Below are 281,353 nucleotides of genomic sequence, written 5' to 3'. Positions count from 1 at the left end.
TGGAGAAATGCCACATGGCTGAGAGGTCAGGGGCTCTAGAGAGGGAGTAGCTGCATGTGAAGGATGGAGTCACACAGGTCCAGAGAGAAGGGAGGAAGGCTCAGGCAGTAGGAGTGACCTGTACAAAGACCCGGATGTGGGAAGGGTACAGGAGGACAGGAAGTAGACTCCAATGGCTGGAGTGCTCAGGGCGGTAGGACAGTGGGTGACCTGGGGCTGGCGGTAGTAGAGCCAGGCCAGACCTTGCCACTCAGGGAAGTGGCTTTTCTCCTAAAGCCTGAATACTTATGTTCTTGGGAGCTTTCCTGGGGAGCTGGCCTCAGGGGCAAGGCTAGGTCTGCAGTCCCAGACCAGGTGCTGTTTCTCATTCCTGGGTGTCTTTGACTTTGGGCTAGCAGTGCAGGTGAGGGCAGGAGAAAGGCATTGAACCAGGTGCCCTTGAAGCAGAACCAGGCTGCTCAGCCCCAGTGACTCAAGGGGGACCTCCCCAGGGGCTGCCCAGCCAGTCAGAGCCAAAGATGGTGGGCTGAGATCCCCAAAAGGACCCCACCTGACTAGGACTGGGGACCATGGGATGAGCTTTCGCTCTGCAGTCAAACTCCTGAAGTCAATTCTGGCCTCAGCTGAGTGAGCCCGGGGAGGTCTGTGTACTTCTCTGAACCTCATCTCTAAAATGCGAGTGATGTTACCCAGCCTGAAGGGGTGTTTTGAAGATTAGGTGAGTTAACATAAGCAAAAGACTTAGCATAAAGTCGTTGTTCAGTAAATAGTCATTCCCCAAACCCAGGGTAGCCAGCCCGGTACCTACACTCCCTGCCTCATCTCAGGTCTGATTAGGGCTCCCCCCGCATCTGTGCTCCCACAGCCTGTGTTACTGCTAGCGTTGCAGTTCCACTCTGTCTCGCCCAGTCTGTTTCCTCTGTTGGTTTCCCCTGTCTGATCCCTGCTCTGTAGCCCCAGAAACAGGGACCAGCCTGTAATTGGCGCTCAATAAATGTCTATCAAGCTGTAGTGAAGGTCTCTTCTAAGGGATGCGACCTGTTTGGTGAGCACTTCCTCTCTGCATACACTATCTCATTTAGACTTCACATGACCCCTGTTTTCACAGATGAGGATCCTGAGGGTCAGAGAGGTGAATGACTTGCCACAGGTCACACAGCCTGTCAGTAAGTGACAACTTGGAATTGAACCCACCTCGATCTGATTACAAAACTCCTGCACTGTACTTCTTTCATGCAGAGGGGAGAGTCCAAGAGTCCAGCTCAGCTGCAAAGGGGGATCTTGGGAATGAGGACAGTCACTCAGAATCTCTGGGCATCAGTCTCCTCATCTCTAAAATGAAGGGGTTAAAAAAAAGGAAAAAAATAAAAAGAAAATGAAGGGATTGGATCATTGATTCTCAATCTTGGCAGCCTATTTGAATTATCTGGGGAGATTTTAAAATGTACCAGTGCCTGGGCCCCACCTCAGTTCAATTAAACCAGATCTCTGAGGGTGGGTCCTGAAATTTATAAAACTCCCAGGTGACCTGATTGTACTGTCAGGGCTGAGAACACGACACAGCCCCTCAGTGAGGCCCACTGCATGATGCAAACAGCAGGGCTTCGGAGCCAAGCGGATGTGGGTTCTAATCCCAGATCTGGTCTTCCCCATACACCAACATCTTCACTCAGCAAAGGAGAGCAAGGCTCAGTGAGGTCCAAGTTCATGCAGCTTAGAAGTGACATTGTGGGGGTTTGAATCCAGGTGTTCTCTCAGGAGCTTTAGATCCTGGACAGGGAGAAGACGGGTGGGCGGGCAGGTCTGCTTAGAGCCTGTGGCCCCCTGGTCCCCTGGCCCGCCTGAGCCTGGGCAGGGTCCGTCCAGGAGGATCCTGCAGTCACCCCTGCCCCATGGCTAATGGTTTGGGCAGCAGATGCTGGTGCAGCATGAGGTCACACACACCTTGGCCGTCTCCTTGCCTAGCATGTGCCCAGGCACCTCCACTGCCCACTAGGCCCCAAACTACAGCTACAGGCCCGTGTGGACACGCCAGGCAGCTCGGGTGTGACGGGGGCAATCACATCAGTGCGAGACCAAGCTGGCAGGAAGCCTGATGCCAACTTGAGGCACAAGCGGACCTTGTTTGAACACCTGCCCCATCACGCACGTGCCACATGGGATCTTTTGAAACACTACGAAATGTGTGTGAAAGTATGGCTCATGGCTTCCCACCCTGACTCTGACCATGCCGTCCCCTCACCTGGAGTCCCCTTCCCATCTCTCCTCCTCGTAGGTCTCTGTCCAAATGTCACCTCTTCAGACAGGCCTTCCCTGGCCACCCTCTCCAAGGAGGTTCCCCTTTTTACTCTCCGTCACTGTATCCACTGTATTTCCTTCCTTCTATCTGACAGACTTTGTAACCCTACACTTAGTTGCTTGATTACTAATCTACTGCCTCTCTTCCTAATTAGAGGATAAAACCCACAAAGGTGGGGCCCATGTCTTTTTGTTTCATCATGTTTCTTTACAATGTATAACTTACATGCCACAATACTCACGCATTTTAAGTGTACAATTCAGTGATTTTTGAGTACAGTCACAGAGTTGCATGACCATCACCACCATCCAGTTTTAGAACTGTCATCCCCACGAAAGGATCCCTCAGACTGGTTTGCAATTAATCTTTGTGTTTACCCTCATCCAGTGGCTTACAGACCATCCCTGATTTGCTTCCTGTCTCTCTGGTTTTGCCTTTTCTGGGAATGTCACACAAATGGAATCATAATGCGAGATCTTCTGTGTCTGAATTCTTTCACTGAGCATGAAATCTTAGCTTCATCCACGTTCCACGTATTGGTAGTTTGTTTCTCTCTTTTGCTGAGTCATTTTGTATGTGCAACATTTTGTTTATTCATTCATCTTTTCGATTTTGGATTGCTTCCAGATTTTCCTATAGAATAATGCTGCTGTGAACATTTGCCTGCAAGTCTGTGTGTGGACTCACAATTTCATTTCGCTGGGGCAGACACCTGGATACCTTGGGGTGGAATGGCTGGGTTGTGTGGTCATTTCAACTTCTTCAGAGATTGCCAGACTCTTTTCCAAAGTGGCTTCTTCATCTCACATTCCCTCCAGCCATGTGTGAGGTGACACCATGTCTTTTATTTACCGAAATGTCCCCAGGATTTAGCCTGCATGCTAGGCACATAGTGAGTACTCCGTAAAATGAATGAGTAAACGAATACTGGATGATTTGGGATATGGTTAGGTTCCCTTGGAAGACTGTGAGGCACACAGTGGCTATCCTCCTCTGGACTCCACATTAAGCCGGCAGGACATTTTATACGCAGGCTACATTGGTGGGATTCCCCCAGCCCCAAAAAGGACACTTAATGAATCTTTTTTTTTTTTTTAATTGAAGTATAGTCAGTTAACAATGTGTCAATTTCTGGTGTAGAGCATAATGTTTCAGTCATACATATACACATATATATTCATTTTAATGTTCTTTTTCATTATAGGTTACTATGAGATATTGAATATAGTTTCCTGTGCTATACAGAAGAAACTTGCTGTTTATCTATTTTATATATACTAGTTAATATTCACAAATCTTGAAATCCCAATTTATCCTTTCCCATCCATCCCCTTTCCCACCGGTAACCATAAGATTCTTTACTATGCCTGCGAGACTGTATCTGTTTTGTAGATGAGTTCATTAGTGTCTTCTTTTTTCTTTTTTTAGATTCCACATATGAGTGGTGTCATATGGTATTTTTCTTTCTTTTTCTGCCTTACTTCACTTAGAATGATGATCTCCAAGTCCATCCATGTTGCTGCAAATGGCATTATGTTATTCTTTTTTATAGTTGAGTAGTACTCCATTGTATAAATATACCACAGCTTCTTTATCCAGTCAATGACTGATGTCTTGATAGTATGTCCTTGCCTCTCTGAAATGTGATGGGGGAATTAAATCCACATGGAGTGGAGCATCTCTGCATTATCTGTAAAAGGCTGCTAAAGAAATTGTCTAAAACAGAAGTCCACATAGTGGCACCTATGTGACAAATCCTTCTTGTACTTTTAACACCAGGGTAAAGGGTCTTTCCCAGCTGAAATGACCTTGGTTCTTTAATTATGAGTCAGGGACAATACATCATGTTTCCCTTTTTGCCTCACCTGAGAGGATGCTCAGAGCAACATTCAATTGATTGTGAACTCCTAGAAGGCAGGGTCCAGGGCCTGGTTGCCTCTGGTTCCCTGGGGACCAGCACAGCTCCTGTCCCAGAGAGCTTTCTCAACAAATGTTGGTTGGGTGGAATGAAATGGAAATGCAGTCACTTCATTGACTTAGAATATTTTTATCAACTATTTTCCTGTGCTCTGTATAGTTTACCATAGATGTTGTATATGTTACTTGGAGCTATATAAATTATGAAAGAATAACAACGAAAAAATAGAGTTCCTGATATTAAAATATTTATATCTGGAGGGAAAGATAAATCACATACCAAAATAGCTGTGGAGGAAATGAGAAAGTGATGAATGTTATACAAGAATTGTTAAGGGCTATGAAAGTCCATAAGCCATAGTTTAGGTGGAGGAGCAGGAGAGATGAAGGGGTAGCGATGAGATTTGGAGAGGCAAATGCTTCAAGGACATGAGTGGGCCAGATTTGGGGGAAACAGGCCCTCCTCCCCTTGTAAGAGGTGGAAACTGGTGGAAGGAGTGGTTGGTTCAAGAATTCTCAGGGAAGTTGGTCTTGAAAACACATAGCCCTTTGGGTCAAGAAATTCTACCTTTACACATTTCTCCTACAGAAATAATTAAAGATATGCATAAAATATAGCTTCAAATCTATTCCCTCACAGAGTAGATTTTAACAGAAACAAATTATGCCTGTCATAATTATGTTGAGAAATCTTGGCACAATTTCTATAGCTATTAAAAATATATTGATGTGGGATATTTATGGGAATGGAAAAATGTTCATGATGTGCGATTGAATTAAGCAAAAGGAAGGTTATGATATTGCATGTGCCCTACAATTCAGCAATTCTATCTTGGATATTGATCCTAGAATATGGTACAAGAAGGCCGCACGTACCAGAATGTTCTGAAGCATGGTTTGCAAAATCAATCATCAGTAGAATTGGTAAAGGAACTGTGGTCCATTCATTCCATGGGATCGTGAATGGCAGGATTACTGAGCAAACAAGGCGATGTGGATCAACGTGAACACACTCCTAGGATATAATGTCAGACCCAAAGGCAAGTTGCAGAAGGACAGATGCAGACCGATGCAATTCCTTTGAAGTTTAGCAATATCCGGAGCACGAATGGGAGTGACAAACCCCAGATTTGTGAGAGAGAGTGACTCTGGTGGTGGGAAGCAGGGGAGGCATTGCCAATAATCACCTGGGGGGCTTCAGCCATTATCTGTTAGGTTTTTGGTTTTAAAAAAAAAAAAGAGCTGAAGCAAACATGCTTCAGAGTGTTAAGTTTTGTCAAAACTCAGTGGTGAGGAGTGTCTGTTACAGTATTCTGTTTTTGTTTACTTACAACACTTAATTTGAAAAACAGCACTTTTTATATTTTGTGACTGTAAATACACACATGTGGAAAACTGAAATTAAAGAGTATATGTAATTAGTGAGTCATGATTTTGTCTATGTGACAAGCTCACTGATTATTTTTATTTTCCTGTATTTGTATTTTCTGATTTTTCTATAGGTACAATGTAGAACCTGCACAGTGTTTTAAAAGCTTAAAAAAAAAAGAGCCTAAAAACTGTAAGGAGGTCATTCTGAGTAGAGGCAACAGAAGACTCAGAGGCTGGCTGTGGAGAAGCTCCTAGCACATCTGGGTGCCCAGGGGAGTGATGGGAAGAAAAACCTCACCAGCCACACAGTGTGTAGGACTTGGTCCTGGGCCAAGGTGCTATGACTTGCCCTTGAAGGCCAAGGGGCCTCAAACAGGTGTCTCACCTCTGGGGAGCCTCAGGTGTGTTCCCAGTAGTCTGGCTTCACTAGGGTTTTCATAATCTGGGGCTTTCATTTTGGTGATAAGCTAAAAGCCATGAGCATAAGCATATTCTGACTCCTCTGAATGACCCAGAGCAGCCAACCCTATTTTAGCACCCATGCTGGTCTGCGCTTGGGGTCAGGTTGGCGCCGACTGCCCCACTTTAATTGTCTTGGGCTGATGAGGAAAGAAAGAAGCAGGCCTCGGCTTGGCTGGTTTGTTTTCCAGCCCCATGAGCTCAGCCCTTGGGCCTGGGAGAAGTCCAAGGGCCCAGACGATGTTTCAGACCTGAAAAGAGAATGTTAATGACTCTAAAATAAAAAACAACAACAATGAAAGTAACAGACATGCACACAAACCCTGTTGATTAAAATAATTTCAGTTGCAGAATTGAAACAAATCAATTTTTACAGCAAAAAAGAAAAGTATACTTAATGTGAAGTGTGGGTGCATTTTAATACGATTGACAAGGGGTGAGGAGGAACCTCCAATGGTAAGAATTCTGGGGGACCTATGAAGGTCCTTAAAATAGCCCTGGGCTTAAAACGCAGAGGAATGGACATGCCCCCAGCCAGGGAGACAAATGATGAGCCCATAAGCTCACCCTCTCAGAGGGCTCCCCTCGCCCAGATGGGAAAAGAAGTGAGCAAGTCAAGTCAGCCATGTAGCCACGTAGGAGCTCGAAAATAAAAACAAAAAGCAAACAAAACCCAACACACTGGCACAGCCGATGAAGTGCTCAAAATTGCAAGGGGTGGTTTTGATTCCATGAAACAACACCATCCAGTGCATTAAATGAATGGAGATCATCTGAATGTTGCTGGGTTGTAGTTGTGTTTACTTATAACTTGTAACTTGGTTTCATGGGTGTATAGAGCCCGAGGAGTTTGTACCCAGCTTTCTGTCTTAAGGGACAGTATAATAAAAACATTTCAAATCAACAACGTCTTGCTGGGAGAGTCTTCTTCCTTTGGGGAAGCCAGTTTATACTCAAGTTACTCAAGTTGGGAAGCATTGCTGGGCACAGTGACCTACTGAAGGGATCCGAGTTGGGTGAGTTGTTGTGAGCACAGCGTCAGGGGGATGAGCTGGGCAGCAGGCACTGGGTGACCAGCAGCAGATAGAGCAGGACTGGCGTGAGGCTTCAACTCCTAAGGCAAGAATGAGGGTCTTCTTTTGAGCCCCTGCAGTGCCAAGGGGAGGCCCCAGGATGCCACGGGAGCTTGACGAAGATTGGCCACCACCCTGCAATTTTCTGGTTGGGGAGAGTCCTGGGTCTCCAGGTTGAAGGTAGATGTGTCTATCCTGGTCCCAGTGGGTCCACTGGGTGGAATCAGTACACCGAGGCCTCACTGCGTATTTGCAGAAAGAAGATGCCTTTCCTTTCTTCATCCTTCACATCCAATCCACCAGTACATTGTTTACTTTTACCTCCAAAGCATATCTGGACCCAGGGCCCCCACTCCCAGCCTCCATCCTTTACCTGGACTGTGTGAATGGTGTCCCCACCAGCCTCTCTGCTCTCCTCTTGTCTCCCAATAGCCTCTTCACACACAGAAAGAGGGAGATTCTGAGATTGTAAATTCTCTGCTCTCAAAACTTAGTGGCTTCTCGTCAAGCTCAGAATTCAATTTGGACTCTTCATGTCAGCCTTCAAAAGCCTGAGTGATCAGCCTGCATCCACCTCTGCTGCCTCCTCGTCCCCTTTGCTCGCTTAGCTCCGGCCATAATGTTCTCCTTGTGGTTCCTAGAAAACGCCAAACTCATCAATTTTTAGGGTCTTTGCCCCTGCTGTTCCCTGTACTTGGGATGTTTGTCCTCCAGGGCAGAGCAGGGTATTCCTTCTTACCTGTTAAGTCTCATCACAAATGTCACCTTCCCAGCAGGGCCCTTTCTCCTGATCCCCTGGGTGACCCAGATCTGCTGCCACTGCCCCTGCCCTGCCACTTGTATCTTATTTCAGGTCATTGTAGTACTTCCAGAACTTGTCTGGTCAATGTATTCACTACTCCTTTAATACCAAAATCTAAAGGGGGAGGGTATAGCTCAGTGGTAGAGTGCCTTCTTAGCATGCACAAGGTCCTGGGTTCAATCCCCAGTACCTCCATTTAAAAATATATAATAATTTAAAAATAAATAAATAAACCTAATTACCTCCGCTCAAAACAAAAACAAACAAAAAAGCTAAAACAAACAAACAAACCAACCCAAAATCTACGGTAGGTCTTGACCTGTTTAACGCTAATCTCCAGCACCTAGAAGGGGCTTGGCACATAATAGGGTACTCGGTAAAAGTGTGTTGAGTGAATAAGATAATATTTCACACCATGAGAATGGCTAGAATCAAAAGGGTGAGGATGCAGAGAAATTAGAACTTTTATACATTGCTGGTGGGAGTGGGAAATTGTGTGTCCACCTTGAGTTTGTCAGTTCTCAGAAAGATTAAATACAGAGTTGCCGTAAGACTGTGCAATCCCACTCTAGATATACACCAAGAGAATGAAAACACATGTCCACACAAAAACTTGTTCATGAACGTTCACAGCAACCCTATTCCAGATTGCCAAAAACTGGAAGCAACCCAAATGTCTACCAGCTAATAACTATATAAATAAAATGTAGTGTATCATTACAATGCAATATTATTCAGCAACAAGAAGGAATGAAGTAATGACGCATGTTACAACATGGACTAACCTCAAAAACATATACTAAGTATAAGAAGCCAGACACAAAAGGCCACACAGTGTATGATTTCACTTACATGAAATGTCCAGAATAGACATATACACAGAGACAGAAAATAGATTAGTGGTTTCCAGAGGCTAGAGGGAGGCGGGAAATGGGGAGTGACTGCTAATGAGCATGGGGTCTTTTGGGGATGATGAAATGTTCTCGAATTGGATAGTGCTGATGGTTGCACAACTTTGTGAATGTAATTAGAACCACTGAATTGCACCCCTTAAAGGAGTGAATTTTATGATACGTGAATTATATCTCAATTTAAAAATCTGGCATGATAATGTTCATAGCAGTGTTATGAACGGTAGTCAAAAAGCAGAACAAACTCAAATGTCCATCAACTGATTAACGGAAAGACGAAATGTGGTCTATCCACACAATGGGATCTTACTCATCAATAAAAGGGAATTACTGATACAGGCTACAACACGGCTGAACCTTGAAAACGTTACACTGAATGAAAGAAGCCAGTCACAAAAGACTGCCTATTCTATCATTCCATTTATATGAAATTTCCAGAGTAGGTAAATCTATAAAGACAAAGTACACACAAAAGTTGTTTCCTAGGGCAAACAGGGAGAGGAACAGGGGGTGGAAGGCTGGGAAGTGATTGCTAACAGGTACAAGGCCTCTTTGGGAGGTGAAACTGTTCTGAAATTGGATTACAGTATTGGCTGCACAACTCTTAAATATACTAGAAATCATTGTATTGTCCACTTTAAGTGCGTGAACTTTTATGGGATAAAAATTATATCTCAATAAAATTTTAAAAGTTTATTAAATGAATGACTGAAGAGACATTAAAGGAGGGAAACAAGAGAGGAAAAGCAATTGGGAAACTTCCACTAGGTCTGAACAGACCTGATTCCCTATGAAACCCCAGCTGGGGAGCCTGGGAACCTTTTAATTCCCTACTGTCCCCTCTTCTGCTTCCCTCCCCAGCTGGGTGGGTGGAGGAACATCTAAGGTGGAGCATGACTGTCCCCTGGTGGTGATCTTAAGTAAGCACTTGGGAATGTGGTGGAGGGGACAGACCTAGATAAGGGACCAACTTTTTTTTTTTTTTTTTTAATATATGTAAGTTTCAGGATTACAGCATTATAATTAGCCATCTGTATAAACTACAAAGTGATCACCACCACAAGTCTAGTTACCATCCATCACCATAGTTGACCCCCTTCACCTAATTGTCCACTCCCAACCCCTTTCCCACCTGATAACCACTAATCTGATCTCTGTATCTATGAGTTTTGTTTTGTTTTTTTAAATTGTTGTTATTGTTGTTTAGATTCCACATATGAGTGAGATCATATGGTAATTGTCTTTTTCTGTCTGAGTTATTTTATTTAGCCTAATATTTTCAAGTTCCATTCATGTTGTCACAAATGGCTGGATTTCACTGTTTTTTGTGTGTGTGGCTGAATGTTATTCCATTGTGTGTGTGTGTGTGTATATATAGATACACACACTACATCTTTATTTATTTATTGAAACATACTCAGTTTACAATGTTATATCACTTTCTCATGTACAGCATGATGTTTCAGTCATTCATGTACATACATACATTCCTTTTCATATTCTTCATTACAGCTTACTACAAGATATTGAATATAGTTCCCTGTGCTATACAGTAGAAACTTGTTTAGTTATTTTTATACAAAGTAGTTAGTATCTGTAAATCTTGAATTCTTAGTTTATCCCTTTCCACTCTCTTTCCCGTCTGGTAACCATAAATTTGTTTTCTATGCCTGTGAGTCTGTTTCTGTTTTGTAGATAAGTTCATTTGTGTCATTTTTTTTTAGATTCCACATATAAGTGATATCATATGGCATTTTTCTTTCTTTCTGCCTTACTTCACTTAATATGACGATCTCCAGGTCCATTCATGTTGCACCAAACAGCATTATTTTATTCCTTTTTATGGCTGAGTAGTATTCTATTGTATAAATATACCACAACTTCTTTATCCAGTCATCTGTTGATGGACATTTAGGTTGCTTCCATGTCTTGGCTATTGTAAACAGTGTTGCTATGAACACTGTGGTTCATGCCTCTTTTCAAATTAAGAGTTTCTTCTGGATACATGCCCAGGAGTGCAATTGCTAGATCACATGATAAGTCTATTTTTAGTTTTTAAAGGAATCTCCATACTGTTTTCCATAATGGCTGCACCAATCTACAGTCCCACCAACAGTGTTGGAAGGTTCCCTTTTCTCCACACCCTCTCTAGCATTTATCATTTGTGGACTTTTTAATGATGGTTATTCTGATTGGTGTGAGGTGATACCTCATCGTAGTTTTGATTTGCATTTCTCTAATAATTAGTGATATTGAGCACTTTTCATGTGCCTATTGGCCGTTTGTGCATCTTCACTGGAGAAATGCTTGTTTAGGTCTTCTGCCTATTTTTGGATTGGGTTGTTTGTTCTTTTGTTATTGAGTTAAATGAGCTGTTTGTATATTCTGGAGATTAAGTCTTTATCAGTCGCATCATTTGCAAATATTTTCTCCCATTCCATAGGTTGTCTTTTTGTTTTGATTTTTTGAGTTAACGTTTGTATATGGTGTAAGACAGTGGTCCAATTTCATTCTTTTTGCATGTGGCTGTTCAGTTTTCCTGACACCATTTATTGAAGAGGCTGTCCTTTCTCTGCTATATTGTCCATATGTGTGTGAATATTTCTGGGCCTCAATTCTGTTCCATTCATCTGTGTGTCTGTCTTTGTGCCAGTACCATACTGTTTTGAATACTGTAGCTTTTTGGTATAGTTTGGAATCAGGGAGCTTGATACCTCCAGCTTTGCTCTTCTTTCTCAAGATTGTTTCGGCTATTCAGGGTTTTCTGTGGTTCCATACAAATTTTAGAATTATTTTTCCTCGTTTGGTAAAATGTGCTATTGGAATTTTGATAGAGATTGCCTTGAATCTGTAAATTGCTTTGGGTAGTATGGACATTTTAACAATATTAATTTTTCCAATCTATGAGCATGGAATATCTTTCCATTTTTTGTGTGTTTTCTTCCATTTATTTCATTAGTATTTTGTAGTTTTCACTGTATATATTTTATCTCCTTGGTTAAATTCATTCCCAGGTATTTCATTCTTTTTGATGCAATTATAAATGGGATTGTTTTCTTAATTTCTCTTTCTGATATTTTGTTATTAGTATATAGAAATGTCAAGATTTTTGTATATTGATTTTATAGCTGGCAACTTTACTGAATTCATTTATTAGCTCTAACAATTTTTGATGGTCTTTAGGATTTTTGGTATATAAAGTCATGTCATCTGCAAATAGTGACAGTTTTACTTCTTCCTTTCCAATCTGGATGTCTTTTATTTCTTTTTTCTTGCCTAATTGCTTTGGCTAGGACTTCCAATATTACGTTGAATAAAAGTGCTGAGAGTGGGTATTCGTGTATGTTTCCTAATCTTAGAGGCAAAATCTCAGCCTTTGACCAATGAGTATGATACTAACTATGTGTTTGTTTTATATGCTTTTTATTATAGTGAGGTACATTCCTCTATACTCACTTTTTGAGAGTTTTTTTTCATAAATGGATGTTGAATTTTGTCAAATGCTTTTTCTGCATCTATTAAGATGATCCTATGATTTTTATCTTTCATTTTGTTAATGTGATGCATCAAATTGATTGATTTGTAGATATTGAACCATTTTTGCATCCCTGGAATAAATCCCACTTGAATGTGGTGTATGATCCTTTAAATGTATTGTTGGATTTAGTCTGCGAATATTATGTTGAGGGTTTTTTCCTCTATGCTCAACAAGGATACTGGCCTGTACTTTTCTTTTTTTGTGGTGTTCTTGTCTGGTTTGGGTATCAGGATAATGCTGACTTCATAAAATGTGTTCAGAAGAGTTCTCTTCTCTTCTATTTTTTGGGAAGAATTTGAGAAGGGTTGCTATTAATTTTTCTTTGCATGTTTGGTAGAATTCATCAGTGAAGCCATTTGAGTTTTTGTTTGTTGGGGGATTTTTGATTCCTGTTTCAGTGTCCTTACTAGTAATCAGTCTATTCAGATTTTCTATTTCTTCATGATTCATTCTTGGAAGATTGTATGTTTCTAGGAAATTATCTATTTCTTCTATCTTGTCCAATTTATTGGCATATAATTATTCCTAGTAGTTTCTTATGATTCTTTGTATTTCTGTGGGATTGGTTGTAACTTCTCCTCTTTCATTTCTAATTTTATTTGCATCTTCTCTTTTTTCTTGGTTAGTCTAGCTAAAAGTTTGTTGATTTGTTTCTATTGTTTTTTTTTTTTTTGTATCTATCTCATTTATTTCTGATCTTTATATTTTTGGTAAGGGGTCAGCTTTAGCGAACTAAGGAGGTCCTGGGGAAGGGCAGGGAGTGGAAGAAACTTGCAGAAGCCTGGAGACAGGAAAGTGCCAGGGATGATGCCAAGGACACTTTGCTGGGTTTCTGAGGCTGGTATCACCATTTATAATTATTACTGGGTTTTTCTCTACATTTGTTTCCTGCCTCCTCCCACAGTGATATGAGCACCAGGAGAGCAGGGATGTGTCTTCTGGTTCACCCCACTTCCCCAGCTCCCAGCACAGTGCCTGGCACTTGGTGGATACTCAACAAAAATGCATGGACTGTAGTTTGTTGTAGTAGAAAGAACAGAGAGAGAAGTCTGGGTTTAAGTACAGTGTCCACTTTGTTAACCCAATGACTCTGGGCAAGTCACATGACCTCGGTGGGCCTGAATTGGCACACTTAACTGTGTTGTGAGGAGAATGTCCCTTTCCTCTCAGGGTTATGGTGAGTTTAAATGATGGGCAGCTGGGATGGTGGGGGAGCACTTCATCCAGGATCTGCGGGCCCAGGGCGAGGTGCCAGAGCTCTACTGACTTGCTGGGTGACATCAGGCAAGTCCACTTACATTTCAGGCTTCTATTGTCTCCCCTTTAAAACAGCAAGAATAATGCCCTTATCTCGGCTCTTTTGACTCCTCTAATGACTGTCCTGAGAACCTTCCAGATGTCTAGCACTGGGCTAGCTCTGGGTTCACAGTGAAGTCACAGCCACACCTCTACTCTCAGGGAGCTTACGTTCCAGTGAACCAAGCCAACAACAGCCAATTATCAGACACCTAAATGTATCGTTACAACGGATCTGAGGGTGACGGAGAAGCACAGGCAGCTAGATAGAGGGTGGAAGAGGACCCTCCCTGAGATTAGGTCAGACAAATCCCTGGAGAAGGTCATTCAGGTCGAGAGCCAAGGCAAGGTGAGGCTTGGTGAGAAGAATGTTCCCGAGATGTGTGAAGGCATTTAGGCAGGAAGGGGATCCACCTCCTGTCACAGCCCAGAGATCAGCAAGGCAAGGATGAGTAGGGGTGAGACCGCATGGGGCCTGGTGGGCCACCTTCAAGAGTTGGATTTCATTCTAAGTACAACAGGAAGTTATCAGAGCATCCTGAGATGGGCTGAGTCTTGATCTAACTTAGGTTTTGAAAGATCACCCTAGTTGCTGTGGGTGAAATGGCTTGTTTGAGGTAGGGGTGAGGTGCAGAAAGTCCAGCGAGTGATGAAGGCAGCTCAGACCCCAGTGATGGTGGTGGGGCTGGAGAGAACTGGACCAGTGTGAGATGGGATCTGGAGACAGAATCCTCAGGGCGTGGGAAGGAAGGCTATGGGGATGAGGGTGAGGGCACTGAGGGTTCTCTGCTTCCATCCCAAGCAACTGGGCAAACAGAAGTGTCATTTACTGTGGGGGAAGCAGGTTTAAGAAGGGAGAATGAGCATTTGGGTTTGTATTTTCACGTGTGTGTCAATTTTGAGATGTCTGTTCAACAACCGAGGGCCAATATCAAGGAAGCAGCTGGAGAGCAGCATCAGAGCTCAGAAAAAGAGATCTGGGCTGGAAGCTCATTTGACATTTCAGAAAATCCTATTAGCTTTTCTTTTTAATTGCAAAAAGAATACATACCAGTCATCACAAAATCAAACAATGCAAAACAGGAGAAAGAAAGAAAGAAAGAAAGAAAGAAAGAAAGAAAGAAAGAAAGAAAGAAAGAAAGAAAGAAAGAAAGAAAGAAAGAAAGAAAGAAAGAAAGAAAGAAAGAAAGAAAGAAAGGAAGGAAGGAAGGAAGGAAGGAAGGAAGGAAGGAAGGAAGAGAGAGAGCGAGAGAGAAAGAAAGAAAGAAAGAAAGAAAGAAAGGAAGAAAGGAAGAAAGGAATAAAAAGAAAGGAAAGGAAGAACTCATGCTTCTCCCACCCCTGCCTCACCCCTTTCAGATCAAGTCAATCCTGACCTAACTTGAGAGAAGAGACCCAATGGTGGGAAAGGAGGTTGAAAACTCAAAGCAGTTTGGCAGCATGGACCACATCAATGTGCAAGGCCACCCTGGGAACTAGCTTTCTGAAACAATTTAGGTCATTTGTTAGTGCAGACATAAGGATTCTCATTGCCGCACAACTAGAAATAAAATGTTGGGTGTTCCTTTTGTGGCCAAAAATAGATGATTTAGTTCTATCCGTGGTTTCCAACCCTGGCAAAATCTCCAGGGAAAATGTAAAAAGTAGCAAGGCCTGGGACCCACCCAAGTCTTGCCAAATCAGTCTGCTGGGCGTGGAGCTTGAAATCTGTACTTTAAAAAAAGCTTCCTGGTATTCTAATGCAGCAGGCCCATTGAGAAAGAATCTATACACTTGTACATATAATGGGGTATTACGCAGGAAAAACAGTAATATAGAAACTTAGCTCCTGACATGCATCTATACCTATTGTTCATGTTTTACTGCTCAAATTAAAAAGTAGTTTGCAAAATAGTATTTGCAGTAGGGTTATATTTTCCTCCTTTTGTTTATCTGTATTTCTGATTTTACCACCACAAGCATGGATTGCTTTTGTAATAAAGCAGCATTGCCTTTCAGGAGAAAAAGAAAAAGTGATGACTCAGATGCATCTTCTTGGTGTGATTCACTGTGTGGCCAGGAGGAAAGATCAGATTTCACTCATTATATCCTCTGGAGCTTATATGTACCCCCTCGAGGTGCCCAGCCTGTGCTAGGGGCTGGTGATCAAGCACACATGTGGTCTTGCCCAGAAGGCACAGATTCCAGTCAGGGAGACAGACAGTAATCAAGTCATCACATGAATAAGCAGGGGAATTACAAGCTGAACTAAGTTTCCTGCAGGAAAGAAACATGGTTCTTTGAGAGGGTTTATCATAGAACTTGATCTAGACCCTGGGGTCATGTAGGATCTCCATGAAGAAGTAACCTCTGAGTTTATACCTAAAGGATGAAAAGGAGTTAACTAGGTGAAGGGAGTGGAAGAGCAGTCTAGGCCGGGGGAACAGCATATACAAAGGCCCTGGGGTAGGAGGGAGCTCGGTGGATTTGAGGAACTGAAAGATAGGGCAACAGGGGCTAGAGTGTAAAGAAGAGGTAGGCAGGGGCTCTAAGAGAAGCTGGGGGATTTCCAGGGGCCAGAACATGTGGGCCTTGCAGGCTGTGTTAAGGTTTGGGGTATTGATCCAAACAGCCATGGGAAGCCATCAGTGTTTCCAACAAGGAGATGTCATAATCAGATCTGCATTTTGATGTGGACCACTCTGGCTGCTGTGTGGTGGAAAGACTGGAAAGGTCCCCTAAGACAATGCCAGGAGACCAGACAGGAGCTTTTATAAAAGCCTAGCCCAGAGATGATGGCACCTGGAGTAGGGTATTGGAGAGATGCTGAGGAGATAACATGGGTAGTAGCTGGTGAGGGACTGGATATTGAGGGAGGGAGAGGGAGATTTCCAAGATGACTCCTAAGTTTGTGTCTTGTGTAACAGGCTGCAACTGAGGTGGGGAAGATTGTTAGAGAATTGGGTGGGGGTAGATCATGAGTTCACCATGGACAGGTTGAGTCTGAGGTATGTTTGAGGCACCCAAGTGGAGATGGGGTACAAGTGGTTGCATGTACCAACCTGGGGTTCAGAGGAAGGGCTAGGCTAGAATGAAGTCCTCAATCTGGGCACGGCTGACACTGGAGGCTGGATAATTTTCTGCCGGGGGTGGGAGGGGGGCGTCCTGTGCATTGCAGTATGTTCAGGAGCATCTCTGGCCTCTACCCACTAGATGTCAGTAGCATCCCTCCCTAGTTGAGACAACCACAAATGTCTTCAGATGTGGCTGAATGAAGGGCCAGACTACCCCGAGTTGAGATCCTGGGCTAGAGGTACACACTTGGAAGTTATCACATCTATAGGGGTGTGGGTAAGGTTACCCAGGGTGAGAGAATGGGATGAAAGGAGAAGAGGGTCTCAGATCAAGTGTTGAGGAGCACCAGCATCTAATGGGAAGATAAATTACAATGGGCCATCAAAGGAGGCTGGGGAGGAGAGGTTTGAGATGTGGGAGGAGAACCAGAAGCCAGAAACACAGGTGAGGGAGTCTTTCCAGAAGGAAGTTGTGGCCAACAGCATCTAGTGCAGCTAAGAGAGAAATCAAGTGCCTGGGGCCTGAACAATGTCCCCTGAGCGGTGACCTTAGGAGGCTTGGCTGGAACTGTGGGCGAAAAGCCAAAATGGCCTGGGCTGAAGAATGAGGAGGAAGTGAGGAAATGAGCCCAGTGAGTGTAGACGGTCCTTCCAGGACTTTTGCTGTGAGGAGAAATAAGAGGGTAGCTAGAGTTGAAGGGCAAGAGATGGAGGGGTTGTTGGCTTATATTTTTAAGGTGAGAGAGACTTCAGCATTTTAAATGGAAAGTTCTGGTTGAGAGGTGGAATGGAAGGTGCTGGAGAGAGGGGCCATTAGTTGGAGACAGGAAGGAGTAGGATCCGGAGCACCAGAGCAGACTGGTCCACGGCCCTGGGGTGTGGGGGATGGGAGGAAGGGGGAGGGCTGTTGAGGAAGGATGCAGAAGGGGGTGGGGGGAGTTTTGCACATGCTGTGGGCAGTTGGAGGGTCCCTGGCTGAGAGTGGGGGAGGTCGTGCAGGCTGTGTTTGTAGAACGAGTGTTGGAGGTGTGGGGTGCATGGAGAACATTTGATACCAGGTTGTGGAAAGCAGGAGAGAAGAATTAAGGAGACGACGCATTTGAAAGGCCAAACGCTGTTCCGAATCCAGAGGAATAGCTGGGCTGATGCTCTTCTCGTTCTTGTTACTAATTGTAATAGTTACTATCTGGGTTCAAAACTGGCTCTACCTATTCCAGTCTGTAAAATAGGGATAGGGGAACCTTCCTCATAAAGTTACTGTGAAGATTCAATTACATGAAGCGTGTTAAGTGCTTAGAGCCTGTGGTAGGAGCGCAACAGGGCAGCTCAGCAAGCGTCCCCGGGCCTGGAAAACCGTTCGTGTTTTATAACTGACTGACCAGCAGGGGGCAACATGTCCATGCAAGGAAGGACATGGTGCAAACCTTCAGGTTGCGGGACCCAAGGATGCCATGATGCAGGCTGGAGGAGACCCAGGCCAGCATGGAGCCCCAGGAGAGTGGGGAATATGACTGGGGGCGGGAGTCCAGCTCAGCTGGGGCGGGAGCAAGCTAGTGGAGACTCATGGGGTGTCCCTGGGATTATCCAGGACAGCTCCGTGGGCCGAGGGGAGCAGCGGCCTGGATGAGTCAATAGGGAAACAGATCAATTCTAGTAATCCCCTGGGCCCAGAGCAGAACTGTGCTGGGTGACCAGGAACATTCTGGGCAGAATGAGATGAGAACTTGCTCCAGCTTAAGAATGAGCCTTGCTCAAGTAAGTCTAGGGAAGGGAGAGCAAATTGTGCTGGGGTTGAAAGGGCAGAGTTTGGGCTGGGATTTGGGGTTTGGGCATTGGGGTGTGAAATGGCCTTTGCAAGCTGAGAGTTAGAAAGCAGAGTTGGCAGCCAGGAGCTGGGCCAGAGAATCAGGCAGGGGCCTGAGGGAGGAGGGCCAAGGAGGACCAGTCAGGCCTCCAGGACAGTCAGGGCCCCAGATGCAGCTTTCTGGTGGCGTCCCAGACCCAGCAGCCAGAGCCAGGCTGAGCTGGCCTCCCCTGGCCTCAAGCACTCCTCTTCCCAGACAAGGCCTCTGAAGGGCTACGGAGGTCCTGGGGTGGAGTCGGTGCCCCACTAGGCTTGACTCTGCTGCCAGGAGGTGGTAAGGCAGCCTATTCCTCCTCCTCCTTCTCCCAGGTCCATTCAGTCTCCTGCCTGTGGTCTCGGCAGACACATCACCCAGAGCCCTTTCTCTCAGAAGTGGAGACCCACACAAGGCTGCAAACATGGCCAAGACCGGGATTACAAACAAGTCCCTGGCTCTCTGTGTAGATGACACTCTCGTCAGGTATGTCCCTTTCACCAATTCCATTTGTGCCCAGAAGCTGGGACTAAAATCCCAAAAGGGTATCTGAGAATGGCAAAGGCCTCAATTGTCAGGGATAGAGCAGTCTCAGGTTTGCCTGATCCTCTGTCCTCATTTTACAGAAGAGAAAACCAATGCACAGCTTATGGAGGCGAAGTCCTATGTAAAGCAAGGACTCGAACCCAAGACCCCGGGGTTCTTCTCCATGGCCGACCACATTAAGCACAGATAACCATGCAGCGGCTGGAGAGCACTTGTGCCTTACAAAAGAGCCCAGGTAGATGACACCTCCAAGAGGGATCTTTTTCAGGATAGAAAATTTCACAAATTATCTCTGTGATCTTTGTCAAATCCATCCCTCTCTCTGGATATCAAAGTCTCATCAACTAAAGCAGAGGGATCAGAAAAAAAAGGAGGTGGGGAGGGAATTAACACATTTTATGAGGTGGTCTAATCTTACTTTCAAAATTGGAAAAATAAGACAAGAAAAGAAAATGACATGCTCATTTCACCTATGAACATGAAGATAAAAATCCTAAATAATATATTGGCTAATTGGATCCTTTGTTGTTGTTGTTGATTTAAAATCACAGCCAAACGGGGTTTATCACATATTAGAAAAGAGAATTAACCATCAGAAAATTAATCCTTTAGTTTTTCCATGTTAATTAATGGACTGAAGGAGAAAAATCACATGGTTATGTCATTAAAGGCACACATATACACAAAAGTCTTTTGATAAATTCAGAAATAATTTATGATTAAAAAATTGTTCTTTAGGAATAGAAAAGAACTCACAAATTTTGATGAAAACTATACACCAAAAATTCAGAGCAAATATATTCTTAATGAACAAACATTAGGTGCCTCTAAAATCAGAAGCAACTCAAAGGTATCTGATATCACCACTACTACATAACTTAGCTCTGAAGTTCTAGCCCACATTACAAAGGAAAGTAAAAGAAATGTAAGGACTGAAAGACAACAGGTAAAACTGTCATTACTTTCAGACTATATACTAGTCACCTACACAGAAAAAACATTGCAATAATTGCCAGGTAAAGGACCTATAAAAATTAATAGCACTTTTCCATATGAGCAATGACCAACTGAAAAATATAGAGGAAAATAATATGCTAAAGTAACAAGGAAATTAGCTTCCTACTCCTTTTTATTCTTTTCCTTGCCCTTCCCCCCAGAATTTAGTTATAGAGCCATTAAATGGTGTACATCTAATAAGGCAACATCTGTGCAGAGGCGCAGTCTGTGTGGGGTTTTGGGGGCCAGTGGGATGAGGAAGGCAGCCAGCACTGGAGAGACCTGGCATGAGATGCTGGGGTCTGATTCAGGTAAAGAGAGTGATATATATTCTCTAGCTCTGAGAGGGCCTGGGGGCAGTGGTATTCCAGCAGTAATGAGCACGCCTAGTACTCAGCACCCAGCTCTTTGTCTCTAAATACTGTTCTTCACTAAAAGGAACTAGGTCTCCTTGGATGAATGGCTGATTCCAGGATTGGGGCAGAGGAAGTAGAAAATGAGCCTAGATCATCTTGTTACAAGAGAAGGCAAGGAAGTGCTCAAAGAATGATGGGGACATGACAAAAGGACATGTCCAACTTGGAAGGGCTTCCACTGGACAAAAATAGGACAATTTAAGATCAAAATAAATCATGATAGTAATGGATTAAATTTTTTAAAACCATGAGTTTGTATTTCTATAAATAAATGCCCAGATAAACTGAAAGTTTCATGAAAATATTTACATAATTTAAAAACCGTTCCACAAAGTACTTTTAATTACAAAGGAGAAAAGGATAACTTCATAATGGCAAAACCTGGCAGATACCACCTTAATCGAGTGATCAAAGTAAACATCATTAGCAATAGGACAAATTGAAATTGTGTGCCATCTAATAGGATGCCTCGGGAAGAACGCAGCATCACTTCGGTGATGTTCCTGCCAAAGATATGTAACCTGAATCTAATCATGAGGAAATATCAGACAAATCTAAATTGAGGGACATTTTGTAAAATAACTTACCTGTGATCTTCAAAAGTGTCAAGGTCAGATAAATCAAAGAAGGACTGAGGAACTGTTTCAAACCAAAGGAGATTAAAGAGACATGAAAAGCAAATGCAAGATGTGTTCTGAACACGATTCCTTTTGCTATAAAGAATGTTATTGGAATGACTGTTTAAACTTGAAAGTCTGGAGGTAAGATGATGGTAATGTATCAGTGTGAATTTCCTAACTTTGATGGTTACATCATAGCTATGTATGAGAGTGTCCTTATTTGTATGGAATACCCAATGAAGTATGTGAGGGCGATGGGGCATCAGGTTTGCAACAAGAATTCAAATGCTTCAGAAAAAAAATTCTTTGTATCATTCTTGTGACTCTCCTGTATGTTTGAGATTTTTTCAAATTTTTAAAAAGTCCTAAGATTTACATTTAAAGTATCTAGAAATTAACTTAAGGAATGCAAAAAGATCCCTAAAGTGAAATTTTAAAAATTCTATTAAAGGATATAAAAGAAGACATAAATAGATACCTACTGCATATTCATGGTTAGGGTGACTTAACATCATAAAGTTGCTGGTTCTCAAATTGGTCTACAAAATCAGTAAAATCCCAAGCAAAATTCTAGATAGATTTCATCTTGGAGAAATTCAACAAGCTTCTTCTAAATTATATATGGAAGAATAAAGTCCACAAAGAGCTAAGTCAACTTTGTAAAAGAAAAACTAAATGGGAGAAGTTGTCTTATCAGATATAAAGATAGATAGGTAGACATAAACATAAATATAGATACAGATAATGATTATGATAATAGATGGACATAGATAAATGATAGATAAGTACAAAGATGACACCATAAATCAAAGAAGGAGCAGACTTTTTAGTAGATGATACTGGGAAAACTGGCTCACTATATGGAAAACAAAACTGACTCCTTGCCTTTGGCCACCACAAATGTGGATTCCAGATGTATGAAAAACCTAGATGTGAAAGAAAAAAAGTGTAGAACAGTTTTTGTGATCTAGAGATGAGGAAAGCACCTCTTAAACTAGATCCCTAAAAGCACAAGCCATGAGGCAAGAAATGCTGGATTTGACTATAACAAAGACTTCTGTTCAAAGAAGGACCCTGTAAACAAAATTAAGAGATGGAAAACTGATTTGTTAAAGATGTTTTCAATGTCTAAAGCTGACAAGAGATTCATATCTAGACTGTACATGGAACTGCTGCAAATTAACAAGAAAAAGAACCAAAATATGGGGGGAAATGAGTGAAGGATATGACTAGGCGACTCACTGAAGGGGAATACAAATGACAAGATGCGAAGAGATGCTTAGATGCATCCATAATCAGAGACACACAAAGTAAAACATCAGTGAAATGAAGTCGTATAAATAGCCAATAGGTACATAAAAAAATGCTCAGTATCGCTAATTATCAGAGAAATGTAAATCAAACCTACACCTCACACCAATCAGAATGGCCATCATTAAAAAGTCCACAAACAATAAATGCTGAAGAGGGTGTGGAGAAAAAAGAACCCTCCTACGCTGTTGGTGGGAATATAGTTTGGTGCAGCCATTATGGAAAACAGTATGGAGATTCCTTAAAAAACTAAAAATAGACTTACCATATGATCCACCAATCCCACTCCTGGGCAAATATCCAGACAAAATTTTAACTCAAAAAGAGATATACACCCTAATGTTCATAGCAGCATTATATACAATAGTCAAGACACAGAAGCAAACTAAATGTCCATCGACAGATGACTGGATAAAGAAGTTGTGGTATATTTATATAATGGAATACTACTCAGCCATAAAAAAGAATGACATAGTGCCATTTACAGCAACATGGATGGACCTGGAGATCATCATTTTAAGTGAAGTAAGCCAGAAAAGGGAAAGCAAAAACACCATATCACTCATATGTGGAATCTAAAAAAAGAAAAAAGAAGACACTAATGAACTCATCTACAAAACAGAAACAGACTTGCAGACATAGTAAACAATCTTATGGTTACTGGGGGGAATGGGGTGGGAAGGGATAGATTTGGGGGTTCGAGATTTGCAGATATTAACTACGATATATAAAAATAGATTAAAAACCAAATTTCTTCTGTATAGCACAAGGAACTGTATTCAATTATCTTATACTAACCTTTAGTGGAAAAAAATATGAAAATGAATATATATATATACATATATATACACACACACACACACACACACATATATATATATACACACACACACACACATATATATATATATATGACTGGGACATTATGCTGTACACCAGAAAGTGACACATTATAACTGACTATACTTCAATAAAAAACAAACAAAAATTTAAAAAATCAATGAGATGCCATTTCATATCTATCAGGCTGGCAAAAAATGAAAGAGGTGGATTGTACTGAGCACTGGTGAGGATTTAGGGAGACATCCTTATGAATTGCTGATGGGAATGCAGACTGGTGCACCCACTCTGGAGAACAATCTGGCAGTTTGTAAGTGCAATTAAACTTGCATGTACCCTGTGATCCAGAAAGCTGAATGCTGAGTTAGTATCTATGTAGATTGAATAATGGTCCTAATTTTTTATTCTATATCCTTGCCATAGCGTCAGGATGGGCAGAGAGAATTTCCCAAGCCCTAGACTTTGGGCTTGACCATGTGACTTGCTTTGGCCAACAGAGTGTTGGCAAATCAGAGACATTTAGATGCCTGTGATGTGCTTGTGCCCTTGAGCTTGTTCTCTTGCACTTCTGCCATCACCATGAGAATGCCCGAGTAGCCCACTGCCTTTCCAGCCTAGGCTGGAGAATCTGCCTGAGAGTCAAATGAACACAGAAAGACTAGGGGAAAAAAACACAAAGAAACATTCCTTCCACACTGTTTGAACACCTAGAGCCAACTGTGCTTAAAGCCAGAATTCCCTGTGGACTTTTCAGTTATGCAAACAAATAAAGTCACCTGTTTGTTTATGTCAATTTGATTTGGGCTTAAGTCACCTACAACAGAGTCCAGTCTAAGTCATCTCCCTCACAGTATTTTAACTCCAAACTAACTGAATTACTCATCATACGCATCATCCCTTAAATATTGTGTCTCTCTGCCCTTGCTCAAATTCAATTTAACTAATACTTTTATAAGCATATACCATATAAAAGGTACAGGATTCCAAGGGTACCATGGCAAACATGCCTTATTCAATTTTGTTAATACTTTCAAAGAACCAACTTTTAGCTTTGTTGATTTATGCTCTTATATTTGTTGTTTTCTTCTTTTTTTCCTTTTTCCTTTTCTTCCCCTTTGCTGTTCCTTTTCAGCTTCTTAAGATGGACCCTTTAATCATTCCAAATCTCTCTCCTTTTCTAATATACACATTTTTGAGGTTACAAATTTTCCTCTAAGAATTGCATTAGCTGTATCCCACAAGTTTTAATATGAGATATCTTCATTATCATTCAGTTCAAAATGTTTTCTGATTTCCATTTTCATTTCTTCTTTGACCAGCATAACGTTTAACTTCCAGGCAGTCAGGAATTTTCTTTTTCTTTTTTCCTGTTATTGATTTATAGTTTAGTTTCTTTGTGGTTAGAGAATATAGTCTGAATAATTTCAATCTTTTAAAATGTGTTGAATCTTTTTTAGGGACCAGTATATGGTCGATATTGATAAATGTTGCATGTTCACTTGAACACATGTGAATTTGGAGTTCTTAGGTCAAATTTGCTAAGAAAATATCACTAATTGATCACAGCCCTTTTTTACATTATATATCAGAGACAACCTCAGAGTCTTTCTCAACACAGGGCTTCAATCAGTTGCTAGGAGTAGAAACTCAATATGGAACCTATTTCCTGTATAGTGTAGGGGTTATGGGCGAGGCATCATTATGGAACCTATTTCCTGTATAGTGTAGGGGTTATGGGCGAGGCATCAGATTGTTTGCATTCAGATCTCAGCCCTGCCACTTTCTAGCTGTATGATTTGGGGCAAGTTGACCTAACTGCCTTAATCCTCAGCTTCCTTGTGTGAAAAATGCTGCTAATGATAGTTCCCCTGCTGCCTACAGTTGTGAGGATTAAGTATGAATAAAGTGCTGAGCTGAGGGAATGTCATCTAGTAAGCACCCTCCAGCCAGACATGTAAGCCTCTGCCCTGGTCTGAAGCCCTCCACCCAACATCAATCACCCCTTCCAGCCTAAGTCTAATCACACTTCAAGGTCCGGATAGAATCAACTCCCCCTCCAAGAAGGTGTTGCTACTGAGCCTTTACCTGTTCCTGTTTGTTTTGACTGCCTGACATCTGAGCCCTTTTCCCTATTCTAGAAGAGTCCCTTCCTTAGGAGCCGTGGCAGGAGTCAGAACTGCCTCCAACTTTAAAAGCAAAATTTTCCAGATGTTTGCTTTCCCAGCTTCCCTTGCAGCCTAGGCATGGTCACTGACCATGGTCATTGGTCCTGCCCGTCAGATGTTCCCACTGTAAACTTTGAATTTGAAGCAAGGACAGAGAGACTGTGACTCGTGGGACAGCAGCTAGCCTGGAAGTGGCCTCCCTCATCTAGTGCCAGTTGTGAGTCAGGATTGGCACTTCAGGCTGTGGTTTTGGACTGGGCCACTATTTACCTGACCAGTTCTATGGGTGATTTTGGCAGCTTCTTGTCCATGAAGCCTCTGAGCCTGGTTCTTCCTCCTAGCAATATCCTGGAATGAACCTGATACTCTTCCAACAACTTCTCCCTTGGGGCTTAAATCAGACAGAGTTGGTTTCTGTTGTAATCAAGAACCCCCCCTCTGCTAGGTCCTCCTTGGCCATCCTTCTCTCTCACTTCTAAGGCCCCTGCAGCACCAAGGATCTCCCCAGTTCGTGTATCCAGCAAGTACCAGCTATGACCAAACTTGTATTATTTTATGCCTCTATCATACCTCCACTACTACAAGCTCAGTATCCTCTATGCAAATTTTAAGGACAGGAGTGATTAAAAAATTTTCAGATTTTAGAAAGGTAACTTGGTGCATATTCTGGGACCACACCTGGTAATCAATCACATTAACATACTCACAGTCAGTGGGCTATTCCATTAAGACTATAAACAGTTTGGCATTAATTCAGATCAGGTTTGGCCATCAAATGGTGTCAAACTAAACAAAAACACTTGAGTTTTCAGAGCTTTATGAATTTCAGATTGCTGATAAGCGATTGTAGATCTGTAGTAAAAGCTAATGGCCAATATTAACAAGCATTTCCTACGTGCCAGGAACTGTGCTAAGTGTTAAACCTCACCTCCATGCTATGAGGTGGGTATGATTTTTATGCCCATTTCACAGCTGAGGAAACTGAGCCTTAAACTTGAGCATAAAAGCAGAAATTATCTGATGCTCAGAAGAGACGTTATTTTAATGGATGAGAAAATGGAGGCTCAGAGAGGCGAAGTGACTTCCCTGAGTCCCAAAGCAAGAGAGTGGCAGGATACAATTCCAGCTCAGCCTACTCTCTCCTGGCCTTGCCACTTTCCTGGTATGCAGAGCCTCACCTCATCCTTGCCCTTCTCTGTCCCAAATCTGGGTAACAGGGAGCAGGCAGACACAGAAGGAAGGAAATGCCAGCCCCAGAGAAACGATTGCTCAAGCAAAAACTAATGCAAATACCTTCCTAGGAACTTGCTCCCACAGGCAAAAGTCTACTGCTTTGCTGACTGGTTAAACACATGCCAGTACTTGCTGAATTCAGTTTATTGGCCCCTAGGCGTGGCTCTCTCTGTCCACTGTCTCCTCCTTCAAGTGTCCTTCAAGTTAGTGTTTCCTAGACTTGGTGTTTCACAAACCTACACAGTGTCAAAAGAAAAGACACAGGGACTGATGTAGAAATGCCACTAAAAACCACAACTCCTGGCAACCAGCTTCATCTGTCCAGAAATTAAGGTGATTTTAAAGCTAACATAGGGGCACACTTCATTTTATTGAATAGCCACAATACTTGTTCTTTTTTTGTTGCTGAGAAAATTAAGTGCTCAACTGCCAGCATGGCTATCCTTGTTCCCCAGCAGATGGCTGACCTCTGCTTTAGTCTAGAAACTCCTTGAGGTAAGAAGCCACGGCGGTGCAACCTGCAGTCTCAGCCAATCATCTCTCCATCACCCTAGAACAATCTTAGTTGCCTGTAATAGACACTGGCCTTGTGCTAGGACCAAAGCTAAGTGCCCTCCATAATGCAAGAGGCAACCACTATTCTCAGCCTCATTTTACAGGTGACAGACCTATGACTCAGAGGTTAAGTAATGTGATCAAGATCACACAGTTAATTAAGCGGCAGAGCAGAAATTTAAATTTGATTCAGTTTAGGTCCAAAACAACTATCCTGTAATTCCTCTCTAAGGAAGTGGATGAACAAGGGCACAAAGAGCATCATATTCTATGCACATGCCTCACTTTAGGGAGAGGATCCTGGGCACAACGTGTTAACAAGCAGAAAAGACTGTTGGGACAAGGATCTGGGAGCTTCTAAGGAACCTGGATTCACATGGTGCTTGGATCCATGGAATGCACATTGGGAATTCTTTGCCATGTTATTATTATCCCTCTGTTGAAAGAATAATACAAGAAACCAAGATTTCTGATTTGCTAACACTTTACTACACTTGCTTTCTCTCTATATATATCAGCACTGGCAGATAAAAACTTCTGTATTTGTTTTTGTATTTCTGTGTATGTTTTATACCTGCACCATCCTAGTGGGGGTGAAGTGGCACTTTCTGGCGGTTTTGACTTGCATTTTGCTAATGACTAATGATGCTGAATAGTATTTCATATAGTATTGGCCGTTTGTATATCTTCTTTGGAGGAGTGTTAATTCAAGTCCTTTGTCCATTTTGTAATTTTGTCGTTCCACTGTAAGCGTTCTTTATATATTCTGGATACTAGACCTTTATCAGATATGATTTGCAAATAGTTTCTTCCCTTCTGTGGGCTGTCTTTTCACTTTCTTAATGATGTCCTTTGATGTATAAAAGTTTTTAATGCGGATGAAGTCCAGTTTATCCAGTTTTTCTTTTGTTGCTTGTATGTTTGTTGTCATAGATAAGAATCCATTTCCAAACCCCAAGTCATGAAGATTTAACTCTATGCTTTCTTCTAGGAATTCATAGTTATAGCTCTTACATTTAACTCTTTGATCAATTTTCAGTTAATTTTTACATGTGGTGTGAGGTAAGGATTCAACTTCATTTTCACTCTTTTGTATGTAGATATCCAGGTGTCCTAGTACCATTTGTTGATAAGACTATTCTTTCCCTATTGAAGGTCTTGGCACTCTTTTGGAAAGTTTATAAGTTTATTTCTGGGCTCTAAATTTTGTTTCATTATGTCAGTTTGATATGGTCTTGAATACTGTAACTTTGTAGTTAAGTATTGAAATCAGGAATTGTGAATTCCCCAATTTGATTAATTTTTTTTGAAGATATTTTGGCTATTCTTGAGTTTCCCTTGAGTTTCCATATGAGTTTTAGGATCATCTTGTCCATTTCTGCAAAAATATCAGTTGGAATTTTGATAGGGAATTCACTGAATCTGTAGAGCAATCTGAGGAGTACTGCCATCATATAAATATTAAGTCTTCCAACCCATGGACATGGGATATTTTTCTATTTATTTAAGGGTTATTTAATTTCTATTAACAGTGTTCTATAGCTTTTAGTGTACATATATTATACCTTCTTCATTAAATTTATTCCTAAACATTTTACTTTTTGATGATAATGTAAATGGAATTATCTTATTCACTTTGGATTATTTATTACCAACTACATAGAATATGTAGTTATTACCAACTACATAGAATAGAAATACAGTTTATTTTTGTATGTTGATTTTGTATCCTGCAACCTTGTTGAACTTATTAGTTCTAAATTTTTTAGTAGATCCCTTAAGATTTTTCTATATATAAGATCATGTTATTTGAGAATAGAGATAATTTTACTTCTTTCTTTCCAATCTATATACCTTTTAACTCTTTTTCTTGCCTAGTTGCTCTATCTAGAACCTCCAGGACAATGCTGAATAGAAGTGGTGAGGGCAATCCTTGTCTTGTTCTTGATCTTAGTGGGGAAGGATGAGCAGTACGATGTTCGCTGTGGGTTTTTCATAGATGTCCTTTATCAGGTTGAGGAAAGTTTCCCTCGCTTCCTTGTTTGTTGAATGTTTTTATCACGAAAGGATGTCGGACCTTTTCAAATGCTTTTTTGTTGTTGTTGCATTGATTGATCATTCGGTTTCCTTCCTTTATTGTATTAATATGGTATATTACACTCATTGGTTTTTGCACACTAAATCAACCTTGCGTCCCTGGGATAAGTCCCACTTGGTCATGATGTGTTTGGCTTGTGTTTGGTTTACTAGTGTTTTGTTGAGGATTTTTGCATATATATTCATAAGGGACATTGGTCTATAGTTTTCCTTTCTTTTAATGTCTTTGTCTAGCTCTGGTATCAGGGTAATACTGGTCTCATAGAATGACTTAAGAAGTGTCCCTTCCTTCTCAATTTTTTGGGAAGAGTTTTAGAAGGACTGGTGTTAATTCTTCCTTAAAAAAATTGATATAATTTAACAGTAAAGCCATCTAGTCCTTGGCTTTTCTTTGCTGGAAACTTTTTGACTACTGACTCATCTCTTTACTTTTATGTCTATTTGGCTTTTTAAAATTTACAATATTATATTAGTCTCAGGGGTATAAAATAGTAATTCAATATTTTTATATATTATACTCCATTTAAAGTTATTATAGAATAATGGTTATATTTCTCTGTGCTGTACAATATATCATTGTAGCTTATTTATTTTATACATAATAGTTTATACCTCTTAATCTACTACCCCTACAATTGTCCCTCCCCCTTCCCTCTCCCCACTAGTAACCAGTAGTTGGTTCAATATATCTGTGAGTCTCTTTCTCTTTTGTTATATTTATTCATTTGTTTTATTTTTTGGGATTCCACATATAAGTGATAATATACAGTATTTGCCTTTCTTTGTCTGACTTATTTTGCTAAGCATAGTACCCTCTAGGTCCAACCATGTTTCAAATAGAAGAATTTCATTCTTTTCTATGGCTGAGTAGTATTCCATTGTATATATACACCACATCTTGTTTATACAGTCATTTGCTGATGGACACTTTGGTTGCTTCCATATATTGGCTATTGCTAATAACGCTGCTATGAATATTAGGGTTCATGTATCTTTCTCAATTAGTGTTTTCATTTTCTTTGAATATACACCCAGGAGTGGAATTCCTGGATCATATGGTAGTTCTATTTATAGTTTTTGAGGAACTTCCATACTGTTTTCCATAATGGCTACACCTCTTTTTCTTTCTGATTCAGTTTTGGCAGTTTGTGTCTTTCTAGGATTTTTCCATTTCATTTACATTGTCTAATTTGTCATCATACATGTATTGACAGTATACTCCTGTAATCCTTTTTATTTTTATAAGTTTGGTAGTAATGTCTCCACTTTCACTTCTGATTTTAGTTATCTGAGTCTTCTCTCTTTTTTTCTTGGTCGGTCTAGCTAATGATATGCCAACTTTTTGACAAAAATATTGGTCTTTTCAGAGAACCAACGTTTGGGTTCATTGATTCTATTGTTATTCTATTTTCAATTCCTTCTATCTCCACTGTAATCTTTCTAATTTTCTTCCTTATGCTTGCTTTGGGGTTAGTTTGCTCCTCTGTTTCTAGTTTTTCAATGTAGACGTTTAGGTTATTAATTTGAGACCTTAACTTTTACAGTGTGGGGATTTACAGATGTAAATTTCCCTCTGAGCACTGCTTTCACTGCATCTCTCCATTTCTTTTTATTGCCACATAATATTCCACTAGACAGATATACCACATTTTATTTTAATTTTTTTCAAGTTGAGATTTTTGTCTTTGAAAATTATTTGCTCATGCCCTTTCTACTTTTCTTTTTTTTTAAGACCACATTTTATTTATCTATTTGTCAGTTGATGGCATTGTGTTGTCTCCACTTTGGGGCTATCCTGAATATGCTGCTATGAACATTTGTGTGGATATATATTTTCAATTCTCTTAGGTATATATACCTAGGAGTGAATTGCTGGGTTTCATGTTAACTCTGTGGTCAACTTTGACACTCAAGAATTTAACATTAATACAATAATATTATCTAATGTAGACACACTCAAATTTCCCCAATTGTACCAACAATGCCCTTCATAGCTGTTTTTTGACATGGAGGTAAAATCTACATATAGTGAAATTCACACCTCTTAGGTGCACATTTCAACGAGTTACAATAAATACATATACCTGTACTATATCACCCCAAACAAAATGTAGACCCTTTCCATTGTTCCTGAAAGTTTCTCTTTCTAAGTCACTCCCCCACGTTCCTCCGCACCTATTATTATTGTGGTAATGGTAGCTCTGGGGCTGGTCATAAAGGACTAATATTTATCTCAAGAATTTGCAAAACACATTCCCTTCATTTTTTTAACTTGGAAACAGACTAGGGAAGGAGGAAGATCATGAGCACTGGAGTTAAATAGATCTTGTTCTTATCCTAACTCTACTAATTATTGGCTGTGTACTCTGGGTAGGTTACCTAATATCTCTGAGTCTCAGTTTTCTCAAATGTAAAATGGGTTGTTTGTAAAAATTAGAACAATTTATCTGAAACTCCTGGCACCATATGGAGACCTTCCAAACATTAATTCCCTCTCCATTTCCTGCTCCCTCTTCCTTATTTGATTCTCAAAATAACCTTCATATAATCATTTATCCACTCTACCATCTGTTTGGTGCTAAGCTCTGGGGAAACAATGTGAATTAAAATAGCCACTGTCCCTACCTTCATGAAGGTTATAGTCAAGAAGATGTTTAATCAAATAACCATACTAGAGTAAGGTAAACAAGTACCCAGTGCTCTGAGAGGGTATAATGAGAGCCCTGACTCTCTTAGGGCTGCTGATCGCAGAGGGCATCTAGGAGGAGGTGACCCTTTACCTGAGAACTGAGTAAATAGAACAGGATGAGGTAAGGCTTTGGGGGAGTAAAGAATGGCTTTCCAGGCAGAAGAAACAGAGTGTGCAAATACCCTGTGGTAGGCAAGAGAATGGGGCATTCAAGGAACCAAGGGAAAGCCCACGTAGCTACAGCACAGGCCAGATGTGGCTGAAGGTGGTGAGGGCCAGACCTCATAAGTCCGAGGCGGCCATACTTAGAAATCAGGTCTTTAGCAAAAGGGCAAGGAGAGCCATGGATGGTTTTTCAACAAAGGTGGGGTGGGAGCATGATCTGACCAGATTTGCCCTGAGAAGAGAGGGCAGTGCCACATCCTGAGACTGGGGAGGAAATGTACTCATCTTGGTGAGGAACTGGTTGCCTGGAGCAGGATGGAGGTGGAGAAGTAAGGTCACAATTTTAGAAATATTTAGGGATTTATCAGGTAAAATAAACAGGATTTGGAGATGGTCTAGACATAAAGAGAGAGAGAGACAAGGAGGACTCTAGTGTGAGCCATGGATAAAAGACAGTTCCAGTGAAGTAGGAACTCCCAGAGGGGACCAGGGCTGGGGGATCTGGGGGATGATTCTGAGCTGGAGAAGCTGAGATTCCACAAGGTAAAGGGACTGGTTACGGCCAGATGGCTGGACTAGGGGCGGGGAATGGGTGGTAATGCTATTCTGAACACCTGCTGCTCCTGAGGAAACTTCCAGCTGATGTGTGTATGGCAGGAAGTGGAGGTGGTGGTTAGAAATAGTCCATTGCTTAAGATCTGGGAGCATTCTTGTCTGGGCATCCTGGAAACAACTTCACACCTCATATGGAAGACAGAATAAGAACGAAGCCAAGAAACTGTTTCCTGAGAGCACAGAAATACCCTGGCAGCAGCCAGCCGACTGACAGCGCACACTGCCTGGGACACAGTCGGTGCTCGGTAACCAAAGACCCTCTGCTGAAGAGTGGCCGGCACTCAAGGCTGGGGGCCTCAGAGGTGATACTCTACCCAAGGCAGGAGCTAGGTATCAGAACAAAGAGGTCAAGGCTGATTCTGAAGCCTCCAGGGTTCAGGAATTTGAAAAAGTGAAATTGATGCTAATGTAATTGCCAAAGTTGAATTTCCATTTCCAAAACTCTTCCCCTCCTCCTGGGTGGTGATGGAGGAGATGAAGTTCCCAAGCTGGAAATATAATTACGTACTATTTAAACACTTGGCAATTTGCCCCAAATTAGCACTAAATGCTCAAGATAGGGAGAAAGCAAACATTGGCTAGGGCCCACAGGAGAAGTGGCAACAAATGATTGTTTTTTAAGAATTACAAATATCAACAGGACAATTCATGGATTGCATTGGGGCGTTGTTCTCCCAGAGAAGAGGTTGGCTTCACCCCACTCTCCAGAGTCTTCTGACTCAGAGTCAGGTAAGGCAAGCGGGGCACCTTCACCCTAGCCCCACCCTGCTTGTGAGACCCCAGGATCTAGAAGCAGTTCCAGACAGTAAAGCTCTGCCCCCATCTCATCCACAGGCTCTCCCATCCCTCACTAAGTTAGGAGTCTGAGGGAGGAGCCAGTCCCTGGGTTGGTCTGTCACCTGCTAGGCTGCCATTGTGCACAGGGCACCCAACACATAGAAGTATTTACTGAGCACTCAATATATGTAGGACATTCTGCTAGGTATTTTGCTGGTAACAAAGAACATTGACCCATCTCTCTCCCCAGGGAGCTCCCAACCTCATAGAAATGACCCAGAGTAGGAAATGATTGGGGAGGTGGGCACCCAGATGTGATCTAAATAACCTCAAATTGCAGATCAAGAAGGCTTTCCTTTTTAAGTTTATTTCACTCTCTCCGGGCCAATATATCATCAACACCTCACCACCGCTTGTTAAAAGCCTTGGCAGGGAACAGATTCAAGCTAGAATTCGTTGACTCTGTGGTGATGGTTACCTTCTATTTGTGGCAAATGAGACTGGTTTTCCATTTTTGACAGCAATTTAATTCTAAAATGAATCTATTGGAATTTTAAAAAGGAAAAATGCATCCACTTGAAGAAGCGTATCAGCCAGTAATGGTACAGGTAGTGACCCACGGACATGCCAACAACTACCAAGAGGTAAGCAAGAAGAAACACCTTGTCCCCACCCAGTGCCACAGACTCACAACTGTCCTGTGGAATCCCTGTCCCACCTATTCCAAAGTACCCCAGAGACTGGAGGATTTTCCTTTTGGCCTGGGATCAACTCAACCTGCTTGGGATAAAAGAGCAATTAACAACTTTGGTATTGTTTTCTGCAGGGACTGTTTTCCTCTCTCCCACCCCTCCTCCTGGGAAAAAAATACAAACAAAACCACTTGCACTCAGTTAAGAGTTGTTTGGGTGAGTTGAATGTTGTTTTGCAGCTAAGGTCTTAAGATACTTTAAGGAACAGTGATTAAAAAAAAAACAGACAAGACTATCCACCCTGAGACAGAAAAACGTGATGACTTGAGGCCACCAATTCTAAGACTCAATGCTCAGCATCAGAGGCGGCTTTAGACCTTTAGATGCCTGAGCCCTGGGATGCCCCTTACTATCCTCTTTCCGTGTAATTCAAAATGTAAATGACATTAAACCACAAACACATACCTAACAGATGTGGCAGAGTTAAAACTTGTTTATATGTCTGTATCTTAAATTCACTGATTACGGAATTCTGAATAAGATGCTCGAAATGAACTTTTGTTCTTGGGTTTTGTTTGGATTTAGGGGGATTATTCTATTTTCCTGGTGCCCTGGGCATAATTTTTACCCTAACCACTAGTTGCTAAGGGAAGGTAGGAGGAGGGAGGGGAGTGTGATCTGGCCCAGCCCAGGGAATGTTGCTGCACCCAGGCTCAGAACGTTGACATGTCACCGGTCAGAATGACTCTGTGCTGTCAATCTGACATCAGCTTTTTAGCCAGCCGTCCAGGAACTTGTCTCGTCTCCCTGGCATTAACTGGATTCTCAGCAAGCAATTATCAGTTTACTCCCCATAGGCCCTCTGCATTGGGGACACCGAGAGATCAGGAAACAGGTGTAGAAATGAGAATTCTGTCATCCCACTTCCTTCTGTTATAAACCACTTTTACTCTTGGCCCAAGAATAAGGAATAAAATAGTCTACCATCCATTATCATAACATGCGGCAGTGATGAGACACCTCATTTCTGGATCATCAGAGAAGGGTGGGGCCCAAGACCATGCCTTGTCCAACCTTGTCATTTCACAAATAAGGAAATAAGATTTTGGTGTTAACAGTAACTCCTGCCAAGAAGGGACTAACGTTTATGTAATTTAACTATGGGCAGGTCCATAGCAGGCTCAAAAAAAATACTTCTTCACTGAATCTGAATAAATCTTCAGATTTGCTAAAGGAGAGAAGAGGTTAGAGCCAGGGCTTGGTTGAGCTACTTACATACAGTGAAGAGATAGTAGGAAGATTCTGCCCACCTCCCTCCCAGTGAATGGTTGCCTGGTTTACAAACAACTTTTGGATCTAAGTGCAAAGCACTTTGGTGCCTTGGAGGAAATATTTTCCCTCAAGCCCTACTCTGGCCGCACTTTGGTGTGCCATGACCAGCCCAGGTCTAAGGTGTGGAGAAGGGCCCCACACTTGGGGACCTTCCTCTACTGCCCTCAGGGATGCAGTGCCCACGCTCTGGGGTTGGCAGTCATAATGATTGTTTCTACAGGCCATTTTGGGAAAGCTGCTTTCTGTCCGCGCCCTCCTAGGGGAGGTCGGGTGGCATTGAGACAAGGAGAGAGTATTGTGGTGCCAACTATTGTTCAGAGTGTCCTTAAATGGACATGATTCTGGTACACACTCTAGGCACACACGTCCATGGAGCTTTAAGCGGGAGAAATGGGGGTGGGGTGGGATGGTTATGTCTTTTCTCCTTGGAGAAAAAAAGAAGTTGGATTATTTGTGGCTCTTTTTAAGGAGAAATAGGGAAGTGAACTTTTCTGGGTAGCACATTTTGGGTGACATGAAACAAAAATTTGGGTGGAGGGAATTGTGGGGCTACAACTAGAAATTCCAGGGAGTTCCACGGGCCCAGAAAAGTTACACTCAGCCAGGCCCCTCTGGTGCTGGAAGAGGAAACTGGAAAGTAGGAGATTGAAGTTACCTGCCCAGTGTCTTGGGCTGCACGTCACTCTTACCTCAGTTTCTCTCTAAGCAACTGCTCCCTTCTCTCACTTGGCTGGGACGCTCTCCTTTCCCAGATTCAAGGTGGCTCCACGTCGCCCCTGGCTTTTCATCTTGCATGGTCAACAACAGCCCTCCCATTACGATTCCTTGGTTCAGATTCTGATTGATTGTGGAATCAAGGGACAGGCCTGGGGACTGGCTGAATGTGACTTGATGGGCTGTGTCCAGAGGCGTGTGTGTGTGTGTGTGTGTGTGTGTGTGTGTGTGTGTGTGTGTGTCGGTGCCCTGTGATGGCTATCCAGAGTAACAGGTGCCGTGCATAGGGCTTCCCCCAGGACAAGGGAAGCTGTAAACTTCTGAGTGTGATGGAGTGACGACGAGACTTTGTCCTCTCAGTTTGAGAACCAAGGAGTAAAACTGGTTTGTAATAGAAAGAAGTGCAGTGACAGAATCTCATCATCTGAGTGTCCAGTCCCCTTCACAGGCCAGTTCCCTCTTCCGTCGGAGCTGCCATGTTGGCACTGCATGACTCTGCCCCCATCCATAGCTGATTGGATCAGGAGTGGACATGTGATCCAGCTGGGCCAATCCAATTCTCTCTCCTGAGGACTAGAGCGGCAATGTTTGTATGCACTTGCCAGAGAGCCACTGGGCAGGCCCCTCCTGCTGCAAAGACTGGGTAGAAGAGAAAGTGGGTCTGCAGGGACAGAGAGTGAAGTAGATACAGAGAGAAGAAACTAAGTCTGAAAATGATCTGAATTGGTGACTGATCAAATCCCTGCTTCCAGACAGTATGGAAAACAGTATGGAGTTTTCTCCAAAAACTAAAAATAGAACTATCATATGACCCAGCAATTCCACTCCTGGGTGCATATCCAGAAAAAATGAAAACACTAAGTCAAAAAGATACATGTATCTCAATGTTTATGGCAGCATTATTTACAATCACCAAGATATAGAAGCAACCTAAGTGTCCATCAACAGATAAATAAAGAAGATATGGTGTATATATATGATGGAGTATTACTCAGCCATAAAAAAGAATGAAATTTTGCCATTTGCAACAACATAGATGGACTAGGAAGGTATTATGCTTAATGAAACAAGTCAGAGAAAAAAATACTGTATGATATCCCTTATATGTGGAATCTAAAAAATAACACAAACTAGCGAATATAACAAAAAAGAAACAGACTCACAGATATGGAGAACAAACTAGTGGTTACCAGTAGGGAGAGGGAAGCAGGGAGGGGAAAGATAGGGGTCGTGGATTAAGAAGTACAAACTACTATGTATAAAATAAATAAGCTACGAGGATATATTGTACAGCACAAGGAATACAGCCAATATTTTATAATAATGTAAATGTAGTATAACTTTTAAATATTGTGAATCACTATGTTGTACACCTGAAACTTAAGTAATATTGTACATCAGCTATACCTCAATAAAATAAAAAGAATTGAATACAAAGGCTTTTGAACATCTCCTCCTGCAAATATACGCCTGCTTCTACTCTCTTCTGGAACCCTGGCTGCATCCCTGCCCTTGGCTGTCACAGACAAACCTCCCTTTAATAAATTCCTCTTTTCTGTTAGTCCAGCAGGAGTGGTTTTCTATTACCTACAATTCGAATATGCATTAGTATATATACATCTAATAGATATAATAATATTAATAGTTATAGAATGCTTATTATGTGCCATATACACTCTCCCAAGGGGTTTATATGGATTATTTTATTTAAACCCCTCAACAACTCTATATGCTATATATTATTATTCCCATTTCACAGCTAAAGAAACTGTTTTACTTGCTCAATGTCACACAGCTAGTGGAGCCAGTTTTGAGCACAGGTGGTCTGGCTTCAGAGTCAGGGCCATTGTACATTACGACAGCTTTTTCAGTTGAGACTGCTGGCACATGGAGGCTCAGGACTTCTGAGTGCCCCCATCATATGCCCACTCCAGCTCTGCACCCACACAGAAAACTGGAGCTTCAGGAGTTGGCATCTGAGATGGAGTATTTGCCCTCTGCCCCCTGGCTCTGCCCATCCCCACCCCAGAGGGAAAGGGAGAGTCCAGAGTCCCTGGGTTTCCATGACACTGCACTTTGGGGTGGTAAACATTAAACCCACTACTCATCTTCCAGAGTCGCTTTTGGGCACTTCCTGAATGACCAGCAGGGCATCCTTTCTCCCATTTGGAGACTGTGAGCCACCATGGTTAGGGCCTGGGCTGGGAACCGCATGCTGGCTGCCTGCTCCTGACTTAATCTCCAAGCCTCAGATTCATTATTCATAAAATGGGGATTGTAATAACCCCTACCTACCCAAAGGAGAAAATGGGATCATGGGAAAATGTTTATATATTAAATGAAAAAAGCAGGGACCTTCATTCTGTATTCTGTGATCCCAGCCTTTTGAGTTTTTGCTTTGTTTTATTTTGTTTTTAAATTGGGAAAGATAAATATCAAGGTGTTAAATGGGATATCTCTGTGTGATGAGACTACAAGGTATTTTAATTTTCTTTTCCTTTTTTGTATTTAAACTTTCTAGTATGAAAATAGATGATTCACGTATTTAAAAACACATCATACTTTACACATATACAATTATTTTATTATTTACTTCATAGTGCTTTGGCAAATACAAAGCCCACAAATGCAAGAGTGTGAGTTCTTCCCTAAGTCCTAAAGCCATGTATGGGGGACATTTGTGAGCTGCCTCCCCACACCCAATCCCCTCTTCTTTTTAAGCAGATTGGGTAGGTTGGACCTTATCCTATCTCCACAGGTGGGCCTGGATCAACTTAAATCAATCACTGCAGTGACTGGATTAGGGAGACCATGACGGAGGTTTGTTCCACGAGACTTAATTCCAAGACTTGTGTGTGTTTGGGGAAATAGATTTCCATATTTTGTCAACTGGGAATCTCCACCTGAGTGAGACTGGGGCCAAGTGGGAGGAAGAGGAGCTGAGAAATAGAGAGGGAAACCAGGTCCTGATTCTATCACTGAGCCACTGGGAAAGCCTCTCCTGAATGTGTAGTCTTTTCTGTTTCATGAGCCAACAAATTTCCTTTATTTTCAAAACAAGTTTGAGAAGTTGGATTTTGTTACTTACAACTTCCTAACTGATAAGGAAATAGGGACTAGCACTCGCAGTGGGATGTTGCAAACGGTAGACCCTATGGTGCAGAACCTGTGGGGCTGAGGAGGCAGGGAGAGCATAGAAGGGGCCAAGGCTTCTGGCTGGGAAGGTGGTGGCTCTGAAACAGCTGGTGGTGAAGGAGCCGGTTAGGCCGTGGTCTTTTGAATCTTAGAATTCCAAGCAAGTGCCTCCAAGGCTGCTCATACATGAGACTTGTGGGAAAATTTCAGGATTTTGGAATGCTTTCTCATTTCTTGTGGTCATTAGTAAATTCCTACAAGAAAGAGACATAATGCCTTTTGAAATAGGCCTGTTTAAAAGAAGAAAAAGAAGAACTAGGGTTTTGCTAAGAGAAGTACTTTAGATCTGAAGCCTGTGATCCAAACTGACAGCGAGTCCAGGATTCCAGCCAAAAAGCTGAATTCTCCACACCCAGCTATATTTAGAGTAAGCAGAGGCCAAGAGGTGGGGGACTTAGCGGGAGATAAAACTGAAGACCCCTCAGGTCCTTCCCAAGCACATCCCATTAAGCATTCTTCGTCTGACAAAGAGATCCAGCTCCTCCTCTCACGCCTCTGATGGGATGCAGACTGCAGACAAAAGGCCAGTTAGCAGTATCTCTCTACATGCCAAAGAAGCCATTCATTACACCGAGGGCAGAGGGGTGTACTGAGTCCAAGGCCAGTTGTCAGGAGATGGATATCCCCAGGTCATGCTCTGGACACAAAGATGTGATAAGGTCTCTATGTATTTGGCTAGGAGCAAATAGATCGGACACTTACTAAGCCTTTCAGAACATTGCTAAAGTGGGGGAGGGTATAGCCCAAGTAATAGAGCACATGCTTAGCATGTATGAGGTCCTGGGTTCAATCTCCAGTACCTACTCTAATAATAAATAAATAAACCTAATTCTCCCCCCGCCCACCAAAAATGAAATAAAACATTGCTAAAGTAATCCCCAATCTGGCCAATATCAGCCTGCCCTGGTCCAAACCCTAAAGTAGCCTCAGGTCCCTGAATCTGCATCTAACAAGAAGGGGGATGATAAAGTGATGTAGCTCCCAGGAGAGCATCTCCAAGGCTCATTTCAGATGTGTCCATCAAAGACAGGGAGACGGATGCACAGGTCAATGCACAGCCAGGAGGCTGGGTGAATCTTTGGGAACCTTTCATCAAAGATGATAAAAGCCCTGGTTGGGGGTGGAGGGTGGGGTGGGGGAATCTCTCTGCCATCCTAGGTTCAGCCAAACTCTCTTCCTACTTATTAGGGATGGCTTCCTGCCTGCCTCCATTCTGAAAATGCCACGGGACTGCCGCGGCTGGGCCTGCCTGAACCTGCTCTGGCCTCTGGAATCCAGCCCCCAGCAGACAGCCCTGACCCTTCTTCCTCTTGGCCTGCAGCCTTCTCCAGGGCTGAGAATAGGAAGCAACATGCTCCCTCTTGGAGCTTGGAGACTGCTCACAAATCCCTTTAGAAATAAAGGACAAAATGAGGATATTGTTCCTTGGACAATGAAGTTTTCTCACAGAGCAGTCTCTTCAGGCCTTTGTGAGGAAGGCTTCCTTTAAGTGCAGCCAGGGCTGGAGGACACCCTCTAGCCAGTTCTTAGGGTACTGGGCATGGGACTGACTGCTGGGAGTAGGGGGTGGGACCGCGGATGGGGCTGTAGGTGTGACGAGACACCAGGGTTAGTACTGCCTGAGAGAGAGAAGATGAGGGCTGAGCAAGGGCGAGGCTGAAGATGGGATGGCTCAAGGCTGGGGCAGGATTAGGGGGACTAAGTCTAGGACTGGGGCTAAAGACAGGGCTGGGAGAGGCTTGGGGGTGAGAGCTGATCCTGGGAGGGCATGTCGTGCACTGCTCAAAAGCCCAGGCCTTAAATCCAGGCAGCCAGGGTTCTTCCCTGACTATCTGGGTGGTCTCAGGCAGGCTCTCTCTCACCTTCCAACTTCCCTCCAATCTCATCTTCCCTCTTCGAACTCCCTGTTTGATGCCACAATCTGCCCCCTCCACCCCGGCACTCCTCTTATATCTGCTCTAGCTCTTTATTTATTCCCTTATCATCTTCTTATTTACCGTATTATTTACTTAATTATAACACTTATTGTTTCTTTTCTGTCTTCCCTGACTAGAACGTCAGTTCCATGAGGACAGACATCTTGGTTTTGTTCACTTGTGTCCCCAGATCCTAGCGCAGTGCCTGGCACAGAGCAGGCATCCAATAAATATGTGTCAAATGGATAAAGTTGTTAAACTTCTCTGAGCTGAGAGCTTCTTCATCTGAAAAGGGAGGATGACGTTAATGACGTTAATGCCTCACCTTGCAAAGAGGAGTGAATGAGATCTGGCCTGTAACGGGCTTTGCAACAGGCTGGTGGGCACATCCGCAAGTGACAGCTCGTATATGCCTCAGTTTCCTCATTGGTAAAGTGGGAATAAAAGTCCCTAGTCTGTCGAGTTGTTGTGAGGTTAAAATGTACAAAGCACTTAGAGTAGCTCCTCACACAAAGTTGGTGTTCGGGAAGCTGGGCAGCTGCACCATTGGTTTAATGGTATTGCCTCAGCTTTCTTGGTCCCTTCCATCTCCTTGTTTTACTGAGTTGAAGGAGAGGCTGAAGGTGGCTCTGGGAGTCAGATGGCTGAAACTTGAGTTTATACTTGGGCTTGACCATAAAATGATCTCTCAAATCCAAGGCTCAAAAGAGACCAAGGGTTTCCAGACCCCCTCCTCTTTAAATATCCACCTCGATTTCAGGCACGCTATCCTCCAGCCCTGGGTCAGAGCTGACTCTGCCCTGTCCCCCATAAATAGGCTTTGGGGTTTTGTTTTTTCTCTCCATCCTTTCTCCTGCATCCTTCACTCTGGGGACCTGACACCCCTCTGCTCTCCATCTCAGGAACTCTCCCTGCAGAGCCTCCCCAGGGTCAGCGGAAAAGAGAAAATTTTCTTTTCAACTCTAACTCAGCTTCTGATGCCTGGTGAGCTTCAGGCCTTGTTCAAGGCACGGGGCTCATGGCACACGGCTCATGGCATACACTTAATAAATGAGGAACAAATAAATGAGGAGAAAAAGCTCTGGCTCCATCCCAGACCATTGGGTAACTCTGGCCTTCGGTTTCCTCATCTCTAACAGGGATTATAAATGTCTGCCGGTCAACCTTACGAAACTGTTGTAAGAATAAAATGAGGTCATCAGCTCTTAGAACAAAGGGAGCTTGGAGGTCAAGCAGTCTGATCTGCTTATTTTTCAAAAAGGAAACAAACCCCCAGAGACATGGTATGTGCAGATGCAGAGAAACCTAATGTGATGAACTATTTTCTAACAGTCGCGTGGTCCTGGAATCCTGGAATCCTAGAGATTGTTCAGTCCAACCAGCCAGAGGGAATCTGAGCCTAGACAGGGAAAGTGACTTGCTCAGCTCACGCAGGAAACTAGGGCAGAGCTGGAACATGGGGGCCCCCGGTTTCCGGTCTAGGCATCCTTCCTGCTGTGTCGACAGTACCAGGAGGGGTGCATCTAGGGAGCAGGGGAGGCAATGGCTGCTGGGTGACCCCACCTTGGTTGAATTCTTGGAGGAGAGAGCCTAGGAGTACAGTAAGAGGAGGGAGGGAGGAAGGTGGCAGGGCTGGCAAGGCAGTGGTCACTCTTGCTCATAACCGATCCCTGGACGTCCAAGGTGGTAGTGGAGGGGATACCTGCGGGAAAATCACCCAGAGGGGCCAATGCTGGCCACATAGTGCAACCAAGAGTGTCTATCCCGCATAGCTTTGGGGAGATTGGAAGTCAGGGGCAGGCATGGGGGCCCATGATAGGTGAAATGGGGTCCTCCCACCTTCCTGTTGCCCTGGTCTCCCAGCCTCTGTCCAGGCTGCGCAGGCAGACTTCTCATGCCTGGGGATTTGCCCCTGGCTCACTGATGATGATACTATCTCAAGCCTCTTCATATCTGTAAACCCTTTCTTGGAGTTTGTGGGCAATTACACAACCTCTCCCAGCAGTGGGGCTCTGTTCTGCTTTCACCCACAATTTCTTACGCAAAAGTATTGTTGCCTGAACTCGATTCACTTACCACCTCCGTGATTTTTGCCATAATAACCTGATCCATTAAATACATAAATAAATGTTTTCTCAATGTTTTGATCTGCTTTTTAAAAACATAAACTTATGTCCAAAAGGAAACTTCACGTCACTCCTGTAAATAAAGCAGCAGTATCTGTTGCTAAAAATACAAGAAAAAAGGAAAAGAATTACAAAGGCATTTTTGGTTTCTGGCACCAGGCCCCAGTTCTGGTTCCAATCATACTGACAAACCACCTGCGGGCTTTCTTTAGGCCTCTGTTTCCTCATCTCTAAAATGGGGCTGTTGGGAGATAATGTATGCAAGATGTCTGGCCCTGAGCTGGCATGGAGTAGGTAAAAGAGAGAATTCTGGGCTGGTACCAGTTCTGCTGGTGTCGACACCTTCTCCGCTCTGTTCTGGCCTTAGTCTCCTTCTGCCCTCCGTCTCTTTATCTAGAACTTTAATATTTCCTGTACGCTTGTAGACCAGTGTCTCATATTAACCTGCCTCTCAGAACGTGGTAAGGTAAGCCAGGGGAGATGATGTCTGCCTATTAAAGGGCAGGCCAGGCCACAGGGCTCAAGTGATTTGCCCAAGGTCAGGAGGGTGGAGTCTTGAACCTGGGCTGTTAGACTCCACTGCTTAGGAAGTGTAGGCTTCCTCTTCCTGACCCAGGAGGCAGGTCCTGGGGCTCTGGCTACGATGCAGTCTGCAGCAACCCTGGTTGGCTCTAACGAGAAAAGAGGAAATAGTTTCTAAGAAAGGTGGTCCCGCCTAGGCGAGGCTCACCTCCCCAAAGCCACCCCTCCTACATCTCCCTCTACTTCCTGGGGCTCTAGCAAAGGAGACAGCCCAAGGGTAGAGGAGAAATGGAACAGGCCAGTGGTCCGGTCTGCAGTGGGAAGGAGAGAGGGGACAGGGAGGAGAGCCAGAGACACAGGTGGACAGAGACGGAGAGAGGGACACGTGGGCAGAGATGGAAAGAGACCTCAAAAAGAGACCTATAGGTTGACGGACAAAGAGCCAAGATGCACAGAGAGGGCCAAACAAGACAAGGCGCGAGAAAGAGAGCTACAAAGAGACACAGAAGGAAGTTGAAGCCAAAGATAAAGACAACCACAAAGAGACGGAGATGGAATCAGAGCCGGAGCTCCGGGGGAGGGAGGTGGCTGCGCGGGGAAGCCAGGAGGCGGAGAGAGCCCGAGAGCGGCGGGGGCGGCAGAGCGCGGAGGCGGCAGCACCCTCTCCCGCCCCAACCCAGCGCGGTGCCCCAGCCCAGCCAGGGCGCGGGAAGCAGTGAGAGGTTGTCCCGTTCCCCGGCAGGGGGCGCCCTGGCCGCGCGCCGGGACCAGACGGCAGGACTCGGGGCCGGGGGCGGGGCGGGGCGGGGGAGGGGAGGGCCGGAGCCCGGGCCGGGGGCGGGGGCGGGGGTGGAGGTGGGAGGGGAGGGCTGCCCGGGCCGTGCTCGGGCCCCGCGGCCGCCTTTATAAGGCCGCGGGGGAGGTGGACCCGGCAGCGTCCGGCTCCCGCCACTCCGCGACCTAGGTCCCAGGGCACCGAGTCACGCCACTTGTGCCAGGACAGGCCTTCACCCACGAACTCTGCGCAGGTAAGGACTCCACTCTGGTCCCCGGGCGCCCGGGACTCCCGGGGAAGTGGTCGATCCCCGGCCCCTCCCACATCTTCTGCTCGCCAGGGGATGGTGGCGAGGTTGGATATCAATGGCAGGGCAGGGACCTCCACGTCCCCACACTGCCCAAGGCAGCCCATTTGGAACCCTCAGCCACCTGTCCCGCTCCCGCACTCGCGCGCATCCGAGGCTTCCTGCTGGCGTGCTGGACCCGGCTGGAAGTTGGACGTAGCGCACGCGGAGCCGGCGAGCTAAGGGGACCGCGTTCGTAACCGCTTCTGCAGTCCTGGGGTCTCCTGCCGCCCGGGCTGCTGCCGGAGACTCCTCACCTTCAGTCTAGGCACCTCCTCCTGGTGTCCCGTGCCTGAGCAGCTTCTGTGGTACCCCCTTGATCCAAGATCAAGAGACTCAGGTTGACCCATGCTACGGCGCCCCCACAGGGCAGGGGTTGGTCTTTTTGCCGGGGGAGGTGGGGCGGTTCCAAAGGAGTTTGGGCCAGAGCTAGGAGAATTAAAGGGAAGGAGAATCTCGGGTCAAGAGTCGCAGGGAGGCGGGGTTGGGGGGCGGGAAGGGACGATAACGGGCGTGTTGATGTCTGGGAGTTGGAGGTGGGCACAGCAGCCATAGGGCACGGTTCTGGAGCTCCTGAAGCTGAGGGAGTCTGCGATCCACCTCTGGACGTGTGCAAGTGAGCTGATTGCCCAGGGTTAGTGCCCATGCCCAGTCTTGATAAGAAAGGGTTAAATGCATAGTAACATTGGCAGGGTGGGAAGCTAAGGAAAGTCCTGTACTTTCCCCCACGTTGTCCCTTTTGACCTTTTTCCTACGCAGAATGGGATTGGTGAGGGGGTCTTTACAAAGGCCTGTGGGTGAAGAGGGAAAACCCAGGAGATCAAAAGAGGGGCAATTCTTAAGCTAGAAGGGGCCTTTGGGCCCTGGAAAAAAAGAGCCCCAGGTGGGCCACGCTTCCCAGGGGGTCAAGGGCTTGGCTCCCACACCAGTAAAGATGACAGCAATTGTTTATTGACCACCTACTGGGTGCCGGGCCCACCCCAGTACTTCACATGCATCATCTCATTTACAAATGGGGAAACTGAGGCTTGGGGAAGTTAAGCAAGTGTGAGACTAGGATTTGAACCCAGACTCTAAACCCTGCAACCTTCATCTCCCACTTCCACTGTACTGCCCAAGAGATGAGGGGCTGAGCCTTGGTTCTTCCTTCTGGCCTGTCCAGTGTTCAATCTTATATGCCCCACCACCACATGCATGCTAGACCTGCCCTCTTCAAATCTTTATTCCTTCCCACCCCCACCCACTCCACTCCCCACCCCTGCTCACCTTGGCCTTCTGCTTCCTTTCGTCTTCTTAAACTTCATGCCTCTGAACTCCCTAAGCAGAAAAGGCCCCTGAACACAGCTGCTTAACCTTCCAGTCCCTGGAGTAAGACAGGCTTGGATGATGGCCCCTGTCGGTGTCTGTGGCCCCACCTGCAAAATGGGGAGTATGCCACGCTCATAAGACTATTGTGAGGAATAAAACTGAACTGAGGCCAGAAACAAAATGCTATCTTCATTCAACAAAAGTTTGTTAAACTTTGTGCCAAACCCTGTTCTAGGTGCTAGGAATGCAGCAGTAAATTAAACAGACATTTGGACATTCACATGACAATTTTTTCAGGCTCTGAAATGGATATTTTGGAATTGGAATCAAGCAATTCACAAGGAAGGAGATTAAAATGCAATAACACGGGTAAAGTTGGTCGGCCAACCTTTGGTTTTCACTCATAGAAGAGCAACCTGGCTGTTGACCTTGGACAAGTTCTGTTCCCTGTTGTGCCTCAGTCTCCTCCTTTAAGCTGAGAAGATCAATAAATAGTACTTACCAGCAGTGATGTCCAAATATGATCTATGTATGCAAAGTGTTTAGCTGGTGCCTGTGCTTAAGAAAATATTGGCTATAATCAGCTCTAATCTCAGCAGAAAAGTGCAACCCTGAGACTGGGTGTAGGGTTATATCACTGCCTCTGAACCCTGGAAACCTGTCACCCACCTTCTCCTAGGTCTTGTCCATTCCCTGATGGGTTGGGCTGTAGAGTGGCATGGTGATCTCCTTGCCTACACTCAGGTGCCATCTCCTATTACCCTACACACAGCCTTGGCCAGGAGCCTGGAGCTCCTTGCTGGGAACAGGCCTGGGGCTGTTTTCTCAGCAGTGCCTTCTGCCCTCTGCCTCTGTTTAAATGGGATGAAACCAAACTCAAGCCCTGCCTGTCCTGTGCTTTACATATCCTACATTCCCTGCAAGCTAGATACAGTCCTTACTTTACTGGTGAGGAAGCTGGTCCTGCAGAGGGAAAGTGTCTTGTTCAAGAGACACACAGATACTACCTGGGGAGCTGGGGCTGGAGCCCTGGTGATCAGCTCTAGTGATCCTCCTGTTGCACCCATCTTTAGGGATGAGGCCTCTCAATCCAGGGGCAGGATCCAGTGGCATAGCTCGGAGTTCTCACCTTGAAATAGATCCAGCTGAAGTTATTAATACAAAACTCAGAGCTGGAAGAGAACATTACGGGGAGAGTGAGCACGCTAGGCTGAGAACCAGCACTCAGAAATCTCCTAGTGGCCACAGGAATGCAGACGCAGCTTTCCGTGCTACGTCTTTGTCGTCGTTGTCCTCGTCCTCAGCAGGGTGGAGCTAGGCTGTGCAGTGTGTGTGTGTGTTTCTTTTTTTTTAAAGAGATGTCTTCACTTTTAGAAGGCAGCTGTGGGCAGTAGATTGGAGGTTCATTTCCAGCACTGCTGTGTCACCCTGGACAAGTTTCTTTCCCTCTCTGAGCCTCAGGTGAGGAAATCATTTATAATATGGGTTAACAATACTTTGCAGAGTTGCTGTAATGAGCCAGCAACATCATAAATGATTTTTCACCACTGAATGGTTCAGCTGGGGCTGAACCAGAATTGGTGATTGTTATTGAGAAGTTAATGTTCTCTGTGGGACAGTTTCTTCGCCAATACCAGGTGATCCATAGGGCCAGAGAGAAGGCCTTGTGAGGTTACAAAGACCTAGACAGGAGGGAAAATACTGGACTTGGGGTCAGCATCTTGGGTTCCCACCCCTAGTTGTGTGACCCAAGGCAGGTCACTTTGCCTCTCTGACTGCTGGGTTCATAGTAGACCCCCAACTATGATGCTCAGTGTCCAAAGAACATTCAAGGGTAGTCTCCATATTTTTCCACCTCCTCATGCCACCTCCCAACATTTCATAATTGCTCCCAGAAAAAAGTCATGCTTAAAGTTTTCCATGCTGAAATTCTCAACCTCACTGTGGCATGAAATCAATTGTTTGCATTTAATTTGACTTCTCAAATTAAGGGGTAAAATTTGAGATGAGGGTAGGGGATGGGGGGAGGAGGAGATGAGGAAAACGAAGTTAAACCAGATGTGTTTTTGTTTAACTGTCGGATGGTGGTTAAACTGCTCGAGTATTATTGCCATCATTCCTTCTGAATTCCAGTAACCAGGAGTCAAGTTTCACTAAAAATTGTAGTGTTCCTTCCTGGCTACCATAGACTTGCTGTCCCCATTATTATTATTATTACTATTTTATATTCATCTGAGGTCACAAAGTACTGGTCAGAGAGGAGACATAGATGCCTAGAATTTCAGAGCTGGAAGGGATTTAAAGGCTCTCTGTTAACTGGCTGCTTTGCAGATCAGGGAGACTGAGGTACAGAGAGGTGGGAAGGGGCTTGCCCAAGGTCACCCATGATCTTTCCAAAAGCAACCACTGTCTTGACTTTGGTGTGTATCATTTCCATAGTATATCCTTAATATACTATTTTTTGGAAAAAAAAAAAAAAAAGAATTATTCAAGGAAGGATACACATAACTCCTGTATGTTAAGAGGCTGGTAAATCAAAGTGGATACAGGTGGAGGAAGAAAGAGATAAATTGTACTCAGAGAGGCCAGGCCTGACACAGTTCTATGACAGCCAGCAGCAGGCCTGGAGGATTACAGGACAGGGACCTGAGGACCTCAGGTGTGGGTTGGTAGAAAAAGATCCTCAACTTAGAGGAACAGTGTTTGAGTCCTTGAACTGTTGATACCCTACCTGTGTGACCCTGGGCAAGTCACTTCCCCTCTGTGAGCCTCAGTCTCCTCATCTGTAAGCCAGGATGCTTTTGAAGAGCAACAGTTGGGGACATCCCTAAGACTTGGGATGGTCTAACTTACTCAGTTGGTCCTCACATATTCACAAACTGCCCTCCCAAGGCAGCAAGTGGTGGGGGTGGAGGAATTGTTGACTCCCACAGTGATTTTAAAACTTTTAGTTGTTGGTGTTGCTAAAACAGGTGGTTTTATTTTACATAAAAATAAGGGTTTCTGGCTTTTCTCAAAAGATCAAAAGATGTGACCACACTGGGCTGCATCCTGTCTGGCCACTATGGCTTGAGCTGATTAGCAGCTTCTCTGTCCACTTTTCCACAGTCCCCATTGTGCCCCACTCTCACCCAGCCCATTTGCTTCATTGCCATTCCTGCCTGCCTTCAGAGTCTCCAATTTCTGGGTTAGGTGCTTGAGGCTTGGCCAGCCCTCCAGGGGCTCAGGGTAGGAATGTGGGACACGTGGACACCAGTCTCTCTTCCAGGGCCTGGCGGGATCTCTGAAACATGTCTGCCTGGAGGAGAGAGCTTCCCTCCTGCTTTGCTGGTCCCGGGAAGAGGCTAAGAGCTATAGAGACTTGGGGCTGACATCGTCAGCCTGTCAGTACTCAGAGAGCTGGGCCTGGGGCCCAGCTGTTGGGGGACAGGCAACCCTGGGTGCTTCAATCTAGAGAATACAGTGTCCCCTCAGGGAGGGGACTCCTTTGACATCTTCCACCTCACCTAATGCTCCCAACAGCCCTGTGCATTGGTGTCTGCTTCACAGATAGGAAACACCATCTTGCACACTGAACCCACAGCTCTCTGTTCTGCCCCCTTTGCTGGGAGCCGAGGCGTGGTGATGACTGGCAGGCACCTGATCTCCAAATCGCTGTGTCAGAGCTTGAGGGCAGCATGGGAGGCTGGGAAGCCTCATGGTTCAGGCTCCTGGTGAAGGCTCTGGAGGCAGCCACCTAGCATGAGCTTCTAGAAGGTCTCTGCAAGCAAACTGCTCTGGGGGTACAAGATGAACAAGGGGGAGCCCTGAGGACCAGGGCCCCTGGTCCTTGCACCTGCAGAGTTGTTCAGGAACGTACTCTGTGGGAAGCAGCATCCTGTGAGCACCCGCTGAGTACCAGGCACTTTCCACACTGTCTTTGATCCTCACCTACCCTCACCCCTGCCATTCTGCAGTTGTGGCTCAGGGGACGGATACCTTGGGTCCAATTCCCTCCCCTGGGTGCCTCTGTCACCGTGCCCCGATCCAGGGAAGGGAGGAGAGCGGGGTGGTGGCTGGGAGGCTATTTCCTTGGCAAACCTGTAGTGAGACCCTGACCCGCGGCTTGTCTGAGAGAAGCGTCTCCATCCCCCCAAATCTCAGTTTGGGATTCAGGTGGGTGAACTTCACCCGGCCAGGTCTGCAAGCTGCCAGACAAGCCCAGCAAACATTTTATGTCCTTTAAAAAAGTGTTTAGGAGGCTTTTATTTGCAAACCTGTAAATCCCACATTTAAAAGAATCTGCTGTGTGACTTTTTTTTTAATTGAGGTATAGTTGATTTACAATGTTGTGTTAATTTCTGATGTGCAGTATAGTGATTCAGTTATACATACATGTATTCCTTTTTAAGTCAAGTTCTTGCCTTCTCTGATCCACCTTTGACTTTGTCTACAAAACAGCAGGGTGAGTACTCTCCCAGACCTCAGGTTAAGGTCCTCAGATCCCTGTCCTATAATCCTCTAGGCCTCATGCTGGCTGTCAGTGAACTGTGTCAGACCTGGCGTCTCTGAGTATCATTTGTCTCTTTCTTCCTCTATCCGTCCCCTCTTTGACTTACTGACCTCTTAACATACAGGAGTTAATAACTTACTCATCTGCTGCCATTCTGGGTAGAAAGTGTCTCAGCTGACTCTGAGACCCCTCCCCTCTGTCACTCCTTCTTAGCACTTCTGTAACAGCTCTCTGTTTCTTCTGAGCTCCCATTTCCACCTGCACACACAATTGCTCATTATATGTCCATAGACTCTACCTGATAACATTGCTCCTCATTCAGTGTTAGCAGCCCTGTGCGGCAAGTGCTGTTATCCCACATTACAGATGAGGAAGCTGAGGCACCAAATCACCCAGCTGGGAAATGGGAAATATGCATGTTCATCCCCTACCATTGCCAATCCACCCACCCAAGGCTGCTTCCTTCTTTGTGACATGAATGATATAAACAACTTAAAAGAGAAATTTTGAAATTGTTTTGAAATTTTGAAATTGTTAAATATAGTAATTCATATTTCAGCATCAGTTAGCCAATCAAGATAACAGAGGTAAACAGGTTCCTCTCAACAGCTCATCTGAGAGCCCTTGCCTTAGTCACCTGAGTAGTATTTGTGACAATGCTGTGTGTTTTAATTTTTTCTCTTGACCTCATCCTTACAAGTAACACTTAAGGTCTTACTGTATGTCAGGAACTGAGCTAATGACTCTGAGTGACCTTACTGTATTTAACTTGTTATCCTCTCCATTTTATAGAGGAGAAAAATAAAGCTCAGGGAAGCTGAGTGACCTTTCTCAAGGTCACACAGCTAGAAAGTAGAGATGAGACCCAAAATCAGGTCTCATGCCCTTATGCCCAATCAGATTAGCATCTGGATTCAAATTTTTGTCTGGATACTAGCCCCCAGGGGACCTTGCTGTTTTTTCCCATAGAGCCATCCATCTCTGGGTTTTGCAAAGTGATGTGGGGTGGGATGCCTCAGAGGGAGGGGACCTAGCACAGTCACTCCTGATTGGACAGCAGCTTCTGTTCTCCAGACTATGGGTCTTGGCCTGGACATCCCCTCTTCTAGTTAGGAGGAAGAATATGACAGTCTTAGCAGAAGCATTCTTAGAAAACCAGAGGGGCCTGGGTTTGAATCCCAACCCTGCCACTTTGAGCTTTGTGACCTTAGGCAAGTCTCTTTGCCTCTTTTGGCTTTCAGTTACCTTGCCTGACAAGTATGGCTTGTTTGAGTGAGGCAAGGCCTTAGGACTCTTCTAGCTCATACATGGCAAATAGTTGGCACACATGCTGCCACTCTCCTGTCCTCCACCCTTATCAGACATCACTAATCAACCACTGCTCTCTTTCCTTCTAAACCTCAAGTTCCTTCTAAATGCAGTCCTCTAGGCAGTCATTATCAACTCACTAGAGTTGGCACACAAGATTGGAAGACATCTCCAAACCAAATTAGACTTAGGCATAGTGTGAGCAGAGGCAGAGAAGGGACAGGCCCAGGGTGGCGCCTAAGTCAGTGTCACTGTGCTTCTCAGTCTTCTTTTCCTGATCTGAGAGAGCAGGAGGAACCCTGAGCTAGACTGTGCCAGAACCTGCCTCTGGTGTGGGGTGAAGACCTTTCATGGAGCACCCAGGTGTGTCCATGTTCAGTCCTCAAGGGGATGCGGGCGGGGGGTTTGGTTTCTGGGGCCAGTTGCAACCCAGGCTTAAAGTAAGAATGAAAAGGAAAAGGCTGCTTTCAGATCGTCCTGGAAAGAATTCCATTCACCTCTTCCAAATAATATCCTCCAAAGATAATACCTGTAATAGCAGTAATAATAGTATTAAGAGTTATTAACATTTATTGAATATTTATTATGCACCAAACCACTCTGCTAAATGCTTTAAATACATTCATGCTTTTAAGCCTTATAACAACCTTTATTCAAGTGAAGAAAATGACTCAAAGATGCAGTCCTTTGCCCAAGTTCCCTGCTGGTGAAACAGGGGAGCTGCTGAGATTGGAATTCGCATCCGTGCAGCCCTGAAGCGGCTCCCCTCCCTGGCTCAGTCCGAGGACTGCCAGACTCTGCACTGGCTGTTCCCCCGATCACCATCATCACTTCTCATTCGTGACCAGGACACTTCTTCACCTGTGGAAGGTGCTCTTCCACACACAGAACCTTCCATGAACACACGGCAGTAGCAAAGCAAATGGCATGTCCATGTTTGCAGGTTAGAAAATTGGACCGGGGATCACACAGCCAGGAAATGGTCCTTGCTGGGCTGCGGGATGGCCAGGGAGAGCCTGGGCAGGAGACGGGAACTCGGGTGTGTTGCAGCTGAGGTGGGGTTGGGTTTGTCCCCCCCATCCTAGATATCCTGAAACTAGTTCCTGTTTTAATCAGCCATGGGACCCTGGATGAGTCATTTTAATACTCCCAACCTCAGCTTCCAGGCTCTTATCATACTTTTTGGTTGTCAAAGCTCTTTCCTATTCATGAACTCACTGAATCCTTAAAACAGCCCAATAAATTATTATCTTCATTTTGCAGAAGGGAAACTGAGGCTCAGGTCAATCAATGGCAGAACTAGCCCTCAAACTCAGATCAGGATCCCAGGCTCATGGTCTTTCCTCAGATGCGTCCCCCAGCCTCTGGCATCTTTGCCTTTGCACCTGCTGTCCCCTCCCCAGCAGTGTCCTCCCTGCCTGTGTTGCCAGTTGGCATCAGAGCTTCTTTTCTAGATCTTGCTTAGAAAACTTCAGCCCTTGGTAAGCTGATCATCCACGCAGTGTCTGGCTCTGTGTGAGTTCCTGGAGGGCAGGAACCCCATTTGAGTCATTCGTGAATCCCAAGGTACGTGCATTCAGCAAGTATCCAATGACCTTGAGTTAATGAAAGACGGCAACACCTGGCAGGGGTTTCCACAGCTCAGCCAGGCTTGCTTCCTGGGGGAATCTGGAAAGGCTGTCCTGCTGGGTTTGACACCTGAGCCACTCTAGGCGGAGCCCGGCTGCCCTTCCCAGATCTGTGGCTGATAATTGGCAGCAGGACAAGCAGGTTTCACTATTGGTAGCTCAGGTCTCGGTCAGGTATGGGTTCCCCCAGCATCATACCTCTGACCAATCTTCTCGTCCATTTTGTTCACAGGTATACCCTCAGTGCCAAACAATCTTAATTTCTTTAAAAATAGTACCAACCATCATTTGCTGAATCTATAAGTACCATGCATCCTGGTGCATATTATGCGCTTAATACATACTTGGCGAATGAATGAATACTTGCAAGGAGTAACAGCTCTTAGGATTGAAGACCTTGTGTGACCCCCATGCCTCAGTTTCCTCCTGTGTCCATGAGAGGTACTCAGAGGAATAATTGATACATACATCAATATGTGTTTGTTTTAAATATGTTGTGAACCACTCTCTAACTGCTTCACTTATATTTATTCATGTATCCTCACAACAGAGGCCCAGAGAGGTTAAGTAATCTCTCTTAGATCACACAGCTGGCACCAAATACAAATATTTTCCTGACTCTCGGGACACATGTGTTCTAAGTAATACAATGAGGGGACCATTTTCCCCCAACCTCTTTCCCTAGCACAGAACCCCCTACCCCAGAGCCCACGGTCATCAATAGTAGGGGAGTCCAGTGGTCATTTGTCCCCTGACTAGGAAACACCTCCTGGCTAGAAAAGACCTAATGCAGTGGCGAGCACATAATAGGTCTTGTGACCATCATGGGTGTAACAGGCACCAATCAAGCGCTGTGTAGAAGCCCACAGGAGGGAGACCTGAGTCTGCTGCAGAAAGCCAGGGGAGCCTTCACGGAAGAAACGCAAGCGGTCATGAGTGACTGTAACAGCAACAGCTCACACCTCCTGAGGAGCAGACCCTGCTCCAAGCGCGTCAGACCTAGGAACTCATTTACTCCTCTGTCAGCCCTGGGAGGTGAGCACCATTATATTCATCCCCACCCCGCGGATTGGGAAACAGAAACGTGCTCACTTGCCTGGGAAACTGTTAGGAACAGGCGGGCCCGGCACCAAGCTGTGGAGTCGGCTGTACTGCCTGCTCGGCCAAGCTTCCTGCTGGTCAGTTCCCTCGCGCCTCTGCTCGGGGCCGGCTGTTGGCAGGCAGGCCCATGTGAGGGTAAACCCTGGTACCACATGATCCCTGGAGTGGAGGGGAGTTTCTCCCTTCTCCCGAGGGCCTTTCTCGCATCATGCCCTGAGGCTGAGCCCAGATGGAGGTTTCCAGGAAGGGAAACCAACTTATCACCTCACCCCTGTCTGGGGCAGCTCCAGCATGTGTCAGCTCCCTAATCCCCTGGCACTTTGCATACACGGCCAGTAGCAACGGGGACTAGCATCCCTGAGGAGGGAGGGCCGTGACTGTTCCGAGGGAGGTGCTGCTGTGGTCTGTCAGAGGCGGAAAGAAGGCTCAGTGTGGTTAAATAACTTGCCCAGGGTTGCGGAGCCAGTGGGTGGTAGAGCTGGGATTTGAACCCAGGCCTGGGGGCTTTCCCCTCTGCCTCTCAGTCTGCTCTGAGCCGACTGGTTTTGGTTCTGGTGAGGGAAAACGTGTCTGTCATGAAGACGTCTTGTGCAGAGACTCAGGCTTGCTTCCAAACAATCTAAAATTGTTTAATAATACTAAGCGCTGTCATTTACTGAGTGTCTGTGTATGGCCTGCTTAGTACGTGTTTTATGTCCCCTTTTCATTGGTCCTCTTAACCGCCCCTCAGGGTAGGTACTTGAATCTCAGTTTTTGTAGGTGAAAAATAGAAGCATAGAAAAGGGGAGGGACTTGCCCAAGATCTTGCCACTCATAAGTGGTTAAGCCAGAATTTGAAACTAGGCAGCTTGGCTCAAGTGTGGGCCTGTAATCACTTAATAAATATTAGGTAAATCTCTGCGGGCCAGATGTGTAAACTCCTCTTGAACCTAATGGTCCTTCTGGAGCCTGGCTCGGGGAGAGGGTGCAAGGCAGGAATAGACCACAGGACACTTCCCAGCCCTCTGAGCTGAGGATGCAGAGTTTATCTACCTGCTGTATGAGTCCTGGGAGAAGGGAGGGATGGATTGGGTTAGGGGGCACAGTGGGGCAGTCCTGGTGTCTCCAGAACCAGGGCCAGGAGGAGGCCAGAGCAATTAGCCTGGCTGAAGCTCCAGCTAACTGAGAATCCTCAGTGGGGGATTGGCCCCAGCCTCAGGCCGGGGCTCTGGCCTCAGGCCTGACCCTTCTGGGGTCCCGTCTCAGGCTTCCAGAGTCTTTCTAGGGTGGGAAATCTCAGAGCACTGGTTTGTGTGAGAACTTTGCAGTTTCCCCCTTCAACCCCCAAATCCTGGGCTGGCCTGCCTGCCCCACTTCACCCTTTCGGAGGAAGCGGATCCCTTCCTGTTGGGTAGCTACACGATTTGAATAATCAAGTATTTCCCTACTGGTTCCCGGCCCACCAGGGCTTGCTGTGCAAGGCGTCTAGTTGGGACTCCGAGGCAGGCCTGCCAGCCTCCTCATCTGGTGATGTTCTCCAGTCAGCAAGGGCGACGTGCAGGGAAACCCTGTGTAGTTGGCTTTGCTGGGCAGGCCCCAGGCAGTTCCTGTAAAGGAGGCAGTGCTGGCCTTGGACTTTGTCCCCTTACTGCTTTGAGTGGCTCCTGTTAGGAAAAGGAGGAGGGGTTGTCCCCGTTTCAGGAAATCCATGCTGGAGTGGCCTTTTTTGTCAGCTCACCAGGGTATGACCTCTTGGCTCCTGTCAGGCTAGAGAAAGGAGGAAGCAGAGTCAGGAAGAGGGAAAGATGGGTGCAAGAAAACAGTCATTCATTCATTCAACAAATATTTCCTTGCTTAGCCCAACTGCCTGCTAGGCCAAGGGCGGGGTGCTGGAATTCACAGATGAATCTGGTCTAGTTTTTTTCTTCAGAGAGCATCTAGTATAGGGATAGAGGGTCATGTAAACAGATGACATTTCAGAGTCCCAGGTGGTACAGGATGAAGGGGACATGCAAGAGCTGTGGGACCCAAGGAACCGCTTAACCAAGCCTTGGGCAGAATGTCCACAAAGGATTTCTGCAGAAGGAGGAGCATTCTTTTTAAAAATTTTTTTCTCCCAACAAATGTTTACTGAGCATCTTCTGTAGGCAGGTGTGGTTCTAGGTGCTGGGGCTGCAGCAGTGAAGAACACCGTCCTGCCTCCTGGAGCTCCTCTGTAATGCAGACCATAAAGTAAAATTAAGTTAGTCTCAGAAAGTAATGAGGGCTGTGAAGAAAATAAACAGGGTTGTGAAATAGTGAGGAACTGGGGTGCGGTGGGGGCTTCTTCACCCGGCATGAGCAGGGAAGGACTCAGAGGAGGTGGCCTTTGACCTGAAGAATGAGAAGGAGTGAGCCAAGCAAAGACCTGGGGGATGAGTGTTCCAGGCAGGGGAATGGCCAGTCCCAACCCCCTGAGGGAAGAGAACAGGGCATGGAAAGTCTGAGTGGTGAAGGGAGGGGACCGGGAGATGATGTCAGGAGGTGGGCTGCCCCAGAACTTGCAGACATCTGACCTGACTTGAAGAATCAGCAGGACCTGCCAGGAGAAGTAAGGGATGGGTGACCTCCTGCTTACTGGATGGCCCCTTAAAAACACTCTGAGCAGGAATGGCCTTTGGGGTTTGCTACTCCGGCCCTCCATGCACAGATGGGGCGGCTAGGGCCCAGAGAGGGAAAGTGACCCTCTGAGGTCACAAAGGGAGATAGTGGGACAGTATCTAGGTCCCCTAGCCACCAACCAGTTTCTCTCCAAGGTGCCCACACAGGTCCGCTGAATTAAGACGGACATTTATTAAGCGCTTACTGTTTGCCAAGAAAGTTACGTACCTTACCTACTTCGACAGGTGGAAGGTGAGGCTCAGGGAGGTATGGGGACCTGGTTAAGGGTCATTGAGGCCTGGGTTCCATATGGTTGACCCTGGCCAAGTGGCCGAACCTCAGTTTACTCATAAAATGGGGACAGTAATGGTTTCCAGCTCATAACACTGTTGAGGATTCAATGAGATATGACATGTGTTGAGAAATTTTGATAGTGTTTGGCAAAATGTGAATATTATCTGAGCATTTTTGTTTTCATTTAAGTTATTTTATGGACCTTGGGATCATTCAGTGGATTAATCATGATCTTTGTTCAAGCACGCTCCCCATTGATCCATAATGACACTCTTGTCTATTTTATTACTAAAAATAAACATAAAATGCCAATGAGCCATCATTCAATACTAGGACTAGAATGTTGACAGTAATTTACATCTTCCTCTGGGCTCTTCCATCTGCCTCCCACTCACCTTTCTTCATGTGGGGTAACCACTATCCTGAGTCTGGGCTTTCCCATTCCCTTGCCTTTTAAAATTATTATTTTAAAAATTTGATTAATATTTTATTAGTATTTGTATTAGTATTATTATCACACAGGTTTATGTATCATATATATCGAAATTTCTCATTCCCTTTGCCTTCTTTGATTAGTTTTTAACGTCATGTATCAGTGTGTTTTATATATCATATAAAATATATATAGTTTTACTTTATGAAAGTGTATCATGCTTTACATCATCTCCTGGGACTTGCTTTTTTCACTTAGTCTTATATTGCAGAGATCAATCCAATAGTTGCATGTTGCTGTAATTTTTTTTAACTACTGCATAACATTCCACTGGGTTACTATTCCACAATTTCTATTTATTTGATTTCTTGTTGATGGCATTTGGGTTGTTTTCAGCTTTTTGCTAGGGAAGGAAAAGCACCTATGACTATTCATGTACATGCTTTCTAATAGATAAATGGAGAACTTTTTCACTTCTCTTTGTTGCTGATGTATGAAAATGCAATAGGCTTTTTTTTACATTTGATCTTAATCAAGCTAATTTGCTGAACTATTTCCAATTATTTGTCTGTAGATTCTGTGTAGACAATCAGTTGCAAATAATGATAGTTTTCTTTTGTATTTTTAGATCTTTTTGATTTCAACTATTTTTCTTATTACATTGTCTAGGACTTCTAGTACAATCTTAAATTTAAAAGGTAGTATTAGGTACCTGTGCCTTGTTTGATTTTTTTATTGAAATATAGTTTACAATGTTGTGTCAATTTCTGGTGTACAGCATAATAGTTCAGTCATACATATGCATACATATATTCATTTTCATATTCTTTTTTATTAGAGGTTATTACAAGACATTGAATATAGTTCCCTGTGCTATACAGTATAAACATGTTGTTTAGCTATTTTATATATAGTAGTTAGGATCTGCAAATCTCAAACTCCCTATTTATCCCTTCCCACCCTATTCCCAACCTGGTAACCATAAGTTTGTTTTCTATGTCTATGAGTCTGTTTCTGTTTTGTACATAAGTTCATTTGTCTTTTTTTTAGACTCCACATCTAAGTGATATCATATGGTATTTTCTTTCTCTTTCTGGCTTACTTCGCTTAGAATGACACTCTCCAGGTCTGACCATGTTGCTGCAAATGGCATTATTTTATTATTTTTTATGACTGAGTAGTATTCCATTATATACCACAACTTTATCCAGTCTTCTGTCGATGGACATTTAGGTTGTTTCCATATCTTGGTTATTGTAAATAATGCTGCTGTAAACATTGGGGTGTATGTATCTTTTCAAATTAGAGTTCCCACTGGATATATGCCCAGGAGTGGGATTGCTGAATCATATGGTAAGTCTTATTTTTAATCTTTTGAGGAATCTCTGTAATGTTTTCCATAACAGATGCATCAGATTATATTCCCACCAACAATGTAGGAAGGTTCCCTTTTCTCCACACCCTCTCCAACATTTATTATTTGTGGACTTTTTAATGATGGCCATTCTGACTGGCGTGAGGTGATACCTCGTTGTAGTTTTGATTTGCATTTCTCTGATAATTAGCAGTAGTGAGCATTTTTTCATGTGCTTATTGCCCATTTGTATGTCTTCATTGGAGAATTGCTTGTTTAGGTCTTCTGCCCATTTTTGGATTGGATTGTTTGTTTTTTTCTTATTAAGCTGTATGAACTGTTTATATTCTGGAAACTAAGCCCTTGTCAGTCTCATCTTTTGCGAATGTTTTCTCCCATTCCTTAGGCTGTTTTTTTGTTTTGCTTATGATTTCCTTTGCTGTTCAAAAGCTTATAAGCTTAATTAGGTCCCATTTGTTTATTTTTGCTTTTATTTCTATTGCCTGGGTAGACTGCCCTAGGAGAACATTGCTAAGATTTATGTCATAGAATGTTTTGTCTGTGTCTTCTTCTAAGAGGTTTATAGTGTCTTGTCTTGTTTTTTGCCTTGTTTTTTATTTTAGAGAGAATTGTTCTAATATTTCCCCATTTAGTATGTATGTGTTTTAGAATTTTTATAAATTCCTTTTTCAAGTTAAAGTTCTCTTCTATTCATAACTTATTGAGAGCTTTTTAAAAATAATAATTTGTGTTGAATTATATTAAATGCTTTCGAATAGTATCTTGAGATGATTATAAAGTTTTTCTCTTTTAATCTGTTGCTGCAGTTAATTACATATAAAGATTTTCTAATATAAAATAAGCCTAAATTGTTCATTACATATGTTGGTTATGCTCTGATATCTTGTTTAGAATTATTTTATCAATATTCATGAATAAAATGGATCTGTAATTGTCTGGCTTTCTTCTTTTCTGGCTTTCATATTGTAATTATGGCCTCATTGAATTAGATGGTAATAATTTTTACTGTTCTCTGGAAAAATCTGAGTAAAACTGAGATAATTTGTTTCTTGGAGTCTGGTAGAGCTCAGTTACAAAATCTCCTTGGCCTATTGTTTTCTTTGTGGAAAGAGTTCAACTACTGTTTTAATTTTTAAACTCAGGTTCTTTATTTCTTCTTGAGTCAGTTTTGGTCAGTTATATTTTTAGAAATGTATGCATTTAATCTACATTTTCAAATCTACTGGTATCAGGTTGTATATAGCATTTTCTTATGGTATTCCTCTTTTCCATAATAATTGTGTGTTATCTCTTTCTCCTTCTCTTTATTTTTTATTTTTTTTCAAATTAATCTTCCCTCAAGTTTATTGACTTTTTTAAAGGACTAGCTTGTGGCTTTGATCTTTTCAATTTAATCTTTTTTTCTGTTTTGTTGATATCTGCTCTTTATAATCTCCTTTTACTTTCTTTGAGTTTCTGTTTTTTCTGATTTCCTAAGTTGGACACTTAGGTCATCAATTTTTAGCCTTTCTTTGCTGCATTCCACAATTTTTGATATACAGTGTTTTATTATCATTCAGTTCTAAGTACTGTTTCATTTCTACTATGACTTTTCTTTGGTCCATAAGTTATTTAGGGGTGTTTTTAATCTCTAAGTGTATGAGGAATTGTTTGTTCTTTTAAAAACTAGCTTGAAACTTAAAAATCAGAAAATGTGGGCTGTGCGAAGACCTGTTATTTAAAATGTGAGATTTGCTTTGTGGCCTGGTATGTGATTAATTTTTTTTTAAATGCTTGAGTGTCCCTGAAAAGAATGTGTGTGTGTATTTTGTTTATACTGCCCTACTTTTTAATTTCAATTTATCTTGCTTTTTCTGTTTCACTTTAATGTTTTATTACTTAAAAAAAATTGTTAGCTATAGCTTTTTCCTCCAAGGACGAGATCAGCATTTTCTCACACCCCGTGGGTTCTCTCTTCCCTTTCAGCCCTTATACTCCACCAACGTGTCCTTCAGCCGCCATAACATCATGTCGAGATTGTCTGGAGTTTTCAGTTTATAGAATCGTCTTGTTCTTTTCTTTGATCTGGGAATTTTTTAAAAACATTAAACCTTACTATTTGCTTAGCTTCCACATATCTTTAGTGTCACCTGTGGAATTTGTTTCTGTTAGTGAAGTAGTTACTTCAAAATTGTTTTTCTTTGGGGGTGGGGGTGTCTTTTTGTATAAACCTGAGCCATTGAAATGTGATTTTTGGGGTTTGGGTTTTTTATTTTTTATTAATTTTTTTAAGCCTTTAACATTTGAATGACAGTTTAGCTTGATATAAAATTCTCAGTTCAAATTCTTTTCCTTTGGTACTTTGGTAAATTCAATTTGGTACTTATTCCTTTGCAAGCCATTGGGTTTTTTTTCCCCCCAGACTTTTAGAATGTTTCTGTTGTCTTTTGATATTCACTCTGATATTTCTAAGTGTGCATTTTTCCTTATCTGTCCTGTGTGTTGTATTTGGGGCCCCTTCCAACTGTGTTTGTTCACTTTCTTCAGTTCCAAGGTTATCTTCAAATATCTCCTCCCTTGATTTATTTACCTCTCCTGGGACTCCTAACATCTAGATGTTGACACTTAGACTTCCATCTCTTTTTTTTTTTTTGGTGATGTATAATTTCATTCAATAAAATGCACAGATCTTAAGTGTTCAATTCAATGTGTTTTGGCAAATTACATTACCTTGTAACCATGACCCCAAAATAAGATTAAAGAAAAAAATTCTATCTCTCTAGCAAGTTCTGTTACACCCCTTTTCGGTTTATTTTCCCTCTCAAATTGCAATCGTTATTCCAATTTCTTTTACCATACATTGGTCTTTTCTAGAGTTTCGTATAAATGGAATCATACAGCAGATACTCTTCCATGTCTGGCTTCTTTCACTTAGCGTAATGTTTTTGAGATTCATCTTATGTTTGCTGCCTCAGTAAAATTCTCTCCTTTTTTTGCTAAGTGGTTTTCCTCTGTATTGATATACTGCCATTGTTTATTCATTCATCCATTAGTGAACATTTAAACTGTTTCCAGTTTGGGGGTATTATAAATAAAGCTCTTGTTAACACTTAACCAATGAATCTTTGAGTAGGTGTACTTTCATTTCTTTTGAACAAATACTTAAGAGTGGAATTGCTGGATCATGTGATAAGTGTATTGTTAACTGCCAGACTCTTTTCCAAAGTCACTGCACTATTACACAACAAATGAGCAATATATAAGACTTCTGCGTTTTTCTACATTCTTGCCAATATTTGATTTTGCATATCATTTTGATTTGGTTTTAGTCATTCTGGTGGGTGTTAAACGGGTCTAATTTTCACTTACCTGATACTAAAGATGTGAAACACCATGAAATCTTGGTCATTTGTATGTTTTCTTTTTGAAGTGGCTAAGTCTTCTGCCCATTGGGTGGGCAGGGTTGTTAATCATTTTATTGTCAACTTTAGGAGTTATTTATTTATTGGATACAAGTCCTTTGTGAGCTTATATACTGTGCGTAGTTTTCCCATTATGTATCTTGTCTATTCAGTTTCTTAAGGGTATCTTTTGATGAGCAGAAATTTAAAATTTTGATGAAGTCCCATTTATCAAAAAATTCTAGTGAAGTTGGGACTCCTTGCCTACCCTAAGGTCGCAAAGATATCTGCTTATGTTTTCTCCTAGAGGCTTTATGGTTCTGGCTTTTATAATTAAATTTATAATCCATTTCAAATTAATGGAGTAAGATTGAGGTGGATGTTTTTAACTTTTTACTGATGTCTTACCCTTTTGTTCGTATTTTCTATTTCTTAATCCTTCCTGGCTTCTTCCTGGAAATATTCCTCCATCTGATACCCCAGTTCCCTATTTCATTCCTGAGGTATCCATTCTATAGTTCATTCTGTTATGTCTGTTATTTCGACTAGTTTTTCACATAGAATATTTCCACTTGGGTCCCATAACGTTTTTATGTTCTGTTTTGTATCACTAATATCTTTCCTTATTTCCTTGCCGTGTTCCTAATGCTTATTTTTAAATTCTCAGTCCTTCTGTTGAACAGGGACAATTCCAGTGGTATCTCTAATCAGTTTGTGTTTGTTTTGAAATCATTGGACTCCTCAGATTCCCTGTTCTTTAACCTGTGAGCTCATTCCTCGGAGGGTTTGAGCTGTTCTGTCTGGTGCTGCATATCTGGGTAAGAATCCAAGCCTGACCCTAGTCTCTGTCAGCACTGATGAGCCCAAGGAGATGACAGTCCGAGTGGAGACCCCCAGGCGCCAGAGCCACATAGTTCCTCACTGGACTGCACATTGCCAGTCCCCCTCCCCGAGTAACTAACTGCACAGGATTGAGCCTCTTTTTCCAGATCCTAGAAGGAAGCAGCCAGGGGAGGGGGCTGTCTGCCTAGGTCAGAATCCACTAGCCTCCTGGTCTGGAAGAGAAGGGATGATGGAGTGACTGTGGAGGCCTGTTCCCTCTTGATTTCTGGAATTCTGCACTGCCCTGAATTCACTCTGGCAGACACTCATGCCATCTTCCTGGGCTGCGTGTGTCCAAGTGAGAATGCTGGCCTTGGTCTCTCTAGGGCAAATGGGCATGTGGCAGGGCGGGGGGCTTGTGCTGGGGAAGGCTTGATGCAAAAGAGGCAAGAGCAGAGCTCAAATCCAATTTTCTTTTCTACAGTATTCTCCACCCCCTAAAGACTAGCCCTGCCCCTGCTCCTGGGGCTGCATCCACACCCCCCACCCCTGCACACACGTTTAAAACCCCCTTCCTTCTCCCCAGGAGGTTCCGTTTTCTCCATGATTTCCTAGGATGAGTGGTTCTATTTTTGCTCTATTGTTACTCTGGTGTTGATTTGAGGAAGAGGGGTCAGGAGCGATATGTCTTCCCTCACTGTGAGTTCTAAGAGAAACACTCACCCCCACCGCATCTCCAGCCAGAGCACAAAGGCTTCAAAAGAAAAGTAGCAACTAGAGATAGCATTGGAGTCAGCGACGACGTTAGGACAGATAGACTAAGAGGTTTAAATTAACATTAGAAACATACAAAAGAAATAAGGAAAAATATTGGTAACGTAAAATGGAATAAGAGAAATATTAAATAATAAAAGAACCATGTGGAAATATGAAATATGGCTTAATATGAAAAACCAGCCTTATCTGTTCCTGCCCCAACCTTTGCATGCACCTCACAGCTCACTATTCTCCAAAAAAAAAGACTTCATGGCCTCCAGAGCTTTGCATGGGCTGTTCCCTCTGCTTAGTCTGCCTTTGCTGCATTTCTGCTGGAAAAATTCTGATGCCATCCTGAGGACTCCTTCCCTGAAGGCCTCTAATTGTCAGTGTGATACTTAGTGATGCCGTGGGGTTCTGGAGTTTGGAAACCAGGATGCTTGTCTTGTTCAACTAACTGACTGTGTGATTTTAGGAAAGTCACACTACCTCTCTGGACCTTAGGCTTCTGCTGGGAAAAAATGAAAGTGTTGGGTTAGATTATTCCTAGAGTCCCCTTCACTTCTGACAAGCTGGTGCGGAGGTTACAATTGAAGGTTCTAGACTTAATCGCTGTGTTTCAATGAGCAGTTATTTCAACTCGTAAAGTCTCATTTCCTAACCTAGCATAATAGTTAAGACCTTATACTTCGGGGTTGGACAATTCGGGTTCATAATCCCAACTCTGCCACTTGCCTGCTGTGTGACCACAGGCAAGTTATTTAGCCTCTCCGTGCTTTTTTTTCTCTTCTCTAAAATAGGGTTGATACTAAGAGTGCCTACCTCAGTGTAAGAGCACAATGAATGCAGCTGTTGTTCTGCTGGTGGTGGTTGCTCACCATTATACAGACTTCATTCCACTCAACAACTCTTGATGTTTGTCTGCTGCTGGACTCTGCTAAATGTTTTCTAAAATTCTACATAATTTTATTGCTTAATAGATACTCTCCACTGCACTTTATCTTTAAAACAACTTCGCAAGAACCCTGTTTTTCAGATAGGGAGCCTGCAACTCCAGACATAAAGTCACTTTCAAAGCCGTATTGCCAGGACTTAACCCCATATTCACCTCCTCTGTGGCCAAGATCTTTCCACTACACCACAGTGTTCAGAAAGATTAGACTGGGGTTTGGGGGATTACAGAACAAATCCAGATAGAAAGCTCGGTGAGAAGTTCCCCCCTCCCCCTTACACATGTACTCCAGCTGTCCGCCTGCCCTAGACTGTCCACAGGATGTCTTTTGTAGGTTTCACGCAAATGCAGGTTTAGTGATGGGCCAGAAGTTAATTGAGGAGGCAGAACCAGGGTGGATTGGACAATTAGGGGCTCATATGACCTGGGATAGGGAGCCAAAGGGGCTCTGGGAAAGAGAGCAGTACTCTTGGAGGACACAGAGTCAGCAAAGAGGAGGACTGAGATTCGACAAGCCCAGAGGTGAAGCTGGAGGGCGAAGCCCGCAGAAGCAGATGCTGGTCTTGCAGTCCCAGAGGGTGTCCCTGGGGCTGAACCCCAGCGCCGTCGTGTACTCCTGCAGGTTGGGACATGTGGCTTTACCTCTCAGAGCCTGCAAGAGGGCTGCCAGTACCATTTGGTAGAGTTAGGGGAGAGGGCCTGTGGGAGCCCAACACCCCTCGGCTCCCGCACCAGCATCTCAGTTCCACGGCTGGTTAGATTGGCATGTGTGGACTCGATTTAATCCTGAAGCCTCAGTTCCCTGATTTGCAATTTGGGAATCACATTCTCAGCTGTGTGGGATTATTTCACGGCTGCAGCGAGATGATTTCTTGGTGAGACCTTCTCTGACCTCTCTATTTAAAACTGCAAACACTGCCTCTCCTTCCTGCCTTTCTTCTCCATCTCACTTTCCACCACCTGGCATCCTATTGATTTTACCTGTTTTCCTGTTGCCTGCTCTCCCTGCCAGCAGGGATTTGAGCACCTAGAACAGCCTCTGGCATCTAGTAGGTGCTCAATAAACAGTGGTCAAAGGAAGTTTGATTGAATAACATCTAGAGAAGACCCTAGTGCGCAGGGGATGTTGAGGTGGTGTCATTTGGATCTTAGAGATACAAGGCAGAGACACCAGAGAGGCCAGGACAGCTTAGTTGGGGTGCCAAGTGTTACCCATGAAAGCATTTGGCGCCTGGATTTCAGGGTGGCGGCTGGCCCCTGTCTGGCCACAGCCTGTAAGAGGGGAGCCTCTTAGGAGAGTAAAGCTGGATAGGCCTGAGTGCTGGACTTTTCATGGAGCCAAGACCCTCGGGCAAACAGGAAGCCCATGATACTTGGCTTTCCTGTTTTCTTTAGCTTTTTGAAACATTCTGATTGCCCCTACATGGTGCAGACTACCTCAAAGAAATGACAGTCCCAGCACCATCCTGGACTCCCCAAAAGCCTAGGGGAAAAAAAACAGTGGGTTTGGAGCCAGGCAGATGTGAGGGCCTGGCCTGGCCCTGGCCCTACCCCTCTTTAGTAGAGAGATGTTGGGCAAGTCACTGCCCCTGAGTCTCTGTCTCCTCCTCTGTGAAATGGGTGTAGCAGTATCTCACTGTATGCCAACCTCCTAGGGCTTTGGGTAAAATCCAGTAATAATGTGTGTTGTGACCAATCATCATTAGACTGAAGGGCCTCAAAGGCAGAGGTTGTACCTGTAGCCCTTAGCCAGGGTCAGGCACACAGCAGATACTTGGAACCTGGTGGCCAAGGAGTTGTTAAACTCAACTGACAACAACCTATTGGAAAGGGAAGGTCTGAGTCCTGCATGCAGTATGGCTTTTAGGCAAATCCTGCCCAAAGACCTCCTACAATTCTACAAGTTTATAGATTCCAAGAAAACCTAACTTGTATTGACTGTCCTCATTTTACCACACACTTGAAATTTACTGACCCATCTTTAGCTTGTTTGTAAGTTTTCTCCTTTGGTAGAAACAGCTGGCTGAGTGACACGATGTGGTTGCTTACAGTGTAAGGAACTGAGAAAAACTAGCTGAACTGGAGTTCTGAGATCAGACTCTGTGTTGTAAGTAACAGAAAATCCAAAGAAAACAATAAGGGGAGTTAATTAGCTCATGTAACTGGGATATTCAGTGACAGGCTTCAGGCATGGCTGCATCCAGGGGCTCAAGCAATGTCATCAAAAACTCAGATTCTCTGCATCTCTCTATTCCACCTTCTGAGAGCTTGCTTTGTCTTCAGGCTCCACACAGTGCCCTCCCCACCAGCCCACACCCTCACAACACAATAAGCTGTTCTTCCAGCTTAAGCCAATCAGGAGCCACCTGGAGCTGCTGGGGGTAGGATCAATCCTACCCAAACCACAGGCGGAAAGGAAGAGGATCCTTTCCCAAGGAAACTGTGGTATTGTTAGGAAGGGGGGATGGATTCTGGGTGGCCAAAAATTACAGCAAATATCCACTACAGTCATCAGAAAAGGAAGCAGAAAGCCATAGAAACATCTGCATAGCACTTTACAGTTTGTAAATTTCCTTCCCTCCCAAGAAGTCAATACTGGAAGCAGAATGGCATTTATTATCCCTGCATTACAATGAGAAAATGGCCCTTGAGTAATTGGTCAGGACTCTGACTTGTAACCCTGAGCTGTCCCCACCCATTTCAGCCTCTTTGTGTAAAATTATAAACCAGGGCGGGCTGACCAGGGCTGGTGGGGGCCAATGTGACTGAAGCCCCTCCCTTTAAGGAGGGAGCACCCATTCTAGATGCGAGAGGTCCTGAGGAGGCTGCAATCATGTGAAAGCCCAAATGGAGCTGGTCTGAGGGCAGAGGGAGCAGCCTGACGTGAGGACCGGTCACGGGGCTGGGCACACACAATGGGAGTCCTGCAGTGCTCACACACACACACAGAGGCAGAGGGAGATCATGTGGCACACTGACGTGGGGCTCCCTGTTCCGGAGGTGGCCAAGGCATCAGGGGTCTGCCGTTTGTGATAGTGACAGTGATGGAGGTTGTCCCGGCATGTGACTGGGATGGGGGTAGCGAGCACACTGGATGTGGAGCCAGACAGGCCTGGCCTGCATCCCAGCTCTCCCACGTGGTTGCTGTGTGACCCTGCACCTCCCTCCCCCTTTCTGAGCCTCAGTTTTCTCTTCTGACCCAGAGCTGATAATTCCCATCTCACTGGGTTCTTGGAACCCAGCGCATAGTAGGTGCTTCATTAAGAGTTTCTCCCCTTCCCTCTTCGTAGTGTCCTGTTAACAGCTGTGTGATCCTGGCCAAGTTACTTAACTTCTCTGTACAATGGGAGCAAGATAGCGCCTACCACATGGTGCTGTGAGGATTAGACGAAATAATGCCTGTAAAGCACTTAGAACAGTGCCTGGCAAACTTGTTACCACTCCTAGTACTAGCTAACATTTATTTTGAGTGTTTAATACGGACCCAGCCCTGGGCCTTTATCTCATTATTTGCTGTGAAATTCTAGTGATATAGGCCCTCACTGTGATTATCCCCATTGGACCTCTGAGAAAACAGGCCCAGAGGGGAAGTGACATGCCCAAGGTCACAAAGCCAGTCAGCAATGGCAGCTCTGCTCAGCTGTGCACCCTTGCATGGGACCCTCACCTCCGTGGGCCCATGTTTCCTGTCCAGGGGTCGGGGCGCATCCCTGCCCTGGGCCTCCCGGGGTCACCGTCAATATCAAGTGTAGTAGTGCCAGGAGCCTCCACCGGCTGGAAGGTTCTCTGGGAAGGGGAGGAGCACTGTTATCATGGGCCCAAGGCAGCGACCCCTGTCTCTGGGAACATCCGTGTACTCCCTGTTCTGACACAAGCTGGGCATTCGAGAAACGCAACACATGCCACCCAGGGATACTGCTTGTGTTGGCTGCGGCCCAGAAGGCTACGAGTGCACGGCCTATTTCCCTGAAGTCCAGAGCTGCCTCAGCCTCCTCCTACAGGGCCTGTGTGGGGCCATCTGTGGAACAGACGTTTCCTCTCCTAGGGGAAGGCTGCCAGGGCTCGTGGGGCACTGGGGGCGGGGACTGGGAAAAGCCATGGTAGTCCCGTGTCTCACGTGAGGACCAGCTGGAGTAGGTGCTCGTGGGGGAGGAGAGTTGTATCCAGGGTCACTATCCTGTCGAGGAGTGGAGCCCAGTCTCCAGCCAAGGTCCTCCCCTCCCCGCACTGCATGTCCCAGGTGGTCCCCACTGCAGGGCAGGCCACCTGCGGTGCAAATCAAGGACTTGGACTCAGTCTTAGATGTGACTCTCGGCCACTCTCTTACGTGTGGCCTCCGGCAAATCACCTCACCGCTCTTGCATAAAGGGGTGGGTAAGAGGAAGGCCTCCCTCAACGGCTATGATGCATATACAATAAAATTACATTTGGGAAGAGTGCAAAAGTGAGTATGAGTCAAATGGTAGCTTTGTGTAATCCTTTCATCTACAAATATGCGATGTACGCATTGCAGGTAGAATAAATGTGGTTTGTTTCCACTCTTACCGGCTGCTTTAGTTTACACTTGGCCCTGGGAGACAAATGTCCACAAGTGAGTTTGCAATCTGGCTTGGTCACTTACTGGTTGTGCAACCTTAGGCAAGATACTTAACTCTCCATTTTGTCACCCGTAAAATGGAGATAATAATAGTGCGTGTCTAATTGGTTGTTGTGGATATTGAATGAGTTAATATAGGTAAAGTGTTTAGAACAATGCCTGGCACCTAGCAAGCGCTATGAAAAGGTATGCTGTTATTAATTAATGAATACAAATGACAGTGTGTAAAATAAGGGTATTTCTAGAATAGTCTCAGTTTGAAATATTCTTTTCAGTTGCTAGAAATCATGGTTGTCTGGAATTCCAAGACATTGTCATCCATGCTGTGCCTCACAGACTGCCTTGGGCCTCTGGTAATAGCCCCTCAAATCTTAGCTGTTTAGTGAAGAGACCCCTCCCTGCTGTTGATTGCTGTGTGACCCTGGGAAGGTTGTGTACCCTCTCTGTGCCTTCCTTTTCTTGTTGTTCATTGTGAGAGCAAGGATGGGATGGCTTCGTCTCCTGGTACCAGAGGGGCTCCTGCTGAAGCACTGCTGAGTGAGGTGCCCGAGTGCAGGGGGTGGCAATCTCCTCGGGGACACATAACATGTGCTCCACCCCCACTCCACTCAGCTTGCAGGCTTGTCCCAGAGCAAGGTGGTCTGGGACAGAACATGTCCTGTCCATGGGATGGTGGGAGACTGTATGCCCATCCCTGACCCTCCGCTGCCTGTGCGCTCCAGCCACCCCAGGCACAGGCATGCTGTCTCCGGGCCCTCCCACCTCCCTCCCCCACCTCCCTGCTGCCAGCTCTCCTCCCACCAGCTGAACCTTGACTGGCTTCAGTCCTCTGCCCACAGAGCCAGTTTGTGGCATCAGGACTGTCCAGGCGTCCCAGGGAGCCCCAGAGAAATCTTTGGCTCCCAGAGACCCTTGGGGCTTCTGATTCCAGCTCTGCTGTGTGGTCTTGGGCAAGGGGCCGACCGTTTGAGCTTCAGAGTCCTTCCCTGCAAAATGGGCTGGCGAGGAGGCATGTAAGTGAGGCAGGGCATGCCAAGCACCTGCTCCGGACCAGAGGCTGAGCTGAGGGAGCAAAGCCCTCTGAGGTCGGTCCTGGCTGCCTCCCTGCCCTCTATCACCAGCTGCCTCTAAATACTCTAAACACTGCATTTCTGCCTCCTTGCTTTTGCACATTCGGGATCCTTCCAGCCCAGCTCCCTACCCCCACCCCCACCCCCGCCCCCGCCCCCAGGGAGCCTTCTGGGCTGGCCCTGGTTGTTCTCTCTCTCTTTCTCCTTCAAGAGGAAAAGAAAGCGCCAGGCTGCCTGATGGGATGTTTGTGTTTATGTGTGTGAGAGAGTGAGTCCTGGTCCTCTCAGGAAACATGGTGCCCCTTGTCTATAGGAACTGGGACCTCCACCCCTCAATTAACAGCCCCCGCCAAGTGCAGGTGCACAGGAGCCAGGTAAGCTTTTTGGTTTTCAGAGCCTTGGAGTTAGAAAGACTTTGTGGAGCCCTCCAGGCAGGCAGCCTGCGGTGAGGCCAGGGGTGAAGGGCTGCTGGCCGAGTGGGCAGAGACGGGTCTGTTGGTTCTCAGCTCCAGCCCCTCACCTGCCCACTTGCCCCTCAGTCCATCCTCCCTGCCCTGTGATCATGGCTGCTGGGTGACATACATTGCCCACTTACCATGTCCCAGGCTCTGTGTTAAGCCTTTCTGGGTAATAACTCATATAATACTTATAACGACCCTAGGGCTTCCATTCTTCTCCCACTTTGCAGATGAGAAGCCTGAGGCACAGGGGGGTGGGGTCCCTGGCAGAGGCAGGATCTGAACCTGGAGTCCTGGCTCCAGAGCTCACTCTTCCTGCTGCTGAGCTGCCTCACCATTGACCCGCCACCCTTCCACCCACCTCCGGGCATTCCTGCCCGGCCAGGCTGGCCGTGCACTGGGCTCTGCCGGCCGCGCCCCTGCCGCCATCCGCCATCTGCAGAGTGAGACCCCTGCCCTCTAGGAGCTCATGCCGTGGTGAGGAGGTGACCACCCACGATTCTCTAAGACTGATAAATGCCACCAAGGTCTTTAGCACCCGGGTTCTGGGAGCTTGGGGAGAAGCCATGTAACTACTATCATCTGGGCTGTGGCGGGAGTTGGGGGCAGCCTATCAGAGCTGAGGTCGAGGGGGAAGGGTGATGGAAGGACTTTATTGGGTGGACAGCAGGGAACATTCCAGACCAGTTCCAGACAAGGGAACGCAGTGTGCAGAGGTGCTGAGGCTGGAGGTGCTCAGGGGACAGCTGGCATCTCCTCAGAGCCCTAAAGATGCAACGGCTTGGCAGCAGGCAGGGCTGACAGCAAGCCTCCCTGGGCACTCCCCCATCTGCTGAGATGGGGTGCTGTCAGTGGCTAGAGGTCTGAGCCTTGCTCCATCCCAGCACCTGGCCCACCACCCTCTGGAGAAGTCCCTCCTTGGGTCTGACCTGCAGCCCACTCTGACCATCACAGATTCTTTCCGGAGCCCTTTACCCAGAGGCTGCTTTATGGCAGCCATAAATAGCTTCTGTCAGTGAATGAATAAAGTCCTGGCCAGCAAGGCTTGCCAGAGACACTGGGCTTGGCTGAGAGAGTGATTCCATTCCCCCTCTCTCTGACCCTGCAGCTGAAATGTTCCTGGACTAATCTTTAACCGCACTCTCTCCCTGAGCAGCTGCTGCAGCCCAATTGGGTGCTGCAGGACCCCCTCCCATCCCCATCCCATTCCCCCCACCCACCGGAAGCACAGGAAGCATTCAGCTTTTCTCTTCAGTCAAAGCTCCTTAAAAGAGCCCAGAGGGCCCAGCTAACAGCCCAGAAGGCACTGGCTCCGGGCTGATTCTGATTGTTCCCTGTGTGTGTCTATGGAGAGTAGCAGCTGGGAGACCCCGGGTAAGTCTTTCATCTTCTTTAGGCCTCAGTCTTCCCATCTGGGCAATGGGCCAATCTCTACGGCAATGTTTCCCAAACTAATCTGTTCATAGAATAACTTGCCAGGCCCTGCCCTAGGAGATCCTGACTGAATAGGTCTGGGATGGAGGAACTAGGAATGAATGGAGGGAGCAGTTGCTTGTCTTTTTCATCTTTTTTAAAATTTGAATACAATCACCGTGATAGCTTTTATTTCCCAACACTCCCTTAATTCAGATCTCATCAGATCCTTATTACACCTAACGATACAGGCAGGGTGGGAGTTACTAGCCCCTGGATTGATTGTTACATATATACACACTTCTGGCTGCCTCCTAGATCATTGTAAGAATATGTCCATCACCCCAGAAATTTCCGTCATACACTTCCTACTCTTTACATCTCCCTGGGTACCATTTGGGATTGGGGCCTTTTTTCACAATCACCCTAAGTGATTTTTGTGGTCTGTTGCATTTGGGAAAATCTAGTCAAAGGACCTTTCCCAGCCCAGACATTCTTGGACTGTGACCTCTAGACCAGGACTCCCCAAGGACAAATAACTGTCCCCCTGGGCCCACCAGTTACAGCTAGTGAGCACAGGTGAGGCTCCTTGGGTCTCACATCAATTTATTAGGCTGGTAAGTGGGGGATCCTTTCAGGGTGTCTCAGGCCTGAGAGCTGAGTGAGGTGGGGAGGGTCTCTGGGTGAGCTGTGGTGGAGACAGCCTGAAGCAGGGGTGGCCCCGGGTAGGTCCCGTGTGGAGTCCTGAGCAGGGCTTGGCTCAGGACCTGCCATCTGCGTGACCCTGGGTCATCCTTGCCACCGCCCCCTGGGTCTTTATTTCTTCACCTGGAAAGGGGGACAACTGTATCTAGCTCTCAGTGTTGGTGATAAGTATTCAGGTGAGATGGGGTATGTCATACTCTGCGCCTGGCCTGACTTAGGGCTCTCCTGAATGGGAGATGAATGTTAGACTGATAAAGCAGCAGGCTTCAGAGATGCAGGGAGTGACCCAACATCACACAGCTGGGAAGTGATGGAGGTAGGACTTGGACCAGATTTGCTGGCTGTGTGTCAGCTGACTTCCCTGATAACCCTCTGTCTCCCCATCTGTTGATGAGGCTGTTGACCCCACCTTGCCTGTATCACTAGGATGTGGTGAGGATCTGATGCAATTTGAGGATCTGATGCAAAGTGAGAAAGAAAAAGGTTTAATGGAGTAATGTGACTGGTTTCCTGTTTTCATGGTGAGCTTGGTGGCATTTCTGGGGCCAGGAATAGGGTCCCTTCCTTGGCACCGAGAGGATAAAACATCTCCCTCCAACCTTGGGTGCTTTGTACCATGGGATCTGAGGTGTCCCAGGAGGCAGGAAGTGTAACTGGAAAAGGCCTGGTCACATAGGCACGCAGCTGGGTTGGCTTCCGGATTGTGTGTGTGTCCAGTGGCTTCACCTCTCTGAGCCTCAGCTTCTGAATCTGTAAGAAGTGAACCATAATCACCATCCTGACTTCATGTGATGTTGTTGGAACCCATGAGAGAATGGAAAAGGGGGAGGGGACACTTTGGAAGCAGAAAGGGCCCCTCCAGGCAGGAGCTTTGTGTGCTGACCCTCTGGTGATGGCTGGCTTTGGGCCAACACCTGGCTGAGACTTGACTGAGGCCTCCTTGCTGCCCTGCGGGGCTGGTGCTGTCCCAGTTCTGACATAGGGCAGGGGCTGGGGTTCCAGCTGTGGAAGCTGGCAGATCTAGGTTCAAATTCCAACTCCATCATTGCACCTCTGAGCTTCGGTGTCCTTCATCTGTGAGTGGGGATGCTAGTACCTAGCTCCTACGGGGCCTGGCACACAGTTGGTGCTCAGTAAGAACAGTGTGTCTTGACTGAAGAATTGTGCTGTACACCAGAAATTGACACGACATTGTAAGCTGACTTTAACTCGATAAAAAACTATATTAAAAATAAAAAAAACTTTAATGAACAGTGCCTCTTATTCTAGGTATGGGTTCACCCCTCTGGCTGGTTCATCGCAGACTCAAGCTCCTGGGCTTGTAAATGGGATGGAGTGGCCACTGCTGCAGGGGGAAATACAATCTTGGCCCCAGCTAGGGCTTCCTTTCCTTCTGTGCTTTTATCCCACAAGGTGCCGAGCACAATGACTGGCACACAGTAGGTGCTTTTTCCTACCGTGGCCCGTCAGGACTCTCCAAGAGGACAGAGACGGGGTCTGTCCTGATCCCCACTGAGTCCTTAGCACCTAGAAGAGAGCCAAGTATCCAGCAGGTACTCAGTAAATGTTTGGGGATGTAGAATGAATGAATAAAGATGAATGAACAAGCCTCAGGTTGAGAAAGACTGGGCTGGGGGAGGGGAGCTTCGTGGGTTGTCCCTCCTCCCCTTTCATCCCTCCTGGGCTAATCCCCAAAGATTAACCCTGGGGACAAAACCAGGTCACGGCCACTGACCCCGCTTTGGCGCAAGCATCCAAGGCTAGTGTGACTGTGTACAGGGCGCCGTGGCTGCTCCGTGGGGCCCTGTTCACTCAGGATGGCTCTCCTGTCCCCCACCCTGGATGTGGTCCTCACAACGGTCCTCAGCCTCCTCCTCTTGGCGCTGACCTTCAGCCTGGTCTGCTTCTTCACCTGCCGCCTGGCCAGGCCACTCAGGTAGAACTCACCCTGGCCCAACTCCCTCCCCTGCCAGGTCTCCTGCCCTAAATTTTATCTGGCTTCTGTTTGCTCCTGTGGGATAGAGAGAGGATGGGCACTAGTCTCTCTCCCTCTCCTTGGTGAGGAAACCGAGGCCCAGGGAGGTTGAGTCAGCCTGGGGTTCAGTTGCACTTGGCCGTAGATGAGCTGAGATCCTTTGCTCAATTTCCTAGACTGTAGAACAGAAGCTAACAATACTTGTGAGGATTAAGTGAGATCACAGATGTAAACAGTTGTTAGCACAGGGCTGGGTACAATGTGAGTCTCCAAGAAGTGGTAGTGCTTTTTATCAGTCCTATTATTCTGTCGTTTGTCCTGGACCTTTTGAGACCCAGTCCAGAACTGGCTTTCTGCCCACTCCAAGGGGCTCCGGTGCCCTCTGTCCCAGGATGCTGAGTCAGTCTTCAGTGCCAAGGCCCAGCCTCTGCTCCCTCCCCTGACCCGCCAAGTCACTGCTCCTCCTCCAGGGCCAGAGCCCAGCCAGGGCTTCTGCACACTTGTCATGAATAATCAGGGCACGTAGTTGGGAGCCTGGCAGAGACGGTTGGGCTGGGAGGTGGGGAGCGATGGGGCTGGCACACACCCGGAGGCACCATTCTGAACTGGTAGGGCATTGGCAGAGGGTGGTGGGCAGCCGGGGCCTGCAGAGCCCCAGACTGGGCCCCATGGAGCCCATCACCCAGGGCTGCCAGAGAGCAGACTTGGAGCCTCTGAGTGGGGGTAAGGGCCGAGAGGGGGAGCCAGCAGGGGAGACTCTGGCTTCTGAAGGGTTTCCTAGGTTTCCTCCTTTCCAGGAGGAGGCAATGGGAGAAGGTACCTGTTTGTCTCCAGAACAGGCCTTTCTCAATGCCGCATCCCTGGGGCCAAAATTCAGAGCATTCCAGCCTGAATCATGGGGCTTTTCATTAAGTTAACATTTACTGAGCTGCTTCTATGTGCATGGGGTTGGGGATTATGAGATGGGGAAGATGATCTTTAGTCTCACAAAGCGTCAGGCTAACAAAGAGAGGCAAACAAGTAAGAATAATCATGCAGGGCTGGATAAGCTCTTTAGATCTCCCGGGGCTCCCCTTCACTTTTATTTTTCCTTATTTATGTATTTGTTTTGGACCCGAGGTTCAGAGAGAGTTGAGTAAGTTGAGTAAGTTGTATTTCTCACTGCAGGGGGTAATATCATGAGGTCAGTTATCTTATTTATTAATTTTCTCCTTCATCCCTGCTCCCCAGTACCAATCCCACCAACTCCCCAAAGGCCCCCACGCTGAATTTATCAGTGTCCTTGCAAGTTATGCCGTGTTGTGTATAGGAGTGTGGTTTACATTGACATACAGGGTACAGCAATCTTGTGTTTTTAAGCTCCATCCATGCTACTGTTTTAACTTCTAGTTTTAATACCACTACCACATAGATACTGCCTCCACCACTCTTTACAACTTCCTTCCCTAGGCTATGGACCTAGAGGTTGCCCCCAGAGCTTTATAATCATCATAAACTGGCGTTAAAGGGAATATGCCAAAAATTTCTCCAATAAATATGATGGTTCTGTAGGGTTTTTCTTATATAAACTTTTTATCAAGTTAAAGAAATTCTTTTCAATTCCTGGTTTTCTGAGGTCTTTTCTCATAGTTGTCTATTCCTCATTCCCTCTTCTTAGATGATCTTGTCAAGTTTCTTTAAGGCTTTAAATGTCACCTACATACCCATGGTCCCCAAGTGTATACCTCTAGTCAAGACCTCTTTCCCAGATGCCAGATGCCTATATCCAACTGTCCATTTGATGTCGCTACTTCTACAGAACACCTCAAACTCAGTAAGTCCAAAACTACGTTCCTGATTTTCCCCCACCAAATCTAATCTATCTCATACCTCAAAACACCCCAAATGCTGAAAGGCTGACTTCTTCTCTTCGAAGATCAGGAACAAGGCAAGGTTGTTCACTCTTCCCTCTCCTATTCAACATGGTGCCAGAAGACCTAGCCAGTGCAATAAGGCAAGAAAAAGAAATAAAAAGCATACAGATTGGATAGGAAGAACTAAAATTGTCCCTATTTGTGAATGACATGTTTGGCTACATCAAAGATGGTGAAGAATCCACAAACATACACACAAAACTAGAACCAGTGAGTTTAACAAGGTCACAGAAGGGCAAAACATAAAAATCAATTCTATTTCTATATACTAGCAATGAACAGTTTAAAACAATGCTATTATAATAGCTCCCCGCCAAAGTGAAATACAACAGTATAAACCTAACAAAACACGTATAGGATTATATGCTGAAGACTGCAAGAACTAAATGCACAGAGACATACTGTGTTCATGATTGGAAGCCTGAACATTGCAGAGATGCAAACCTTCCCCATATTGATCTACAAATTTAATACAACATCAACTGAAACCATAGTGATGGAGAAGAGAGCAGGGGTTGCCAGGTATAGGCATGGGGGAGCTTCTGTGAAAACAGAGACCACACAAGAGTTTTGGGGGTGGTAGAACTCTTCTGTATCCTAATTGTGGTAGAGGTTACATGAATCTATACATGGGTTAAATTTTAAAATCTTCATCCTACAGTTGGTGAACGTGAAGCCCCACCTTTGGAAGGGTCACCATGGTAACCTTGTTGCTAATTCTGGAATCAGCAGCTCTGTGGTTAGAGTTCTGCTCTGCTACCTGCTTCTCTGTAGCCTTGGACAAGTCATTTTTCCTTTCAGAGCCTTGTTTTTCTCATCTACAAAGGAGCTCATACATCCCTCTCTGTCTACTGCACAAGTTATTATGGTGAAAGCCTTTATAAAAGGTGAACATTTCTTCTATGTCCTTTATGGATTGTTTATATAAGCTCTCAGAGGATAGTGTTTTTATTTTATCAAAGTGTAACATACATACAGCAAAATGTCTATGTCCTAAATTGACAGTTTGTTGGACTTTCAGACTGAACTCACCCATGTAACTAGCCCCAGGGCAGTCAACAGAATTTATCAGCACCTTGTACCTTCCCTGTGCCCCAACCCCTACCCCGAGTGCAGCCTTTATCCTGTCTTCTAGCACCCTTGGTTGGTTTTTATACTTTATTAAAAATTTTTTTAATCAAAGTGTAGTTGACATACAATATTATATGTTACAGGTGTACAGTAGAGTGATTCACAATTTAAAAGTTATACTCCGTTTATAGTGATTATAAAGTTTTGGCTATATTCCCTGAGCTGTACAATATTTTATACATAATATACATATTTTATTTTATACATAATAGTTTATTTTATACATAGTAGTTTGTACCTCTTAACCCCCTGCCTTTATTCTGCCCCTCCCCACTGGGCTTTTATACTTTATATCATTGGACTCACACTGTATGTGCTCTTGGGTTGGCTTCCTTACTCAGCCTTAGCTTTGCAGGATTCATCCATGTTGGTGTATGGAGTTGTCAATCTTTCATTCTCATTGTTAAGTAGATTTCTGTCTTGTGAACCCACACAATGTATGTATTCATCCTGCTGAAGATGGTCACAGTTTTGAGGCATTATGAACATTCTTATACGTGTCTTTTGGTGCACACACGTGCATACTTCTGCTGGCGCTGAATGGGTCAGAGGGTGTATGGATGGTGTCAGCTTGGTGGATGCTGCCAGTTTTCCAAAGTGGTTGTACCAGTCTCCACTCCACCAGCAGTGAACAGATACTCTGGTAGTCCCAATTCCTTGCCAACACTTGGACTTTTCTGCACCGACAGAGGGAATATTTTTGGGTGATTGATCCCTACCTCCTCCACTTAGAGCACAGGCTTTCAGTAAATATTTGCTGTGCTGAGCACTAGAGTACAAACAAACAAGGCAAAGTCCCTGCTGTTAGAAGCACCCAGTGTGGTGGATGAGATGGGCCAGGAAGGAATTACATTCAAAACAGAGAAGTCCATGCAATGATTGTATTGATACTGTATATCAATTTAATAACATTCTTTTCCTGATGTTAAAATTTACTTTAGAAACGTTTGGAAACTAAAATAGACTTAAAAATTGGAAGTCATCTGAAATCCCAACAGTCAGAGTTAAGTGCTGGTAGATATTAGATGAAGGTTATTTCCTTTCAATTTCTGTGCTCCCCTCCCCACCCCCTACCCCAGATTTTTAAGGAACCAGGTGGACAAGGAAGGGAGTAGAAAAGCACAGGGGTGTCCAATTGGTTGGCATATTTGGTGCGTTCTGGGTGCTTTGTGGGATGCAGGGCCCGTGAACCCGGTCTCTGGGCATGGGTGTGCCCCACGCAGGTTTTTAAGGTTGAATCAAGGTCGTTTTTTCGAGTGGTTTCTTATCTATCACGACCCTCTGCCTAATGGTAGAATGTTGCACATCACCGCTGTTTCATTTTTATCTTAGTTTTGGTGGAAATAATAACATTTCCCAGTGAAACGCTTGCCATTTAAAATTCCTCTTCTTCCGGTAACATTTATACACAACAAGGTTAGTACATTTTTCAGCTGCCAGTAGGATTATCCCTTGTGATCCTAACAGGATGACCACAATTTAAAAACATTCTTAAGTCATTAATACAAGCTTATTTTAGACAATTTAGACCAAAAAAAAAAAATTAAAAGCAAGAGGAAAAAGCATTCATAGTCCTACTGCCCAGAGAAAACCATAGTTAACATTTTGGTATATTTCCTTCCAGTCTTTTTTTTTTTTTAATAGTATTTTTTTTAAATGTGCTTGGGGCGTGGGTAATTAAAGGCTGAAGACTGATGTCCGAGAACAGTGCTTCTCAAAGTGGAGTCCACAAACCCGCAGCTGCAGTAGCAGCGCCTGAGAGCTTGTTAGAAATGCAGTCTCTGGACGAGGGCTGGAGGGTGCTGAGATCTGTTTCAGCAAACCCTCTAGAAGCTTCTGATGCACCCTGCAGTTGGAGAAGCACTCCAAAGAAAGACAGCTCTGGTAGGTTCTGGGCTTCAGATGGATTAAAAGTGGGAATTCACTTGGGAAATGAGAAGGGACCACTTTGCAGCCTGAAACTCATTTATTCCTGCACAACTGTTCGTGTGATTAAGCTTCCCGAGGGAGGGACCACTTAGGTTTTGCATCCCAATACCTGGTCCTGTAACAGGTGCTCAAGAAATAATGAATGAATGAATGAATAAGTGAATGAACAAATGAACCCTGGAGCTGTGGCCCACGTGTCTTTTTTTTCCCCCCTAGGATTGGAACATCAATTAACTGCTGACCACTGGCAACCCATACCCTCCCACCCACATCCATCGTACCTCTGGGCTCCAGAGAGAAGGCAGGTCTTGGAGTGCACCATGATTTCACCACTCTTAGTGCTGGCCATTGGCACCTGCCTTACCAACTCCTTAGTGCCAGGTAGGAGTGAGGACAAGGGCAGAGGGAGGGGAGACCTGGTGCAGGTGGGATAGGATGAGGGCAGTAACTGTGTCCAGGGTTATAGAACCATCCAAAGTATTTAAGAGCTGGAAACAAATGTTCAGAGCAGGAAATCCTAGCTCTGCTATTGCATGTGCTAGTGTTGGAAAGGTCACTTTTTTCCCCTTTATATTATCCTGTTCTTTAATTGGGGTTTCTATTCTCTCTTATCTCTAAGAATCTGAACTAGAACTTATTCTCCAAGTTCTTAGAATGTTAAGCCTCCTGCTGGTTTTGTTTGCTGACTCTCCCTCACGGTAGTACACTTCCTTATATTTGTAACTCTTGCTTGTAAACTCATCTTCAGCAGGAGTTTCATTTTGTTTTTGTTTTGTTCCCTATTGGAGACTCAGACGAGAGTGTTTCTATGGTGCAGGGTTGTGTTTGATTCTTCAACTAACTCTGTCAGAGTGTTTATGTTAACTTCTCAGTTTTCAGTTCTTACGCTATAAATTCAGACCTCACTACACTGTAAATTCAGGCTCAGATTTAGAGTTGAGTTCACAATTCCCATGACTGACTTTTTCCCACCCCTACTGGAGCTCCGAGGCAAACATACACCTGAAAACAGTTTCAGCCTCAACCTGTATCTGGTCTGACATCCCAAGGGGCTCCTGTTTACCTTTCTGGTTTTGAATTCCTGCCTTAATTTCTGCCTCCTAGGGATTTCTCTTTCCCCTTTTCTTCCTTTTTCAAGCTATATGCTGGGCTTTTTTTTTTTTTTTTTTTTGAGTAAAAGCAGATTTATTTAGAGAGATACATGCTTCATAGAGTGAAGGCTGTTTCAGAAGGCAAGAGAAAGGCCACGAGGTGTGGGGGTTGGGTGCTCAGTAGACACACACTCCATAGACAGAGTGTGGTCCATCTCTCTCAGAAGGGAGAACGGCCTACATGCTGATCTTTCAGTATCTGTTGTAGGAGGGGAGCCCTCCTTGGCTCAGTCCATTAAGTGGCTCGAAGTCCCCACTTGCCCTCCCCAGCCTAAATTTCTCCATCTGCCCAGTGGAGATAATTTCTCCTCCTTAGGGTTGTTGTGGGAATTATAGGGGACAGCCACAGTGTCAGGCAGAGAGTGGGTACTCTTAGGAGGAATATATTTCAATGGATAAGGAAATTGGGGTGCAGAGAAGGGACTGACCCTTCCGGGTCACACAGCAAGTCAGTAGCAAGCCTGGGAACTGAACCTGAGCTGTTGGGTTCCCAGGCCATTGCTCCCACGTTGGTTGCCTTTCCTCTTGTGTCCTTGGGGGCCCAAGGTCACTTGGGGACCGGGTCCCTGCTTTCTCAGCACTGAGAACCTACCTCGATGAAAGGTGAGCAGATGGATGAAGTGTGAAAAGATGAAAAAGTGACGAAATGAAAGGTTATCAAATACTCAGAGATTCAACTTTTTTTGTATCTGTTTCATTTTCCCATTCTGATGGGTGTGGAGTGGTGTTACATTGTGGATTTTTTTTTTCCTTTTTTTAAAAAAAGATTAGATGTGACTTACAGTAAAGTGCAGGAATTTTAAATGTATAGTTTGATGAGTTTTTACCGATTTGTATACCCATGGTGGTGTAACCACCACCCAGATCTAGGAACAAACATTTTCAGTCATGGGATGCCAAAGGCTTCCCTGTGCCCCTCCCAACCCCTGCCATGTCGAAGGAAGTGACTGGGCTTACCCCTAGGCTTACCACTTCTTTCCAGGTCCTCAGCCGCGCTGCCTGTGGTGAGATCTGAAACTGGGGAGCTCGCAGACTCCTTCAGAAGAGAGAGCTGGCACTGGGGGCTGCCAGGGTGCAGACAGTGGGCTAAGGGATCGGGGTGTGTGGGGGCCTCTTGGGGGAGGAGTAGGGTGTGGATGCATCCCAGGCTGGAGGTGGAGAACACTTCCTTCCAGCTCCTTATCCATGCTGCTCGCCCGAGGCAGGAGCTCAGCCACCAAGATGTGTGGGTTTCCCGTTCTGCTACAGCTCCAATCTCAGGACCCTCCGTTTCCTCATTCTGTAATGTGGAGGAAATAACCCTGTAAAGCTGGGGAGGTGAAGGAGCTCCCGCTGTGTGCGAACACGTGCCTGGATACCACACGTGTGTAAGAAGGAGAGCCGTGCTCCTCACCTGCACAACGTGGGCCTGAGCCGGGCCAAGGGATGAGGCCTGTGTCTTCAGCTCACGAACGTGCAACATGGCCTCGGACAAGACCCTCCCACCTCTCCTGGCCTCGGCCTTCCCATCCATGCAGCGGGGGCCATGGAAAGAGAGAATCCCCAAGAAGCTCCCATCTCTAAGCTTCTGTGCTCCGATGGGGAGGTTTGATGGGGCCCAAGTACAGAGAAGAGCCCAGCAGATGGTGGGAGGGACCCTGACCCCTGTGGACAGGGATCCTGGGCTTCTGTTTGGAAGGAAAAGGGATTCCAGATCTGGGCTGGAATTGCTGGGGGTGCAGGGTGTTGATCCCCTCCTGGGGTCAGATGTGTCTCTGGCTTTATCTAATCCGGTCCTCGTGAGGACCTTGAGAAGAAGAGATAGACAACCGCATCTGATGGGGAGGAAACTGAGGCTCAGGGAGGTGGCTTGTGCACACAGCTGGGACTTGGCCCAGCTGCGGTTCTGATCTAGGTCTTTCGGGCACTACAGTGTTCTTTCTGCTGGACGATTGACTGCTGGCTGGGCCCAGGGAGGAGAGAGAGAGAAAGGGGGCATTCCTGGTTCCAGTTTTTCTCAAGATTAGGGACACAGGACGTCTTCTTTGCTGATCTATCCCAACAGGAGTGAGATTGTAGGTGGCCCCTTTAAATTTGATATGTTAAACAAAAGGCAAGTCTTGCTTTCCAGCCCTGCTAGAGGGCTGGGGCTGAGTCAGGTTGCTGCTGAGCCTACTTTAATGAATAAGCCAAGCAGTTTATAATTGATGGCTGGATACATCTGGGGACTCCTGCAGTTGGAAGTAGTTTGTTCTCTTGAATAGGTTAAACATTACCCTTCTAATTGTGCTAGCACAATTCATTTGCTGCCTTAGCACAGTGTCTCTCTGCTGGGTGGAAGGAAAGAGCGTGGGCTTTGGAGTGAAGCCCAGCTCTGCCAGTGTCTGCCAGAGTCTGCCAGAGCTGTGTGGCCTTGGGCGAGTTGCTTGGTGTCTCTGAGCCTTGTGTCTCCGGTCTTAGACGTGGGGAGAAGATGCAGGGTCCACAGGCTTTTTTGGAGGATTGGACTGGCCTATGCTTGCAGCCCTGCTCTCAGGAATAAGAAGCTGGGATGTCTTCAATGGCTGGGGATGGGAAGCTGCCCCCACCTGCTCCCAAATAACTCTACCTCTCTGTTTGTACAGAGAAAGAGAAAGACCCCAAGTACTGGAGAGACCAAGCTCAGCAGACCCTGAAAAATGCCCTGAAGCTTCAGAATCTTAACACCAATGTGGCTAAAAATGTCATCATGTTCCTGGGAGATGGTGAGGCCTGGGGGCCCAAGGGAGGGGCTGGATGGGGGCCCAGGGAGCCGGGTGGAGGTGAATGGGGCTGTACTGAAGAGGCTGCGGCCCTGGGCGGGCGTGTTAAAGAGGCTGGGGGGCCAGGCTGTGGACCCTGATGGTCTGGGGAGGGAAGGAGGAGAGGGGCCACCTAGTGATGCTCCGGTGCCCACTGCCCAGCCTGCCTTGGCACCAAACTAGGGAGCTTTGGGTACCTGAGAGGGCTGATTGGATAGCCAAGGAGCCCAAGAGACTGAGGCCCCTCACCCCTGCCGCAGGGATGGGCGTCTCCACAGTGACAGCCGCCCGCATCCTCAAGGGTCAGCTCCACCACAGCCCTGGCGAGGAGACTAGGCTGGAGATGGACAAGTTTCCCTATGTGGCCCTCTCCAAGGTGAGCTCCAGCCCCACGCCTCCCTCCTCTCAGCTCGGCAGCACGTGGACGAAAGGGCAGGGGGCTGGCATCCACTGGATCCTTCAAGCTTGCTGACAAGGCGGTCAGCCCTCCTGGGGGCTCCTGGGCCCCACTGTGAAGTGAGGACAGCAGCAGCTGCTTCCCAAGACTTTGTGGGTTTCAGCTCATTGATTTAAAAATCTGTTGAAATGTAACATACCTAGAGAGACGTGGACACATGTACGGCGTGAATTTTCACAAACTGCGTGTGTCTGTATGACCAGTGTCCAGGTCGGGAAACTGGACATGATGGCAGCCAGGGGTCCCCCCACACCCCCTCCAGTCCCTTGCCCCCTGACTTCTAACACCATAGATTAGCTGTACCTGCTTTTGTACTTGATGTAAACCGAATCACAGTGTGTACTCTTCGCCGGGGTTCTGTCACATTCATTCCCTCCCAAGGTAGCGCAGATAGAAAGTGGAAGTTCTTGCTACTGGGGGAAAAGCAGGGACTGTTTTCTGGGCCTTCAAGGGGCTCTCAGGCTGGTGGGGCAGGCAGACAGGCAGATGGTTTCAGGGTCTCTACTCAAGGTCTGAGCCGGGTGGGAGGGGGGCTTCCCCATCTCCCCATTCTAAGTCCTGCCTCCCCGTCACTTTCCTTTCCCTTCCCCAGCTCCCCTCACTCCTTCAAGAACCCACCTCCCAGTCCCTTCTCTGGGACCCACCTGCCTCCCCCTCCCCCTTGCTGGCTCCTGCAGCCCCAGCCCCAGCCCCAGACCCGGAAAGAAGTCTCCCTATGCTGGAGTCTTGCATTCTCACTCCTTCCTGCTACCCTGGCTGCCAAGGCACAGGGTGTGGGCAGGAAGCAGGCAGCTAAGTGACCCTGGGGCTCTGGAGGGACCTCGGTGGGTAGCAGGGCTCAGCCAAGGCTGCAAGAGGCCTGTCTCCTTCAAGCCCGTGCACCAGGGTGTGAGTCGGGGTGGGTGGAACAAAATGGGCCAAGGCCAGGCCATCTCCTGACTGTCCTTTCCCACCTGCAGACATACAACACCAATGCTCAGGTCCCTGACAGCGCGGGCACTGCCACTGCCTACTTGTGTGGGGTGAAGGCCAATGAGGGCACCGTGGGGGTGAGCGCAGCCACCCAGCGCACCCAATGCAACACCACTCAGGGCAATGAGGTCACCTCCATCTTGCGCTGGGCCAAGGATGCGGGTGAGTGGGGGCAGCAGCAGAGAACAGGACCCAGCTCCGTGACCTGCCTGGGCCTCGATCTTTCCAACTGTACAATGGGGAGAGGATAGAAAGATGCTCTCCAGGGCTCTCCCTGCTCTGATGTTTTGGGACTCTGTGGAATACTCGTGGGCTCTCTTCCATGACAGCGAAGTCCAGTGGTTTAAAGGGTTACTCAGATGTGGATTCTGCTCCCAGCTCATTTCCCTGAGTCTATTTGAGTATAAAATGGGCATGAAAATATAGCCCCCTCATAGGTTTGGCGCGAGGAAAGTACAGAACCTGTTGCAGCGCTGGTCCTATGGGAGTTCTGGAAATGCCTACTTCTCCCTTCCTCCTTGGAAATGGGAGGCCCTGGCCCACACCCCCAGGAACTTTGGAGTCAGGGTATGAGGTCAACTGACATAGGAGACAGAACCACACTCCACCTGAAAGCCCTTAGAAAGGGCCCCTGTTTTCTTGCAGGGCAGCAGGAGTGGGGCTCGGCGGGAGGTTCTCCAAGGGGGGAAGGACTCCAGCCCAGGTGCTCGTAGCTCACCCTCAGGTCACAAAGGTAGAGTGTCTGAGCTGCCAGGATATTCGGAAGCCACCATCCCTGCCTGTAGTACTGATGGAGAGACTGGGGCCCGGGCAGACAGCAGAACTGACCAGTCTTCAGCTAGGAGAGGGAGGAAGGAGGCAGTTTGGACACCCTCATCTCCAGACGAGCCAACCCCTCCTCTCCCACACCCTAGGGAAATCTGTGGGCATCGTGACCACCACGCGAGTGAACCACGCCACCCCCAGTGCTGCCTACGCCCACTCTGCTGACCGGGACTGGTACTCGGACAACGAGATGCCCCCGGAGGCACTGAGCCAGGGCTGCAAGGATATTGCCTACCAGCTCATGCACAACATCAAGGATATTGAGGCAAGTGGAGTAGGGGGTGCGCAGTCAGGGCAGAGGCTGGTGAAGTGGGGGCCTCAGGTCTAGGCTAGCCCAGGAAACACAGCCTGGCCTGGCTCCCCACACACCTGGGAGGGCTCCCAGCCCATTAGGGGATTTGTGGTTGGGGCAGGGAGGCACTGAAGGATTTCTCCGCGGTGGGGCTGAGGGATGAACCCTGATGTGGCCGCCACCACACCCCAAGAACCAGGCGCCCAGGGATTATTCTGTAAATTGGAAACTGGCACTGCACTGGAGCTTGGGGGTGACACGGTGCCATCCGAGGGGAGTACCTGCCCTGTACTTTCCCACATGCACAGACAGGCACACGTCCCTTGCCCTCAGCCAACGCGCCCAGAGGAATAAGGTGGTGTGGGCTGTGCTTAGCATAAGCTCTTATTTTAAAACTTGGGTTCAAATCCTCGCCCTGCTGTTTGCTGGCTGCATGACCTTGGGTCAGTTACTTAACCTCTGTGAGACTTCCCTTCTATGACCCTTTTGTGACATGTTCCTACCTTGTAAGCCCATTGCAATAAAATAATCCTGTAGAGTTCGGCACCAGGCATGACACCTTGTGAGTGCTCAGACAGTGGTAGCGTTTATGCACAAGCAGCCACATGTCCCTGCCCTGAAACACAAGCTTTGACATACTGAGAAGGCTCTGCACACACACACCCCAGCATCGTCTGCCTGGTGCTCAGATGGGCCCCTACTCTGTTCTGAAATGAGAACCTCTGGCTTGTTCCTTTTTCAGGCTGTTACCCACTGCCGGGGGCTGGTGGAGAGGCAAGGGGACTTCGGCTCCTGAGCTTAGGATGAGGGTTCAGGGAGGCTTAAAGAAAGCCCCCGGGTCCCTCCTACCCCTTACCTCTGTTTCTACCCACCCCCAGACTAACTCCCTGGCTCCCAGACCCACCCCATGCCATCCCCTAAGTTTCTAAGTGCCACTTGGCCCCTCTACCAATGCCTGACTTCTGTTTTCTGAGCAATGGAGTGAGTTGCCCATCTTGGGACAGACAGTCCTGTTGACCGCTCCTGGGAGAGCAAATAGCCAAGGCTGAGCCGCCATTCTGACTTTGCCCAACTCATGTCACTTCCTGTGGGGACAAGTCACTTCCTCTCCCCGAGCCTCAGTGTCCCCACCTGTGCAGCAGGAACAGGGAGCCCCACCTGCCCCCTGTCCAGGGCCTCTGGAGACCGAGATGAGGTCATGGATGTGAGAACATTTGTTGTACAAGCACAGGGTGTAATTATGGGGCTGCTCTTCAGAGAGATTTGGTGGCAGCAGCCTGGGAAGGGGACAGGAGCCTAAGGGAGGTCTTCTCCAGCCGGGGTGGGGGTGGAGGGTGGGCGTCTGCAGAGGGCACAGGTGTGGGGACATGAGCTAGGGTGGGAGTGTGGAGGCGGGGCCGCTGTGAGGACTGGCCCTCCTCCCTTTCCTCTCTCAGTCTCCTCATCCTTTTCTCGCCCATCTGCCCCTGCAGCACCACCACCCCGAAGCCCCCCAGCCCCCATGCTGTACATGAAACAAAAACCCTGGTGTCCGCCCTGAAAATAAATATCTTTTGCTAAAAAAAAAAAAGAAAAAAAGAAAAATGAAAGACACAAACCCAAACCCCAAAGCCAAACAGCAAGTCTGTTATTTGGGAGTTTAATGAGTGTGTGAAGTTCTTGCTGGGGCTGGAAATGATGAGGCTCCAGGCAAGAAGATTGGGGGCTTCATTTTCCACTCTGAAAATGCCAAGGGGTCAGGTTCTGTGGGAACAGTGGTGGGGGCAGGGGGCCAGTGACCCGGGGTCCCCTTCTCCTTCCTCTCACAGCCTGCCCCACCCCCAGAGCTCCCGGCTGGAGCCGGCAGTGAGGAGCTTGCCTCCACCGAAAGGCTCTGATCTCCATTCCTTCTGACCTGGAGCATACCTTCCACTGGCGGCCACCCCTGGGTGCCAGGACTGCACTGCGTGACTGCCTTGTCCTCCTGGGACAGTCCTGGGGCTGGACAGTCCTGGGGGTGGGCATTATTTCCATTTTATAGATAATGAAACTGAGGCTCAGAGAGGTTAAGTGACAGGCCTTTGGTCAAGACACGATAGAGTCAGGAGTCAAACCCAAGTCTGACTTCGAAGCCCTCTCCGGTTCCTCATGATCCAGGCTGGTCCCGGGGCACCTTCCCCCCCTGTACCACCACCGGCCTGGGCTCCTGGCTCCCCCTCTGCCCTGTGGAAGCTAGGTTCTGAAGAGGGAGATGGAATGGAAGGTCAAGAAGGGGGCCCATGAAATACCAGTCCTGGGATGGTGGACCTGAGGCCAGCCGTCGCTGGGCTGTGCTCTCCCAAGGTGTCGGCCAGGGGCAGTGGCCTGGGCTGACGCCCACGGTGACAGGAGGACACCGGTGTGGCAGTCACCGCAGGCGGTGGCTGTTATGCTCTTGGCTCTCATTTTAAAAATAGTCAGGACTTCAAACATGGACTCCCAAGGAAAACAAACAGTCCCGCGTCCGTCTGCCCGCGAGGGTCAGCCCGGTGGGTAAAATTAGCCTGGCGGTGACTACACAGACGTGGGCGCTGGCCTGCTCCTTGCCAGGCTCCCAGCTGGGCTGCCCCAGGGCCTCCCTGGCTGGGGGCCTCTCGCCTGCGGGCACTCTGTCTCTCACTGGCAGCAGAGGAGGCTCTTGGAGTCCCCATCCTCAGCTCCACGGATGCAGCAGGGCCCTGGTGCCAGGGTGGAAGAAGCCTTGGGTTTGAATCCTGGTTCTGCCCTTTACTGGCTGTGTGGCCTTGGGAGAAAGAAATCACATTTCTGCACCCATTTCTTTATTGGGAAAACAAGTGACACAGGTTCCCTTGCAGCCTTGGTAGGACGTTGAATAAAATCGTGTATCTCAAGCCCTTAGTGCCCGATACACAGTGATGCCCTGTAAGTGGTATTATTCTCATACCAGCCGAAGTTGTGTGTCAGGCTTCTGGAAAGCCAGGTAAGGGAGGTTATCAGTAGCTCCAATGTTTCAGCCAGAAACCCAAACCACAGTCCCAATAGACTCATGATTTCATCTCTGCAAGTTGGAGAAGGGAAGGCTCAGGGAGGACTCACGGGCTGAAGCCGGGACTCGCCAAGCAGGAGAAACAGCCACTCCACCCCTGGGCTCCAGGAGCCCAGCTGTCCAAGCGCGGCCACTGGAGCTTCCGGACGTCCTGGAACCCCGGGGTACTGATGGCTCTGTCCCCTTTAGGTGATCATGGGGGGCGGCCGGAAGTACATGTTCCCCAAGAATAGAACCGATGTGGAGTATGACATGGACGAGAAGGCCAGGGGCACGAGGCTGGATGGCCTGAACCTCATCGACATCTGGAAGAGCTTCAAACCGAGACACAAGGTAGCCTGTCCGGGGGCCAGGGGGCCGCGGGGGCCCGCAGTGGGCTGGGGAGCCCTCTCTGAATCTGTTTTCATTTCTGTAGAATGGGGTCATAATTCTTACCTCAGTGGGTTTAGAGGGCCTAAAAGATATATGAATGGCACATAGTAGGTGGTCAGCCAAGGAACGACCTGTGCGGACAGTCAGTCCACCTGTGTGCAGGGCCCCTGGTAGGCATGAGGTCCAAAGGATGAATCAGATGGTTGAGAAAATGTGGAAAACTGTGTGCTCGGGTGGCGAGAAGCCCAGGACCTACGGGAACCCAGAGAGGACAGACCACAAGGAGGGGCTGAGGAGCCCTGGCAAGGGGAGGAGGGGGAGGAGGAGGCAGTATGGGGAGGATCTTGCAGGCAGGGGTGGCAGGGAGGGGAGTGTGCGGGCCAGGCTGTGATGTGGCCTTGGCCAGGGCCAGGGCACGTGCTGGGGCAGGGAGGCCAGAGCGTGGGAAGACCTAAGTACGGGCTCCTGGGGCAGCTCTGGCCCTTAAAGTCCGTCTGCCGGCCGCTGGGCCTGGGGCCACTGGGGTCTGGAAATGACTGCGGTCAGGGCTGAAGACAGTGGGGAGCAGCCTGGCAGCCACTTTGATGTCACTCTGGGGTTGGGTTTCTGAGGGTTCCAGGACTGGCCCCCGGGGAGGCCTTGTGGGATGGGGCTGGGTCACGAGCGAGGTGGGGGCAGGGGCCGGGGAATGGCCCCCCAGGGTTGCTGGGGGTGGGACCGAGCCGCTTTGAACCTTTCCCATTCCCTCTGAGTCAGCTCGGGGTGGGCCGGAGCCCTTTCCTGGCCCAAGCCAGAGGGACGCTGCCCTTCCCGGCCTCAGTTTCTCTACCTGAAGCATGGGACCAGAGCTTAATCCTTCTTGCCCAGGCAGGGGCTTACCCTGGAGTTCCATCTAGACACCAAGCAGGAGAGAGAGGGCCCATCTCACTGGACTGGACAGGATATGACTGTGGTGTTTCAAATAAATCACACAGTCTTCACAAATCATGCCTGAGTGTGGGTTCCAGTGTCATTCTCACCTTTACCCCTCACTCTGTGTCACTCGGTATCCGCATCTGTAAAATGAGAATGATAGTACCTACCTTGTATGGGTGACGTGAAGGTCAAATGAGAAAACTCAGGAGAAATCATCTCAGTGAAGTGGGGGGCAGCAGGGGAGCCCCAGTTTCTTAGCCTTCCCACTCTCCTTCCCATAACAGCCCCTGAGGTTTGAAAACTTCTGATCCCAATGCCACTGCACAGAGAAGGCAAGGGGCTCTCCTAAGGATACACAGCTGTTTCCTGGTAGTCGGGAACCTCAGTTCAGACCTGAATGGTGCCATCTCCGGGCAAGCTGGCCATCCCCTTCCTATGGCCTCTGTGCCCTGGGGAAGCAGCTCTTCCTCCAACACCCCTCTTAGACGGGGTCTCCAGGGCAGAGCTAGGACTTTGCTTCCTCTCTGACTCCCTATAGCTCTCAGGACATAGCCCATACCTCTCAGCATGCGCTCAAGGCCCCTTGCAACCAACACCTCCCTCTTCTTTACTCCTTGATCCCTCCCCCTGCTTGGAACTCGACTCCCAGACCCCAGGCTGATTAATTCCTACTTGTCCTCCAGAGCCCCATTAGGACATCACCTCCACTAGGAAGCCCTCCCTGATCCTGTCTGTAGCCTCACAACGCCCCCTCCTCTCAGAATTCTCATCTCCCTGCATTAAAATTGCCTGTTTATTTGCCATTTCTTGAGGGCAGGATGGTAGTTCCTCAGGGAGGGATTGTTAGATGACTGAAGGAAACAAATGCATGCCCCAGACCTGAGACCAGCTAGGGTCAGTTCTTCCGACTCCCCCGGCCCAGCACGGCTGACACCGGCCCTTCCTCCTAGCACTCTCACTATATCTGGAACCGCACTGAACTCCTGGCCCTGGACCCGCACATGGTGGACTACCTCTTGGGTAAGTAGAGGAGAGTGGAGTGGAGGACACCCAGCTGGGTACCCTGGGGCTGGGGCTGTGTGAGTCCAGCCCTGGGGGATGAGGTCCCAGGCTGACCCCTGCTTAGGGACCTTTGCCCTCAGGCTCCAGGACCTGGGAGGGGTGAGGAAAGGGTTCTGGTTCATAGAATTAGATCTGAAATCTGCTGGCCATGCAGGGTGAATATCCCCATTGAGCACAAAGGGAAACTGAAGCTCAGAGAGGGAAAGTGACCCTGGCATGCCACACAGCCAATTAGAGCTGGAGCCGGGACAGATCCCTGGCTGTGGAGCAGGGGGACCTAGAGCCAGCCCTGCTCTGTGACCAGGGCGGAAGCCAGCTAGGTTGTCTCTGCTGGTCTTGACTTAGGGTTGTCCCCTCCCTTCTGGGGAGTGGGAAGCAGGTGCGGGGCTGGGGGCACCTCCAGGCTAGGAGGAACAAGACTGTGAGCACCACCATGTAGACATCCGGGTCCTCTTTCCCTCCTGGCTGTTGGGCCAAGCAAGTGGTGGCAAAACTTCCTGCCAACTTTCCCAAAGATCACAGCCCCTGGGTCCTGGGTGTGTCGTTGGAGATTATGGGCTCAGAGCTGCGCACCTGGGGGATCCCCCAGGCATACACACAGCCCTCTGCTTACCTGGGTCACACAGCACACAGCCTGTACCCCACGCTGGCTGTGTAGAGCTGTGTATGTACCTGGGGGCATGGCGGTGCCACTCGTGGATCTTAGATCCAGAGTGCTGAGTTCAGATCCTGTGAGCTCCTACCACCTGTGAGCTGGGCAACCTCGGGCAAGTGGTTTCTCCTCTCTGTGCCTCAGTGTTCTCTTCTATAAAGCAAAAAATAATGACTCTTCTATGAAATGGGGATAATGACAGGGCCTACCTTAGGGTTGTCATGAGGATTAAATGAACTAATGTGTAAGTTATCTGTTGCTGCATAACATAATCCCAAAACTTAACCATTTAAAACAAGATTAAACCTTGATTACTCCACAGTTTCTTTGGAAGTGGTTTAGCTGGGTCTTTCATGAGGTTGCAGTCATCTGAAGGCATCGCTGCGGCTGGGGCTTCCAAGATGGCTCACTCATATGGCTAATTAGTTGGCACAGGCTGTTGGCAGCCGGCCTCAGTCCATTGCCTCCTGAATCTCTTCAGAGAGCTGCTTGAGCGCCCTCACAACGTGGCGCTTGGCTTCCGCTAGAAATGTAAGAGCGTGCAAGGCAGAAGCTACAGTGTCTTATGTCCTGGCCTAGAAGTCACACACCATCATTTCTGCAGTGTTCCATTGGATGTCCAGCCTAGTCCTAGTCAGTGAGGGATGGACACACACGGGCATGAACTCCAGGAGGCAGGGATTATCTGGCGGCATCCTAGAATGCATCTTCCAAAGCACTTAGAATAGCACGTGGCATAGAGTGAGCACTTCTTTGGCTGCACACACTCATGGAGGGGCAAGGTGTCCTGGAAGGACGTCCAGGACTGGAAACCCCAACACAGCACACGTGGAATCATGACATGGGCAAGGAGTGGACCACTCTTCTTATTTCACAAGGGAAAAAGCCAAGCTCAGTGAACAGAAGGGACAGTGACCCCCAAACCTTCTACTGTTTCACTGCACAGGGTACTGTGCCCTCCCCACCTGACCTGTAAATGACAGATAGATACATACCCAGGCTGCCTGCTCGAGCCCAGGACATAGTCCTCTGCCTGAAGACACAGTGCTGTGTCCAGGGCCCTTAGGACTAGGGGTGGGATGATGGATTTGAACCCCAGATCTCCCACTTAGCAACCAAAAATAGCACATTATGAAACATCTGAGCCTCAGTTTCCTCCTCTGTAAGGTGGACACAGCTGTCCCCCTCACTGTGGCGTGGCTATGAACAGGAGAGGAGGCAGCACTCCCAAAGCACCTGGCACAATTCAGGCTCACAAGAGCCATCCAGATGAGCTTCCCTCCCCCGACTCTGCCCCCAAGTTGCATGTGAGGAGACTGCACCCCTGAGACCCCCACCTCCTCCCGGGTCCTCCTCAGGTCTTTTTGAGCCGGGGGACATGCAGTATGAGCTCAACAGGAACAATGTGACTGACCCTTCACTCTCCGAGATGGTGAAGACGGCCATCAAGATTCTGAACAAGAACCCCAAAGGCTTCTTCTTGCTGGTGGAAGGTAGGGGCCTCAGACCTGGCTGTAGGACTGCTTCCCTGGGAACTTCCAGATGGATTCAGGGGGCAGGGCGGTCCAACTCTCAGAGACAACTGTCCAGTTTGAGGGTAAGCAGGGAAATTCCTTTGGGGAGGATGGGTTATCGACTGGAGGAGAAGGGGGCAGTGCTGAAGCTCCCAGCCCAGCACACTGTTCTTTGGGCAAGGAGATGGGACGTTAGGCTTACTAGTCCAGGAAGGCTTCCTGAGAGAGGCAGCAGGTTTCTTCCTTTCAGGGGTCCCTCCCCAAGGCTTGGCTCTGGAGGGGCATGAGGCCCCCTCAGCTTCATTCCTCCCAAAAGACAAATCAGCAGGCCTTGGTAGATACCTGCGCTCTGAGCAGCTGCCTGGCTGGGCCCAAGGACACAGGCCCAGGGTCTTCCTCTGCAGATTCCCAGTGGTCTGCGGGAGCCCTTGCAGCTGGACAGTGGACATCTGCTGCCACTGGGCCTGTGCGGGACCGAGGTCAGATCCATGTCCTATCCCTGAGAGGAGGAGGCCCGGGCAGGCCCTGGGGTATCTTGGGTCCCTGGGTTGGGAGAACCAGACCCTTTGGGAAGCAGCAGTGCCGAGGTTCATGGGGTTTCCCAGCGCTGTTGCAAGGCCCTGGGGTTGTTGTCCTGATGCTGCCACCCACTGGCCATGTGACCTCTACCTGTACATTTCTGTAAAATGAGGCCCCCTTTCCAAGAAGTGTTATTAGCATCCACTACGTTTAGAGACATAATGTACTTGGAACAGGGCCCAGCAGAGAATACATCCTCAGTGTTACTATTATTATCATTATTATGATTACACAATAGGTAAGTCAATAACAAGAGGAAGTGAGAGGAAATGATAAAGCTTCCAGAATCTTCCAGAGTGCTAACAACCATTGTCTTCCATGTTCTACATGTACACACACACACGGACATGTTTGCCCACATACTCCCACCACACATACACACGTGTTCGGGCCCCTCCACCCTCCAGAGGCCAGTGGCCGCCAGCCCAGCTTGGCTGCTTGCCTGCCAAACCCCGGGGTTCCCACTCAAGCGCGGCGGTCTCGCCTGGCCCTGAACAGGGCTCTGACGCTGAGGAACCAGCCAGAAACCAGCGGTGGTGAGCACAGGCTCCCCCGGGAACGGTTCTCTTTGTGAGCCGGGCCAGGACAGGGCCTGCCAGACCAACTGCTCCCAGAACCACAACAAAGGAGGGACCCACCCTGCCATTCTGCCAGCCCAGCGTGGTGAGGCTCAGGCTGGCTGGCAGGCAGGGCAGGCAGGCGCCAGGCTCAGGACCCTCAGAGTTGGGAGTGTCCACCCAGGCATTGTCTTCTGGTGGAGATGCGGAGGCGTTCCCTCAAGTCACACAGCCTTGGCCGTGACCTTTAAGCCAGGTTTAATGCCAGGCCTCCTGTGCTCACCTGGGGGAGGTGGCATGGGGTGCAGGTTTCCCCAGGCCTTGTGGAAGGCTGCTGTGGGCACTGCCCAGGCACTGAGGACTTTTCACCTTCTGGAGTGTGCTTTACGCTCAGAGGGGATGTATTCAAAGTGGAGATGGAAAAACAGGACTTTAGAATGAGTCACAACTGAATTCAAATCCCAGCAGATCCTACCTTGGACACGTCACTTCCCCACTCTCAGCCTTAGCTGCTCTGTGTGTGAATGGAGCTGATTGTACCCATTTCTGCAAGACATCAGCTTGTTATGCCTGGCTCCTAGTAGGCATTCAGGCATGTTGGGCCCCTTCCCTACCTCTCTGAGGGCTTCAAAGACTCCAAGCAGCTGAAAAAGCGGTGCTGGGAGTAGCATGGGGTGGTGGAGCTGCTTTAAAGCCTCTCCACACGTGGACCTGTGATCCAGCAACTCTGAGCTACTGTAAAGGTTGAATGGCTGTGTCAAAGGCCTGAGGTGCCTGGCCCATGGAAATCCCCAGCAAAGAGTCTGACCCAGTGGTTGTGGGATGGGGCTTGGGGGTCAGATCTCACCAGAAGCCTTTGCCTTGGTGTTCAAGGGGGCAGGATTGACCACGGGCACCATGAGGGCAAAGCCAAGCAGGCGCTGCACGAGGCGGTGGAGATGGACCGGGCCATCGAGCAAGCGGGCACCATGACCTCTGTGGAAGACACACTGACCGTCGTCACTGCTGACCACTCCCATGTCTTTACCTTTGGCGGGTACACCCCCCGTGGCAACTCTATCTTTGGTAGGTGGGTCTCCATTGGGGTGGGCACTAGGCACTCCCAGGGTCTGCCATCTGGGAGCAAGAGTAGGGTGCCAGTGTTTGCAAGCTCAGGGCCTGGCACATGTGAGACTCAGAATTGGGTAGGGAGGAGAAGTTCCTGACAGGTAGAGAACACAGGACCGGGGGATAGAGTGAAGTGAATGCATGGGTGTTTGGGTGGATGGCTACCTGGATGATGAATGGGTAGAAGAATGAGAGGATGGATGAATGGACAGGGGAGAGGAAAGGATGGAGATGAATGAATGGACAGATGGACCAACAGATGGAAGGGATATGGGCACAGTGGAAATGAGGGATGATTGGTTGGAAAATAAATTGGCTTTGGAAGGTGGCATCCTTGAAAGGGGACCCAAGAATTGCCAAGCTGAGGGCTGGGGACTGTACTCCTGGTGCTCCAACATGACTTCTGGACCAACGCCTCCCTATGCAGGTCTGGCCCCCATGGTGAGCGACACGGACAAGAAACCCTTCACCGCCATCCTGTACGGCAACGGGCCTGGCTACAAGGTGGTGGGTGGTGAGCGAGAGAATGTCTCCATGGTGGACTATGGTGAGACTGCAAGGCGCAGGGCTGGGAGGGGACAGGGCATCCCTCAGGGGTGGGCTTGGAGACAATGTAGTCCTGTGGTTAAGGCCAGGGATCTCAGAATAGCCAAGACTTGAGTCAGAACAATGTCAATTTGAATCCCCTCCTGAAATCTAACAGCTCTGTGACTTTGGGCACAAGACTTCGCCTTTTTAGCTTCACTTTCCTCTATAAAAGTGTCTGCCTCCCAAGGTTGTCTGAAAGACTGAACGGGCCTGATGAGCTTGGTGAGGTGCCTGGCATGTGCGGGTGCTCGCTGTGGTACACTGTCATTTTTACCTGCTGTATAATATTTCAGTATATGAGCCTTCCCAGTTTGCTTATCCAATTCCATATTATTGAATGTTCGTTCGTACATGATGTCCCCAGTGGCCCCTGGGGTCAAATGGCACAGCCAATGATAAGAAGCTCGCCAGGGTTGACTCTTCCCTTCTAATCCAAATGGCCCAGATGAGGTCTAGGGGTTGAGAATGCAGGCTTCTGTGTCAGAACAGACTCAGGCCTGAGTCCTGTGGCCCCCATGCAAAGTGACTTCCCTACGATGAGCCTCAGTGTCTTCTATACCGTGGGAGCATTCGAGCCAGCCTGGAAGGGGAACAGAAGGGGAATAGTGCCAGGCCCCTGGTAGGCTCTCACCTGGAGTTTCTTCTGGCCCGCAGCTCACAACAACTACCAGGCCCAGTCCGCCGTGCCCCTGCGCCACGAGACCCACGGCGGGGAGGACGTAGCTGTCTTCGCCAAGGGCCCCATGGCCCACTTGCTGCACGGCGTCCACGAGCAGAACTATATCCCCCACGTGATGGCTTACGCCGCCTGCATCGGTGCCAACCGTGACCACTGTGCCTCAGCCAGCTCGTCGGGCAGCCCCTCCCCAGGCCCCCTGCCACTCCTGCTGGCCCTGCTCCCCCTGGGCATCCTGTTCTGAGGGCCCAGGGCCCAGGCACCCACCAGCCCATGACGGACGGCTGGCCTCCCGCTCCCAGCGCTGCCCACTGCCCGGCAGCCCACACCTCAAGGGGCGGGAGGCGAGGGCCTCCCCAGCCTCTGCAGCTGCCAGAAAGGGGACCCAGGAAACCAAAGTCTGCCTGCTGCCTGCCTTGCTCCCCTCTGGAATCCTCCACTGGGGCCAGACCAGTTCCTGGCCTCCAGCCGTCGCCCCAACCCGCTGCCCCTTTGGCCAACAGGGTAGGTTTCTCTTGGGCAGGCAGAGAGCATAGACTGCAGAAATTCTCAAAGCATCTTATTTTTCTAGCAAACATATTTCTCCAGATCCAGAGGCCCTGGAGCTTCTATGGAACATTCCGGATCTGACCCTCTCACCCCCATCTCCTTCCTCTAGAACCCACCAGGCCCCACCATGTGCGTGGCCCTGTCCCCAAGCCCCGTCCTAAGGTCAGGGGAGACCAAGTCCTTCTGTTCAAGATGGGGATTTGCTCACTCATTCATTCCAAGGCTGCCAGGGGCTCCCCGGAAGTCAGCTCCCGGGACTGGCCGTCCAAGCCCAGGGTGGCTCAGGCTGGGAAGAGCAACCTGGCCAAGCAGACACTTCCCAGCTCTGAACACACATGCCAGCTCCTCTCTGAAGCGACTCTCCTGTTTGAATCAGCCAAAAAATTTTCTCTTTTTGGTGTTGGTTAAAAGGGAACACAAAACATTTAAATAAAACTTTCCAAATATTTCTGAGGACAGAACTGAGTCTTTGTGGTCAGTGAGGAAGAGACTGAAATAAGCTCATTTCTCTGGGAAGAACCCGACTCAGGGCCCAGGGGTGCAGGTGGGGCTGGGAAGGGAGGAAGGGGTCTCCAGCTGACCTGGGGGCTTCACCACTCGTTACCTGCATGACTTTGGACAAAGTGCTTTGGGTCTCTGCCTCTCCGTTTCTTTATCTGTAAAGTGGGAGACGGCCCACTCAAGGGGTGCTGTGAGGATTAAAGAAGGGTGCCTCTGTGCCCTGAAACCCACAGCAGAAAGGCCTTGAAGGGCCCTGGGACAGCCTTGTTGCACGGCGCCCACAAACAGAACTGCCTGCCTTGGACCATCATAGCTCCTTCTTTATCCAGCCATTCGAGTACTGAGTATGAGCTAGCATAGTACTAGGTCTTAAAGAATTTTAGTGGTGATCAGCGCTCTGCTCTCACAGAGCTTCAGCCTAGATGTCACACTAGACTCAGGGTTACACCTGATATTGGGGGGTATACAGAGTTCCCCGAGTTGGCTCCTTGTCCCTCATTGGAATGAAAGTCCCAATAATGATACTAATGCTAAGGATTAACACTGATCATTTATCGTCCACCAATCTCTGTCCTCGATGCGTCTATGCATTCAGTTCATTTAATCCTCACTAGGAAGCAGGCCCCCATCACCCACACTTACAGATGATGAAACCAGGGGTGCAGGAGGTGATGTGAGTGACCCAAGGTCCCCAAGATTGTGGAGCTGAGATTTGATTACAAAGCTTCTATACTTAATGACATCCTTTATTTGTTTATAATGCATTCCAACCTCCTGCCAACAAGGTTCCAAGGCAGCCAGTACTAATGACTCATAACACACGACAGTTAAATATGAACTCGGGAAGACCAAAAACTGTCAGAAACAGAGCATTCTTCAGGGATGAAGACTCATTTGAGCAGATTTCTCTCTGAGCTTCCTAACAGTCCTGGCAAAAAGGGAAGCACAGCTAAGCTGAAGTTGGGATGACAAATTAAACTATATGCCTACATTCTTGCCAGGCCAGAGACCCCTCATCTTCAACTCTATAATGCAGCATTTTCATTTGCTTTTCTTCACAACTTTTATATCTCTGTACTATCATTTCCTAAACACTTCTTCAAATTCACATTTAAGTAGTCTGTTTTTCAAAGTTCACCACTACCACCCAAAATCAACTTACATGTCTCAGGTTGTGCAAACAATACTTTGTGTCTTAGGTTGAGTTTCCCAGAGGCAGACTCTGAGACAAGGATTTCAGTACAAGTAGTTTGTAAAAGGAACCCAGAGAGCACCACGCAGAGTGAGGAGGGGAGATGGGGAGGGGAAGAAAGCCGATAAAGGGTGTGTTATTAAGCAGGTTACCATTATGGGCAACTAGGACTCAGTCTCACTGTGGGCCTCCAGGATACAGCATAAAAGATGCATCTCAGAGTTACCCTGCTGCGGTATTTAGTCCCCAGCTCTCATCTCTCATTGGCTAAGGGCCACTCCGGGGAAAATGAACACCCTGGCCCTTCCAACCACCCCTGGAAGGGCTGAGAGAAAGCCTCCAGGCATGTGTTGGAACAGTAAATGCTCAAGGGATACAAACAAGGCGTCAACATCATCTGTTAAACTTTGGGATACACTGAAGGAGTTCAAAAGCTGTGAGTCAGAGAGATAGGGACTCTTGTCTCTGCTCCATCACTTTCTCTTTTCTATGAACTCGGGAGAGTTCATTAACTTTGCTGATCCATTCCTACTTCTGAGTATTGAGTGCTCAGCACAGTGCCAAACTCATAGTGCTTAGGATCCCATGAGGAACAAGCAGCTCTTCCTGCCCGGATTGCAGGCCATGGTTTAGGAGGAATCAAGGGTGTTCAAGCACCACTGCTCCAGAGCCTTCCTCAAGCCTCCATCACCCCAGCTGGGCCCCTGCACCTTCAGCTCACTCATCACCCCTTCATTCTAACTGTTGGCAGTTCTGGGTCCTAATCCAAACCAGGGATCCAGGCAGAGGTCCCAGCTCTACCCATCAGCACCCATGGAACTAAAGGCTCAGGATAACTGTAAGATGCTTTCTTAAGGAGGAAGAACAAAGGTAAGCTGATAAATCCTCCTCCAGTCGTCCAGATAACTCTGTCTTCTATTAAAGAGAAATCCAGAACTTCACACAATATGCTTATTTCTATCTGAAACATCTGGTGGTGCCTCTGGGACCCAGGCTCTTTCCACCATGTGGTTCTGCCCTCCTCTAAGTTCCAGATGTTCTAACTAGAACACGTATCCAAGTTCCATCTGACCAGCACATCGATGGTGCTGGCCTGCTTTTTAACCACTTCCTCCTGGAAGTGACACACATCACTTCTCACAGTCCATTGATGAGAACTAGTCACATGATCCCATCTAGATGCAAAAGGGGACTGGGAAATGTAGTCTTCAGTTGAGCGGCTGCTTCGCACCAACAACATCAGCAGGTTCTCAACCTTGGACACTTGGGGCTGGATGTTTCTCTGTTGTGAGGACCATCCTGTGCATCATAGGATGGTTAGCAAAATTCCTGGTCCCTCCTCACTAGACTCCTAGGGAACAAAATTCTCCTCCTCCCCAGCATTGGGAACCTTTGCTCTACAGTAAGGAGGGGTGTAGGAAGCTCAAGCTATCTTGTCTCAGCTTCACTTATGCTCAGGGTGCCTTCCAAGTCACGTGCTCCTCAGACCATGAAGACCCTGGGGAGCCATGGAAGGTTCTGGAGCTGAGGCATAAGCATCATTTTTGAAAGATCATCTTGGCTGCCAGTTTTGAGGGCAGCTTTGAGAAGAAGGACTAGAGGCTGGGAGACCAGCAAGGAGGCTGCTACAACAGGCCAGGCAGGAGAAGCTGGGGCCATGGAGAAGCTGGGGCCATGGAGACAGGGAAGAGGAAACAGGCCCTAAATCTGTGCCCAAGAGTCTTGGCTTCTACTTTTGAGGAAGGAAACTGGACCAACATGTGAATGGATGGACTGTCAGCAAACTGATCACTCAGATCTACAATGCTTCACACACCCTACTAAGCACCCAAGACATGGCAGTGAAGTTGCCATCCTTGGGGGTACACTGTATACATCCACACACACCCCCATCATCCTATGAGGTGGGCAACATCATCTCCATTTTACAAATGAGAAAGTTGAGACTTGGCAGGGTGCAGTGACCTATTCCATGGCTTGTAAGTGACAGCTGCAAGTTGAACCCAGGTCTGCCTGACACCCAGTCCACCTCCCCCAACCCTCTCCAAGGCGCTAATCTCTCCAAAGAAAACCACCCTGGCCCCATCAACCACAGAAGCCCTTCGATGGGATAGTGAGATCCCCAAGCCAGCAGCATTTATAATTAGCCCAAGACCTCCCACCAAGACCTAGCACCAGCTGATCTGGGGGTGGGGTGGGGAGATTAAGTTCTCAGAAGAGGATTTGGGCTCCTGAGTTCCTGTGTGGCTTTCTGGAGCCCCCTTGTGATGCTGCCTTGATCACAGCGCCAGGTTCTTTTCTGGCTCCACAGCCGTCTGCCCCCAGCCTCGGGATGGGATGCATACACATGACCCAGAAGCCCAGGAGGGGCAATCTGGGCTGAGGGCCACCACTGGCCAGTGTCTCTTTTCCCTCCTGCCCACCAGAACCAAGGCTCAGGATCACTGAGCTGGTGGAAACGCCAGCTGCAGGCAAAGAAGCAAACATCTCATGGTGCCCCCTGAGTACCAGGCACTGTTCCTAGTGCCTCTAGTACCTCACAGCACACTTCACTCATTTACCCTCCCAGTTACTCTCAGAGGGCAAGGACTATTACTGTCCCCAGTTTACAGATGAGGAAATGTAAGCAGAGAGAAATTTGATAATTTATGCAAAGTCACGCCGCTAACAAGAGATGGAGGAGGATGTGAAGCCAAGCAGCGTGGCTGCAGAATGCTGGGTTTAATCATGTCACTGCCTCCTTTGGCACCGTGCAGGGTGAGGAGCAGAAGGGAGAGTCAGCCCGGACATAGAAAACAAACTATGGTTACCGAATGGGAAAGGGGGGAGGGATAAATTAGGAGTTTGGAATTAACAGATACATATTACTACATATAAAATAGATAAACAACAAGGACCTACTGTAGAGCACAGGGAACTATATTCAATTTCTTATAATAAACTATAATGGAAAAAATCTGAAAAATAAAATATATGGATGTATATATATAACTGAACTGCTTTGCTGTACACCTGAAACTGACATTGTAAATCAACTACACTTCAATAAAAAAAAATTGAAAAAACAAAGAAGGGGGAGTCAGAATCGTAACTGCAAAGATTCTAGGGGGCAGGGCTGTGGGCATCAGGGACGGTGATCCTGTCCTCTGGGGCCTGTGCCCTCATCCTGGTGGGGAAAAGGTCTCCGAGGCCAGCCCAGATTGAACACTCTGGCTGAGGGCCCTGTTATCAGCCTACTGCCCACTCAGGTCATCTGTCACCTGGTTGGGGAAGAGGGGCAGCTATGAGGCTGTGGCCTGAGGTCAGGATGAGAAGAGGGCTGTGGGCGGGATATGCAAGGTTTGAGGTGTGATCAGTCCCCCTTCTCCCAGAGCCCTCCCAGGGCCAAGGTCTGAGCAGCTACTGTCTGCTCAAGGCATGAACAGGTGTGGTCATGACACCCACCCTCAGGCCGAGATTCAGTGCTGAATTGGCTTTTTTCCCTGAGCCCTCCCCTCCTGAGGGGTCTCCTGGGACACAGGCCTCTTTCCAGCATCCCCTAGACAAAGCTCAGGGCTGGAGTCAGCTTCTGCAGACCAGGGAGGAAGGTAGCCCAGAGAGGATCAGCCACCAAATTGAAGTCACACAGTAAATTGAGCCCGGCTTTTACTTCCGGCAAAACATTCTCAACCCTCCTGACCCTGGGTCCAGCCAGCTCAGGGTCAATCATACCTTGGGACTGCAGGTGCCAGCGAGAGGATAGGATTCACAGCGACCCAGTGCTGCCTCACACCGGCACTCAGCCACCCTGCTTCCCCTAGCAATCTCTTTCCACACTCTTAGGTAGGGCACTGGTGCTGGCCCATTTTACAGATAACAAACCAAGGTCCAGAGAGTGACTGGGGGCTCTGCTATAGCTGTTGGTCAGTGAAGACCTGTCTGAGGAGATGACATTTGGGTTGAGACCCAGTTGGTAAGATGGTGACCTTGCAAAGAGCTGGAGGAAAGATTGTTCCAAGTAGAATAAAGCAAGTGCAAAGACCCTGGGGCAGGAATAAGCTTAATTTGATCAAGGGACAGAAATAAGGCACTGTGGCTGGAGCCCAGAGAAAGGGGAGACAGTGGCGGGGATGGGGTGGGAGGGGTGAACAGGAACTGTCATGTGGGACACAATTGAAGCCTGCATCTTCTATTGCAGGGAAAGGTTAGATGCAGGGAGTGACAAGATCCAGCTTATGCTTTGGACAGATCCCGCTGGCTGCCATGCAAAAGGACCAGGAATGCCAGGAGCAGATGCCGGAGGGCAGTCTGGAGGCCTTTCTGTTGCTGGGGGTGGAGGTGGTGGTGGCTTGGACCAGTTAAGTGTGGTGGTGGTGGGAAGGAGCTGGATCCCAGACACGTTTGGGACTTGAAGCCAACAGGGCTTGCTGATGGGCTGAACACAGGGAGGGGCGGAAACAGTAGAATCAGGGATGCCCCTTGAGTTTTGGGTCTGAGCACCTGGGCGGAGAGCCACTTCTGGCAGTGGAGGAGCAGATGTGGGGAGAAATAGAGAGTTGGTTTGGATCACATTAGCTTGGTGATACCCATTGGACTTTGGAGTGAACATTCTCGTAGGCAGTCAGAAAGAAAAAACAGAGTCTGGAAAGAATAAGAGTCTAGAGTTCAGAGGAGGAGGCCCAGGCTGGAGATGGAAGGATGAGGGTCATGATGGCATTTAAGGCTGTTGGGCTGGAGAGGATGGGACATGCCCAAGATCATGGAGAGCCAGTGGCCGGGATTTGAACTGGGGTCTGTCAGACTCCAAAACACATGGGAGCTTCTTTCTACCCCATCGGGTGGTCACTGCAGGGAGCTGGGAAGAGGGAGCTTTGTCTGAGGTATAGGGGGTCTCCAAGACTTTGGGGGTGGAGACAAGAAGAAGCCCTTGAAAATGAATTTGAGAACACCTGAGATTCTGCCAGCCTGGGCTGCCCACCCCACAGCCACAGCATGTCTGGCGGGCAGAGCCCTTGTCAAGCGGGGAGTCCTGTCCCCTGTCGATTGTACAGATGGAGAAACTGAGGTCCAGAGGAGGGCAGGGCTGGGTGCTAGGTCTTCTGCCAGCCAACCCTGGCATCTCCACCAGCTTCTTAGGAGGGCTCCTGTCTGAACCAACTCAGTGGTTGAGTTGAAACTATCCAGCAGTGACAATCCTGAAGGAGGTGGGTGTTCCTCTTAAGGCCCTCAGTGGGAGCTGGGGCCTGGGGCCTTCTCTCCTGGCCTCCCTCCCACCGAGGTCAATGTCTATGCCTATCCAGCCATCCCAGGCCTTCAGGACCCCTCCAGGTCCCTGGCAGGACAGCCTCGAGCCTGGCTCCAGCCGTGACTCCTGCCTCGTGGCCAGGATCGAGGACCCCCCTGGCCCCTGCCCAGACCACCCAGCGCCAGGGCCTGGCGGAGCCCAGCAGAGCTGGCAGGCAGTGTTCCCAGGCTGGCCAGCCGTGGTCTGGCTCCGCCCGAGGGGCTGTGGCCTGGGAACCGCTAGCTGTCTCCTCAGGGAAGCAGCTGGGATCTCCAGAACAAACAGGGAAACCGCAGGCCCGCGCCCCGCCCGAGGAGGGGAGATGCCTCTGGCCTTGTGCGTCCACAAACGCCAGGCAGATGGGGAAGTCTGCAACTGAGGGGCTCGGAGCACCCCCGGGGGAGGGAGTTTGACTGAGCTGGGGTGGGGCATATCTCCTCAGCTGCAGGCCAGGAACAAAGCCTTGGAATCAGATCTGGATACCTGTCCGGACTCTGACACATTCTTGCTGAGTGACCTTGGGCAAGTGACTTTGCTGCTCTGTGCCTCAGTTTCCCCTTCTGCAAAAACAGTAGCCCCTGCCTCCCAGAGCTGTGGTGACATGACCTGAAGTCCGCTGCATGGAAAGCACGCAGCTCAGAGCCTCACACACAACAGGTCCCAGAGGGACATCAATCCCTGACCCATCGCTGGTTCAGTGGGAACCAGAACAATCCTAGGGGATTCCTGGGCCTGGCAGGGCAGGCCGGGACAACCTAGCTGATTCAGAGCAGCGGGGAGGGGCGGTGGGGGAGCAGCTGACTCCACTAAAAGCCGCAATTAGAGCTCAATTTACAGAGACGCTGTTAGTTGTTCCCAGGGCAGATGTGATTATAGGCTCGGAGCTAACCCGTTACTAACAGGATGACACACAGCGGGCCCCATCCAGGCCATGGCAGGACGTCCAGCCCCGCCCCCTCGCTGGACAACTGGGGAAACTGAGGCCAGAGCAGGCGGGTTCCAGCTGCAGCTCACAGTGCAGTCTTGGGGGCCAGTGCCTCCCGATGGCCGCTCCAAGCTCCATCCCCAATTCTTAGTTTGCTCCGAAGGATTTCTTGCTGATCTAGAAGCCAGAGGCACCTTGAAGAAACTGATTCCTTGGAAAGGAGGGGAGGGGGCCAAGATGGCTGAAGCCCTAGACAAAATGGGGCTCAGCATGACACTGGCCTTGGACCCGGGGCCTTATTGCCAGATACTCCCTGCCCAGTCCTCCAGGGCCTCGAAATGACACTGATAATAATAACAACAACAGTAATAACAAAATAAGCTTCTGAAGCTCTCACTGTGTGGTGGCATCATCCCACATCTTCCCAGTAGCCTAGGAGGGAGCTACCAGCATTATTCCCCTCGTAGGACAAGAAAACTGAGGTTCAGAGTGGTTAGTGACTTGCCCAAGGTCACCTGGGGAGCCAGTGGCAGGGCCAGCCCTGGAACAGGCGTGTTCCTATTGGGACCAGATGAGATGCTGCAGTACTTTATCACCCGGCCTGGAGCCAGGCCATCCCAGTGAGTCAGCAAGTGAATGAATGAAGGAGTGAGCAAAAGGACTCTGCCCTGGGGGAGGTGTGGGAAAGCCACAGGCCCCTCCCTAGTTGCCCCCTCCAGGGAGACCCCTGAGATTAATGGACTACAGAAAAAGGCCCAAATCTCACCTCCCCCAAAACAAAGGTCCCCAAGTTTCTGGGTCCCAGGAATCCCCCTGATTGAGCAGCAGCTCTTTGGCTGGTCCTCCTACCTGAGTCCCACCCAGCCCCCAATGCCGGAAGCCAGAGGTCACCCTGCCCTAGATCCCACCCCCAACCTGAACCCTTGCCTGGGCTGGACTCCAGGTTGGGACTGGGGTCTAGGGTGGGGCTCGGGTAGGGGCCTCCTCTCTCCATGCCCTCTGCCTCATTCCCACCCACTGCAGCTCACCTTGGGGAGCCCCTGGGGGAGGGGCAGTGCATACTGCAGTTGGATACAAGGAGCTTGGGAGGTAGGGTGCTGGAGCCCCTGCTGGGTATGGATTGGGAGAATTCTTCATTTATTTAACAAATATTTATGAAGCCCCTACTATGTGCCAGGCCCTGGGTGAAGCACTGGGACTCAGCAGAGAACACACGTGGACCCTCCCTTCAGATGTTCACGGTTCCACTGAAGAGGTGACTGGTGTCCGTGTGTCACGTGCACCCTCACCAACCATGCTCCCGGGGACTGTCCCCACCCCAGAAAACAGAAAGCTCCTTGTGGGCAGGAGCTCTGCCTCCCCATCAGACTGGGATTTCTCCAGGATCTGGTTGTGACACCCCCACCAGGTGGGGGCTCTCACGGTCTATAAAACCTGCTGTCCCTAAGAAATGCCTCCACTCTTAGCGCCTCCCCAGATACGGCTGCCAGAGAAAATACAGGATACCCAATTAAACTTGAATTTCAGATAAACAAGGGATGACTTTTAGTTTAAGTACATCCCAAATATTGCATGAGGTATACTTAAATTAAAAATCATCCCTTGTTTATCTGAAATTCAGATTTAACTGGGCTCCATGTGTTTCTACTTGCTAAATCTGGCAACCCTACCCCTGGAGCTCTTTCCTTCTGTTAGCACCTGGCCTGGCCGGATGGCCCAGGTCGTGCCTGGACACAGCCCCTGCCAGCACAGTTACAGCTCCTGCTGGCCCCCAGGACTGCTGTCCTTTGCCACTGGGCCCCATCTGCAGCTCCAGTTCCCGGGTGGACACCTGCTCCCCACCTGGCCTGCACAGTCCAGCCTACAAGCTGTCAGGAATGCTGCTGGGGCCTCCTGCATGATGGACCCAGAGAGAGGGGGACAGAGTCATAGCTGCAGAGAGGGACCTCAAGATCAGAAGCAGGACACAGAGGTAAAGGGACAGAGAGTGAGCAGATGGAGACAACATTAGAGTCAAGACGAAGAGAGACAAAGAGTTTAAGGCCCCCTGCCCAGAACTGCTTCAGGGAGGCCAGCGCAGAGGTAGAGGGTCCTGAGAGCCCACCAGGATTCTCTCTGAGTGGACCAGGGCAGAGGCTGGGGCCCTGAGCCCCAGTATTGGACCAGGGCTCTGGGCCCTGGATTGGCAGGTCCTGGGAGGCAGCCTGGGGTCTCCTGCACTGGCTGTCAGGGGTGGGAGTCCTCCCCAGCCCCTGCTGCTCTCCCCTCGCCCTGCCTCCCAGGGGCAAACACAGGGACATTCATGGCTTCCCAGAAGGGCCCATGGGGCAGCCAGAGTGGCTTTTAAAATTAGCTTTGCTAACCAGATCTGGTTATTTCAGGAGGCTCCGTCCCTGGCTGTCCCCTTGGCAGGGCGGGTGCAGGGAAGGAGGGAGGGAACCTCCACATTCCAGGGTCCCTGGTTAAGTACCCCCTGTGGCCTGAGCAGCAGAGAACACCCAGGTCCCAGTCCCCTGGCACTGGGCGGGCCTGAGCCTGCGGCCGTCTCTTTGGCAAAGTTGTCCCAGGGTTAGCTGTGAATGTGTAGGGACACCCCAGCTGCTGAGGGGCAGGGAGGACCCCTCCTGCTGGGCATGGGGTCTACGCTAGGTGCCTTAGAGGCCACGACAGCCTCTTCACAGTAACAGGTAGGACTCTGTTCCCGTTTCGCAGGTGAGGAAACTGAGACCTGGAGAGACAGGTCCCAGCTCTGAGGCAGGGATAATGGGGATGTCGGGTCAGCCAGGAGCCCAAGTGCCTCCACGGAGGCCTTTCGCCTCCTGCGTCTGGAGAAACCTCTGGCTGCCATTTCCACCACCAGAGTTATTTCTAAGCAGAGTCCAGAGCTTCCTGGAGCCCAGTGCCCCCCGCCCAAGCCCTAATTTCAGCCTCGGGTCCGTGTCCCGGCTCGCCCTCCCCACCTCAGAACCCAGGACGAGCACGGGGCTGGCGTTGGCACAAAAGAAGCAGTGCTGGATACTTTGATCCCAGAGGCCAGATTCATCCTCAGCCTCCCCCTTGGAGCCTGGAGGGGTGGGGTGGGGGCCCAGGCTGAAACCCAGCCCAGAGGCTGGCCCTTCCGGCTTCTGGGGACTGGCAGCACCTGGGCAGACTGAGGGGCAAAGGCAGGTTCTGCTCATCAAGCTGCCCCCTGCTTCAGCTGTAGCTCAGCTGCGGGCCAGAGCTGTGGGTTGGACCACATCATAAAAGTAAAAGGACGTAAGTGGGGGTGCCTGAGCTCTTTTCTAAAAGCATCATGAACCCCAGCAAAGCCTGGGAAGCTGAGACTCAGGGAAGCAACTGATAATCATACATCCCCAAAGCCTCGTATCCAGACACCTGTGCTGGCCTGGCACCTTCCAAGCAGAGCTGATTCCACATCCTCCGATGTGGGCTTTGGAGATGGTCCTTATGAATGGCTAATTGCACCCCACACCCCCCACACACAACACACACACTGTTTTTTGAACCCACTGTGTGCTAGCGCTACACCAAGAACCTTACCAGGTATCACTTTATTGAATCCTTACATCAGGATACCAAGGGCAGGACATTCCCCCCATACAGATGAAGAGACTGAGGCCCAGGGAGCCAAAATCATGTGACCAAAGTCGCAGAGCTGGGAAGTGAACAAACTCAGAGCTAAGCTCTTGCTTGGTCTTGGTGCTGAACTGTGGCTACTGGCCCTTTGGTGGTGGATGGGAGGAGAAGGGCAACAGACTGAGGCAGAGAGTGCTGAAGAGCCAGATCTCCAGGGATTAGAGAACAGGCCCAGGAGGGGAGGGGGCATGGTTAGCAGGGGACCCACTGAGACCAGAGCCAAGCCCAGGTGGGCGGGGTTGGGGAGCGGATGTGAGTCACTACCCCTAGGTGGCCCCAGACACCATCTGAGGGTCACAGCAGGGCCCCATCAAGAGATCCTGTGGGTGCACTCAGCATCATCCTGGGGAGGGTATGGGGGCTGGTGGTGGGGAGTGGGTGAGGCCAAGGGATGGTTAGTCCCACTAGAACCCAATTCTGCGCCTGCCCCCAAGCCCAAAATCCCTCAACCTGCTCCTACCTTAGGGGAGACCTCCATTCACCCCAAACTCAGGCTGGACCCCTGAGAGACTCCTCAGTTCCTCCCTCAGCCCCACATCTCATCAGGCCCTTAGTCCAGATGCTCAGGCCTCCCAACACCTTCTAGACCTGCCCACTGTCCTCCTGGCTGCCCTCTGCTCTCTGTCCCCAGCAACAGCTCTCCTCCTTGGTCCTCCCTTCCCTGGGCTGACACTGCCAGTCTTCACCAGCAGCCCACACTTGTCTTCTAACGGTGCTCCCTGTTTTGTATCCTCCATGTCTCCCTACTGCCCTCAGCCCCTTGGTCTGGTACTCAAAGCCACGTGGCCTCTGGCCTCATCTATGCCCATCTCCCTGTTACCTCCATCAACACCTTCCCATCATTCAGAACTGCTTGCTCCCTTTCCAACTGCAAGCAGCACCCTCTCGCCTCAGTACCTTTGCACCTATACCTCCGTCCTCAGGGACACTATCCTAAGCCTTTCCAGGATGCTCAGGCACCAGTGCTCTGGAGTCTTCCCATTCCTCCTTCACCCAGGCTGCGTCCCATGCCCGTGCCCCTATCCCCCCGAGGCACTCATCACCCTTCATTTTAACTGCCCTGCACCGGTGCTGCTTCCACAGCTGGGCAGACTGGTCCCCATCTCCCCGCCCCGTCAGTCTGGGTAAGCAATCCCTTGGCGCCCCCTGGTGGCCACCTAGGGGAAACCCTTGGGCTTCACTGAGTAAGAGAAAGGAGAGGAAAGCGGATCCTTGAGCACCCCACTGGGCACCAGATGTGCGAGGTGTTTCATATGCACCAGCTCAATGAATCCCCAGGAAAAACCCTTGGGAGAGGCTCCCATTTTACAGAAGTGGAAACAGGCTCAGGGAAGCTTGTAAGTTTCTCAGTGCCACCTGGATAGTAAGAGACAATGGCAGGACTCCAATCCAGGTCTGCCTGACTTCAAAGCCATGGTCTCCCCTCTGTGCAGAGGAGAACAAGGAGGGGCAAAGGGCCGCGCCATGGGGAGGAGGCCACAGCTGGTGGACACGGAGCCCGTGGTTTGGCCTTGGAGGTGCCCCCAAACCCAGCAGTCCTGATCAAGGGGGTGGATAGGCTCTTCCCCTCCACCCTGGAGCCACTGAGATCTGTCTGGAGTTGATCCGGGTAGGGTCACATGAAGCCAGGTCCAACCCAGGGTACAATAGTGATAAATAGAATTTATTTTGTACAACTGTTACTGACATACACACGGCCACGGGGGACTTCCAAAATAGGTGTTGGGGCCGGAGGGCTGGCCTTTGGCGTGGCGCCTAAAAAGTGTGGACAGACACACACAAGGATGTGGACTCACAGCAGCTGTGCCTGGCTGCCCCTTCCATGGAGGGTGGGGGTGGCGCAAAGGTGAGGCCCATAACTCTAGGCCAGCTGAGACCCCTCGGCCTGGAGTGCCCAGGAGCATGGGATGGCAGGGGTTAAGCTAGGTGCTGGCTGAGGAGCCAGGTAGGTCCCCCTTCCCCCACTAGGGTGTCACTTGTCTGTCACGTGGAGGCAGTGCACAGGGCAGTGGCAGATCTGAGGGTCCAGGAGGGGCAACAGGCACAGCCAGCTCCCTGCCCCTCAGCCCACCTGGGGCCCCAGGAACCCCAACAAGCAGGGTGGGGTGATGGGAGGCCCCTGGGGTCACAACCCTCCATTCTGGGGCAGGTGCCCAGAATCACAGTCTTTAGTGACCTCTGAAATAATCTCGTCCCTTTGTAGCAGACACGCCCAGAGAGGGAGAGTGATTTGCCCAGGGTCACAGAGCAGAACCCAAATCAAAAGCTAGGACTTAGGACTCGCAGTCCAGTGCTCATTCTACCACACCTCACACCCACTGCCTCCATAGCAGGCTCTGTATGCACTGAGATGTCTCAATCTCCCCTTCCACCTCCCTCCCACTAAGTCCAGAGGGGCACCCAGGGGTGATGGGAGGCTTAGGGTCAGGGTGAGCCAGGCCTGGGGTCCTGTTTCAACAGATCACTCCCTGCCCCAGCCAGGCCCCCCAGCCCAGGGGGTGGGGATGGTGCCAGCAGCTTCCCCACTCCCAGGTCTGGACGGCTCCGCCCTGCAGAGACAGTGTAGACTGTGGGCCAAGAGGAGGGTTGTGGAGGCAGAGGGCAGCCCACAGGCTGGTGCTGGCCTCGGGGCGGAGGCCCTGTCTGCCTGGATTTGACACGGCAGCTTCACATTGTGCTTCTGTGGCCTCATCTGCAGGGTAAAGGGAGATGGAGGCAGGCAAATAGATGTGGGAGGGGCCCGCCCTTGGAGTTCCAGGCTCTGGGTCTTTCCATCCCACTGGGAACCCCCCAGACCCCTCCCTCCCAACAATTCCCAACTTCCTTTCAGACTCCCATCAAATCCTCTCAGCAACTCATGGGCAGAGCTGAGACAGCATCTATTAGCCCTATTGTACAGATAAGAAAATTGAGGCCCAGGGTTACCTAGCAACTGAGTGGCAGAGGAGTCAAACCGAGATACATAGCTCTCAGCCCAGAGACATGACAGAGGAAGAGAGAGAAGTTGGCCCACCCCCTGCCCACCTCCACCCTCTCCCCACCAAACAGGAGCTGAGGGCTGGGACTGACCTGCTCAGTGTCACCTTCAGGGGGCAGCCTGGCTAACAGCCCTGCACAGGCAGAGAACATCGACAAGGCAGGTGATAGAGCAGAGGACACGGGCGACAGGCAAACAGAAGTCACCGGCTGTGCCCAGGCTGGATGAGCCCAACCCCTCCAGGCTTAGGGAAACCCCTTGGTCCAGCCTCAATCCTGGGGATCCCTGGTCCCCTTGATGCCTCTCCCCAACAGCCAACCCCCTCCCAGGTGGGGCTCCACACAGGACCAGCATCCAAGCCATCTGTCCCCACCCCAGCCAGGCCCTTGGTGGCTGCACCTACCAGCTGGGACATGTGCTGTTCAGATGCTTCCAGCTGGATCTTGATCTCGGGACATGCAGGGTCCCCCGACTTGCCGCCATCTGGGTGGGGTGACCGAGAGGGGCCTGGGGAGGGAGGCAGGAGGGAGCCACCTCACTGGCCGCGGGGAGGCACCAGGGAGATGGGGGCATGGTTGGGCGGTCGGTACGAGTGCTCCCCTACCCGCCCAGCCCCTCCCTCAGGGAATCCCACTTGTAACTCCCTTCTTTACACCTCCCCCCATCATCCTCCAAGACCTTACCAGAAGCCACCAGCCCTCCAAGCCACCTAACCACCTTAGGCTGGATAGAGACCAGCCCACTGTCCCCCATGTCAGGGGCAGTCCCATTACATGCCCACCACCCAGGGTATGAGAACTGGTCTCAACCCTCTGTGCCCAGCCCTGTCCCTCACCCACCACACAAGTGGCCCTGTTTGTGGTAGGGAAGCAGCCCCGGGCCCAGTACCTGGGGAGCTGCCCCCGCTTGTGGTGCTGACACTGTCCTCCAGCCACGTGCTATAGATGAATGAGTCCCGCTTGTGGGGTGTCCCTGAGGATGAGACACTTTCCTGGGGATGGGGGAGGAGATAAAGAGGGAGGTCAGCCCTCATCCCCCTCTCCCCTCCCCACCCCTACTGCAATCCACAACCCCCACCCAGGCCCCCCTGCAAAGAGGATGAAGACCACAGGAGACCAGACCTGGGCACACACACACACTCCCATTCATTAATTCAACATTCACTGATGTTTTCATGGGCCAAGGCACCAAGAGAAATCAGGCAGTGTCCCGGCCCTAGAGGAAAGACAGGCTGAGAAGAGACTAATACAATTCTAGAACCTAAGCCCCATGGGGCAGGGCCTCTGTCTGCACTGTCCCCTCTGCATGTGCAGCAACTGCCACAGGGCCTGGCACGGAACAGCGCCCACTGAAGGACTGGTGAATACAGAATGACAAAAAGGTGTGAAGGACGGAGCCCAGGGTCTGTGGGGGACTGGGGACTGCAAAGGAGGGCATTATGGCTGAAATGGTAAGAGATGAGGCTGGGGTGGGAGGGACTAGATCTTCAATGGTCTCAGAGATTGGGTTGTGGGAGGTACTGGGGAGCTATGGAAGGTTTCAGAGTGAGGGACAGTTAGCCCACATTACTCCTTTGGGCTGGGTTCCCTGATCACAACTCAGCCACACCCAGATTCATGTCTCTACCCAGAGCATCTCCACAGACTGGACAGTCCCCCCACTTCAGCCTGTTGTGGGCACCTCCACTCCGTGGGACTCTCACCAGGCCTGTATCGTCCCCGTCCACACCCTCTGCTTCCTCCACGACGCTGGCGAAGCTGCTGGCACTGGACGAGGAGCGGGAGAAGTCCTTCAACACTTCTGCTCTTTGAGCTGCTGTCTCCACTCTGCCGCAGACAGCACCCCGTCAGCCAGCATTCACGCCGGGCACCTCCCGAGCCAAGGCCGCATGCCCCTGCCCTCCCGGCCCAGCCCGCAGCCAGCCAAGCAACTTTGTGTCCCCTTACAGCTCCCTGGGCCTCTGAGCCTCCCAGATGCCACTGTCCTTCCTAACACATAGATCCCATCCTGCCCCTTCCCTTCTCAATACCCTCTCCTGGCTTCCCACTGCCCCAGATAAAGTCCAATTTCCTTGGATGGATGTTCAATCTAAACTATGAGCAATAAGGCTGTCATTTAGTGCATGTTTGCTCTGTGCCACCAACTGTGTTAAATGCTTTTACTTGATTTATCTCATTGCTATCATTATTAGACCTATTTTACAGGTGAGCAAACATCAAGGTACAGAGAGGGTGGCCGCATAGCCCGAGGTCACCCAGCCATTGTTGGGGAACAGGTAGGACCGAGGCCTTTCAACTCCACAGTCTCCTCTCTTAACTCTCTCCCAGTTTTGCTCCATGCTCAGGGACTTGGTGTCTGATGCCTGGAGTCTCACTCCTTCCCTCAAATTCCAAAAAGCAAATTCACCTTTCTAAAACCAGCCAGGATTCCTCTGATTCCTCCTCACTGTGGGAATGATCCTGTCCTCTCAGCTTTCTCTCTCCTAGTCCCTGTTGCCCTTTCCTACTTCTCTGTTCACCTGCCTGACTCTTCAGGCCAGGCTGGGTCCTCTCAACATCCCACCCTTCCCCAACCCACACCCCTGGAAGCCAACATAGAAGGGGCTCAGCCAGGAGCACTGAATGGAGGGGAGCCTCCAGGCTGGCTTTTTAAAGCATCACTCCCCTTAACTAAAATCTTCCAAAGGCTCCTTGCCACACTTAGAATAAAATTTAAAATCCTCACATGGTCTCCAAAGCCATGATCTCACCCCTGCCCACCTCTCCGACCTCATCCTCACCACCAGCATTGCAATGTCCACCTGGGCCCAACCTCACTCACTCGGTTCCAGCTGCACTGACCTTCTTTCTATCCTTCAACATGCCTCAGGGCCTTTGCACTTGCTGTGCTTCTTACCTGGAACCCTCTTGCCTCTGCTGTGCCAGTCCTAACATGGCTGACTCCGCACTCAGCTCTCAATTCAAACCTCACCCCTTGGGAGACATCTTCCCTGAGCACCACCTAACCCCCTGCCCATCCGATCACTCTTCATCACATCTACTGCTTTATTTTCCTCCTATTATCACTATCTAGAAATAGCTTATGAGGTTATGTTACACTGGACAATCAGCTCTGGGAGGCAGGGGCTTTGGATGTCTGGCTGACTGCTGTGTTGCAGAGCTTGGCATGCACAAAGCGCTCAGCAAGTGTGCATCAAAGGAGGACTCAAGAGAGTGCCCAGGCCTCCCTGCTGCCCTGGTGTGGCTGTGTCAACACTCCCGGGCAGCCCCAGGCCCGGACAGGGGGTAGAGAGAATAGACCGCCACACCCAAGCCCGCCAGCTCAGCATGCCCCGAGCCCCAACCTGTTTTTGGTCGTGGGCATCTCTGGGGAGCTCTGAGTGGATGAGTTCTCCGACTTGGGCTCCTGTGAGACGTGCCCGCTGTCTGGAGTCTTCTGGCCAGCCGGGGGGCTCTCCCTGCGGGGCGCACAGGGGCAGTGGGAGGATTCAGCACTGGGCCTGGCATCAAGGGTAGAATGAGGCCCAGGTGGTGAGAGGAGGTCAGGGGTGCCTCCTGCTTCGTACCCATACCCTGTATCTTTAGGGGCCAACCCCAGAGCAGTTCCTGCGGCTCACTGGCTGTCCTGGCCAAGGAGAGGGACAGGCACGGCAGGAGCAGCTACTTAAGACAGGACAGTCCCCATGTCCTCCTCCCCATAAATGGGGGTACAACTATACCCTGTTATAGATAAGGAAACTGGAGTCTAGAGATGGGAAGGAACCTGTCCTGGGATACACAGCTAGGACATGGCAAAGCTAAGACTGGAACCCTGGAGGCATGGGATTCTGGGCTCTTGTGCCTGTGAGTACAGTGCCAGCTCCACTCCTGAGGCCTCAGTGCACCTGCCACCCTGCCTCGCATGCACTGCACCGCACCCCCGCAGCAGCCCCATGCCATTGGTTGTGCTCTTTTCCGCATTTTTCAGATTGGGACAGTAAGGCTCAGAGAGGTACAGTAACTTTCCCAAGGTCACATAGCCCCAATGTAGTCGAGACAGAATTCACACCCAGGAACTATCTTCAGCATCCCAGAGGCACCCTGTTGCTAATATGGAGCGATATCCACACCCTGCCCACACTTACAGACCTCCATAGACCAGGTCTTAAGTCCCAGCTCTTCCTCTCACCAGCTGTGTGACCTGGGCAGGCCCCTGACCCCTCTGACCTACAGCTCCTTGATGTGCAAGATGTGACCCCAAGGAGCCAGCAGAACTGGGAATGGATGAAAGCGGTTCACATTAGGTGACCAGCTGGCCCTGGTGCCGGGCACACAGCAGGGACTTGACCGTACAGCTGTCACCGGTGGGGACAGAGGGGCAGAAGGGCGGGCACGCCCTCTTGCCTGCTTTGCTTTGCCCCTGAGTGGGGGTCAGGGAGGGAGCCAGAGCAGACGCAGGCCCCTCCTGCCCACTCTGCTCCACCCACCTTTTCTCCTGCACCTCCTGTATGTTCTCGATGCCGATGGCACTGCTGCGGCGTGAGCCGAATGGGCCCGACTTCTTCCTCGTGGGGCTCTTCCCAGGGACAATCAGTGACTGTGGGGAGAGGCCCCAACTCAGTACCCACCTGCCCCAGGAGCCCGGGACCCACCCTACGCCACCCTGGGGCCCTGCTGCCCCAGGCCCTGAAGCAGAGACAATGAGCAAGAAAAACAAGAGAGCTGTCCATCTCCAGAGATAGCCGTCCAAGTTTACAGATAAGGAAACAGACCCAGTGAGGGCAAAGGGCCCCATGAAATCACACAGGAGGTCTGGACCCGTGAGCTCAGTCCAGGAGAAGGGCAGAGGCCCGAGGGGGCTGGACAGCGGCTCTGGGCTGGGATGGGAGGAGACAAGTCCTCAGAATGGCTGCCCCTCTCCGCCCCCAGGGCTTCATGGGACCTGCAGCCTAAGGGCAGTGGGGAGAGTGGATGAAGCAACCCAAGCCCCTGCCCCATGCCAGCCCTGCCCCACCTCGGAATCTCCAAGCAGGCTAGGGGAAGTTCTGGCCCAGCAGTGGAAAGACACCCCTCAGTTTCCACACATATGAGCATGGGACGAACATGCCCCCAGCTACTCTGGGGAGGCAGGAAGGTGGGCCCCAGGGAGGCATGAAGGGGCAGGAACCCCCAGGCCAGTTCATGGTTGGGACGGGGTTAGGGCTGAGAAGAGCGATGGTGTTCCATGCAGAACCGGCGATATTGGGGGACGTGCGGCTGGGCATAGGTTCTTTGGGTACCAGATCCTGGCAGGGACTGGGCCAGAGTCCCAGGGGCCAGGGGAGGGCCAGAAGCCTCGGGTGGGGGGGCACTGGCTCTGGCACAGGTACCAGGCCCCAAAGCAGGTGCTGAGTGCCATCAGAGCTGCTGGCACTCCATCCTGCACGCCCTCGGCCTGTCCCGGGGGAAGTGGGGAAACGTCCCCAATATGGCCTCCATCCTGAGAGCGAGCAGAACAGCGTGTGCAGGCAGCCTCCAGAGCCGGCAGCCCCGCGGACGACAACCTCTTCCACGGTTCCTATGCCTATGGCACTGCCCCGGCGTCCGAATCTACTCGCACTTTTCCCAGGAATAAGCAATGACTGGCAAGCAGCAGAGGGCGGGGGGTAGAGAGAGAAAGACAGAGAGTCAGAGAGAGACAGAGATGGCGGGAGGGTGAGACACGGAGAGGTGAGGAAGGGAAGAGGGAAAGACAGAGAGAAACAAAGAAGCGAGTGGGCAGGGGGTTGTAAGGCCAAGGCCAAGGGAGGGAAGGAGAGGAGACACATGGAGAACACAGGAGAGAGATCGACAAACAGTCACCCGAGAAGTGAAAAACGGACAGACACAGAGATGGACCCGGGGGTGAGATGGACAGAGAGCAGTGGGAAAGAGGAGAGGGAGTAAAAGGCAGGTGCAAGAGGAGAGAATCCACAGGTGCAAGAAGGCCGAGAGGGGCCAAGGGGAAGAGGAGGGGCAGAAAGAAAGGGAAAGAAAAACAAGGGAAGAGGAGAGAGTGGAAGGAAAAGGAAGCAACAGGAAGAGAGGGGAGAGTTGTGCAAAAACAAAAACAGAAATGGGTCTGGTTACTGCCATGGTGGGTGCTGCTGGTCTGGCCCTGTCCCTGGGGCCCCTCTACAGCCACCCACAGGAGGCTGGGCCATTCTGGTCAGGAAGGGAGTGGCTGGTGAATCGGGGTGGGGGAGAGTGGGCCCGATTCTCCAGTGACAGTGGGCTTGGTGACTGCTGGAAAACAGAGGACTCGCCTTGCTCCCCTGGCCAGGCCAGACCATGGGGCAGGGATGGGAGTTGGGGGGGGGGGTCCCTCTTGCCACGTGACATAGCTTCACAGCACTGAGCACAGGGCTTGCTTGGCATGCAGCAGACAGTCCATAAATGATAGATAGATGGATGGACGAATGGATGGACGGATGGATGGATGGGCGGGTGGATGGGTGAGTGAGTGGAGTGAAGGAGAGATGGATGGGTGGATGGGTGGATGGAAGGAAGAAAAAATGGATGGGAAAGGGGCAGCAGAGCAGCAGGTGCAGTGCTGGGGGGTGGCCACTGGGCAGTGGAAAGCAGATAGGCCCACAGCTGAAGGGTTTATTCATCCTGTGTGCCCGGCACATCCTCTTAGTATTAATAACAGAATCCCACAGAGCCTGGCAGACAGTAAGTAATCACACAGTAGGTGCTCACTCAGGAGAGGCTCACACAGAAGTTCAGTTCCTGACACACGATAGATAGCCACAACCAAAGAGGCCCTGGCACACAGTAGGTGCTCACACAGCTCATTTTCTGACACAAAGTGAGTATTTGCTAGCATCCAGGGCTTTTCACAGCCGTCCACTTCCTGACACATAACAGGTTCTCACACAGCAGCTCAGGGTTGGGTACACAGCAGACACTTACAGAGTCAGATCCACGCAGTAACCCGGGACCTGACACACAATAGGTGCTCACAGAAACTCGGGGCCAGGCCCACAGTAGGTGCTCACAAAGTGCATGTCCACACAGCAACCCGGGTCCTAATACACAGTAGGTGCTCACACAGCAGCCCAAGTCTGGACACACAGTGGTACCCACCAGCATCTCAGAGCCAGGCACAAGGCAGATGCTCACACAGAAATCCAGGTCCTGACACACAGTGCGTGCCCACAGCCTGACACACAGTAGGTGCTCCCAGAAACTCAAGGCTTGACAGGAGATGCCCATATAGCAGCCCAATTCCCAGCATATGACAGACAGTAGGTGCTCCATAAGGAAAGTGATACAGAGGCTGCCCCAGTGCTGACACGCAGAATGTCACAGCTGAATAAGGGGACAGGAGGAGGGGTGGACCAAGGGGCTGGGGAGGGGGCCACAGGCCCTCAGCACCCCAGTGTCATGGCTTGGGCACCTGACCCCATGGAGAGCAGTGGCTTGACCCAGTCTAGAGCCCAGGACGGGTCCTCAGACAGGAGGGCAGTGGGGGAAGGTGGGGCCAGGCTTTGGAGGCAGGGGAGAGCTGGGGGCCCCCGGGGGAGGGCACTCACTATTCCAGCCGCCTTGGCCAGGTCGGGGTTGTTGGGTGTGAAGCTCCCGCTGTGGCTGGTGGATACAGTGTTGGGCTTCTTGTTGCTTAGCCCCATGGCATCCATGGACTGGCTGCGGCTCCGGATGACCCGCTGTGAAAGTGGCAGAGGGGGTTTCATAAGGCCCCACCCCCTGGGGAAACCCAGGGGCCACCACAGCCACTAGAGATGACCCCAGGAAGTCCCTTCCCATGAGGCCACTCAAGAGTCAGGTCTACATGGTGCCAAAGGGTGGTGTGGGCCTTGGCTCTGCCACCAGCTTGCTCAGTGACCTTGGACAAGCCACTTCACCCCTCTGACCCTCTGGGCCTTATGATGTCTCGTGTGGTTGTTGTAAGAACTACAGAAGGTGCTGGGTCGTGACAAAAAGTGTGCATAGAGAGCCCTCCAGAAACCTGCTTCTTCCTTTAGGGTCTCTTAGAGTGTGCTTTCCTTCTTCTTTCCTTCTCTCCCTCCTCCCTTGATTTTTTCAGTCAGTCTGCAATGAAGGCTCACTCTGGGGCCGGGTCCTCTACCTGTGCTCTCACTCACTCCGCCCTGGGAGGCGGGCACTGTTGCCACGCCCATTTTACTCGTGATGAAACTGACGCAGAAGTGAGTCTGGAACCCAGACACCAAACCCTTAACTGTGGGCTCCACTGCCTCTGAGAAAGTCTGTGACCTAATCCAGCTCCACCATCCAGCACTCACCAGATGTGGGGCCACTGGAGTCCTCCCTCAGAGAAGACACCCTAGACCCATGTTCACCCCACCCACCCACTGTCTCCACTGGGCAGAGGCAGGGCTCTCCTCAGGTCTCTTTCTCAAAGACGGTCTGTTCACCTCAGCCAAGTGCAGGCCTGGGCAGCTGGGCTAATCCTCTTATGCAAACCCACATCTCCAGCTTTGTGGCCTGCCCTGGGTTAAAGGTGAGGCCCCGCCAGCCTGGCTGGGCACCTGGAGGATGGGCAGTCCTCCTCCTGTGGGTGGAGGACACGGTGGCAGAGGCCGCTGCCTGGGGACCTGCAGCCTGGGGGAGTCCGGGCCCTTTGGGAGGAAGAGGAATTCCCTTCTCACCTGCCTCTCACTTTGGATAGTAGTTGCTGAAGGCAGATGCGCAGCATTTTGCATTTTGCTTCCTAACTTACATTACACTAATCTAGTTGCTTTACAAATAATTTTGAACAATTATATGAGGTGAGTTGCCATTATCCCAAACAACAGAAAAAGAAACTGAGGCTCAGAGAATGCTCAGGCTGGTAAGTGGCAGAGTTGGGATTTGAACCCAGGATGTCTGTGCTTTTAATACTATGCTAAACCAGAGACAGCCAGGTGGGTCACATGGGCCTAAGTTCACGCAGGCCAGGTCCCTCTCCTATGGCCACTAGGCTCACGTCCCTTCCCGGATCTGTTTCTTTCTCTCAATCAGGCCTCCTCCTCTTTTCTTCACCTGCTGACCTAGCAGCTGTCACCCTTGATATCAGAGTTACCTCCATGCCCCCGTAAAGGCTCCAACCTTCAGAACTCCCAGGCCGACTCCACCCCCAAGTTTAGGCCCCAGCTCCAACCATCAACTCCTCCCCAAGCCACAGCCCACCTTACAACTCCCAACCTCCGGCTCTATCCCAGGCGCAGACAGTACCTCCGCGCCTAAGCCCACCCTAAAGGCTGGGTCTACCTTGAGGCTTGCCACCACCCAGACACTACCCCAGGTACCTGCCCACCTAGCCTGTGCTCACGCCTATTAACTCCACCCCGAGCCACTCCCCCACCCGACTCCATCTCCAATGCCAGCTCGCCTCTAGCCACACCCTACCTCTCGTCCATAACTCCACCCCCGATTCCACCCCAACCACATCCCTGCCTCTCTGTGCCCAGGTAGACTACCCTGCCCTTCACCTTGAAAGACTCGAAAAAGCCGCCGCCCCCGCCACCGTTCTCCATCTTGTCCTCGTCGCCACCCAGGCCCATCATGGACTGGCTGTGGATGTGTAGCTCCTCATAGAGCGTCTCCAGAAGGGCAGCCCGTGTCCGCTCCTGTGGGCCAGGCCGGGGAGTCAGGAGAGACCAGACCCCCCCAGGGATCAGCCCTTCTTCCCACATCTAGAATCCCGGCTCCTTCTCTGAGTGAGTGGGGAGTGGGCCTGGGCCCCGGAAGCCTACGCCAGCTTCCCTTGAGCCCCTCGGCAGCTCAAGCAGCCCCCAGGGCTCAAGTGGCCCCGCTGAGATCTGGCTTCATGTCCACACCCCCAGATTCCCCCTCCTCCACAGCATCCTTTGTGTCTGCCTGCCTACCTCCGAGCCCCTCCTGGGCATTCCTTATGAATCCTTATTTCCTCTCCCTTGATCCTAGTCCTGCTCATCCATAAATCCATCTTCCCCCGGAGAGCCCCCTCTAAGGCCAAGGTCTGAACATGGCTTGTCATTCCTCAGGGGCAGGGCGGGAATTCTGGGGGGAGGGGCAACTCAGCCCCAAGAGCCCATCCTCACCTCCAGTTTGGCAAACTTCTCTGCCTTGTAGCAAGCATATTCAGCATTGATCAGTTTTGTCAGCAAAAATTCCTGGAACTCAGGCCCCTGGGAGCCCCCAGTGTGGAGAAGAGAAAGGGAGGGTCAGGCAAACACAGAGAGGAGGGGCTGAGCCCTGATGATGAGCTGGGGGCAGGGGCTCCTGAGGCACCCCTGCTGGGCTCTGGGGCTACCCTCTTCACTCCCAGAAGGGATCTTCTTGGGCTCAGCTCCCCAGCCCAGGCACCCACGAGCCCCCTGTGCCCTTCATGGCTGCCCACGCCTCAGGAGAGCTGGGTTGGGGTCTCCTACTGCCTCCATCTGGGGGATGGGGGAGGGGCTGAAGCCAAAGCTCAAAGTGGGCTTCTGAGAGGTGAGAGAAATGTGTGCCCCCCTCCCCAAACACTTTAGAAGACTGGAACTGTCAAAAAGGTAGTGGAAATGAGGAAAGGCCACAGACTCTGCTGTGCAAAATATGAAACGATACAGTTTGCCCTGTGACATTGTAAATAAAGGTCGTATTTTTTATCAAGATGAACAGAAAAGCCAGGCCTGAGCTACATAGTTTGGGGGGCCCAGCTGCCCTGGTACACAGTGGGGCTTCAGGACCTCATATAGCAGAATGTGCACCCCCTCGGCCCCCTCCCTCTTAGTCCTGCTCTGCCCATGATGGGGCTGGGGGCTGCCCCTCACCTTTCTGAACACAGCGGGGTCTGGGAGGGGTGGCCCAAAGAAGGGAACATCGTCTCGTGCAGTGACGGACACCTGGAAGAGAGAGCAGCTGTCCTGTGGATCCCCACACCAGCCAGAAACCCCTAATTCACCTTGCTATTCTGCTCCATGCTGGGCCCCGTGCTGCCTCTTGGCGGGGGAGGTTCCGTGACGGCTGACTGGGTGGGTAAACCCCAGGATTTCAGCTCCTCCATCTTTGGTCCTGAGTTTGAGTGGTGGGAGGGGTGGAGGATCTCAGGAATCATGAAGATGGAGAAAGAGGAGGAGGCTACAGAGCAGAGGAGGGTAACCAGCCTCTTTGAGGGGAGGAATTTTGGGGAGTGGAGAGGGCCAGATGGGAATCCCCCATCATCAGAGCAAGAGGGGGGCTCACAGCCCTCCGGACAGTCCTCTTTACAGCTGGGAAAAACTGAGGCTCAGAGAGGCCTCGCAGGGAGTGAGGGCGGGGATACAGCTGGGGCAGTGGCTGTTGCCCCTGGGAGGCTCCGAGATCACCCACCTTGTACAGCGGGCCGTCAGGGCCCCCGCCCTCGGCCTGCACCACCACGTAGGCGTGCAGGAAGTTGGACGCGATCATGTCTGGCACAAAGGGCGTGTTCTCGTCCTGGAAGACCACAGCCACGATGTCGTTCCCGATGTGCCGCTTCCGCTGCAACTGAGCACAGGGCCACAGCCTTTACCATCTGGACAGGGAGGTGCCCACTGGGCGCGGGGAGGGTGCCCGCAGGGGTGTGGGAGGGCTTAGGGTAGGCAGAGGGCACACTTAAGGAGTTGCTTCCCCCCTAACAAATGTGGTGAGAAACTTGTCTTAAAATCATTTTCGTTTTCTTAGCATCCTATGATAGACGAGAAAACTGAGACCAAGAGAAAAGTGCCCTGCAAGGCCCTACCGTGAGTTAGGGGACTTGAACCCAAGGCTCTTGGTCCCCAGGCCCTACCTCGCAGCCCTCCTCCTGCCTAAATACCCCAAACACTGCCCCTCTCAAACAAACAAGTTCCACTCAGTATATATTTATGTTGCTGAAGTAAACAGAGGATCTTATTAAAAGGAAATTAAAAGACACCAAAAATAAGAAATAAACATTTCCATTTTTCTCACATTATCCCTACTACCCTTCGGACGGGGGCATGGGTAAGGTAGACAGCCCCGCAGGAAGCTTAGGACAAGGTGACACATTTCCGAGTTCAGCTCCGGGAACATGCCCTGTGCTCCCTCATCTCCAGGCCTTCGAGGAAGGTGGAAGCCATTCTTTCCCCTGGAACATTCCGCCTCCCTCTCCCACCTCCTCTGCAGCCTAAAAGTCACTTTATCTTGAAAGCTTTGCCTGACTCCCACCTCTGCCAAGTCTAAGCATCCCCATATGACCCCACGATACCCTTCACTCCCTGTGAAAATACTCACATTTACTGATCTCCTGCCCTTTATCAGATACTGTTCTAGCCACTCTATGTGCATCCCCTCATTTCTGCTCACGTATGAGGTAGGTGTCATTACTATCCCCATTTCACAGATGTGGAAACTGAGGCTTTCACAACATCGCAGCAGCTTGTCACCCTGCCCCAACTAGAGCCCACAAGTGGAGGGACTGGATCATTTCCATCTCTCTATCCCAGGGCCCACTGAGCCTGGTGTGTGGACGCTGAAAGGACGGGTAAATCGGGGACAGGAGGACAGGTGGGAAGCAGGTGGGTGGGTGCCCAGGCTACCTGCTGGGCGTCCCCTTCTGTGTAGGGCAGCTTGGTGGACACGTGAAACATGATCTCCTTGTTGCGGAAGTTGCAGTACACAGACTCGGTCCCCGTCTGCCCGTGGGTCACGTCCAGGCCTCCTCGGAACCTGCCCCAGGCCCCCCAGGCCACGGCTCAGTCTCCAGCCCCAGCCCGGCCTCCGTGGGGCCAGGGTGGGGGCTCCCTCCCTGCCCACGGGCATGAGTCAGATTATCCTCAGCTTATCCCACCCCAATACTCACCCCTTAAAGTCCTGCAGTTTGACCTTCTGGCCAAGAAATTCGAGGAACTCCACGAAGGCGGGGCTCTCCTCGTTGGTGCTGAAGAGTTCTTCCTCAGAGGTCTGGGGACACACAGAGGGCAAAGGTCATCGAGCTGGAGCTCCTAGCCCTACTCACACCCAGGAAAGCTGGAAGGGGGACCTCTGGCAGCCCCTGAGCTCCTGGGGTTCTGAGTCCCTGGGCAGGTGCTCTCCCTGGCAAGGGTCGGAGGTCCCAGGTACACAGCCTGATGGTTGGGGGGCAAGGAGCACACCTGCCCGAGCTTCTGATAAATGACTCCGAACTTGAAGTTATTGCTGATGACATGCTCGTCGAAGGTGACAATGAGGCGGGAAGCCTGCGGGGAGAGGATGATGGGTGAAATACACTGCTTTCTCCAGTTGCCATTTATCGCTCTTCCTATGTGCCAAGCACTGTGCCAGGCACTCCACATGCATCATCTCATTTGCTCCTCAGAACAAGCCCGTGAGGGAGGCCCTTCTACTGCCCCCATTTCACAGATGAAGCAGCCAAGGCTCCGAGAGGTTACGCAATTACTTGCCTAAGGTCAACAGCTGGCCAGTGGCAGAGCTGGGACTTGAACTTAGTTCTGTTGGATTCCGAAGCTTAAGCTCATTGCTCCTGAGTTCTGCCCATAAGCTCCCGCCTCTACTCTGCTCTAATACCCAGCTCGTTCCTTGACTCTTCTGTAAACCCAGCTCGTCACTCTAGAAAGGACCAAGCCCCTTCAATGTGCTGTGGAGCCATGAGCAAGCTCCTCTCCCCACCCTGGGCCTCGGTTTCCTCTTCTGTAACTGAGAGGTGGGGTCTAATTTCTGAGGCCCCTTCCTTCAGGGGACTTTCCTGGACCACCCCACCCTTCAGGGACCTGACCTCACTCTAGAATTCAGTCAGAGCCACAGGGTGTGCAGGGTCTTTAAAGGCCCATCTCTTTCAAGAAGCCTCCCTGGCTAGCTGAAGACAGAAGTGCCTTCCTTTATCCCACATTGTCACAGTGACTTGAACCAAGCACCCATCACCACAGCTGCTGTCTGTGGGGCAGCACTTATGGCGGTCCCTTCTAGGGTCAGAAGGCAAGGCTAGGGGAGTGCCTTGGCTCAGGGGTGCAGATTACCCTTGGGAAGGTCCCCAAATGGCACTGAGAGTTTTCAGGGTAAGTAAGGCTCGCCTCAAAGGTGGACAATACTAAGTTCAAATGCAGGCCTTCCTTATCTGCTGTGAATCCCTCGGTATGGCACCAAACCTTTCTGGGCCTCTGGTTCCTCTTCCACAAACTGCAGACTTTGCAGGGTTATTGTGAGGATTAAATGAGAGAACTTAGGAGAAGTACCCTGCACACAGCAGATGCCTAATAAACACTCAGTCCTCTAGTTACCCACCCACCCACCCTCACTGAGCAGGGCCCAGATCCAGCCATACCTTGGGATAGAGCACAGGATAGAATCGATCCACATTCACATCTTCACACACCAGCTGCAGGAGGAGATAAGGGAGGGCCTGAGAGTGAGGCCTCTGGGCCTCCCTGGCCAAGATCTGGGGGAGGACAGCAGGAGAAACGGAGAGGGGACAACCAAGGCTGAAGAAGGCCTGGGGGCTGTCACTCAGAATAGAGTTCAGAGATCTGGGGTCCCTTATATCCAAAAGACGCTCTAAAGAGTACACAGGCAGAGGACAGGAGCCCTGAATATATGCCAGCATGTGGATATCATGCGAACATGTGAGAGGCAGGACCCTGGAGACAGGCCACAACATGCAGGCTATAATCTGGGGCTAAAGATGAGGGTGTGCAAAGGCGAGGCTGCAGCCCCACTCTGTGCCCACCTGGGGCACCCAAAGGGGCTCACATGAAGGATCAGAGGCCTCACCTTTGCCATCTGGACCACGTTGGGGAACTCGGTGAGGCAGGAGATGGGGATGACATCGTGGTATGTCCGGCATTTGGTCCTGGGAGGAGAAAACCCAGTGAGAGGTGAGGCAGTGGGAAAGGAGATGCGAGCTCCTCCACACCAAGTAAGACCAGAGAGGGCAGACCCCAGGGAGGTCCAGAGGTGATAAGGGGGCCAGGCCTGGCTTGGGCACTAATGTGCTGTGTGCCCTCAGGCAAATCCCTGGCCCTCTCTAGGCCTCAATTAGAAGAGTGGGTAAAATGAGATGGGCTCCTAGATTATAAGACCTCAGCCCTCCCTGCTGTCACAGGTCCCCTCACCTGAGCAGCAGTCGCAGGTGCTCCTGGTCCCCAATGACATCGTACTTGAGTGAGAAGACAAGGTGGCCCAGGGCAGTGTCCAGTGAGTAGTAATTAAAATGCTCCTGTGGTGGGAGGTAGGGGCCAGGGCAGTGGGTGAGGCTGGGCTTGAGACTTCCAGAAACCAAACCAGAGAGCCAACTTACCTCCGACTGGAGGTCCTTTACCAAATAGCAGGTGTGCCGGCTAACACCACACTGCCTCAGACAGACCTGCTTTCAAATCCCAGCGCTGCCACTTGCCAGCTGGGTAACCTGAGGTCACCTTGCCTTTCTGTGCCTCGGTTTCCCAGTCTATAAAATGGGAGTGAGGCCAACTACCCTGTGGAAGGGTGGCAGGAACTGAAAGAGATAGTGCCTGGTGCAGAGTAGGTGTACAATGAATGTTTGTAGTAACCTTGGCTCTCTTGAGTCCTCAGCAAAGTCAGGACCACATTTGTACCTACACGGCTATCTCCCAGCCCCTGCTCTTCTCAGGGCTGGGCACACAGTAGGTGCTCAATAAAAATATGTCAACTGACTGATTGCTCAACCCATGGCTCTGAGGCCCCTGAAGCCAGGGCCCATGAGAATGAGGAAATGAAACATCTCATGCACATACCGGGTGGCTGACCAGGCCGGTTCCTACCCTCCTGCCTCACCTGGAGAAACTGCAGGGTTGGGCAGAAATACCCCCGAGGGAGCAGGGGAAGCTGCAGCAGGGATGGCACCCCTCAGACAGGAGCCCAGGGCTGGCACCTCCAGGTGGGGAAGTCTCAAAGCCAAAGGCTGGGAGTGCCAGAAGATTTCAGCCCACCTGGCCCTGGACTCCCCTCCAGCCCAGGCCCTGGGAATGGGGCTGGCTCCCCAGCCACACCCGCCCCAGCAGTCATTGTGGAAGGAAGTCCTGCTTAAATGTGAACACCTGTGCTCAAAGTGGGGGAGGAGAAAGAGGGGCCAGGGGATACACCTCACAAATCCACAGCTCAGGGGCAGTCTGCAGGGGCCTGGGGCAGAGTCCCCTCAGCACTGCTTGGGCATAGAATGATGGAAACCCTCGAATGTTTGGATTTATCTGCAGAGAGGGAGTGGCCAGCATTTGGCAAGGAGGGCTGCAATGAAGTCCTCAGAGCAGGGAGTTTCCCCCAGAACCCCCTGGCCAGACCCAGAGGAGCCCAAGGAGAGTGGGCTCAGGGTCCGAGGGAGTCAATGCCCAAAGTCACCCTGACCTCCTTCCTCTGACAGAACAGGGCCCAGTGCTTCCCCATTCACCCTACCTGGAGTCAGGAGTGGCCCTGCCTCTCTGCCAGCCTCTGGGACCCCTCTTCTCTGTGCTGCTAACCTGACCCTGGTCATCATGTCTTCTCTGAGCCCCTAGCCTGTGCCTCTTCAAATCTTCCTGTGCTCAAGGCACCACCTTCATTCTGTCACTTGTCCCATCACTCCTTCAGCAAAGTTTTCTGAGCACCAACTATGCGCTGGGTCCACACAATCCTCCAGATCCCAACACCTGCCAGACCCAACTAAGAGGTTCTAGAGGGTTGGCTCCTGGGATGCAGGTCCGTCTTGACCCACAGGGTTCAGCTGGGAGGTGGAATCCCATGCCCTGTTCTGGGGTTGTCCCCAGGCAATGGCTCCTGAACCTGAGCCTGCTGGTTCAGTCTCAGTCACAATGGATCCTCTCCCTTTCCCTCCCTGGGGCCCCCGACCTTAGCACCAATACCCACCAGCGTCTGGCCAACGCCCTGGGCCCAGATTGAGATCACACAGCTCCCCAACACCCCAAGGAATTACCTGGGTCTGTTTGGTTTGCTGCTGTATACCTGGTGCCTAGAACAGGGCCAGGCACACAGCTGGTGCTCATTATTTGCTCACCTTGACTGAGCACTTACTAGGTGCCGGATGCCAGTCTGAACACCTCACAAACATCAACTCATTAAAGGCTGGCAGCAACGTCATGCAGTGAGTATCATCAGTATCTCCATTTTTACAAATGAGGAAACAGAGGCCCGGAGAAGGTAAATGACTTGCCTGACATCCTGTGTAGTAAGTGGCAAAGCCAGGATTCAAAAGCCAGGATTCAAACAGCAGTTTTTACTGTTAACCCCTATGCCATAGTACTGACTTTTGCAATAAATGTTTGTTGATCGAATGAATCCACCACACATGCTCCCTGAAACTCAGAGCTCTGGGACTGTCACCCAGCCCCAGCCCATGATTCTGCTTCCCCTCAGGCCCAGCCTCCCCCAGGGCTGGATTGTGACCCACTATCTCCCCAGCCCAGCCCCTGAACACCAGTGAGCCACCCACCTTGCCGAGAAAGTGCTTCCGGTAGATGCGGGCTGTGGGGTTGCACTCCAGCTTCACCTTGGTTGTGGGTGACTGCAGTGGCTCCGTCTCTGGGATGCTGGTGATTTCGTGATTGGTGCCTTCAATCCAGTAGCCCCCGAACTGGGGCAGCAGAATAAGGGGGAAGGGCCCTTCTCGCCCCAGGACCTGAAGGAGGACTCAGCTGAGAGCCACCCCACCCCACACTGTACCCCGCTTGGGGCCCCAGGACACCCCTTAACTCAGACCTGGAGCCACTTCTACCATGGCTAAGGAGTACTAGGGGTCAGCCCAGAGTCTCTGTGGGTCCCAGGGCTCACGTCCATCCCCTCCAAGGCACCTTCCCTCCCACTGCCAACCCAGATGCACAGAGCCCCATGTCCCAGTCTCAAAGGACTGGGGGGTGCTGGAGGGAGGGGACAGGTAGAGCTGGGAGCAAGACCTTGGTGGAGAAGTTAACATATTTAGCTCAGAGGCTCAAGGGTTCGGATGGGCTCTGAAGTCTTGGGCCTGTAAACTGAGTCTCCAGCCCCTACAGCAAGACCTGTGGTCACGCTCTTGACAGAGAGGAGGAACCAGGTGTCCAGACTCCCTGAGTGAGCGCCTCCTGGACTTGGGGTAGAGATGAGCTCAGTGGGGTCCAGTTACCTCGTGGACGCTCGGGTAGGGAATGTAGTCCTCCTCCGTCTGCAAAACACAAGCAGGGCAGAGGCGCAGCTGTGGTGGGGTCCTTGCCCTTACTTCCAGCCTCCCCAAATCGCCTGCTGTCCAGCCAGCCCTGCTGGTTAGGGGTGTAGGTGGGCTGTGTCCTCAGCTCCCCATCTCACAGGTAGGGCAGAGCTTGCCTTGGGGTGACTCCACGAGGCAGGGCTGAGGTAGGCCTAGCTCACTGAGTGCTGGCAGCCTCTTTTCGGTCTCTTTCTGCCTGGGGAAAAGGAGGCTCACTGCCTCTGGACCAGTGGTTCTCAGTGCATCAAAATGACCTGGAGGGCTCGTAAACACAGGTTGCTGTGCCCCAACCCCAGAGTTTCTGATGCTGTGGGTCTGGGTGGGGCCCAAGAATTTAAAGGCTAACAAGCTCCCAAGTGATGCTGATGCTGCTCTGAGAACCCCTGCTCTGGACAAAGCACTAGGCTTGTGCCCATGAACCCCACTTTAACCCTCACCCCTGCAGCCCTGAGCCCACTCCCCAAGGCCCAGCCACCAGTCTTTTTAGATTGTTGGGGTCCCAAATCACCAACCATAGAATCGTATGCCTACCTGGAGGGGCTATGCAGCTTCCAACCCCAGAAAATTCTGAGTCTAAATAAGAGCCTCCTCACATCCCCTCAGTCCCCAGCCTCCTGTTAGTCTCTTCATGACGGTTGGGGGGCAACCAGGCTCCCCCTCCCCCTCAGCCCTCCCAGGGAGAAGATACATGGAGTGGGAGAGGGTAAGTCTCTTGGGTCCTGGGTTTGAGTCTTCCTGCAGCTGCTGATCATAACTGGCTTCAAAGAAAACATTTTATAACAGGCGGTCGTGAGGGATGGGGCTTCAATTTGGGGAAGCCTGGAGAGGCAGGGTGAGTTTGCAGTGGGGTAGCTGGATTGGGGAGGAGCTGGAATGAAGGCCCCTGGCCTATAGCAAGGGAAGGGTTCTCCACATCTCAGACTCCTAGAGGGCAGGGCTGGGTGCACCCTGCTATGCTCTTGGCCCCAGGACCTAGCCCACAGTAAGTAAGACCACTTTGAAAGGGTGCGGGATTCTCCAGGGCTGGCTGCTTGGCTGGGGCAGCACTTCCCAGGCCCTACCCCCACCCTAGAGAGGGAGTCTGCCTCCCCTTCCCAACCCCCTCCCTCCAAGCCCTTTGGAGAGCGCTGTTCTGGAAGCTGACAGCCCCTAGAAGAGGGGACTGGGGCCAGCTTCACACCTACTTTGAGGGGTGGTGGGAAGGAGCATCGTTGTTCATCCATCCTGCTTCCCTGCAAAGAGAAGGAGGCACACCCCGTTACACCCCTCCCATGCCCACCAGAGGCAGTACCCCTTCCAGGGAGATGGTGATGTGGGGGTGCTCCCAGGGTAGTGTGCTGGCTGGCAGGGTTACTCAGGCCTCTGCAGGGCTGGCCCTCCTGGAAGCAACCTGGACTGAGGGAGACCAGGAGCAGCAGGGAGAATTGGGTGCTCTGTGCCTGTATATTGCCGCCGGGAGTCAGGGCAGGGGCAGTGTGCATGCTTGTGATGGGGAGAGAGGGAAAGAGAGAGAGAAGGAGGGGGAGAGGTAGAGACAGAAAGACTAACAGAGGCAGAGAAGCAGGAAGATGGCACAGAAGAGGGTCTGGAGGGTGAACGGACATCAGAGAAAGCTCCTAAGGTCTGTTCAAGTCCCTTGTCCACCTTCCAACACATACCCAAATAAAACAACAAACAAGTGCCTGGAAGACCAGGGCTGGTGAGTGGGGGTTGGGCAGGAGTCAGATAGATTGGGGGGGACTGCCTAGCTCATTAGCACCTCCCCCTACCTGCAGCAGAGCCTCCGGTTGCCCCTTGCCCTGTGCCCTGGCATCTATCCCTCCTCCCATTCCACATGGGGGTCCTGCAGAGCCTGCCCTGCATCTTGGGAGATGGGGGATGGTGTGTGTATGTGGGGGTGGGTTGAAGCACTGACCCCAACAACCTATACAGGGAAGGGGAGCTGGGGAGACGCAAGTGGGGCCTGGGCCCTTGGGTCAGTCAGAGAGTTGGGCACCATTAACCCCTCATCCTCTCTTCTGACCCCTAGGCAGAAGGCTCTGGACAACCACACACTGCCACCATCTCCTCCTGGCACAGTGTATAAGGGCTCTCGGCCCATCCTCAGAGAGATGTAGGGCTGGAGATACAGCAAGGGCCCCCTCACCCCCAGCCCAACCCCTTCTGTGGCTCCCAGAACAGGCTACAGAGCCCACCTCACCTGCATCTTTTCAATCATCGCAAACAGATCTGTGTTCTGCAACAGAGATGGAGAGAGCAGGTCAGCCCTCAGGTGCCCAGCTGATCCTGCTAAGTCCCCGAGAAGTCTCCACCCACGCCCGAGTCTCCTGGTCCCCCAACTCTGAACAACCACCGAGCAGCAAGAGGGAGTGGAGGGGACATCATAGGACGGGACTCTGTGCCTCTGACCCACAGACTTTGACCAACTGCCAAGGGAAGTCCATCCAAAGCCCAGCACCCTCCCCAGGCAGCCCACCCCACTCAGTCCCCTTCCCTAATGGAGGAGGCTGCTGCTTCAAACAAAGAGGGCTGCGACCCTTGGGGAGAGACATCTCCCCCATATCACTGCAAGGGTGGCAGTGCCAGGATCAGCCCACAGACCTCTCAGAAGAGCCCCAGGTCCCAGCGCCAGAGAAAGGCCGGCTGGGATCCTCACAGGAGGGTCTGTGGTTCCACCTGCCTCTCTTGGAAAAGGATCCCACCCTCTCTCCCAAGCAGTGTGGCCTGGGGGCGCTGCTGGGGGAGAGAATGCTGGGATGTCCCACTGGCCCAACACCTGGGTGTGAGTCCACACACACCCCCTCCTCCCCACTCAGGCTCCAGCCAGCCTCTCCCGAGGCTAGCCAGGGCACACACAGGGTTAACCTGGGCATCTGCCAGCTGTGCTTGGCAGCTTCAGCCTCTGTAGCGCCAACTCCCTACAAGCTTTCCTGGAAGGCAGCATCCTTGTAGGCTGGCGGGGCTGGGGGCTGGGCCTGGGAACCCCCAGTGTCTCTAGGATGGTGCCCCTCCCCCAGCACCTCCAAGGCCTCAATTCAGTCAGCTCCTGAAGTCCAGTGGGAGCACTGGCTGAGCTCACACACATTTGCTATGGGGTTGTGCACCGAGAAACACACTCTCCCTCTCTCTCTCCCTCTAAAACACAGCAGCCTGTACACCAATATTTAAACGCAGTCTCACTGTACCAAAGAAAGCAAACACACACAAACCCACACACACAAACCCACTGGGTCTGTACACATCAACTCTTAGGCACAGAGCTACATGCTAACATACAAATACACGTGTCAGTGTCCTACATTTCACAACAGCACACTCACTCACATACACACACAGGTCCATGCCCTGCAAGCGCCACACACACAAATGCAAACCCAGCCCTATGCAGATACGCACATCAGTAATTGCTCACGAAGCTACACAAATACCACAAAATCACTCTCACATCTGTATGCCGAGAGACACAATAACATGCACTCACAGATACAGGCAGGTATGTTCATGGAAACTGAGACACAGAGCCCCACTCCCACGCACAAGTTCACCCTTCCACATCAGAGTCACACACCTTGTGTAACAGACATGACATACTTGATCCCATAATATAAAAGGAGTTCTGAGAAAAAGAAAAAGCAGGCAGCAACTGTAGGAGTGGTTAATCACCAAGGATGAGGGGCACAGGTCTGAACCACACACACACACACACACACACACACACGCGCGCGCGCGCGGAGCTCTGCTAAAGATCACGAGACAGACACCCCATGTGCACACTCTAAGGCCTGCCCACAGAGGCAAAACCTACCCTGTAAAATGCATGACAGGAGTCCACAGGAGATGCTGACCCATGGACCCCTCTGACCACACCCAACACTTCTGAGCTTGGAAGAGACAATTCCACAGGCAGTTACAGCAGAGACCAGGCACACATCTGCAGTCCAGGGAGACAAACACACCTGTCAACCCAACACCTTATACAACAGAAACATCAGCATCTGTGCCTGGGTTAGCCACACCACCTCAGCCCAGCACAGCCCCAGCACGACAGTGATGGGGTGCAATGATGTCTCCCAGAGTACCCCACTCAGGTGACCTAACGTGGCCAGGAACAAAGCACCAGGAGTCACAGTCACATAAACATTGACACATGGTACTGTCGCCCAGAGCACACACACAGCAACAAGTGACACCCACAGATACAGGCTTGCTAGTGCATCAGGCACTCTGAAACATGAAAGGCTGTGAGCAAAGTGGCTCAGGGCACCACGCAAAGTTACACTGTGACATTCAGACCCCTCCTAAATGGAGGAGGGGATAGATGAAGTGGTCCAGAGGCTAGTCTCTCTGTCTTTCTGTCTCTGTCTCTGTCTCTGTCTCTCTCTCTCTCACACACACACACACTCACACACACACACACACAGAGTGCCCCTGTAGCCCAGAGTCACAGTGTCACCACAGGCACTCTGTTCCATAGGCAGCTGCAGAAAGAGCCCAAGGCCCGAGACCCCAAGGCAGGGGTGTGCCCTGTGGCCGCAGTGGCCGGGTGTTAGCCCAGAAGCTAACACACCCTCCATGACGGAGCCTCACACACCCGTCCTGGCTGAGGCAGAGCCTGCTGGTCTCCGAGGAAGTCGGGCTGACTGGCTCCCGCGGACCCCCTCAGCCAGGCCGCCTTCGTCCTGGTCCTCACCTGCCAGCCGGCCCCAGCGGGTAGCGAGCCCCTCCGCGGACGGCCCGGGGGCGCCAGGGGCCGCGGCTGAGCCATCCCGAGCCCTGCCCGGCCCCGGGCCCCGACCCGGTGGCGCTTCAGCTGGCCCAGCCGGCTCCGGCCCGCGCGAGCCCCCGCCCGGGCCCCGCAGCGCCGAGCTCCGCGCTCCCGGCTCCGGGCTCCGGGGACCCGCTGCCTGAGCTTAGTTCGCCCGCCGGCCGGGCCCGGAGGGGGCGGGGCGCCAGGTACGGGCGGCGCGGGGGCAGGGGCGGGGCTTTCGGAGATCCGGGGCGGGGACACAGGAGGCCCCGCCCCGGTGCGGTCCTTGAACACTGCGCCTGCGCGCTCTTGTTAGCGCGCTGGGAGCTTTCAGCTCGCGGGCACTTTGGAACCCCCAGGCTCTCCAGCGCATCCCAAGCCCGCCTCTAATTTCCCAGACTCTGGGTACCTCGCCTCAGGGTTTCAGGGACGGGCTTCTTGGGCTGGGCTGTGAAACCGGGGAGGAAGGGGTGGAGGGGTTTACCTTGGAGACAGAGGGCTTTTGCTGAGCATCTACTTAATGTTGGACCCTTTACAAGTCTCATCTTCTCCCCACGACTCAGAAGATACGAGTGGCATCCTCAATTTACAGAAGAGAAAATTGATTCCAAGACATAAAATACCACGCTCAAGATCACACAGAATCAGAACTAGGAATCCAGGGAAAGGCTTGGAGCTCTTTCCTCTCCCTCCTCCTCACCTTCACCCGCCCCCTAACGTCTGACAATGGCTGGCCTGTACTCTCCCTTCCCCAGGTCCCATGCTCATACCTGTCCCTAACTGCCCCAGATCCTGGAGGAGGGAGGGAACAGGAGCTGCCAAGTCTCCACACATGGAGAGGACTTCAGGATATGTGGTTTCTAGCTCTGTCCTTGCTACAGCATGCTGGGTAGACTTGAGTGAGTCCCTGCCACCTCTGCAGGCCTCAGGTTCCCCATCTGTAAAATATAAGGCCTCTGCAGGCCCTACCGGCTGACCCTACATTGTGTCTGCCACTGTACAGTGGGTGCAGGGCTTCAGCACCCCCTCCTTAGACAGATGCTGGGAAAGCGGCAATTGCTTCCTGAGCTGTGGCCAAGTCAACACCAACTGCTTCAGACCCTGCAGGGCAGGGCTGCCCACCAGCTCAGTATCCATCCTCTCTTCAGCTTCCTGAAGGAGCTCCTGGCAGCTACCCACCACTCTCCATCTCCAGGGGCAAGGGCTCCTGGAAGGAAGGCATTGTGCCTTCCTTTCCCTCAGACCTGGCCCTGGGTCAGACTGGAGCCCAGGAAGCTGGAGGGGGGGAACTCTGGAGATGTGTGTTCCAGACACGGTGTAGCTTTGTTTTTAATAATTAACAGCAGCAAATATTGATTCACACAGGCACTTCCAGGCCTGAGCACTTCCGGGCACCCATCGAAATGCAACCAAAGAAATATTCATTCCCACACTGGGAGGAGGCAAGACCTGCTTGCATCCCCAAGATGTCTGTGTCCCCAGAGTGGAGGGTGTGCACGTATGTGCATGCAGCTGTGTGTATGTGTAACTCTGAGACCAGATGTGGCTGTGTGTGCATGGACATCTTATCTTGGGTATATGTATTTATGTGTTTGTACCTGTACACACATGCATCTGAATACATTTGCAGTCATGTGAATGTATCCATGTATGTAGGTGTGGGGAGACTGTGCATGTACATGTGTGCAGATTCCTAAATCCTCCAGTGGAAAAACTCTTACAGGGGATCAGGGTCCTGGGTAGCTCAGTGTCTGTACAAATGTGGCTTCCCAATGAGAAGGGAATGTCCCTTCTGGGTGTTCTGTCTTGCCCTGGGAATGTAATGAAGCTGGTAATATTTCAGATTCCTAATTTCAACTTCCCAAAATTATTTTCACAGTCATCATCCAATTGCAAGCTGGCAAGGTGGGTAGAGAAGGAACTGTCAGCTCTGTTTCACAGTTGAGAAACTGAGGCCCAGAGAGGAGCAGGGATTTGCCCATTGGCACAGGGAGTCACTTGCCCCTCAGACTAGCTCCACCATCAACATGATAAACGTGCGCAGAGCTGGCAGAGTGGGATGGAGAATGTGTCACAGGCCTGGGACTCTCCTCCCCACCACTGATTTGCTGGGGATCCGGACGGATCACTCAGTCTCTCTGGGCCCTGATTTCCTTTCCTGTAGATCATTCTATCTACAGACTGTGTCTTGATTCTGGGGTGGGTGTGGGCTGTCGGGGTGGGGCAATTTGGAGCCCGTAGCCGTCTGGGCTATACTGGCACAAACGGAGGCTTCTAGCCAAACTGGGCAGAGGCCAGGAAGTCTGAGGGGAGGCAGCTCAGAGCTAATCTGAGAAGGCAAGACTCAGGGCGATGGGCTGTTCTAACCCTCATTTTTCTGATAAGAACACTGAGGCTCAGGGATGGGAAGAGAACCCAGGCCTCCTACTGGATGCTTGGGGGAGAGGAGATGGGAGCCTCACTCCTGAACCCAGCTGCCATGGAGTCACTTCTTCCCTGCCAAATCGCAGGATCATGAACTAGTCTTGGGCTGTTACCCAGGCAGAGACAGGAGAGGATCTCAGGAACCCCCAACATGGTCCCTAGGGCCTCCACTTGGGAACTCCTTGGAGGTGGTGATCCCCTTTATGGACACTATTCCTTGGCTATATGCCCTCCCAGCCTAGGAGAGGTAGATGGCCCTTGTTCCAGGTCAGATCTCTGGGGAAAGAGCTTGGCAGATCTTGCCTCTGCTATTTCCTGGCTGTGTGATCTTGGGAAAACCAGTTCACCTCTCTGAGCATCTGGATCCTCATCTGGAGACTGCCTACCACCTAAGATTTGATGAAAGGACCAAGAGGCATGATGTCTGTGGACGTGATTTAGAAACAGTAAAGTGTACTGCAAAAGTGAGTATCCAGTGCATTAGAGAAGCCACCAGACCAGGCACTCCGGCCAGACAGCCTGAGTTCCAGTCCTGGCCCCATCTCATCCTACCTGTGTGTCTTTGAGCAAGTAACTTAACTTCTCTGAGCCTCGATTTTCTCATCTGCAAAATGAGACTAGTAATAGTACTCACATAAGTACATGGTACTTATAGTTTGAAGATGAAATGAGATATGGCATATAAAGCATTAAGTACTCACCTAGCACATAGTAAATCTCAATAAATGCTAGTGGTTATTACTCGTATTTGACACTTCTTGTAAGTTGTTTAGCAATTTCTCTCTTAACTGGGCTATGGCTCCTTGAGAGCAGGGTCTGTGTCAGATTGATTTCTGGCACCTCAGTGACCAGCACAAAGTCTGGCACAGGTCAAGTGCTGGGCAAACATTTGATTTTGATGATAACAACAAATAATTGCCTCATTTGTAGGGCTCTTCGTCTGTGCCAGATATTGTGCATGGAATGTTTTATCAGCACTTTTGCGTTTAATCCTCACAGTAGCCCTGTGAGGTGGGGTATTATCATCACACCTGATTTACAGCTGAGGAGACTGATGGTGATGCTGATGATGAGGATAAGGAAGAATAGCTGTTTAGCTAGTTTATCCCCAGCTTTTTTGCCCCCCACCCCCAATAGTGCTACAGGCCCTGGTTCAACCTCTGAGACTGTACCAGGCTCACCCAGGGGTGAGGAGTGGTGTCCCCTTGTGGGGGCTAAACCCCAAGCAGCATCTACTTGAATGTTCTACCTCTGCCCAGTACTCATTCTTAGGTATCCGTCAGCCCTGGGGGGTCTCTGGACCAGGGGCTGTGGGTAGGGGGGCACTTACCTTAGGGTAGGGTGAAGCAGTGTGGGAGGGAACTAAGTCCACTCGTGGCAGGTCTAGTGCCTGAGGGAAGCGCTGGTTCTGCCCATCACTCCTCCTGAAAGAGAAGAGTCTGAGGTCAGGGAGGGCCCCAGGTTGGGAGATTTGTAAACTTTGGGAGGAAGAGTCACTCTCAGAGTGGGAGACATTAGGGGGGACAGGTATCTTGGAGGAGGGAGTTTTGGTTCCCCAGGAGGCAAAAGAGGAGGGGCTTCTTGAACAGGGCTGCCAAACAGGCTCTCCTTCCCCGGAGATCAGAGATGTGGACAGAGTCTCTCTCCAAGCTCTCTATTAGGCCTCCCTAACCCACACTCCAGCCAAGAGGATGTCCACAGCCCATTCTAAAGATGGGTAGACTGAGGCAGGGGCAGTGAGGGTTGCTGTAAAGAGCTGAACCCTGACCTCTGGACTAAGCAGGGGTACCCCCAGCCTCTAAGCACCACCCCCCAGAGCCTTCAGGGAGATAGTAGCTTTAAGGCTGAGAGAGCACCCTGGTCACTGCTATGGTTAGTGGTAATAACAATAACCGACACTCATTAGGCCTACTATGTGCCAGGCCCTGTGCCGAGCCCCTCTTTCCAGGCCTAAGGGCACAGACTCGTCACCGCAATGGTATTCCCACTTTCCAGATGATGAGGCACGCAGAGGTCATACATCTGGTCAGCAGCAGAGCCAGCATCTGAGCGAGGCTTGACTGACTCCAAGCCCAGACTCTTTGCCCACACCCACACCCCTCCCTGAGGAAAGGAAGCAGGTCTGGTGAGGGTGAAGTCAGCTCCTGCTACCCTAGAAAGCCTAGGAGGAGGCCACCTCTGGGGTCAGGAAGAGGAAGTGCCTGGTGGTTCCTGGGACCCAGGTCGTCCAGGGCTGGGCAAGCAGGCCTGGCTTCCACCCACTGCCCAGGGCCACCCTGATGTGTCTGCACCCCCACCTCAGTCCCTCCACCGAGGCTGGCTCTGAGAGGGTGAGTCATTCAGCTCACATCGGGCTTGAGTCAGGTGGAGCTGGGCCTGCCACACCCCAGGAGGGGAAGTGAATGTGGGAACCTGGTGCAGGAAGAAGACCCTGAGGAAGCTCTGAGCCCTGCTGCTGACTCCCCTGGGCCCAGCTACTTGGACAGAAATGGCTCAGAGGGATGGCCCCACAGCCCTGCTACAGGCACCAGATGCCTCTCCACCTCCCAGGGGTGCAGGGATCTTAAAAGGGGGCCTTGCACTGGGCAGTGCTTGACCCAGAGGATAGATATGGTGACAGTGGCATTTTAGGTTTGTGGCATCAGTGTGAGGGAGACAGTCTCAGGCCTGCTGGGACTCACCTGCTGTGTGACTTTAAGTCAGTGACACACCTCTCTCATTCTCAGTTCCCATGAAAAATTCATCACAGAGCCTGGGAAGCTAGTAGGTATTTACCCAGTGAATTCCTTGATATCCATTCATTCGTGGTAAACTCTGGCTCCCCACATTAGGGTCTCATTAAGAATTTGTTGAATGGATGAGTAAATGAGTGAATGAATGTTGGCAGTAGGAAGGCAGTAAAGGTTTGTGAGCAAGGGAATGGCCTAAACAAAGGTTCCTATAGATTATAAGGTGCAGTGACTTGGGGAGAATCTGGGGAGGGGGGAGTGAAAAGGGGCCCATAGAAATGGTCCAAGCAAATTCCACTGAGGCTGCTATGGGGACTCTTGAGACCTACCCAGTGCCTGGAACTATGTTAGGCATGTTACAGCCTCACTATAGTGCTAAGAGGTTGGCATTATTTATCCCCATTTTTACAGATGGAGAAACTGAAGCTCAGAGAGACGAAGCCACTTCTCCCAGCAAGTGGGTGACAGGGTCAGAATTTAAAGCCCATGCTCTTGACTGAGCAAGGCCAGTGCCAGTGGGATGGAGAGCAGAGGCTGTCCAAGGACCAGGAAGTCCTGAGGTTGAAGCCCAGGATGGTGCGGACCACTGTCTTGGTGGCCCTGGCTGCTGAGTGGAGGTTTTTGTCCAGGATTAAGCTATTCAGGCACTGTCCTTCTGTCCACCCCTTCTCATGCCCCAAGGCTCAGACCATGGCCGCTGCAGGTCAGCCTGGCAGCAGCTCCCTAACACGCCCGCCTTCTAGGACCTGCCTCAGTTTCCCTGTGTCTGGATGCCACGGCTCATGTTGGCCCAGGACTCAGTAGATCTTGCAAGACAAGAGGGCTCTGGTTTCCCTTGGAACCCTGCCCAAGGCCCTCAGCTCTCCAGTTCCCAGCTGGCCAGAGCCCCCGCCTCAGAGGCAACTCCTCTACCTAAAAGGCCATTGCTGAGGCCCTAAGGGGCAGGGGAAGGGAGGGACTCCAGGATGAGGACAGAGCAGGAAATCAGAGGCTCTGGGCCCAGCCTGCCCTCAACCATCCCAACCCTGCAGGGACAGAAGGACAATAATAACAAAAGCCACAGCCTCCCTGTGCCTTCCATGATTTTTCTTAATTCTTGCAGCTCCCCAGTGAGGCAGGCACTCAAAAACTACCTGCTTTACACATGAGGAAACTGAGTCTCAGAAAGGTATATCAACTTGCCCAAGGTCACACAGTTAATGAGGCAGAACAGGCATTTGAACCCAGGTATTTCACTGCAGAGCCAAGTATCTGAACTTCCCAGCATGGCTGGCCAGCCCTCCAGACACAGCGCATCGGCAAGGTGATTATAACAGTGACAGCCCAGGCAGCCATGCTGGTACAGGACGGACTGTGTGTGGGCCCTGCTCTAACTGCTTCACTTGTTATTAACCCATTTCACCCTCATCTTTCAGAGGAGGGAACTAAGACACAGAGAGGCTAAGCATCATGTCCAAGGTCACAATGACAGTAAGGGAAATCAAGAGGCTCTGAACCCCTAACCATCGGGTCTAGCTGCTGCCCTAATGCTATACTACACTGCCTTTTAGTAAATAGTGTTGCTCAATAATACCTTTGAAGAAATGAATAAACAGCCTCTCACCTCCCTCCCTACCCTTTTCCCCTCCCCTGACCTCCTCCTCCTTCTCTCAGACTTCCTCACCTCTCACCCATTTCTTCCTCACCTTTCTAGCCCACCCTTCATTCCCCTCTGCCTCTGGTCCCTGCAGACCTCCCCCTACTTGGTAATTTTCCTCCCTCTCATGAATTTGAAGCTCTCTGTCCCTCCTCTTTCTCTCCCATCCCACCTTTGTCTCCAGGTTTCCATCATTTCCATTCACATGAGGTCCCCCAAGTCTCTGCCCTCTTCCTCGCTTCTCTGAAAACGTTCCTGACCCCATGGCCTGGCTCAGCTTAAAATGCTTTTCCTTCTCCCCACACATGCAGCAGCTGGGAAGTGCCTGGAGCTAGCTGGGACATGGGGACCTCTCCCTACTTTTCCCGTCCCCTTGGCCATATGTCATATCTGCACAGCTCTCTACAGTTTGCTCAGGCATTGTCTCATTGAATCACCACAGCAGCTTTGTGAGGTTGCATTATTATCATCCTTTTTTCCAGATAAGAAAACTGAGGTTCAGAGAGGTTAAGTGACAAACCCAGGGTCACACCAGGGAAAGGGCAATGCCAAGGTTTTACTCCAGCCCGGGGTTCTTCTACTACACTACACACATCACAGCCGCTCTCAACTCAGGCCCTCAGTCCTGTCAGTCAGCTCCCCGTGGTCCCTGGCTCCTGCAGCCACTAGCTAGCAACTTCCCTCGGTCCAGCTCCAATCCTGCCCTGTCTGGCCTGGACACCTGCCTATAGTACAGGACACCTGAACACAGGAAAAGGCAGCAGCCAGAGAGGAGATGACTTGCCCAAGGTCACACAGAAAGCTGAAGCCAACCTGGAGTCTGGACCAGGCACATTCCAAGGTCACCTTCAGGCCCTGCAGGTGCATGGCCACCAGTCAGCTGGCCCCAGCTCCGCCCCCGTCAGAGTGCCCATCCCTCCCTGGGAAAGGGTGCGGTGGAGTAGTGGTGGGGGTGCCCAGTGGCCCAGCTCCTGAGTGGGATGGGCCAGGCCGGAAGCTGCTGCTGACAGCTCCGGGGTTTCTTGGCAACGGTTCACTGCACCTCCTCCCCCTCCCTTAGCTCCATATCGAGGTGACAATAATAATTGCACTGTCGTGAGTGCAGCTCTTTGTACTTTTCAAAAGCCCTCTTTATCTGTTCACTCCTGGGAGTCTCACCGGAACTGGAGCAGGAGATAAGGCAGTCGCTAGGATCCCCAATTCCCAGAAGGGTAAACTGAAGCTCAGAGAGGTTAAACCACCATCTCGAAGTCACCCAGCAAGGTGGGAGCAGATTGGGAACTAGAACCAGGCCACCACCAGTCCAGGGCTCCAGACGCTGCACTGGGGTAGGGGGCATTTCAGGGGGGCTTCACACTCTGCGAAACTTCAGGTCACACCCAGGTGTGATTGGGGAGATAAGGAACGCAGGACAGGTGACCAGATGTCTCCCTGGGTTGCTTCCCATCTGTTAACCAGCTGAAGAGTTGATGGGAGGGCCCTGTCTTTTCTCTTATCTGCAAAATGAGAGATAATGTCCCCACCCCTTAAGGTTGCATTAGAGTGAGTGAGCCCCGCAGAGCCCAGTAGAAGTGGTTGTTGTTGTTGTTGTTGTTGTTGTTGTTGTTGTTGTTGTTGTTGTTGTTGTTGTTGTTGTTAGCCACTCTCCTAGAGAACCCTACCGTTTCAGGGCACCAAGAGTGGCTGGGCCATCCTGTGAGTAGGGCTTGGCCCTTTGGCCATCCAGAGATAGCTGCCCTGAGTGAGGTCCCCAGGTGGGTATGGCCCCTGCTAACTCTCCCATTCTCATCTCCACTCACACCCCCTTCCTGTCCCGTCCCCATCACCTTGTCCTAACCGGGCTGGGCTGCAGGCAGCTTTCCAAACAAGCCCCACTTGTGTCCTGCTGCTGAGCCTCTGACAGGCTGTGCCCTCTGCCGGGGGCTCCCTTTCCCATCTTTTCTGCCTGGTAGACTATTTATGCTTTAAAATTCAATTGAAACAGGTGAAACTCTGGTGGCCAGAATAGGTGACTTACGACCACCGAGGCAGGAGGCCTGTGACAGGGAGCAGGGCAGGTGCCGGACAGCACACACACGAGTTGGGAAACCAGACTTGGGGGTTTGGGAGGGGCTCAGCCAGTCACTGAACATAGGGCTGAGAAGGATTTATCGGGGGCTAGTCCGGGACAGGAACCAAAGGGGTCCAGGCCAGACCACTGGTCACCAGAGTTGGGTCCCTGACTCTCCCTGAGACCAACTGGTTCTACCAACCTGGTGATTCATATGGAGGCGGGGGGACGTGGAAGGGGGCCAGACCTAGAAGTGAGAGGGAGATGCAGAGGGCTGCTCTTGCGGCTCCTCACTCCCCTGAGAGAGGGCCTTCTGGATGGGGCTCTGGAGGCTGCCTGTGTCTTCCAGCCATGGTATCAGGTCTAAAGAGACCCTAATCTCCTGAAACCAGAGACTAGAGGCCAGCCTGGAACTGCCCCCTCCCTGGGGGGCCACAGAGGCCCGTTGTCTCTGGAGCGCAACCATCCGGCACTGCTTGGCCCTGGCCTTGCCGAGGTGCCAGGAAAGGCGGCCAGGGGCAGCCTGTGAGTGAATCTCTGAAGCTAGGCTGGAGGACCCTGGCCCCCTCCTCTGGAGGAGGCCCATGGAGAGAGCGGCAGCAGGTGCAGGGGTTGGGGGACACAGGCGTGGCTGCTCCTGGCTCTCCCTTCCCCAGGCACCTTTGACCTCAGCCAGGACTCAAGAGGGAGCGTTGGGGGGGCGGGGGGTGGGGGAGGGAGAGCCAAGCGCTGTGATGTCCTGCAATCCTACCACAACCCTGATTCAGGCCTGCTGTTATTTTCACACCATTGTAAAGAGAAGGAGTCAGAGCCTCGCGGGGACTGCAAGATGGGCCAGGGTCTCGGCTGCCAAGTGGCCAATTTGGCAGGGTCCCCCTGGGGCAGGCGGAGAGGACCTCAGGCGCTAGGCGGGGCAGAGGAGGTGAGCAGAAAGGTGGCACGGGGGCCCCCACCCTCATCCTGAGCTGGCTGAGCACCGAGACACCCGGATCCTGGAGCTGAGCCAGGCAGCGGCCTCCTGAGCAAACAACAGGTTGGCAGCCCCGAGAGTAGGTCATGGGACTGGCCCCCACCCGAGGGCACAGCACCTGGGAACCAGGCCTCCCATCCACCAGCTGCCCGCCAGCACCTCCCCTGCCCAGGTGGCCCAAGCCCTGCAGTGGCTGAAGCCTGAACCTCTGCCTCCCTGGGGACTGACTCCTCCCTGCACAGGGGGCAGGAGGGAGGAGTGACCCTGAGATGACCTGGCCACAAGGCCTATTCCTGCTGGGTAATAATATCTGCTTACCTGGCCTGGCACTTTACAGTTTACAGACTTCCTTTGCTCTAGACCCTCTCAACAGCCTCACAAAGAACCAAAGGGCAGGTGATGTTACCTCCATTCTATGTGGGAGAAAAGTGAAGCCGGAACAGAGGTGATGACTTGCCCAAGGTATCACACTCAAAGCCCAAACCCAGCTGCTTTACTCCTTGCCCACGTGGGCACAGGGCAACTTACTGCTGGGCTGGCACAGGCTGCCGCCCTTAGCGCCCAGGGAAAGGAGGGCCGGAGCCCACGCACAGGGACTTCCCAGCACCCATTGCTGCCTGATGCCCACATGCAGTCTCACAGGCACCCACACCCCGCCTCCGCCGTTAACCTTACTGTCCCTCCCAGCCTCTGTAGCGCAGGGGCTCTCCCTTCCTGAACTCCATGCATTCCTTCGCTTGCTCACTCCATCACCCACCCACTCCCCCATGTGCCCTTCATTCCTATGCTTAGTCACTCATTCAGGACACATGTCCTGATGCCTGCTCTGGGCCAGACAATGGTCCTGAGTGTTGGCATAGAAGGCGGGGTGAGCCAGGCCTCCCCCATCTGGAAGCAAATCCCAGTGATACCGCCTGGACTGTTCTCTAGCTGTGCTGGTGTTCTGCGGCCTCACTGCTCAGATGCTGAACCCTCCAGTGCTGAGGCCTTGTTAAATCCATCCCTCCCTCTTCTAAGCCTTGGCTTTGCCACCTCATTGGCTCCAGGCCACTGGTGAGCAGAAGTCCCTGCCAGGCCAAGGCAAAAGCCCCTTGCGGAGAGACAAGGTCATTATCTCCTAACTAAAGGCACAAGGAGAAGCCCTGGCTCTTGCCTCCAAGTTGCCAGGTGTGCAGGATTAAGTCACCATAACCTCTCTAAGCACTTTCCACTGGAAACTGGGACAGACTAGATGACACTAAGGCCCAGCTCTGACATTCCACAGAGGGTGAATGGGAGGATGAAAAACTAGGAGCTGAGTCCACCGTGGACTGGTTGAAACTAGAACGCTGGAAGGACCACTCAGCCCAGCAGGGGGTGTGGAGGGGGCCTTTACTTCTCTGAGCCTCAGTTTCCTCATCTGCAAAATGGGATAGTAATATCTACTCTACATGCTTGTAGCATAGACTAAATTTGATATTATGTGTACAATCTGACTAGCCTAGAGCAGAGTATACAGTAGGGGTTCAATAAATTACAGGCTCCTGCCTGGAGAGGCAGCATAACATCAGAGGTGTGGACCCTGGAATCTGACAGACTGTATCTTAGCTCTACCACTTAACAGCTGTGTGACCTTGGACAAGTTACTTAACTTCTCTGAGCCTCAGTTTCTCATCTATAATATGGGGATAACAGCAATGTCTGCCTCCAACAGTTGTCATGAGGATTAAATGAGTTCATACATATAAAGTATGTAAACATTAACCATGAGCATTTCCTGGCCTTCCCTTCCCTCTTCCTTTCTTCTTTCTTTCCTTCTGCAGGCTGCTGAGGACTGAGGTAGGGCTCCTGGGTGAAAGCTGTGAGAAGGTACACTGGAGTCCAACACAAGAAACAGTGTGATAAATAGAGCCATGTAAGGTAATGAGCTCCCCGTCAAGCAAAGGCAGGCAGATCCTCTCAGGGACGTAGGGGGAGATTCTAAGGTGCGGGAAGAGGAAAAGTAAGGGGAGCATGGAGCTTCACTAGATGACCTGCCAGGTGCCTCCCATGTGTGGAATCGGTTCCTCTTGACTCTAGGGTACCTGTGGTTGAGGGCAGAGGCGGTGGATAAGTTCCTATTATTTTGAGGAAACAGACCTTCCTGGGTCTCCTAGGGGCACATGGATTGCTGTTACTTCTCTGTCGGTTTTTTGCCCCTCCTATTCAAAGTGAAAATGGGGGTACTCTTTGGCCCAGTAATTCCATTTCTAGGCATTTATCCTCCAGAAATACTTTTAAAAAGCACAAAAATATATGAACAGAGGACATACACTCTAGCGGGGTTTGCCATAGCTGAAATCTGGAAGCTGGTTAAATACATCAAGGCACACGCAAACCATAGGGCACCATGCAGTGACAACAAGGGAGGTCCCAGCCCTGACGGGAATGGCGATTTGAGGCATACAGTTAAGTGAAAAAGGCAAATCGTACCACAAAAATCTCACTTGTAAAAATTTTAAATTATGTGTAAAAGTTCGTATGGGTTATCTCTGGGAAACAGGCTCACTAGGAACTTCTGCCTTCTACAGGATACATTTCTCTGCATTGTTTGGATTTTTACAATGAGCACTTCTTATTTTTGTAATCAGAAAAAAAATAGTGAAAGAATAAAAAAACGGAGCCGGACGAGTCAGCTCTCTGAGTACCTGACTCCCTCACCTTCCTCAATCATCCTAAGGAGATTCTCTTAACTCCTTGTTCCAAGAAGCTGACACCAAGGGAGGTTAAAAACCATGGTCAAGGTCCCCCAGCCAGGAGGGACAGAGATGGGCTGACCCTTGTTTTTTTGGCTGCCTCTGAAGCCTACGCTCTTCCCCCCACTCTAGGCACCCTGCTCTGAGGGACAGGGAGGGAAACAGGTGGGAGAGAAGCAGTCCAGGCTGCTGGGCACGAGGCTGTACCCTGGGACCTCAGCTGTCAGGTCCTGGGAGCCAGGCCAGAGAGGGTGAGCCTGTGCGGGGGACAAGCCTGTCCACCTCATCTGCAAATGCAAATGAAGGCTCTGCTCTTGCCTTCAGGTCCCTGCCTGAGCTGCCCCAGACTAGCAGGCTGGCAGGTACCCAGCTCCACCCCTGGAACCACCCGCTCAGGGCCTCAGGGTCACCAGGCGGGTGGGCACACACTGGGGCTCAAAATAACTTTCCAAGTTGATCAACATGTTTCTGGAAGAATGTGGCGTTGAAGGTCACTTGCCATCTTTTCAGTGAAAGCCTGGAGCGGAGAGGTTCATAGCTGAGTGCTCCTGAGTCTGGGTGGCCAGGGTACCCAGCTAGAAGTCAGACGGACTAGAGTTCAAATCCTGATGAGGTCAAGCTCTAGCTGTGTGGCCTGAGGCGAGTCGTTTCACCTCTCTGAGCCTCGGTTTCCTCAGCTGTAAAATGGTGTTGGTAATTCCTCCCTGCAGCGTTGCTGGGAGAATTCAATGAGATAACGCATGTGAAAGTACTCCCTAAGCTAGAAGCCACCAGCCACGTGCAGGGAAGTTTATGATCTTGCACGTGTTGGGTGGGTTGGGGCATGTGCAAATGTAGAGTGTGCAAAGGTTGATCCTGGCTGGATCAGAGGGCCTTGCCCCACAAAATCAGCAAGCAGGTGGGGTGACTGTCTGACACTTTTGCTGGGAGCCAGCATGGGGTTCTCTGCAGCGCTGCCTGGTGGTGCGAGAGGGTGTGTGCTCTGGATGAGGATGTAGGTGGGAGGCCTGGCAGGAACGTGAAACGTGGGTGGGAGAGAAAGCGCTCGTGTCTGGGGTGTGCGTGGGCTTGTGTGCGAGCATGTTTATGTCTATCACGTCATCCACCTGCCTAAAAGCCCCCAGTGGCTTCCCACCGCATGCAGGAGGGAGACTAGACTGCCTCACGTGGCCCATGAGACCCTGAGTGTCTGTCCCACCTCCAGGCCCTTGCACACACTGTACCCTCTCCCGTTACACCCTCCCCCATCCTCCCCCATCACACCTCACGTGCTACACTCTTACCCAGTCTTTCTGGAGCCCCCTCCACAGACTGGGTCAGGCTGCCCCTCAACCTGACAAGCTTTCCCAGAAGCCTGTCCTAGGCTGTCATGGGTCTGTCAGTTTGGTTTGCACTTGTCATGGTGTGATTATTAGATCACTATCAGTCTCTCCCACTAGAAATGGAGCTGCCTCGGGCAAGGACCAGATCAGTTTGGGGCCTGGCACACAGCTGATGCCCACTTACGATCTGCTGCACGAGTGAGAATCTATTCTATAACTCTACGTGCATGACAAAGCTGCGTGGACAAGAGTCAAGTCTGTGAACGTGAGCAGGGAAATTGTGCGTGTACATAGGTGGCATCCCAAAGAACCTCTGGCCCATGGCTGGGCCACATCTGGGAAAGGCTGGGCATTCTGTGGCTGGTGCTCAGGCCCAGGTTGCCTGGGGTGAGAGAGAAAGCAGGCCTAAGTTCCCTTGACCCTCTCCCCTAAACTCCCCCTAAAATAGTCAGGCCCAGGGTCTCTGTACCAGACTGCAGAATACTTCTGTGAAGGGGGCTCAGCCAGGTGGTCACCAGGCTGACCCCTGCCTGTGCCCTGCAGAGGGCTCCACCCTTGCTACCTGCATCCTATCTCGCCCGAGGTCCAACTCAAGCCTGGTCCTGCATGCCTGCCCTCAAAGCCCACTCCCTCCCCCAGGCCTGCCTCCTGGGCAGCAGTTCTTAATCTGAGAGAAGACAGGCCTCCAAACCCGCTGCCTGCTCAGCCGCCTTCCACCTGCTACCAGGAGTTGGTCTGGAATGTTCCAGACTTGGAATGGGGAAAGAAGCTTGTTCCCACTTCAAGAGCTTTACAGGTACTCAGCCCTCTGCCTGGATCACCCTTCCCACAGCCAGTTCCTTCCCATTCAGGCCTTGAGAGGCCCTCTCTGATACCCTTCCCACCCTCCCCATCACTTACTACTCATTTCCTGTCTGAAATCACCTTATTTGTCTGTTAGCTTGTTTTACATCTGTCTCCTACACTGGAGAGTAACTGCATGAGGCCAGACACCATGTCCATCAGGCTAACTGCTGTAGTCTCAGTTCTTACATGTTACTTCACACGTGGTAGGGACATGATAAGTATTTGTTGAATGACAAACAGCTAACAGAAGACTTGAAAGACTCCTGTGAGGTGAATATTGTCTCTCGTTATAGGTGTGGAAATTGAGGTTCAGAGAGGTTAAGTTTCTACCCCAAGGTCACACAGCAAATAGTCAGACCACATCAAGATTAGGAACCATCTGACTACACTAGAACCCCAGCACGTCAGGGTGTTTTGTAACTAATCTTCCCACTTTATAGATAGGAAAATGAGCCTCGGAGAATAAGAGTGCTGTTTCTCCAGGTTACTGGGTGATCTGAAAGAGTTGCACTGTTGGGCTGGGCTGGCCCTTTATTTTTTAAATTTATTTTATTAAAAAAAATTTGGTGGCTTAATTAGGTTTATTTATTTATTTTTAGTGGAGGTACTAGGGATTGAACCCAGGATCTTGTGCATGCTAGGCATACACTCTACCACTGAGCAATACCCTCCCCACCCTGGCCCTTTAAAAGCACCTCCTCACTCCTCTCATTCACCCTGAGGTGGGGACAACTAATAACCCTGCTGCACAAGGAAAGAAACCACGGCTCAGCCAGGGAGGCACTGCCCAAGGTCACCCGGCCAAGACTCAGCGCAGGCCCGGCTGGCTGCAAAGTCAGCATTCTCAGGGTCAGTGTCAAGGTCAGTGCCCATGGCTGGGAGCATGCTCACATGTGGGCAGGTCTCACCTCCCAGCAGGCAGTGAAATTCAGACGGCAGAGTCCACACCCTGAGTGATTCTGCCCCAACTGCAGGGCCTAGCTTGTAAGGACTACATGGCAAAGACCACTGGGGGTTCAGACTCTCTGAAGCACCCATAGGAAGTCCTAAAGATGTTGGTAAGGACATGAGCCAGTGGCTGCCTCTCCCACCTTCTGCTGCCAGATCTAGTTCCATCCTGTGCCTAGCATGTGCCACCAAATGTTTTTCTCCTCCACGTTGCTGACCTTCCACCTTCTCTTCTCGGAACATTCTGTTGGCACTGACCCTCCTTCCCCCACCACACACACACAGACACACTGCCACTTGGTTCACTTCAACTTGTTCTTCGGGTTTCAGTTTCTGGTTCACCTCCTCCAGGAAACCTTCCCTGATTCCCAGGTGTGGAGGAGGAATCCTTCTTTGACCTCTCAGAACTCCCCACATCTGCCCCCATCAACACATATCACCCCCATTAGAACTGTCTCTTTCTTAATTCTCCCTCTGCCCTGGAACTCCACAAGGGAAGTGGCCTTGTCTATCATCTCCATCACCATGTCCCCAGTGTCCAGCATGGGGTTTGGTTGGCCCTTAGAGGGCATTCCCACATTAAATATGTGTTGAATTAATTTGCTAAATGAATGAATGACTGTCTTGGGAGAGACCCTGAGCAGAGGAAAGCTTTTATGGGGATTTGGGGATATTGGAAATGTCCCCTCCTTAATCACTTTGCCTCAAATAAGCCACCTCCACAGTGTCTAAAATTCTAGCACTAAAATTTTAATGAGTCTCTCTTTGGTTTAATGAGTCTTTTCTCTCAAAATGCAAATGCTCAGAGAAAGGGAAAACATCCACTGACTGCACAGAGTGAACTTATTTCGTTCTAAGTCCCCCATGGGGTAAGCAGTCTGGTTCACATTGTAATGAATAGTTGGAGGTTCAGAGAGGCAAAGTAGCTCAGGCAAGGCCACACAGCAAATAAAAAAAGTTGAAGTTGGTAGCTGAACTCAGATCTGCCTGAAAAATAGAACCCACATCTTTCCATGCACCACCCAAACAAAGGGATCTAAGCCTAGAGGCAAGCAGGGCCAACCAGACTGGGAACCTTGAGCTGCAAGAGCCGTCAAGGACCACTCTGCCTCTTGACTCTGCTGAAGGGGGCATGGCGAAACCGCCCAAAGATGGGAACTCACTTTCCAAGATGACACAGGAAAACGGCAGTCGCAGGATCAAAACCCATCTGGAGGAGATTTTCTCTTATCTCTTTAAGTTAGAGAGGCTCTTTCCTGGAAGAGGGGGTCTCTCTGGTCTGGAGTCTCTCCTAGGAGTGCTCTCTGCCCAGACAGTGGCCTTCCCTAGAAATAGGCATTGTCTGGCCTCATAGGAAGACAAGGAGGGACAACTAAGGGGGCTTCAAGGCCTGCACAAGCTGAGTCAAACAGACAATAAAAAGGAGGGAGGGCTAGGAAGAGTGACTGTTTAGACCAGAAAGAGTGGTCCTGGGGATATACAATCCCCATCCTTATCTCACTGAAGGGCCACTGCCTGGGGTTGGAGACACAGAGGGTGTATCTAGACTCAGGCAGCTGATTTTAAGTAAGGAAGAATTCTGACATCCATTTGAGCTTCCCAGCAGTGGAATGGGCTGCTTCAAGGGTAGTGAGCCTCCTATCACTAGGAGTGAGTAAGGAAGGGCTAGTCAAGGAGTTGCCAAGAGGTCATGATGGTCTCAACCAGGGATGGTGGGCTTCAACAGGTCTGTGAAGCCACTGAAAATAAAGGTACATTTTCCTCAGGAGGCCCCCAAAGTCTTCTTCCAATATTCAAAGGGCTTGTGAATCAAAGGAGGGTTCCTTATTAAGTGGGAGGCCATACGAGGGTGCCTCAAATATCTCTTCCATCTCCAAAGATTCTAGGAGACACAAGTTCTCTGATTCTAAGATTTTACAAAGCTAGGAGTCTGAGACTCAGTGGTTCTGCATGTCAGTCACTGCTGTTGTATCCCAACTCCTGCACTGCCTGCAAGACTCTCAGTCTAGACCCTCCCCCCTCCCCTAACCCACCCCTGACCTCCCTCTCCCACATCCCTCCAGCCATACCAGCTTCCTCCTTATTCTGGGGACACAGCAAACTCATTTCTGCCTCAGGGCCTTTGCATCTGCTGTTTTCTCAAGTAGCTCTTCTCATTCTTCTCTTTTGGTTCAGATGCCTCCCCTCCTCAAAAAGTCCTCCATGGGAGTCCTCCATGACTTCTTCCCTCCTCCTGCAGCTTCACGGTACAGGGTGATGTGCAAACTGGAGCCCAGCTGCTTGGGTTCAAATATCAGCCTTGCCAAGAGACCCTGAACAGGTTACTTGGTCCCTCCATGCCTCAGTTTCCTCAGCCCTAAACTGGGGATAATAACAGTACCTGCCTCATGGAGTTGTTAAATTACTGATTAAATCCATCAGTAATATGGAAAGGGCTTTGGAGCACAGCCCAGCACGCCAGGTAAGCTCCAGCTAAGGATCAGCTCTTGTCAGCATGTACTCTTGTTTTAAAATTCAACACAACCATCATAGTTTGTTTTTTGTCTATTTATAGACTGTCTCCCCTACTCCTTATTTTATACATTGAGTAAATTGAGGCTCAAAGAGGTACGGAACTGACCAAATCAAGCTCTCTGAAGATAGGGATAGCCTGTCTAATTTTCCACTGACTTCGCAATCCCTAGATCTGTGTCTGGCATATAGTAGGTCCTCAGTAGTTACCTGTGGCTAAATCAGTGATGAATAAATGACCGTGACTCCATCACTCTGAGGTTCTATGCAGCCAGGAGCCTGTGCCTTTAAGACTATTTCAGCCCGCCTCTGCCCACCCTAGTCCCAGATGACCATCAGCTCAATCAAAGTCCCAGCCTCTCTCAGAAGTAGCTGCTGGGACAGGCAGGCTGATGAACTAGGGACCAGCATCCATGCCCCTGTCCCCTGGGGAACAACCTCACCTAGGCTGGACCAGGGGAATGAGGCAGGAGCTGCCCTGGCATTCACTTTGGGGGATCCCTGCCCAGAGGTATGGTGGCAGGTGTGGGCTCAGGAAGCAGCAGCTAGCTCCCCCATCCTGTGCTCTGCCAGCTGCCCACTAGGAGCCTGCCCACCAGATGCATAATAGATGAGGAGACCCAGTAGGTTGTGCCCGCCTGGCATTTCAGAGCCACTAATGAGGCCAGCCTTGTGCTTCCCACAGCAGCACACAGGCCCCCAGGGCCTCCGGCTAAATGATTACAGAAAGGAGCCACCTGAGGACAGGGGCTGCCCACTGGAGCCCCCCACTCAGCACAGGCAGCATCCAGGAGAGCTAAGGCTAAATGTACAGGCTCAGGCTCATGGTGCTGCCAGTCTTGGTTCACCACTCACTGTGTGCCCCTGGGCCAGCCATGTCCCCTCTCTGAGCCTCAGATTCTTGATCTGTAAAATGGGAGATGGGTCGTAATAATCTCTACTTAGTAAAGCTGGTGTGAGGATAGAATGAAATAATTCAGATGAAGTGCTCAGCCCAAGGCCTGAGACCCAGGAAATGCTTCATATACGCGAGCAACTTGTCCCATTGCGTCATGGGGAAATAGCTCAGTGACCAGATGGGCCCTCCTGCTGGGAGGCCTGGGGCTGCGCAGTGACCTCTGTTTTGGAAGTATTCAGGATCATCTCACTGTCCCCCTCATTCCTTACCCCACAGCCAGGATTTTTCTCATTCCTGTGGCTTCCTCAACTCTGGCCAAGGTCCCTTCCTTGGCAGAAGAAAAAGCTGGATTCAAATCCAGCTCTTGCCAGCTGTGTGACTCTGGGCCAGAGCCTTCAATGTTCTCAGTCTTGGTTTTGGCCTCTAAAAGTAGGGACATTAAGGCAAACTTTCAGGATTGTCATCATGACTTAATGAGACCACCATAGTAAAATGCCCAGCACACCACTGGCACTTAATCCTTGCCAGGTCCTGCCTCCTCCTCCCAGGGTCCCAGCTTTAAGATCAAAGTTGACTCTCCTCTTTCCAGGGTACTTCCAGCTCCAGCTAGCCATTTCCTCACCCTGACACTGCTCCATCTCCTTCCTCCCCCGACCTTAAATGTCCAGCCCCCATTAAGGCTGCAGAACCAGAGTTATCCAGTATCCCACTGGCTCCTGATCCTCCCACTGAGCCTCATTCCTCTGACATTTGCACACTTATTCTGTGTTCCTCCACACAGATAACCTGCTGATGAAGGGCAAGGGATGGGGAAACCAGCCATGATCACGTCTGGCTTCTACGAGGCCTCACTGCTCCCTTAATTCAAGCCTCTACTATTAATCCTTTTTTAAAAATAGGTGGGGAAAACCCACACCCGCTTCAGGAAGCCCTCCCAGCCTACTTCACAAAGTTTCACCTGTTCCACTCTCTACACACATTCAGTTCAATCCCACAAACATTCATTAAGCATTTACTGGGTTTGGGTAGCTGTACAAGACTGTGTGGAGGACAGAGAGATGAGAAGAGTATAGTCCAGCTTTTATGGGACTCACGCTGAAAAGTGGCCCTAAGTCAAAAGTAATTCAAGCAACTCCTGCTTTCAAGGCCCTCAGAGCCTGTCTCGCACCTCAGTGTTATGTGTATATGTTCAACTCACCTGAAGTTAACTCACTGAAAGATCCAATTCATCAAAGATTATCAAGTGGGGCTCCAAGAGAGAGAGTGACCTGCCCAGGGTCACATCTCTAGTATGTGGTAGAGGCAGATTCAAATCCACATGTGTCAGACTCTGAAAGCCATGCTCTTTCCACTACCTCAAGAATGAGCATTAATGTGTGTTCTACAAGAATGATAAGCAGAAGGACTAGTTCTAAGGAGAGAAAAACAGGGTATGGGGATCAGGAAAGAAACACTCAACAAGTGGTGATAAAAATGGGCTGGAAGTGTGGTGAAGGCTCGTGGAGATGGGAGGAGAGTGTGGGTCAAGAGGAGGGACAATGTGAGCAAAAGCCTGGAGGTGGTGCTCACAGGGCCACATTCTCATCGATCAGAAATGCAGGGCATGGGAGAAGTGAGTCCCAGGCTGGAGACAGGCCTTCAATGCCAGGAAATCATAATTAATAGCTAGAGTGACCTCCATTTAGAGCAATAACTGTATGCCAGGCACAGGCTGGGGCGTAACGGAGGGCCCAGGGGCTAGCACCATGGACAGCAGCTCCGGTACAAGCGGCCATGGGGCAAGGCATTGTGGGTAATAGGCAAGTTCTTGCCATTTCAGAACCCTACTTTGTAAGTGTGTCGACTGAGGCCTGAGATGGGAAGGGAGTTGCCCAAAGTCACACAGTAGTTTGTTACTGTCAATCTTAGACCCTCATCTCTGACTCTTCATTCAGGACTCCCTAGAGTGTTCCCTAGAGTGAACTTTCTGGATCACCTCTCCATCTTCAAGATTTCGCTCAACAGCATCTCTCACTGAGACCTGCCCTGTGGCCTGGAGGCCCTGGGACAAAGTGACTGAGAGTCTGGGTTCTGCACAGACAGAGCCTGGAAGATCAAGATTCAAACCCCAGCTCTGCCACTAACTGTGTGAACTTGAGTAAGTCACTTCCCCCTTCTGTGCATCACTGCTCTCATCTGTTAATTAGAGCTAACTCAGGGACATGGGAAAGATTGTGTGAGGTGATATGGTTCAAGCACCTAACAGTACCTGGTGCACAGCAGGTGCTGGACAAATAGCAATTGTTGGGTTATTACTATTTAACTCCTTGATGGAAAAAGTGTCTTCCTCACCTCCATCTGTATTACTTCTCACCCTAACCCTGCTCTGGGCTTAGATTATGGCCTTGCACATAGAAGACACTCAAACTGACTTTGCACATGGTAGAGGCACAGCAGCAGGAGATACAACCCAGAGAGGGAGAGTAGCTGGTCCCAGGTTGCACAGAGAGCATCGAAGGAAAATAAAAGGGCAGGCCCTGGAGCTCAGCCCCTGGACACCCTGTGTGCCTCCTGCCCCAGTGTGGCTTCCAAGTGGGGCTCTGGCAGCAGGTAGGGCAATGGTGCCAGACAGGAGTCATCTAGCAGCTGGGGGGCGCTGCAGGACCTGGGGACCCCGTGAAGCCCTCAGCAGGGGCAGGAAGTAGGAGCCAGAGCCATTGCAGGCTCTCCTGCTGGAGTTGAAGTGGCAGCAGGAGCAGCCAGCCCAAGTACTGCTGGTTCCAGAGAAGCCGGGAGGCACCCGCCTGCTGGGGCATCCGGGTGCGGTGAATCCCGAGGTGAGGCTACACCTCCACCCACTGCTTACAGTGCTGGGGAAGCTGTGGATGCTCCCTCCTCCAGAGAGAGGCAGCCTCAGACACAGGAAATGGGCTGGAGGAGGGGGTTCTGAGGTTCTGTATGGAGTGGGAATGGAGGGCTTGGGGGACAGCAAAAAGGCTAAAGGCATCCCTAGTGCAGCCAGGAGCCACCATGAGATGAGGTTTTTTTTTAAACAATGTGCTATGAAGTTTAATTAACCAGTACTGGAAGGAATAGAAAAGAGAAAAGGAAGGAAACAATTTCAGGAAGGGCCTACATATGACAGGCCCTGTTTCGATTTTTTTTTTTTTACAGCTTTATGCTCTGTTAAATAGGCATTTTAATCCCCATTTCACAGATGAGAATATTGAGGTTCAGAGAGGTACATGAATAGCTGAAGATCACACAGGCAGTGGCAGAGCTAAGATTTAACCTAGTTTGCCTGCCTTCAAGGCAGAGCTCCAGAAAGAATTGTGGGGGAGACCATGTGGGGCAGCAGAGCTAGTAAGAGGTTCTGCCCACCCTGTCACCTGCAGAGGATGGATGGAGGCTTGGTGGGGTCTGGTCTGGCATTATAGGGGATGATAGTGATTTGGGAATGTCCCCAAAGTTCAGCCAAGCAGCCCAGCCCCTCCCAAGGACCCTCAGTACTCACCACACACTTCGGCGAGGGGTGAAGGACTTGTCCACCCTGAAACACAGCAAGAGGGCCAGCAGGTGAGGGGGCAGCCCCTTCTTATCAGGCTTTGGCCAGCACATCAAGCCAACCCCAACTCACCACCACCTTCCCAGAGGCGCCTGGAGGAGGTACTGGTGCCTGATGCAGTCATCATTCCCCGTAGGCTGAAGGGGTCCTAATGTCAGATTAGGGACATGTGAAGGCATGGAGTGAAGGAATAAGGAAGAGAGGCAGCATTGGGGATAAGGGGGTAGGGAAGCAGGGGCCCAGGACCATGCTATGGGGTGGCAACAGGGGTGGGAGTCAGCATGGGAGATTCTGTAACAGGTGGAGTGGGACAGTGACTACAGCAGTTTGGGGTCAGAGCAACAAGGTAGGGGTGTGGCTGGGGCCAATTTAGAGTGTTTCCAGGCAGAACTGAAGAGTGTGGGTGTTTATAAAGATGGACAAGAAGACCACCCTCCCCACTCCCCCAGTGGCCTGCCTCGATCCTGGAGCTGGAGCTCACTCACATCCACACGGGGGGCAAATGCCTGGGAATCTGGGAGCAGAAGACCCATGAGGATCTTCCCGTCCTGCCCTGCCCACCCCCTACCCCCACACCCGGCCCCTCAAAGCAGAGCCAAAGAAAGACCTCAAGCCTCCAGAGTTCAGGGACTACTCCCAGATATTGTCTCTCCCAAATCCCTCCAGGTCCGGCCTCAGGAAGAGTAAACAGTCTGTGCCCCTTCCCCGAGGTTCTGCTCATTGCCCTCTGAGGGCACCTTGGGGTAGAGCTGGCTCCATCCTCCTGCTCAGCTGGGGGCTGAGGGGCTCAGCTGTTGGGACAACAAACAACTCCTACCTCCTTGCCAGAGGCCAGAAGAGAATGGGAAAGGGGCTCCAAACCAGACTCTGCCAGCTAAGAGGGGGATCTTCTGAAGAAACATGGCTGGGGTCTCCCAGGGATCAGCTAATGTGGACTCTGCACATAGGGAAAGTGAGGCCAGAGAGGCCAGGACTTGCCCAAGGTCACACAACAGAACGCAGCCCCACTCCCCGTGCTACCTCTCGGTGTCAGGGGACCAGGAGTCTCAGGGCTAAACCCAGGCCCATGGCCTGATGGCTGGCAGGGCCCTAGGCAGGGAGGGCAGCCCTCTTGTCTCACACCCCACCCAGCCCCTCTGCCAGGGTCCCCTTGGAGGTTGAGTGTCCAGAGAGGTGACACACCTTGGATACAATTCCTACAGCTCACAGACATGTCCTGCACCATTACATGCATGAGCCCCAAATGCTCTGCACCCAAAAGGTGGGTCCTGTGTGTCCCTCTGACCGCAGGGAGTCAGGGCCTGGTGAAGATTATGCAACTAACTACTCGGCCAGCCAGGAAAGGGGTTCTGGCCCTTCCTTACAATTTACCAAATCTCTGCGCTTCCTAAGGCAAGGATTCTCCCAGCCCAACTCTGCACCGCTCTGAGGTGGGCACTTAGAGTCAGGAGGGAAAGTGACCCCAAGTTGGGCCAGCCACCACTCTGACTACTCCCCTCCACAGGTCTCCAAGCCAAGGCAGCCAGCAGCCCTGGGAGGAGGGTGTTCCTGAGAGCCAGGCAGCTCTAGCTAAGGACAGCCCAGGTGCCCAGGCGTAGGGGTTGGCGGGTGTCTGCTAATGGCTTCTAGGTTCCCTTCTTCCAAAACCTCAATGCAGGGCCAGAGCAGCTTCAGGGGCCAAGTCCCGGGCTCCTGCAGGGCCTCCCCGAGACCTGCCTCCTCCCACCCCCACTACCTATATGCGCACCCAGGAGTGCACATACACAGGCCCAGGCTGCCTGTCCACATACAGTCACATAAATACTGTCACGCACTTAGACACAAACACAGAAATGCCCACGGGCACTCACGTTCCCACACGTGCACATGTGCACGCAGTCGGAGCACACAGGAACACACACACACAGACTGACCGTACAAGCTATGCACTGACATCAAACAGCTCACACACAAGCACAAATTCACAACTACACAATTCCCCAAACCCAAGGCAGACACCGGCGGGCGCGCGCACCCCTATGCACGCGCCCCCTCACCCCCGCGCAAGGGCGCCCCCACCCGGTGCACCTACCCTCCGTAGGCCCCGAAGGTGAAACTGCGCTTCCGGCCGCTCATGGTGCCGCCGCCGCAGCCGCCGCCGCCGCCGCCGCCCGCCCGGCCCGCGCCGAGCCGGAGCCGCCTTCCCCGCGCCCGGGTCACCTTGGCAACCCAGGCCGCCCCGCCCCCGGCCACAAGCCCAGGGATTGTCCGCGCCCCCGCGGGCTGCGGGCCAGCTGCCGGGGGCAGCCGCGCGCAGAAAAGGCCGCTTGTTCGCGCCGCCCTCGGGCCGGAGGCGGGGGTTTCGCTGGACTTTCCGAGCCTGGACCTCGGGGCGGGGAGGCGGGAGGGGCGGGCGGGGCCTCGGCGGTGGGGGCGGAGGGGGAAGCGGTTAGGACGAGGCCAACCCTTCACTCCCAGACCAGGGCGTACCCGGTTGCAGACCTTCTGGAGGCAACTCTCTCTTCCATCCCCCCTAGAGCCATTGGGCTCTGTCGGCGAATCTGCCCCCTCCCCCATCACGATGGGGAGCTCATAGCGGGCCGGCTCAAGAATTTGGAACCCAGGGTCACAATGGTCTGCACTGTACCTCGAATTTCTCATCTGTAAAATAGAACTAATCTACCAGGGCCCTTGTGATGATGGAATAAGTTCATATTTGTAGCGTGCTCAACCCGAGCCTGGCACACAGTAAATGCTCAATAAATGCCAGCTACCAGAGTGCTGCACTGTGAGTCAGGAACTCTGCTCCTGAATGAGTGAAGGAAGGAACAGAATGCCCAATAGCCCTTCTACTGCCCACTCTCATTCCCTGCCCCACCCCAACCCCCACCGCAAGAGCCTCCCTTTGCCCGGGTAAGGAAGAAGAGAGCAGGAATGGAGATGCTCCACCTTCTTCATGAAAATTCATCCAGTCTCCTTGAAAATTCACTCAGCAACCTTCTGAAGGAAACTGGGCTCTGAGTCCTTGAGCCGGTCATGCATTCACTCAACAAACACTCTGAGTTCTTCCTCCGAACCCAACTCACAGTCCAGTGCTCCACCCCACAGGAAGCTGTCTTTAATGCCCCAAATATGTGTCAGGAGGCATGGGACACTGGCCCTGCCCCCAGAACTCACTCACCCCTCCCAGAACACTCACTCTGCCCCCTACCCCTGCAGTCAGGGAGGACCCCAGAACCTTGAGGTTTTCTATGGAGTTTTCTGTTTAAAGGGACTGCAAGGAACAGATGCAGTTGGGGGACGAGGGAGGAAGGATGCCCAAGGGCACAAGGATAGGGCGGCAGGGTTTCTTCAGAAGCCTTTCAGGAACTGTTCCGCCTGGGCCCTGAGCCAGGGCTCAGCTCTGTCTTCCCCAGGGAAATGGTTGGTCTGGGTACAGGGCTCCATAGTTTGCCTCACCCAGGCAGGGAGTGGGGCGCAGCAATCTTCTCATTTCAGACATGAAGAAACAGAACTTGGCTCACAGCAGTTACTTCTCTTCTGGGGGGGGGGTCCCCCTCCAGCCCCTCTCTCTGCTGCACCCTGGACCCCTTCTCCTCTCCACACACTCTGGCGGGTGGAGAAACCCTCAAGAGCCTCTTGCAGAGTTCTGAGCCTCAGCAGGGCAAGCGTGATCTCCTCGGCCCTAAAACCACCCCCTTGGTTTGGTGCTCTGGAGCCAGGGCTGGGCTCCTTCTGCTCTGGATTCCTGGGCAGCATGGGACATCCACTCCTCACAGGACAGTCTGGTAGTACTCCCAAGGGGCAAACCCTAGGCGTGCTGAGATCGGCCCGAGGAGGGAGGAAGTGTTTCCTTCCTAAGTGGTAGCAGCAGCAGGGCTGCCCAGTGAGTTGAGGTGGAGGGAAGGACTAGGAGCTGGGCCTAGGTCGTAAGGGGTGTGCAGTGTCAGGGCTGGGACCCAGGACTCCAGCCCCAACCAGAGGGCTGTATCTAATTGGATGTAGCCCTCAGCCTTACCAGCCTCTTTTCAGCAGGAATGATCCCTGAGTGGGCTCTGCATGTCCACTTGGCAGAGTGGCCAAAGGGCCTCCAATGTGCCAAGTTTCCCAGCCGGGCCTGGCCCCCGGGAGGCCCTGCTGGTGCTGGGACAGTGGGCCCTTGAGAGGGGCCATGGGGGCTGCAGGGTTCCCACCAAAGACAAAGAGCCCAGTGTGGGCTCTGGGCTCTTGGGCTCTGACCAGCTGCAGCTGCCTCATTGGCAAGAGCTGGGGGTGGGATGGGGGTGGGGGGGGTCACGTCCCTCAGCCAGTGACACACAGGGCACTCCCTGCCCAGCTCATTGTCCCTCAGGCAATAGCTGAATTTAAATGCACCTTCTTAACATGCACGACCACCTCCAAGAATTCACCCTCTACATCACTGCAGGTGAGCCTGAAGATGAATGGCCAAGGTCAAGGGACAGAGAGGCAGACACACATCCTCATTCTTGTGAAACCCCCCAGGGTTCAAATCCCAGCTCTCTCCCACTCATCAGCTGTGTAGCCTTGGGCAAGTTACTTAATTTTTCTCTCCCTCAACTTCTTCATCTGCAAAATAGGGTTGATAATGAAGATAAGAGTACCTACTTCAAAAGGTTTTGCCTTAAGTTAATACTTATAAAGCATTGAGAATAGTATTTGAATCACATGTGTTTGTTAACTAAAACACTTGCGGCAGCATCATTTGTATTAGACTGAACTACATGAAATCACCATTTTCATTGAGTTAGCAAAGATTCATTAGTTTAGTAAGTGTTCCAAAACAAACTAATGGCCAGCCAGAGGGACCCAGATAAATAAATTGAGGTCCATTTCCACCATGCAGCATATGTAGCTCTTGGAAAGAAGGGGGCAGATCTGTGTGTGTGGGCACAAGGAACAACCTCCAAGACAGACATACAGACATCCACAGAGGCGGCACAGTAAGGGTGTAGGTGCTGGACCAGGCTCTGACACTTCCTAGCTGTATTGTATTTAATGGCCCTCCGGCATCCAGCCTCCACTGGCTTACTGTGACAGGGAGTTTAAGTCAGCACAGAGCTGGTGCTCACCGACTGGCACTGGGAAGCCACTGCCATCTTTGCAGTGGGACAGAGCTCCCTTCTTCCTTTCCCTCCCCACCTCTTCCCTAGAAACCAGAGCCAGGCTGCCCTCCAGGGTCCAGACCCTACCTCTAGGAGGAAACCTCTACTTGTGGGCCTCACAGATTTGCACCCAAGTTGTTCAAACTGTATGAAGGAGGAGGGAAGGGTGCAGGGGTGGAGGGTTGCAGAGCTCCCTTTCCAAGTTCACCCTGGGTTGAACTCTGGGAGTTCCACCCACCTGCCTCCAGCTTCCCCCTTTCCAACCCTAGGGTGGGGGAGGCTCCTGGGAAGATCTCAGGCCTGGCTCCAGCTGAGGCTGGTGGGTAAGTTCTTGCCAGACTCACCAGCAACCTTCCCTGTCTTCCCTCCCCTTAGTCTTTCCCATATAAGATATCTGCAAGGGGCATCTTGAATAGTAGACAGGGCAGTCCTGAGCTTCCTGCCTGGCCAGGCAGCCTCCTGTGTGGCTCTGCATTAACCAGTTCTTGCTCCTGGGCCTCAATTTGCTTATCTGTTAAACACCCACTCTCACTTTGCTGGGTCAGAGACATAATAATGGAAAAATGCATTTGCCTTGAGAGAATTTCATGGGTTCAAAGCATCATTATCCTTAGCTCATGGCCTTTCTAGCCAAGCCACACCCACTCAGTCCCAAGATGCTGCAGACCCTGAGCTCCTGGAAAAGGAGTCTCCTGAGAGGCCCCCAACCTCTGGGAAGGGAGGGAGGGCTGGGTGTGGCTTGGCTCACACCCTCACCCCAAGCAGCTACTCACCGAGGTTACTGAACCAGCCACCCTGACTCTGAGACTTCCATCCTATTCAATGAGTTCCTGAGACCTCTGCCTGCTCAAATACCTACTGTGTGCCTGACACTGTTCAGAAACTAGAAGTAGAGGGTAAACAAGATAGATGTAGTCTGTGGTGGACATGTGTGCACACCTGCACAGAAACTTCACCAGGTCACACGTGCACTTGTCTTTGTACTGTAAACAAAAACATCCAACTCATGCCTACAGAGATCATATCAAGGTCATATGCATGCAGACATGCTCACATGAACATCAGCCCCTACACTGCAAACCCACATGCACACACACAAGCAAAGGTCAAATCCAGCTCACACCTACAGGTACCAAATCAGTGTATGCCCACCTACTGACTGTGGCTGGGTTTGTACACACGTGTGAATACATGCCAATGACAACAGACTCATTCACAGAAATCACAGGTCCACTCATCCTTAGATCACATTATGCTCACACAAAATAGACACACAGACACATGTGCACACACCAAACACGTACACACACACAGTGCCGGCTAACTACTGGGAAGAAATAAAGGTAGGGGTTGAGGGATGTGCAATTGCTCCATCCCCAAAGAGAGGGGAGGTCATGACCCCTTTCACATATTATAGGCTGGAATTCAGCCATCCGCCCTCTCCGACTCCCCTGCTAAGGGCATGGTCCTCCCCTCCCATTTTTAGGAGCAGGTAAGTTGAACTGGGAGACTGCATATGTCCAGAGCTCCACTCAGGGCAGCTGAGCTGACTGAGCCCTGTGCTGGGGGCAGAGAAGGGGGCAGGGGACCTGGTTTGTGCTGCACCCCCTCACCCGGGTCACTCATTGTGTTTCCTAGCACAAACTCTTCCCATTTCGGGCCTCTATTCCATCTATAAGATGGAGGACGGGATGCCCTGACAATACCTTAAGGTGCCATGCTCTCGCTCAGCCAGCTGGGGATTCTGTGAGCCCCTCTTCAGCCGGCCAAGGCCCCCACCTTGGTTCTCAAGGAGGTCAGTTTTGCCCCCTGGAGGGCATTAGGGGATTACCTGATGGTGGTTTTGGTCCTCAGCAATTCCTGGGGATCACCACTGCCATTCAGTGGGTGAGGGCCACGAAAGCTATGCTGGGGAGAGTCCCACCCAAGGAGACCCGTCGTGCATCAGATATCCCCCCAGACATACATATGGGGGAAAGGCCTGATTATCCCATTCTACAACTTAACTCTGGTTTACATACGGATATTTATTTTAGTGTGGTTTTAATACGTACTGAATCTTCCAAAGATGTAACTACTAGAGCCATTCTAAACTAGAGATCAGGTACAGCGATAAGATTTTCTATCCTTAAATCTAAAGGTATTTTTTTAATATGCAAACAGGTGCAAACATTTGGTTAATTTATTAGGTCCTATGATCATGCCAGAGTATTCATCTATGGAAGTGAGGGCTTTTACTTCTCTGAGGGAGGTATACCTTTTGGCTTTTTAAAGTTGTCTGTGTGGGTAGGTTTATTATCTGGGAATACCATAACAGGAAAATAAAGAATGCTCTTTAAAAACGTATTCTGAAACGGGCCTGGGGAGTCCGCCGCGGTCTCGGACGCCCTCAACTGGCCATTATGGGAACTGCATGGAGAGGGCCAGGCGGGCTCCAGGACCAGGGACAGCGCCCCGGGTATCTCTTCTGGGGAGGGCTGGGACCCGAGAGCTTCCGGAGCACGCGCCCTGCGTTCCCGTGGCCACCCGGCCCCGCCGCACTCCTCAATCTTCCCTTTGAGCGGAGGTGGCCCCCAGAACCTGCATCTTTTTCTTCTCCCTGGAGCAAACTGCCGCGCCTCTCCCAGCTCACAATGACACACCTGCGTGCCACAATGGTGGCACCTGTGTTGCCACCCACCGTGTTCCTGCCGCCTCCTCTCCTCCTCTCCCCGCCGGGAACCGTTCCTTCCGTGTGCAGATCACGGAGGCGCACCTACGCACCCTGGGACCTCTGTGATCTCCACAACAAACCCCCTGAGGCAGATTATGCAAGAGTTTTATGTCAGCCATGACTGATAGGGAAACTGAGGCCTGCAAATAGGGCAGATCCAGCTCTCCTGCCACCCCTCAAGACCTCATCCCCCGTCACATATGCACCGCAGATCAACAAAAACAGCTACCAGTTCCTGAGGCCCTACACCAAGTACTCTTGTTGGTTCAGTCTTCATGATCACCCTATGAATCAGGTGATATTATCATCCCCAGTTCACAGACCAGGAAACTAAGGCCCTGAGAGGCTAAGTGACTTGCCCAAGGGCCAGGGAAGTAGAAGTGGTTGTAGACTCTCTAGGCTCTTAACTCAGTTCTGAGTCACTCTCAGGGGCATCCTGCCAGGAAGAAAGCCCTTCCAACTGCACACGCTGCCCTTCATGCCACCCCTGGAGGCCCAAGAGTCTCCTCCACCTCAGGGCTTGGGTGGGGTGGTTGCTTGGGGCCCCACATCCCTCACAGAAAAGCCCCTATCTCCCCTTCCTCACAGCTTTAGCCTCACAAAGCACTTCCCCAGGGCAAATAATAGATGCTCAATAAATACATGCTGCTCAGCCCTGGTGCACAGTAGGCACCCAGTAAGTGGGGACTGCCCTCAGTGCTGTTCCTGGACATGTGCCAGCACAGCCACACAGAGTCAGGAGACCCGGGTCCTGGGCCCAGCTCTGCCACCTGGTCAGCATGACTGTGGGCAGCTCCCTACCCTCCCTGAGCCCCAGTGAAATTCTCTGTAAAATGAGGGCTCTCCAAGCTGCCTTCTCAGTCTGACTCTGGGGGCATGGGAGGTGGAGAGGTGCCCAGAAAACAGCTCTGCCCTTCAGTCTATATTCTCCGAATGGAGAAGGGGAGTGTGTTTCCATGACAGGGAGGAAGGCGGGCATCAATGGGAGTCCCAGAGCTTCACCTGATACCTGCCTCCTGCCCAGGCAGAACTCTCAGACCAGCCCCCGCAGAGAGCATGCCCCTAATGCAGGATGCAGTCCTAGAGCCACACCATGTGGGCCCTGGGCCTCAGGGAGACCAGGAGAGTGCAATCTCAGAGGGAAGTGAGATCTGGGTTTGGAGCCCAGTTCCCTGGCCAGCTGTGTGCCCCAAGGCCCATCTCTTTGCCTTTCTAAACCTCAGTTTCCTCAGCCACAGAGTGAGGAGAATAACAATGGCCTCAGGAGTCCTGCCAGCCCTGAGGGCTCTGGTGTGCATGGAGGCAACCCAGATGTGAAAGCCCTTTGTGAATTACCACCATCGGGTGTAATCATCATAATTATTATCTGTAAAATGAGGGGGTTGGACCAGCCGATTTCCATGGGCTCCTCTCCAGCTCTGACACTGAGGATTTCTCGTTTTCTGAGCTGGGAGTTCATGCAGACAGAGGGGGTCGGGAGAAGCCAGGGTCTATGGGATTGTACGTCCCTGGGAACCTCTGCCAACAAATCTCCCCATTCATCCACTTTCCCCAGCCCAGCCCGGGGTGCTGAGCCCCATGGACGGTCCACAGGGAAGGGAAAAGGGAGGCAGGAGGAGCTGGGAGGTTCAGGGCCAGGTCCTGAATGTGGGGCAGCCCCAGAGTTTGAGCCCACCCCTGCCCCTGCCAGAACTAGGCCCCATTCCCCCTCCCCATCTAATCCTACATGCAGTACACCAAAGTGGTTAAAAGTGGAGTCAGACAGCCCTTAATTCAAATCTGAGCTTCAGCCACACACCAGCTGGGTGACCTTGGGCGGGCTCTTTAACCTCTCTGAGCTTCAATGGGCCTAATGACAGTTGCTCTGAGGATTAAATGAGGTAGATCCATGAAAAGAGCTTAGCCCAGGGACCACTCACTGTAAGTATTTAATTCATGCCCCCACCTGCATCCTGTCACTCAGCCTCCATTCTGCTTCTCCCCTGGCAGAACACTCCTGGAATCCCTGAGGCAGCCAGCCAGCTCCCACCTTGGCCGACACAGGGCAGACCCCAACTGTGTAGCTGGGGGCAAGGGCAGAAAGCAGATCCCTCAGAGGACCATGGAAGGCCACACCTATCCAGCCAGGGAGGCCTGGGGCCCTTCCCAGTGACTGGGACAGGTGAGGGCTTTGCCCCAGGGGCTCTGTTCAGTCCTGTTTCTGGAGGCTTGAAGTCCTGGGGGAGGGACTGTAGGGCACCCCTATGCACCTGGAAAAGCTCCCACATCTCAGGTGGAGGCACGTGGTAAATGGGACCAGGCTGGAGCCCACCTACCCAGAGCTTCAGCCCTGTGGCATCCAGAGCAGGCTGCCTGGGCTGGCACGAGGGGCTGCAGTGGTCTGCCAGGGTGGCTGGCCTCTCTCTGGACCCCCAAGGTTGGGAAGAGGAAGCAGGGTGGGAGGCTTGCCTGCCATCAGACTGGGCCTCATCCTGGAAGCCCCTTGCAGGTCAATGACATGTTTTACTTTTGAAAATGGAGGAATTGGGGCTGCCCCAACAGTTCTGGCACTGAGCTTGCAAGCAGAGAGAAGTTCCCAAGACCACCCTCCACCCCACCCCAAAAGCTCCAACTCAGAGGAGTGGGGTTTTGGAGAGGGCTGTCCTCTCAGCTGAGGTGGGGGTGTCTTTCTCTTGCAGACTTGGGGCCCAGAACTCAGGAGCAGAGCAGAGGGCTGGACCCTCAGGTCTCACCCCTCCATGCCCCCAACAGCCTGGCTGCAACAGGTATGTGGCTCCGGTGGCCTTGAGACGGTCATGGCCTCTCTGGCCACCCAGGAGTCTGTTTCCCCCCTCCAAATCCCAGCAGCGCCAGATTCTCAGGGGAGCCTGAGGAACAGGTAGTTACAAGAAACAGCACGATACCTCCAGAGATAAGACATACCTAAGGTCATACAGCACGGTCACCAGCTCTGTCTCACTGGAGTCACACGGCAAAGGCAGCAACTGCACCTACCCATTGCACAGATGGAAAGAGAGGCTTGAAGATGCCAGCCACTTGCCTGAGGTCATACAGCTAGTGGGAGGAGGTCAGAGGCGGAACACAGGTCTCCTGATCGCCAGCACAGAAGATAGCCCCCTATTTCCCTGACTGGTTGGTGCCTTGGTCCTCTCTCCTGTCCCTGGGGTGGCAGATGCTGGCGCTCTCTCCTCTGCATACAGGGGGGAAATGAGACCCAGGGAAACAGGCAATGGAGCTGTACTTACACAGCAGAGGCAGGCAGAGAACTGTGCCCAGCCAGCACCCCAAGGCCTGCCCACAGAACGCTCAGTCAGTCCTGCCAATGGTTTTCCCATTGGCTTTCAGGAAAGTGCAAACTCCTTAACAAACTGACTCCAACTCACCCCTACACACACCTTCAAGTGAAGCCAAATCAGTGTCGTGATTGCCACCTTTCACGCTGGAGCTGTCACACCACCAGAAATACCCTCACTCCTCCTTTCACTACGCAACTCAAAATTCCACCCATGGCCACCATTACCATTTGTTGACCACCTACTATGTGCCAAGCACTGACTCCCCAAGGGGAAAAACTACCCATCTCATGTGACAAGAGCAATGCCAACTGCCTTGGAAATGTGAAGTTATGGAAGCAACTCCTGCCCCAAAACACTGAATAAAAGGCTTATTTTTTTTCTTGCTGTAATAAAATATTTGAAGGTTTTTTTGAAAAGATTTTTCTCCATATTTTTCTGGTGTTTGTTTCTCCTTTTGGGCATTCATGTCTGTGAGTGCAGCTCTGTGTTTTCAAAGCAGCTCCCAGCCATCATGCCTGATCTGCACAAACAACACTCCCAGGTAGGCAGGCAAACAAGGGCTTATCATCCCTGATCTACGGGAAGGAAATGAGGCACAGAGAGACTAAGTGACTTGTCCAAAGTCACACATCAGAGACCGGACTTGGAATCCTGACAACTCCCAGCCCATCTCCTCTGAGCCCACAACAAATGTCCATGATGAGCTGGATACTGCCCTGGGCATTTGCCTACATTTATCTTCTTAACCCTTGAAACAATCCATCAGGTATATAAAGTTGGTGACCCCCCTTTTCAGATTAAAAAAAATAGAAGTTCAAGTGATGCAGCTGGTCAGTGGCAAAGTCAGATTTTGAACTCATTTTCCTCCAAAAGGGGACCGCAGGGAGGGTGGCCTCACTCCGGCAGAGGTGTTGACTAGAAGAACAGCCAGGTCCTTCGACCTCTTCCAGCCTTGCCTTCTCACCTGCCACAGCAGCACCACACTGGGCTGTGGCAGGGACAGAAGGATGCCACACCCAGCTCATGTCTGTTCCTGCCCCTGGGACACATGACACACTCTAAATGCTTCATGACTGTGCCAGCAGGGTCCCCACCATTGTGCCAGCACACAGTGGGAGCATCACAAGCTTGGCTCCTTCTTTCCAGTGGGGAAGGTTGGTGTCCCAGTGGAACCTCCCTGTTTTGGGGTGTCTCTCCATCAGCAACCCCCTGCCTTTTCTCCCTTCCTCTCTGAGTCACTGCCTCCAAGTACAAGTCTGCAGCCCTAAAAATAGAGCACATATGGGGGCATAAAAATACCCACAGATGTAAACTACAGCAGCAGTGCCCCCCTGCCCTCAAGTCCCCCTCCGCTGACCCCAGGGTGGCCTCCCCAGGAAGCCCCTGGACTGGCAACTCTTGCTTGACCTGGTGTGGACCCAGAGTTTTCAATCTGCTGGGAGTCCTTAGCCAGGGGCCGCCTCTTGCCCACACTGCCCAGCAAAGCCAAACTTCCTTTCCTTGTTGGCACAGGGCTGCCACCTCACACCTCACACTCCCTGGCAGGCTGAGATGCCTCCCAGAGCTGGAGGCGGGCCCAGAGAGGGGAAATGACTTCCTTGGGCCACACAGCCAGCAAGAGGCAGGGCCAGGCCTGGACTCAGAACCAGTGCCCTGGCAAGCCCCGGGGAAGAACAGCAAAGCCCGGAGCCCTTGCTGCCCTCCACCTGGCATCAGTCTGCCCTGGACACCACATCCAAGCCCACAGAAGCACCTCCCAGCAGCTGCCTCTCAGCGATGCCAGCCTCCCAGAGGCACAGCCAGGGTGTCAGGGCCCAGCTTGGCAGAGGTTCTGCCAAGTGAGGAGGTGAGAGAGGAAAACTCAGAGGATTCCCCTCCCTTCACACCACCTGGCGCCCAGCCTTGCTGGGAAGGCAAAACAGAAAACAGGACTTTGCAAGACCTCCTGGAAAGGTGACGAAGGAAAGGGAACTCCAGGGCTGCATGGAGCCTGGGCTGGGGGTGCCCTGTCTTGGGAGGGGCCCGTAGAGCAGCACCTTCAGGGGTAGCAAAAGGGCAGCCCAGAGACATGCTCTCTGGCAACCTGACAGGTGTGTTTGGAGGAAGGCGAGCAGGAGAGGAAGGTCTACTGAGGGGGAAAGACCAGTCAGTTTCCCAGGATTCCCAGGGTTAGCCCACCAGGGTTCACAGGAACCAGAAAAGAGGGAAGATGGGAGGCTGAGGCTTTGCTGGGGGTCAGGCTTTGGTGGTCAGAGGGGCTTCTGCCACCTCCTCCCAGGTTGGTGCTGAGTTCACATCCCACGCGCAGGAAGCTGATGGAATGCACGCGTGTGTGCACCCGCGGTGGCCTGGGTGTGGGTGGGTGCGTGTGCATATCTGCCAGGTTCGTTTCTAAGGGTGTGGGGCCTCCTAGTGCTCCTTCCTGAGTGTATATCATGTGTGTGGCCTAGAGGAGATAATGGAAGCAGTTATCAGCCCGATGAGGGCTTTGGAGGCGGCCCTGGCCGACAACACCCTCCACCTCTGTGTGTACACGACGTCTGGACGGAGTCTCTCTCCATCTGCCAGGTCAGTCAGAGGGAGAGGCGGGAGTCTTAGCCAGGGTGTGCGGTGTGTTCCGGTGTCTGGGTCTCGGGGTATTTGTGCATCGGAGCGTGTTTGTGTCTGTGTCTGGCTGTGCACGGGTCTCGGCTGTTTGTGCAGCACGTGCGGCTACTCAGCGCGTCTGACGGCAGGACAAAGGCCTCCGCCGACAGACAGGTGGTGTGAAAGACAGACCTGCCCCAGGAGTCCTCACAGGGCCTCTGGGCTCGGGAACATGACAGCCGGCAGGGGTGGGGCCCAGTGAGAGGGAGGTGGAGCAGAGTCTCCGGGCTCCCTCACCCCAGGCCTGCGCGGACACTGCTGGGGGCCTGAGGCAGGAGCAGCAGAGAACCCTGGACCAAAAAGGAGACTGGTTGCATTTCAAGAGGCCAAAGGAAGAATCCTTCCTGTCTCATAGTGGGTGGAGGATGGACAGGGCCAGGAGAGGGGTCTCTGGAGATCCCTGCCAGGCAGACACCCAGGGGCAGAGAGGAGAGCTTTGCCCAAGGAAGGCTGGGAGCTGGGAAGGTCCCAGGGTGGGAACATCACCATGGCTGTGGGCAGCCATGGCAGAGCAAGCACAAGGCTCTGGGAGGGGGAGGTCTGAGTTTCAGACCCTAAAGAAAGGTGAAGTTCTCCTCAACCTGATCCAGCCTCCCTACCTCCATCCAGATGCACCCCCACCCCCACCCTGTGCAGCACAAGAGAGCGTGTCACCTGTGAGCCACTCCATCCCACTGCTGTGGAGATCTGCCTGGACCAGGAGTCAATGAACTGATTCTAGCCAAAGGCAACTCTGTGACCTTGGGCAGTTTATTTAGCCTCTCTGAGCCTTAGTTTCCTCATTTGTGCAATGGAGATCTCTCAGTTCCCCTCCTTGAAATGTTGCTGTGGGTGAGGAAGGCACTTTGCCACCTGAGGATTAATCATTACCCTGGAATTTTTTCCAAGGCCATTAAGGCATCCCTCTGCTTCCCCAGACCCTCCAAGTGCCAGGAGGTCTGAGAGAGAGACTGAGATCCTGGATAGAGGATTGAGAGGGTATCTCTGGGCCAGCTGGGCGTGACCACCACCTGCCCCACTCAGCTGCTGCTCTCTCCCTGTTCAGGGGCCTCTTTGGCTGATTTCCCTCTCATCAGCTAGGAAACTCAGGGTGGCCTTTGCCCTGGTCCAGCTTCTTCTTCCAGACACCCTGGGGAAGGAGGGACCCCTACCCTGGGGCAGGGTGGACCTGGAGCCAGGGACTCATCTCCCTTTGGGGAGGAAATGATAACCCCCTTCCTTCGTTTTCCCTCTGCCTTTCTCTCCTGCTCTGTCCTGGCCCAGCTTTTCTCAGTGCCCCCCCCCTCTGATTTTGGTGAGGGAGGGGAATGAAGCATGGGGCTAGATGCCATGTGCCATGTGTGAGGGGCGGGATGTCCTTGATTCCACCCCCAGGCCTGTGGTCCATCCCAACAAAATCTTGGGGTCACGCACAGGTCGGGGTCTAATCACCAAGGAGGAGGTGTGCTCACCTCCTGAGCTGGTGTATGTGTGTGTGCGTGCGTGCGTGAACACAAAATATCTTCCCGAAGCCCAGGCGCCCCACGGCTGGCACCAAAGTGCCTGCGGGGTGCGGGGACCGCCCTGTGGATTCCCATCGAGTCCTCAGATCCTGTGGCGCCAGGGGAAGCGACGAGGGGGCGCCCGACCGCGTGACGCGGGTGCCCTGCTCCGCGGCGGGTCACAGACGGGGCGGGGCGGGGGTGCGCGCTGTCCCTGGGGAAGCAAGGACTTCACTGACCCTCAGCTCAGGATCGTTGGACCACCCCCACTTCCCTCCTTCGAAGACCTGAGAGCCTCTTCCTGGGGGGTGTCGTGGCCAGGCCCCTCCCGGAGGGATCCAGGGAACGCGCCCACTTCTCCGCGCCCCATCCACAGGATGAACGGAACACGGGACCCCCACCCACGCAGGGGGGTGGGACCCGAGACCCTGATCCTCGGCCTGGACTCACCCCCCGGAGGCGGGGGACTGAGCCGGCTCAGCCCAGGCCTGACCCTCGGTCCCCCGCCTGCAGCCGCGGCCAACCAGGGCCTGTTCCCGGTCCCCGCCGGCCCTGGCCCCCGGGTCCCCGCTCGTGGCCCCCATCCTCCTGCCCGGCCCGCCCGCGCGGGGTCTCAGCTGCCAGCCGAGGGGAGCCTGAGTCACCTCCGTCCCTTCCCCTTCCCAAGGCCGCCGCCCGGGCGGGGCGGACTCACCCGCGGGCCTGGGCTGGGGGCGTCCTGGGCTCGGCACTCCGGTGCCAGCGGCAGCCGCTGCAGCTCTGCTCGGACGCGGCTTGGCGTTCGCCGCCGCCGCCGCCGCCGCAGTTGGGGGGGTGTCACGTGACCACGGAGCCTCCTTCCCGGCGCGCTCCCCCCTCACTGCGGAGCCCGAGCCGGAGCCGAGCTGGAGCCGCGGGCGCGGGAGCGGCGGAGGCCCCCACCTGGCCGCCTCCAACAGGTCCCGGAGGCGGGCGCTCTGCGCCCCAATTTTACGGGTGGGGAAAGTGAGAACCTGAGGGCAAGCACTGGCGCAAGGTTACAAGGCTAGATGGACAGGGCCCATGCTCCAAGGAGAGTGGGACAACTTGGGGGGCAAATGGGGGCGACGGGAAAGGTGGGGGCCACTCTCTGGGCTCGCGTGGACTCCGCGTGTCCGCAGGGGCGGGGAGGAAGGAAAAGGTGCACAGGTTTAGCTGGGCGAGGAGGCTGTACCTTCGCCGCACATCCTTCGCATGGTCGCTTAGCGCGCGTCCTCGCTGAGGCCCCGCGATGACTCCGCAGCCCGTTAGTGGCTCTCCGACATCCTCCCTGAATTGGGCAGCTCGTGTCCCACTCCCAACCTAACAGGGAAGGCGGCGAGGGGCGGGGGGAGTGGCGAACCTCAGGCCACGCTCTTAAAGGGGTAGTGGAGGGAAGGCAGCAGGACAGTGGAGTCGAGAGAGTGAAAATCCAGGCAGGAAGGGGCCACAGAGATCACCTTAACCTGACCTCTGAGGCCCAGGCGGGAAGAGACTTGCCCAAGGTCACATGCAAGTGAGCAGCAGCAGCAGCAGCAGCAGCAGCAGCAACACTGCGGACACGTGAGAAGCTCCCGGGCATCCATCCCCACTGAAGAGAACCCATGTTATGAGCCCACTGGGCTCCCCTCCAAGGGACAACCATCGTAGATGAACCAAGGAAACAGGCAGTATGTCTACCAGGGCCAGTGCTGTGAGGTAGCCCCAAGTCACATGGAACATTGACTTTAGAAGGGATCTTTGAGACCTCTGGATCTCAAATAATTGCTCTAATAACTGGGGAAACTGAGGTTGCAAAAGGGGTTGAGACAAACCTCCATCTCATCTACCCTCCAAGGGCAGCAAGTCAAAAGGACCACTTCACAGACAGGATTTAGGGAAAATTTGAGTCTTGTATTCACTTATTCAACATATTTATTGAGCACCTGCTGTGTGCTTAACAAGTGACTGTCACTTCCACCCCCACCCCTCGTTTTCCCAGCTGTGGGAACTGCATTTCACTGAGGAAAATACCTGGGACCTTCAGTAACACATCAGCCTCTGGATGATCTGAGACGTACAGGCCGCTGAGTTCTCAGTCCTGCAGGGGCTGGAACCAGGACCACGTTTCCCCACCACGATCCTCAACCCAATCAAGAGAGGTTAGACTTAAAGGGGAACAGCAGCCTGTGCCTCACCCTCATCTGACCCCCCCCCCCACCGCCTCCACAAATGTGAAAAGGCAGAGGCGAAGTAGAGTTGGGGCACTAGTTCTTTCCAGTTTTTTCTGTCTCTCCTGCAGGCTCACCCCAGCTATGTGTGGGAAAGAGTTCCGAGCCCAGGGCTTCTCAAACTTCTAAGAGCATAGGAGCGGCCTGATAGAGATTCAGTGGGCCTGGGGCCTGAGTTCCTGCATTTCTAATAAAGCTTGGCAGCATTTCTAGTCCAAGACAACATCTGAATAGTGCTGGTAGCACAAAGTTGCCAGGGAAGAATGAAAACTGCTGGGGCTCTGAGAGTCGACTGTTGGAGAGGCACCTACTCACTCTGGACCCACCCCAACCCTGGGGGCCCTGTGATTTCCTACCTAAGCATCAGGCCTGAGCCTGGATCCTTCTAAGGATGCACCAGGGCTTTAGAGTTTGGTTTAAAGCTGTAATAAGAGGGAAGAAGTTGAACGAGACTGGCCGAGGCACTTCCAGAGGTGGTGCAGAAGGAATTTCGTAGCAGCAGTTGCCCCAGACCAGTATGTTGTACAGGGCACTGGTCCTGAGATGCTTGGTGAAATAAAATCCTTTTTAGGAAATGCTGGTTGAAAGCCCAAAGCCCTTCCAGGGCAGCATGCACTGGGCTGGCCTGCCTATAGCAGGGCTCACATATCTCAGGAAGTGCACACAAATTCCAGGGTTCTCTGAAGCACCACATCTCCTCCTGTCCTTCATCTTTTTTTTCTATGCTAGGCTGGATGCACCCCTGAATTCAGTTCCCATCAAAATTCCAGTGCCTCTTCCTGCTTCTCCAACTACTCCCCCAAAGAGCCCTCTTCCCCTCTGGCCTCTCAACTCTGGCCACGAAGGCACTGCCGATGGTACCATCCCAGATTGTGAGTGGAGACAAAGGTGCCTCGGGCAAGGGGCCAGCAGAGGCAGGGGAGGCACGGAAATGAACTAAGCGGGGAGTTGCAGCTGTAACCTTTCATGGTCTGGACCAGCAGACCCCAAGGTCCCCAAGGGCCTAGGATCCTATTGGCACTGAGGGACTGAATGTACTCAATCCTGGCGGAGTAGGTCAAAGAACGAAGGCTCTTTTGTGCCAGGCCTCTCTTTCTTTATGACCAAGTGCTTCAATTACAGCATTTTCCTCTTTAAAGAAAACCTCAATGCATGAGGCTTATAATCTCTCTTGTGTCCTGGGGGGCAGCATGCTGAGATTGTCAGGGGCCCTGGGGAGAAGGCAGCAAGCACGTGCCATAGGGGGCTGGGCACGGAGCCAGGGTATTGAAGGGAAGATTGGATGAAGGCCCCAGAGCTTTGCTTTCCCTGCCCTATTTCAATCCAAACCACTCAAGACTGACCACTCACGCATGGCTGACTCTGGGCACAAGCCTTTTCTTTTCCAAACGCTTAATACATTGCGACCAAGCCACCACCCCTGCCCTCCCTCCCAATTGCTGTAAAAAGAAAGCTGGTTTCAAAAAATCTGACATCTAAGAAGGGTGGAGAATGAAAACGGGGGTGGCACAACAGTAAACTTGGAATAATGCAAGCAGGAGTCCAAAAATGGGAACGATGCCTTTTGGAAATAACTCTCCTGTCTCTGCTCACCCCTCCCTGGCCAGATCAACAAGGAGAAGGATGGGGATGGGGACCACCCAGTGGAAAAGGCAGAGGGAGAAAACCCAAGTGGTAGGTCCCCAAAGTATGTTGTTTACAGAACACTGAGTCAGGTCTGGGAGGGGCTGGTAAAGAGGAGTGTGGGCTGCAAGAATAGCTGGAAGGTAGGTCCATTCTGGTGACTGGATAAGGACTGGGTATCAGCTCCAGAACGTATCTGTCAAGAACCTGAGGCCTCAGTGTCTGGGTGGGCTGCCATGCTGATGCTGGAGATACAGCAGAGAGAATGTAACACTGGGGGACCCACTCTTGGATGACACTGTGAACACAGCCAAGAAGTCCCCATTTTGAAGACAAAGGAGACAAGCCCAAAAGTGGGGATAGCACTGCTCACACGAAAGTAACAGAAAACTCTCAGAAATCTTGCTGGGCAGGAGCTTCCAGTGGATTCTGGTGTTCATCTATTATTCCTTGCTGAGAACGCATTTTATGTGACACACTGTGGGAGACAGGATGAAAAAGATGGCCAGAGCCCCTGCCCTCAGGGAGCTAGAACAGTCTCACACTAATTAGGCTAATTCATTTTCTGGGATTTGGAGTTGTTTTAGGTGCAGTCAGAATATCCAGCACAGCCCTAACTCCAGCTCCCAGTTAAGACAAAAATAAATAATTTACTCTAGTCCCAGAATTCTAGACAGTTTAGCACGGCTTGAAGCCTCTTTCACCCAGAACCAGTGCGTGCTACAACTGGGAGAGAAGATGCAGCAAAAACTCCAAACCAACCAGTCAAAGTGACTCACATACTGATAAAACGAGGAAGTCCTTAGAGGTGATCCAGGTAGGCAGTTTCCCAAGTGCACACCGGGGAACTTCAAGGGAGTGGGTGGGTATGGGAGTGGAGCTGAAGAGATGCAGCCTCCCTGCCTCCTTCCACCTAGTTTGTCCTTAACAATTTCTACACATCCAAACTCCTTTTAGAGGCCCAAAGGGGAACACACTTGTCCAGGATCATAAAGAGAGCTGGTAGCAGTTCAGTGTTCCCTGGGTTACAAATACAAATACACTAGAATAGGGGGAGGGGAGACCAAGAGCCAAACAAGCAGAGGCCCACATGCCAGACGGCAAGGATTCAACCGGGCAGCGGCGGCTCAGACCTTCTGGCTTCCTTGGGGTGTGTCCCCCACTTCCTGTGGCCCAGGGCCTGCCTTGCCTGGCAGCACTAAGGCAGATCTGGAATTCAAGCTGCCACTCCAGCTGCTGGTTCCCTCCCTGACCAAGAGCAATTTCACTTCAAAGGCCTGAGCCTACAGTCTCAGCCAAATCCTTGAAAGCACTTTTTTCCCCCCTTTAAGCATAATGGGGGCAAACAGATGATGCCCTCTATTAGAGAGCAATACTGTAATTATGTTGGACAAACTCTCGGAACTAACTTCGGGGGAAATCAGACAGCCTCATGAAAGGGAAAGTGTGAAAACACAGCCGGAGAAGAGCCCACGTGTCACTGGTGCTTGTGGATGGAGCCCATTTGGCAACAACATCCATTTATTTGGGGATTGTGGTGGTGTCTGCGCTGAGTAGGACACAGCAAAGGCTCAGTCCAGTAATGAGCTGGTGCAGGTTCCAATTCTAAAGGCAGAACAATGTCACCAGGCGACTTCCGGCAAGCTGCAAAGACGACTTGATTCACAAGAGGAATTCTGCAACCTCCCTCTTCCCCAAACCTAATGAGGTTCAGAAGAGATACTTAACTCTTATCACATGAAGAAATGTCACCACCTTGTCTGAAACGTATGCATTTAAAGTGCTGAATGTGACATGGATGGCAGTACACTGCATTCATTTCATAAAACTGGTCATGTGGTTGACTTGCTGGGGAAGGGGAAGCACAAGAAACACCTGTTCCACGCACTCTACTCTTGAACAATATTATTCACTGGGCCTCAAGAAGTACATGAAGAATGAAAAACACGACTCTCAGATCAGGAAGTAGCCTGAAGCACTGGCCAGTCTCCTGCTTTGCTTCACGATGCCCGGTGCCTGCCTCCCAGGCTCCCGGCACCTGTTCCTGATATTCTTGGCAATGACAATCAAAACACCGGAAACTGCCCCTCTGGGGCAAGACCTGCCTATCACAAAGACAAATCTTCAACCAGTATTCTAAACGTGTTTCAAATATCTTTCAATACGACCCTGCAAAAAAGAAGCAGAATCAAGGTGGCTCATTGTCTGGACATTAGTTTCACTTTCCTTGGGGGCCAAGAAATATTTATGTAACAGAAGACTGAACACCTCTGCAGCCATCATTTTAAGTCTAAGGGTGTCCAGCATAAGGTACATCCTAAAATTCTCAGAGTGGGAGGTTCCAGACAGCTTGGCTATGTCGTTAGAAGACCTTTCTAAAGACTCAGGGAAAAGATTTCACAGAATTTCCTCACAAAGGCTAGAGTCTAATTTAAAAAAAAAAAATCATACAAAGCATTTCACCCCAACAATATTTTTTATTGCTTGCTCCTGAGTGTGGGAGGGTAAACAAGGCAGCAAATACTGCCCTGTTCTAAGAGATAAGGGAGCTAAGACAAAGAAGCGAAGCTAAGTAACTTTCCCTAGTTACAAGGTAAATGGTGAAATTACCCGGAACACAGGTGACCCAACTTACCAAGCTTGCCCTTTCAGTACTCACCTACACACGTACATGCTCTCTGAACAGCTAGAGGACCCCTCAGCCCAACTAACTCACCAGCCAGACTTGGGGAAAAACCACAACTGTGTGGGATGTGTGAGACGGAGAGGTTGGCTTCTGTGTTTCCCTCCTTGGCGCCCGGGACTCGGCACAAAGCTGTTGCTCAGTGAAGTATCTATCATACAAAGTGGCACCATTTTATGAATATCTGGAACTTGTATTTTGATGAATAAAGAATTCCAATAATGTTGGTTATCAGACCCCAGCTAATGTTGGCATCTATGCAATGTCTGGGTTTTGAGGGTGGCGAACTGCTTGCCTTCAGAATCAGAAAGGCAGCTGGCGACAAAACGCTGCATCCGAGTTGGGGGTCAGTGTGCAGGGTGTTGGCAAAACGGTGAGAATTTTCTTAAAATGAAAATCCTGGCTATTTATCAGACTGAACCCTGTTCCTGGTCCCTTGTAACGCCACCAAACAAACTCAAACGCCAGAGAGAAAGGATGTGACACTCCTGCGTGATTCTGTAACAGGAAAGACAGGCTCTGGTGCTCATTCCACCTCAGCAGTTTGTTTGGACAGAGACAAATCATCCTTTGGGTATTTAAAACGGGTTACTCAATCCCAGCATTAGCTTCAATTATTAACCCGAGTCTGGTCAACAAGCCCATGACCATACAGACGAACCAACAGTACGTTTAAAGTAATAGAAAATTCACTCTGGATTACGACTCCATGGAAACAAAGGGACATTCATTTCTTTTTAATTTGACACAAAGGTAACTGTGATTCTTAACAATAAAGTTCATTAATACGCAGAAAGATAATTATTCCACCAAGGAATGAAGACATTCAAGTGGAAACCTATATTTCAGGTTAACAGAACCTGTACCAAGGTGGTATGTTGTCCGCATTAGCTCGAGATTGATGAATGGACAGAAATATGGGGGGGGGGGGTGGCAGATGTGGCAGATGGACGTAACTTCAAACTTCATTATACCTTCCACAGAAGACTTGTCTAATATAAAAAAGTACACATAAACGACACAAAAAAATTGATAGGAGTCTCTGCATTTCACGTGGTCACAGCTCAGAAAACAACCAATCTCCATCTATTTATAAATACACAGAAAAAGCAAGGATTTTAGGTTACATGTTGCACCTGTTTCCCCTGTACAAAGTGGAGAGGGTGGTGATGCAGGCCACCTATAGCAGGTATACATTGCTGTGTAACTGACTATGGGAGGGAAGAGGTCCCACTCTAAGGCTTCCCAACCTCTCAGAGCACAGGGGTGACCTGGCCTATAGATGCAGATCTCAACTCTGTGAGTCTGGGGGCCTGAGCTCCTGTATTTCTAATGAAGCTCTGACATGCTGCTAGTGCTCTGGGGCCACAGACAACATTCTGAGTAGTGTTGGTAGTTTGAGCTTACGCTGTGAGGGCAGGAGGAAGAAAACGGCTGGGCTCTGAGGGCCGATTCCTGGAGCAGCAGCTGCTCCCCCAGGGCCCACCCCACGCCCACCTGCTGGGCAGTTAATAAAGGAGGCAGTACTGAGACTGGGCTGTCAGCCTCAAAGAATTATCACATGCTGTTACTCTGCACCATTCCATGAGGGGAAAACACTCAAGTAATATGTTTTAAAACTGTTATTAACAGCAAAGTGGGAAAAATATCTCAGATTCTTCCTGGGGAAAGGGAAGTAGCTGCATCAAGGATTAAGTGGATGTGTTACATCTTTAGCCTGAGAAAGACTAAGTTGCTTGGTGTGTTATTTTATGTTCTGGCTTTTTTTTTTTTTTTTTGGAAAGGGTGTGGGTAGACTGAGATCTAAAGAATTAGGATTAGAAAAATAAAAAAAATTTAATAAAAATAAAAATCAGGATTAGCTATTCATGATTCCCTATGCTGACCTCAAGGGGGGACCTTAGGATGGTTTGTATGCAGCTCACTCTTCTAAGCAGACTCATTAAAAACACCCTGCGCCTCCTTAGGGGCACAGACTGAAGACACTGTAAACACAGAGAAACATAAGGAAGAAGTTGTAATTTTACCAAACAGCCAAAATTATTCTAATAAAAAGAGCTATTCAAAAGGGAGGCTGCCAAGGTTACTAGTCTTCAAATTGAACCCTGCCTCCTCCAACCAGTATTTGAGTTTAAATTTTCAGAAAAGGGACAGGGAGGGTTTGGAGTTGGGGGAACCAAGCATAAACCCAGGGCTAAAAAAAGTGTTAGCAAGAGAGACACCAGAGTCAGCATCTCTGCCACAAACATGTACATACAACATACGGCAAAAAACCCTCCAGTCTTCAATTCCATTTAAAAACCCCTCAATATTCTTAAGTATATTGCTATGGTTATGTGCTGCTTATCAACAATAATCCTGAGCTGGATAAGATGGCACCCCCAAACATATATGGTTTTTTCCCCCCCTTTTAAAATAGTATGATCTAAAAGATCCTTTCTGGGCATTTCCAAAGAATGCTTTCAAAAGAGAAGGGAGATCCAGGACATGGTGGCCTTGCAGGGTGGGAGGAATAAATTTTATATAAAAGCCTTATGTTACCCAAATGTATTTCAAGCCATTTTGCTCTTCTGATAAGGTGATCAGATTTCTCAAAAGTGCAGGGTGTATTTGAATAACAGCAGAACTGGAGAAGGGTGCTATCGCATGTAATAAACATTCGTCATTCTTTCTGAAATGCATGAAAATAAAAAGCTTTTGGAGACACAAAAAATGAGACACCATCCCTTGGCTTATTGCAGGAGATATGCAGGTGCACCCCTCCTTTACTCAACACTAAGAGACCACCGGGCAACATGTGAGGCAGATGCACTGGAGCCGACACAGAGAGGACTCTAATCTGAAGACACTTTTCCACAATTATGGCAAGTTCTTCACTTTCATGCTTTATTGAAAGTAAAATATGAATCAAAGACAGGTAGTGGTAGGTAAGCAGGTTATGTCTCTAAAGAATCACTTTTAGTTCAGAGCAGAATGTCGTCCTGTCTACTGGGATACAAATCCTTTATGGACCAATGCTTCTGGTACGAAACTCGAGCAAGGAAATATAACAGAACTTTATTCCCTCCCATGACTATAAATCTCATATGTAAACATGATTTACTGATACTGCTACTAAAACTTTCAGTCTTTACTTGCCCCCTTCCCTCCCACCACCCCCGTTAAATATAAAATTTGAAACATTTCCTTCAAGTCTGATATCCTTCAGTGCAATCTGCTTTATTTGACATAAGGCATTTTGGGACAGTCACTTTTGAATGGTTTTCTGCCTTTTGGAAGAGTCATGTAATAGCTTAATTCTTAAATCCACCTTTGCTTTAATGCCCTAACATGTCAAACTCCTCTTCCCTTCTGGTCATTTCTTAGCAGTCAGCAAGTGTTCAAAATATTAATGTCCAAGCAGCCCAGTACCTGGGAAAAGAAACACACGTGGAGGCACAGTTGTGAACTACAAGTTAAGAATTCATGAATTCCATCTGCCAAGAATGCATCACCAACAGGGAATATCCAACCTAATAAACAAGCACAGCAGCCCCTTGACGTGGAAGGATAAGAGGAAGCATCAGCAGACGCCAGGCTTTCAGTGAAAGGACGTTTCTGCTTGAAAGCCATGCGGTTCCTACGCGTTATCTCCACGCAAGTTAACCAGATTTTATTCATGCTTTCATTTGATGGCCATTTCTCATAATTTTTTTTCTTTCCTTTCTTTTGTTCTAACCACACCAGGAGTTTCTTTATAGTGGGAATGTGTAGACAAGTAAGCCACACTGACAGGGAGGCTTTATTTAGGCCAGTGTCTTGGCTCACTTGTTCGCTTTAGCACTGAACTCCTAGTATTTGATTCAAACTCATTCTTTCGCAAAATCACAATGTGCCGTGGACTTCTGGACTAGGCCACAAAGAATCAAAATGGCAACAGTTAAATCTGTAAATATCAAAGGTCTGGACTCGATTGTGTGCACAACTATAATGGCCAAGATGTAGTATGAGGCAGTGCCGTTTATCCATCCTAAGTGATAATCCAAGAAATGCCTTAACTCTAAATAGATGAACGAAAAGCTTTCTGCAGAACCTGATACAATTTAGCAAATTCTTCTCCCTGAATTCTTATCAGTTACACACAAATTGTTTTGCTGTGAGATGGGACTGATAGGAGGAACTGGAAAAAAATTAAGTATAAAAATCAAAATGCCACTGGCCAAATCCCCAACTTTCCCCCGAAATGAGCAAAAAAAAGCAGACTGGGCATCTGGCAGTAGAAGTCTAACAAACTGGCCCTATCTGAGGCCTGAACGCTGAAACAGATAATGAAGAAGCTTGAATGAAAAATGCATTTAACCAAAATTAATTTCAGTCACGAGACTCAGATTGAATTAAATTTTGAAACTGAATTATAGGCTTCACTTTAATAGAAAATTACAATGTGACTCTGACATTCATGAACAAAACATGACAAATGTAACTTACCTTTAAACCCTTCTTCTGGCATACACACTGGAGGGGGGAAAAAAGAATTCTAAATTGAAAAGATTGTCACTACAGAGAGAAATAAGTTCACTTCAATGCCTGAAGACGAAAAGTTCAAAGTAACTTTTAATTCCCTTATTCACCTATAACGATTACTTTTGAAGTTACAGATAATAACCGGATGACATTCTTTCTCTGTTTTTATTTTTATCAAAGCAACACATATGCATCGTCTAAGAAGTCAGATACTGGGAGAACAAAAGTCATAACTAGAGCCAACATTCCACATGATTCCAAGGGGGGCCTGGAGAAAGCCTTGCGGCAGACCCCCTCTCCCCCATCCTCCTTTCACTCCCATTTTCTACATGGAACCACTTTGCACCCCTGTAGCCAGTTCTTCTGGTATTTAAACTCTTTATTTCTAAATAACATATTTATATTGCTAATTCATAATTTTAGATAATATTTAATAACTTCCTCCCTGAAAGATAAAAATTTAGTTCTTCTACCACCTCTTATATACACCTGCCCCCTAGCCCATCCTCCTGACAGTGATTTTTTTTGTTGTTGTTTTAAAGCCAATCTCCAATGTTTACCTTTTTAAACTACATTACTACTGCTTAGCATTCAAATCCTTGGTTATGGTTCTTGTCTGGTATGACTGTGTCTTTCTGGGGTTGGTAACTGCTGCATTATTTATGTGTTTCATTTTTCTCTGTACCATCTCCAATTCCTCTGTAAACTCTTAGAAGACCTGTGAACCTCAAGACAGTCATCTTTCACTTCGACTCTTCCCTGGGGACATCCTTTGCCAAAGCCTGCATCCCACCGCTCCAATCTGGATGCGCTGAGTTCACTGCTTGCTGCAGAGCTTCTGTCCTGGAATTTCCTTTCACCATCTTCTAAGGATCTACTCCTATGACGGATCCCCGTTTTCCGGTTCCACTGTTGACTTCTTTATGGATTTACTCTCATGTTTAACAAGAGCAGACCCTCCCAGAGTATGCTGGCACATGGTGCATGACGGAAATTTTCTGAGGTCTTACGTGTGTTCAAGGAGCCATCAAGTGTGTGAGTAGCAAACAGTCTGTTGTGTTACACAGTTCTAACTTGGAACTCACTTTTCCTCAGAATCATGGAGGCATTGCTACATTAGTTTGTTTTTCTGACTGTTTTTTTCCGTTCTCCAAATGTTCCCTAAATACAGACCCTAATTTGTCTGCTCTTTCCATATTACTTATAATTAATTTGTAAGCTTTTTTATGCTCCCTGTGTGTCTATTTCCTCTGGGTTCCTTTTTCCAGTTAGGATGCCAGTGGTGACGGCATTAAGTTAGGTAGAAATAAAAAGTCAGCCTGACATCTTTTAGTTCCATGCTCTTTGCTGAACTGTCTGGTGCTCTCTGGCTGCACATTTCTGCCTGTCTAAGTGTGAGGTACTAAAAAGATGCCTGAAAATTCTGTCTGGTGGGCAGTGGTGGGCTTCACTGAAGGGCACTGGGAGATGAACCACTTAAAAACAAAATACACACACACACATATGTATGTATATATATATTTGTAAGTTAGTTTCTTGAACTGCCCCAGTTTCCCCAGAGGAAAATCTCTTCCTTTCGGTGTGGGAGGTAAGAGATGCGCTACTGATAACTGAACAAAGGGTTGGGGGGTGGTCTCCCTATTTGGTGCATAACAGGCCTCATTCTCATCTTTCTAGTTTTATTTCTTTAAAGAGCTGAAACACATACTCTAATTTTAGCCTATCGGAGGTGCAGGTTGAGAAGAGGCAGTGACATGGACGTAAAGGGAGAGGCTGTGAAGATCTGCGGGGTGGTAAGCTAACTCCTTATACAGTTTCCAACTTTTCTTTAGGTTTATTCCTTTCAGAGGCACCTGGGGCCTCCAATTCCCGTGTACCTGTCTAAGGCTCTGTGATTTCAATTAGCCTTGTTTCTTGTTTACTTCTTCCATCAGCAGCCATACATTTATTTCAATTTCCTTGGGTAAACTAGATAATTACTGTTCTCTCTGCTTTCCACTTTCTAAATTATCAGAGATTCTATGATCTCCTAAGATCAATAATGATCTTGGATCTAAGACTCTACCTACCTTAACAATATATGGAAGCTTTTTTCAAGGTTATAAGTAAAAATACTGTAGTCTACATAATAACTATAATCCCACCTTCTTTGAACAAGTTAGTCAACAAATTCCTGAAACAAACTGGTCTTTACCTTGCATGACATCATCCATTGCAGCATAATCTGCAATTGGTTCATCAGCCTAGAAAACAAATGAAGACAATTCAAAACCACAAAGGAGTGGGAGCCAGGAGGAGGAGCACGTCCCATCCTCCTCACACTGAAGGGTGGCCCAGGAGAAGAGCAGTGTGTTGCTCCAAGACACAAATACAAACACTGTCCGGCAGAAAAAAGGGTTCAAGCCACAGCCAGCGGTGTCCCAGATTAACAAAGGATGATGCCCCGTCAATGAGGGGTCTAGATTCATCACCCTCAAAACCACACATTGGATGTGGCATTGTTTTCCTTCTCCTCAAACACCTTTAGATGCAGAAATGTTCAGATACCCTGAGGTTACTAAATGTCAGTTAACTGATGTGCGTTAAGATGCCAGTGGTGACAGCATTAAGTTAGGTAGAAATAAAAAGTCAGAACGGTCCTCTAAAAATGCCAATTAAGTTAAAAATACATTCTCATTCCTTCGCAACCACCAAGAACAAAACACCCGTGTCCTTTTTAGTGCGGAAGCCAGTGCAGAGTCCAAGCTGGTGGTGGGATTAGTTGCAAGAGTAAAGAGGCCAATGACCAGCGTGCACCCTAGTTGCCCATCGGATTGGAAGTACAAACCCGTTAATAATACAGGCTGTTTCTAGGATTTTAGATAGGGTCCTAAAGATTCAGCAAAGCAAGTAAGTTTTCAAAATAATTCCACAGAACGTACAGTTCCAAGAAAAGCAAACAGAGGGTGGGGGAAGGTAGCAGAACAAGGTGGGTGTGTGTGCATGCAGGGGTAGATGTGGGTCCGCATCATCATTTCTGGGGCCTAACTTTGACCAGAATCAAAGCTCTATGGTATGAAGAACATATTTCACAGTTCAAAACCCTGACAAATATCCTACCACATGATGCAATGGTAAGCCTTCTAGCCACCAAAAAACAAAGAGGCAAACGAAAGTTAATGGAATCAAAACCTTAGGGAGGGTAGGATACAGCTAATGAGGCTGGTTCAATGATTCTTTTCCTGTGACAAAGTCTCAGAAGCCCCTACTTTCTAAAATACACCTTCCCACTGCTCCTAAATCCATTCCACCCAAAGCCAGTTTCCATACGCTGGAAATGAATCCCATAAGGCAACCAATGAGTGTTGTATCTGTTTGTTTCCTAGCTTGACTAGCTGGTACTTTTGAGCTGAGAGGAAAGGCAGGGATGCTTTAATAGTAGAAGTATGATTAAGCAATTTGTTGATCCAGAAGTTAGGGATGGGACCTGGATCTATTATTTTAAACAAGAATTATGAAAACCACACATGACCCAATGAGGTCATGACCCCGTCTAAGTCTCCTGTGGCTCAGCCAGAGATGAAGAATCCAGAGGCCAGTGGCTTATTACCACAGCCTGCTGAGGACCCGAGGCAGTTTAACCACCGCTGCATGTTTGGGTGTGTGTCATTAAAACTTTCTAGAATCCCTCAAGTAAAGAGCGGTTACCTACCTTTAACAAAATGACAGATTCAGGAATGACACCAAGCGTGCCAAGGGTGGCACAGTCATCACTTAAAATCTTTCCATCAATTGACAGATTCTGGTCAAAAGGAGCAACTGAAAACGCATGCATGATCTGTGCCAATATAAAAGAAACAAAGTCTGAATAAAGCCAAATACTGGGACTTACACTCTATTTGAATAAATAATGCATAGACTCCAATAAAGAAAAAAAGAGAATTCAGAATACAAAAGATATCACTGTTTGCAGTCAGCCCACTTGCTACATTCCTATTGGGACTATAATCCCAATATATCTGGGAACAGCCTTAGGAGGTCTGGTAGAGAATAAGGCAACAATTACACCCGCAGGTCCCTTTGTTCAGCACAATACAACCTCTCCATGGGTGGGGGTATGGAGAAATCAAAGGGGCAGAAGGTGGGACTGGGCTGACAGCTCCTTTGGTTATAAGGCTTGGGCGAGGCCATCACTCTCGCTCCAACTAGCCCAGGCTCCACATCCTTTTAATATCAAGTCAACCCCAAATTCTTTCATAAAACCATCTTTAAATTAACCAGCAGGCTATCTGGACTCTTATTTTGATTCCCTTAGCAAACAGCCTGGACTATGTAATTCAGCCCTTGGGACTCTCCTATATTCTTAGAATAAGTCTTGCCTCTAGGAACAAAAATATTAAATTCTTAAGGTTAGGGAACACATACGCCACCCCAGTTCTAGCCAAGTGTTAAAAATTAAATACATTCAAAAAGACTACAACGGATAATATCTAAACTTTTTTCTCAAATTAAGAAAATTTTTTACTCTTTCTCATGTCCATGTTGAAATTACCACCGGGGGACAAGGAGTTGGACTCAGAGAGCCACGCACAGGTATGTTCAATGATATGTACTGATTCTTCGCTTGGAGGGTGAGTTCAAGAGTATTCATTTTATTATGCTTCATAATTACATACTCACTGGATATATTCTATTGCATGTATCTTTCATTACCCAATATCCATGATGTTATTTGGGAACCGTCCTACGTTTTTATGCACTCTATTCCTCTACTCTGGAAAGACAAAACAAGCAGCCCTCAACCAACGTGTGTATATAATAGGGCCCAAGAGCTTTCCAAGCTGGGAAGACCGTGACCAGTAGAGTGATTTGAATTAACAGCACACAGATAAGTAAGAACAAGGATAACAACACAGGCTTCCTCCCCAACTATTAGGTCAGAATCGTAACTGAACTTCTCAGAAGGACATCAGCCCCTGCGAAGCAAGCAGAGGTCGATTAAACAGGGATCTGCGGCTGAAGTGTGCTGACGTCATCAATGAACTGCCTATGAAACAATAAGCCTGTTTCTGCTGAGTGAGGAGTACGTACGGGACAGTTCTGCCAAAGCCAGCCCAGCACGTGGGCATCGGGCAGAGGCAACCAGCCCCAGGTTACTGAATGAGACCCACGAAGCAGTTACAGTAGAGGTGTCTGACACCAACTTAAAGTGGGCGATGCCATAGCTGCTGGGCTGTAGGAAACACTTGTTCTCAAGCCTAAATGTGATGTATATGGTCTCTACGCCTCCCTATGAGACTGAACTGACAGTAAATACCTCAAGACTGGAGTACCATCACTGAAGGGCTGATGCTCACACTATATTTTGAGCACACAGACAAGGACATTTAAAATTCACTCAACAACTAATGAAGATGTACTTACCACGTGTTAAATACTGTGCTAGATATTGGAAATATAAAAGTGAGTATCCCACCCGGGAAGGGGCCGTAAGGGTGAGGACAAAACTAAGCAGTGAAGATGGTGGCAGAAGGTACATATGGGATCTAGCGAAGCACAAAGGAAGGAATGGTCAGCTGTACAACTGGAGGCCAAGACAGGGTTTGGAGAGGAGACGCTGTGAAAGATGAACAAGTGCCTACTGGTAAGGAAAAAAACGCTATTTCAGAATGAGAGAACAGGCTGATCAAAGGCATGGAGGCCTGTGGTATGGTAATTCATAAATCGTAAGTGCTAGGAGAATGCTGGAGTAGAATTAACATTCTATAGTTCTGTTTAACAAAGTGACTGCAGCACCATTGATCCACAGAGCATAAGGGAACCAATGAAAGGGGGAGGGTATAGTCTAGTGGTAGAGTGTGTGCCTAAAATACACAAGGTCCTGGGTTCAATCCCCAGCACCTCCAAGAAGAAAAAAATAAATAAAAACCTAATTACCCCCCCAAAGATTTAAAATTAAATGAAGCATTATAAATAGGATAAAAAAAAAAAAAAAAGATCAGTGAAAACCCTGTTCCTACAGATGAGCAGCTCTATGCTCCTGTAGGCCATGTATGTGGCAGAAATAGGGAAATGCAATAAGGAAATAAGGAAATGAAATGAAATAAGGAAAATGTCCTCCTTTTTAAGGCAAGCAATACCACCTATTCAGAATCTAGCTTTGGGAAAATGAAATAATACAATTAAAATACTGAGCATCTTCTGCAAGAGGAGATGGATAAACTGTACTTCATTTACTTTATGATCTCATAGGTGGATGAATTAATACTTCACCAATTAAGGTTTTAAACAACTATAAAACGGTTATATGTAGAATAAAACATTAGTTTTCCAAAGGTTTCCCCTAGAGGAAAGGCTCCGTGAAACATGAAAGAGATACTTTATGTAAAGAGTCACCCACCTGAGGATCACATGCATGCTCAGAACACACTGTAGCAGTGCCCAGGCTGCTGGGCTAAAAGGTCCCATCTAGTAGGAGCTTCAAAGCTACCACCACAGTGCAGTGAAGGGAAATTACATTTCACTGCCCTTTCTTTTGACTGCCTGGATCATGGTGATCCCTGAAGCAAGGGTGGGAGATGAGAGGAAGCCCACTGCAAAGAAGCCGTGCAAGAATAGCACACCTGGGGGTTTTCTTGTGAACAGCTGCTGCCTTCTAATAACTCATTTGTGCAGGTAACATGCTTCTAGATAGAGGTTATTTTGGCTGACTTTTGATTTATTCTTCAAAAACAGCAGTCCACAATAAAAGCAGCTACAGGCTTTGAAAATGCCTTTATCCACAGGGACTCTCTTTGTAATTCAACGGTTTTGAATGTTCGAGGTTTACCACTGACAGACAGAAAGCCAGCGATAGAAACAAGCTTTCTCGGGTGTAAAAAGCTACAATAACGGAGTAAAGATATTACACCAACACGTTTATTTTCAGAGCCGTGGGTTCAAACAAGGGAAATACCGTTCCCAGGAAAATCTGGAACATATAACACACTCAAAGAAAGCCTGTACTTTTGCCTCAATTACAATGATAAATATCAGCAAAAAGAAAAAAATGCAGATCCAGTAAACTATGCCACATGAAAGTAGCAAAGAGGGAAATTCGGTCAACTTTTGGGATCTGTATCAGTGACTAAAACAGATAAAGGGCCAGATTTTTTTCATGGACATCTTGAATTTATCAGCCTCTTTTTCCTGGCTTTTGAGACATACCATTGGCATACTCATTTATAGTCCTTTAGTATTACTACCGAGAAACAATATCGTGAAGTGTTTTCACAATGCCTGCATTGCACGCACTGGGTTGATGTGCAAAGAGCAGTAGTATCAGCTCTTAGGGGAGGGGGAATGGAGAGAGAATGATCTAAAATGAACCTTTGAGGGGAGGGGATAGCTCAGTGATACAGTGCCTGCTTAGCATGCACAAGGTCCTGGGTTCAATCCCCAATACTTCCACTTTAAAAATAAGTAAATAAATAAACCTAATTATCTCTACCCCTTAAAAAAAAAAAAAAGGCATTCTTAAAATGACCCTTTGAAAAGAAACTTCTTGATGTGCAATAGATTAAATGGATCTCAGTATTTCTCATTATTATTGGAAAGCTACTCAGAACCTGCATAGAAAGATTCTTGGCTAATCTTGAAAACTTTAAGTCTTTCTAAAGAAAGAAATTTAGGGACCCTGCAGGCATTATTCTAAAATCAAAAATGACCTCTCTCAGCAGGAGGGTATAGCTCAGTAGTAGAGTACGTGCTTAGCATACACAAGGTCCTAGGTTCAATCCCCAGTACCTCCACATACACCCCAGTGTTCATAGCAGCCATTATATACAATAGCCAAGACATGGAACCAACCTAAATGTCCATCAATAGATGACTGGATAAAGAAGCTGTGGCATATTTATACAATGGAATACTACTCTGCCATAAAAAAGAATAAAATAATGCCATTTGCAGCAACACGGATGGACCTACAGATCATCATCCTAAGTTAGCCAGAAAGAAAGAAAAATACCATATGAGATCACTCATATGTGAAATCTTAAAAAAAAAAAAAAGGGGGGGGGGACACACTCTGAACTCATCTACGAAACAGAAAAACTCATAGGCTTAGTAAACAATCTTATGGTTACTGGGGAAAGGGGTTGGGAATTTGAGATTTATAAATGTTAGCAACTATATATAAAAATAGACTTTAAGAAAGTTCCTTTTGTATAGCACGGGGAACTATGTTCAATATCTTGCAATCACCTTTAATGGAAAAAATATGAAAATGAATATATGTATATATATATGCATGACTGAAACATTGTGCTGTACACCAGACATTGACACACTGTAATTGACTGTACTTCAACAAAACAAACAAATAATAAAAATTTTAAAGCCCTAATTACTCCCCCCCAAAAAAGACCTCTCTCAGTGGCCCAACACTATTGAGCAGATAGCGGTTTAAAGGCTCAGCCCTGATAGAAAACACAGATACATATAGAAACATAGGCAGAAAGCAGGAACTTGCAAAGGTCCTCCACGTACAGAGCATACTTAAGCAAATGTTGTATTTTCCTCACCTGAATTTTCAATTCTTTTAATGTTTGATTAGCAGAAACAAGAAGTGCTTTTTCACCACGAACTTTTCTATGCCGCATACTCCGTCGAATAACTTGCTTTTGATAGGCTATATAATTTTGATGGGATATCTTTTGCCGCTTTGTTCCTCCATTGCTCTACAATAAAGATCCGGAAAAAAAAGGAAGAACTGAAATTATCGATACTGTGACCCCTGCTCATAAAGTTCATCAGACAGGCAAAAGCAGCTTACCTATCAGTCCCTTAACCATTTGAGATTCAGTGTCAACAATGAATTGGGCGGGGGTGGAAGGGGTACAACTCACTGATAGAACGCATACCCAGCATGCACAAGGTCCTGGGTTCAATTCCCAGTGCCTTGGTTAAGGGGAAGGGAAGAAAAGATAGAAAGAAAAAAAGAAAACCTCAAAATATAATAAAATGATTTTTTTAAAGATTAAAAAAAAATAGGCAACAACGACAACTAGGAACTCAAAGTAGGTTCCTAGTAAGCTCACATGAAATTTTTAAAAAGAATAAATGAAATACACTTCTAACTGCATGTAAGCTCTAGGATTTAAAAATGTGTGTAGTATAAAAAGGACATTTAAAAGCAAAATGATAAGTTTGACCTCAAATCAGAAAAACACGTTCTGATAAACTGAAAATTTTTAATATTACTCAATTTTATTCATTAAAAAACCCTGAATCCTAATTTGTTTGTATTAAATATTTTCTCTCCTTTTTTGTAAAGGACACAGAAACTACAAACTTCTGAGAGCTTTAAAATGACAGACAGTACCTTAATCAAGACACCAAATTTAGCTTAACTAAAACCAGGACAGGACATTGTGCCTCTTGACACAATCACAAAATACATAGCTTTGCCTATGAAACACTCTTGCAAAAAATATTTGTTAGACTGAATCTCAAACATTTAGTCCCAAGTTCCAATTTACAGAAAATACAGGGAAAGGAAATAATTTAAAACCAGTGACATAAAGAGGCAATCAGATGAATCCAAAATGCGGGATAATCTACAAGAAAACAAGAAAAGGTTGGGAGGCAGGATGGAGATGACTACAGTGTAGAGTGGTACAAAACAGTGCACATCTTGACTGTATGCTGGGTGGAGAGGTTAGAATTTGTTCAAGACATATTTGGGATAGCTGCAGAGATCTCAGTATGGGTAATAGGATACTGTCCTTGCTGGTATGCTGGTTTAAGAATTTAGAGGTAAAATGCCACGATGGACACAATTTAACTAAAGACGGTTCAGCAAAAAGTACAGGCATCCATATGGGTACGTAATAATACTGTACTAGGTTTAAGAAAAAATAATGGATAAGGACCAAATGTCTTTCTACAATACTCCAACAAATGCCTCATCAAGAAGGTTAATAAACAGTCAAGATTCTCCTGCTAACCAGGCCAGGGAATGAATGAAACAGGATTTTAAAAATAATCTTTTCCCCTGGTTTAATTAAGTCTGGATGAGGCAACCCTCAAGCCCTGGCTCTGGCTTCTGTGGTTGTCACTGAGTGCCAGCTGTGCATAACCAGGCTGGTTTAGGGGTCATTTATGGACACAGATGCCACATATTCATTGTCAATGGAGCTCCAGAGATTTACACAGCAGAGAGGATCAAGAGGTAAACTCAGAAGAGCATGTGTTCAGGGTGACAGTCGACTGGCTAGGTGCTGCACAAGGCTAGATTCAGCACTAAAGAAGCACACAGGTCAACAAAGGACTTCAAAACAACAACAAAACAAAACAAAAACAAAGTTGATAAAACATTTTTCTCAATCTTGACTATTCAAAGGTGAAACTGGACCTAAATTTCACAATTAGGAACAGAAGGGAAAATATCTAAACAACCTACAATTTTACATTACAAATAGAAAACACAACCAAATAACAAAGCGCTGAGCATTAAACAAGATTTTTTTTAAATGACTGTGATTTTAAATAGGTCTAAAAGCTTTTCCCAGAATTACTATTTTTTTAAAAATCCATAGAATTTAAATCCAACTTATCTGACAAAAACCAACCCACTGGTTTTAGAAGGCTTTCAATTACCTAAGTAATATCGAATACTGGGTGCATTATTAATCTAAATTGTGGATAAGGTCAAAGTCAAAGGAACTGGGTTGATCTAGCTTAGAGAAAAGAGGAAAGGGGATTTGTTCATCTCCATTAAGGACAAACAGAAATGCATCAGTTGACATTACAGGGATTTAAAACAGCAATTGCAGAAGCTATATATTGAGATACTGCAAACTATTACAAAGAAAAGGTTTAAGGAGGCTGATGTTGGGAAAAGGCTTGATATTCTTCTGGGACCATCTACTCTTTTCAAAAAGGAAGGTAATGCTTCTTTATTGAAAAACAAAAATATTTCAAACATTCTAGACTTTTACAACACCCAAAAAATAACAAGGAAGACAGAAAAAAATTTTAAGTATAAAAAATAATTAAAGCATAAAAAACAATGTTCCTCAACAAATATTCTCCACCATATTTGTAAATGTGGAATCTCATCACCCACAACTAAGGAGAATACTACCACATCCATTTTTTAAAAGTTGCTGTGGTTGTGACACCAGTGAACAGAACTACATATTCAAAAACATTAGCTTCCCCAGAATCTAAATCACTTGATAATGTTTTTGAAATAGTTTTCTAAATAACTCTTAGGCTCAAAAGTAAGGCTTGAAATGACAGAAACTACAGACAGTAAGAACATATATGAAGCTTTGCAAAGTAATTACAAAGTTTATCAAAACAACAGACTCCCATCTGATTATTAAACCATACTGTCAAGAGACAAAACTTAAAACAAGGAAATGAAAGAGAATGGAGTCCTAACTTGGGATGGATGGGGACACACACACACACAGATACCTTTTAACATACCAACTGAAAAAGCAAATACTAGTTTGTAAATCTGTGACTTGAAAAATGGACTGTACAGGAGATGACGACATGAAAAAAGCTGATGTGAAACAACTTAAAGGCAGCAAAGCTATGTTTGCAAATTCCTATTCAAGGTCTATTATTTAACTCAATAATATCAAAAACCATCCGAAGGAACAGAAGGCATACATGTACACAGGTTTTAATAAGAGCATTATTTATTATAGGAAAATACCTCCCACAAAACTGAAAACCTGCATCCCTATGAAATGTATCGATCTGCTTAGCACTGAGACAAAGGGGTCCTCCAGTACTGAGGGACTGAAATACAAATCTGTGGCTGATCACCGTCAGCAGGGTGGGTGGTGCTTGAAAGTGCATGACTGTTCTTTCATGGGGGTGTTTCAAAGCCAACATTTTGCGAGATCCAACAAGCCATGAAAAACAAATGCTGACATATCTCTTTATACCAGTTGGGAAACTACAAGTAACATTTACCTCAGGGAGACCAAGATTCAAGTCAAGAGGGCTTTTCAGACTTTCTTAATCAATGTTGAAAATGAAGGAACAGTATCAGTGTGTACAGACAGGCCAACAAACCCAGATATCTCTGCTCTGTAACAGATAGAGCAGATGGCCATTATAACACTTTTATTCCTTCAGGGAGGATATTAACCATAAGTTGACTACACTATATTTTAGCAGTAAAGAAAGAAAACAAATATCTCCTCTGTTAAAACTAAACTCTAATTAGAATAGAAATTTCACAAATTTAAATCCAGAATTCCCTGGAATAAAATGGTGTGACTTTTTGAGAAGCCGAACTTACCTATACCAAATATCAACCAAACACATTTCCTGTTCTTAAGACAATTTTCTCCAATGTCACTATGAACACGCATAATATAATTCAGCAACCAAATCAGAGGGGTAGAACGTTAACAGAATACACAGAAAATAGGCAATTTAATAGAAGAATTTATGTTCATCACATGAAAAATGAAAAACAAAATCTGATCTAGTCATTTGACTAACACCTTTAATTAGAGATCAAAAATCTCCTATAAATTCCATTATTAAGGCTATTGTTTATTTTGTTTGTAACGAGGGAATCTGAGGCTAATAATTTTTTCATACTTAAAGATTCCATGATTAAGAAACAAACCAAGTTTATGGGTCTTGTTTTAGTCTTTCCAGCTAAAAATTTCATCATTGCAGTGTATTTTATCCTTTTGTTAAGTATGAAATATATTAATTCTGGAGTCATGTAGTCCATGGCTTTTCATGAGAGATCAGGATAGCTACAGTATGCTACCCAGCTAAAGAAAGAGGAAAAACAAGGGTGCTGAGAACCAACATCCTACACAGGCTACGGAGCGATGTCCAGGGGCTGGAGACACTGCTTTCAGAACAGCAAAATATGTAACAATGAAGAGCAGCTTCAACACGTACTTGATTAAAATCCGGATCTTTTTCTCCATCCGGTTTGGCTTCTTCCTTATCCTCCTCTGTCTCAGAACTACTCACATTCAGCTCCGGAGCTGAATCCTTCATCACCTGAATATGCCAGTAAGACAGAAAGAGAAGTAGGTCAGACACCAGGAAGACAAGCTGTGCAGGCCACCTTTATCAACAGGAGAGACACCTTTATCAATGGTAGGATAAAAGACCAGACAGAGGATAAAGATTCTCTGTTTCCTGTGCTCTTTTAACATGTTAGTTTTTATCCTATGAGTTATTCTTATATTTAATGTATTCACCATAAATGTAAGCAGTCTGCACAGAATAGTTATGATCAGATTTTATAATGATGTTATTTTGCGGAAGTTCTAAGTTGCTCTACATTTTCTCTAGCTCAAGACTTTTCAAGTATATATAGGAGCCCCAATGCTCCTTAAGACTGAGAAAAATGAAGAATGAATGAAATACTGATATTAAACTAAAAATAAATAATAAAATTTTAGCTAAATTGGATACTATTTTATACTAGATACCAACATATACACGCATTAAGAAAATCCTAGGGGAAAAATTGAGACATTTATACTCAGCAAATTAGAAAATGGAGCCCTTTATTCAACTTGTGAAGCAGAACCCTAGACCATTAGAGCAACCAAATAAGAGGGGCAGAACATAACAGAATACACAGAATAATTTTTAAGTTATCCTTCTATAATGATGTGTTTGGTAACTACCATCAAATAAAATGTATTCTATTTTACCTAGGGGAAGGTCTAGCTCAGCAATAGACTGCATGCCTAGCATGCATAAGGTCCTGGGTTCAATCCTCAGTACTTTCATCAAATAAATAAGTAAAACTAATTACCTCCCCCTAAAAAAAGAATTTTAATTCCAAAACCATGGAATCAAATTAATGAGATATCCAGAGATCTGAGTCAGAATCTACCTAAGAGCCATCCCTAATATAGTAAAAATGCTCCAAAAACAATCCAGAGGAATACCTCTGCTCCCAAAATATACCCATACCTGCCTACTTCACCAATCCTTTAGATCAACCAATGCAAGAAGCTCTAAATTGACCTCCCTTATTCCTGTTATGCCCTCACCAATTCCAAACACAACTGCCGGGCTGACCTGTTCAAAGCATAATTGAGATCACACCATGAACTTGCTTGAAACCCTCCAGTAGCTAACATGCACACCAAAAGATCCCAAATCCTTAAAATAAAACTTGGTCCCTAATCACACATCACTATCTTTCCTTGGAAGAAACTTTTCTCTAAACCAGTCCTGTCCACTACGGTAGCCAGAGGCCACACGTGGTTATCTAAATTTAAATCAATTAAAAATTCCTCACGCACTGTTGCCACATCTCAAATGCTCCAGTCACATGTAGCTAGTGGCTACCATAGTGTACAGTGTAGAAACAGAACATCTCCATCACTGCAGAAAAGTTCCACTGGACAGTGGTGCTCCAACACACTCTATTGCGTGAGTACATTAGGCTTATGCTTTGGTCTGGACTAGGTGTCACAGGCTGGATCTGACAGTTAACGCCCAGGTAAAACAACTCCTCCTCCGAGGCATTTTCCCAATTTCTCCCTGTCTACCACTGCCACCTCCATCTCTCTCAGTGCCTCACGTTATCCTGCTAGACTTCCTTCAAAACACTTGTTTCTACATGAAATCATCTTATGAATTTATGGGTTTATTCCTCTTTTTCTTTTTCAAAGATTTTTTTATGTGTTGATGTACAGTCAGTTTACAATGTTGTGTCAATTTATGCTGTGCAGAATAATAGTTCAGTCATACATGTATATACATATATTCATTTTCATATTTCTTCACTGTAGGTTACTATAAGATATTGAATATAGTTGCCTGTGCTATACAGCAAAAACTTGTTCATCTACTTTATATATAGTAATTAGTATCTGCAAATCTCAAACTCCTAATTTATCCGTTCCCACCACCCCGCCTAACCATAAGTTTATTTTCTATGTCTCTAAGTCTGTTTTGTAAATAAGTTCGTCTTTTTTTTTAGATTCCACGTTAAGTAATATCATATGATATTTTTCTCTCTTTCTGGTTTACTTCACTTAGAATGACAATCTTCAGGTAGATCCATGTTGCTGCAAATGGCATTAATTTATTATTTTTTACGGCTGAGTATATTCCGTTATATAAATATACCACAACCTCATCATCCAGTCATCTGTCAATGGACATTTAGGTTGTTTCCATGTCTTGGTTACTGTAAATAGTTATGGGTTTATTTTTGATCTTCCTCACTACGTACAAATATTCTTGAGGGCAGGTACCTTGTCTGCCTTCTTCACCACTGATCCCTAGCACCAAGACCATTCCTAGCACAGAGCTGACAGTCAATAAGTTATTTGTGTATCAAATTAAAAATGGACTAAATCTACATAAATCTTCTAGGTATTTGTTTTTAATTCTGGTCCAATTTCAACTCAGGCCCAATGGCTGGTGGGTGGCAGTGAGGGATGGGGCGAGAGCAAGCTTAGACAGTCTTCAGTGAAAATCTAACAGCAAATCAAAAAGTAGACTTGATCATTACCAGTCACGGCCACAAGAGGGATTGTTACCTTTTTATTATCCACAACTTTATGGACATAGATGGTGGCTTGAGTGTATTCACGCAGGTCCCTCTGCTGTTGACACAATAAGCCTTCTCTACATTCTGGACAGAGTTCTAAAAAAAAAAAAAAATTAAATAAAACAGCAGTAGCTGAGGAATTACTGCCAAAGAATGAAAGATCTAAAAATGCATATCAAAGTAACCAGTGAATATCTATCAAACTATTCCACATATTTTGTTAATTCTTGTATACTACTGTATGATGATGATAATAATATTAGTAACAATAATAATAATTAAATCCGTTTACTGTCAACAAACACACACAACTATATGATAGTTCCTACCTTGGCAGTATTTGGTTGGACCACCACATGATCTTTAATGTTATAAAGCAGAGAATACAATATTGGTATACACTTTCCTCCCCCCTTAAAAATGTCAACTTTTAACTACACAAACCAAGAACAGTATGAAAACTTACTAGGTTCAGAAATATACTGTGTTTCTGAAGAGTCTGCATCTCCCACTTCCGTTCTCGTGATTTTAATTACATGATCCACAACAAAGAGCTTTTGTATCATTTGCCACTCACTGGGCCATATGAGAGCTATACTGTGCAAAAAAACACAACATGCTTTAAGACACATGGAAATTAAAAGAACATAATCCAAAATTATCAAAACCAATATTTAATACAAGGAAATTAAGAAGGAAAAGACTCATCAACAAGGAACAGTGTCTTTTCTCATATAGAAAAAAGCTCTCACAGCCATCAAACTAAATAGACCAGAGCTACATGAATCAGCATGGCTGAATCTCAAGAGTCTAAGCTGAGTAAAGAAATTAGCTGCAGAAGGATAAATGTTGTGTGGTGCCACCTAGAGACACTGTCCTGGTTACCAGCAGCTTAGAAGGAGAAAGCAGGGCTCCAGGAAGAAGAAGAAACAAAGAACAAGGTAGACTCGGGCAGCCTCTTGGCTTTTTGTGGAAAAGCAGTCTTTTATTTCTTTCTTTCCTTTTTTAAAAAAGACAAGTGTTCTCAATCTGGTACGGAATATCAAAGGAAAACACCCCACAATTCAACAAAAGCCCAGATTCTTAAAAGATTGTTTATGTCAGTCAAGAAATTTCCTAAACACATTCTATTAACCATTAGAAACAAAAATCACATGAAGAAAAGAAACTCACAGTTTAGAATCTTCTTTGGTCATGGAAGCAAATGTAAACATGAGTCCCCCGTGGGGACACAGAAGAGCACTGTTTCCGACCGATGACACAGGACTACATCTTGTAGGTTTTCTATTCAAATGAGACAGAGAGGATCGATATACTTCACTATTACAGAACTACAGTGAAGGTCTTTAAGATGACTATTTTAAAATTACATACATTTAAAAGAATATTACTAATTAAATGTGTTTCTCAAGATTATTCATTTAAATTATCAGAAGATAAAGTTTTCAGTATATGCTAGTAAAAGTAAGGTACCACGATCAGAATCCACGAATTCTTAAAAATATTAGAATGAACAACAAAAAAGGAAATAGAAACTGTGGGGTTTTACCTAACAAATTTCCGCCATTCTTCTACAAAAAACTGTGACACAATGTAGAGGACATCTGTGTCCTAGAATAGAAAGATCAGATAAAAGTATCCATTAATTCACTGCATTTTTTAAAAAACAACTTTATTGCGGTATAATTTCTATATAGTAAACTATACATATTTCAGATGTACAATTTGATGAATTTTGATAGATGTATACACCTATGAATGTAGAGGACATCTGTGTACTAGAATATAAAAATCAAATAAAAGCATACATTAATTCACTGCATTCTTAACCTAAATCCTATAGGGAAAAATGTTTCCATAAACATTCCAAAAATGCTTTCCTATTTAAGTTTCATAACTAAAACTGAAATATAGTCCTCCACCAAGAAATCACAAGCTAGAGTAAAATCTCCCTGGTTAGAGAACTATACTTCATGTAATGAGAATTAGAGAAGCTCTGGGTTATTGTGAAATAGTTCACTGGGGCCTTAAAAAGGTGAGGTGAATTCTGTCCTTTGTGGGAATCATTATACCTCTGGCCAGTTACTGAGACACGGTCTGTTTTTGTCCTGGAACAAATTTGGGAGAGAAGTCTTTTGCTCATTTGCAATCATCTTATGTAAGGCTTCATTTTCTTCCCCTTCTCTCTCTAAAATCTGAAAAAGAGTGAAACAGGAAGCAATCAACCGTCTCCTGCTGACAGCACAGGACATGCCTCCTCCCTACACCCCCATCAAAAGCACAGTGTTAAATCTCCTGGGAAGTCAATCCAGGGAGGTGGCATGTCATTTCCACAGATGTCAGTACAGCATTCAGTACCTTGCACTGTGAACAGCATTCTTTGTAACTTGGGAACTCAGGAGCCTTTGGAAAGTACTGCTGCAGTTTGCTCCAGGCCTCTTTAGAAACAAGTCTTCTTTCATTTTCAGATATGCATAACTCCCCTGAGTTGAAAAAAAAAAAAAGGGGGGGGGGGAGGCATCAAAATATACCCAACAAAAATTGATCTCCCCTTTCTTAAATGTAAGAAAAAATTTGTAGGGCCTCTTTTCCTTCCTTTCTAAAGTGCTATAATTCTCGGGGGGAAGGTATAGCTCAGTGGTAGAGTACATGTTTAGCATGCACGAGGTCCTGGGTTCAAGCCCCAGTACCTCCATTCAAAAAAATAAATGAATATATAAAACTAATTACCTCCCACCAAAAACAAAATAAAGTGCTATAATTCTCTTCCCTTAGTTTCAAAATCTCCAAAAAAGCCTTAAACTTCATCTAATTCTAAAGGAGCCAGCCATTCCTTCGTCCATAATCTAGGTCTTTCTTCCTGCCAGCAGCGAAGTAAGCAGTAAAAGGGCTTCCAGCGATCCTGGAGTCCCTGTGCCACCGCAGGGGTTGTTCAACAGCATTTCACCTCCACCTACATTCCAATGCCACAATTTCCTGCAGAATATTTTTCTCCCATTTGATTCTATTATGTTACTAAAATCATCCTGAAAAGAAATGGTATTTTTAAGGTTGCGCCCAACCTTTTCAGTCCCATTCTCTTAAGTTAGAGACCAACAGTTAATAGTAAAGCAATCTACTTTTCAATTGGAAAACCACCTCCAATCAATATCCAATTGGTTTCTTATTGCTACTACGAACACCCCGAACCCATGATCCTTAAAAATCCCAGAAGACAATAAGCAGGGTACTAGTCATATCACCTTCTTCTCCTCAGATCACAGGAAGGCCCAGAGGACAGTGACCCTCAATCTCAGGAGCCCCTCCTCCAGCATTCCGGGACCTTTCTCCCCACTCTACCCCTTATTCCATTTGTGGTTCTAGTTTGCACTGCTTCAGCTGTCCCCAGTAGATAATTAATGAACTACATGTATGTATCTATATGGTTCATTACCCAGAAAATCATCTTCAAGTTTCCAAAGGAATACATTTGTTTCTACTCCCATTGGCAAGGTAACTTTATTAAGCGTAATAAAGCCAGGGGCTTCTTTTGATGTAAGGATAAAGCATCCTTCTTTGCTTTATGTGTTTTACATAATAAACTGAGAATAAGAGAAATTAATACACCCAGGGTCACTGCAGCTGGTGAATGAGGCCAAGATATGAAACCAGATCTGTCTCATCCAAACTCCATAATTTCTATAACCTCAAAGTGGATTTTTTAAACTTCATCCTTCACCTCTTACTGAGCTTTGACTAATCCCAAGAAAAGATTACATTGCTTTAATATAAAAGATTACATTGCTTTAATATACTTACTACCAGAGAAAACAGGTCACAATGTAAAAATTAACTTTCTTTCTGAATAGGCTGTTAAATTTTCTCTGAGGTTATAAAAACTTACATCAAAAAGTTTATCCTCAGACACAATTAGGGAATTTATTATCTTTTAAAGGTTGACTAAATTATCAAAACTCCAATTTAGTGTGTCTTTATGGTGATACATAATGCAACCACAAAAAAATAGTAAAGCAGATTTGTATAACCTGATTTAGAAAGAACTTCAAGGCAATTATACTTTTAAAGTGGTTTCCTATGAAAAAAAAAAGTACTCTTTTTCTGTACATATGTGGTATAACCCAAACTGGTTCAGAAAAGTATAGAATGAAGAAAACATAGTAGAAATACACATACACACATATTTTAAACAGGATTCCACAGACTTTCTGGATGCACTGCCTTTTGTTTTGATGTAAGACTACCTTTACTTTATGACTGGTTATAACGCTGGACGTATATCACTCAGATGATTAGAAAAGAATAACCCAAATTTATTTCTGAAATCAGTAGTTTAATAAGTCATTTTAGGGCAGTCAGAAAGTGGTAGCAAACAAAGTCATCCACTCTACTCTTAACCATGTTTCTAAATTTAGTTTCATATCAACTAAATTTAATATATCTGAATACTGTTTATGACCTCACAATAATCAACTTTTACTTGTGACATATGAATTTTTAGAAATTGGACTTGCATCCTGCAATATATAACACTATTCTTAAATCTGAAAAAAGAAAGCCAATCAAATTCATCTTGTGAGCAACATCTCCCAATAGAAAATCAAACTAGTTGCGCGAGATTTAATTCACCAAACATAATTGGATGACCTAATCCTCAAAGATTCTTCCGGTAAAAATAGAAATCTAGTTAACAATGACTTTGGATTCTGGATAAATCCTCCCCTCTTCCCGCCCCTGTCAAAATCTAGTTCAAACTCTAATAATCTGGGCCACAGAACATCCAAAGAACTTGTAAAAAATAAAATAAAATAAACTTATCAACTGCTAAATAAACCAAATGTAATAAACAAGGTAAGCTATAGGCAAGTTATCACTTAAATGAACATAAACTGAAATGGATAAGAAAGCCTGATGGATATGGAGTATCTGCAATAAATGCTGAGCTCTTTGATAGTAATAAACCATCTGATGGGATATAATCCATGATTAATTCACATAGAATCTGTCATAAATATGCACAGGGTTTAGAAATAAGGATTTTGCTATAAAAATATGAAAATTCAAACAAGCGCTTCCAGATAAAAATGATATTTTAAAATTGCATTTACTATCAGTGCCTCCTAAAACACCACTAAACCACAGTAAGGGGATCTTTTTTAAAGATATAAAATCATAATGACAGTAAAGAGAACAGAGGCGGGGTAATGGTAACAAATATTTTAGAAGCTTAAAGGTGGATAGATAAGACACAAGAAATGAGTTTATAACTATACACGTGGAAAACTACCAGGCACGTGGTAAACATTCAATTATGTCCAACTATCATCTTCCTACTATTCGTACTACTACGATGACCATCACATCTCAGGGACAAGTCTTAATATAAACCTAAAGAGTGAAACAGGTTTCTAAATAAGGTCCCATATCCTACACTGAAAAACCTGACCCCATGGATACAGTATAGACGGGTGATGTCTGCAAAAGCAAGAGCTCAGAACTACCCTTTTGAAATCCTAGATGATAAGGCACAGTAACAAAATGCCGCTGGATCGCTCAAGCTAAAAGACCTTTTCTTAAAAAAAAAAGCTCGTGTATACTTTCTGACAAGTTGAGCGGAGCAGCCTGAGTCCTGAAATCACATTCAGCTCTGCCATGCTTTCTAGTCAAAACTGTAATACAGAAATGACAAGATGAGAGAGGTGGGCTGAGAGCAAATGTCAGCGAGCTGAGGAGAAAGACGACAGTCTGAGTTTTGGCACTGTTTCACCCTGCTAAGCAGCACCAAGCATGAAAACTCAGTATTTTACAAAAGATTCCTCAACTTTCAAAATGGAGGCACTCATGCTATGTCTACATCTGTGCTCCAAAGGTCAAATAAAAAGAGCTGACACGAAAGCAACATGAGAAAAATCTACTTTGGCTGTTCACTTTGCCTGCCTCTACTTACTTACGCAATCTCTCTATGACTCAGGGGTTCACATCTATGCTCATATTTGTGCTCCTACTATGCACTACTAGTGTAAGGGGGACAATCTGGGAGACAGAACAGAAGGCCTTGGGATCCACAGATCCAATCCCATACTGCAGGATGACCCTTCATCCCCTATCTTCCTAGCTGTGTGGCCAGTAAATGAGAATGTCACCTAGCTAGTAAAGTGCAGTGAGATCGCATCCAGAAAGACCAGCACGAAAGTATCAGTCAAGTGACAACTACTATCACTAGTATCACCAGGGATTCTTGATATAAATAAAAGAACTACTGTGTATGGGGAAATGTGAGGCATCATGTGCCAATTCATAATGAGGACATGAAGTAAAAACTAGAATAAAGAACTTACTAGGACCAACAAGAATTCTGAGTACTAGCAATACATTAGCACACAGCAAGACATGCAAACATGGGTTAACAAATCCACCCCTGACATCTCAACTTCTCTGGGTCCAGTGTTTCTCTGGGTGGAGTTAGAAAAAAAACAAAATAAAACAGTAAGTGAGTGAGGTACTGGGAAGTAGACACCTTTCTGACTTCGAGTGATAACAGAATGGAAAATCACATGTCATATAATGAGACCCTTGCAAAATAGTTATTTTATTACAAGTGAGCACTCACTAAAACCAAATAAAAATTAAAAAGGATTTGGTAGTTATCATTAAGAGTATATAATACATAGTAGCTAGTCAAAAAATGTCTAATAAACTAAAGCAGCAATAGCCCTGAGGAGAAGAAATACACAAATACTGTTTTCCAAGTATTCAAATTGGACAGACACAGACATGGGAAATAACTGAAATTCTTCTCCTTGAAACTCAGAAAGCCCTTCAATGTGGTAAGTGACAAAGATTCTTCTGCAGAACATGGAGAAATCCTGTTTTGTATTATTTTTAAATTTTTTTGCAAGAAGGTGTGAGGGGCATTGGCTTGAAAGCAGGCAGCAGAGGCTGTTTAAAAGGGTAAGAGAACAGAAGCATTAAGAAAATGTACAGTTTAGAAAACCAGTTACTCCACCATGGCTGCCACATTAGGACCTAATCTCGGAGTGTAAAACATTTAACAAAATATTTACGACATGCTAAAGTCAGACTAACAATGAAAGTTTCACACTTCTGCCTTACCATGTGGGCACAGAATGTCTTCATTAAAATTTAACTCCTCCTCCTCTTCTTTTCTTTCTTCCTTTGATTCATCTAATCAAAAGAAACACAGGTAACAACTGCAGTAGCTGTTGTATTTAACAATCAAAGTAGCAAAGACACTACTCAACAATTTTGAACAAACGAAACTTTAAAACATTCTAAAAATCAGACCCCAAGTGATTCCTACGCAGTTCTGCTAAGAAGTGTTTCATTTCTTTCCCTTACAAGAGGAGGGGAAATTTGAACAGCTGTTTCACTTTTTTAAATCTTTCGGTTATACAAGAAAATATGCATTTTTTTCCAATTGAAAAACAATTCACAAATCCTTCCATTAATTCTAGTCATGGTACTGAGAATGTGATATAAACCAGGTTAATCACTTGCATGTCATGTCACTTTCACCCACCTATTCTTTTAGGGGTAGAACAGAAAGGTTTAGCAGGCTAATATAAAAGGCACTTAAATTTTAATGTCAAATGTACATAATTAAAACTTCTTTATTCCTATTAACAGTTTTTTTTTCTAATATCTGCTTTTTCTACTTGTCTACACTGTGACACTGTCAATTTGTAGTTGCGTATACCGGAGAACAGGATCAAATAAAAGCCATAAGTATAAGGAGATTAGAATAGTTATCCATGGATTTTCCAGCTTATGTACATAGCACAAACTTTCTTTTTTTGTATATATATATATTTTATTGAAGTATGGTCGGTTTACAATGTTGTGACAATTTCTGGTGTACAGCACAATGCTTCAGTCGTACATGAACAATACATATATTTGTTTTCATATTCTTTTCACCATAAGTCACTACAAGATTCTGAATATAGTTCCCTGTGCTATACAAGCACAAAATTTTAATACACTTAATATAAAGACTATTTATTAAAAAGCTCAAGTAGAAAAATGAGCAAAGACAAGACATGACCACAAGACAAGACATGACCTGTCTCTCTGTCTCCTATTTGTCTCTGCTTCTGTGTCACACAATGTGAAAATTAGACAAAGTAGGTACAAGGACATCTAAGGATGCTCACTGCCATCTGTGTTTATGTACTAATTGTAAAAAACTGAAATAGGTTATATATATACATACATACATACATATATATGTATATATATACATACACAATCAAATGCAGCCACTAAATTTTTAAAAACTGCATGTTTTTGTAGAGGAAGATGCATAAACTGTGCCCAAACAAGCACCATTATAAAAAGCCACTATTTCCGTAACTAGATCTGGTAGAAGGGATTTCAGTTTTGACTGTTACTTCTATGGGGGAAGAAAAACATTTTACTCAGAAAGCAACATGAAAAAAGGTTTTTACACTAGGCCAAGATCAAGGCACTTTCTACTATGGCATCCAACTTTACTTAGGATGAAAGGTCACTGATATACAAAGAGGTTTCAAAGAGCACCCAATAAATACTTCACATGCTGAGTCACAGGACACATAAAAAGTAGGTTTTTAATTTTTTCTTTATTTTTAGTGAGGTAGTTGATGTACAATACTAAATAAATTTAATGTGTACAACATAGTGTTTTAAAACTAATGTTAAGTTAATGAAGTACATAGCACAAAATACTTTTGACCAAAAGGAAAACATTCTTCAAATCTGAAAATGTTAAAAATCACAGTTTTAAACTAACAGTGGCTCTGCTCTATTTATTTTCTCAAACTGTTAAGGCAGTCAGTGATACAGGAAGATTCACACAAAATAAAATTGAATGGTTTAAAATGTTGGAATGCAGAAAATACAGAATATGTATGTAAATATTACTACTTGGAGGTAAAACTGGAAGTGAAATAATTGCATATGGATCACTAATTGTATCTAAGAACTGTAAACCAATCAAAGCACTAGTTTCTACTTTAAATCTAAAAAGTTTTATGCCTTAATTTCCCTTGATAACTTATAAACTATTGACTACAAAATTACACTGAGTGGTTGACTTACATTAATATAATTTCCTATTTAAACGCGTAGCTTCAGAAAAGTCAGAAGATTTATAAGTAAAAAGCTATTCAAAACCTGTCTTCTTTCCTGGCTAAATAACACAGACTTTCAAGCTCATTCATGAGAGGAAGGCAGCCTATAGATGTGGCAGATAATCTATAACCAAAATGTACTGAGTGCACAATATACTATGCAATGTGTGGCAGACTTGCCTTTCTTAAAAATTTTAGCTGGAGCAAAGCTACAATTAATCTTGCTTGAGGGTAATTAGAAAGAACCTAAGCCCAGGGCAGGCGAGGTTATTAGAAATGGCTCTCCCGAGTTCTTGAGCCCTTGCTCACTTTCAATAGCTTAAATACTTTTATATGTCCTGAGATATTTTTGGAGAGCTTTAAATTTAAAAAAATTGTCTTTGAAATTACATGGATGGGAATTAAACATTTTACTAAAAACAAATGCTCTCAGTTTTGTGTTATGATTCACAACCATCTGTGTAACAGGTTTTAAATGTTACCTTTATTCAAGGTGTTGCCATTCATTTTCCCGTTGCTTTGGTCTGCGTCGCCATCTTGCTCGTCTAGTTGTTCAAGAGCTAGCTGGCGCCAGCTGCGCAAGGAGGACTTCCCAACCCAGAACCCATCACTGCTGTGGAATAGAGCGAATGTGAAATGATGCAAGTAACATTTCCTAGCTCCCCCTCATCCCTTCTTTCTGTGTAAAGGCCACAACCAAATTGAATTAGAAGTCAGTATCTGCTGCTGTGCAGACAATTTTTTTTAAACCCACTTCCTCATTTTGGCCATTTTTACTCACTATTAAATTGCAGGTATCTAATATTTTGATTCTATCATAAATCTTACCCTGCTTCTCCTAAACCTCATTTAAATGTATGCCAATCACACTGTTCAACTGGCCACTTTCACTTGATTACTACGCAGAACTACATACAGCTGTGCCTTCAAGTACACACACACACACACACACACACACACACACACACACACGTCTATATACAAACACACATTTAGGGGACTCAGGAAGCTGTTCATGGAATAACCAAAAATAGTGAACTAATTAATCTTTCTTTGGGAAATATACAATTTAAATTAAACCCAGATATAATAAATGCCATCTGAGTCCAGATGTACTCTACAGAATGGGGTTCGACAAACTCCAAGTAGCACAGATGTTTCTGACAAGGATGCACCACTGGGTACCATTTGTTAACTGGTTACTTCAGCCTCTCTAAAGGGGACAGCCCCAGGCCTGCTAGAATGGTTTTCCAATATAAGCATTCCATATTTCCATGTCAGAACACAGGCCAGCACCCTTCCTTCATTTGCTCAGGCCTCAGATCTACTTCTCTTGCTTCCACCTTTCTATTGGATGGAATTCGGCCACAAGGGCCATGACTCAGCTTTACTTTTGCCACAGTGGCAATCACTCCAAAGTCTGATCCCGCACTGCCACCCACTTCATGACCTTTCTTTCTTCCCCAAATCCCAGCTCTTTTATTATCCATAAATAATAAGCTTCTAGGTTTTCAGTTTATCTAACAATATACTGTGTAACATACCCTTTTACTGTTGCCTTTAGCAGATTATTTACAGTCTTATAATCTTCATTTAGTTGGTTCTTCAGACGCAGCACGCGACAACGTTCGACTACGCATTCCTTACAGAGGGCTTTCACTGGACGGGATTGAAAGAGAACAGAGTGCATTCACATACAGATTTCCTCTTAAAACGTTTTCAGCAATTCAAAAAACAAGGATAGTTCTAAGCTTAAGTAAATTTTGACAATATAGCAAATTGATATACATCTTAAATTATTTTGGTGACATAAATATCAAGACAGCAACAGTGTTACCCTGCATAAAGAATAAGGAGGTATAATATAATGTTAAAACTATCTATGCCACAAAGTACAATATTTTACAAAGTTTAGATGCAAATTTTGCAAGACCATGATCAAATAATTGAGGCTCTAAATGAGGGGAGGGTAGTCAGTGTATCAGACAACTATATATGTACTCTTGATTATTTAAGAACTTCATGTGGGTATTAACTATTGAAACAGTAAAGGGAAAAGAAACATCAAGGGCCTGATTCAAAACACAGTTCTAGGAATTACATGAAACGTGATTCTTACAAAGATCTTCTCATAGTAGTTTATTGCTTATGAATCAAAAACAGATATTTAGAAAGCAAAACTCCAGATGTATATAAGAGGCCAGAATCATGCAGTTAAATGCCAGTTTTTTAATGCAATAAGTTGTACACAATCAGAAAACAGCATTTAATTTAGGGAATAGAGCGGAGGTGGTGGTGACAGTCATGTGATTTTGATTATTAGACTCATCTATAGATTGGAGGGCGCCTTGTGTTGCCAGATGGTCATTAAAAGTAAAAATGCTTTGGTGGGGAGGGTATAGTTCAGTGGTAGACCATACGCTTAGCACACACAAGGTGCTGGGTTCAATCTGCAATACCTCCAATTAAAAAAAAATTTTTTTTTAATAAATAAACCTAAGTACCCCCACCTCCAAAAAAAAAAAAGTAAAAATGCTTTGAGGAGAGGCAACTGAGAGCAGACTACAGATACTGTGTGGTTATATATAGCTCATATTCAAGGCAGAATTAAGCAGCTTCCATCCATAAGCTAAGTAACAATCTATAGATCACACAGAAGTCACACTTAAAGGGAGAAACAAGAAGTGCAACCAACCAAACCAACACTTTAAAGATTATTGTATAAAATAACAAAAAACTACTAGATGGATTTCTCAAATGTTTCCTATTTTCTCTGTTTTGTGAGGGGAAAAAACAACAAAACTGAACCAGCAGTATCAATTTCTAACATTATAAATATACTGTGTATAATATGGTTAACTCTGACTTTATGTAGCAAATCCTCTTTGCAGAGTGTAAGAAACATGTGATCTAAGCACAGTTTGGGTGAAATGATCATAAAGATCATATGATGAGGATTGAACGCATTACTCTTTTTTAAGCAGAGAAGACATCTTGAATTACCAGTTAGTCTTGGTCCTCCTCCGTATCTACTGTAGAAAATATCAGCTGCATATTCAGATATTCTCTTCATAATCGATATTTTATCAGGATGAAGCTTGTCGTGGGAACACAAGCAAGCGTGATTATCGATAGGCTTCGTAGGTGTCGATTCATCCAACCACTTCTGCAGCCACTCAAGAGAGACAAATTCATAGGGCTCTGCGGAAGAAAGCAAGGGAAAGAGCCTATGTATTTTTACAGCTTTTTGACTAAGTGATACATTCATTTTTCCTCAAAAAGCAATGTAAATTCCGTCCAAAGTTAGCAGAACCAGAAGAAGAATGACTGTTCAGGGAAGAGGTCTGATGAGTACAGCACAAAGCTCCATGTAACTACCACTCTGAGTTCAAGGAGCCATGCAGAGGAGGGACGAGTCTGCACAGTGCCCTATGAGGTCGGCTGGTATTATTAACCACATTCTACAAAATAGGTATCCACAGAGAGAAGTGTCTTGCTTGATAAGCACAGCAGAGCTTTGATCAGGACACCCAAGATTGTTGACTACAAGCCACAATCCAGGCTGGCTTGCAAATCACATAACCTCACCCCGACTATGTTTACATCATACATGATTTTCATAAACACTTGTCATCAAAGTGTGATATACATCTGAAAAATTAAAATGAGAAGTCTGACTAGGTTCTAAGTTAAAAATTAACCTCATCAGCTATAATCACACTTTTACAGTCCATTTCAACCACTGAACTTTCCCTCATCCAAGAGGACAGTGATGTCTATTAAAAGGTATTTGATCTCCCCACCCAAATCCGTATCGCAATCTATTCACTACACCGTTACGTATTTTAAGAAATTATGCTATTTTACACAACTTTCAGGCTGAAGTGCACTACAATTGAATTATTATCAATTTTGAAGTTGTAAGAATTTCAGACAAAACTAAACCTCACAATGAGTTTTACTTTGGGAAACAAGAGTCCCAGGGCTCCCTAAAAGCCAAAATTAAAGATAAAGGGCCAGCTTTGATTACTTACAAAGATCTCCAGTGAGTCCCAGCATAAAACATAGAAGAAAACATACAGAGGTTGAATTTATGTATTTGTATTATGGTACTATTTCTGATGAGATGAGGGAAAGACAATTCAACTCAAAGTCCATTTTGACCAATTTTACACTTCCCTGAGAGTTACAAGTCTAGAAAGCTAACTTTCGTTTTTTAAGTTTAGTGTAAAACATTTCAATTTTCACCAAAACAGAATTCAGAATTGTTTAGTCCCTTACTTGGGCTAAAACTGTAAATTATAAGCTGAAAGCCTCCCGGCTGATTGCTCAGCTCTGATGCAGCTGCAGGGGAAGAGCTCAGGAATACAGGTTGAGGCCAAGGTCTTAAAACAAGTTCTGCCACCAAGAAACTGAACTGGAGCAAGTCACTTGACCTCTCTATGCTTCAGGTCTTTTATTTGTAAAATGAAGGTAATAATACCTGCCTTCTACCTACCTCACATGGATGTTGTTGAATGTAAAAGATAAGATAATGTGAAGCATTTTGAGCTTTTTGGAAGAAAAGAGATAGAAAAGTTAATTGTACATTCACACAATATATATAAGTGGAGACCTTACGGATACAGTATAGGTAACACGGTTGTGGCATTTAACAATATAAAACGATATGGTTAAATTAAAAATTACTTCCTAATTTTACTGCCATTCATAGAGTTTAATCTGACAGACAGAGTGCACGGGAGTATCTTAAGAAGGCAAAGATAAACGATCCCTATCCAAGAAGCAAAATAAAAGCCTTATTACAGCACATCTACTATTTCCCCAAGCATAGTCACATAGGTTAGAACTTTAAAGCAATCTCAAGGATATCAATGAAGCACCAACAGGATCATGACACAGGGCGACACTGAAGAATAATTCCCCACGGTTCTCCTTTCATTAGCAGCTTGGGGGAGGGGGTGGTGGTAGAGGACACCTGCTACAGCTAACTGAAAGGACAGCCATCAGAATCCTGACCCTTACCAGGAAAGGAATCTAGGAAAACTAAAAATGTACCCCAAAATAAATTAATTAATTAAAATTTAAATTAAAATAATAAAAATGTACAAAGCACGCCCTGCCAAGGGGTGTATGATGGAATTTTAAGCCCAGGGTGAGGATAACCCTGACTCACACAGCAACAATGTGACCCAAAGGCAGTTGGTTCAAGACATTTTCCAATTCCCTACAGAAGTTCCTGCAGAAAACTTCCAAGTGAAGTTTATTGTTTTGGTTTTGAGTAGTTTAATGTGAATTCAATGTAAGATATAAGAATAAGAAAAATCATGTATGATTTTCTAGTAAAAAGCAGCAGGAAGAGGGCCTCTAATATGATTAATTCCATACTTAGTAACTCCACCAGTTCTCCAGATCCTGGGGGCTGGTTTCAGTATGCTGGCGGATCCATGGAAGAAGAGTGACTACAGTCACAGAGGTATTTCTTTCCATTTTCAGTATAAACAGTTGTATTCATTTCTGCCAAGAGCTTCCCTAACATTCCAGGTCGAGCACAAGCCTCAGTAGTTAAGGGAGATTCCGCTTGTGGGAGGTTTTTACACTATGGATGTTTCTGTACCAAAGACAGACTCTTGGCAGGTTCTCAAAGATGTTCTCTATTCTTTGTGATTCGGTAAACTACTAAGCATCACCTTCCAAAGGTACGGATAGTCAACTAATAAACAAGAAGGAGAACTTTAATTATCAAGGTAGACATAACAAACTGTATAAAATCTTAGTACTTCATGAACCTGGAAATTGTTAAAATATTTGCCAAAGGAAAATGTACATTATGGCTCAAAGTTATATATACACAAACACTTTAAATGGCTAGATTTTGAACAGGAATTTTCTTTTGCAAAGTTTTAAAGTCTAGAAAGATCACAGCATCAAAAATATTTGAAACAACTTACCTAGAAATAATTAAGGATTATTTAGAGATGATTTATTTCAATTTAAATAAAAAGGGCCAAAGAGTTCAGGTTCCCAGAAAGGTTTATATTTTAGGATAAATGACCCTTCTTTTGATAGGATCACAAACAGAGGTAAAATTTAGAAAATACTTCACCAAAAGACTTCAATTGGCAGCACAGAACCATGGTCATTAGCTTTGCAATTTGACAACATTTTAGGACATGGATTTTCTACTTGGGGAAGATACTTGGGGAAAATCATAAAGCTCATAATTGGTAGAAGTACTGATAATATATATACATATTCTAAGAAAATAAGCACAGGTTCTTATAGACAAAACAGGCAAGAGGAGCACAAGTGTCAACTTGACACATAACATTTTCAGACCACGTACTTTTAAAGAGTAATTCAAAACAGCATTTTGGTTTAGATCCAGTAAGTCCCCTTCTCTTGTCCAGTGAATACAGGAAATTATGAATAAAGTTCAGAAAATAGATTTCTAGGCCCCAACTCCTTTGAATAAATTTAGAGATATGAATCACATATTCTTTTCCAAATCATTTCCAATAAAATTAAGGTCAGTCTAATTCTTTAGGATAATCCCAACCCTTGAAACAAGAGTGAGATTAACAGGTTACAAACAAAGGTCAGACTCAAACTAAGACGTAGTTTGGAGATATTCTTACAGATTCAGCAACTTATATTCATCTTTTGTTATACCAGTATTGGAAAACTGAGATATCAAAAAGACAAAACCACAAGAACAATTATGCTTGAGTATTTATTTTCTAAAATCAGTAAAGTTGCCTCTCTTTTTAAAGTAGGGGCTGGGTATGGGGCACTCACGCCTATGAAATGACATAAAACATATTATTACAAATGGCATTCAAGCCTTAAAAAGTTGGAGTTTCCTTTTTGAGGCATTGGATAAACCTGAATAAACATATACAGTAATGAGCTGGACTATGTGGGATAATAATTAGGAGTCAGCATAAAGCTTTCCTATTCTTAATACTGGATATTAAGATTCAAAATAACCTAATAGTGTCATAAAAAAGTTGTACTCATATAAGAGAATGCCTGGCAATTAATACTGTTAGGGTATAAAGTGTGTAAGGAAATAAGACTAGGCAAGTAGCTTCCATAGTAACTCAATCAGATTTTTCTTTAACAAGTTAATGTCTCAGAAATTAGAAATACCTACAAGAGTCATATATGCAGAGTGCTGACCTAAACCTTCTAATTTATTGAGAGCTTCCCATTCTTAAAGGTACATGATAATGAAAATTATATGAAATGCTACACATGAAGTTACTGCTAGTTTACATAGTAATTTTATACTGCATAAGCTGGCATTAATGGGTTATAAGGAAAGGCAGGGGAAAAGTTTGTTCAAATACATTTGTCATCATAAAAGAAACAAGGCACTTAATGGCAACAGTGCTGTCCCAGAATATCTTACAGACCAGCTCCAGCAGGTAACCTTTGGTACAGCTCCTTAACTTCTTCATGCTTTGCTTTTCCTTTATCCACACTCTGCTTACGCATCTCGGCCATTTCAATACACCACTCCTCAAACTTGGAATTATCCCGATCTACCAGCTCCTGAAGAAAGGCTATTCAGAACATTAAGACAAAAAAAAATTTACACTGTTTTCAAAGACACATAACCATGCTGATCTTTAAATTACATCAAACACTGGCTAAGATTTTGGTGGCAGCTTCCTACTGGGATCTCCCTTTCTATGAGAGACCTCCAGACGCAGGAAGAAGTAAATCTGAAGTCATTATCTGGAATGTCCCCACCTGGTTCTCCGTGACATCATCGGCCAACTGGGACTATCAAGCGGCCCAGAACCCCAGTCAAATTAAGACTGCCTTTAGGCAAGTAGCAGCTCTTTCTTCTTTATGTTAAATCTAGAAAATTTATAACTAATTGGCTAAAATCCACAAGTGCTTTGCAAATTGAACAAAATAAAACCAAACGGCTCTAATCTATATTGAAAAAGAATATGAAAACGAATATATGTATGTATATGAATGACTGAAAACGTTATGTTATACACCAGAAACTGACACATTGTAAGGTGACTATACTTAAATTAACAAAAACTTTTTAAAATACATCTCTTGACTATCCATAGGATTTTTTAAAATTGCTTTTACTTTTCCTTAGGGAGGTCAGTGGAATGGTTCTGTTAAAAGCTCTTTGTTTTAAAAACTTACTTCATTAAAGCAAATTTATGATTATGTACACTTTCACCAGTCACCATACGCAACCAACCTACCATTATAAATAAAAGCAATCTGTTCTTGTCATTGACCTTTGAGAATGGTTCTCCAAAATATTTGCCTTACCTAATCCTGGAAAATTGCTTACCTGGTACCTGAATAGTCGTGTTGGGTTTTTCTTGAGTTTGTAATCTATAAACCAACATATACGCATTTCGAGAGCAGTGAGTTCCTTTGCCACACTTGGGTTTACGTGTCTGGGACTTAGAAGGTTCTGCTGAGATGGAAAAACCAAAAAAATGACTCAATTAGAATGTCTATAGTTTGTTCATTCTTTTGCAGGGGAGGGGAACAAGGAAGGTCACAGAAAACAACTCCTAAAATACAAACCCAGATACTCTAAAAGGTAATACAAATTTAGTAAACTCATTTAACGTTTGGATATTTAAACAACTTATTGACCGCTTGGTTGCCATTTTCCATTTTTAAAAGCTGAAAAGTACTACTTTTCACAAAGATAAACCTGAACAACAACAGCAGAAACCTACGAATTTATTTTAATGCTGGTCTTAAATTACAAAAATTAATTCAGATTTGCCCGAAGAAATAAAACAGCATGTTACTAAAAAAGAAATGAAATGAAATGCTAAGATTAGCCACTAATTCAGTGAATTCAGTAGCAACTGGAAAACATTATTAAGTGTTTTACATGGCAAGTACATCACATGAAGTTGGTTTTCATACTGAGTTTGAATATCCCAGGATAACCTTCCAAGGAGTGTGAGGTCATGGATAGTTCTCAGGGAATCAATTACCAGATGCTCAATCCACTATGTACTTTTCTAAAATTGTTCTGTCTCATAGTTGAGGTTCCACTGACGGTTTCTACCATTCCTTTCACAGTCATCTGTCTCCTGCTTTACAAAAGGATATAACCTCCTACCCACTGACAAAATTTTATCCACCTCATCAAAAGATATATTTACAGTACAATTTTGCTGTGCTTAATTTCTAACACATTTATATTGGTTTGATCAATTATGCAGTAATATTTATTTGAGAAAAAGAAAAAGAACAGTGCTCAATTCAGAAGAACTTTTTAACCACTTGGAGCTTTGATTACAGAATACTTAATATATTCCATTAGAACAAAATTCTGTAGCTTCAGTGGAAACATTAGTACAGGACAAAGGGGAAGTATTAAAAACATCCTTCCATAAAAAAAGACCAGTTCTCATACCTTTGAAAAGGATGATGTGTGTATAAAATCTCTATTATGTGATTTCATTTTGGATACACTTAGTAAGGTTGTGGTTTAAGTTTCAATAATTATAATTTGTCAGAACTTACATTATTTGGAGCTACTTAAGTTTATAATGAAAATGTTGGATTTTAAAATGTGCAATAAAATACAAAGTTGTTCAATATTCCTATAGAGAATACAGGAGCAGTAAGTTTGAAGACCACAGGCATTGGGAATTAAAAATCTCTGGAGCATGCACAAGCAAAGGGAGGTTGGTCATTTCTAAATGAGAAGTATTAAGACTTAAGATGTTCATTAATTTCTATAAGATGGAATATAAAATAATTCATAAATGTTCATATTCACAGCAATTAATCACTAATGGGATTTTATGAACTAAAAGCTGCAATGTAAGTTGCATATTACAATGAGAGGCATTAAAACATTAGAATGGGATCCTCAGTATATGTGGGGTCTTTCTCTTCAAATGTTTTACAATTTAGGACTACCTATACGGAGAAGATAGACAGGAGAGCCTTAACAACGCTTTTAATCCTACAATTCTCTGACTAAAAATAAGATGGATCAAATAAACCTCAGTAAAGAACAGTCAAATAAGACTAAATTTTAATTACTCACAATTTAAAGCTACATGTCAATTTTGTTCCTAGGTAGAATATCAAAATAAGATATAAAAGCAAATGTTAAGAGTTTGAGTATTACTTAGGTAAAGTGAGAGCAAGATTGCTATATGTTTAAAATGTGATTTAAAAATAGATAATACTTCTAATGTGAAGACAGAGTTGAGTACCACTCAGGAGGCAAGCCCAGCACACTTTCCATTTTTTCTTTTCCAGCTTTACTGAGGTATAATTGACTAATAAAAATGGTGTGCATTTTTTAAAAGTAAAACTTTTTCAAATTGTACTGAAAACATGACACAGAAACCATGTCTGAAGAAAAATCATTTTTAAAAAATGAGCATTGCTATGAAAGATGTTCAAAGATCTTATGTGTGTTTAAGAAGTGCATAGTCCGTAACAATCTTGGGCTCTAATTTATCACAAATGTTTCTGTAAAAAAAAAATTATATTTTAAAAGGGCACTCACAACTTAAAGGTTTTACCTAGATCTTCCTCAATCCCTAGTTGTAATTTCTTCCCCTCCATCTTTTCTATGTCTTCGTCATTAAACTTATACCATTCACCAGACTGTGGATCCTTCACATGGGCAATGTAGTGACCAGAGTAAGCGCTCACTCCTCTGTGTATGAGGACTGCACTGAGTTCATACACATAGGACCCACCTGGAGAAGTAGAAAGGGAGAAAATGAAAGAAATTTTGGATAACATTATTTCTTCTTATACCCTGAGCCTGAATTGAAATGATTAAAATTCTTTATGCATCTGACAGAATTCAAAACATGTGACCTAAGATTTCAAAAATTACAAAGTAATGTAGTAGACATTGTCTTAAGCAGTTCACTGTATTAGCTATCTAGTCCCTCTGCAAAATACATAGATGGGAAGCTATGGCATTCTGGGCACTTAGGGTTATGAAGCCACTCTGTAGTGTATTTTACCCTCCTTCATAAACTGGCAGACCATATAGTTACCAAGAATCAGTTGTTCATATTCTCCAACTTGTTACAAAAATTAACTGCACAACCTAGTGAGATATGAGTGCAAAGCTAAAAGACTATAATTCCTAGAAAAAAGAACAAATGCTTTTTAAAAATTTGAGTTAAGTCATTAAGGAAAATTGCTCTCAAAATAGGTGTATACAAGACAATTAGAAACAACATGGGAAGAAACAAAAATCTAGACTGGTTCTGCACTCAGATTTCTTTTTAAATATTTTACGATCCTATTCCATTTTAAATAAACAAAACCTACACATCACAGCCTACGTACTATGCAAATGGTTCATGCAAGAAGAGATAGCTTTATCCAAACATCAAAACACCAGCAAAAGAATGAACATCTATATTTTAATATAAAATATTTTAAAGTTTGAAAAAGAACCCTTTAAAGGATTGTAAACTTAAACCAATTATAGGGAGAAATTATCTGTGTTAATCATTTCTACTGTAGTCTTAGTAAAAATTGGAAAACAAATTCATTAGGAATCCCACAACACAAATACAACCACTATTAACATTGAAACCTGCAGTTTTTTCTAACAAATTTATCAGTAACATCTTTCCACATCATTAAATATTCTTCTAAAAATTTATAGTGAGCATACACAAGTACCATAATACAGTGAACCACAAGAAGTGAGTCACAAGGTATAGCAAATCACTCATTCAACATATAAACACACTGGACACTGTTTTAGGCATGGAGGACACAGAAGTTGACTGAAAGGACAAAGTCCTGCATTTTTCTTTTTAGCTCAGTAGGGGATACAGTAATGCAGATTAATACCTGGACCAAAGCCCAGCTAACCCGCTCCAGCTGAAAATAATTTAAAATACCGGGTAAGATAAAAATACTTTAAAATATTTTAAAATGCACTGGTCAGTTGGCAAGAAAAGAAGAATTCTCAGAAGCCAAATACTATGTGAAGACAGCAAGCTAGGGAGGTGAGGACATTGAAAACAATTTCCTCCTGAGAGTCCTGGGTGAAACTTGATCAACTTGAACTTTGTTTTTTTCACAGTTAAGAGGTTTGTGGGACCTTAGACAAAAGCTAAGATCCACAAAAGGTGAGGAGTCTAGACGTGAACTCACATCATGAAACTAGGGCTCTTCAGTTTGAAATAGGAGAAATGAACCTGCCCTACACCAGAAATAGGAGAAAAATTATCTGCCTTATACTTTGACTCTTGAGGTGAGGAGAAAACCAAATATCTGAGCAAGGGAACCTGCAGCATTGGACTTGGTCTGGGATGATACCTAACCAGTAATGACCCCAGGTATTTGGCAGAAAGAAACCTAGGTATCTCTGGAGAAGGTGGCTTCATCCCAGCCCTAAGTGAATCCCCATTAAAAATTTCCCACGTGCAATAACCAGCATGTCAGATATAACAGGTACAGATGATGTGGCAACAGTAAAAGAGCCAGCAAAAATAAACCTGCATAATATTCCAACAATGTCCATCATGACCCCAAGTTATAAACCTAGGGTTTCTATGTTTAGAGAAATGAGAAGCCTGAAAATATATGCAAGGGATAGGGAACTACAAAGAGTGACGCAAATTTGAATTAGAGGAAATATTCGTAATTACATTAAGTATAAATAGATAAAAAAATCCAGTTAAAAGATAAAAATTGACAGATTAGATTTTTTCACCTAAATTTGAAATTCTCCAAAATAAAAAGATTGAGAAGACAGGCACACCTATGGTGTTTTCCTCCAGTGTTCAATGGCCAAGACGGGGCGGTGGAGGGGAGGGCACAGATTAAGATTTAATCACAGGCTGTGCTTCACCTGGCAATATCCCAGGAGGCAAAAGGTAAACTATAATGTTTAATGGTTCAAGCTCATAAAGTAAAATGTTAAAGGAAAAAAATTCAAAAGGAAGTGGTTGCCATAAAAGTCAGGTTACTGGCTATATTTTGAGAGCAGGAAGCCGTAACTGGGAGGAGCCCACAGGAGGCTTTGGAGTATTAGGAATGTTTTCCTCCTTGACCCGTGTGGTACTCACGAAGACGTTTACTTTGTGATAATTGTCCATACATTTCTGTATTTTGAACTTTTATGAACATTTTAATGTTTAAATTAAAAAAAGAGGAGGAAAGATATGATGGAATAAGATGTATGACATTTAAACTGTGGGAGGACAAGGTAGCATATGACCCTCAAAAGGGGAATAGGGAGACAAAAAATCACTGGAGAGTTCTTATGAGGTCTGGTAAAGACAGCTTACAACAGCAGTAGTTAATAGCATTCCCTAAATTATTCATGAAGACAATAAACCACAGAAGTATTAGCGGTGACTGTAACTTTATTATCAACAGACATCACAATTTTCATTACCACATTACCACTAATGCAGATTATCTGATTTTATACTTATCAATTCATTCTACTCATCAACTTAAGAGTTACGGTGGTTTTGATTAGCCACTGAAATCTGTTCTTTGGTGTCCACCTGATTACGGTATTACAAATTTGTCTTAGTATTTTGACAACTACATTAAAATGTAATTGGTTTCTTCTAAAATTCTATGAATTTTATGCACTCTTAAAGTGGACTACAGGGATATTAAAATCCCCAAGAAATACAGCAAGAGTTGAGTTAAGAGTCAGCTACGAAACATTCAAGGAATGGGGACCCCTCAGCTTACATATCTATGCATATCTGCAGGTTAACTATTTAAAGAAACAAATGAATTCTCCTTTTAAAAACAGATCACCTTTTATATCATTCTTTTCCACTTTGTGTGCATGTGTGTATGCAGCACGTATGAGTTAGAACATAGGAAAATATAAATACTGGTTATCTTGCTGATAGAATTACAAATGGTTTTTATTTACAACTCTTCTTTATGCTTTCTGATTTTTCCTAATCATCTAGAATGAATCCTGTGCAATTTTAACAAGCTAATTTATGTCTAGTATTCCACTTATACAAGGTAATACATTTGTATAGCAAACATTACAACAGCCTTGGAAAGACAGGTCTATAACTATAAACTACTGGATTAATTTTACAAGTCATAGTTAACAATTCTAAAATAAAAACTTTTATTTCTCCATTTAAAAATTAAACTTAGTAAGACAACATATTGAAATATTTCTACAGGTTTCTTCACCTATTAAGGTCAAAGTTTTTCTGTACAGTATAAACTGGACAAATATATAATAAATTTAATAACAAGAAGTATTCAAAATCATAAACTGGAGTCAAGGAAAATAACTTTACATCTCCTGTGTTTTTGACCCCTGAGAAACCACTAAGCTAGTGGGCTTCTCTAATTCCAAATAATTACCTAACAAAGGAGTCAGGAAGCAAACTACTATATAAAGTGACCTACATCTAAGTTTACGCATTCAGCCAAATACAGCAGTAGCAAAGCCCGGTAGCAATGTGTAGAGCAGCTTCCTTCTTCCAGAGGTGCGAATGTTAAACCACAGGTCTGGTTAAAGCATCATACTTTTTAAGATTTAAATATTTACCACATCATTTCCCCCAACCTCCCCAATCATTTCTTTTAAAGGTTTTATGCCTTTATGGCCTGTTTCCATTTAAAAGCCGCCACCAGAACCTCTTTTATGGAGACAGAGTTTAACTTCAATATTAAAAATTTAACCAACTTTAAAATCAATGTTAAGAGAGAAGTAAAATGGTCCTCCCAGTAAGCGCAGGCGAAACAAAGGGCAAGATGTTTCTTTTCTCTAACAAGAATCTTCCCATTTGGTGAGGTGAAACTACGAAAAGAAGAGTAGCAAATTATTATTGAGACTGTGTCATAGTCTCGCACAACTTATCAGTGGTCAGAGATCCAACGAATTACGGCACAAATACTGGAACTAGGCCACCTAATGTTTTTGATGAAATGTTTTTTAAAGAATGTGAATGGAGGCAGCTTGAAGACCCTTAATTTTATGAGGAATTTCAGATATGGTACTGAGGCTAAGGTAACACGAGTGAGTTCAGGAACAGCAAAATCTTTTTTCAATTTTTATTCTTTTATACTATTATATAGATATTGATGAACCATCTAATTTTTGTTGTGTACTTACTCATAGAAAATGAAAGTAACATCTCAGCTCACCTAAAATGACTTTGCTCCCTGAGATTACCAAATAAAATTTAGTAGTAACTGCCATTCTGTACTTAACACAAGTAGATCACAAGTCACAGCCTCTGAACATTTATAATTATCACCACTCAGTAAAAAGTAGTACCTTTGTGTTCCACATAAGGCTCCATATCCAAAATTTCTGAGAAGCCAATGTAGGTATTCAGCTTTTTCTTATGTCCAGTTTGCCTAACCAAGAAGAAAGCTAATTATATTTATATTTAAAACAATCATAAAACAATATATAAGCTCTATCAGCTATTTTAATAAACTCAGTAGAAGCTAGGTAATTTCATCTAGCAATCTTGCTCAAAACATAATCCTGTCTTAGAATTAGGCAATAAATAATCAACAGGCTAAAAGGTATGAATTTAAAGTGCTAATTCCAAACAGCACATTTCCAGAAGTTTTAATTTTAGTACAAAAGAAACCACAGATGTTCCTGTTTTACAGAAGAAATGCACATGTAAAAACACTACCTGGTTTGAATTATAAAATAAAAGATACATTCTCATGGAAATAGAGGCTATTAGAGTGAGTAGAAAATTTACTGGAGTTCTTATTTAATAATACAGAATGTCAAAGTAATTTTGTTCCTACCCAAATGTTTACTTGGCCTTTGCAGTTTTTACTAATTTCTCAGAATAAAAAATAAAGATTCTCTACTTTTTTAATTCTTAATTATATATGACTGGCTTTAAGAATATTGTGATAAGTCATGAAATACTGGCATTTCAAAATGATAGGCTCCATCTATAATTTTCATCACCAAATCCTGAGTTTCAAATTATAAGCATTTTGCTCTTAACTGTCTATGGTAAAATCTGTACGTATTAGTCACAATGAGCGATGAACACTACAATTGCACACATTTACCTGTCAAAGACAAAACGCATTAACTGTAAGTTCAACGTGCAAGGAAGGCTAAGGAGTCGGATCTTCCTTGTTGCGTTCTGTTTGCTTTGACAGTTTTCGCAAAAGTATCGATTGTCTCCTTCTAATTTTTCTTCCTGATCAGGAATAAGACATTAGTTTTAAAAAAAATTAAAACAAGATGGAAAGATTGTTTTAAGTCATCAAATCTCTGATGCAAAGCATAATTTCATGAATTAATAGCTTCTATTCAAGATCAAGTTATTATAAATATGAAGGACACAGAAGATATAAGGCATTGCTTAGGAGTGACATTATTTGTCTACAGTGATTTAAAACAGATGTGCCTCTTTCCAAAATGTATGAGTATAAAAATGCTTGGTTTTAGGTCCTTTGTCCTGATAATTCCATTTCTGGGAATTGTAAGAAAGCAGGTTTAAAAAAGAAATAAAATATGCACTTTGATGCAGCAAAATTAATTTTGAAACAGTGAAAATGGGTGGCAACTACATAAGGGAAATAGAATACGAAATTACATATATATACACAAAATTCATACCACACACACAGTTAACATTACTGAACCACATTCACAATAGAAAGCTAATTGTGCTCAATGTTAGAGCTAATGGTGGTTTTTTTTTTTATTATTATTACAATTTTTCCTTTATGTTTCTATAACAGCTTTCTGGTACAGGTTATTACCACCACTTTATTCACTTGGCTCTAGGGTGCTTCTCAACTCACATCCCCCTCAGCATCCCTCACTAGCTGCTCCTGTCTCCCTGATCTCTTAATGTTTGAATGTCCCAGGGGTCAGCCCTTGGTCTTTGTCTCTCTCACTCCCTTTGCAGTTTTTATCCAGCCTTGACGTCTCACCTGAACTATACCTTACCTATCAAATTTAACATGCCCCAAGGCAAACTTCTAAGCCCTCTCCCAAACCTTCTCCTCCCACCAGCCTTCACAACTCAAGTCGCAGCAATTCCCTTCTTTCAGCTGCTCAGGAGTAATCCTTGACTCCTCTCTTTCTCTCCATATCCCATCTGCAAATTTTATCAGCTCTACTCTGAAAAATCCAAACACTACTTATCACTTCTTTGGCTAACCCTTGCTTGGTCCAAGCCATCATCAACTCCTTCTGTCTGCCTCTGCCCCACCACCAGTTTATTCTCAAGATGGCAGCCAGAGTAATCCATATTAAAACAGACTATATCACTCCTATGCTTACAGCCCTCACATGTCATCTCATTTCAGGGTCAAACTTCTGACAAAGGTCTACCTGGCCCTATATTTTTTTTTTCCCTCGAAGAGATTTTTTTTAAAAAATGGAAGTATAGTCAGTTTGCAATGCTGTGTTAATTTCTGGTGTACAGTATAGTGAGTCAGTTATACATACATACAGAAAGATAGGTACATGTATTTCTTTTCATATTCTTTTTCCTTATAGGCTATTACAAGGTATTGAATACAGTTCCCTGTGCTACACAGTAGGACCTTGCTTTTATCTACCTGGCCCTATCTGATAAGGTCCTTAGTTACCCCTACAATGTTATCTTCTATCACTCTCCCCTGGTTTATTCACTTCAGCCATACTGGTCTCCTGCTGTTCCTCAAACCACCAGGCACATTTTTGTCTCATGTTTTGCACTTGTTATTTCATCTGCCCCAAACAATTCTTGGATGGCTCACTACTCCATCACCTTCACTCACCCTTCCATATGCCATCCCCCTCCCCTGCTTTAGTTTACTCCATAGCACTTATTACAGCTGACACACTCGCCGGCCCTCGCAGATCCCTATACATACTATACTATAAACTTCTTAACAGAAAAATGTCCGCTTCATTCACTATGGTTATTCCCAAAAGCTGAAACACTGCCTGAACGCAGCAAGCACTTGATACTTAGCTGAATGAATTCAATAAATGAGTACTTCACGCATGCTAATGGCTGTGCTAAAGAAGTAGGGTAAGTACAAGATACTTTAAGAAAAGAAGCTATATAATAAGCTCATCTGCTGTGCTACATGTCTGTTCCTACATGTCAACAAAGGTTTCCTCTCAGCAACTTTTCCACTCTCAACAAAAGGGAACCACTTCTGGGTCTCTACATAAACCTAAATACATAAAGAGAGGAATATGGAGTGCAGGGGTTGAAGAATGGCCAATTTTTATGTAAAGAAAAATCTTCATTCAACACTTTCAATAGTTCTCATTAAACGTAAAAAGGTAAACTAACCTTATGGTAACATAGCTTACATTTTCTTACTCTACAATTCCCCCATTACAAGTTTTTGCACATACATAACTCTATATATAAAATAACCTGAAATAGCCAAAAGTTATTTTAAGATGAAGCCTACTTCAGTAATTTATAATTTACAAAGTTTCTTCTAGACCATTTCATAGAGACACTTCAAGACATTTCATATATAGAAAGTCAAAATAATGAATTTATCCATTAAAAAACAATTCGGAATAGCATTTAAATTGTTAATCAGCAGAAACATATACACCAAAATGTAAATACCTTCAAAAATTCCGAGATACAATCTGTTAACTGTTTGTGGCCTTGGATATTTAACTCCAGTTCATAAAACTTTGATAAAAGCTTAGATTCTCTGCCACACTGATTGCAACTATAATAAAAGAGAGTGATAAAATTAAGATCAGAGTGGGAAAAGCAGTAGTAAGGTTCTACCGTATTACATCCTAGAAAGATAGAAATAAGCATTTATAATTTTAGTTCTTTCATAGAAATCATTTACACTATGCATACTCAAAAAAGAAATAAAAACAGAAAGTGATTGGTGAGGCCATGCAGTTAAGAGTTACTTTACTCTTAGTATTCCAGTTGGCTCCAGTCTTACTCTTTCAGCTCACATCACAGCCATAAAATAACAGCAAGAGCTCAACCAGACACAGATCCCAACACCTGGATGGGTTCAACTGCAATTATCAAGTCAGCTGTTTACATGTTCCCATGGAAATACACTGCTATAAATACTCCAGGTCCCAAGATAACCCACTAAAGCCATAACTTGGAACTGAACTGAAAATTAGAAAACACATGAGCAACTGCCTTAGAATAAAATATATCATGAAAAAGTGGAAACACACTTACACAGTTACATAAGCATATTCCCCACAGAACTGTTGCTGGACAATGTTCCGCACATCTGGGTTCTTTTGTTTAGACAAAGTATCTTCCAAAAGAGACATAAAGAGCTTTGAAAATTCTTGGGCATCCTACAACACAAGTTTGGGTTAATAAAAAAGAAATCATATCCTGCTTTTTGACTTGATACAAATAGTAATAAGTCAAATAATCCAGAAACTATCTGTACTTTGAACTTAGCATTTCTGAATAAAGACAAGAGCTTTGTTGAATCAGTTTCTGCCCACATATTAATTTTCAGAAATGGGATCGAGGAAAATGTATAACATACTGAAAAGTAACTAAATGCTCCAATTCAAAATAGAAAAATAATTAATTTTTAAAAATTTCTTCATTTCCTTCTATAAATATTGTAAAGAGTGCTTTTTATATTAAAATAATAATAATAATCATAGGCTCTTACCTGCTGTTGCCCTGTGTCCAAGCCCAAGGCTTTAACAAATCCCGATGGATCAATGTATCGCCTATTACTGTTTTGCAACAAGGCAAACAAGTACTGGAGGTGCTCACAAATTGTTTGAGGCTCATAATCTATTAAAGAAACGATTGGTTTAAAAAAAAAAAACTGCTACTTTTTAAAAAGTATGTACTCCTCTTCACATGAGAACATAATTAAATACCCTTACATCCAAACTATGTTAGTGTTTTTATTATAGTTTTAAAACTTTAAAACAAATTAGTAATCATGTCTTTTGACAGTATAATGAGACAGCCATGGCTGTCTCTATACATCCCCTAAAGGCAAGAGACTATACAGACAACAATAGCAATTACGACTAGTTTCTAGAGTGTCACATCACACCAAAACATCCAATCCAGTAATTAAAACAATATACTATATTTACTGTTCATGTAAAATGGCCTGATACTTTAATATAGTCTCATTAATGTGAACTTGCCACAAATGGGGGAAATGACAGCAATCTCAAGGACAGGGATTCAAACCTGAAGTATATGATGATTTACTGTTAAAAATCCTAAAATTTGGTGGAGGGTATAGCTCAAGTGGTAGAGCGCATGCTTAGCATGCAGAAGGTCCTGGGTTCAATCCTCAGTACCTCCTCCAAAAACAGATAGACAGACAGCCGACCGACCAACCTACCTACCTAATTCCCCCGCTGCCCCCCACCAAAATCCTAAAATTTAGTGTCAAGTTTTAATGAGTTGGGGGGAAGGTAAGCAAATAGGGAGCATGGATTTCAAGAGTGCAAAGAGACTGAGTATTATCTTCTCTGCCAGTTATCAAATCATTGCCTTTCAGCTCCAAATCCACCTTTCTTTGTCTACTCTACACTAACAGAGATGAGCTCTGCAAAGATCCCTCCTTTGCCAGCTAGTGCACGGGTGAGTCTTGTCAGCAGAGGGCACTGGAGGGTTTGGTTGGGCCTCTCACCAGGCTCCCGCAGGGGACAGCTCTCTCAGGGCTCTGGGTTCCTGCAGCCAGCAGTGGCCAGCAGCTTCCTCCAGCATCTCCTCTAGTAGCTTCACAACAGGATGCCTCTGCTGAGGCACTCCCTCCCAAAGGACCACCCTATGCATGACCTCCTGGATACCTTCTCAGGTGACTTTGCAGGGGACTGAGGCCCAGCACTTCCCTGAGGACAGTTTCCAGCAGGGAAGCCAACTGAGGCATTTCAACACCTTTTTGGCCTTCTGGTGAGCACAGGCAGTGCTTTCTTCAGTGAGGTCTGGATCTCAGGCCTGACTAACCAATTCCCCCATTATTCTAATTTCCTGTTAATAATTCTTTCTCTTTCAAATTATTGTGTAGTTTCTGTCTCCTGACTGGTTTGAAGGGTTTATCTCTTTACTACCAACTGTGACTCACCAATTGTGAAAAGGAAGCCAATATTTCATTTGTAAAATAAAGATAAAAATCTTACTTCGAGTGCAAGGGCTTTACAGGATGTTAAAAGCTACAAGTAAGTTTGTATCTACTCCAACTCTTATTATACCCGTAGATACTTCATGAGATCTTAGATAACTTAGACTCTGCTGGCTTTGCTATCTGTAAAATAAGGGAGTCACTGAGCCAGGATTAGACCTCAGATCCCATCATTTCCAGCATAAACTCCTTTCACTATACTGCACTGTCTCTTAATAGCAGAAATGTACACTCTTATCAGAACAAGATCATGGACTTTGGAATTTAAGTGTTTAGAAGTTTTAAAAAACAATTCTTGAAGATACACATTAAAACTACAATACCCAAAGACCATGGTACCTCATTTTACAAAGCAGAAATTTAGTTTTCACTTATTATTTAGCTGTCACCTCATCAGTAAATTTATAATTCAATAAAAACAATGCTAAAAAGTAAAAATGATCCATTTTCCATTACTCATCCTTTACATACACAATTCTTTAAATACCTACCATACTATTAATCTAGATTTAAATATTCAGAACTATAGAAATAAAGCTTTGCGAAAACAATAATGTTCAAGCACTATGTTTTGAAGCAAAGACTACTATTTACAAGGACCAAAACTCTAAAGTGTTACCATTACGTAGCAGACAGCAAGAAGGAAGATGTGGGGCTTACGAATCCTATTTTTTTCTCTGTCAGAGCCAAAGATGTGAGCCATGTGCCCAAGTAAGATCATATGAAAGATAGCACAGGATTTACACATGAGCAAGAGTCCAAAGTTCTCAACTTGGAGCTCCCAGACCTTAAAACACTTCCCTCCACCCACTCCCCAGCTTTGAGAAAAAGAAAAATCTGGTTTGCTCCATGGAAGTTCCATCTCAAAGAGAATAATCTCTAAATACAAATATCAGTTAGCAGTAACAATCAACATGCTATGCATGAAAAAACTAAATTATTTCAGTAGGAGCAGTATGAAACTGGCTTTTAAGTTTGCAATAAGTGCAGTCGCATATGTAGTGGCCAATTTTGCCAAGGTTGGCTGATTTAATCTTAATTTTAGAGGGTCTTACATAAGTCAGTCTATTTGGGAATCAAGACAAAAGACTGTGGTTACACTGAAGTACCTATTAAGTCTAAAGAAAGGAGTAATCTTGTTTGCTTTCTTGACTGACTTTTTAATCAACCACTAGACTTTAATGGACTTCAATCACAGCATATTACATAGAGAAACTGTAGCTATAAGCTACATAAGAATAATCAAATATATTTCCTTCACTTGAGTATTTGCCATTTTGGTGCATAAATGAGTAAATATATCCAAAAAAGGAAAAACAATTTTGAATCTTGACAATATTTGTCAAGGACCTAGCACCACACCTGGCAAGTAAGGAGCACTCAAAAGCTTCCCCTACATGGTTGGTTCAGATGTGGCCTAGTTGGCAATGTATTCATAAGTGAGCCCTCCCCACATCCACCCCCACTAACCTTTCTCTTCGTGGATCCCATCACCCATCATGTAGTCGCTGCAGGTACTTGGACATAAGTAGAGCGCCTGTCGAAGCTCCAAGTTGAGAAACCACACTTGAAGAAACGTGTTGACATAACAAGTAGCTCCAAGGTTAGTCAGGCCCACAAATGAGTTCTACAAAAACACAAAACTTGTAGTTATAAAATCAATCTCCTTTTAAGTAAAAAAAAAAAATTATGAGAAGCCTTAAGTTTCAGGTTAAAAATCTGTTACACTGTCTCAACCCATAAATCCCCATAAGCCTCTCCTGGGTTCCGGTTAGGGCACAGTTGTCATGAAAGTCCCAAGGGGGGGGTGACTACAGGAGCAGGAAAGACTGAAGACAGCACCACAGCTCATCTCTAGTCTGCTAATCATCTTCTAGTCTTCTCCAGCCACTTAGATCTAACTTAGAGGACAGTGGGCTCTTGAAAAGATTGGCTTTGAACATGTGCACATAGGTTTTTCATTTGCAATTAACCTAGAAGTCCAGCATTCAGTAGAATGACACAGTGAAACTTCTAGAAAAGTTCCTTTTTATCCTATAGATCTGGGAAATGGAGGGTAGAGGGAGTTGGTTGCAACTTTTTCCGAAGACAGGACTGAGAATTTCTGAACTTGCAAAGAATCAATCTTTTTAACAGAAGAAATACCTATACATCTATTTTGCAAATGCCAAAAAAATTTACGGTTAGAAAAAATCACCAAAAAAAAAAAAAAAAAAGTAAAACTATGTGTTGTATGCATAATATGTAAGAATACAAGCCCAAGAAAGCAAATGGGAGCTTATTTCCTTGACTTAACACTTAAGAGAGCTCAAAATAAAACGTGCAATGTTAAAGCAAACAGAGAATCAGTATTTAACTAAGACCATTGTTTAAAGGCTTACTGGGAAAGAAAGAAAGAAAAAGAAAGAAAGAAAGAAAAAGAAAGAAAGAAAGAAAGAAAGAAAGAAAGAAAGAAAGAAAGGAAGAAAGGAAGAAAGGAAGAAAGGAAGAAAGGAAGAAAGAAAGAAAGAAAGAAAGAAAGAAAGAAAGAAAGAAAGAAAGAAAGAAAAAGAAAAAAAGGAAGGGAAGGAGGGAAGGAAGGAAGGGAAGGAGGGAAGGAAGGAGGGAGGGAGGGAGGGAGGGAGGGAGGGAAGGAGGGAAGGAAGGAAGGAAGGAAGGAAGGAAGGAAGGAAGGAAGAAAGAAAGAAAGAAAGAAAGAAAGAAAGACAGAAAGACAGAAAGACAGAAAGACTGACTTACTGGGTTACACGGCTACCTGTTTTAAAGCACACCATTAAGAACTGTTCCAAGTCAAGTGGGTTAGAGTCTTAAGTTCCATTATATATCTGAAAGCTGCATAGGTTACCTGAAATCAGTAATGGTTTCTGACCAAAGGCACAGAGCACAAAGGAGCATCACAAAGAATCTCCTTTAAAATACTGGCTTACCTTTTTTCTCCTCTCACAGTTGGGGTCATCAATGTTATGAAAACTGTTTTCATCTATTTCTCCTAACCAAATATGCTCACCAATCCCAACCAAGCAATTCGGATTTCCTTTGCAGTTTCGTCTGTGGGGAAAAAAAAAAAAAAGCATTTAATTAAAAAATACCACAGTTCCATGATAAGAAACATGCAAATTAAAACTAGAATGATATATCATTTTTCACCTGTTGCTCATCTATTAGATCAGGAAAACTGAGAAAGCATAACATATATCCAGTTTGTGAGGCTGTAAGGAAACAACTCATTTACTGCTGATGAGAATGCGAACTGGTAGAATTCTCAGAGAATTTTACAATCACTAACAAATCTACATACACAGCTATTTTGACCTAGCCATCTCATTTCTAAGAATTCACTCTGAAGACGCACCTCCAACAGTCCAAAAACACATATACTAGGTTATTCAAATTACAGCATTGTTTGTAATAACAAAATACTGGAAACAACCCGAATGACCGAACATGGGGAATATGAAACATCCACAAAATGGAGTACCACACCACTGTAACATGAAAAACACACGAAGATCTCTATGAACTGATGTAGAGCAATTTCCAGGATGTATTAGTAAGTATAAAGCACAGTGCAAAAGGGTACCTATAAGTATGCTATTTTGTGCGTAAGAAAGACAGGGAAATCAAATATACGTGTGTCTGCTCATTTGAACAGAAAGAAAAACACAAAGAGGATAAATCAGAGACTAGTGAAAACTGGTTACCTCCAAAGTATGAGTGGGATTAGGGGGGAAAAAAGAGAGAAAGAGAAATGGGTGACACTTTTCTGAATATACTGTTTCACACATTGCTGAATTTGGGGGCCATGTGAACATTAAACACACAATAAATCAGTAAGGATGGAGGGAACCCTTAATTCAACACAAACAGAAACATTCCAATTGAGTAACATACCCATCCTGAAAGGAAGAGGGTGGGGCACTGACCCAAGTAACTGGAACTCAGTCATTAGCAAGTTTGTTTAGTAGTCTCAGGATAAAGACAAAAGGAACAAATACCAAACCAATAGCTTCCTTTTCACAGACACGTGGGTTAACAATTCTAAAAAAAACTTTCTGTACATTCTGCAATTAAACAAATAACTGAATATATGGAGGATAAAGGGAATCAAATTTTGGAGAGGAAAGTTACAAATAAGAAAAAGAGGAAGAATAAAATGAATCCTCCAGTACAAATTAGGAGTAACAGGTATAAGTTTAAACTCAAGGGTGTTAATAATATATACATAGGTAAATTAGTGTTGCCAGATAAAATACAGGACAGTAGTTACTTGAATTTCAGATAAATGACAAATTTATATTTAAAAAAGGATCTGTTGTCTATCTGAAATTTAGATTTAATTGTGCAGCCCAAACTAGATAGCTTTTGGTCAGCTGAAGGCCTAAAAGCAATAACATGAGCACACCTAGCAACCAGATCTTGATTTCTAAACATTCCCCACTTGAAGAACCCAAGGCTCCTTAGAGAAATGGCTGATTCAAAGGCTAAGAAGGCAAAGTACAAGATGAACATGGAACGTCTTGCTGTGCCCAAAAAGTAAGGACGTACTCAAAGAACAAGAGGGACATGGGAAAGGGGAGTTTAAAGGGGGTTCTCAGTGGCTAAATCTGGAACAATGTGAGCAACAAAATAATAATGAGATTATAACCTGCTGAATAAAGTGGGAATCCATAGTGAGATGGATGGATGGGTGGCCCGCCAGACGGATGGACAAGAAATCTCTTCTATACCATATAGAAGTCAACTATCAATGTGGAAGAAAGGACAGAATTAGAAAATCACCACTTGGCTTCCATCATATCAATAATAGAATCAGGTGAGAATTATCAATGGATGCTAGGGTAGGCAAGTTTGAGAAGTAACAAAATATTTACATAGTCAAGTTGCTCATTAATTACAAAAGGAAAGATAGTAACTTCCAGTGGAGAAACCCGGCAGATACCACCTTAAGCAAATGATCAAAGTATAAGTAGCCAGTAAAAGATCTAATCAACAGGATGCACTTCCTGGTGTGATGCACTAAGAGCACAACATCACTTCTGTGAACAAAAGTGAACAGCCTAAATCTAATTATGAGCCAACACCAGACAAACCCAAGTTGAGGAACTTTCTACAAAGTGTCCTGTAATTTCAAAAACATCAGTGTCATGATGTACAAAGAAAGACTGAGTTATCATTCCAGATTAAAGGAGACTTAAGAGACACAACAACTGGCTGAAAGTATGAGCCTAGATTTTCTTTTGCTATGAAGGACATTATTAGGTCAGTATGTTCAGAATATTTCAGAAAGTTACCCACTAAAGCTTTATTGATAGCAGTAAAAGACTGGAAATATCCTAAATGCCCATCAATAGGAAACTGATAAATATAACCAAATGATGGAAACTACTGTAACACAGGGTGGGGGGCAGGGGCGCGGGGAGGGTATGGAGAAACTTACTGTTGTAATATGTAACAGTATCATTAGTTGAAAAAAGCAAGATACAAAACAGTGTTTAAAAATGGGTGTTACAGACCTGTTTGTTTACATAAAAGGATACACTATAAACTGGAAACAACCATCTCTGAGGTTTACCTCCATTTGCTAGCTGCTAAAAAAAAAAGGAAAGAGCTTTCTGTTTTCCCATCACCTTTTATATCTTTCAGACTTAGAACTTTGGAAAGTACTACATAGTCCAGAAATAAGTAAATAATTATTTTTAATGTTCTGCTTAAACGTACTGCCTTCTTGGGTTTAAAAATAAAAATGAAAACAAATTTGGCCGATTTATGAGTTTTGTCAGGTTTTATGTCAGAGCCAGGTTGGAAAGTAACTTACTAAAGAAATAAAAGTAGGACTGATCTACTGTGACAGAAGGATCTAAAAGGATATTTTTTGTGCCTGTAACTCATCTCCAATGGGAAATGACTACAAGGGAGTTACAGTGCCGAGTAAAAAAAACTTTCCCTTTTACACAAGAGTAATTTTTCTCTTCTATCAATAGATATAAAGAAACAAACAAAAAACCTGATTCAGAGACTAGGGAAAGCAACCTAAAATCTTTCCTTGGAATAGAGGCAAGACTTTATTAGGAATTTTCTTTTAGGAAGAAAATTACAGCTAGCAGCATTGAACTACAAGGTCTTCAGAACAGGAAAAGTTAGCATCCATTACTAGCATGAAAATGCATCTCTAAAACTAAGTTAAGTCGGTACTTATTCTTTCAGATCTGCTTTTCAAAGCTCTGTTGAGTCTCATTTGTTCTTTCGCCTCTTAAACAAGGAAGAGGGTACAATCTTCACGGGATTTGGCTAGGAAGGCAGGCACTCTCCTATGGGTCAAACACATTATCATTCTCTCAAAACACAACGATTCTGATGGAGCTGGTCTGATACTAGTCTCCTATTCTAAACAGCAAAATAGAGAAAATGAACAAAAAGTAGGCTCTCCTTGTCCTTGCTCTTCCCCTCCCAAACACACAAAATAATTCTTGTATACTTGGTCCCAAGTTGGCCTCAAAAAGCAAATACAAACATACAGACAGCTATGGCCTCAAAATGTCATACAATAGGTTTAACTTTGAAGTCTTTCAAAAACAGATATGATAAATTGGGAGCAACGTGCATTATTTGGCCCTAGAATACTGTTATTTTTTTGTTTTTGCTTTTTTAACTTGTCTTCTTAAATTAACTGCTGGCGAGGTATTGCTAAATAAGGTTCAATCAGCCAGAACACCATCACACCATCATAGTGTAGATGACATGAATCTCTTAAAACACTGGGCCTCACCCCACAACCCCAAGCGGATCTGGGTCCCTAAGGCCACAGTTCAGGTGAGAACCAAAAAGCAGCACAGCAGAATGCCAAGTACAGAAGACTAGATGGAATCCCCCTGTAGAAGAAAACCTCTCCCACTCATCAGTCTCCAATGCCCTGAACTCCTTTTTACCCCCTTTAGGAATGGGCTACAGGTGTCAAGTATCATCTACCATCCTGGTTGTACCAATTTACTTATAGCAGAAAAATATCTGTGTACTTGTTTCTATTAAAGGGTAAGAAGAGACAGATTAAGGAGGTTGTATGTTTCGAGAAAACGAGAGACAAGACATATGTTTGATGTGTAAAAACCCTAGCCAGTTGACTCAAATTTATCTAACTTTCTTGGTCCTAGAAAACATCTGGATTTGCTAATGCTGGCTTAGAAATCAAGTCACATTTTCAAGGTCACATAGAGCCCCAATTTAACCTAGGTAGAGTGATGCCACTCACCTTCTCTGAAATAGTAAGTCCCTACAACCTTATAACTGTACACTCCACTCACTTCCCATTGGTCTTCTTCCCAGAAATCCTTCATTCTGCCTACAGTGGAATCAGAGGTGGAAAACTGAATCACAAACAAAACAAATCATGAAGAGCGGTCAACCTGGTTCTCCTTTGGCTCTCTCCCACTCTCATCTCTCAGTTACTTTATGCATCAGTTGGCTTAAGACTAGATTTTTGTTTTATGTGGCAAGTGCCTATTACTGTAGGTGTCTAGTTTCTTCCACTCCCCCTTGCCTCTTTTTGAGAACAAACTGTTCCTCCATTCTTGTGGTTCTAGTAAGAGCTGCTGAGATACAGCTCCCACCAACCACCCAAAAACAAAGACCTCATATTTCAAATGAGAACTGAGGGAAGGGAAAAACAAACAATAAACCAAAAAATGACAATCTTTCTTCAGTGGCAGACCCTTCTGAATAGCGTGGAGCTTGGGAAGCTTAGCTGTCTCAGCCTTAAGAAAGAAATCAACATACTGATTTGTATGAGAAACAGAGCTGGAAGAGGTTCAAGAATCACTCCTTATCCCAATTGTTTCCCTGCCCTATTCATGCTTTATTTGTCCAAATCTTCCTTAAATTAAAAAATACCTCCCTAGCTTTGTTACCTGAGGTATTTCCCTTATGAGTATGTTAGTTTCAAGTTTCTTTCACTTGTATCTAAGAGCCTCAACTAACAAATATGGACTAACCAAATAAAGCTTTCATTAACACTCCAAGAGCCAACAATCTACTTCAGTCTCTGACAGATCTCCTAATTCTTAAAAACAGCTTTGCCCCTCATCAGCTCCAGAGAAATGTAAATTTAAAAGAGGCCATGAAAGATGTATTCACTTATGGAATCAGCAGAAACTTTTCTGTTGATGAACCGCGGTAAAAGTGACAGTAACTGTCTATTCATTGCCAAAGAGAAGTAAATAAACACAACTCTTCTGGAAAAACTTGAGTGTGTCTCGAAATGTTAAATAACACCAACACTTGGTTTCAATACTTCTACTTCTGGGCACATGTCCACAGAATATGCAATGACACTATAGCAATGAAACAAAATGATGAAGAACCCCAGTGGGTACTTTTTTCCTAGGACTATTATAAGACACCAAGTGGCCAAATTGGTAGTCAGGGGATAGATTCCCAAAATGTTTAATACGACATACTAGGCAGCTGTGACATTATTTGCTGTGATTTTAGGACAGGGAACACTTTGGGAGTGATGTAAATGACAGACCAAAGCTGAACAACACCTGAGACACAACAATTTCCCTAGGGAGAGATGCAGTCCTAAACCTATTCATTCAATGGTGATGCAATGGAAGAAAGGTGAATTCAAGCACATCAATGAGATGAAATCAATAGGACTTTGAGAACTGATTAGATGATGTAGGCAAGAAAGAAAAGGAGATATCTGCAGTGATGCCCGAAATTGTAAAGAAAAGAAACAATTTTTCACAAACAAAAAACTGGGGAGTGGAAAAACAGTAGGCTAGGTATCTTGGGGCGCAAATGACTTAAGTTCCTCCCATACTGGCCATAGGGAAAAGTGGTAGTTTTAGCTCTTGTTTTGACAGATCTCCTCATTTAGGAGTATGCCTTCCAGCACAGTGGATGGAAATTTATAATCAATGATTTCATAGTTGCTATGTAGTTCAGAGAAAATTCATTATTTGAACGTGAGAAGGGATGGAGATCTCAACTCTCTGAGTGGTCATTTAAAGAGTTAAAATTTCTTCCTCAACACCTTTTAGTTTCTTGCCCTTAGGACATCATTTCACACAAAACAGCCTAGGTAGGAATCAATGAAGGATGGCATGCTAACTTTTCCTGCTTCTGGTGAAGATCCTAGACTATACTAAGGCTTTGCCGAATGCAGCCAACAGACTTCTGAAAAGTGATTTGTGTATGCATGTGTATGTTTGTATATGTGTATGTGAATATATATATATGGAAAGAGAGAAAAAGTTAACCAAATATTACTGAAGTGGTTTCAGTAATAAACCATTTATTGTCTGAATTGTCCTTGAAAACTTCAAATCATCTCTGTAACTCCAAATGTCAATCACTCTATCAGAATGACAACTGCTTAGGATTATTAGACCCATTAACTTAGTTTAGGTATTCCCTTCCAAACTAGTCCCCTCTGATTAAGGATATTCTTGTCTCTCTATCATTTTATTTCATAATCACAAACTGGTCTCTTATCAGATGTCAAAAGTAAAGAGAAATTCAAAAGGCTCCCAGGCTCCTTGTCCTTTGCCAGGTGGAGAAGGTGAGGAGCTACATACAGCAGTCACTGTCTAACTTCAAGCCCTTTCCAACTCAACATTCCTGGGCACCTCCCTGTCCTATGCACTGGTTGAAAGAAAACAAAACAAACCCTCCTCCATTATTTGGGTCACAGAAAAAGAGGTCTCCATTTCTTCATGTATTAAAAAAACAAAGGGGATGGGTTAGGTGAACATTAAAATTTTCTGTTTTTCTTTCTTAACTTGGATCACCTTGGAAACTCACATTTACAGAAACTTGAGTTCATGAGGCAGTAAGACCATTCTGCTTGGACAGCGTCTAGAAAGAACAGAAGATGATGAAAACAAGGGTGGAAGTGATGCTGGGTTAAAGAGCCAGTGATTGTGATCAGTCAGAGTGCTGCTGCAGGGACAGTTTCAAACAGCAACTAATAAATGTTGCCAGCACAAGCCAGCACAAGGTGTGCCACATTGCAAATGAGTGCAAGTAAACAATGATGTGTAACCAAAACATATCATCTTATAAAAGCAACTAGATGCTACAGGTTCACACATTCTGTCAAGCCAAGATGCTCAGATAGGAATTACAAGACCTGAGGATATCGAAATAAAAGACAAGGTCCCAAGCATCAAAGAAGGGCTCACAACCCAGGAGGTGACAGCCAGGTGAAAGGACAACTTCAGAGAACTAAGTGCTTTGGTGGCATTAAGCACAGGATGCTGCACCAGAAATCTCATAGGAGGGAAGTGTTGCCAAGCTGAGTCTCCAAGGGCACACAGGAATTCACTAGATGCGGGCAGAGAATTAAAGAGCATTCCAGGCCTAGGAAAGCTTATAAAGAGAGGCTAGAGAAGCAAGCTAGGGGAAAACCAATGAAGGCTCACATGGCTCCCTAAGGAAGTCTTCCTACTTATGCAGCTCAGCACAGACACAGGCTTTGGGGAGAGGGAGGTGGGAAGGCCAATGAGGCTGCAGAGAAGCCTGGGGCTAGACCAGATCACAGAAGATCTCAAATACTAGAGAGCTAGGACTTCATTCCATAAGCAGCGAGGAGCCAACACATGATTTTAAGAAGAAAAATAACTGGATTTGCATCTTAGAAAGAGCGTCTCATTATGCTTCTCAACCAAGGTGCATTATCGGAATTATCTGAAGATTCCACAAGTTTTGCTTTCTCAATCAATGTCGTTCTTGTAATTATAATGCTCCTCCTGTTTTTAATAAGTTTCAAGTTTCTAAGTTTTTTTTAATGGGAAATTTTCAAAGTATAAATGGGGGAGGGGCAGTTAAACAGAGACATTTAACATGAATGCTGTTAATTATAAGAGATGAGAAATGAGTGCCTGAAATGTAAAATAGATCTAAGAGTTCAAATCAACAGTACCTGTTATCAGTCATTTTTGTGGGGAGTGAGAGAAAAATCAGGTTTTATGTATGTGGTTTCATTTAAAGTATTTTTTAAAAGAAGGATGGGAATCACTAGTAATGAATGTTTTGAGAATATACGCATCTAAAAATTAGTAAAATGTTCATTTGCCTAACAACCTGACTTCATTTGAAAATTTGAATTCTGACCAAAAGAATTCAAGAGAAAATAAACACAGCAAACAAGACAGGTTAAGCAACAGAATCCTGGCTGAGCATCTTTCATAATGTGTAGCTACCATCCTGAAGCAGGTTTACTGGCTCTATGGCTGCTCTTCTTCTTTTAGAAAGAGTTCCAAGGCTGGAAGACCATCTTTCACCAAAAAGCCTTCTCTCTTTCATCCTTCTAAGATTCAAGCTGCCATGAAACATTTGATGGTATTAAAATAGGCACTTTCATCCAAAGTTTTCAATTTTTCAAAGCAGGTTAAAAAAAACCAAAAAACTCCCAAAAGTAAATTAACTGTTAAAACAATGTGAGTAAATCCTCTAGTAGAAAATACAGCTCAGTGCCCAAGCAGAATTTCAAAGGTTACCATAGGGCAGACTACCAAACCCCTAGAGGGCCCTCCTCCTTCTACAATAATGATTTCAATTTGAGAAAAAAACCAAACAACTGAAGTTGCTCAGTCCTGCATGTCAAAAAAAACAAAATCAAAACAAACAGGAGGGAAAAAAACCCAAAACACTTCATGACATACTTCTCAAACTCCAATATTCCCAGCCATGAGGTAAACATGTTAAATCTTTATGGATCGTAAGTTTTACACAAAAATTAGGAGAAAATTTTTATTAAATGAAGCAGATACATAATGGAATAGAACAAAAAATTTTAAAAACTCCTAAAATAATAATCAGGAGGGATTAAGCACTATAAGATATTGAATCATAAAGTCCCCAAGATTAAATAATGTAACACAATAAAAAGTTCAGAAACAGACCCAAATATATATAGCAATTTAGTATGCGACGAAGGTATCCAAACCATGGAGTAAAGATACAACTTTTAATAAATAGTGGTGGAGACAACCAGGCAGCTACCTGGAAGAAAGATAAAGTTGGATTCATTTCACAGTATACATCAGTACAAATTCCAAATGTATTTAAACATTAATTGAAACCATAACAACACAAGAAAACATCAGCAAATTTTTTTATAACATTGGTATGAGAAAGGCCCTCCTATGATTCAAAACTCATAACCCATAAAAGATCCATTAATTCAATCTCATAAAAACTTTCTGTGTGGCAAACAAATCCATAAGCAAAGTCAAAAAACAATGATCCAAAAAAAACAAAAACGAAAGACAATGATCTAACTAAAAAAATTTTTACAACTCATGTCACAGAACTAATTTCTTAATATATAAAGAACTCCTACAAATTGATAAGAATAACCCAATATAAAAATGGGTAAAGGATATGACAACAGGCTGTTCAAAGAGAAATAAAAATGGCCCCTATGCATGAAAAGATGCTCTCAGTCACTGTCATAAGAATAGTTTCATTGAGGGGGAGGTATAGCTCAGTGGTGGAGCGCATGCTTGGCATGCACAGGGTCCTGGGTTCAATCCCCAGTACTTCCATTAAAAATAAATAAATAAAAACCTAATTACTAAAAAAAGAAAAAAAGAAAAAAAAAGGAATAGTTTCATTTTGTAAACAGATAGCTTGTGTGACAACCAACATTGCAGTATGCCAAGTATTCCTCTCTTCTCCTCCTAGATACTGGATCAGTAGAACCGTGAAACAGGCTCTGGCCAATGAATTGTGAGCAGAAATGACACATGCAATGTCAAGGCAAGCATTTAACTACTAGCACTGAAACCTTCCAGAAGAACAGAACTGACAGTGTTTCAAACGGTGGCTCCTACATCAGGTACCCAAGTGACCCGGATAAGCCAGCCTCCCCCATCTCCACTCACTCTGCCCCCAGTTTATGCCTTTCTGTAGCTTGGGCCAGATATAAACCTTTGTTGTTTTAGGCATCGAGATTCAGGAGTTATCTGTTCCCACAGCATAACCTAGCCCATTTTCTCTAATACATCTTGTCTAGTCTATCATATTAGCCCAAATCCAGAAAGTCTGACAAGCCCATGGGGAAACAGAACAGGCAGTCTCTCATACGTTGATAGTGAAGCTAAAAAATGGAATGATCTCCATAGAGGATAATTTCCATTTTCTAGGAAAAATTACTAATGCATTTACCCTTGACGCCCTGCAATTCCACATAGGTATTTATTCTACAGATTTCTCTGTATGCGTGCAAAACAATTTAAAGTGAAAGTTATTTATTGAAGCACCTCAGTAACAGCATGACTGAAAAAAGCCCAAAGTCCATTTATAGGGAACTAGTTAAATAAACCAAGGTTAATCCATACAACAGTATACACTGTAACTGTGCACCTAATGAGGACCCAAGAGAAATGGATACAAGTATCTAAAGACTGCACATGAAAGTTTACAGCAGCATCTATTTACAACAGTCAAAACCTATAAATGATTCAAATGCCCATTAATGGAATAAAGTACGAAAAAATCATACCATAGAACTTGCCCCCACCAAAACAAAAACACAAACAAAAAACCTGACGTATTGAACATGGATGATTCTCAAAAACATAATGTTAATCAAAAAAAGAATCCAGACACAAAAGAGTAACTGCTCTCAGAGTCCGTAATATCAAGTTCAAGAACTGGGAAATCCATGTAGAAAGAAATCAGAATAATTACCTTCAGGGAGATGAAGAACTACTTGGAAAGAGGGTATGAAGGAACTTTCTGGGGTGATGGAAATGTTCTTTATCTTGATTAGGGGATATATCAAAACTCAATGAACTACCTTCACAAAAATTAACTCAAAATGGATCATGAACTAAATGTAAAAGACAAAACTCTAAAACTCCTAGAAGATAACATAGGAGAAAAATCTAGACAACCTTAGGCTTGGGGATGACTTTTTAGATACAACACTAAAGGTACAATCCAATGGAGAAAGAATTGATAAGCTGGTCTTCATTAAAATTAAAAACTTCTACCAGGCAAAAGACAAGTTACAGACTAGGGGGAAATATTTACAAAAGACATACCTGTAAAAGTAGCATATTATGCTTGAGTAATATATCTGTTACTCAAAATATAAAAAGAACTCTTCCAACTCAAAAATAAAAACCTGATTTAAAAATAGGCCAAAGAGGTGGGAGGGTATAGCTCAGTGGTAGAGTGCAAGCTTAGTACACATGAGGTCCTGGGTTCACCCCCACAATCTCCGTTAAATTTAAAAAAAAAAAAAAAAGGCCAAAGATAGATTTATCATGTATGATCCAGCAATCCCACTCCTGGGCATATATCTGGAGAAAACTATAATTTAAAAAGATACATGCACCCCAATGTTCACAGCAGCACTATTTACAGTAGCCAAGACATGGAAGCAAATTAATGTCCATCAATAGATGAATGGATAAAGGTGTGTGTGTGTGTGTGTGTGTGTTGTGTGTGTGTGTGTGTAAAACAGAATACTACTCAGCCATAAAAATGAAATGCCATTTGCAGCAACACAGACAGACCTAGAGATTATCATACTAAGTGAAGTAAGCCAAAAAGAGAAATACAAATACCATATGATATCACTTTCATGTGGAATCTAAAAAAAAAATGACACAAATGAACTTATTTACAAAACAGAAACAGACTCACAGACATAGAAAACAAACTTATGGTTACCAGGGTGGAAAGGAAAGGGGATAAATGCTGAGTCTGGGATTTGCAGATACTATTATATATAAAACAGACAAACAAACAAACAAACAAAAGATAAACAACAAGGTCCTACTGTATAGCACAGGGAACTATATTCAATATCTTGTAGTAACCTACAATGGAAAATATGAAAAATAATATATATATATAGGGTGTGTACATAACTGAATCATGATGCTGTATACCAGAAACTAACACAACATTATAAATCAACTATGCTTAAATTTTAAAAAAAAGTAAAAAGCCAGGGGAAAGGATATAGCTCAGTGGTAGAGTGTGTGCTTAGCATGCACGAGATCCTGGTTTAATCCCTGGTACCTCCATCAGAATTAAATAAATAAATAAACCTAATTATCTCGCCCTCCAAAAAATTAAATTAAATTTTAAAAAAAGAAAAAACAAAAAAGGAAAAAGGCCAAAGACCTTAAAAGACACCTCACCAAAGACATACACAGATAGCAAATAAGCATACAAAAAGATGTTCCACATCCTGTCCTCAGAGGAATGCAAATTAAAGACAATGAGACACCGCTACACACCTTATCAGCCTGGCCAAAATCCAGGACACTGAAAAGGCCCAATGCTAATGTGGCACTACAGGAACTCTCCTTCAGTGCTGCTAGGAATACAAAATGGTACAGCCACTTTTGGAAGACAGTTTGGCCGGGTTTTTTTGTGTGTTTGTTTTTTTTTTTTTTTTTATAAAACTAAGCATACTCTTACCATACAATCCAGCAAAAACACTCCCAGGTATTTATCCAAAGGAGCTGAAAACATGTCCACACAAAACCCTGCACACTGATGTTTATAAAGCAACTCTACACATAAATGCCAAAATTTGGAAGCAACCAAGATGTCCTTAAGTGAATGGATAAAGCAATTGTGGTACATCCAAACAATGAAATGTTATTGGGTGCTAAAAAGAAATGAGCTATCAAGCCATGAAAAAACATGAAGGATGCTTAAATGCATATTACTAAGTGAAGGTCAATCTGAAAAGGCTACATACTGTGTGATTCTACCTATGTTACATTCTGGAAAAAGCAAAACAATGGCGACAATATAAAGATCAGTAGTTGCCAGGGGAGGGAGGGATAAATAGACAGGACACAGAGGATTTTAGTCAATGAAACTATATTGTAGAATACTGTAATGCCCAAACCCACGGAATATGTAACACCCAAGAGTAAACCCTAGTGTAAACTGTCAATTTTGGGTGATAATAATGTTTCAATGTAGCTCCATCAATTGGTAATAAATGTAACACTCTGGCAAGGGGTGTTGATGTTGGGGGAGGCTATGCTTGTGCAGGGGCAGAGAGAACTTGTGAAATATCTATCTCCTGCTCAATTTTGCTGTGAATCAAAAACTGCTCTAAAATTATATTTTTTAAAAACCTGAATGAACATTTCACCATATATAATTTTACCTCAATTGTTTAAAGCCTTAATTTCTTAAAAAAAAAAAAAAAACCAAGGAAGCTGTTAGGTACTGATAGAGACATGTCTACAGGTATAGAACAGTGTATGTAGTATGCTACAACTGTGTAAGAAAAGGGAGAAGAAAATGTTTGTGTTTCCTTATATTTGCATAAACACTGAAAGAATAATCAGAAAATAAAAGTTGTTTCTTACAGAGGATCTGAAAGAATGGGATGATGGGGACAGATGTAGGAATGAGAGTTCTCAATGTGTACTTTTTAAGTCGCTTTCATATTTAAACTTAATGAGACTATTAGCTAATTATTTTACTTCAAATTTTTATTGAAAAGGAAACTTGTATACCTAAATGACTAAAGCACGTATTTTCCTGAAACACAACATAATCTAAACTCTAGATTCTAGTCACTGAAGAACTTAGTGTTTCCTCTTAGCATTATTATATCAACAGCTCAGATACTAGACATATAAGATAAAAGCAAAAATAAAAGCAAAACCACAAACAGGTTCCTTAGCACATATGCCCACACTCTCTAGGACTCCTCTGCCACATACAGAGAAATCCTGGGCAAAAAAGTTTTGAGAAGCAACTGATAAAGCAAAGTCAATAAAATTCAACAGCAAACTTATGTAAAGCATCATGGACAGAAGCTTTCCTGAAGTATTAGTAATTTGTTAACTGTTGTATTGGGTATTCCAAAAAAAAAAAAAAAAGCATTTTTTTTTCAAGCTTAAAAATCCAATCAACCTTTGAAGCTGTGCCACCTAATGAAAGTGGAATACCTTGAATACCTTTATTTTTCCAAACCTCAAAGTTAGGCCCTACAAAATTGGGATTCTAAAACTGTAAAAATGATCAGTATATCCAATACTCTTGTAATTAACATATCAAATTAGTTGGCCTGAAACTGAGGCTTCTATGAGGAAAAGGAGGACAAGCCAAGCAGAAAAGGATTTAAAAAGTAACCTTACTTGGAAATATTATGAATCTACTTTCTAACAGGATACCACCCAAACAGGAAAGTGCTGGGGGGAGTGCAAGTTAAAAAGAAAGTCTTTCCCTCTCTAAATAGGCTTAATTAACTATTAAAACTTAAAAGTAGCCCCCCTCCCTTTACAGTGGGACTTAGTTCTCCAAGGAGGATGACTTGAAACATTTCAGGTTTTATACAAATTCAGGGAATAATGGCCTAACACTTGAAAAAAATCTTTCAACTTCTCTAGGGATCAAAAGATGCCATCATTCACTTATGAAGTTGGCAGCAATTGTAAAACTTAATATTCAGTGGTGGCAAGGAGGGAGACAGGGAAGTTCATATAACTGCAGAGTGGGTGGGAGCAAATCTTGTAATAGTAATGTGTATGAAATGTCCATGCCACTTTTACAATTTTTCCTAAGAAAATAACCATAAAAGTAGTCAATTTTTACTTATAAGGATGCTCACAACATTAAGAGCTTAACAAAAAAAAAAAAAAAAAAAAAAAGAGAGAGAGAGACGAGGAAGAGGAGGAAAAAGGGGAAAGAGGGGAAGAAAAAAGGAAGGCAGACAAATGCCCAACAAAATAGTAGTTAAAGGGGGGTGGAGGGTGGGAAGGGATAGACTGGGATTTCAAAATTGTAGAATAGACTACACTGTATAGCACAGGGAAATATACACAAAATGTTATGATAACTCAGAGAAAAAAATGTGACAATGAGTGTGTATATGTCCACGAATAACTGAAAAATTGTGCTGAACACTGGAACTTGACACAACATTGTAAAATGATTATAAATCAATAAAAAATGTTAAAAAAATAGTAGTTAAATACTCTAGGGTATATAAAATGGAAAATTATGCAATGATTAGAAATTACTTTTTAAACTATATAATCTCCCGGGGAAACATCCTTAATGTTAAGTTTAAAAAGACCTATACAAAATGCACATGTTGTTTTTATGAACAAAATCCAAATGAATTATTTAAATTATAACCTTGTTCTCTGGATGACTTTTATTTGAAACGAATTAATCAAGTCAGCAGTGAGATCAGACTCCTTCACAGATAATTTAACTTATTATCTCATTTGAGCTTATCCCAGCTTCTCAGACTGTAGTACAATTGGTGAAAACATCAGATACATAAAACCACAAGAAAAACATACTATGTGCCGTCCTGGAACCTAAACTTCAGTTCATTTCACTAAAAAAAATTAAAGGAATTTTTCATAAACATTACACAGAAAACTCCAGAATTGCTAGATCACATGAGGCTTTTCTTCTACTCCATTTCTTTATTTAGACTGCCCCAAATATAAGGCTAGCTTTTTCTTAACAATAACCTCAGAAGCCAAAGGAAATAAATTAGGTGTGGAGGATTTGCAGAAGATAAATTATACTTTGGTTAATGTTGTGTTTGTTTCCCTACATATGTCCCTTTTACTTAGAGCTGTTACCTTTTCTAGCGGAGATGTTTACATTAGTCATTCAACCTTTCTACTTTGCTAAGGTCACAGGGAACAGGAAACCTTTAAATTCTTTGATGCCCTTACTTTCAATTGTCAATAAATAATCGATTCCAAGTAGATTGTAGGTCTAACTATGAAAGAAAAAACAATACAACTTGTAGAAGACAATAGGACAATATCTTTAGGACCTTAGGAAAAGTAAAGATTTCTTAAACAAGATACACACACCAAAAAGCAACAGCCATAAAGAAAAATATATAGTACAGACTACACTGAAAATAGAACTTCTGTTCATCAAAAGATGCTATTAAGAGTGAAAAGACAAGAGTAGAAGATACTTGCAATACATATATTCAATAAAACCATCTGTAACAAAAAATAAAGATCTCCTACAAATCAAGATAACCAAATAAAAAACCTGGGCAAGAGATTTCATATAGTCATCTCACTAGAGGATATGCAAATAGTCAAATATGAAACAGGTCACTTTCTTTGGTCACTGGAGAAATGCAAATTAAGACCATGGTAGATACCATGACACACCTGTATCACAATGGCTAAAATTAAAATGACTATACCAACTGTTGGTGAGGATATGCAGCAAATAAACTCTCAGAGACTGCTCATGAGAGCAGAATGTGCTACAATCATTTAGGAAAATGGTCTGGCACTATTAAATAAAGTTAAATAAACACTTGTGACCCAGCAATTCCTCTCCTATCAAAAACGTGTGTGTATACACCTCCAAGAGATACATACAAGAATGTTCACTGCAGCTTTATTCATAATAGTCAAATTCTGGAAAAATTCTAGATGACCATCACCAGTAGAAGAGATAAAGTATAAAATAACACAATGGAATTCTTCACAGCACTAAAATACTGCTGCTACTCACAATGTGGATGAAGCTCACAATGCTGAGCAAAACTAGCCAGACAGGGAAGGAACTACAATGTATAATTAATTGTATACAAAGTTTAAAATAGGCTAAGTAATCTGTGGTGTTCAAACTAAGAATAGTGGGTACTTTTGAGGAAGGAAATAGGAGTCACCAGTAGGAGGCAGAAAATAGGACATGGGGGTGTTCTGGAATGCTAGCATTGTTTCAATCTTGGTGGCAGATATAGGATACGTTGTTCCCTGTGTGATAATTCATCCAGTGTAAATTTTATGATTCGTGTACTTTCTGTATATAAAAAATAAATTTTAATTAAATAACAATATTAGAAAAATCCTCAAGAGGAATTTAAGAAGAGTCTTGCCTTATCAGATATTTTAAAAATATTAGCAAGTGGTGGGGATTGATATAGCTCAAGTAGTAAAGTGCATGCTTGGCACACACAGTCTTGAGTTCAATCCCCAGGAGCTCCTCTAAAAATAAATAAGTGAACCTAATTACCTCCCACCCCAAAAAAATTTAAAAAAAATTTTTTTTTTAATTAGCAAGTAATTAGAACTGTAGTCCTAGTACAGAGATACTGGATCAATGGAAGAAAAGAGCTGGGAAATAAATTCAAATACATGTAAGAATTTGTCATATAATAAAGGTGGCTTTTTAACTAGTGGAGGAGGGAAAGACCAGATTATTCAATAAACGGCTTAAGAAAACTGAGTGGCCATTTGGTAAAAAGCAAAATAAAAGATGGATCCCTACCTTACTGTCTAAATCAAATATAATTCTAAAAGGACAAAGATTAAAATGCATAAACTGAAACCATCAGTACTATAACAAAACATGAGTGAATACTTCTATATCTTGGAATTGGGAAAGCCAGAAATCGTAAAGAAAAAAAGTACTGGTAAACCTGACCACAAAAATATCATGAGTTTTAATACACAAAAAGAGGGAAAAACCACCAAAGTAAAAAAAAATTGGTAAAAATATCTTCAACAGAAATACTTAAGCTCTAGGGAGAGGGAATAGCTCAGTGGTAGAGTACGTGCCTAGCATGCACGAGGTCCTGGGTTCAAACCCCAGTACTGTCATTAAAATAAATAAGTAAACAAACCTGATTACCCCCCGACACACACACACACACAAATAAATACTTAATAAGCTCCTGAAAAACAGAAAGAAAATGATCAACAATCCAGAATACACAATTCACAGGAGAAATATAAAAAAAAAAACCACTAAAAGCCACTAGCAAAAAAAGGCAAATAAAAATAAGGTACTGTTTTTCACTAATCAAACTAGCGTTTGAAATAGGAATGTCTGGGGTGGGAAATAGGGTGAATAAAAGTGGCAGTGTTAAATGGTAGGAAATTTACCATCTACCAAAATTTAAATAGTCTTCATGCCCTTAACCTCAGCAATTCCTCACCTTGCAACCTAAGTGGGAACGCTGACTCTACCAAGATACATGTATGGGGAGGTTCACAGCAGCACTGTCTGTAGTATCAAAGACTGGAAACACAAAGATCCATCACAGATAACTGATTAAATTATAATACATTTACCTCTACACAATGAAATAGCACATTGCTATTAAAAATAAGGCAAATCTATATGCACTAATACAGAAAAAAGTATCAAATAAAAACCTGCAAAAAAAAAAAAAAGTAACGGTGTGATATCCCTACTCTTTTCTGTAAAATAACAATTATAGTGTTTATTTCTTTCTGACCTCTAAAATGACAAATGAAGGAAGGAACTTTAACTTCTAGGGCTTTATCCCAGAGCCAACCTAGACTACCACCAAGCCCACAGCAAATGCCGAAAATATTTGTTAAATAAAAGAATAATTATTCCTTGGCAGGGAGGGAATAGCTCAAGTGGTAGAGCGCATGCTTAGCAAGCACGAGGTCCTGGGTTCAATCCCCAGTACCTCTATTAAAAAAACAAAAATAAATAAACGTATTTACCTCCCTCTCCTGCCAAAAAAAAAAAAAAGTTATTTCTGCAAGGCACATAACAGGCACTCAAATATTTGCTGAATTTAACGGATACACAGAAAGAAACTTTTTTAAAAAGTCAAGTAGTTATACTACCTTAACATTGGTTATCTGTGAGTCTGAGATTAAGGAGGGGTTCTCACTTTCACTAAAAACTTGCTTACGGACTAATTCTCTAAGTGTTAGTGTGCTAAGATAGTAGAAAGATAAACTATGAACAAAAACAGACAAAGACCCAGTTTTCATAGAACACAAAACACTTACTAAACCAATAACATGCATTAAACTGGTAATTTTTAGATTAAAGTTGTGTAAGTAGTAAAAGTACAGCACGCAATGAGAATAAAACAAGTGGTTGTCTCGTGTTAACTGTTAAAGCCGCATAGTACATGGGGGTTCACTGTACCATCCACTCCACTTCTGTATGTGTTTAAAACTTGCCACAATTAAGATTTTAAAAAATCCAAAATAATGTACCCCTAACTTAGTCTGAGGGTCAGGGAAAGTTAGCAAAGTTAATGGGACCAATAATGTGAAAGTGAGAGAAAACATGAACCAACTGAAAGGTTTCATTGGATCACCAGCAAGAGGAAAAGCTCAACAGAGAGAAACTTAAGAGTGAGGCCCAGCAGTCCTCATTAACAGTTCTGAACTAGAGCTATGAGAAGCCATTGAAGTGTTTTTTTATTTTCTACTGTTTTTAAAGATTTCTTTTCTTTATTTTATTTTATTTTAATTTTTAGTGGGGGGGTAATTAGGTCTATTTATTTATTTTTAGAGGAGGTACTGGGGATTGAACTCAGGACCTTGTGCATGCTAAGTATACACTCTACCACTTGAGCTACACCCTCCCCCATGAAGTGTTTTTTTAAACGGGCATAACGTTGACTTTCTAGACTGTATTACATTTCCATAATGTTTTAATATAATAGTCACGTACAGTTTCTTTAATAAGAACAAAACAGACATACTCCTATACACAACAAGAAGTATAAGTCCAGACTTTGAAAATTCGTATCAAAATCTTAACTGTTACAAAAAGAAATTAACATGACACCATTCTTCCACTTATCTGATCAAAAAGTGTAATTAACATATTGTGTTGATGATGATGGTATAAGGCAAAGAGACATTCTTACACACTGGCAGTAAAAATATAAAGTGAAACTATCACTCTTATGGGCAACTCAGCAATATAGATCAAAATGAAAACTGCACATCCCTTACCCAACAATTTCACTGCAAGAAACTTACTTGACTATGATCCTCACAGTTAGCAAATTAGTGTGGCTTTAAGAATTAAGACATATAACATGTGCAGAATTCTTTGGATACAGGATTCTTGCTTTCATGCTGTGACTGTACTAAGCAGTTTCAGAAATGTAAATAATAACCCTGAGTCATCTAGTCTTTGAATATGGCTAAACACTTCTTCAGCTCTGGCATCTCACAACAATCTGTTGTATAAAGAATTTTTTAAAAGATATTGATGATATGTTTATTTAATTCTTTAATCTCCTGTTGCTAAGAAAGAATGCTTAAAGGAAAGAGTTATGTGTGTAGGAAAAGCCTTTCTGTTATTTAAATAAAAATTGCTTGGACCTCAGATTAGGCATGATTTCAAAAGCACAAGTGACCAAAAGGTAAATACGACTACTGTACATCAAAACTAAACGTTTTTTTGCTGCGAATCATGCCATCAAGAAAGAGAAAAGACACCCATAGAATTAGAGAAAATACTTGCAGATATATGGGACTTGTATCCAGAATATATAAAGAACTCTTACAACTCAATAATAAAAAGGCAATCCAATTTTAAAATGGGCAAAGGATGTGAACAGACATCTCTCTAAAGATACACAAATGGCCAATAAGCACATGAAAAGATGCTTAACATTTTAGTCAACAGGGAAATGCAAATCAAAACCACAGTGAGATACTTCACACCCACTGGGATGGCTTAAGAAAAAAAAAAAAAAAAGGAGGGTGCGGAGGGTATATAGCTTAGTAGTAGAGTACATGCCTAGCATTCATGAGGTCCTGGGTTCAATCCTCAGTACTTTCATTAAGAAAATAATAACATAATTACACCCCCTGCCAGAAAAGATAAAAACTGTGTGATGAGAAACTGATATACTCATACATTGTGAGTATATAAAGTAGTGCAGCCACTTTGGAAACTGTCAGTTCCTCAGTGTTAAACAGTTATCACATGACCCAGCAATTCCACCCCTAGGTATATACCCCAGGGAACTAAAAATAGGTATTCTAACAAATACTTGTAAAGCAATGTTCACAGCAACACTATTCACAACAGCCAGAAAATGGAAATAACCAAAATGTCTATCAACTTAACTATGTGAAGCAATGGATGTGTTAAACACCTTGTTCTTGGTATTCATTCCATGGTGTTTATCAAATCATTATGTTGTACACTTTAAATATATACAACTGTATCTGTCAATTATACCTCAATAAAGCAGGGGGAGGGGGATTTTTAAATCTATCATTTTAAATCCATCAACTGATGAATAGATAAAACCTGGTATATCCACAAATGGAGTATTATTCAGTTATAAAAAGGAATAAAGTACTGATACATGCTATAACATGGATGACCCTTGAAAATAGTACCCTAAGTGCTAAGTCCCAGACAAAAAAGGGACATTCCACTTATACGAAATACCCAGAAAAAAAGAAATCTATAGAGACAAAAAGATTAGTGGTTATGGATATGGAATTTCTTTTTAGGGTGATGGAAGAAGTTCTGGAACTAGATAACAGTGATGTTCAACACTGTAAAGGTGTTTAATGCCAGTGAATTTTATACTTTAAAATGGTAAACTTCATTGTGCATTTTAAAAAAATGTTTGCACAATTTTTAAATTAAAGTATGATCCTTCAAACATTATGCAAGTCAAAGAAGCCAGTCACAAAAGTCCACATATTCTATGATTCCATTTACATGAAATGTCGAGAATAAGCAAAGTCAGAGACAGAAAGTAGATCAGTGGTTGCCTAGAGCTTGTGGGGTAAGGGGGGGTGGTCCAGGGTGGAAGGACTGGTTGCCAAGCTAATGGGTACTGACTGGGCTTCTTTCGGGGGGCTGAAATGTTCTAAAGTCAGATTATGGTGATAGCTGAACATCCCTGTAAATATATAAACAAAAAAACACTGTATTGAACATTTTAAATGGGTGACTCATATTGTGAATTATATCTCAAAGTCGTTTAAAAAAAAAACTGGATATGAACCCTGTAATTGCAGCTTAAAACTCACCTCTATGACATTCCTCTTACAGTGACCTCAGCCAATTTCTACTCCTTTACTTCCGTCAAAATGAGAACTATTACAGTGAAAGAGTTTGTATTTTTTAATTACTCTGGAACCTAACTGTGGAGAAATTGACTGAAGCTTAATTCTATTATACACGGACTTGTCATTCCAGTACTGATTGTTAGGAGTTAGATTTGCCCTCCTTGTGAGCCAGACGCCCAGAGCTTGGAATTATTCATCTGCTTTATGGAAGCTCTCTAACTTGTTTCACTTCTCCCAAAGCTCCAAAGCTTAAACCTTGACTTCCATTCCTTCCAGATCCTGCCGCGGAATGTTAAAAACTCCATAATGTCTTTACTAAACGCTTGCCAAAAGAAGGCTACTGAGCATGCCCGGCTTGGCCAAGTCAATTCAGCAACATTCCGGAACAAAAACTATAGTTCCCGCGTTGAAAGGTGGACAACAGCTAAGGATTCCGTCTAAAAATAAAAGCAAGGTTCTAGGGCTAAGAAGTGAAGAACAGCATCCACACATTCGTACTCAGTATACTGGTTTTGAGTCAGAACAACCCCCACCCCCACAACACCAAAAAAAAAAGGCTAAAAATTACTTGATTATCGAGAGAGGGGAGGTCAACTGGGGATGAAGGGTACCGATGACGCAGGCCAACCATATGTTTTTCTAAAGCCCTACCCAAAAATACTGATGAAGCCTTCGGCGTCAACATCAATACAAGATACACAGTGATGAAGCTCACTTCGAAGAAGTTCCCGTTTTACAAACCAAAACCCGAGCCTCGGCCAAAATATACCAACCACCAACGTTTGCTAAGCTTTCAGCTCCTGCTTTCAACCATCTCCACCGCCATCTTCTAGATAAGAACCCAGAACCTTTTCTAAAGGGCTTTCAACAGCATCACCTCCGTGCAGAGCCCTGGAAGACTGCGTTCCCAGGTCGCCCAGACACCAGAAAGCTGGAAGCCCCCACCTTGTTCTCTCCACGCCTGCTAGAAGCACGCAACCCGCTGCCTTCTTCCTTCCCGCAACCAGACCCTCGGCCCCCGGCCCTGTTTTCCAAGGTCCGACGCGAGAGGGGCACGAGGCCCGGTGCGCGGGCCTCACCTGCACACGCCACGGATGCAGGGCTCCAGCCAGATGCGGTAGGCGGTCTCGATGTGCTCCTGCGACACCTCCTCGGGCCTCACCGTCTCCGCCCAGCGCCAGGCCGCCTTCTCTAGCTGTAGCCGCGGGGCCATGGCCTTGGCCCGAGGAATGCCTCCTGAGCCTGGCCGCCGCTGCCGCCGCCGTCGCCTCCACCGCCGCCCAAGTGGGCTCCGCCACCTGCCAGCGAAGAGGACCAGGCGCTCCCTCAGCCAGCTGGCCAGTCAATCACCTGTGCGCGCCACTGCCGCCGCGCCCGCCCGCGCCCGACCCGCACGACCGGCCGCAAAGCGCCACCGCGGACACCCGACACCCCCCGCGCCCGCAGACGTTGGAGGTGTACTCCCGGCCGCGGTGGACGCATGCGCGTTCCCGGCAACCTTTGCGCCTCCCGCGCCTCTGCCCGACGGCGGAGGTAGGGCAATCCGCGGTTGGAGACTCTTGTCAAGTCCTCACCGGCGCTGCTGGGGAAGCAACGTCTCAGTCCCTGTCCAGGGTAACGTTCTGAGCCACTACTCTTACAAGCCGGCGCCTCGAGGCCCGAAGGCTGCTTACTCTTGGCTTCTGGTACTTTCCCTTTAACCGTGAAGGATTCACGCGAGAGGCTACTCAACGCACACCATAGGTCCGTTGGATTGTAGGGTGGGACCTGAAACTTGGGTCACCAAAGAAACCACGCCAACTCCCTGGAATAAGGTTTAACATGAGCCTGGACCGGTTCCGACTCTTCCCGAGCCCTCCTGACGTCACGGGACGTTCTGTGTTTTTTCCTGAGCTAGAACTGGACTACGTGTCCCGGCATGCAATGCCAGCTGCCACTCACTGGATGCGAGGCATGCTGGGATTTGTAGTCTTCGAAGTGGTGGGCTGGCTGTGCCTTGGATTGTGCTGGGGCGTACCAGAGTGCCTGGGCAGGGTTTCTCTGACCGTAAAGGTCATCCTTGCAGCTGGCGAGCCTTCCTCACTACTATTATCTCCATTTACTGATTTCTTCTTTCTTTAGTCAAGGCCTTTTCTAGCTCCAGAGTTTGAAAACATTTCCTTTTTCGCAATCCCTGCCTCAGGACCTAAAGAGTAGCTTATCAGAATGTTTTGCAAAGTGTAAAGGGCATTGCTTGAGTCAGGATTTTGAAGACTTTGTAATTTGAATAAGAGCCCTATTACAGGGCGGGGAGGTCTAAACACTAATTTTTGACTCCGCAGTTTACCAACTGGGTAAGCTTGGACTGGAAGCTTAATGTGTGCTATTCATTAGACAATCGTTCGCTGAAGGCACGGTGAAAATAAAACGTGGCCCTGCCCTTGGGGATGGGTGAGGGGAGACTGGCAAAAACTCAAAGTTCCCTTCCTAGCCTTGGAAGGTTTTGAGTACTTGAGAAAATTCTTCCCAAAGGAGGGGTAACTCCTAAACCCACCCTTAATAAAACTTACCCATGTTAGAGGAAAGCACCATTCCAGACAAAGGGTATTGCAAGGAACAGAGGCATAGAAGGGAGAAACTTCTTACTGTGATGTCACAAATTCTGAGATGGGGAGGTGAGACATAAGGCTTGCGAGGCAGGCCAAGACTTTGCCTTTATCTGAGGAACTCATTGAAAAAGTCTAAAGCTGGTGAGCAATATTATGGAGATTTGCATTTGGTATAGCTCCCTCAGTCTAGGTCAAGGTCAGAGGCAGTGTGTTACTATAGAAGTAATACAGGCCAGAGATAATGCAGGCCTGAACTGGGGTAGTGTAATAAATATGGAATGAGGAGACAGACTTGAAAGATATTTAGGACTGGGAATTGCTAAACTTGATGATAAGTTGCTCTAATCAAAGTCTGTTTACCTTCCAGTCTAGCCCTTTCTTAGGTACTTACAGCTCCCTGTGTCATTCATTCCCTCACTTAGCACATGTTGAAATTGTGAATATTATTCACCGTGCTTCACTGCTATATACCAGTTTTCTAGCTTTGGTAGTTAAACATATCAAGTTTCTACCAAGTGAGATAAAAGGTACAGAAGGAGAAGGTTTAGCAGTAAGGTGATGATTTTGTTGGAGAAAGATCGGCCCCCGTCCCTGATGAACCAAATAACCCAGAGACAAGGTCTTGGAGCTTAGAAGAAAAGAGGCAATTTTATTGCTTTGCTGGGCAAAGGGAACTCACAGCAGGCTAGTGCCTTCAAAACTGTGAATCCACCTTGGCAATGGGGTGGGGTGGTTACATAACCATAGCTCAAACAATAAAGCATCTATAACAAGCAACAGAATCATTTTCTCTTCAGAAGACAGAATGGCATCATGATGCCTCCAGGCAACCAATTCTGTAGAGGCCAGCAGTTAGATCTCTTTATCTCATAAGTACTCAAGGTGTGGTCTTCTTGGCAATTCAGGCTATTTTGTAAGGTTACAGTCTTGTAACCTTCTCCTTGGAGAAGGACTCAGAGACCAAGCTTGATTATTACTTTCAATTACTGGAATAAAGTAGAAACAGTAAGATCAATAGCTTTAGTTTTAACAGTGGGCCTGAAACTGTGAGTAGCAACTGGTCAGTCAGGTCAGTTGACCATTTTAAGGGCAAGCATAAGAATAAGCAATCTGTTAGCCTAACTGTGGCCATTTTATTAATCCTCCTTCAATTTCACTTTTTATTACGGTGCATTTAAATTATATCAGGGAAATTCATGTAAGGAAAGCAGACCTGAGTCTGAATCTTACAGGATATATTGCTTCTGCATCATGGATTTCTCAGTCTCTACTGGATGATTCTCATCAGTATTCAAATATGCTGTAATTTCTTCCAGGTTTAACACACCCTCTCTTGACTCCCACATCCCTGCCAACTACCATCCCACTGCTCTGCTCTTCCTTGTTGCAAAAATCCTGCAAAGAGTGGTCTATATTCTTCTCCAGTTCCCTTTTTCCTGTCCCCCTTAAACTCATTGTAAATCAAGCTCTGGCCTCTGTCACCCCCAAACCACCCATATGAAAGTCACCAAAGGCCTCCACACTGTTAAATCCAGTGGTAAACTTAAACTCTGTTTTACTTGGCCTATCCACCGCATTTGGCCTAGCTCTTCACTCTCTTCTCTTGGGAACACTTTCTTCTCTTAACTTGTAGGACACCACTCTCCTGGTTTTCCCATCACCCATTGGCCATCTTGTTTCAGTATCCTTTGCTTTCTCTCTAACCTGTAAACTTGAGTGGCCCAGGGTTGTCCTTGGACCTCTTCTCTAACTGCATTTACTTCCTGGGTGATCTGATCTCCCTTAGCTTTAAATACCAGTGTGCGTTAATGACTTCCCAAATTCCATATCTCCAGACATGACCTTACTCCCAAAATGCCAAACTTGTGTATCCTACTGCTCACCTGGCATCTCTAATGTTCTGTAGGTATTTTGCCCTTTACAGGGCCCAAACATTCTTTTTTAAAAAATTGAGTTATAGTCATTTTACAATGTTGTGACAAAACATATTCTTACTCTACTTCCAGTCACCCCAAAACAGCCTTCTGTCATCTTTCCCACCTCAGCAGGTGGCAACTCCATCTTTCTAGAAATCTTAGAGGCAGCTTTAACTTCTCTTTCTCTTACATCCTCATGCAGGCCTTTGACAAATCCAGTCAATGGTGCCTTCAAATATATACAGAATGCAGCCACTGCAGTTACGGTTACCACCCTGGCCTCTCACCTGAATTATTACAGAAGTCTCCTAACTGGTCTCCCTGTTTTCATTTTTGCCTCTGTTGGGGTCCAGAGTAGGCCACCCCAAAAATGTGCCTCAATGGCATATTGATTATTTTGAATTAAAGTTACTTAAGAAATGTCCAAAGCAAGAGGGATGCACTCTGACTGCCCCCTTTCTTCTCCCTGAAAGCAAGGAATCTCTCATGTGAAAGCTGCACTCCTGCATCTGGAGGTAGAAGTGCATCCTTATTGCCAAAGCTAGGGAATTTGGGTGTAAAGGCTGTATAAACAAACCTTATTACTTCTTTAATTAACTGCCTCAAGCCCAAACTTCATTTAGATTCTTCACTAATGTGGCATCCCAAACCTAAGTGTTTTTGTCCTATCAATTTCTCACAATGTGTTATTTCTTTGTCTAAAAAATATAAAAGCTGCCTGCTTTGGCCACTTCTGAGGTCCCATTTATATGGGACCTCCATGTGCATGAATTAAAATTTGTCTCTTTTTCTCCTGTTACTCAGCCTCAAGAACTCAGCAGGGTTGAGGGGGAAATCTTCCCCTCCCCAACATCTCTTTATAGTTTGTTCTTGGCACATAAACCAGAAGAGCATTCCTGTGCTCAAAAACCTCCAAAAACTTCCCATTTAATTCAAAGTGAATGACAAAAGCCCTCCCCTCTACACCTCACAGTCCAGGCCTCAATTCCTACCAGTCTCCCTCCCCCCAACTCTGTTCCAACAACACTGCCTTTTTCCTCCCTGTTCCATAATGCCCCAAGCAGACTCCTGCCTCAGGGCCTTTACATTTGCTATTTCTTTTACCTGAAACTCTTCTGTACAGCCACATGGCTGCTCCTTCACCTCATGTTTCAGGAACAGTGGGAGAACCTAGGAAGAAGGTTCAGGAGAACAATTGTTAGATATAAGAAGAATCAGAATTGAGTATCTCAGAAGCTTAGAGAGGAAAGTTTCAAGAAGATGGGAATAATCAGCAGTGTTAAATTCCCTAATAATTTTCCTTCTGATTTCTTTACTCCCTTCACAGTAGTATTATTGAACTAATTATCTACCTCAACACTGTCCAATAGAAATATAATATGAACCACATATGTAGTTTTAAATTTTGTAGCAGCCATATTTAAAGGTAAAAAGAAACAGGTGAAATTATAATAATGTAGTTAACTGATACTCCAAAGTGTTTACATTTCCACATGAAATCAGTATTTTAAAAACGTTAATGAGATACTCTCCTTTCTTTTTGTCACAGTATATTTTGGCGATCTGGTGTGCATTTTACACTCACAACACATCTCATTTCAAACTTGCCACATTCAAGTGCTCAGTAGCCACATGCGGTGAGTGGCTACCATAGGAGACAGCACAGGTCTATATCCTCTAGACTTCCTCATCTCCTGTTGTAAGCAGAAAGGATAAGAAGTCCTTGGAGAAAGGGAACCAGGCATGGCTTCCTTGATGTAGGAGAACCCACTTAAGGCCTAAGCCATTTTGTGATTTGAGCCTGGCCACAATGCTTGACCTTGAACAGGTCTCAGTAATGAATGATCTTTAGGAAAGTGAGGGAATGCAGGAACATAGGAAAAGCAGTCAAGAAACTATAGTTCAGGGCTAAAACAGAGTCCTAGTTATTCCTCAACAGAAATACATGGCAGTCTTTGAGTTCTGCAGGAAATAAGGCTCCCACACAGAGGGAGGATGGTAATTACCTGCTGAGACCCTGGAACCTAAGGAATGATGATGATGACCTTTTCTGACCCTCAAGATTTCAGTCAACTAAAGTTTGGGTCAACCTTTGCCCCATTCTGTGTGGCATCCTTCTTTGTGCAAGTCCCCTTCATGAATATACATAAACTACTCAAGCCCCTTAATGAATATGCACATCTCCTTTGCTTAATCTTCCACAATTTTGCTTTTCGGGAAGACTGCTTTGGGAAAGATCCCCAGTGTTCTTCTTGCTTGCTGCAATTAGTAAATCCTTCTCCTGCTCTTTGGCTTAGTTGTGTCTTTTGTCTCGACATCTCACCGAGGCAAACCCAATTTTCAGATATTATTCACTTTTCAACCAAGTCCAATCTGGCCTTTGACCTTATCACTCCTCTACAGTGGCTTTTATCAAGTTTACAGTAACTTCCATGTTACCAGATCCAGTGTTCTCTCTGTCCTCAGCTCTCTGAAATCACTCACACAGATGACCACTCCCACTATGGTGAAATATTCTTCTCTTGGTTTCTGTGCAGTATCATCTCCTGGTTTTCCACCTCCCTCAGTGGCTGCTCCTCCTTCAGTCTTCTTTGCCACCTCTTCCTCTTCTATTGGCTTTCCAAATGCTGGTGTAAGGAAAGAAACTTGTTCCTGGTGTCTCCTCTACTCTTAATACTCCACTACAACACTACTTCACTTCTGACACCAGGTGTGTGGGTTTTCCACACATCGAGCAATTCTGTGACCCAGGCTGGGTGTCCCACGGTTTAACTCAGTTCTTGACTTTATCTACCTGGAGTTAGCATCAGATTCCATAGGTTAAGGGTTCAGTCCTACAAGACTGCATGCACAACACACACACACACACACACACACACACACACACACGCACACTCCTTGAGACACCACCTGCAAGTCTTGGTTCTCACCTATACTTCTGACCAACCAGCTGTATATCTGAGGTTCCTACAACCCCTCCTCAGGTTTGATTAATTTTCTAGAGTGAGTCACAGAACTCAGAGAAATGTTTTAATTTCTAATCACTAGTTTATTATAAAAGGATGTAGCTCAGAAATACCCAGATGGAAGAGACGCATAGGGTAAGTCTCCTGAGAAGGGGCACAGAGCTTCCATGCCATCTGTGCCCACCACCCTGCCAGCACCTCCACAGTTCACCCACCAGGAAGCTCTCCAAACCCCTTCCTTTGGGTATTTGTGGAGGCAGGTATAATTGATTAAATCATTGGCTGTTGGTGATTGAACTCAAACTCTAGTCCCTCAAACTCTTTTTCTGGGAGGTAGGGGTGGGAATAGGGCTGAAAGCTCCAGTCCTTTAATCAGGGTTGGTTCCCCTGACAACCAGACCCCTGGTTTAGGTTGCCTAGGGGCTTTCTAAGTCACCTCATTAACATAAACTCTGGTGCAGTTATGCTTATAATGAATAACAAAAGGCACCTTTATCACTCTAATCACTTCAGAGATCCCAAAGATTTTAGGAGCTTTGTGAGAAGTGGAGGAAGACCCAATATATATTTCTTAAAAATCGCAATATCACAGCTGGAGTTCTTCTAGCACTTGCTCTAGGCCCTCTTCTATATCAGTCAACAAAAAATGGAAACGAAGTATAAACATAAATCAGACGTCACTCCATTTTGGCATCCTTTTGTACTTTAACTAAAATCTAAATTCCTTTCCATGGCTTGTAGGCAGAATAATGCCCCCCCCCAAAATGTTGCTATAGACAACGTTTTTGTCTCCCTAAAATTCAACTGTTGAAATCTAGCCCCATGTGATGGTATTTAGAGGTGAGGCATTTGGGAGGCGATTAAGTCATGAGGGTGGAGCCCTCATAAATGGGATTAGTGCCCCTAGAGAGCTTACTTGCCCCTTCCACCATGTGAGTGAAGCCGGAGCAGGACCCTGTAGGGACCTCCCAGGTCCAAATCCTTTCCCTGTCCCCCTTCTCTGGTCTGTAGGAAATAACCCTCATTCAGCCTCCCAGGCCTTCCTTGAGTACCTAAGGGCAGATTCAAACAGTTGCTAATCAGGGAAGGGAGGGAGCACAGAAACAAAGGGAGACCAGTCAGGAAACAATAGTGCAGCCTCAAGGAACAGACACAACAGTATCTTTGAGTTCTTCTGCAGGGACTAAGGCCCCCACCCAGGTGGAGGATGGTAACCTCAGGCTGGGCCCAAGATTCCTGGAGCACTGCCCTGTTACCTCATCACCATCCAATCAGAGGAAGTCACACACCCTGCAGTCCACACCCCACATTTTGCCTATTAAGAATTTCTCCCCAAAATCTCTTAGGGAAGTTTGGGGTTTTTGATCACAAGTCACCCATTATCCTTGCTTGGCCCTGCAATAAACCTTTCTCTGCTCCAAATTCTGATATTTTGGTTTGTTTGGCCTCATTATGGGTGGCATGCAAGAACTTGACTTTGGTAACATGAGGACATAGTGAGAAGATAGCCCTCTATGCACCTGAAGTGAGTTCTCACTGAACACTCTGCCAGTGCCTCGCTCTTGCGCTTTCCTGCCTCCATAACTGTCAGAAATAAATTTCTGATGTTTATAAGCCACCCAGTCTGTGATATTTTTGTTAACAGAGCCCAAAGGGAGTAAGACAGATGTCCATGTCCTAATTCCCCAAACCTGTGAATATATTACCTTATGTGGCAAAAGGGACTTTGTGGATGAGATTAGGTTAAAGATCTTAGAATGGGGAGATTATCCTGGATTACCTGAATGGGCCCGATGTAATCACATGGATTTTATCTGAGGGAAGCAGGAGGGTCAAAGTCAGAGAAGAGGCTACACTGTTGACTCTGAATGCAGGAGAAACAAGCCAAGCACTGGATTCTTGGAGAAGGCAAGGAAATGCACTCCCCCGGACCTTCCAAAGGGAATGGAGCCCTGCCAACACTTTGATTTTAGCTCAGTGAACCCATTTCAGACTTTTGACCTCCAGACTTAGAAATTGTTTTAAGCCACTAAAGCCCTGGTGATTTGTTATAGCAGTAATAGGAAATACAAGCCCCCTTCATGATCTGGCCATTCCCACCTCTAACCTCCTACTACTGTTCCCTCATTCACTGTGCTTTAGCCACAGGATCAAATACTTTTCTGCCCCAGGGCCTTTGTGACTTCTATTCCCCCTGCGAATGCTCTCCCCCAGCTCTTAGCATGTCTGGCTCCTTCATATCTTAGCTCAAAGTGATGCAGGAAAACGGATGTGGGGCATTAGGAAGGCTGTGTCCCAGGTCTCGGTTGAGTCCCTGGGATGTGCCCCACCAAGTGTGGGTCCTTGGCTTTGCACAGGAAAGAATTCAAGTGCGAGACACAGTTGAGTAAAGGTAGATTTATTTAGAGAGCTACATACTGCATAGAGTGTAAGGCAAGAGAAAGGCAAGGAAAGAGGTGTGGAAATTGGGTGCTCAGGTTAAAGTAAAAGGAGGTACACATTCCATAGACAGAATGCGGGCCATCTCCAAAGAGGAGGGAGCGAAAAAGGGCCGCTAGGTTTGGTGTTGCCAGTTTTTATGGGCTCAGTAGTTTCACATGCCTACAAGTAGGACCATTCCAACCACTCTGGGGCAGGGGCTAGGATTCCCAGGAATTGGACCGCCACCCATTCTTTGGCCTTTTGCGGTTATCCTTGGGACTGTCATGGCACCTGCAGGCATGTTATTTATCACACGGTTACAATAAGCATATAATGAAGCTCAAGGTCTACCAGAAGTCAAACCTCTTGATCCTCAAGGCTAACTGGGAGTTGAATCTTCTGCCATTTTGGTTTTAAATTGCTGTCATTCCTTGAGTGGCTGTGCCCTGCCCCCTTCCATCCTGTCTCAAAATGTCACCTCCACAGAGAAGGCCTCCCTGACCAGCCTGTCAAGAGTAGATATCCCTCTTGTAACCAAGCAGGACCCTATGGGACCACCCTGGAACAGATCCCCACACCCATCCATGTCTTCTGCCTGCCTCTTGTTTATAGAAAAACTTAAGCCTCCTAGGCCTCCCTAAATTACAGAGAATAAATTTAGTCAGAGAAGTGAGAAAATGCAGAAACAAAGGAAAACATTCTAGCAAGACAAAATACTAGTTTAGCCATTAAATAAAATCAAGGACTTTTAGTACGTCCTCAAGGGCCATAGATAATATTCTGAGCCATACTCTTTGAGCTGTTTTGCAGATACTGAAACCCCTACCAGGAAGAAGTTAATTGTGTCCTGACCACATAGACCCCAGTCACATGGAACCAGAAGGTTGATAACGTTGACTCCTGATGACCTTACCACCAACCAGTCAGGCTGAGTAAGAACTCTGCCTGTCCAGGCCATGATGATTCTACTGGCTTCCTACTCAGATGCCAAAGGACCTTGCAAGGGCAGAAAAGAGGTGACACCCCAGTTCCAGGAAGAACTCCACCTATTCCCAGAAAACCAATGAATATACCACCACCTCGTTAACCTTGCCCTTAAAATTTTGCCTTAATTGTACCCCCGGTGGGAAGTTGATTTGTGAGCTAAGTTCCTGTTTCCCCATTCTCTAGCCTTTGGATAAAGCTTGTGCTGCTTCATTCTCAGCCTCAGAATCATTTTTGGCTGCACGAACCCAAATGGAAAAAACATTCCCCACCAAGGCAGAGGGGAGCCTCAGCCAGGCTAGGACCCATGTAGAGATCCATGCGACCTAATTTGGTAACACTCTCTCACCCTCAACTGTTAAGTCCCTGCTTGTCTCCTAACATTGATAACATCTGAAGTGACCATGTTCTTCTTTACTTGCTTGCTATTATGTCTTCTCTCTCTAATTTGTTCAGGCCAAATTTGAGGATTTAACCCCAGAAGAGCATCTCAGGAAGCTCTGGGAACTGTTCTGTCAGTTAGAAATCAAGGCGCAGTTATGTAAGTTTGATGAGACAGAGGGCTGTACATGAAATGATATATTATTGGCAATTTACACAATCCAGATCTAAGCATCATCCTGGTGGGTCATGTGAAGGAATATTATCTTTTAAGGAGTTGTCTTGTTGATGCTAAGAGAATGTTACTCTTTATGACTGAGCAGGTATTTCTGCAGAGGGGGAGGTTTGATTGATGCATAATGCAGATACACAATGCACAGTGGAGAGAGAGGAGGCCAAAGGGAATTTGGAAAAAATTTTTATGTTTACAATTTTCTTGCCTTGCCATAAAATGCGAATTTTATTTCACATAGGCAATTTAGCAAGCCCTAATGTGGTGATCCTCTTTTCTTTCTTTCTTTTTTTTTTTTTTTTTACAGTCCAGGTCTTTTATTTTCTTTACACTCATCATGCCATGAATTCATAAGGAATGGGTTCCAACAGTTCAGGCTCCTTTCCATTGGTTCTCAAGAAGTGCGTTTCTCTGGATGGAGCAGGCTGGCGCTTCAACTGAACCCAAGTACCTTTCTCTTTGGCTTCCTTCTTTTTCTGATCATTTTCCTTCACTCGTTTCAGGAAGCTTTCTTGGCTCTTAGAGTGCTTAACATGCTCATCATGCACGTTAATTCTCTTGGCAAGAATCCCACCCTTAACTTGTTTGTTTACAATAATGCCAACAGTGTCCTGGGTACATTGTAGAGTTTCCTAGTTTTCCCATGGCAACATTTGTGGGGCATGCCTTTTTGAACAGTACTCATTCCCCTGATGTCCACAGTATTACCTTTCTTACAGATTCGCATGTATGTGGCCAAAGGAACAACTCCATGTTTTCCAAAAAGCCTGGAAAACATATAGCGGGTGTCTCTCTTCTTTCCCTTTGTGCTGGTCATTTTGGAGAGTTACTGGAAGATGGTGGTTCCAGTGAAAAAGAAAACTGTTGATCCTTGATACGATTACTGTACATACTGGCTCTTGCCACCTCACCCATTAGGCTGTAGGTTTTACAGAAATACAAATGAGGCAACCCTAATATTTTGACACTTTTAAGATGTGAGCTGGCCTTCACCGGAATGCGGGCAGCCCTCAACAGCTGGAAACAATAAGATGCTGTGGTCAAACTCAGAACATAATTCATAAACACATGCTCACCCCCTGACTCTGTCACACTAAGCTTTACAATATATCCGAATCAATATAATCAAAATCATAGCAAACGAGGCATATTTGTTAAGTATTTGATAACATTGCAATGTGTACAATCACTGAAGTCATGTCAAGAGACCCCTAAATGCCCATGGCACATAGTCTAGCCAAGCCTGGAAAAGACATAACTCCATTACAACTTAGTTGTAACTGTTCTGTGTTTCTCTTCAGCTTACCATGCCCAGCATCCATGAGTATTTGTGATATCCACTCTTAAGCCTGTTTGGTTTTTTTTTTTCCAATCTTGCTAATGGCCCTGAACCCTTTGATGATGTTGTAAATCTTCCCCATGTTTTAGTTCACTTGTCTCCCCTGAGGAAGGCAACATCGTTCCTGTTGGGTCTGCTCTTAGATGCCTGTGAGGTGACGTTTTAAGTCTCAGGCCCACACGGGCCCACGTGGGTGCTCTGTTTCTATTGACATTATTCTGAGTGAATGGGGTGAGTTTCCCCATTTGAGATCCCTTGAGATCATGTTGACCTCATCTGTGTCATCTGAGGGGGTCACAAGACTTTCTTTCCTTGCATGTGAAACTGGACCATTGCTTTTTTTTTCTCATGACAGTTTTAGGTGGACTAAAAGGATGTATTTTGGTTATCGTAAAACGTCCATGATCTGCATCTGATGATTGTTTGATCCAAACAGGGTGTTCATCATCTTCACAGTCAGGCTGTGACTGTGATTGAACGCAAGTTCGTGTACCTGACCCACAGTGAGGCCAAACAAACCAAAATGCCAGTTTGTTGCAGAGAAATGTTTATTGTAGGGCCGAGCAAGGAGAATAGGTGGCTTTTGCTCAAAAAACCCAAACTCCCTAAAGGTTTTTGGGGAGAAGTTTTTAAGCAGGCAAAATATGGGGTGAGGGCTGCAGGGTGTGACTTCCTTCTGATTGGTGAGGTAACAGGGCAGTGCTCCAGGAATCTTGGGCCCAGCCTGAGGTTACCATCCTCCACCTGGGTGGGGGCCTTAGTCCCTGCAGAAGAACTCAAAGATACTGTTGTGTCTGTTCCTTGAGGCTGCACTATTGTTTCCTGACTGGTCTCCCTTTGTTTCTGTGCTCCCTCCCTTCCCTGATTAGCAACTGTTTGAATCTGCCCTTAGGTACTCAAGGAAGGCCTGGGAGGCTGAATGAGGGTTATTTCCTACAGACCAGAGAAGGGGGACAGGGAAAGGATTTGGACCTGGGAGGTCACCACAGGGTCCTGCTCCATTTCATAACATCCACTTGTTAGGTTATGTTCAGTTTATTTACAGGAAAACTGGGTACACACTGTCAGATAATTCAGATGGTTATAATAAACTTGCTGAGAGTTGTCAATGTAAACGCTTTTCTATTCTGAAAGAGAAGCCATAAGTATCTTGTATTTGTATTATTATTCCCCCATAATCTTTAAGTTTAATGTCTTTAAACTTGATTATAGTGTTACCAAGCCTAAGTTCATGTGCCCGACGCACAATGAGGCCAAACAACCCAAAACGCTGGAGTTTGAAGCAGAAAAAGCTTTCTAGCAAGGACCAAGCAAGAAGAATGGGCAGCTAGAACTTAAAAAACTTGAACTCCTGGATGGTTTTTGGGTAAGAGTTTTTAAAGACAAAATTTCGGGTGAAAAAAATTTGAGGTGAAGGCTACAGGATGTGTGACTTTCTTCTGATTGGTTGATGGTGAGATAACAGGGTGGCATTCTAGGAACCTGGTCCTCAGCCTGAATTTACCCTCCTCCATCTGTGTGTGTGTGTGGGGGGGTGCTTAGTTCTAGCATCAGGCCTCAAAGATATTGTTATGCATATCCCTTGAGGAGGAACTAGGACCCTGCCCCAAGGCTGCACTATTGTTTATTCACTGCTCCTCCTTTCTTTCTGTGCTCCCTCCCTTCCCTGGTTAGCAACTGTTTGAATCTGCCCTTTGGAACTCTGGGGAGGCCTAGGAGGCTGAAGCCTTTTTTCTGAAAAGCCTTCATTAGGGGGCTAATTTATGGGGGACAAACCTGCTGGGTTTCAAGTAGGTTATATTGTTTTGAGACAGGAGGGGAGGGGGCAGAACACAGCTATTAAAGGAATGACACAGCAATTAGTACCCCGATGGTGGAAGACCCAACTCCCAGTAGACCTGGAGGCCCAAGATGCCAGAAGATTCCACCTCCAGTGGACTTTGGGCTTCACTATACACATTGTAATGTACTAGCATGGTGAAGGACACACCCACACCCAAGGTGCCATGACAGTTCTGAAGCTAATTGTAAAAGGTCAAAGAGAGGGCCTTGGCCCAGTTCCTGGGTATCCCCGCCCCTTCCCTATAGTAATTGGAATAAGCTCTCACTTGTTAGCTTATAAAAACTAGCAACAGGGTACCTCATGGTGGCTTTCTCTCTTGCCTTGAGACAGCCTGCACTCTGTGGAGTGTGTATCCACCTTTTCTTTAACTCCCCCACCTCCACCAGTGTACATCTCTCTAAATAAATCTACTTTTACTCAGCCTATGGCTGTCTCTTGAATTCTTTCCTGAGGGAATCCAAGGATCCTCACCGCCCCCCCCCCCTTTCCTGTATCAGTTTGAATAGCTCTAGGATGTCAGGATAGTTGTTTATTTTGTAATTTGGATGACTTACTCTATCAGAACACTGTTCAATCTTTCATTTATTTCCTACCTACTCTGGATTTAGGTTTTTCCTTAGTAGCTCATTAAACTTATTACCGTTCCTGATGCTGTAGGACTATGAGGCATATGATTTCCTTCTTATTGGCCTAGACCAGTTTCTTTACTGTAAAGTTTATTGCCTGGTTTGACTCTGTGGTCTGGGCACTTCCAGAGGCACTAACAGGTGTCTGGTATTGTGGATTTAGCATCTATGCAAATCCCAGTCCTGAAGAAGTAACTTCTACAGGCATTTCTGTTTCCCTTGTGACTCAGTCATGGCTTCGATGTAGTCTACCCACCAGATTAACCCTCTGCTAGCTCTTTGGATTGTTTGCCCCCTTTTCTGTTGTCAAATAATATGGGAAAAGGTGGGCAGATTTGACAATGTTTAAGCACGTGCTGTTTTAGGACTCTCTCCCTTGATCATTTAATTGATGAGTTTGGGCCCAAACGTCCATTTGTTTGGGGAACCCATCTAGCTAATACTTTGTCAGTTAACCATTTTTGATGTTATATTTCCAGTTAATTTATCTACTTCCTAAGAATTTGCTTTTTGAGTTTTTTCTTTCTGGGTACTAAGGCATGGTCTCCTAATATGTAAGGTTGTCAAACCTGATGCATATTCCTTCATTTTGGTTTTCTCCATACTGGTTATCTGTTTATTAGACAATCATTTGTTTTCCACTTTAAGCACCAAATTATCAGGCCATTGGCTACTGCCCATGGATCAGAACTCAAGATAACTTTAGGATCTCCTTTCTGTAAGCTATGACTTATTGGCAACTGAACTGATTATAATTCATCATCATATTGGGCTGACTTGTTCATCCCTCCACCTGCCAGGGTGTCCCCTGTGGTTGAAATTAAGGCTGCTGCTTTCCATTTGATCCCTTTTGGTGTAAGTGAGACACTGCCATCCTTGAACCATCACATCACTGGCACAGCCCCAGCTCCAGCTCAGAAGAGGTTGCATCTCCAGGGTGGTGGCTGAGATGTTCCCTGCCCTCTCCGCTCATGGGGCAGGTCTAACAAGGCTGAGATGCTGCCTCCTCAACAGAGGACCCTGCTTTGTCCTTTCCCTTATATACTATTTCCATTTTATTTTTGAATGTATTTATTTTATTGGGGGGAGGTAATTAGGTTTATTTATTTATTTTTAGAGGAGGTACTGGGGATTGAACCCAGGAGCTATACCTTCCCCCTACCATTTCCATTTTAGATGAGTAGGACTTGGTAGGTTTGGTCAGGACTGAGTCTAGGTTGTGCTGAGATGAGTAACTTGGTTCTTATTTTGGGGTAACCAACAGTCTTTACATTATAAAGAATGTAACCAGTTTTTTTTTTTTTTTTCCTTTTGGGCTAGTTTTCTCTATCAGAAAATGTCTTTATCGTGGTGATCATTTTGCAATGTATAAAAATGTTGATGTTATATACATAAAACATATAATATTTTAAGTCAATTATATGTCAATAAAAGAGGGGGAGAGGGGAAAAAAAAGAAAAGAAAATATCTTTGTTTAATAGGCCGAAATAGTACGCTGCCTGATTCTCAAAGTCTAACTGACAGTGACCCATCTGCGTGTCCACGAGTCCTTGCAGTCTGTCTTCTCCAGTGACGCAGGTGCTCAGGGTGATGATGCCATACTGCCCTCTTTAGTTCATCTGAGGATGTCTGCTCTCTGACCCTTTTGGAAAGTCTTGGGCTTCTTTTCCCTAATGATTTGATATATTATAAAAGACTAACATAGAATATGTTTTCTCCAATAGGCAAATAAGTAATCCTAAAAATTTTAGGGGCTATTTTTTTCTTTTTTTTCCTACTTTAAAAAAAAATTTAAATGGAGATACATGAGGATTGAGCCCAGGACCTCATGCATACTAGGCATGTGCTCTACCACTGAGCTATTTCCCTTCCCACCAGGGCTACTTTTTTTTTTTTTTAATCCTAGGCTATGTCCTTTATCTGTTCATTAATTGATTCTACTCTAATGACCAGATTTTACTTAAAATCTTAACTAAGTTACTCCCTTCTACAATTTTATGGTAGGCAACTGTCCATCCTTTTAATTCTAAATATTTTATGAGTTTATCTGTTCAAGTTATTGTATATTTTCAATCTGCCCCTATGATACATATGTAATAAAGTCTAAGGGAATTTAACATTCTCAAATCCTTGCCGATAATAGGCTATTTGTACATCCCAGGTAGTTTCTGAAATGTCTGTTGTTTTCCTTACCAAGTAATTGCAAATTGGGCTCAGTGATCTGGTGACCTGGAGATATTAGCATTACAAAAAAACATATTACTAGTATCTATGGTAGACATTATTTTCTTGGATATATAGAGATCCTTTCAGGGATTTCTAATGTGTTATATAAGAGCTCATGCTAATTTTTGTGCATTTTGTTTTATTTTGCACATTATATTTCACTTTATTTTTATTTCTGCTGTCACTCTTCATTTTTCTTCAGGCCCCTCTAATGACTTGTTAGGGCTTAGGTTCACCTCATTATGTCTTCTTTCTCTAGTTCAGTAAAAATGACTCTGATCTCATTATTTCATCTTTGAATTTTGTGTTGTGGGGCATTAACAACCTTTGCTAAAATGTGGATCATGGAAAGGGAAGAACTATCTCCCCACAGGACTCAGGGTTGACAAATCTTGCCTAACATTGTTATCCTGGAAAGACCATGGACTTGGAAGTCAGCAAGACCCCGAATTCAAGCTCCAACTCTGCGCATTCTGGCTGTGAATTGAATCTTCATGCCATGCCTGGCCTGTGTGGGAGCTGAGTCCACTGTGACCAGAAGGGGCCACTTTCTCAGGGTAGAAACTACAACAGTGGGCTCTCCCAAGCCTTCTCTACTTGGTACACGCTTCTCCGTCTGCCTGGGACACTGGTGACCCTCTACTCATCTGGCCAGGTTCTACCCAGACTTCAGCTCAGAAAATTCCTCCTCTGGTTAGCCAGATTGCTTCCCCACTTCCAAGTTACACTTAGTAGCCCTGTGTCTCAACATCTTCATCTGTAAAATGGGGATGATTATAGTACTTACTTCATGGCATTATTGTGACAAGCAAATGAGCCAATGCATGACAACGGTCCCGGGCAAACAGAAAGCACTCAGTAAATTATGATTAACTTATCCTTAATAATAATGTTGTTAATAAATTATTAGCTATTCATTTTATTAGTTCTTATTATTTTATTATTTTCCATGTTCTCTGCTCCAGCAGAGGCTGTGTTCCCTCTGCCCTGTCTCTTATAATGCAGAAATGTACTTTTGTTGTGAGTGTCTCCTAGGCCCTGAGCTGCTTAAAGGCAGAGGTGTGTCCTTTACCCCTATCCTTAAGCTCCTAGTGCAGGGCCAGTCAGTCACTTTTGGACTCAAAGTCAAAGTGGGATGATGTAATAGAAAGAGAATGGGGTCCCGAGACCCTTGGAAATGGGCACCTAACTTTGCCTCCTGTTTCCGGGGCTACTTTGAACAAGGCTCCTAATCTCTCTGGACTTGGCTTCTTCATCTATAAAATGAGATGATTATACCTGCCTCAGAGCTTTTCTGGAGTGAACCAGGCTTGGAATTGTCATAAATGAATAGTTATTTGATAGTAGCTTATCAAACTGTAAGTTGCGTGGAAGAATTTGACAGATGAGAAGTGACAGCCTTGATGCAGGAACATCAGCCCATATCCAGGACTCAAAGAGCTAAGGGGAAAGAGCCCTTGGAAATGTCCAGTCTGGTTCACCCATCCTACAGAATAATAAGGGTGTGCTGATTGGGTGGGACAATTGTCCTTCTCTAGAGTTATCTGAAACATGTAGTGACGAGACTGACGCCTCAATCCCAAGATGCTGAGTACTTGGTGAGCTGCCATCATCTCTGGCCCTTAAGCTGAATAGATAGCATCCTGCAGCCTCCCAGGGGCAGTTTCTAGAGTGCGCTTCACGTTTCCTCATTCCTCATCCTCATGTTGGCTTTGACTGCCCCCTAGTGGACATTTTCTCTAGCACTATGGGTACGAACTGAATTCCCCAGAAGGGTTAGGCACTGTCCAAGCCATTTAGTCCTCTCCTCTTCTCTCTATGCTCACTCCTGCAGCAGTCTCGCCTCGTCTTGTGGCTTTACATATTATCCACGTGCTGACTATTCCCCAAATTATATCCCCAGTTCACACTTCCCTCCTGAACCCCAGACTTGGAGACCCAACCTTGACTTGTCATCTCCACCGAAATGGACAAGGGGCATCTTAATCCAAACGTGTCTAAAACTGAGCTCCTCATCCTCCCCCTGCCCTGCTCCTCTCACTATTCTCCCCATCCCAGTTATGGCAACTCCATCTTTTGAGATGCTAAGGTTAAGTCCCAGGGTGCCATCCTTGACTCATCTTATTTCCTTCACACCAAGTCCAGTCTGTCAACAAATCCTATTGGCTGTACCTTCAAAATATGTCCAGAATCTGACTACTTCTCACGATCCTGGTTCAGGCCACCATCAGTTCTAGACTTACTAAAATAATCTCCTGTCTGGTCCTGCAGCATCTGGCCTTGCCCAATGGTTCTCATTTCAGTCAGAGAAAAAGGCAAAGTCCCTAAATAACCTCGAGGCCCCTACATGATCTGACTTATCTCCATTCATCCTCTACGTTGCTGCACTCACTCCACACTGTTGTTGCTTGTGCTGGGCATGCTCCTGCCTCAGGAACTTTGCACTTGCTATTCCCTTTACCTAGTATATTTTTAAAAGAACTGCATGACTGGTTCCCTCACTTTCTTCAGCTCTTGAAAGACAGTTCTTTTTGAGGCTTTCCCGGGCTATCCTATCAAAATTGCAACATCTCTCTGACATTTCACATCTCCTGGCCTTGCTTTATGTTTTTTTTTTTCTTAATATTTATCACTATTCAACACACCATACATTTTTGTCCTTTATCCTTCTCTGGAATGTAAGTTCAGCAAGGGTGGAATTCTCATTTATTTTGTTCCATAATGTATCTCCAATGCTGGAAACAGATGTCAGGGATATTTGAAAAATGATTTTACATCCTTCTTTTAATTTAATCTTCCCAACAATACAGTAGGATATTTAGTATTGTCCCTATTTTATAGATGAGAAAACTGAGGCACAGAGAGGGTAAGTCACTTGTTTAAGGGTCACAGAGCTAGGAAATGGGACCTGGGGAAATATTCTACCCCCTTATTTACCAACCTTATATATTATCATTCTCTGTACCATGATTGCTCATCCTTTAAATGAGGCTCATAAGCATGCCCTCTTTGTAGGTTCATTGTGACAATTATGTGTGATAAAGCATGTGACAAGCTTACAGCCTGTGACTGGAGTGTTGTAAACACTTAAGAAGTGGTTGCTAGAAATATGAAAAGGTCTACATGGAATTCATGAAAAGCAGGGATGTTTCAGGCACAGAGCCCAGTCAAAGGGCCAGGAAGTTACTATTACTACATTTAATACAGTTCTGCATGGAGAGTCCTATGCATCCTTCAAGGCCCAACACAGAAGTGCCCTTCTCTGGGAAGCCTTTCCTGACTTCCCAGGGTACCTCATGTTCCTGTTAAGATTGGAATTTATTTAAAGGTTGTTTTTATTTATTTGCTTGTTTGTTTGTTTAATCTGAAGCCCCTACCAGGCTGAGAGCTGCCTGAGGGCCAGGTTTTTGGGTCCTGAAGCACAGACAGTTTGAGGGCCCTCTTTAAAAATACGAAATTGTAAACACAAAACCAGGTTTCAAAATGAGTATTTATTTAGGATAAGAAAAAAAAAAATCCCAACAACTTTTTTTTTCCTGAATTTACATGAAGTTTTTAATTCAGGGAGACATCAGTTTGTTCCCTGGTGCTTTTAAGGAACCAACAAAAGTACTTTGACAGGTTTATATTTGACTTTGAAAGCAACACCAACTTTGTGTACTGAGAGAAAAATAAAATTTCTTTAAATTTGTCTCATTGGCCTCATGCTTCATCTACCAGTGTATTTACTGCTATTTACAAGTAGAAATGTCTAGTTCTATGTATTAAATCTGAATAACTGATGCATATTATAATTTCCCCGTTGTTTTGCATATTATAATTTTTAAGGCAGGTGGTAAACTTTCCTTTAGATCTTGTGAGATTTCATCTTGTCAGGGGGCAAACACTATTTTACAAAGTGTAACAATACTTAATTGTTTTTTAGTTGAGAAAATGAACTTGAGCACCTAAATAGCAAAGCTGTGTGGGCAACGACATGTAACCTGTGCTCTGATTACGTGCTCTGCCTTTCCATTAGGCCAGGATAGCTTTCCACCTGCTACAGGGGAAAACAGAAACTGCTGTAAAGCCTGAGAACAAAATGTTCCAAACCCATATCCCAGAGCATTCTATCAGGGCTTAGCATCTTCAAAGAATTTAAAGAAAACTGCTAATTGCCTAATTACTCCTTCAAAACACCTGCAAAGAAAAGCTCTGCTTTCTCATAAGACTTATTCCATTCCATTCCAGTCACACCTTTTGCTACCTAGGAAATGGAAATGTCAGCATGAAGAACTTGCTTTAGACCAAACTGCACTTTCATTAATACTAGTTTTCTCTCAAAGCAAGTTCTTCATGCTGACATTTCCAGTGTCAGGAAGCACAAGTGCTATTAATCATCTTCATTCTTTGCATTACCAAGGAGATCTTTCTCCATCTTGTTCTGAAGGGATGAACAAAAGTTTGAAGTGTATGTTTCAGAAGACAAACCGCAGCAAGAAGACCCGCTATGTTCACCCAGATGGTAGGCACCTTCCACCATGCACATCCTGTCCTGGATAATGCCTCGGTAAAGCATCTCTTGTCCTGAGCAAGTAGTGCAGCTCAGCCTGTCCTTGGTCTACAGACACGGCTCATCTCCCGTAGGCAAGCTGGATAAAGATTCCAATTTCTCCAGCCCATCCTTTTTCCAAATGGCATGTCTGTTACAATATCCACAGAGCCAGTTCTTCATGGCAGATTGCAGATATCCCATCACACAGTATCTATGGGCAAGCCCCAGTGTTACCGATTCATAATTGGGTCCCCTCCCTGGGTGCAGGAAAGCAATCTACTGACCCGGGGTCATGGTGAAGGAAAGTGCAATGTTTATGGCAGGGTACCAAGCAAAGAGTGCACATAGCTAGTGCTCAAAAAGCCCGAACTCCCCAGTGGCTTTCAGGGAAGGGTTTTTAAATACAGGATGAGGGGTGTGTGATCAGCTCGTGGACATTCTTCTGACTGGCTGGGGTGAGGTCACCTGGAGTCAACATCATCAGCCTTCTGGTTCCAACCAGTCTGGGGTTTACGTGCTTGTGGGCAGCATACAGTTAATTTCTTCCAGTTGGTAGAGGTTTGGGTAACTACAAAACAGCTCAAAGGATATGGCTCAGAATATTATCTGTAGTCCTTGAGGAGAAACTAAAGGTCCTTGACTTTGTTTAATGACTAAACTGTTATTATTTTGTCTTGCTTGACTGTTTTCCTTTTTTAGTGCATTTTCTTACCCCTCTGATTAAATGTATTCTTTGGAACTTGGGGAAGGCCCAGGAGGCTAAAGGTTTCTATAGACAAGAGGCAGAGGGAGGACAGGGGAGAGGGGCTGTCCCAGGAACGCCTCATAGGGTCCTGCTCGGTTACACCAGGACAGTTTGCCTTTATGAACTTGGCTCTTGGTCAATACAGATGAGATGTATATGCTACTCTATTCACAGCTAATGAAATCCCGGCAACTTTTAGAGTTTAAAAAACTAACAAAAACCATAAACAATATAAATTCAAAATAATAGCATATTTTAAACTAATCATCTGCCTAACACTCTTCTATAACACTTTTTCCTTACTTTTTTTGGCTGCACACCTTTTTATCACAAATGTGACAACAATGTGTGATATTTTCTATAACAGGTCTAAAAAGATGATTCAGGCTTTCCTTTAGCAGATTAAACAGAATTAGTTTTTTGTTAGTGATCATTTAGATTTTTTTCTCTTCAGCTTTGCAATTATTAGTAAGATTGTTCTCTTAAGGATTGTTGTCAAACTTAGGATAAACTCTATCAAATTTCTTACCTATGTGAGTTTTAATATTTCAAAGGATTTTCCATGGAATAGCTTCTGGCTTCATGTATTTCAAACCTTATTTCTCCTCCAATAACCTCCCACCACCGAGGCCAGGCATAATAATGATCTCTGGTTCTGCATCTTCACATCACAACATCAGAATAGATGGCACAGCGGGCATTAGGAGTATTTTTGGAAGGCATTCTGGGGCATTTAGAAATCATAAAGCTGTGCCTGGAAGGAGCTAAGACCCCATAATTATACACATCCCCAAGCCACCTCTCCTCAGCCGGATTTCAAAAATGGCTGTGGCCATCTGACATGAAGAGAGATGTGATGGAGGAGATTGCGGTGGAAAGAGATAGTAATCTGAAATGATTGTGGTTAAAATCGCTTACTTTTTGCAAATTTTATAAAAATCTATAATCCCATGCAAATAATATGTCCTGAAGTGTAAGCTTCATGAGTTTCATGGTAAATCCACTCCTGCCGAAGGTAGACTTAAGTCTTCTTGGAGTCCCCCAAGGTCTAGCCTTGGATATCATATGCGGTAGGATATCAAGGTTACATCAAATGTCAGCTCTAGAAGGGAGAGCATTAGAGAGCAGTGGGACCAGTGGTTTTAACGATAGAGTCCTTGGACTCTGAGAGGGCGTCTCAAATGTTGGTACTGGAGACTTGAAACATGGAAGACCTCTATTTAAATAATGATGATGTTAAGAGTCATCATTTGGCCTGACAGGCATTGGGCACTTTAATACGTGGTAGACACTATTCTAAGTACCCTGTTTGTTTCAAGTTTCTTACTCCTTATAACATACCTATGAAGTTGGAAATATCATTATCCCATTTTACAGATGGAGAAACTGAGATTTGAAAAGTTTCAGTTTTATCTATTAAGATTCTACATAAGATGCCTTTTGAAAAAAAAATTCTTGTACTAATAGCAAGTTTTGAAAAAGGCCAAAACGATCCAAGCCCTTTCTTTTACACATAAAGACGTAAAATGCAGAAAAAGGGAGACCATTTGCTCAACGCCACACATATATTCTTATTTCCTGGATGCCTGCTCTGTGCCAGGCACTGTGCTATGGCCGAGGGCTTCAGAGATCAAGACACTCATGGAACACAGTTTTTATGGGTGCCAATGGACAGTACATACAATTAGATAGATATAAATAAGCAAAATAATTCCAGTGAGTGCTAAGATAAATTTGGGGAGATGTGATTGAGTGACAAGGAGGGTAAGCACTGATTCAGACTGAGAAGTGGTCAGGGAAATGTGGTCTGAGGAGGTGACATGCGAGCTTGAAATCTGAATGACCTAAAGAAGGAAGCCCCAGACTGCTATGGGAGAAGAGCACTGCAGGCAGAGGAACTGTGAGTGCAAAGGCCCTGCGGCAGGAATACTTTGTTATAGAGCCGACTCCTGGTCCAGGGCTCCTTCACCACTTGCTGCCTCCCTAGGCCCTCAGAGAGAACCTTTGGTGTCCTGGGCCTCCCTTAAGCTCAACCGTAAGGTACCAGCTTATCCAGCAAGGCAGCAGCTCTCTGAGGCTATGGGTCTCCGTCCCAGAAGCCTTCTAGCTAAACCAGATCTGAGTTTCCTGGTTCCTGTCTGGCAGGGGATGAGCAGACATCCTCCCCGCCTTCTCTCCCCAGGCTCCAGCCCCAGCCCCAAATCTCCATGGCAACCCTAGACACAATCCTGATCTGAAGGAGGATCCGGAACGGGGAGCACAAACATCACTGTGAAGAGATCAGAGGCATGGGTGCACTTGCCTCCCCTGCTCCTTGTGTCCTGCCAGCCTCTCCCCTGGCCTAGCCAGGGCCCCTACACCCCAGTCTCCCCAAGACCCCACACTGAGGATTCCGCAGGTCTGCCTTATTGCTGGGCACAGGAGGGCCTGGATGGAAGCCTGTCCTCTACTGTTGCCCCAAAGGCTGCTCCTGCTCGGGGCAGCCGGCCTGATGGCCTCTGCTCTGCACACAGGTGAGTATGAGGGGGCTTGGCTGGGGCAGGTGGGAGATTCAGGCCCCACCACCCTTAGAGATTTTGTTTCCCCAGTCAGCACTCACCCGAATGGGCTGGGATCCCTTGAGTTGGGGGAGGCTGGGAGACCTGGTACCTGGTCTTACCTGATAGCCCCAAGTCCACCCCAACCCCTCTGGGTGGCTCAAACTCCAAGTCACCTGGAAGCAGGGGTCTGGGGGCAGGTGGGGCAGCCCTTGGGTCTGGCAATGGAAAACACTGTGGGCTTTGGGGTCAGGAGGCCCTGAGTTCACACGCTCACTCTGCCTCTTCCTACATTTCTACCCTTGACATCACTATTTCACCCTCTAAGT

At 46.2% G+C, this 281,353-nt stretch overlaps 3 protein-coding genes, 1 long non-coding RNA gene and 1 pseudogene across 37 annotated transcripts; 1 reads left to right on the top strand and 4 right to left on the bottom strand.

Annotated features, from left to right (window-relative positions):
• The first annotated feature begins 44,925 nt into the window (after nucleotides 1-44,925).
• Nucleotides 44,926-99,359, top strand: ALPL (alkaline phosphatase, biomineralization associated). 6 transcript variants are annotated; one of them, XM_074377248.1, is made up of 13 exons: nucleotides 44,926-45,107; nucleotides 47,883-47,969; nucleotides 81,076-81,240; nucleotides 84,614-84,733; nucleotides 85,030-85,145; nucleotides 86,186-86,360; nucleotides 87,113-87,288; nucleotides 90,530-90,673; nucleotides 92,578-92,647; nucleotides 94,700-94,834; nucleotides 96,865-97,056; nucleotides 97,526-97,645; nucleotides 98,341-99,359. In XM_074377248.1, the coding sequence occupies exons 3-13, from the start codon at nucleotides 81,180-81,182 to the stop codon at nucleotides 98,604-98,606; spliced, it is 1,575 nt and encodes a 524-aa protein (XP_074233349.1). In that variant the 5' UTR covers nucleotides 44,926-45,107; nucleotides 47,883-47,969; nucleotides 81,076-81,179; the 3' UTR covers nucleotides 98,607-99,359. The 6 variants fall into 6 exon arrangements, with proteins under 6 accessions (XP_074233349.1, XP_074233348.1, XP_045374417.1 ...); XM_074377247.1 differs by lacking the exon at nucleotides 47,883-47,969; XM_045518461.2 differs by lacking the exons at nucleotides 44,926-45,107; nucleotides 47,883-47,969 and adding an exon at nucleotides 71,106-71,278.
• On the bottom strand, nucleotides 45,116-47,856 carry LOC141579632 (uncharacterized). The gene is made up of 3 exons (XR_012511422.1): nucleotides 47,011-47,856; nucleotides 46,467-46,615; nucleotides 45,116-45,629 (listed from the first exon to the last, which is right to left on the bottom strand). It is a non-coding gene; the product is annotated as an uncharacterized LOC141579632 (long non-coding RNA).
• Nucleotides 99,360-112,917: 13,558 nt separating the features above from the next.
• On the bottom strand, nucleotides 112,918-174,874 carry RAP1GAP (RAP1 GTPase activating protein). 25 transcript variants are annotated; one of them, XR_012511420.1, is made up of 26 exons: nucleotides 174,761-174,871; nucleotides 158,778-158,813; nucleotides 139,991-140,084; nucleotides 133,690-133,725; nucleotides 132,674-132,721; nucleotides 131,409-131,447; nucleotides 130,743-130,928; nucleotides 128,416-128,519; nucleotides 128,075-128,153; nucleotides 127,629-127,682; nucleotides 126,463-126,546; nucleotides 126,171-126,271; nucleotides 125,908-126,037; nucleotides 124,700-124,855; nucleotides 124,162-124,233; nucleotides 123,451-123,537; nucleotides 122,860-122,997; nucleotides 120,943-121,074; nucleotides 118,930-119,007; nucleotides 117,874-117,983; nucleotides 116,752-116,907; nucleotides 115,111-115,234; nucleotides 114,297-114,399; nucleotides 113,812-113,946; nucleotides 113,501-113,541; nucleotides 112,918-113,123 (listed from the first exon to the last, which is right to left on the bottom strand). XR_012511420.1 is itself a non-coding variant. In XM_074377242.1 (26 exons), exons 1-25 carry the CDS (start codon nucleotides 160,941-160,943, stop codon nucleotides 113,533-113,535), a joined length of 2,280 nt encoding a protein of 759 aa, XP_074233343.1. In that variant the 5' UTR covers nucleotides 160,944-161,073; the 3' UTR covers nucleotides 112,918-113,123; nucleotides 113,501-113,532. The 25 variants fall into 25 exon arrangements, 10 of the variants coding, with proteins under 10 accessions (XP_074233343.1, XP_074233342.1, XP_045374409.2 ...); XR_012511411.1 differs by lacking the exon at nucleotides 174,761-174,871 and adding an exon at nucleotides 160,900-161,087 and having other exon boundaries at nucleotides 115,111-115,174; XR_012511414.1 differs by lacking the exon at nucleotides 174,761-174,871 and adding an exon at nucleotides 160,900-161,075 and having other exon boundaries at nucleotides 115,111-115,174; nucleotides 116,752-116,865.
• Nucleotides 174,875-183,438: 8,564 nt separating this feature from the next.
• On the bottom strand, nucleotides 183,439-257,144 carry USP48 (ubiquitin specific peptidase 48). Of its 5 annotated transcripts, none has more exons than XM_010957410.3 (27): nucleotides 256,766-257,141; nucleotides 233,793-233,913; nucleotides 232,336-232,492; nucleotides 229,384-229,511; nucleotides 228,927-229,051; nucleotides 228,333-228,441; nucleotides 225,805-225,938; nucleotides 225,035-225,117; nucleotides 220,302-220,481; nucleotides 218,081-218,209; nucleotides 217,167-217,316; nucleotides 212,752-212,949; nucleotides 211,293-211,407; nucleotides 210,231-210,361; nucleotides 207,731-207,802; nucleotides 202,979-203,103; nucleotides 202,693-202,815; nucleotides 202,170-202,231; nucleotides 201,794-201,904; nucleotides 201,087-201,217; nucleotides 200,610-200,716; nucleotides 197,992-198,096; nucleotides 193,626-193,781; nucleotides 188,774-188,899; nucleotides 187,277-187,325; nucleotides 185,047-185,073; nucleotides 183,439-183,990 (listed from the first exon to the last, which is right to left on the bottom strand). In XM_010957410.3, exons 1-27 carry the CDS (start codon nucleotides 256,897-256,899, stop codon nucleotides 183,968-183,970), a joined length of 3,111 nt encoding a protein of 1,036 aa, XP_010955712.2. In that variant the 5' UTR covers nucleotides 256,900-257,141; the 3' UTR covers nucleotides 183,439-183,967. The 5 variants fall into 5 exon arrangements, 4 of the variants coding, with proteins under 4 accessions (XP_010955712.2, XP_045374405.2, XP_045374404.2 ...); XM_045518449.2 differs by having other exon boundaries at nucleotides 210,231-210,358; XM_045518448.2 differs by having other exon boundaries at nucleotides 218,081-218,206.
• Nucleotides 257,145-267,509: 10,365 nt separating this feature from the next.
• LOC105070880 (large ribosomal subunit protein eL21-like) lies at nucleotides 267,510-267,991 on the bottom strand (annotated as a pseudogene).
• Between the last annotated feature and the right edge of the window lie 13,362 nt (nucleotides 267,992-281,353).

This window comes from Camelus bactrianus, chromosome 13 (genome assembly GCF_048773025.1).
Source record: "Camelus bactrianus isolate YW-2024 breed Bactrian camel chromosome 13, ASM4877302v1, whole genome shotgun sequence".
NCBI classification, from domain to species: domain Eukaryota; kingdom Metazoa; phylum Chordata; class Mammalia; order Artiodactyla; family Camelidae; genus Camelus; species Camelus bactrianus.
The sequence above is the reverse complement of the archived record's forward strand: the minus strand, read 5'-3'. Positions and strand labels throughout refer to the sequence as shown.

Excerpts from the sequence above, each read along its gene's own strand:
- ALPL (XM_074377247.1), top strand. The coding sequence starts at position 81,180 with ATGATTTCACCACTCTTAGTGCTGGCCATTGGCACCTGCCTTACCAAC. Across the intron at positions 86,361-87,112 it reads GCGCTGGGCCAAGGATGCGG|GGAAATCTGTGGGCATCGTG; the intron begins GTGAGTGGGGGC and ends CCCACACCCTAG. Across the intron at positions 97,057-97,525 it reads CCGTGGCAACTCTATCTTTG|GTCTGGCCCCCATGGTGAGC; the intron begins GTAGGTGGGTCT and ends CTCCCTATGCAG.
- USP48 (XM_010957410.3), bottom strand. The coding sequence starts at position 256,899 with ATGGCCCCGCGGCTACAGCTAGAGAAGGCGGCCTGGCGCTGGGCGGAG. Across the intron at positions 211,408-212,751 it reads AGGAGGACCAAGACTAACTG|TGAAAGCCCTCTGTAAGGAA; the intron begins GTAATTCAAGAT and ends AATCCCGTCCAG. Across the intron at positions 200,717-201,086 it reads ACAGTATATTTCTGAACCTA|AACTCTGTCCAGAATGTAGA; the intron begins GTAAGTTTTCAT and ends TTTTTTTTTTAG.
- RAP1GAP (XM_074377241.1), bottom strand. The coding sequence starts at position 160,943 with ATGAGCGGCCGGAAGCGCAGTTTCACCTTCGGGGCCTACGGAGG. Across the intron at positions 140,085-158,777 it reads ACCCCTCGCCGAAGTGTGTG|GAGGAGTGATGGGCAGAACC; the intron begins GTGAGTACTGAG and ends CTTCTCTTTCAG. Across the intron at positions 122,998-123,450 it reads AGAAGTTTGCCAAACTGGAG|GAGCGGACACGGGCTGCCCT; the intron begins GTGAGGATGGGC and ends CCTGGCCCACAG.